Source organism: Talpa europaea, assembly GCF_964194135.1.
Source record: "Talpa europaea genome assembly, chromosome: 12".
NCBI classification, from domain to species: Eukaryota; Metazoa; Chordata; class Mammalia; order Eulipotyphla; family Talpidae; genus Talpa; species Talpa europaea.
In genome coordinates, this window is record NC_140079.1 from 12,235,572 (window position 1) to 12,523,929 (window position 288,358).

The following is a 288,358-nucleotide window of genomic DNA, read 5'->3' on the forward strand; positions in this document are numbered from 1 at the left end:
ATGGTGATCAAAGGTGTAAACTCTGGCCCCAGTGAAACAAACGTTCTTTGGATAGACAGATTTGGAGCCTTCACATTCAAGCTGTGTGTGTGGTTTGGGGAAAATCGTCTAACCTCTGCGTGTAATGCAGGCTCCCTAGTTTGTGGCACAGGTAGGGACGCAAGCCGCATGAGTTTCCTCCCCCTCGCTCCAGAAGCAGATGCATCCTGCCCGCGGCTATGAGAGGCACCTGGTGGCACTGCACAGGCAGGTGAATAAAGTTATTTGAATATTTCTGAGATGTTGACCTAGATTGTGCTGCATGTTGCTCGATTAGCAAAAGTGGAAGGCTCTGCGCTCCCCTTGCTTTTCACACTTGCTACCCCGGAGCCCACCTCCAGGTCCGGAGGACGGTGGTCTCCCAACCTCCCCAGGCAGATCTGGATTTATCCTGGGGGCAACCTCGATTTTGACACCTTGCCATTCCCAAGCAAGCCAGTTTCCTTGCTGAAAGAAGTCCTTCCCCTGGGTGAAATCCCAACAGCTTCATTTGTTTAAGTTCCCTCATTGGTCTGGCTGACATCGGGTGTGGTTTTTTTTCCTCATTACGGAACATCGCTAATAAGCAACCTCGGGAAACTTGCCCTAGAACGGCAGCCTCTGGATTTCCTTCATGCCCAGGGGATGACCCGCGCTGCAGCCGGGAGGAGAAGGCGTGGGGGAGCGGAGGGGCGCCCCGCAGGGCGGAGCCGGGCGGGCGGGGACCCCGGGGCCGGGCCCCTCGGGCAGCCCCCGCGGCCGGCTGGAGCCCTCCGGGTTCCCGCAGCTCCCCTCACCCTCCCCACGCCTCCCGGGTTTTCCCCGCGGCTCGGGGTTTCCTGTTTCAGTTCGCGGTGATCTCCAGCAGCAGGTGCTGGTTTGCCAACCTCGATCCCGAGGAGGCGAAGGAGACGGAAAAGAGGGAAGGGGCGGAGGGAGGCGCGGGTGCGGGCGGGCGGGCGGCCGACGGTCGCGGCGGCAGCGGGCGAGCCGGCTTCGCTGTCGGCGGCGGAGCAGCGGCGCAGCGGCGCGGGCGGCGGGCCGAGCCGAGGGCCCCGGCGTGTGGCCGGCCCGGCGGCGGGGCGGCCGGGCGGGCCGCATGGGGGAGCCTCCAGCTCGCCCCGCGCCCTAGCGGCGGCCGCGGCGGCCCTGGGCTGAGGCGAGAGGCGGCCGCCGGCCTGAGGGCCCCGGGGCGGCCCGGCCCCGGGCATGTGGTGATGGCCGCTGAGAAGAGACTGCAAGTAGGTTGAGCCAGACCCGCGCGCGCGCGGGGGGCGCGCGGGGGGCGCGGGGCGCCGGGAGGGCGGGCGGGCGCGGCGCCGCGAGGGGGAGGGCCGAGGTGGCCGCTGTCGCTGCGGGCCCCGCCGCCAGCTCGCCGCCGCCCCGCGGGCTCGGCCATGCCGGGGAGCGGGCCCCGGGTCTGCGTCTCCGGAGGCGGGTGGACCCGGCCGAGCGCGGCCGGAGTGGCCCTGCGGGCGCCGGCGGAGGGGAGGGCCGCGGCCCGGGGCCGGGGCCGGGGCGGCCGCGCCGGGTAAGCGCCAGGCCCAGGCGCGTCGGGCTCCCGGAGGTCGAGTCGCCGGGCGGCCGCGGCCCCTCAGCGCTCGGGCGCGGCCCGGCGCATCCTCCCCGCGGGCACAGCCGTCCCCGCCCGGGCAGCGGGGGAGCGAGGCGCGCGCTCCGGCCCCGCGCGCGGCCTAGGGCGCCGGTCCACGGCCGCGGAACATGGAGGCGAGCTCGGGCGCCCCGGAGGAAAACGGACCCACAGCCCTGCTGCTGCGCCTCAGACCGGCGCGCGCTCGCGGGGTAAGGCGGCCGCGGCTCCGGACACAGCCCCGGGCACTCGCTGGTAGTAGCCACCCCTCGGTCCAGACCTCCGCCGCCGTCACCCCCGGCGCCCCAACAGAACCCCTCACCCCTCCTGCCCCCCGGCACCTTCGCCCCTCCTCACCCCTGCTCACCCCTGCTCACCCCTCCTCACCCCTCTGTCTCCAGCTCGGTTCCTATTTCCACCCTCTTCATGTTCGCCTCTTTAACTCCCTACCCTGGGGTGTTCCAAATAAAACTTGGAGACGTGAACCCCGCTTTTCTTTCCCGAACTGTCCTGCAGCCCTTAAAAAATAAAAAGTCTTAGTATTCGGTGCTGATCACTGTAACTGGCTCTCTTGCCCTTTGGGGAACCGTTAACAAGCCTGGTTTGCGCCCTGTGTTTTGTGATAAAAGAAATACTGATCCAGATTTAGGCGAAGTTTTCCTATTGGTTGCAAGGCTGTGTTGGAGAATCCCCAGACCCTTCAGGCGCTTATTGATTCCGAATTTTTTTTTTTTTTAACCATCTTGGAATAGATTCAGAGACTATATATTTAAAATTTTGAGAAAGTGCTTCACTAAGTGCTCACTTAGCTTTTTAAATGCGTATTATGAACTGAAAATAGTGGATATGTCTTAAAATAATCTTTTGAACTCTGCAAGAATCGCAAAAAGTCACCAATACGGTATTGCTGTTTTGTTTTGTTTTTTAAAATACTTAGCGTGTAGAAGGTATGGTTTCCGTTTCTTTAATCACATGCACAATTCATTTTAGTAAATTCCTTAAGTTTTGGTGGTGCCTGAATGTAAAGATAGCTTCACCAATATTTGTATCATTATCTTACTCTGATAACCCCGTCAAGAGGCCTATTTTGAACAGCCTCTCTGTCTACTTGTTTTCTTCCAGTTTGGCATTTTTATTTTATGTTACCTAAAGCAGGTGCCCTGAAAATATCAGAATGGTCTAGTAACTAACATGAATCTATACTTCGAAATGCTTGAGTGTTATTATTTAGTTTTAGAATGGGTTTTACTTTCAAAATAAGATATTCTTCTACCTCCAGCATCTTGTCATCACCAAAGTACTTAAGTAGAATAAGCAAAGTCAAATTAACTTTTAAACAAAACAACATAAAGAGACCAGTATTTTGTAACAAAAGTCTGAGACTATTTTATTACAACTGACAGTACTAAAGGATGGGAAACAGAAAGTTGGAATGTCAGCATACCGCTGGGAGTTTTTATTAGTCACTTCCTTTTACTACATTTTTGTGTTAATTACTAGACTAATAGAAATATCCTATTTTATATTACTAGCTTCTCCAGAGCTGTTTTCATGGATTACATCTGCCTAATTAGACCTCAAGTGCTTAAGGGGATTGTATTTTTAAAATATTTTTCTTATGCTACAACTGGGCTACCTTATCTTCAGTTGAGCAGACCACAGTGGTTTCTGCATTAATTTACTTACTATAATAGATGGGAAAATGTTGCTGTCATATTTTCTATTGGTTTCTATTAGTTCATACCCTCTTTTAAAATGATTTTATACTCTTTTAATGTTTTTTTATTGTTTCTATACATAAGTTCAGAAGAATTCTACTCTCATTCTGGTGGCATAGCAGTATTAAACAAACCTAACATTAAGTAGAGATTTTTTTAGCCTTTTACTATTAAAATATAGGATTATAATCTCTGCGGTTATTGCTTATTTGAGATGGTGAACTTCTTTTTGTTCACTCAGCAAATAATTTAGTATCAATCCAGATGCTGTGTGGGGCCACTGACCTCTAAAAGGAGAGAGATTATGAACAGAATATAATGCTGCGTGGAAGGTACTAAGTGCCATGAGCGAACAAGTAGAAATTCAGCTCCTGGGGATACTGCACCCCAGGCCTGACAGGGAGAATTCAGGTCCACACCACTGGGTGGGAACCATTTCCAGCGAGTGTTGTGAATCAAGGAAAGCAGAGAGTAGGTGGCCCAGTGTGTCTGGAGTATTCAGCAGGTGACAGGAGTAGTGGCTGACTAAGGAGGCAAAGACAGTTTAAAGGCATGGTGTTTATTGTAAAGAGAAATATTAAAGTGAAATGGTAGGAAGGCAGAACTGAATAATACTCAAGGACCTAAAAATGTAAAATCTCATTCCTTTACAGAGCTAAAATTTTAAGAGTCACCAAAAACTATCATTGCTGTTTCACCATTAGCATTTCAGGAAATGATGAACAATGAGGATGTGATATTTTTTAAAATCTGTTATCTCCTAGAATATACCTGCAATATCTTGGGGACAAAAAGCACTATAGGATGATTGAGCTTATTAGTATGAGATAGCACATGAAAAGTGAACACTGACTGGTACATAGAACTTTTTGGATCGGATGGCATAAAGAAAACTTTCAGATCTGTGATGTGGAAGCATCAATTCTGTAGCTTTGCTTTGATTTTATAGCTGACATCATAGTAGTTACTCTGTGTTGTCTGCTGGTGGCCAGACACTGCTGGCACATGCTCCTGTGGCCCTTATTTGGTAGGTGGGCACATTTGAGTCACACAGAGCTGCCTTGTGACTGGCCCAAATAGAGTTGGAACCCCGAGCAGTCTGCCTTGGTGGCTCATGCCCTTAACCACTGACAGTTCTGCCTTCCTACCATTTCACTTTCAGTTGCTCTCAAAAGTATGCCGTTTTGTGTTCCTATGTTGACAGGCATTGTTTGAAAATTCAGAGATGTGGCCTCCCTGGTGGCACAAGGGGTTAAGCGTCAGCACTATGAAGCAATCCACAGCAACTACAGCACTAGTTTGATCCCCAGCCAGGGAGGTAACCCACATGGTGCAGCAGACCTCTCCTGTCTCACCTGCTGCTCTCCTCAACAGTGTATTTCAGTGGATCCACCTGTTCTGCTCCCCCTTCTGTCTCTCGTGAATCTCCTCACCCCCTGCACCTCTGGCCTGCACCCCAGCTCTTGTATGCATAAATAAATAAATCTTTAAAGAAAATGAAAATTCAGAGATGCATGAGTATGGAGTTAGCAAGTATGTCGTCCTCTCTACAAAATATGTCAGGAACTGGGCAACACAGATATCCTGTCTGTCCAGACAGGTTGGAGGCAAAGGCCATGATTGACTACAGATTGCTTAGGTCCACAAGAAGACAAACCCAAAGACAGGGTCAGTCTAGTAAACGAAAGTGTTAACAGCAGTGTCGTCCAAATTAAAAAAAAAAAAAAGCACTTATTTTTGGCAAAAACCTCAAAATATTTTTTAACGAATAGTGTTTCTTACTGATGTTTACAACTTTTCTGATTGTATAAATATAATGTGCTTATTGTACAGAACTTAGAAAATACAGAGAAGTATAAAGAATTTTAAAAACAGCAGTGATCTTATTTCCCTGAGACAACTAATTTAGCATTAGGATGAACTGCTCTCTTTAATTTTCTGTTCATTGACAGAGGATGATTGTTTTACTCTCTTAAACTCATAATAGAGACAGACTTCCCATAAAGCAGAGAATACATGGTTTTAAGTCACAGCACTGATGCTTTCACCTGCTGTGAGTGAGTCTGAAGCAAAGCCCTAAACTGCTGTCTTAACATGCAAGGTCGTCCTGCTTGTTTGGAACATTTCTTCTGTCCCCCCTCACTTTTTGCATACCCCACACCTCTGGGGTCAGCTTTAGCTTCCATCTCACCCCACTGCAGTTTTCGATTGACAGCTGTGCCAAGCTTTGTTTATGCATTTAATACTTACCACTGTCCTAGGAAGAAGTATTTCACTACCCTTTTTCTGATGAGGAAACTGAACCACAGTGTGGTGAAATAACCTGGGGCCTGTCAGAAATAATTTGCTGCAGAGGGAGGTTTCCAATAGAGGCAAAGTCCCTGACTTAACCAAATAGTAAGGTCTCTAAAACCTAATACACGTTAATACATATACCTGTTGTTATTCATTTAAACAATATAATGGGATTATCTATTGCTTGGGAGTTTGGTTCTAGAAAGATCTTTTTGTCTAATTGGAATTAGAGTATTAACAGAGCTTTGTATCCCACCTTCTCATCCCCAGATAGACACCCAGGATTTTAAAAATATTTCAAACATTTCCTACCTAGGAACATGTCACTTCACTTAATCATTCTCCAATTTCGATTTGACGTTTGGTTTTTCCCCAGTATTTAATATAATGCTGTCGTTGAACTCCCAGTAAAAAAGTGTCGTTTTTTTTTTTTTTCTTCCTTGTATCTGTATTCTTAGGATCCATTCCTAGATTTTGATCAAGGAGAATAAGCTCTAGGGTTTTTGATGGCCAAAAATCCATCCAGAAAAGTTGTACTGATATGCACACCCATTAGCCAAGATTGAGAGCTGATTTTACCCCATTTGAATGCTCTAAGTATGAACATTTAAAAAGGTTGACAGTTTGTCAGATCAGCATCAATTAATATCTAATTTTAATGCTGACTCTTTTCTACTTATATTTTGAAGTCATACAACCTGATTAAGAAAAAATAAACTCCCTGCAATCTTTGGTTCCCATAGTTATACCTAAAGAACTTTTCTTGTGTGTTTATTTTTTTAAAGATTTATTTATATACACAAGAACTGGAGTACAGGCCAGAGGTGTGGAGGGTGAGAGGATTCACCAGAGACAGAGTGGGGAACAGAACAGGTGGATTGACCAAAGTACACTGCTAAGGGGAGCCGCAGCCAGCCAGGAGAGGTCTGCGTGCCATTTGGGTTACTCCCTGGCCAGCCAGGGATCAAACTCATGCTGCAGTGGCTGCCGATAGCCTTATAGGTTGTGTCTTAACCCCTTGTGCCACCAGGGAGGCCTCTTCTTGTGTATTTAGATGAAACATAATCACAAGCATTCACTAATCCCCTCTCCCCCTACCATCCCCCAATCCCCCCCAAAACCACCCCCTCCCCGGCCCCGGGGTAAAATTATTGGCTTATGCCCCTGTTGTTTTCAAAGTACCATATATTCTTATGTATCACTTGCAAATGTGACGGAAAACCTCCCTTCTCTAGTTCTCTCCTGCTTTTGTGTGTGTCTGCTCTTGGTCTGTAAAACAGAGAAAAGACTACCTGGAGCACCAAATCGCATTAAGGGCTGATGTGGGTAACAGCACTCTGGACCCTCCCTGGACTTACCATAGTCTTGAGACAGACCCTGAGGGCAAGGACTCTGGTCTCCTACAGGTGCCAACCAATAAATACTCGTGTAGATGTTTTTATTGTGAAAGGCCATACATTAAATGAATCTGCAGACTGTAGGGGGAGGGTAGGATGAACAAAAGCAGACAGGGGGTTAAGAGATGGTCACCATCATCAGTGCCAAAGCAGATGGCCCAAACCACACCCAAGCATCGTGCACTTTACTCAGGGCATTTATATAATGTGATCTCTGGATCACGCCACACACATTGGCCTTATAATGGCCCCTATTTAACTCACTTAGCAGGAGAAGACGACTATGAAAATGAGTTTTCAAAGAGTTACTCCTGAAAGTCCTTCAAGAGCAAAACATTTTTACTGTGTTAAATGGAAGAATCTGTATTCCTGCATTACATGTTTTTTCTACCTTAAATAATATATGTTGCTTCTAATTTCACTTATTGTGAAATACAATAAGCGCTGACATTTCGGGCCAGTGCTAAATGCCAGGCATGATGTCCAGTGCCTTACTGACATGATCTAATTTCGTTTTTCCTCAATGGTATAAGGTTTATACTGTTGTTTACCTGTCCCCCAGGGGTTAAGACTGATGTCTGGAGATGTTTAGTGACTTGGTCAAGGTTATTGAGATTTCTGATATAGCCTCAACTAAATAAGAATACTTGTTTGTTTGGTTTTTGGTGGGGGCAGCAGTATTTAATGGTTTATATCAACACTTTCTGGTCTTTTCTCTCTGATGATCTATTCCTTGCCAACATTGTCACTCCCTTCTAATTTGCAGCAGGTATCTACTCTGGACTGTGAAGCTGAATAACAGCAACTAATACTATATCTAAAATGCAAGTTTTTAGGCATCAGTTGAAGGCCTGCAGAGTGCTCAGACAGTCTAGGTTAGAGAACAGCGAGGTTGTACTGTAAAGAGAGCAGGCAGGCCTCTGAAATCAGCTCAACCTGAGTTTGAGTCCTAGCTCTGTCCTGTACTAGACGTGACCCCCAAAACGCTCCATTTTTCTTTGATTTCTCATCCATCAACCCTTTGCACTTTGAGAGTTGTTTTCACTGATTCAAGATAATGAGTGTAAACCCGCCTGGTAGCTAGAAAGCACTTGGGATTCACGTAAAAGGATTGAGCAATATCCATTATTTGATTGGACAGAGGTTTTATATTTGTTTTGTTTTTCTGTCTACTTATTGCCTGGTTCTCAATTGCATTTTGAATAGTTGGGATTGCCAGCTAACAAAATTACTTTAAAATCAAGTTTGCTGTCATTGTTCTTAATATGTCATTTGATATTTCAGATTTTTCAAAGGACTTTCAAGTCTATTACTTCACGTCTTTTAGGGTGATGCTAAAATTAGTTTTTGTTCTTTGTTCTTAGTCATCTGTACTCATTTCCTATTCAAAATTATGTGGGCTTAATTTTATCCTTATTCTGTGACTTAGTCTGTTTCAAATCTTGGCTTTTACTTTATAATTTATTTTTATTATTTTGTACACTTGCAGGGAACAGGTTTCCTATATAATTGAGGCTGCCTCCTCATGGTGACTTAGACATTTTTTTTTTTGTTTTTTCATCTTCAAGTCTTCTTTAGTTCCCTGCTGAGCTGGTGAGCTTATATACCAGAAACTTTCTGCAATTTTATGGTACTTTTAAATGATTAGTACAATCCTAAAAGGCTTAAAATGTGCAATAAATTTTCTATTTTATTAAAGTAGTTATGTCTGTTTTTGTTAAGGTAGAAAAATGCCTCATGTAACTTAAAAATGTTGGGCATAAAGTTTGTTAACATTAACAATACCATGCATCAGAAATACAGTTTTAGAAAGGGGAAATATTTCCTAACCTGCATTTTTATGCTGGCTACTGCAGTTAATATTTCAAAATAAAATTTTGAGTTGAATATTTTATCATATTACATTTTCGTAAAAAATAGAAAATCATCCAATTCTCACCTACAGATAACTGAAAGTTTGGGTATCAGTGTTTTTATTTTGTAAGATCTTTTGGTCAATGCAAACACATCCTTAAAAATTGTATACATGGTACTTAGTTTATTATCATTCATTCAATGTGTCATTAAATATCCTATGTCATTTAATATCCTTTTAAAAGATTATTTTTACTGACTGGATGTCATACAACATATTCAGGTACTGCCATTTAATCACATTCTGGTGGAGTAAATTTTTCCTAGAAAAGCTGCACCATTGATATTTTTAGTAGTGCACCAGGACCTATTCTCTGCACCCATCACTGTTTTTCTGCACAACTGATCTTCGTTAAGTCGATGAACTAGCTTGGACGTGATAGTGCCAAGAAGTTCATCCTGCAGAGTCAGACTGTTTCTGCTCCAGTTCTGACACTGGCTATGTGATCTTGGGCAAATTTCTTACTTATACCCAGGCCTCAATTTCTTTGCTGTTGAGTGGTGACAATCGTACTTATTATTACGGTGATAGGTTGTAATGTCATGTTTGCAGACATGTACTGACAGAGCCTATTGTTGTGCTTAAGTCCTTGAGAGATGTTTAAGCACTTATTATGGGTATTATATTTTATGTGTGGTATACCTATGATTTATACCTGGCAGTGCTGTTGTAAAGGAAGCTTTTTTTTTTCCTTTTAACCATCTAGTTACCCTACTCTGATCTCTTTTATGGACATTAGTTAAATTGTAGGAATTTGTTCCAACATCTTTCAGATGATTTTCAGCATTTGTAATAGTGGCACAATAATAACAGCAATTTTTTTTTTCTGATATTTTGGATGGACTTTTTTTCTTGTCTTATTACATTGGTTGATGAGCACAGAGAACAGTGCTGATGAATAGTAGGCCCTTGGGCTTCTTTCTGATGTAACGGGACATCTCCTCTAGCATTTTGTTCTTTAACTTCCCATGCCTTTTGTTTTCTAACACAGGCGTCCCTGGCTTATATACACATATTCCTGAAAAATATCTGTAAACGTGGAATGTGAGAAACTCGAAAATAGATTTAAGTGTTATGAGGGAGTCCCTTATATTTTTTTCACTCTTTCAAAAATACTTTTTCAGTGTTTGAGCACATTCTCTACTTTTTTCATTAAACACACACAGTTTAAATTCATTAAGGCTGTAATTCTGCTTTCAACTCAATGATTCCATCCTGTATCAGTGACATAAACTATGAGATCTCTTATTTTCAGTCTTGTCTACTGTTACATCATATTTATAAAATTTTAGTAAAAGTAAATGAAACAATTTTGTCCCCTGGAAAACAACCTTTTATTCACATGAAGTCTTAGGGTCAGGACCTTAATGCCCTCCTTAACTCCACCTATTAGGCATGTTGCAAAGAATTATTTAAAAACCACTGTTCCCCCAAGGACAGATACAAATAATTTGCAACCCCCCCAAAAAAAAAATGGCAATGCTTTTGAAACTGAACTTTTCAGAGGCTAGCAGAAAAACCATCTTGTGATCTCTTGATTTTTTTTTTAATTAAACAGTTTTTATACTGAAGTCCTGATTTAGCATGTTTTCTTAAAAAAAAAAATTTCTTTAAAACCCCAGTGGTGTAGGGTTTAAGTCTCAGCACTATCACCACCTAGTCCCTGGTCAGCGGCCACTGAGCTGACCCACATACGGCACAACAGACCTCTCCTGTCTCACCTATTGCTCCCCTTACCAGTGTATTTCTGTAGATATGCCTGTTCTACTCCCTACTCTGTCTCTGGTGAATCCTCTTGCCCCTGAATCTCTGGCCTACAGCCCAGTGCAACACAAAAATAAATAACAATCTTTTTTAAAGGATTAAATATGACAGCATCCATTACTCAAAAATAAGGTATTCACAAATCTAAGGGTGACTGTCTATCCTTAGGTTAAAATGTTGGGTCCTGAACTCTTCTCTTTTTCTAGTTTTCTGAAGTGCATCCCTCCAATACTCTGTTTTGAAAGGCCATCTATAGATCGATGACTACCAAGTTTGCATCTCTGTCCTGACTTCTTTTACCCAGCTGTTGGACAGCTCCACTTGGATGGCTATTGGTATCTGACACTAAAATGATCAGAATTTATAGCCCTCCACATCTGTTCCTTTCTAAGCCTTCCCTCCTTTAATAAGCATTACTATTTTTTTTCTCAGCTTCCCAAACCAAAAATCTAGAAGTTCTGGATTTCTCATGTCCCTTATCTTCCTCACCCACTTGGTCTCACAGAGGCGCCTGTTATCAACACATGTAATGAATTGGATTAACAAAGTTGTTCAGTATTAGAAAAAAAATCTTTCATCATAGAATAGAATCTCTCCTGTTAGTGTTTTATTATAATTTGGATACATTGCATAATTTACCGTTCTTACATTTATACTTTCCTATACAGTGTAAGTAAGATGCATTTATTTGGTTATCTTTGTTGGTATCATTTTCTCAGCAGAATTATACTAGCCTCATCAGCTTGGTAGAATGTTGATTTGTCATATAAGTAAAATTATAAATATGTCTTGTTAGTTTTGGTGCCATCTTTCTATCGGCTTTTATGAATAGAATCATGCCAGCCTCATCAATCAGCTTTCCCTATTCTTCATTACCCTAGAATAATGTAAGTTACCCAGGGAGTTTCTGGATACTGTGAGTTTTTGCTCCAACACATCCCTAGAACCTATGAGGAAAGCCTATTCTGCAGGAATAGGCTAGAGAGTGTAAATCTTACGCTTTTCTTCCATGGCTGGTCACACTTGCTACCTTTTCTTTAATCATCTTTGATTATACATTCTTACTTTATTGGCATGGAGACTTAAAGAATCCCTTCCATTTTACTTGAACATTGTATTTGTAATGTCACTTATTTGTAGAGTTCCCTGACCTACTCTAGGTCACCTTTCAGGGAGGTTTTGCATTGATTCATTCATTCAGAACCAGCTCCTCATTTTATCAGTCAGTTCTTACCTTAAAAAGGAATATTTTTGCTTCCTAACTTGTTTCTGCTTTTAATTTTATTCCTTTGTCTCCCTTTATCCTAGTTTGCTCATTTTAACTTTTCTTATTTAAATGTTTAATTCCTTCTTTTTGTATTTTTCAATTTGGCTTCTCCCTGCAGGTTATCATCATCCATTTCTAAATTGTCTTTTTTTTTTTCTAGCCGAAGAGTTAACTTGGAAGAGCATGTTCCTTTACAGGTTATGAGTTTTGTGGGATTTTTTTTTTTAATTTGGTTTTGGCTCTCTACTGTGAACATCATTTTTGTGAGTCATGGTCAGATCATTTATGTCCATTTTCTGGGTTGATTTTTTTTTCTAAATGCCTTGAAAATGCTGCTCTAGCATTAGAGTCCGTGTGTCTCAATTTTGAAGCCAACCATCCCTGTGAGTACCTGAGAGATGAGTCATTTTTTATCATTGTTGTTTAAATACCTAGAGACCTGGAGTTTACTGCCCTCTTCATCCTCTGAGACCTGTGGTAAGGGAGACGACTGCATGCTTTGCCCCGTCAGGACTCTGACATCTGTGCGAGTATAGGAAGGCATGACTTGTGAAACAAGCTGACTTCCCAGTTTGTTTGAAAAATGTCTTGCATTCCTTAAATGGGCTTTTCCTGCTTCTAGATCCCTTGGCCCCGTCATGCTCTCTCTCCGTGGGCATCCTAGCATCTCCTGGGGGCTGGAGAGGACACTGTGGTTCTCCGTGGCCCCTGCTACATTCTCGTTCCCAGTCTGGTAGTATTTCAGGGAGCAACTTGCAGAGACTCCCTGCTCTCCACCCAGGGATGCAAAGTTTTGTAAATAAAATTAACTCCTCTTTATTGATCTTTTCATGGAGAAGTTGAAGGAACTGGTCAATAGATAGCAGAATTATAGAAATCACTCCACATTCTTAAACGTGACACATGATGGTAATTCGAGTGATTCCAGTAACAAAATTAACAAATCACTTTTTTTCTAAGGGAAATAAAATGCTTCAACTCACTGTTCTAATATTATTTCCCATGAAGTTCCCACTTTTTTCAGTGTACTTTCAGGTCTTCAGACGCCATTAAAGACAGAACTCCTGGTTGGAAGTCAAATCCTGATTTACAAATTAGATTGTATGCACTGAGAGTGGCTACTTCAGTGTAGAGTGTCTAAAGTATCATTTTTAAATAAACCATCAGGTCGTCTTCTTAGAAGGCAAAAATTTGCAGAATTGATTTTGTGAGTGTGGGAGAGCCAGGTAGTGTACTGCTGGCCTGGGTGACTAGGTGGCATCTGCCAGGTTGGCAGCTGCAGCTTCGCCCCAAGACCATGGCGCTGAGCTCACACCTGAGCAAAGACATGGCAGGCGGAGAAAGCAGCTTAGAGCTCTGGAGTGACAGCCAAAGCCAGGATGCCAGCATGCAGAGTTTGCTGCCAGTGCTGAGTCTTTGGCCTGAGCATCCCTAAGAATAACATGTAGCTCTGAAGTGTTTATTTCCCAATTTGAAAGCAATTGAAAACTTAAAATGTGCGTGCATTTTAATAGAATGCGTTCTTACTTGCTGAGAAGCAGGACATTTTGACATGAATCAAATTTACATTTGATCAAATTCCTGAAATAATTTTCATTGACAAGGCTTGTCGTACATAGAATTCTCATACTTCTCACTGTGTGATAGGTTCTTCCTCGGCTTTTTTGGTATTATCTCTTAAAAAGATAAGAGAGAAGGCAGTCAGCTACTTATTATAGAAGTACTGGATCTGGAGACTAATTATTTTCTTGCCAAATCTTGGCTTCCCAGTAAAGCAGCTTTTGTTTACCAAACTCAAGTGGGTTAAGCGTTTCTTCAGAGCGAGAGAAGTGGGGTGAGCAGCGGAGCTGTCCTGCCTGCACGCCCTTTGCTCTGGGCACGCACAGGCACGCAGTTTGAGGGAGGGTGCAGGGATGAGGAAAGAGGCCCAGGGACAAGATGAGAAAGATCCTGATACTGAACAATATTTCCTGAGGCTTTTTATGTAGGTCACCTTAGACTACCCATTGTCCTTTGCCTCCTTCCTCAAGACTCCTCTCACCCAGGTGTCTAAGGCTAACTTTGACCAGAGAAGCACCTGGTACCCTTCTTTTGGCAGGAGAATTGGAAGGAGCGCCTGGAATGGAGTAGTTAGACTGCCAGACAGCAGCATCCAGCCTCTAGTTAGCTTGTGAGCTGGGAAAGGTGAAATTGAAAATGGGTTAGAAAAGGCAGCAGAAGAGCCACAAGCATGAGCCTCGTGCTCCTGAGGACTGACCGGCAGTTGCTGCCACAGAGGCTTTTGCTCGTGCCCATCTAGGCCTGCTGGGGCCTGCAGAGGCTGGGAGGACCACCGAGCAGGGGGTGGTGGGCTGGTTAGGCTTAAGCGTTTTCAGATACAAGAGTCAACCTTTGCCTAACTAGACATGATCTCTTTGCCCACATCCCTGCTCTGCCTTCCTGTTCTTCCTCCAAGTTAGGGTCCTCTTAGTTATTCTCATTCATTTATACACAGACGTACTTGCCTTCTTTTTCTCCTTTCCCGTGAAGTACATTCTCCCCGTGTAACGTTCTTCAAAGGAAACAAAACAAAACATAGTCCTCCCTACCGCCAATTGTCCTCACCCCCGTCCAATAGCTTTCTACATCTTGATTCTTTCCAGTCAAACTTATTAAAAGAACACATGTGCTGGTTCACACTCCCTAGCTTGGGCTCTGTGGTTTCCCGACGGGCCCATGGCTAGAACATGGTCTCCTGTCGTGTTGGATCCAAAACAGTTTAGGTCTCGGCTCTCATATCCTTTAATTGCAATTTTGCATTTTCCTCAGTTATGGATGTAAGCTGCAAACCCGATACTCATAACATACATGGCTTTGTCCCCCATGGAAATCATGAATGTCTCCCTCTCAGGTTACAGTTGAAGTTCAGCCTGAATATCATTTTCACCTCTAACTACTTCAGAATTGTGGAAATGTTAGATCTGCTGCTGTGTCTTTGCGATGTGTTAAAAAGGTGCATATTCACTGTATCACAACTTTTACATATTCTGGTGACTGTTTGTTTCCTTAATATAACTGGCTGCCTTGTAGTGCAAGCCTGTGTTTTTATTTTATGCATTTGAAAGCATTACTCTGAAAAGGCATCTGTCGACTTTATTGGACAGTGAAGGTCACTTGTGGCCCAAAATCATGGTCAGGAACTGCTGCCTGCAGCCCACCTCTCTGCCATTGGCTGAAATAGCCCCCCACGGAGCTGCCACCCCCCTTTACCAGCACCAAATCCTTCCTGGACCTTGCTCTATCTTAGAATATATTTCCTTTTTTTTTTTTTCTGCATAACTTTAGAAACCAGTCACCTGTTGCTTACACTATTGTAATACCTTTCTGACTTGCCTTTTTTGAAGTTCTTACCTGCTCAAAACTAATACAGCTGACGTTTCATACCAAGATGTTTTGAGAAACGCATCCTTGACGTTCTCAGAAACCCCCAGTGGTTCCCCATTACCTTTCTAAAACACAGACAAAAACACACCACGCTCTTTCAGAAACCTTCAGTCATTCCCTAGTTGGAATTCTTGAGCATGGTATTCGAGACTTCCTATGAACTAGCCACATCCTGGCTTTCTGGCCTCTTCTGCAGCAGCCTGAAATCACAGTGATCCAACAACTTTTTGATTAAAACGTGTCAAAACAATTCTAAAGTCTCTGGAAGCATGCACATGCAAAAATAGCCCGGATAAGAATATAAAAATGAGGAGAAAAAACATGATAGAAGACTTGGACAGGCAGGGAGCCCAATTATACAGATGGTCCCCGACAACAATGGTTTGGCTTAGGATTTTTCAACGTTACGACACCATGAGAGTGGTACGTATTCAATAAAAGCCATACTTGGAGTTCTGAATTTTGACCTTTCCTTGAGCAAGTGGTTCCATCCTCTCTTTTGATGCTGGGCAGCAGCAGTGGGCCAAGCTCCCAGCCACCCAGGCCGTCACCAAGTAAACAAGGATACTCTACAGACTGTATTTGACTTTCAGTACAGTGCTCGGTACGTCACTCGAGCCACCTAACATTTTATTATGAAATAAGCTTTCTGTTAGATGATCTTGCCCAGCTGGGGGCCGCTGTTCGGAGCCCATCTAAGACGGCAGGCCTAGGCTATGCTGCTCATTAGGTTAGGTGCTTCAAAAGCATTTTCCTTTTGTACTATTTTCAACTTACTGTGGGTTTAAAGGGATGTAATCTCATTGGAAGTCAAGGAAAAGCTGTATTCCAAATCCACAGTTACTATATGGATCAGTTCCAGATACAGAAAAGATCAGTGGGACACAAGTAAAAAGTGTGGAAGTAAGCCCGACCTAAGACATCAGTATAAAATAGGGTGATAGCACTCCTTTGCTTAAAGCCCTCCAAAGATTTCCCAGCTTAGAATAAAAGTCTGGTCTTTAAGTGACCTGTGACCTTGCTGCTCAAAGTAGGGGCCTTGAACTCAACAGGAATAGCATCAGGAGTGGAGATATCAGAAGGCAGAACCTCGGACTCCACCCCAGACTTCTTGAGTCAGAATCTTCATGTGTGATTCAAGTGCAGTGTGAAGTTTGAAAAGCAGTGCCCATCAAGGCTCTGCACACCTGGCTTTTCTTGGCCTTACCCTTCTGTCTTCACCTTCTGACCCCACCCCTCTCTCACTTGCCACTGGTCACAGTGACCACCTAGCTGTACTGTTGTAAGGGCAGGACTTGGACACAGTGCAGGTTCTCTGATCCCATGCAGACCGGGTAAAGGAGGAGTCAGAGTCCTCAGTGGTTTTTGCAGGTCTTTTATTGGGGTTCACCAGGCATATGGCAGGCAGGGGTGCTGGCTGGGGGGCTGGGAGGCCTGCCAGCCTCCCAGCCCCCCAGCAAGTCTTCACTCTATCTGGGCTCTCTGGCGTTCGTTCTGCTGCTTCTCGGCTTCTGCTGCTGCTACTGGTGCTGCTACTGCTGCTGCTGGCGTCCCCGTGACGCCGCCCTTAAAAGCACAGTCTTAGCTCAGCTGAATCCCATCTACCTATGCCCACACCCTATTCCAGGTGCCCGCCATCAGGCATGCATTCAGGACAAGGATCCATCATCTATCCTGATGGCAGAAGGGCAGAAAAGCCTGACATTTTCTTTACCCTACAACTGTGCACACACTTTCATCTCAGCCCTTAGCGCGTAACCCTCCCTCTTCCTATTCCACATTTCCCTTCACTTTACGTAGGTATCTGTACAAATACCACCTTTTCAGCAAAACCTTCCCTGATTCCATTTCTTCAGAGCATTTACCATCAACTGAAACCTATTTAGTGTTTATAGTCTCTTTCCCACCCCCAGCACTGTGGGCTTGGTGAGAGAAGGGCTCTTGCTTTGTTCTTTTTGCCCTACCACCTGGCACCTACGAGGTGATATTTGCTGAAGGGAAATGATATTTAAAGTTGCAGGTGTGGCCTCTAAGAGTTCTGAAGAGGGGGAGAAATCACTGTCAGTGCTTGCTTTTCATTGCATTTGTATTCTAGAAGGTCATCGTGACTGCTGACCCATTGCTCCTAGAGGAAATGCAGGGTTAGTTTCCTGAGAGCTTCTGATTAAAACATCCCTATTGACCAATCAGTATATAACCTTGTACAAACAGCGACTGTGTGTTGCTGTTTGAAAACACCTTATTTATTAAATGCTGTTGATTTGTTAACATTGGACTCCCAGCAGCACTGACTCATGCCTAAACGAAGCTTACCTAACACAGGTATTTTCTCCATTAAGGCACTTGCTCAGCCTTTCTGTGCTTAGGAACAATAGATAGTCCTTCAGCACCAGGCTTGGGGGGGTGAGTTAGACCATTTCCACAGCAAATTCACCAACATAAAGCAAAAAATGTAAAAACACAGCCTCAGTAATCCACAAGAAGGATACAAAGTGGCTGCACATTGTTTACAACAGAGAGCAGAAATCATAAAGTAGAACGTCCCCTTGATCAGCCTCAGCTGGGAATGGCCTTGGGCCCTCAGGCTCTGCCTCTCTTCCTGTGCACATGTTCAAGGTGTTCAGGGTGTGACCCAAGCACTGTGAGCATTAGCTTTTTTTTTTTTTTTAAAGATTTATTTATTTATTTATTTATGCAAGCACTGGGTACAGTCAGAAGTGCGGGTGGGTGAGAGAATTCACCAGAGCCAGAGCGGGGAACAGAACAGGCAGACTGATGAAATACACTGCTGAGGGGAGTAGCAGGCGCGGCAGGAGAGGTCCGTCGCGCCATGTGGGACCCTTGCTGGTGGCCGGGGATCGCACCAGCGCTGCAGAGGCTACCGGCAGCTTCGCAGCCCTGTGAGCATTAGCTTTAGGGTTACAATGTCAGTAAGTAGGTAGATTTGCAAATAGAGAATTCGTTAATAAAAGGACATCATTCTGTCGATAAAAATTTCCTGCATTTTGACTCTGTGCCATGCTCCCAGGATTATTCGCCATTCAGACTTGTCCAGGCTGAGCTCCCTGCCAGGCCCTGTGCAGAACTCACATCACCCAAAGATACATCTAACTGCGTTCCAGGAACTTTAGTGGCAGAGTTGGGTTTGTAGCTGAATCTGTGAGAGTAATGAGTAAGATTTTAATCCCTGACACTGTGAAGGAAAAAGGTGTGTTAAAAGGAAGGAACTTTAAGTCAATGTTCTTAAAAGTGGCTGCACATTAGAATCACCCACACTTCACTCAGAGCAACAAAATACGACTCCAAAGGGGAGAGGAAGGACTAGGGTCAAAATGGGGGAGGGGTGCAATTGTAAGGGGAATATAACCAAAATGAAAATGCATACATTGTGCAAAAATGAAAAATGATGTAAGAATTATATAAAATAAAGTATTAATTAAAAAAAATACGACTCCAACACAGTTTAGTTTAAAAATCTCCCAGATAATTCCCATTGCACTACGTGGAGAGACACACTGCGGGAAAAACGGTTCTTTGCTGGAGGAAATGCAGGGTTAGTTTCCTGAGAGCTTCTGATTAAAACATCCCTATTGACCAATCAGTATATAACCTTGTACAAACAGCGACTGTGTGTTGCTGTGTGTAGGCATGTGACGGGAAATAAAGAACAAACCTGGAAATGAGATTTTGGTCCCAATATTGAAATGCTATCATTTATTCAGTACAGATTTGCTAAGCACCTGGTGTGTGTCCGGCTTTCTGCTTGGTGTTGGGGGTAAAGCAGAAGGTAAAATCCAAGATCCCTGCCCCGTTAGAGTTTACAATCGAGTTGCACTTGGCAGCTATTCAGGATGATGCGTCGTCTAGATTTAACATGTCCTAGAGTATACAGTAATTTATTCTGAGGATTTTTGTCCTAAATGCTCAGAACTCTTGATGTCTAAATTATTACATCACCCTCTGACATGAATGGAACGCTCTCAAGAAAAATTAGTTGTAAACTACGGTGCTAATTTCACTGAGCATTTTCTAGCACAAGCATTCATTCTGTCACCCTCAATGTTTTCCAGTTCCTTTTAGCCAAGGAGAGTTGTTTCTCTAACTAAGTACTTTTACTAGGCCATCTCTGGATTGTAGTTCCTCTTGTATTTATGTATGCCATGTTGTATTTCCCCTGGTTTCCTTTACATTAATAGACCATTACACACTCTTCCTGCCTTCATTCTGAAACAACTGAGATATTGACAACGGAACCAGGCAGGTGGACATCAAAGTAGCAGTTTGTTTTTTTTTTTTTTTGATAGACCCCTTAAAGACCACTACTTAAGAACACAGCATAAAGTATTGAACTTCCAAGTTAGAGCGATTTAGCCCCCTGTCTCAGGAGGGGCTGCAGAGCACAGCTGCCAGGTGCTATCTACACTTGGGCTGGTCCCCAGAGGGGCCACAGAGGGAGGCACTGGGCTCTGCCTGCACTCCCCGCTCCCAGAGTTACCCCTCAGCTGAATCATCCTCCGGTAGAGTCTGGAGTGGTGCTTCACTGGAAAGTGAAGCCCCAGGAGGCTCAGGAAAAGACCTTGGCCTGAGAGGCTGCAGCTGGTGATTTTTTAGCTTCCTGGAGCCTCCCCCCGGCAGAACCGGGGCCAGTGGACACACTTGGGGCCCTTTGATGAACTCACCCTGTTACAGATGGCAGGGAAGAGCTTTATTCCTAGGAATGGCTGCGCTCAAATCTGCGGGAGCCTTTTTCTTTCTCACTGGTGTCTTCTGGAGGCGAGTGCCCCCCACAGCCGGGCAGCTCATGCCATGCAGATGGAGGAAACCCAGAAGGCCCTGCCTGGATGCAGCTTACAGGGGCTCATCCACACGCGCTGCCATGTGCCGTCCGGACGCTTCACAATACAGAACCTCAGAGGACCGGGAATCAATGCCCTGGACTTATCCAAGAAGGTCTTTTGGGGGAAATAGGCCATGAGCTGGGCTAAGAGCAAGAGAGGCGGCACGGGAAGGGGTGTCTGTGCTGGAGAACAGCGAGGGCGAAGGGGCAGTGCTCTTGGCATTGGCCACTTCACTTTTGCTGACCTTCCCCTTAAAAGCGGTGGGAAGCAAGGTTGTGGGGCCTGCAGGAGCCCAGGCGGTCGGAAGAACCTCGACAACAAAGTAGAGGACCCGATTCTTGTGATTTGCTGCTGTTTTTTCATTTTGCCTAAGAGCGGTGTCACTGAAAATTACTTTGGCAGAGATAGACTTAGAGGTTGCTCAAGAAAGGAGATAAATTAAGTAACGAGAATGATTGAAGCCTGAGGAAATGAAACATATTAAAGCTTTCACGGCCCATCTGACTTCCTAAATATTATTAGCTCAGAAATGAGAGGGAGCGCCCGGTTGATCTTGTGCACCCCGTGTATGAGTTAGGTTTTCTGTGGTGTGGTTTGTTCGTGTTTTGGTTTTGTTTTTTTAACTCACAAAAATAATGACTTGGTTAAAATTTTAACCCGTCGACCTTTCGGGGTACCCAGGGAAAACCATCTGTGACCACCTACCTTTCCATGGCAGTATTGTTCATCTGGAAAGTGTCCTGATGAAAGGAGGGACCCATCCAGGTGAGGGGGATGCTACCAGGAAACTGACTTGGGTCACCACTGACCACAGGAACTGATGCGGTAGCCCCTGGGTCTCATTTCCCTGCCTGGACACAGCCACAGGCTCCTCTCGGAGAGGCGGGAAACCTCAAATGCGCAACACCACCCCCGCACTCTTGGCAGGGGCGGATTTTAGTCGCCTCCTAAAGTTACACTGTCTGTTTTCTGCTGTCACAAATGATCAGCCTTGATGACCTGGCCTCTGGAGGGTCCAGCACCCCAGCATCCCTGTTAGAGTTTACTCTGCATAGGGAGGTGGGCTTGGACTTTGTGCCTAAGAACTGCCGCCTGGGGTCACCTTTTCACCTACAGATGTTTTAAGGTGCTTAACAGCCAAGGCCAGCAGCAGTGATAGTCTAAACACCCCAGCAGGAACTGATCAGCTTTTGCAGATCATTGCCTTTATTTGCTATTTGCAAAAGAGCTTAATCCAGTGCTAGTATCAGACCTCCTGCCAGGCTCTGGGTAGTTCACTCTCACTGTGTGTTCACAGCAGCAGGAATTAGTGAGAGGAGTCCTCTTCCTCCTCCAGAATTAAAGCTATAAAGTAGGAACTTTAGTAGCAAGAAATAAAGAGAAGGAAGAAAACCCAGGGGAAAACAAAAGACTGTCAATTCCCACTAAGGCGTTTCCTTTTTAGATGCAAAAGAAATCGGTTTAATGTGAACGCATAGCTATTGACCACATGCCTTTCTGGTTGATCTGAACCTAAATTTTATTCGATTTTAGTTGTAACTACTTTGCATGGAGGTATGTTTGCTCATTTTTATCTTAATGAAAGTTGGTTTCGCGAGAAGCAGCTCACTTTACTGACCTTGATGTTCCTTTCTTACTCATTTCAGGGTTGATACTTTTTCTCACAAGATTTTAGAAGAAAGTACCCCCAAGCCACCCCCAAAAAAGAAAAGAAAAAATTTTCACTTTATGTCTGCAATATTCATATGCTTGCCTAAGAATCCTATTTGCAATTTGCAGTAAACTACTAGAGATGCTTTATCTTGATCTTTAATGAGTTTATAGGTTATGAAAGTACATCATGAACTTAACTGTTGCAAAAACGTCATTATAAATCTTGCAGAAAAAGAATAGTTCTAGCTTTAGAAATTAGTTTGCCATTCAGAACCTAATCATTATATTTAATGCAAACATTTTCAGATCCTCAGGTTTTCTAACATTTTTGGAATCACATACTTTCATATAATATTAAGCTCTTTTGAGGAAGGATATGGGTAGACAACTGATGATCTATGATATATTTTATGTTTTAGTTTTTTTCTGGAAACACTAATTTTCAGGTTTTTAGTAGGCGGAGAATGTTTACAGTGAGATCATTGGAAATGTTTAGCCACATAGGTAGCCCTTCCTCTTAGAGAAGGTCTCATTTATATATGAGTGGGCACAGTAAGGACCCGGTCAAGGGTCCCCACCAGTATTACTCTGTTCAAATGATCCCAAGTATGAGTTGCCTCTGAATTTGTGTGTGACGGGAGGAGGATTTAGGATGCTTGGGAGGCTTTCAACAACTTTTATGTCTTTAGAGTTCTTGATTATATAATGGTAAAGTCTAGGCTCTCCTATCTCCTAAGTCAGCCTTTACCAGAAAATTATATTTTAAGAGCAGTTTTTTGCTCTCACTCTTGTTGTTATAGAGCAACCCCAATATTAAACGGGTTCCTGGCTGTGGGTCCTCACCCGCGCGCTTTAAAGGGACTTATGAATACTCTACTACAGACACACACCAAAGGGTTAATAAAAGGTTTATTTACAAGAGAAAAGGAAATAAGGAAAATGTACAACTCAGGGAGAAAATTGGGAAATAAAGTCTTTATTTTTTTTTCTTTTTTTTTAAGATTTATTTTTTTTATTTATTTATACAAGCACTGGGTATAGTCAGAAGCGTGGGAGGGTGAGAGAATTCACTAGAGCCAGAATGGGGAACAGAACAGGCAGACTGACGAAGTACACTGCTGAGGGGAGCAGCAGGCGAGACAGGAGAGGTCTGCGCGCCATGTGGGACCCTTGTGGTGGCCAGAGATCGAACCCCTACTGCAGAGGCTGCGGGCAGCTTCGCAACCCAGCGCTCAACTGCTGCGCCACCAGGGGAGGACCAACACATATTTTACAAGGGTTTGTTGCCCACTAGAGAAAAAGGCGAAAGACAACGGAGGGAGTTTTATGGTTTTTTTAAAGTAAGTGGGGCATTCGACTACAGACCGCCTCATGTTCAGCGTCAATCACTCTGCCACTCATGTCCCCCCATAAGGAAATTTTGGCACATGGTTTCCATTTATTTGTTCTATAAAATACTTATTAGACTCTTTACTGTGCATTAGGCAGATATAGGCAGGATGGATTCTGCAGGGAACAAAACAAACCATGTCTGTTAGTTTCTGTTGTTGCCCTAACAAATTACAAAAATGTAGTGACTTACAACACAAATTTATTATCTTGCATTTATGGAATCAGAAGTCAGACCAGTTTTACCGCACTAATTTCAAGGTCACATGTAGGTGGGTTCCTTTCATATACTCTAGGAGAATATTGATCTCCTTGCCCTCCAGCTTCCAGAGATCACTTGCATTCCAGTGTTCATTGTTCTATTCAAAGCACATCACCCCAACTGCCCCTTCTCTTATCTCTTTGCTGTCTTTAGACCTCTTGACTCCTTTTATAGTCCCTCTTGTATGGGGTCCATGTGAATATTTTTGGCCAACCTGGAAAATCCAAGAATACCTTTTTTTTTGTTTTTGTTTTTTGTTTTTTTTTTATAAATTTTATTGTTATATTCCCCATACAATTGCAGCCCCCCCATTCTGACCCCAATCCCTCCCCTCCCGCCCCCGCCCCCCTAAAAGTGTCTCTGGTTCATAGTTTTTTGTTGATTTTGATTTTCACTTTCTTATAGTTATTCATTTTCCTGGTCCCTTATTTAAGTTTTCTAGATTCCTGCTATGAGTGAGACCATCCGGTATTTTTCTTTTTCTTTTTGGCTTATTTCGCTGAGCATGATCCCTTCCAGCGCCATCCATGTTGCTGCAAATTGCATGTCTTTATCTTTTTTGAATGCTGAGTAATATTCCATGGTATATATGTACCACATCTTCTTGATCCAGTCATCTATTTTTGGGCATTTGGGTTGTTTCCAAAGCTTAGCTATTGTAAACAGTGCTGCTATAAACATAGGGGTGCAGGTGTTCTTTGGAATTGATGTTTCTGTGTCCTTTGGGTAAATACCTAGGAGTGGAATTGCTGGATCATATGGAAGCTCTATGTTTAGTAGGTCCAGAAATCTCCACACAGCTCTCCACAGTGGTTGGACCAGTTTGCACTCCCACCAACAGTGCAGAAGAGTTCCTTTTTCTCCACACCCTCGCCAGCATTTGTTGTTGCTAGTTTTTTTAATATGTGCCATTCTCACTGGTGTAAGATGGTATCTCATGGTAGTTTTGATTTGCATTTCCCTGATGGCAAGTGATGTTGAACATTTTTTCATATGCCTGTTGGCCATTTGCATTTCCTCTTCAGAGAAGTTTCTTTTTAGCTCTTCTGCCCATTTTTTGACTGGATTATTTTCTTTGTTGTTGTTGAGTCTCATCAGCTCTTTGCAGATTTCTGTGATCAGTCCTTTAGGGAAATAAAGTCTTTAATGCGTCCTACCCGATCCGACGACCTGGAAACCCAAAGTCACTCTCAGAGCTGGCCGGACGCTGCTGCTGGCCAAGAGCCCAAAAATGGAGAGAGCCCCCAAAGCCCACGTGTCTGCCTTTTGTATCCACCTGGCTGCTTAACCCCACCCTCAGGTCCCAGCCACCTTCCCTTTGGTGGTGATGGGATTTGGAGTTCCCAGTGTCTTTGGCTTTGACCTGGGGTGGGGGTGGAGTCCACAAAGCCTATATGGAATTTGCTTTGGGACATCCTTTTCCCCCTAACATTGTGACCTGCATTGGCATGAAAAGAGGAGGCAAGTGAGCACACACACGTGTGTGCACACGTGTAGGTTCTGTATCACATGGGCAGGTGGCAGGACAACTTTTGTTTTTTTTCTCCCAACCACAATACTTTATGATGTTTAAGTTGCATTTTGTTCCTGATCAGAGGTCACTCAAGATGGGTCATTTAGGCCCATAAATTATAAGTGCTGCAGTCAGGGATTTGGAAATAAATCAGGGATAACAAGCTTCCTCATTTAGTTTTGTCTACTTCAGAGCCTTTAAAACATCACAGTTTTTCTTCTTTGTAAAGTTAACTTGTTTCTGAACTGAAATTTGAGTATTACATCTTGCACATCATTTGAAATACAAACACTGTATTTAGTTGTATATTAAAACATCCTGCAAGAATCTGCTTTGTTGATTAACCTGACTAACTGGCATCCCCGATAAGGGACTTTCGGCTATTATCTGACAGATAAAAGGCAAGCCGTGGCGGTGACTGCAGGTTGAAGTCAAGCACCTTTGTCTGAAAGTCGTTCAGGTGACTCACTGGGCACAGTTGGACCCAACTTGTTTTTTCTTACTGTATAAGCTTAGTGTGAACTTTAAAAAAATCAACTGTTTGCAAATTCTTAATCCTTTTTCTGCCGCAATCTTATTTTTACCCTCCCTTTAGTTTTATTGTCTAGCAACAAGTTAACCAAGACTTACAAATAATTTAGGTTTCCCCTCTCTTTCAGGGGAATAATTTCACTCTAACCTTCTGTCTCATTTCACCAGTAACTCATCTGTTAAAGCAAAGGCATTGCTACCATAGTTAATTGCTACTTTGACACACCTCATTTTCTTTATTTCTCAAGAACAAAAGGCTAATAGAGGAGAGTGTAGCCTCAACTTTTTGGAAACATGCAACTTTCACTACTTTAATATATAATTGGTTTCTTTGCTTCATGCATTATAAAGACAAGGAGGAAAGCTGAGTTCTCCCCAAGCCAGGTGTTTCTTGTTGGCAGCCTGCTCCCTAATGACTCTGCTCTCATAGAGCAGCTGCCTACTAGTCAGCTTTGTATGGCCTATTGTTGCTGCACACCCTCGTTAATACACATGCTGCCCGGGGCAGACCCGGAGAATGACATCAACTTGCTTATCTTAGAAACCTACGAACCTGACGCAGGGTGCTGAGGTTGGCTTGCATCTGCCTGGCCAACTAATTGTGAGCTCTCTGGCCTATGATTGGCTGTTCCTCCTCTCAGTAATAGGTTAAGCAAAGACATTGCCATTCCATCTGTTCAACCATTCATTGTTCTTCTTGCCTGCCTGGAAGTCTGCAGCTAAAATTGTGTTAAGGAGTTACTGCTGAAGCTGCTACAGAAACCAATGTCTTTGTATTTTCCTGCTAACGTGAGTATCTGTGCTACTTAATGCCTTGAAAGTTAAACTTTGCCTAAATAGAGTATTAATTTAAACGCTGTAAAGATAGAAAGCACCTGAAAAGAAAGCCTGCAAATTATTGCACAGTGCCAAAATAAAACAACAGAAACTTAGATGCTCTCTGTAAAATATGTGCGTGAAGCAGATTTTTACATTTTCATATTCTGGAGTTACTGCTTACAGCTTCGTGAGCAATTGCAAGGCGTCCCCCCTTTGGGACTGAAAGATAAGTTATATGTCCTGATACTTTGATAAGCGATGAATTTTAATGTTGTCTTCTCAAATTCTTAACATTTCTCAAGATGTCACTGTTCATACCCAGGTGCTGTGAAATGAGAATAAAATTAGATATATTTTACCATTGTCCTAAAAATCTAGCTTGGGGAGATGGATTGATGTAGGTAGATGTTTCAAACAGCTTGTTTTAAATATGATGATTAAGCATTCATTTGCTTTGTCAGCAGTTTGAGTATTCATGTACAGTTTCTAGTTTCTTTCCTCCCACCTTCTTCTCCCTCCCCAACCCCCACCCCCCGCATTAGTTTCAGATATTAGATTGAAGATGTCATTCCAAGAACTATTGCTTTCAAGAGTTCTGTAATGAGCGAGGGAGGAGGAGACAAAGACTTTCATCTTTCAGTTGGGAGGGGGAAAAAAGAACATAAAGGGTTAAAAGGAGGTTTTCATTTCTACCACATGCCCTATTGTGTGAACATATGCATAAGTCTATTGAAAGTTTTCAGAAGATGGGCAGGCCACCAGTTGCTGGTCTCCTGCAGTTCCAGTAGACATCTGTTGCCCCAGAGCATTAACCAATCTGTTCAAAGGGACATCCTTCCTTTGTTAGCTGGGGGGGTGCAGACACCCGCATTCACTGAAATACAATGGTAATTAAATACACAGAGGCTACAGCAGTAGGTATTTATTACATATTCATTATTTTATTTTCATTGTTCTCATAGTATTACCATTTAGATAATAACCAGGACCCACTTTTTAGTATTGTAACTTTGTGTTATAAACAAATACATTGATTTACCAAGTTTGTATTCTAATAATCCTAATCCTAATAATAATTCTAATAATCCTAAGTGTATCCAGGATACTCTTTAGAATAGTTTTTTTTTTATTTATTTGAAATGAAAGATGATCCAAGTCATCTAATGAAACCTTTCAGAAAATCTACTTACTAAATGGGATCTGTGTATATGCAACAAATTTCTAGTAAATAGCCATTATATCATAAACCTACATCCATCTAATAGAAAGCTTCCTTTTAGCTATTAAAACTTTTTGGTGCAGTTCATCATCATCTACAAAATGAACATTTAGTTATTTTTCAACAAATAGTATACTTTTGAACTTTGTAGTTCTTTGGCAAGGAAAACTATTTCTGTTTCCATTACAGTACGGGGAGGGAGTGTATCGCTTTTAAGTTTAGACATCTGTCTTCAGATCATTGTATTTTTTTCCCCAGTACCTTTTGTGTTCATGAATATAGTATGTAAAGGCCAATTGTAATGGCTCCCTGATAGAAAGCTTGAAAGGTAAGCCATATTTCTTGGAGGTTTTTGATTAGTTAGTATGGTAAGGTAACCTCTGGTCTATTACGTGAAAGTTTGTTTATGGTGCTTCTTCATGAAAAGAGGAAAATTGTCTTTACCAGTTAATACTTGACTGAAGATGATATATTTGCATGTGAATAAATGCAAAACCTGAAAGCCTGAAATAGTTTAAACAAAATAGTTGACAAATGTAGGAGAAAATACTTTCTACCTTACATGTAATAATAAATTTTGTGAGTTATTGGGGTCTTTGCTGTTTTCTTCTTCAAAATCATATTGATCATTTTTAAGACAACAAACAAAACTAAAGATTATACCATCCTTTGTCCTAAGATCTCTTATAATTGCTTGTAAGTTTTGCACATTATTTTACAGCAGATGGAAATCAGTTTCGTCAGTTTTTAAATCCTTAGACTAGCATTTAAATTATTATTGAGTGATTTCAAGATATTGCCAAGTTTTTTTTTTTTAAGTGCCATATTATATTAGGGCAATATTTTACTAATTATGAGTAGGTAAGGAACCACTTTAGGGATTCAATTTTTAAAACTCAAATCTTTACCATGCAGGTAAAAGCAAATCAGGTTATTTCAAATTTGTATATAGGGAGAAAATACACAGTTTACAGGCCTGGTAACTAAACACATTTGCCCTGAATTGTACTACTTCCTATTTGGTCTGTTAATTTATAGAAACTAAAAATTATTTAACTGCTTATGGAGGGTAAGAAGACTTTGGATAACTTTATCTGAGCCAATCCATGAAGTTTGGAAGATGAACAGGGCCTGTTAGTGTGAAAATAAAAGGTCAACCAGAATCTTTTAAACAAAATTAGATTTTGATTTTTTTAAATGTAGGGTCAAGGTTACATTTAGCCTTAATTACTTAACATAATGTTAGCCCAATTATTGTTAACTTTTTATTTTAGTAGTATATATAGATTATATGAATTATCACAAGTTAAAGGTGGGTGGTACTCGTTAAGTACATTTGTGTACCAGTGAGTTTTATATGATTTAATACATAAAGCAAGCAACTGATAATCTCATTTTTTTCTCTTTTATCATTGTAGCCATATAATAAAATTATGTAGCAGAGCAGATTTATGTAGTGTCATCAACTTTTTTTATTAGACTGAAGGTGACATAGGAGGAATAATGTAGTTTTTTAGGGCAAATACTTCATAGTTTAAAAACTTTACAGTATTTGGTTTTCTTTGAAAAATGGGAAAAACTAAGAAAAATTTCACCCATTCTTTCAACAACATTTCATTATAATGTTCCCCACTGGCTGTATTTTCATAAAGTATTCATCATGTTCAAAACAGTCCAAAAGAAAAACCCTACAGTTCAATATTAAAATAATATTTCCTCATTCAATTCGGGGATTTGGTCAGTGAGTCATTATCTTGAAGAATTATCTCACAACAGCACTTATGCAAAACCCAAACTTTTCAGGGGAGATCAAAAATGTTGTCCATTAAATACACTTCCTGCAGTCAGAGCAGATTGTGGGGTTTACAGAACAATGATGTCGGAGCTTCCAGATTGGTTTGGCAGCTGCATTGTTCTCAGAGGGTAAACCAGACGCACTTAAGTCCCAGTCTCTTTTATAGGCTTTTGTTCATACCAAATTATTCTTTCACTGTGCTAGCATTCATGATGGCATGTTAAGAGAGTGCAGCTTAGCAACCAGCTTCTGGTTGCCAGGCAGCCCAGCTTCCAATAGGTTTTCCTTGTTGAAGATACTTTGGGTGGTAGCTCTGGGAAGGCCACAGTGCAGATTTTCTTTTAACTGTATCCCTTTATTAGCATGCTGTTGTGATTTGTTACATGCATTATGGTGTCAGTATATTACAGTAGTTAATAAATCACTTGAGTGTAAAGATTTGCTTTCAAAATCCCTTCCTTTAATTCTAAATAATTGGGCTCATGCATATCCACATTAATAGAAAAAAAAAATGGAGTTGGATACAGCCTCATAATGGAGCAGATGTAAAGAGAACTCTCCTAGGAAATATTTCTTTTAATCACTTGTGCAACTGGGAACTAGGAGAGTTTGATGTTTCTTTAAAACTAATGAATGCTATATTAGAAGAACAGTGATATTAAGTGTCTCTGTCTTCTCAAGGGATAAAACCTGAAGAAACTCATGTAGGGCGTTCTACCCTGAAGGAGTTTTTTAAGCGTATTGTTATCGAGCTAAAGATTCCATGTCCTTTGCTCTAGTATTTACCATAGTTAATATAATTTATTTCATTATGTAGAAAACGCTTCACACACTAATAAGTTTACCAAGTATGCATTCAGATTTGTGATTTCTTAGAAAATCACTTAGCATTCTCTCTTAACATTTATATAATAGTCCCTTTCTAGTGTAAATGGGACAAGAAGAGCCTTATAATCAAATGTTTTTCCAATTTTCTTTTTCAGGTTATTTAAATAGCCGTTTTATGACAATCTCGAATTCATCTACCACTGGCTGAGTAATGTTATTCGTGGTTAGAACACTGGGATTGCCTTAATAAGCAAACTACTGGTGTGAATATAGCCCTTACAATGCAGCACAGGAGAAACTAATTTTATTTTGCTAACCTATTCCTGGTAGAGAAATAACAATATACTTCAAGGAAAACAGTAAAACTGCAAAAGCATTTGAAAACAGTGAAAGCATTCCTATAAGGGAAAAGTAGGAGAAAAGATGACTTTTTAACCAAATGCAGATAATGGTTAACTAATTACCTGTTATATCAGAGTAATTTTCTGCCATAAAATTTAAAAATTAAGATAACACTGTTTATTCAGCATGCTAAATTAAATTATGCTGCTAATTTTATTGGAAATGCTTCATTTCTCTACTGTCTATCAGTGTGCATAGGATAGAAGAGGCCATTTTCCTCTTAATAAGAATAGCTTAACACTAAAAAATTGCATTTTATTACTCTGTTCGATATTCACAAAATAAAGATTAGGGCAAACCTAGTCATCTCTTAATGGACTAGGATTCACTTTGGAATTGGTGGCTGTTGTGGAATCTGTGCTTTTTCATCACCGTATCTAAATATTTTTGAAACAGCTTTAATTTAGATTGTTGTTAAGTTTGATCCAAATCAATGATAATTTTTTTCAATGCTAGTAAGTTAATGTTTTTCGTGCCACGTGGCTTTCTCTTTAAAAGAATATTTATAAACGCTTATGAATTCTTTGAGAGCTGATGTGCACAGCCTCTTCAGCATATCTAAGACATGCTTGGTGGTGACCTCCCGGGTCCCTGTAGAAACACAGGCCTTTCTTGGAGTGGGAAAAGCTCTTCCGCGAAGGATGAGGAGGAGCATGATAACAGTGGGGAAGGCATATGGGTTTTGGGCTCTGGCAAAACTGGGCAGAAACACCAGTTCCTGACAAAACAAGCCCTAGACTTGTCCACAGGGTTGAGGCTGCTGGAGAGGGAGGCAGGGGTGGGGTGGGGTGGGGCGGGGAGGGGCTCCGTGATGTGTGCTGGAGGCTGAGGGCGCCCCAGGTGTGGTGTGGTGGTGGCTGTCTGAGGCGGTGTAGACCTGTTTCCCTAGATCGTGCCCCGCGTTGTAAACCAGCGACCTCTCCATTAATTCAATAAATGAAGTTGAAGAAGTCTAGCCCCCCTTCATCCGAGGAAAGGGGTGGGTGTGGCAGGTGCGCCCCGTCGGGGCCGCCCAAGAGGAGGTAGCGGGAACCCCGGGCCCCAGGGCGTGTGAGCTTCTGACCGTCTCCCCTCTTCCCCTAGGAATACGGGGTGCTGTGCGTTCAGGAATACAGGAAAAACGGCAAGGTGGAGTCAAGCACACGGAACAGCCTCATGGGCTTGAAGGATCACCTGGGGCACGACCTCGGCCACCTGTACGCGGAGGGCACCGACCCACATTTAAGCACGACCGCACCTTGGCCCGTGGGGGACCCGCCGGCCATGGAGAAAGCCCAGCCCGGGCTGGACGCCAGGGAGGCGGCCGACGAGAGCGCGAGCTCGGGGGACTCGGAAGGCAGCGCGCTCTCGGACGGCGAGGCCGAGCCCCCGCGGGGCGCCCCGCGCTTCCTGGCCAAGGCGCACCGGCAGCTGTGCAGGTCTCCCGGGCTGGAGCCGCACATCCTCAAGCGCAACGAGATCCTGCAGGACTTCCAGCCCGAGGAGTCCCCGGCGCCGGCCCCCGAGGGGAAGAAGCCCCCCGACGTGGTGCGCGAATACCAGACCAAGCTGGAGTTTGCGCTCAAGTTAGGCTATTCCGAAGACCAGGTCCAGCTCGTGCTCCACAAACTCGGTACCGAGGCTTTAATCAACGACATCCTGGGAGAACTCGTCAAACTGGGAAATAAAAGCGAGGCCGAGCCGTCGGCGAGCACCGCCCGCAGCGCCGTGCGCGAGGCGGCCTCCCTGGAGGCCCAGCGCGCGGAGTCTCCCCTGCAAGAGGTGGCCACGGACGACGGCGAGAATCTGAGGCCGATCGTTATCGACGGCAGCAACGTGGCGATGAGGTGAGTGGGGAAATCGTCGCTGGGGATTGATTGCCGAGCCTTCTTGAAAGGGCGCTGCTGGCGGTGGAGCTGCTGCTGCGCTCGCAGTCATTAAAGTCAGGCCTCGCTTGGGCCGCATCCCAACCCTGGCGCACATTTCCCTGCCTGTGTGTCTCGTTTGACTTTCTCCCTCCTGCCAGAGCACGCCCCTGTTCTCTCCCCATCTGTCTTCCCGAATGGAGGCCCCACCTTGCCCCCCACCATCCCAGATCAGTCTTTATTGGTCTCATGTGGCTGCATTTCTAGTGTATAAAAATTACCGAATGTTCCTCAAGTTCATCACGACTTTTAAATGAAGAAGTTGAGTTCGATAAATTCAACAGTTTGGGGAGCCAGTCGATTAAACAAGCTATTCTACATGAAATCAAACAACCGTCGGGAAAATCCACACTTTCGTTGTGCTTTATTTTTTATTTTATTATTTTTTTTTTGGCCTTTTTAAAGAAACTCACCTATTGATTTGGAAAGAAATCACAAGCTATAGTTACATATTTTTTTTGGTTCCCTTTAAGATAGGCAGTTCAAAATAATTATTTAATGACTGGGGAAAGCACCCATGAAATACTTTTGGGTGGATTTGGATGGCTCAAAATTTAAAGCACATTACAATTAATGTATAGTGAAGTGTCTGCGATATTTAGAGCAGGTTGAAAAGAAAGCTATATAAGGGCACCAGTTCCTCTTTCAGAGAGCTTGGAATTTCATGTATTGTTCCTCAAGAGGTGGTCAGAGGATACCTATCACATGTCTACCACATCTGGGGAACTTGCCACAATTGTGTGATCTAGAGCAGTGCTATTCTTTTTTTATTTTTTTAATTTTATTTATTTTTGTGTAGAGGAACTGTGGTGTAGGCCAGAGGTGTGGGGGGTGGGAGGGGTGTGTGAGAGGATTCACCAGAGCCAGAGTGGGGAGCAGAACAGGCAGATTGACGAAGTACTGCTGAGAGGAGCAGCGGGTGCGGCAGGAGAGGTCTGCGCGCCATGTGGGTCAGCTCCCTGGCCGGGGATGAACTTAGGCCAGATTTGTGCCTTGAGGGTGATAGCACTGATGAGACTTACCTCTAGGCCACCAGGAGGCCCAAGATCAGTGCTATTCAATGGAAGTACAGTGTGAGTCACAGGAGTCATTTTCTGATTTTTGGTACCAGCATTAAAATGTTAAGAGAAGGGCCTCCCCGGTGGCACAGCAGTTGAGCGCTGGGTTGTGAAGCTGCCTGCGGCCTCTGCGGCACCGGTTCAATCCCCGGCTGCTCCCCAGCCACCAGAGGAGGGTCCCACATGGCGCGCAGACCTCTCCTGCCGCCCGCTGCTCCCCTCAGCAGTGTACTTCGGTCCTTCTGCCTGCTCTGCTCCCCGCTCTGGCTCTGGTGAATTCTCTCACCCTCCCGTGCTTCTGACTGTACCCAGTGCATGTATAAACAAAACACACAAATAAATAAATAAATTAAATAAATAAATAAAACATGCCTCTATTAAAAAAATATTAAGAGAAATAGGTAAAATTAATGTGAATAATATATTTTAGTTAGGATAAAATATCCTCAACATGTAATCAGTGAAAAAAAAAAAAACTTGAGATATTTTTACATTGTTCCTTTCATGTTAAATCTGAACACTGGGTATCTTACCCTTATATCTTAGTCTGGATCAGCCATACTTCAGGCGCCCAGTGGCCACATGTGGCACATGGCTGCCATATTGGGCAGTGTAGTTCCAGAGACTTGCCAGGTCCAGATCCGAGTGTAGCCTAGGCATCTCCTTTTGTGACCAGGATCCCCGCTAATAATGACGCCTGCTGAAATTGGAGAGCCACTATCTTTAGTAGATGACAGCCGGTCATTCTGCATACGGTACTAGAAAGACCAAAGTGTAATCCTCAAAATAACCTTTCCAGGTGGAAGCAGTATTATCTTTCTCTCACTTATGTGCAAATGAGGGTTTAAATCATCTGCCCCAGGCAAAACATAATTCAGGCCCAAATAGGACTGACTTCAGTGTCTCCATACTTTTTTCATCGTCAGTGAAAGACAAGAAGAAATTGAGATGGTTTGAGCCAAATCTTTCAGACCCTTCGGTGCCAAACTGGAGAACTTAAACTTGGCTCTAACTGAAGATTCAGGAGGGGAATGTCAAAAATAGGGTGGTACTTCATACAGATAATCTAGCAGTGATGTTTCAAGCAGGATTATAGGAGGTAAGAGAGCTATTGGGATGCAAACCATCCTTTCTGATATGGTAAAAGATGGCCTTCATCGTCATGGAGGTGTGAAGTGTGCACTTGTCCTGCAGTAAAATAACCTCTCCATTGTTTAATCTTTCCAAAACTTGGCTGAAGAATGGTTTTTGGTTTTGTTTTGTTTTGTTTTTATTATTGTTCCTTAAAATAATCCAGAACTCGTGGATGGTTATCTTAGCAATGTGATAATATGTAAGGCCCCGAAATCATGAAATGCCAAGGCAGAGAGTAATAGGTTGGGGTGATAGGTCCTGTGATAGGTCCATTCACCAGAGTCACCAGAGGGGCTCTTTAAAAACATGCCCTCCAGGACTCTGCCTTTGGAGACTGATGCCCTGGGACCATCGTGGTGCCCAGGTAACTATCTTCAGAAGTGCCAAGGTATTTCTGTCGCACAGCCAGTGTTGAGAACCTCTCAGCAGAGAAGGTGTTACTAGCTACAGGTCGGGAGGAGGTAGAGCAAGGTGATGGCCAGAGAAATCGAGAGACACACGATTGCCCTTGAACTCGGGGAGGAAGAGGCTGCAAGGGGAGACTGTCCTGTGGGTTTACTAGAGAAAGACCAGAGGACCTGACAGCCAGCAGGTAGGCGCCTGCCAGGGTTCAAGACTGCATCTCAGGATGCTAGGAAATGGAGGGCTACAGCTGGGCTGTGAGCCCAGAAAGGTGACAGGAAGGAAAGAAACGGGAGGAAGAGTTGGTAAAAGGAGTTTGCTTCGTGAATGAGACTGCATAAGCCACGAGGACAGGGGACAAGGACCGCTCTACAGGAGAGGAAGGGCGCGGTAACAGGAAAGTCTTCCTTTCTAGAGCCAAGATCTGAAGGAGGAGACAAGAAAGGCGCACGCGGAGAATTTGGCGTTGGAGGGAAGTACATTTGGAACAGGCAGAAACAGGCCACAGGGGGAAAACAGCCTCAGGTTTATAGAACTGGAGCTCAGGGAAGAGAATTTCTGGGAGGGATGTCATTCAGAGAAACGCTGTGGCAGCGGGGTTAACCTCACGTGCACTCACGTGACCAGAACCCAGTTCCCCAGGCAACGATAAGCTCCCGGACAACTGAAAATTCACATAAAACTCACCGGCTGCTCATCCCACCCAGTGAGAATGAGCCACAGGAAGACTTTGCTGCAAAAATAGATGGCATAATGCAGGCATTCCACACAGCCAGTCCTGATGTAATGATAAAAACAAACTTCTACCACTCCCGCCACCTTCCGGCTCCACCCCGTTTGCCTGGCTGTGAGGGTGGGACCATGCCAAGTGTTCCCTCCTCACCCAGCATTTAGTTTAACCTGCTACTTAAACGGAATTGTTTCAGGCATTTCGGGAAAGAATAATTTTTAGCCTAGCACCATTTTTCTGTCAGTCACAATAAAATGTGGTGCCACGTCCATAACTTTGGAAGTGCCAGCACTCATGAAAATGCATGATGAACTTGTACTTTCTGCCATTTTGAAGATCTACATAAAGTAAAAAAGTCTCTTAAAAATGCATAGCTACTTCAGCTCCAAAAAATCTTAATTTAACAAAAATGCAAAGATTTTTTCACTGTTTCATGTTGCATAAACTATAATACTTTTGAAAGTAATACCCTGCTCATAAGTGTAGCAGATCTATTATGTAATAAATGCATACATATAATAATAAATTTTAACTATATGTAAATATGGAGGTGAGTTAAGAACAGAATACTATTTTATTTCTTTTCTGATCTCCCAGACAGATTCCATTCCCTAATGTGAGATGAATTTATTTTAGCTTCATTTAAATGCTAGTTATGGAACTGACAGATATAAATGATTCTTCAGATGCAAATTAAAAGTAGGAAAGCAAAGTCATGCCAAAATTGATAGTTAAAAAACACACATTTTATTCTCTGCATACTTTGTGATTCTGAGCAAATTCTTTACGCTTGCCAACTTCAGTTTGCCAAATCATAAAAAGGGGAGTTCTTCTCTTGTAGACTTGCTGTTAGAACTAGGGACAGTTGATACCAAGTGTCTGACATGTAATAGGTCCTTAGTAAATAAGTTATTATTACATTAAAGAGTCAGATTATAGTAGCTAATATAATGAGCACTTAGTTGTCCTAGTTTTATCATGCAGTGTTTAACAAACATAGGAACAGTCCATCTTGTTCTTGGGCCCTCTGGGTATATTCAATTTTAACTTCACGCTTTAGCGCCATTGGTTTTCAGTGGTGATTTTACAGTTTCGTAAGAGAGACTTGGTCTTTATAGAGACACCCCAAATTGCTCTGGGACAAGACTGTGTTACCTGGGCTCTCAGATCTTCAAGCACAGGTCCCCAAGTTGCAGGGATCCTATGTTGCCTTGTGGGGGAGTAGTTCAGTAAGATTCTGTTGTCAACATGTCACGTTGAAAGATACTCTGGGTAAGTTTATCGAATGAGCAGTTCATGAAAAATTGACAAATACCCAGAACTTAGTCTAGCATGATTTGCGATGGTTGTTTCACTGCTGGGTGTGAGCAAAGACGACCTAATTTACAAGAATGGAAAAGAGTAAACTAAGTTTAGAGTCAGTGCTAAGCCTCTCCCTAAAATATTTCAAGCTTTCATCCTCCCCCTCTGGTTGTTGGTGGTAACTGGGATGTGATATATATACCTGAGGCTGGAAACTGCACACCTGAATCCTACAGTGTTGTAAACTTTTGTAACCTCAAGGAAAAGAAAATTTTATGGGGGGCGGGGGGAGAAGAAATTTTTTCTTTCCTTTTCCTGTATCAGTGTCTTTATTATGAGTTCTACAGAACAAAAATACAGAACAAAATACATTATTTCATCTAATCCTTACCAAAAAATTTCAAGCATTCAGTAAGAACTTGGATTCTGAAACATGAAACAAGATTTTTATGTTTAATGGCGCTAGACTAACAACTTTTGGCAAAAGATGTATTTAATTATAGTTAAATAAATTCTCAGTAATTTAGGAAATTGGTCATTCAGCAAATAGGCATCTTAATCAAACACTTGATACTACGGTTATACCACAGAACGTGTACTTAAAAAAAAAAAAAAAACAGAGGTAAACACAAAACTAATATCTATCATACTTCTGTAACACAAGAAATTCTTGTGTTATTTTCCCCCAGATAGTTTTGTGATTCTCCAAAATTTGATGATTCCATTAAACTTGAGGTAGTTCAGCAGTGGGGTATAGAATTGGTAACCAAAAGTTGAAATCTACATTTCTCCTTAAATCCAGTGCTCTTTCAACTTCCCTCCAGTTTTAGGTTCACTTGACATGTCTGTTAGGAACAAAGTCCAGTCCTGGGAGCCTTGAGGGATGGGACCATGTCTGATAAGCTGGTGTCAGAGCCCTTGATTTCCTGACAGTCCTTGATCGTTTCAATGTGCTTCGATGGCTTCGTCACCGACTTCATTCCAGTGAACTCTTTCCATATCCCCCTCTAGCAGCTACCAGATACTATATACCATAAAAGTGGTGAACAAGAAAGCCCCAGAACCTGGCAGTGTAGTGCTCTGTCTCAGTCAGCTTGCCAAGGTTTCTGGATTTAGAACAAACATCCTGGCTGGCGGCCCTGTTGCTGCCTGTTTCTGCAGTTTTCGGAGATACGTTATCTGCCAACAACTCCACGTGGACCAGCAGCCTCCATGCTTGTGTCATCTCTCTGTTAGTGATAGGGAACCACCAAAAGAATGTGGAAGGGAAGGGAAGAGCGGCATCAAATTTGCCTTTAAGAAGCATCACTCTGTAGAGACGTTTAGAGGAGGATTCAAGCGCTAAGATTGGAGACAAGGAGACCTACTTAGGTTTGAAAATACATGCGAAAGTTAAATTGTGGACAACGCCCGGAAAAAAAGATGCACTAAGAATATCTTTGCTTCTACATACCAAGCAGATAGCACCCAACAGAGAAATAAAGCAGCCGTTTGCTTGAGAATTTACACCCAGTCCCCCCACCCCCAAAAAGGCTGGTGTTAGAAACCAGCTGGTGTTAGCACAAATCTGGATGTTCACTAGGATGTACAAAAGCACTCCGGCGAATCGTTTACGCTCCTTCCTTAAAGTTTGACTAGAGATCAGATACAGACTTGAGAGTCAGAATATGATCAGAGAAAATGTATGCATTGACCTAGTTTTCCTAATTCTTCCTGGGCTACGCCTCCCTCTTTACAGTACACAAGCAGAACTTAGCAGTTTGTGTGAACAGGTTTTAAACTTTCTGATTAATCTTCCAAACGGCACAAGTCCTCTAACACATCTGACCTGGTTTGTGAAATTACATGAACTTGAACACTCTTTTCAGTGTGGATTTGGCTATCAAAGGCGGTGTTACCTGGCCTCTCAAATCTGACCCAGTGATTTGTTGAGCTCTTGCCCTGTTGCCTGGTAACAATTTAAGGACAGCCCCAGCTTAGAGTTAATGAGGGCCTCCTGGCAGCTGGTCCAGGCATTGGGCTTAGACTGCAAGGAAGACTACGAATGGCCAGAGGAAATTCACATTTGGTGTTGGCCCTTCAGCAGAACTGGATCAGAATTAGGTGTAGCTCACTGGGGAGCACCGCTACAGTGCGGGAACTGAAATGTGTCTAGTCCCAGTGGAACTACTCTGTAAATGTAAAATACATGCCAGATTTTGAAAACCTAGCACAAAAATATGTGAACTGAATCGATCATTCTTATCTCGATTATATGCTAAATTGGTAATTTTTTGATACATTGACTTAGATGAGACATTACTAAAATTAGTTGCAATTTATCACTTTTCTTGAGGTGCTGTACCAGATCATTTAAAATTATAAATGTAGTTCACATTGTTTTTTTCTTTGACAGCCTCCAACACAGTGGAGTGTTTTTTAAACCCCACCTCCATTCGGGCGTCACATTAGTTAAAAGGCAACTTAATGTCCCCCTACATGAGTGTCATAAGTGTTTGTTGCTGGTGAGTTGGCAGTGCCCACATTTCTCTTATTGTTGCGAAGAAAAGCCTCGAGACTAAGACTCAAAGAATCAGAGCTAGTTTTTCTGTTGTTCCGCTGTATCTATGTGGAGTCTGACAAAGACAAATATTAACTCTATCCCACTGCAGCTCTTTTTCGCTCTGGGTACATAATTCAAGTTATCACCAATGTCATGTATTTTAATAGACCAATAGGCCACGCACTTTCCTGTACATCAAATTTGCTTATTTAATCCCTAACCTTGGGTTCTTTAAAGTTAAAATCTCTTTTCACATGTCCAAAAGTGTTCATGTGTTAATTCAGTCTAAAATTTGCAAAAAAAAAAAATAAATAAAATCACATCACATCATCAAAATTGCCAAAAGAATACGTGGCTATATTAGTAATCTAGTGATCCGTGAGTATGTATTATAATGATGACATTGCTATTAATAGTGATTGTTGTGATTGATGTCCTGACTTTCCATAATATAATTAACCTGTGTCTGAATTTGAAGGCCTTTGGTGCTAGAGATTCAAATATGGCTCTGTTGTTGAAAGGGCTTCTCAATTCTCACTCTCCTTTGCTGCAGGCACCTTACTGACAAGCCCTGACCTCTGGCCTCAGCCTCATACGTGGCTTGATGTGATGGCCCCTTGAAGTCCTGGCAGCTTAATGCACATACTGACTCTCCCAACGGAGCGTCTGGGAAACTTATAGGTCAAGTGTTTCATTTGAATAAAAGGCGAGCAACAGAAGCTGTAACAGAGCAGCCCATTGTCTTTTTGGTTTCTTTAAAGAAAACTAACCCTGTTTGGTGATCTCTACCCAGCAAACAGGTTGCTCTAAAAAATCATGATTTACATTCTGTGTTGAATTTAAAGCTACTACAGATTTATCGTATTGGTTTTATTTTCGTTCCATAGCAAGCCCTTTTCCATCCCCTAAAATTTAGGATTAAGGGTCTTGAGAAAGTGAAGGGGCTAATTTCTTGAAGCCTTGTAGGTGCCAGGCACTCCGCAGGGTGCCTCATGGGGGTCACCATAAGCTAGGTGGGATTATCTCCGTTTTAAATGAGAAAATTGAATTCACAATAAGCAGCTTGTCCAGGGTTACCTAGAAAAGTGGTGAGGAAAATGCTGAAACTCACATCTAGTTCCAAAAACTGTTATTTCCACTATTGGCCTATACTTGAAAAACTTTGTTAGTAGTACAAGTAAACATGCCATTCTAGGTAAGCTTTTTAGACTTAGATTTCACTCGCATTCTGGAAAGACTTTTTGAAAGAATAGCTTTTCTTTGATCATAGAGTAACAAGCTGATTACATCCATTTTTTAAAGGAAATAAAAATCACCTAAGATTTCCAAGGTTCTTTCCGAGCATGACAAGCAACATGTTAATTCAAAGCAAAGACTCAAACTATAGCAAAATCAAGTTTCGGGAAGGAAAAAGATAATTGAAAGGAGACTCACCATGAAAAGAATTAAAAAGAGGCGCCGCCTGCAACAGATGCCCTCGCTCCCTGTCTGGGTCTCCCTCTGGTTTTCAATTACTCGACTCGTCTACACGGGGAAATGACAGTGATAATTGCTAACCTGCCCTTCTTGCACTGTGGTTAACCTGGCTAACGGCTTGTTTGTATGTAACTTAACAATGTAATGTGTGATACTGCATTTCCTAGATGCGGCTTACAGAACGGTTGGCCTTTGTCCCCTTTTTTAGGTCCCATATTGAGGCAAACTACACTAAAATATGTGGTGCCTGATTTATTTTTTCTGCATTGCAAAATAGACCATCATCTATTAACCATCACTGGTGACTAACTTAATGCCACATTAATAAACAGTATACTTTAGCTCTCTGGTGGGTAACATATATGGTGGGGTTATAACATATAGCAGACGCCATATTATTTCGATTGCTTGGGAACTACAACTGGACTGTTACAGATGTGGGGGACTCTAGGACTGCCCTGATCTGCCCTAGAATCCATTCCTATTAATTTAGGAAATGCGTCGGGGACTCATCCAGAAGGAGCACTGCTCCTCTGCAGAAAGGCTTCTAAGACTGCTCTCAGCAGTGCCTCTTCATGGTTATCCAGGCATGGGGAGCAGCCAGTGGAGCAGCCAGTTGGAGCGGGTACCTGAGGCCACTCCCTTGTGTGGGGGGTCACCTTCTGCCCCATCCTGCCTGTTTCATTAGTTAAGCAGAGTCCTCTTTCCATGCAGCAGCCAGTGTCCATGCTTGCGCACAGGGCTAAGAGCTGAAAACATGCTGTAGAGCTCATGCATAACTCTGCAGATCTTTCCAGAGTGCTGGGAAATAACTCTGAAGACAGGTGCTATCAGCTGGGCAAGAAAGATGCACTCTTACCACCCCAGTCCCACCCAGCAGTCCCGCATGACTTCTAAAAGGCTTCCGAGTCCCTAGAACACCAAAGGGATAGGGCTGATTCTCTTCCCATTGAGTAGAAAAGTAGGTTTCTATGGTCCTGTGGTTTCAGTCTCATTTTGCTGTTTAATCCTCTGACTCCTTGTGTTTCCCCTTCCTTCCACGTTATCAGAGCAACCATTCACCAGCCTTAATTCTAGGCCAGCCTCTTATCTAAATTCTCAGCCGCTTCGTTCCTTCCTCTTGATCACTTCTGCTGTCCTAGCCATGTTTTGCATTGAGTGTGAGGGTGAGTTTTGAGGTGGGGTCCATGTTAGTGTATTCAAATAAAACTGGCAGTTCTCCTTCTTCCTAGAACCCCCGGGAACCACCCACCCCAGAGTCATCATCTCCTTCTTCCAAGTCCTAGATGGAGGCAAAGAGAAGAAAAAGGGAGTCAAAGTAGCAAGAGCAGAAGGGGAGAGACCCTGGAGACAGAGAAAAATGAGCTTTCAGTTTCTGAATCTCCTCCTTCTGCTTCTTCCTTCTTTATGACTGGCCGGTTCATTCTTTTGCTTATTTCCCGAGCTCCAGAGATACCTTTTCCCATTCATTTTAAGGAGGTTTTTTCCTAAAAACCTCTGTAAATGGGACTATTTCTCGACTTCAAATGAGCCTCCTCTAGCCATTGCCCACCAGGATTTTTTTATGTAGACCTGTTCCAAACACGGCAGCCTTTTAAGAAACAGACCTGCTGGCAAGCTTCTATTTTTCAGCTATTAGAGCCAGGGGCAAATTGCATGCGCCCTTTGAGCCCGTATTACCCATTTTGCTCAATAGTAACTCTAATTTTACTGCAAGGATTTGGAAATTTCCCTGGGAACCCAACCCCACTGAGCCAAAGTGGTCAAAGGAGCACTTTTTTTTTTTATTTTTAGCAGACATCCAGGGACTCTTAAGTAAATCAAAGGTGGCCACACATCTTCCAACAAAATCACCCAGCAGAAGGATTCTCTGCGCTCTACCATCCTGACTGCCAAATTGTTAGAATAAAAAAACTCGAGACCCAAAGGAACATGCCAATTCATAAATATAGAATTAGCTCATTTTACTGCTGAGCAAAATACCATGAATTCATACAGATACAGTCCATAAATGACTGTAGAACTATTTTCTTCTCTACTGATAGGGAATTAAAGCTACAGTTTTCAAACACTCAACAGTTAATTTGCACAAGTAACTACAAGGTGCTTACTCAGACATCCTGTTTTTCATAATTTTTTATCTGCTTACTCTGTTTTTGTCATTTTTAAGAGAACCTCCTACTGTTGGCACCTTACATTGTATCCAGAACCTACAATCCCTCACATCCTTCCACACACCCGAGTAAGGTTAGATTCAGTTCAGTCTCCCACATCCTCCCAAATCTGTGGAAGTTCCCTCACCTGGTAGTAAGTGCTCAGGCTTTTAATACTACTCTTGAGGGTGGTTCTGGGTCCCGGTGGCTGCCAGACAACAGCAGCCATCCCAGGGATGTCCAAGATAACATTCATTTCCAGGACATGATCCAGGGAAGCCTGGCTGGGCAAGACCTGGAGAGCTGGGAGATACCCCCACACCCACCCCCCACTAACCTGCCTCTCCCTCCCTGCCCTCCACGCCCCTCCCCTGTGGGTGCAGAACCTACCTGTGGAGCTGAGGCTGGACCGAGCAGGAAAAGCCAACTGCTGATTTGCATGCAATGTGATTGCAAGTTACTGTGCAGTTTTGCTGTACCTGGGTGTGGTATGTTGCTGTGTTTTAGAGAAAGCACGCCTTCTCCTTTATAAAGAATTGCCAAATTGCTCTCCCAAATAGTTACACCAATTTACACTCCCACCTGTAATGTATGAGTTCCTGCTTTCACACATCCTTGGCAACATCTGGTGTTTGCAGACTTTATTTTTTCCAATCTGATGGGTGTGAAGTGATGTCTCATTTTGGCTTTAATTTACATTTCTCCACTACTGAACATCTTTTCATATACTTGTTGGTCATTTGGGTTTCCTCTTCTGTGGATTCACTGTTCATATTTTCTGCCTTTGAAAAAAAAAATCTGGTTACTCTTTGATGGATAGGAGTACTTTCTGTATTCTGAGTCCTAGCATTTTGGTTGGTCTTCTTGCACGTATCTTCTCTCAGTCTATAGCATTTTTATTTTATTTATGGGCTTTCTGCATAAAGAATTGTGTCCATCTCGAATGTGTCCATCTTTTCCTTGATAGCATATGATTGCATGCCCTCTTTAAAAACTATTTCCCTATCCTGATGTGAATGTCTACTGTAATTTCCTCTGAAAATTTTAGAGTATATTGTCAATGGGGTCTTTTTTTTTTTTAAGTTCTGAATTGGGTTTGCCGATGTATAGCAACATTAAATTTTGAACAATAACGGTCAGTATAATAACTGTCGAAGAGTATTCTCTGTATGACACAGATTCCTGGTGAGGGGTAAAATCTGGCCTACTACGCTGCCAATTTTTTTACTCTACTGTGTATTCTTAAAAATATCTTCTTTAATTTTGTGCTGGGTTTTGTTTCTCTGCATTAGATCAGGCTTGTAATTGAATGTTCCAGTCATGAATAGCCTTCCTAAATGTTTTCTGCTTCATCTGTCTGTCAATTAGCATGATTGTGGATTCTTGAAGTGATCTGTGATCTTCTGTATTACTCATATGGACACTGAGTTCACAATTATTATATGTTTCTTGTGACTTGTTCCTTTTTTATTATTATGTAATAACTTTTTGTCCCTAGTAATGTTTTGTCTTAAAATATATTTGCTTCTGGTGTTACTAGACCTTTCCTCTTGGTTTATGGTATGACAAATGCAGCAGTTAAGGATGTATTTGCTGCAAATAACAGAAAACTTGACTTCAGTTTCTGGAACAAATTCGGGGGGGTGGTTATTTTTCCTCTGATAACAAGATCAGGTAGACATAGGCCTACCTGCTCAGAATCTCAGGGTCTTTATATGTCTCTGCTTCCCATTCACAAGGTAGTACCTTTATCCTCTTGCTTTTTCTCCCTATGAGGCTTTATAGGGTGGGGTTGGCAGGTGGTGTAGCAGAACGGAAAGGAAAGACACTAAGGTACAACCTGTGTTCTTAGTGGTCACGGTCAGATCTCCTGTGTTAGCATCTGTAAAAGCTTGTGGCACTGGGATTGTAAATGGTTTGCTGTTGACACACATTTTCTGAAGGTTCTTTAGTTAGGAGCTGGAACTTCTATTTCTAGAGTGAGTACAATGTGACAATCATCTTAGCCAATGAAATCCCTCGGGGGAGGGGAGCAGCGGGGATGCTTATTCAAGTCCCCTTTTTACAGCCAGAAGCTCAAGTCTTTTTTTTTAAGATTTATTTATGCATACAAGAGCTGGGGTACAGGCCAGAGATGCGGGGGGGTGAAAGGATTCACCAGAGACAGAGTGGGAAACAGAACAGGCAGATTGACTGAAATACACTGCTAAGAGGAGCGCGGGCAAGTCAGGAGAGGTCTGCTGCACCATGTGGGTAACTCCCTGGCTGTCAGGGGATCGAACTCGTGCTGTAGAGGCCGCGGACTGCTTCATAGGCTGCGTCTTAACCCCTTGTGCCACCAGAGAGACCCTAGAAACTCAAGTCTTAGTAACCAAACCACATTGCTGACTAGCAGAGCAGGATACACTTGGATTTCAAAGCATTAACACAAAAGAAAATTACAGCCAGGCTTTAGGAAGTGGAGTTTTTATATTTAGGAATAATGTGTGTGTATATATGTATGTACATGTGTATATTTTCTCCTGAGAGATGATACCACATCATTTCCTACAGTAATTCAGAAGAATTATTACATTTCAGTATTTTCCGTGAAACCTAACATCACTTTGTATCACTTGCTGGGGCAATGGCAGGGTTATCAGGCTATCCTTCTTGTCTACATTGTGACCTCAGACTTCTCCCTCTCTCATCCCAGATGAACTGGGAGTTCATCTCTAGAACTTCCAGTGTGTTTGATTTCACTTCTAGTCTGCCCCCAGACCACTAGAACACATCTGTGGGAGCCAAGTCGTCTCTACATTTTTATTTATCATAGAAGAATTGGGGTATAGGCCAGGGGTGGAGGGGGTGAGAGGATTCACCAGAGACAGAGTGGGGAGCAGAACAGGCAGATCTACTGAAATACACTGCTGAGGGGAGCCTCAGGCGAGACAGGAGAGGTCTGCTGCGTCATGTGGGTATTTCCCTGGCCGGGGTTCAAACTCAGCCCATAGCTGTGATCGTGTGATAACGCTGAGACTTAACCCCTAGGCCACCAGGGGGGCCCTTTACAGATTTTTTTTTTTCCTGTCACTTTTGTACATTTGACTGAAATGATTCATGCTATGGTTGAGCCCCTTGTCTTCCCCCTTTCCAGATCAAGAAGAGCTTATAACTCAACTTTTACAAATTTGCAGTTGAAAATTCACTTCATTCTTCACTCATTAATCATTCCCAATTATGAAATGTTTTCCCGCACTCTTGATTTTCGACTCCTGAAGTTGGCCTTAATGTTTCTCTGGACACACAACTTCACCTTACCTTTGAGATGGCCCTTCCCCATTGTGATGACAGTCATTGTCGCTTACAAGTTTCAGTCAATTGAGCTGCATTTGGGTTCTGCTGTATGTTAACTGTTCTAAACTAATCTTTCAGCCATGGAAACAAAGAAGTATTTTCCTGCCGAGGAATAAAATTGGCTGTGGACTGGTTTTTGGAGAGAGGCCACAAAGATGTTACAGTTTTTGTTCCTGCTTGGAGAAAGGAGCAGTCCCGCCCCGATGCCCTTATCACAGGTAAGCCCGCGAGTCCCCCCTGCGCCCCTGCAGGCCCTTTGCCTGGCTGGGCTTTCCTTCAACAACGTGGCTCTTCTCTTTCTGTCACTTTTGTACATCGTTGATTCGGTATACACGGTTGCTGTTTTTGCTAGGGAGGGGGGCCTTAAGGTAATTTCTGAATTTGGAACTGTCTTCACTGTTTTAACTAGACCTTCATCTTTGCTATATAAGTCAGGTTTGTTCCCCCTTCATTCCTACGGAAACTTTTTACTTTGGAGTTTGTAAAATTCTGACCTTTAGAGACAACGCTCAGGGTCAGACGTGGAGACTCACATTCGAGATTTGACGTTTCCCACCACAGGACTTGGAGCAGCTCTGAGCCAATGTGCACCCCACTTTTCTCAATCTGCTCCGTGAAATCAGACTGGGGGTGGCAGGGGAGCAGTGGATTGACCCGGGAGACTCTGGGGCTGTGTCAAGTAGGAGGAAGCGACTTGATTCCAAAGAAGTAGCTGTGCCTGGATTTTACATTATTTTCTGATTTTTAAGAGTGTGAGTTTCAGGCAGAGATGTCTAGTTACTGCTTATTATTGTTGCTGAACATTTTGTTGAAGCTAAGTGAGTCCTAGTCAGCACCCAGCCCTCTCGTCTCTCTTCCACCTGAACATTGACAAAACCCGAGCAATGCGTGTGAAGAAAATTACACCTAAATCAAAAAACAGGAAGACCACCTACCATGTACCTGAAGGGAAGATATTTTTAGGACTTAATTTTTCTCTATAGTCATTAAGTCATTATTAATATGGCAGAAGACTAGATGGACTCCAGGACATGGACTCAGACACTTGACCCCATAAAGTGTGAGAAGGGAGGGGATAGAGGGTGAGGTGGGGTCAGCCAGCACTGCCAAGACCACACACCTAGGTGGCATTTTGGAAAAAAATATGCATTTATATATTTATTTCTGTGTACCCTTTATATTTATGCCATCCCTATCTGGCAGCATGTGACAGCACATCTCAGTGGATTGGAGATGAACTGTCCAAAATCAAACCATTAGAGACTAGTCTTTGAATAGCTGGGGAAAACCTTTGTAAATAAAAAATTGTTAGTATAAATTACAAAGGAAAAAAATAGATTTAATAACATCAAAATGTAAACTTTTGTATTTTGGAAGACTTGAAGATGATAATATTTTTTTTATTTTCCTAACCAAAAAATGCATTAAGAACCCATGCACTTCATATATAAAGAGCTTTTATACATCAATAAATAAACGCAAGCCTTTCCCAGTATGTCAATGCTCAAGTGGCTGGAATGGATGACTCCCTGAAGAATGCAATTGCCAGAAAAGAAGAGAAAAAAGAAGTTCAATCTCATTACTAATTAGAGAAATGCAAATCTTGACAACTGTTCATTTTCATCCTTCAAATTAGCAGAGATTAAGAAACTGCGAATACTCGATGCCCTGAGGGAATCACTCCTACACTGTTGTGGAAACATAAATTGTTACCACCTTTCTGGAAAATTTTTGTCTTAAAATGTTAATATTCTTGGTTCTGCTAGTTCCTCTTCTAGGAATAATTCCCCCACAAATAAGCAAAGAATTATGACTTGAAAGACATTTAGTGCAAGATTACCTAGAAAAAGCAAATCAACCATATACATTCATTGGAAGGATGTTTGTATATAAGAAAGTTCTTTTTTTTTTTTTTAAAGATTTATTTATTTTTGTGCAAGAGCTGGGGTATAGGCCAGAGACGCGGGAGGGTGAGAGGATTCACCAGAGACAGAGTGGGGAACAGAACAGGCAGAAGGACCGAAGACACTGCTGAGGGGAGCAGCAGGCAGGGCAGGAGAGGTCTGCCGCATCATGAAGGTTTCTCCCTGGCAGGCCGAGAATCAAACCCGTGCTGCAGAGGCTGCGGACAGCTTCACAGCATGGTGCTCAACCCCTTGCACCACCGGTGAAGCCCAAGAAAGTTGTTCTTATATAGAAGTTCTTCTATTCCAAGGTGATAGAGTCAGTGCTAGGATATTCATGAGGAGTTTTTAATGACCTAAGGGCTTTTTTACACAAAGGCAGATTTGATTATTGTGTACATCCACATATACACCCCTGTATTATCAAAAACCCCAAAGAATAAAAAAGTATTCCTGGGAGTTAGAGGCGGGCTACATCTCCACTGTTGGTTATAACCCCTAATGCAATGATCACCATGTCCAGTTCCTGCTGTAGAAGCTCATGTGCATGCTGGTCACCATGGGTGTTATACGTGTGTCTCCATGCCTGAAACCCTCCCCTGATGATTCTTGCAGATCAAGAAATTCTCCGTAAGTTGGAGAAGGAGAAGATCCTGGTGTTCACTCCGTCCCGCCGTGTGCAGGGCCGGCGCGTGGTCTGTTACGATGACAGGTTCATCGTGAAGCTGGCCTTCGAATCGGATGGCATCATCGTGTCCAATGACAACTACAGGGACTTGGCCAATGAAAAACCAGAGTGGAAGAAGTTCATAGACGAACGGCTACTCATGTACTCCTTCGTCAACGACAAGTAAGTAAGCCGGCAGCTGGCGGGCAGTTCTGCACCTGGGCTTCCTCACTGGCCCAGGTCATACAATGCTCTTTTTTTGCCACTGTCCAGGCCTAGGTTTCTTCCAGTACCCCCCACACTGATCCTCAGGGGGAGTCAGAAAACCTGTTGGAGACCTCTTCCCTCTTAAGTCACGAGCTGAGCAAGTTTCCTAATAATCATCCCTAATAATTGACAGAGGCAGAATTCCCACCTCCAGAGAAACAGATTTGGGACATGCTACCAGAACACGGCCTTTCAAAGTCTCCTTAGGGCATCCGTTGTTTCCTTAAGTAGGCATTTTTGTAAATATTACAGAAAGGTAAGTCTGATCATGATTAAGTGCCTTAAATACACCAATGATGTGGGAAGACGTGGCTCCTGAAACATCTGCTTACAAACAGGTGGGGAAGGTTTACCTGTTGCTAATCAAAAATGCAAATTACGTTTGCAAAGAGCATATTTCCTTACCCGCTTAATTCATAAAAACATTTTTGTGTACAACATGCAGTTAAAGATGTCATGAAATGGACTTTTTGTACAGTTTGGCGTGGCTTGGCAGAAGCCTCAAAAATATGTATACCCTCTCAAGCCTGTAATCTCACTTCTTAGAATATGTAATGAGGACAAAAGACATACCAGATATGTTCAAATAGAGTTATTTTTAATTGTAAGAAGTCACAGGCACTAAATGTACACTAATGAGTTTCACTAATGAGTGAAATTGCAGTATATCTACTGGACTATTCAGCTAATTCAGAGGTACTGTGATAATGGAAAATACATGTTAAAAAGACAAAACATAAAATTATAAGTGTGTTTATAACATGGCGTGTGTCAGCACATAAGTTAAATGCAATGCAAACCTGGAAAACACTTGAAAACTTTTAATATTGCCCCTTATTTTTACAATATAATATTTGCTAAGTGTTATTTCTCAGCCGTGTGTCGATACTCCTTTAAGAGTTCACACGCTATTCACACTTGTAGGTAAATACTTGCTGAATTTCAAGTCCAAATGTGACACAACCAGCAGACCTCTTGAATCATAACTTCTTTTCATCGCGCATGCCATGAATTCTTGCTCCCACCGGTCAATCCAGGGAAATAAGCTTACTGCCTTAAGATTCTTTGCCCTCTCTGCTGAGCAGCCCCTCGGTGTATGGGGAAGAGATGGGTGGGGAGCTGGAGGTGATTGTATCTTGACGAGGCCACGTGACCTTGGCTAAGGGAGTGGCGCAGGGCAGCATCACGCTCTTTGAGGTGAACCTGATGTAGTCTGTGCACAAGTTGACTGTCAATAATGAACACATCATACAATGTTACTTCAACAAAAATTAATAACCTTAATGCATCTAAGGCTAAATCAGAAAAGTTTATTGATCGATCAAGTGGAGCTACTGCTTCATGGGATTCTTGTTAGGGTGAAATGAAATGATGTGCACACAGCAGCTGACACATAGTAGGTGTTCAGATGGTTTCAGCTTTCCTGTTGCTTTCTGCCTCCTCTGTTTTCCTCTCCTCTCTCCCTACCTGCTTCATATACTTACCAAGACCATTGTCTACAGTGCTCGCCTGAAATATCAGTGCAATTGTTTAAAGTCAGTGCACAATTTCAAGGTTGAGAGGGAGGATTAATTAAAACATGCTAGGCTCAAATCTGACTTGAAATAAAGTAAATAGGAGTTCAGCTTAAAATATTTCATTTTTTTCATTAAGGAAAGGAAATTTTATGTACTGATTTTTTTTTCATTCCTGTTAATGTTGGCTCAAAGTACTTGTAAAATTTCCAAAAAATATACCATAGAGTGAAGTTATGTTTATATTCTGCCTACTTAGGTAAAACTTTGTGTTATGTCCATGACAGATTCATGCCCCCTGACGACCCTCTTGGCAGACATGGCCCAAGCCTGGATAACTTTCTGAGGAAGAAACCCATTGTCCCCGAACACAAAAAGCAGCCTTGTCCATACGGTAACTTTCTCTATAAGCCCTTAGTCAGTGTCTTTAGAACACAGCATGATGTTAAAAATAAACACTAAATTTTTGATGGCATGATATGTCATTCTTTTGATTGTAATGAAGGAACCATGTTAGCTACGAAAACACTATTATTTTTACCTAGTCGGGTTCAGTGGCAAAGCGTTCCCCTGGATGAAAGCATGGCTCCAAAAACTCCGTTAATTCTATGTGAAGTTGGTCTCCAGGAGGATAAAAGTCTGGAGTTCTTACATCTAGCCTCTCATCAGACCGGCGTGGTTTTATCACAGCACAGCAGTCCATTTTACTCTTCAAAGCAGACTGTCCTGCCTGATTACAAAGCCATTCCGGAAGAGAAGAGGCAGTTAGGAGTTGAAGTCCCGGGGATTAGCCCTGAACTCTGGAAGTGATTATCACTCACTCAGCCAACTTTCCAGTGGCTGTTGCAAGAACCCACGGTGGGGAGACTGCACAGTGGCATTTCCCAAGAGTGAGGCGCAGAGCAGGGCTTAGCATGTCTCCCATTTGTTTGCCTTGGTTTCATGCACAAGTGTACAGTAGTGCCCAGGATCCGGTGGTATGCCCCCTCACCTCATTAATCTCCCTCTTCGCAGGAAAGAAGTGTACCTACGGCCACAAGTGCAAGTATTACCACCCCGAGAGGGGCAGCCAGCCCCAGCGGTCGGTGGCCGATGAACTCCGCGCCATGTCTAGAAATACCGCAGCCAAGACTGCCAACGAAGGCGGGCTGGTGAAAAGCAACAGCGTCCCCTGCAGCACAAAGGCGGACAGCTCCTCTGACGTCAAGCGCGGCGCCCCAAAGAGGCAGTCGGACCCCAGCATACGGACGCAAGTCTACCAGGACCTAGAGGAAAAGCTTCCCACCAAAAACAAATTGGAAACCAGGTCTGTACCTTCTTTAGTCAGCATCCCGGCTACTCCCACTGCAAAACCCCAAAGCACTGCATCTCTAAGCAATGGCCTTCCATCTGGAGTGCATTTCCCACCTCAGGATCAAAGACCACAGGGACAATATCCTCCAATGATGATGGCAACCAAAAATCATGGAACGCCAATGCCTTATGAACAGTATCCAAAATGTGACTCCCCTGTGGACATTGGGTATTATTCCATGTTGAATGCATATTCAAATCTGAGTATCTCAGGCCCACGAAGTCCTGAAAGGCGTTTCTCCTTAGACACAGATTACAGGATAAGTTCCGTTGCTTCGGACTGCAGCAGTGAAGGGAGCATGAGCTGCGGGAGCAGTGATTCCTACGTGGGGTACAATGACCGGTCCTATGTCAGCTCTCCAGACCCCCAGCTGGAGGAGAACTTGAAGTGTCAGCACATGCACCCTCACGGCCGCCTTAATTCCCAACCCTTCCTGCAGAATTTCCATGACCCCTTAACCAGAGTGCAGAGTTACAGTCACGAAGAACCAAAGTACCATCACAAGCCTCCTCTCCCGCACTTGGCTGTGCACCTGCAGCACCCAGCCGTGGGCGCGCGGGCCAGCTGCCCTGGCGACTACCCCTCCCCTCCCAGCTCCACGCACCCAAAGGCACCCCACCTGGGGCGCTCCTTGGTGGCCACCCGGATAGACAGCATTTCTGACTCTCGGCTGTATGACAGTTCTCCTTCCAGACAGAGAAAGCCTTACACCCGCCAGGACGGGCTGGGCGGCTGGGAGCGGCCGAGCTACGGCCTCGAGGCCTACGGCTACCGGCAGACCTATTCCCTGCCAGACAACTCCACGCAGCCCTGCTACGAGCAGTTCACCTTCCAGAGCCTGCCCGAGCAGCAGGAGCCCACCACCTGGCGCATCCCGTACTGCGGCCTGCCACCCGACCCCCCCAGGTACCAAGACAGCCGAGAGAAGATTTACATCAACCTGTGCAACATTTTTCCGCCCGACCTGGTGAGACTCGTCATGAAGAGGAACCCTCACATGACCGACGCCCAGCAGCTCGCCGCAGCCATCCTGGTGGAGAAATCGCAGCTGGGCTACTGAGAGATGATGCACCCGTGTGGTGTTATTTTTTCTTTTTTTTTTTTTGTTCAGCTCAAATGCTGAGGGAGGTTTGCTACAATAGCACATGTGATCTCCTTCTCAGCAAGGAGGTTCTATAGTATCCATTTATGTGAAATACTGTATCATGGAATCTTGTATGTACAGCCCCACACGGCAGAAGTATCGCGGGATTGCTTTACATGCAAACTTTTTTTTTTTAAAAAAAAAAAAAAAACATTTCCTTTTTAAAGCTCTATCCTTGGCTGGAGATTTTTCCAGTTTGATTTACTAGATGTCTCTGTGATCTTTGATATTAATCTTTGGTGCATCAGGGGTTTATAAATGCAGCACTTTTTATCCTCGTTTCATGTTTTACTAACTGGGTGTTTGTCTATCAATTGCAAGCAATTAACAAAACCTTCAGAATGTTGAACATTTTACTAGACCTAGCGACTATTTTTTCAAGCCAAGCTTCACTGGAATCTTTTACAGCTTTTTAAGTTATTTTTATTTGGGGAAAGTGGGCTTCTTTGTGCTATAATCATTATTTATAGAAACAAAGATCTACTACGGCACTGACTTTATATTTTAAACAAAATGTAAGTTACCAGTTTATGTCGAAGTGGGTAGCAGCGTATGTGAGAAAGACTTACAAGATGGCACTTTTCATTGTTTATTTTGGTTTGGGTTTTTTCTGTTAAGTGATGAGTTAATTTAATATGATCGATTTAAAGGAAAGCAGATGCAATCAATGGAAAAAAATTGTTTCCATTTTATTTTTTTTAATGGAAAAGGCAAAAGCCGTTAACTGTTACCGTTTAGATAGAGCTTGTTATCCAGCTATGATGTGCTTCTAGACAGTAGGGATGGAATTGAATTCCTAGACTTCCATGAACCTGTCTTTTTAGTGTGTTTGTCTTTTTGTTCTGGGGCACAACAAAACTGGATAAAATAACCCTTTCACAGTACTTGCCTGTTTTCAATGAATCTAATTATTCTCAATGCAACTTTTATATTTAATATACTCTTTAGCTTTCCTGCTATTTATCAAGGCTGGCCTGCAGTGGTTTTATGCGTTGAGGATATGCAACATTTATTGATACTGCACTATAGAGATGGTGATGGAGGAGCTGTAAATGGTAACTTAACATTTTTGTAAGATACTGTATATTTTCCATTTTCCTGAAGACAGTTTTTTTGGGGGCCTGTTATATTATTAAGGCCAGATTCTTGCCACAAATAGCGTAGTTTTAGATGCAGACTAAAGTCTGTTCTAGTATTAGTAAGGGATATTTCTGGTTTCAAAGTCATGGGTTTTGCTAGATGCGAATTCATTTTTGTGGGTAGAAGTGAGAGATTGCAATCAGCGGCAGACACGTGTGTGGTTGACGTGATTTCACTGTTGCCTCCAGTTTTTGACTCTTCCTGAGTGTGACAGACCCACTCCGATCTGTCTCTGTCGTCTGCCCGGACGCACTGGCTGCTGTGAAGCTCTTAAAAAGCCCTGACGGTTTGAAGTAAAGCCCTGAACAACCAGAAAGGACCTTTTACTGTTGATACAAATTGTATCTTTTTAACTACAAGAACTATTTTGATTTGTAGATCTAGTTAAAACACAAATGTGTGACTATGATTAGACTTTTGGGCAACATTTTATCCCTTATTTAAATACAAAAAAAAAAAATCTTGAAGTACAAACTGAGGTCTAGACTAGGGTAGAAAATACAAGTTAACAACCTAGGTACATAAAAGTGTCTGTCTTAGTTTTAGAGAACATATTAAAATATATTCAATACATTTATTGGCATTTTCTTTTCCCCGAAAACTTTTATCTAGTGTGAAACTTCACTCAAAATAAAGGTAAAATGCTGCCTGAAAATACTGTCCAAGCACCTTTGACTAGGATAACGTCTCCACTACTCGCGTGACACCGTGTGTCGCGTGGAGTAGGATTTGGATATACAGTAAATGCTTGTAAAAGGCATTGTGCATATCGACATATCCAATAATCTGAACCATGTTCAGCAAACTTAATTCAGGAAAGTGGCGTTCCACACAATAACTGCTGTCGTGGGCGAGGGGAGTGCAGGTGAGCTCGACCGTGCCCAGAGCTGGTCTGGGGGGCACCGCACAGACCCTCCTGAGGGGCGTCTGGCCGAGAGCGACCCGACTCACGTGTGAAGTTGTCCTCCTTGGTTTTGTTGGTCACTACCTGCAGGTAAAGGTTTACAGGTAGAGGCCACACCCGTGCCAAAAACAGGGCTCCGCATGTGTAGGACCTTTTCGTTTTAGTCATATTCTAAGACTTTTTCTTTTTCCGTATGAAATCATTTTCAAATTGTATGATGTAGGTTTGCTTCCACTTTCCTAATTTTAGCATCTTAACTATTTGAAGATCCTGCCAAACTCTACTAAATTTATTTAAGCGAGAGCTTAGGTGAAATGTGTAGCCGCCTTTAGTTTAATCTTCTGATGTTTCTGGCTAACTGTGTGTCATTGCATCTTGGGTTTTAGACTGTGGAAAGTGGTGTTGCTCGCCCCACCCCCACCTCCCCACCCCCTCCTGACTGTAAGTGAGTGGCTCTGAACTGCCCGGCCTGAAATCCTTCCTCATAATTGTGAGCTAAGAAATAGCAGGGTTTTGTTTTTGTTTTTTTTTTAATGTCAAGAGGACAACTTGTCCCCTTTTCTAAGAGCACCAATGTTGCTTTCAGAGCTTACGAACGAGCTATTTGGCAGACCTTAGACATGGCAAGTTCTTAATTATCTAAAGCAATAAGTAAAAGGATCCATCGTTAAATTAAATCCATAGCTGATCCCAAACCTTGCTTTTAACCAAAACTTTCTCCCTAATCATCTCTTTGACTAGACTTGCCAATAAATAACCAGAGAGAGATAGGCTAGCAAGTAGTGAAATTGCCAGAAGTGGTCAACTGATGGGAGAGAAGGGATTTAGATTAGACTATTTTGCCCCTGAATAATTGACAGTTGACTGTACTTTACACAGTAATTAGCCAGTTTGTTGTCTCTGTGTCTTAGTACAGAGGGAATAGTACCCAACTGGCCAAATACTGGCCCTTAGTATTTCCTCCTTTCTTGCATGTGATATGTAAGTTTCCAGCCTCCTTTTTCTGATCTCTCTATCCTGATAGAGTTTGTCTGTCATTGACTTAAACCTTTGCAAGAAATGCACACCAGTGTGAAATATTTGATACTGGTGAGAACTTGAACTTGGTGTTTTTATGAAAAATCATTTATGAGAATATGTAATATAACTTAAAAGAGCATTTATATATACATATATTATATATATACATACATGCCTACATGTTTGTTGTGAAGTATTAAAAATGGGAAGGTGTTAAACTTTTGAATGGCTAACTTGTCCTTAGGGGAAGCCATGTTTTTTTGAGTGGCAGATCACCGGGTCTGAAGTCTGGAAGACCAGTGATAAGGTTCAGAGCCACTCGAATGGAAAGCAACTCTTCTCTGGTTTTATTCCTGGTATTTTATAAGAATTATTTGGATAATTTTAAGAAAATGTATAATTTTAAAACACATAACGAAAAAAACTTAAGTCGTATTGATTATACAGATAATTATTTAACATGTCTTTTATGGATGTATCTATGTATATAGATAGTAATATATTTATAAAACAAAGATACTTTGACTATGTTGTAGCTACCAATTTGTCATAGGTGGGAGGGTGGCTCCTGGTGTGTGTGTGTGCTTGTGTGTGTGTGTGTGTGTGTAAAAAACTCTCTAGCTGTTTTTCCCCAGATTGAATGGCATTTACCCTTAAGTATATTTGGTTTTCGTTATTCTTTTTGCTATCCAATTTCCCTATTCTAGATAATACAAGATGTACAGTTTATAGGCCAATTGTAGCTCATCCATATTTTTTGCCATCCAACTTCTGGAGAATTCCTAAGTGACCTGAAGTCACACTGGTCATGGCCAGCAAGAATGTTTATGTCAGAAATATTTTAAAGATGGAAACTCAGCCCGGGATGTTGAGCTCCCTCTGTATACACCCATACATTAAGTGTAGAATACGTGAACTATACACATGGCATTAAAATAAGAGTGCACAGTGTCAATAAAAGAGAAATAAGATTGGTCTTAGAAACCCCCTCTATTCTGTCAAGGATCAGATAATAAGTAACTCAGGCTTAGAGTATCACCTGGTCACTATAAACTACTCACCTCTGCCCCTGTAGCTTGAAAGCAGCAAAAGGCAATATGCAAATGAGTGAATGTGACTGTATGACAATAAAACTTTATTTACAGAAACAGCACACCGGACGCACACCGGACTTAGCCATGGGCCAGTGTGCTGATCCTTACCCTCCAGCAAGATGTGTTAAAACAATAGAGGTGTCAAAGTAACCTAGGTCCTGATTCATGTTGATGTTAAGAAGAGTGACTGTATTTTAGTTGCCTCTCAAAGAAAATCTGATGGTTATTGATGGTCTATTAAAGCATCTTAGTTCACTTGTGGTTTTTGCCTGGTCACGCCCGTTATTTACTAGAGATATTTCTTGTGTAACCACATACACAAATCATTCTGTAAAAAGATGTTTTAGTGAGTATTAAAATTTCTTCATGAACTTTGTATTCCTCTTGATAAATGGGACTATCCCATGCCTACCTTTTGTTTTTCTAGGGTCTCATGGACCAAAAATACTGTTGCCTTTGAAAATTAGCATATAATTAGCCACAAGATATTTCAAAGACTGCATTTATCGGTCACGTTTTTCTGCTGGTTTTTGACTTCTAAAAACGACAGATTTGCCCTTCTTTAAAATAGTTTTAAAGAAGATAAATGCATTGTAATTTCTCAAACTAGAGCTTTATTCTGTAAGATTAGAAACTGTTACTGGTAAAACTGTAACTATAATGTGAGTGCGTTTGCTGTACTGTGACTCTTTAAGAAACAAAGAGTATCTTGGTTTTTTCTGTCCAAACCTCTACTATCAATCGATTTTTAAAGACAAACTTTTAACACTGTCTTTGGTGAATCATCTTAATATGATCATGTGTAATGTTTAATTGGTTGGAAACTCAGAGCTGAGCATGTTCATGCACAGCCCTTTATAAGTTGTGATAACATTTCCATAAGGACATTAAATAACATTGAACATTACCGTGCATTTAAGAAGTTATACTTTCTTTTAAAATTGGAGTACAACTCTAGCTTTTACAGTGTTTGTTGCTATAAATGATTATTTTTTTTCTTTCATGTGGTCTGTTAACCTGCTTTTCACTTCTGCTACAATAACACTTATGTCTTAGGAGTGGTTTCTTCCATAAGGTCCTTAACCTTTCAGATTTAAAAAACAACGTAAGGTTTTTACCATCTGGCACTAAAAAATGTCTTTGCATGTTTTAATTTCATCAGATTTGTAAACTTCCACTTCTGAAATCATGTACCAAATCTGCCAGTTTTCTGTCCCAAATATTTCGGATGACTAACAGCTTGTCACCCATTCAGTAAAGCTTTTTAGCCCTTTCCTGAAAGCAGCTTATGTCTCGAAGGGAAAGGATCTTGAAGAGCAGTGTTTTGATTTTATAAGGACTGTGGTTTCGGTTGCCTTCGGTTTCGGGCATGATAAGTTGTAGCGAATACGAAATACCCACAAAGTTGGTGAACTTCTGCAGAGACGGTCTCACAAGCCCACCTGCATACCACTTTCATGTTTTCCTTTTAGGTTCCCCCTTCCCGGCCGAAGTTGCACGCTAATGTAGAGTCTCCGGTTTGATCCTCAGGATTTTCTCGTAGGAAAAATAAGACAATATGTTTAGAGCAACCATCTGATGAGCCGGGGTGACTCTGTTCATCTTCTGTCTGTTGGGTGTGTTTCCATACTAGAACTTTTGCAACTCCAAAACAGTATTTTAGACCCACTGGAAATCCGTATCCAACAGCTGTGTGATTCTGCCACTGAGAGAAAAATATTAAAGATTTCATTTTCTTACGGTGTTTGTTTCTGTTTCCTGAAGAAATTGACCTCCTGCCCCAGCACAGACGCTGCATCAGTCACAGCCCGCCTGCCCTCGGCGGCGGAGAAAACCACACGTCTTCGGGAGGGGAAGCCTGCGTTCGGGATCAGTGTCTTGGAGCCATAATTCACGTGAAAATGAAATACCAAAGACAACCAGCCCTCCCTTAGAGCTCCCATAGTTTCTATCAGTGACCGACCTAAGCGTCTGGCTTTGCTGTCAGGTGACGCCCTCACCTCCTGTGACCATGTGAGGGCCCCCCCTGGGGCGTGGATCTTTCTATCAGCAGTTTCGGGCGCCTCTATTTTTTTTAAGATTTATTTATACAAGCACTGGGGTACAGCCAACGGCACAAGAGGGTGCGAGAATTCACCAGAAACAGAGCGGGGAACTGATCAGGCAGATAGACCAAAAACAGTGCTGAGGGGAGCTGCGGGCGAGACAGGAGAGGTCTGCCGTGCCATGTGGGTATCTCCCTGGCTGGCCAGCAATTGAACCCGCACTGCAGAGGCTGCAGACAGTTTCACACAGCTTCACAGCTGCACTCAGCCCGCTGCGCCACCGGGGAGGCCCTCAGGCACCTCTTTTTGCTTGACTCGAGCTCAGCTCCTCACTGACATCTCCCTCAGCAGGTTCGAGTCCCTCCTTTGATGCCCAGGGACTGCAGATTCCCTCCGACCTCTGGAAGCGGGAGGCGTGGTCTAGCACACTCGTGCTCCGGGGCCAGTATAAAAAACAGTTTCCTTCCAGAGAACTACTTTTCTTCCCTTTTGTGGCCTTTCAGATTTTTGCTTATTTTTTTTCTAAAACTGCTCTTTGTCCCCATCAGGTATTCTTTTTTTCCTGCTTGACCTAAACCTGGGCTCTTGGGCCGAGGCATGGGGGGAGGCTTATTTCTGGCCTGTGATTACATTTGCTGACTGCTCCTCAGCTGTCGTCGACAGAGAACTCGGTGTCCAAATTCAGCTTGGCAGGGAGGACTCGCGGGGGACAGCAAATTAGGCTGCAGCATCCGCTGGAGCTGGTTCTTTCTCCCCCTCCCCCACTTCCACTACCTCTGAAGAGATTTCACACACACTGATGCGCCCGTCACGTTCGGAACATGCAGCGTTGTCAGAAGCCTCCACAATGTTGAACAATGTTGAATCTGAACACGAAATGCCTCCAGCTGGGCTCCTCATTATTCAAACCCATGGACCCGGCGCTTGGGCCTCAGCCTTGGATGCTGTTTTAGAGCTTAAGCTATTCGTTGGTGTTTTCAGATCATTTTTTAAAGATTTATTTTATTTTTATGCATACAAGAGCTGGGCACAGGCCAGAGGTGGGGGGGGGGGCCGGTTTGAGGGATTCACCAGTGACAGAGTGGGGAACAGAACAGGCAGACTGACTGAAATGCACTGCTGAGGGGAGCAGCGGGCAAGTCAGGAGAGGTCTGCTGCGCCATGTGGGTTGCTCCCTGGCCGGGCATCGAACTTGTGCTACAGTCGCTGTGGCCAGATTCATAGGTTGCGTCTTAACTCCTTGCGCCACCAGGGAGGCCCCTCATTTTTATTTTTTTACAAGCCTTTCAATGCTTCCACATTTTTAAAGTAACCATCCTTTCCACGTGCAGTCATCAGCCTGGGCACTGAGAACAGCGCTCCTGACTTCAGGCTGAGTCCACTGCACATGCGCGGGAGGGGCAGGTGCCCAAGCCAAGGCCACACACAGGTGCCTCCCTTGCTCAGGATGGGGCTGAAGGATCTGCACCCGGGAGCAGCAGGCCCCAAGTGTGCTCGGTGGCAACCGCCTTCTGCAAATGCTGCTGGTTTCCAGCTGTTCCCACCAGACCCTGCCCGTCCACACAGCAGCGCTGGTGGGGGAGTTTGCATCCTAACTGTAGCCGGGCATGGCAAAGGTGAGGTCCATTGCAGGAGGACAGTTTAACCTTTAAGCACTCCTTGGCTCCCCCTTCTAAGCACCACTCTGGCTCCTGAAGGTGATGCAGAGCAAACCTGTGTACACCTGACCCAAGTCTCAGGGACGTCAGTGCCTCCCTGAGCAGCTCAGGGCCAGTCTGGACCGAGCAGTGGTGCCCAGGGGTCGCAGGGCTGTTTCCAAAGGAATGTCAGATGGAACAGGGCACTTGTTTCTCTCTTGGGCATTTCCTCGACGATGGAGGGATACAGGTGGGGAGACTTAACCTTTGAGGGTCCAGAGCTACATCTAAGTCCCCACCCTATTGAGTAAGCAGCATCCCTAGTTTGCAAACGAGAAAGCTACCACTATGACTCAGGCTACAGCCTCCCCAAGGCAAACCCTCTGGCCATGCCTCGGAGAAAGATTCTTTACTCCTCTTCACCATCCTGTGAGTCAATGCTAGCCGGCCTGGCTCAGCCGTGGCACCACTACTCCACTCAGGCTCGGAGCTGAGGAATGTGGACCCACAGAGACATTAACTGCGTGTCCAAAATCATACTGAGGGCCTCCATGGTGGCGCAGGCGGTTGAGCACAGTGCTGTGAAGCTGTCTGCAGCCCCTGCAGCCCTGGTTCAATTCCTGCCAGCCTCGGCGCAACCCACATGGCGCGGCAGGCTTCTGTCTCGCCCAGCAATATATTTCGTCAGTCTGCCTGTTCTGTTCCCCGCTCTGTCTCTGGTGAATCCTCTCATCCTCCTGCGTATCTGGCCTGTACCCTGGCTCTTATATAAATAAAATACATCTTAAAAAAAAAATCATGCCGAAAGAGATAGGAATAAGAACATGTCTCCCTCACGCGGGCAACTCTGCCTGCCCATGTAAACAGATGTGGTGTCGAGGTCACTTTCATGCAAGAGAAGCATGGCCCAGCGACCCTCTGTCCTAAGCTTGTCCTGATGGCCTGGCCCAGGCCTCTGGTGGCCACTGGGCTCCATGCTCCAGGCACCAGACACACCCACATGCCCAAGGCCTCTGTGGCAACCAACCCAAACCGTCAGGCCTTTGGGGTAGAAGACTGAAGTCTGGACTCCTGTCTCCCCACTTAGCACCCTCTGCGGCTCTGGAGGGTAAAAGGGCATGTTCGCATTGGAAGTCTCCATCCTGCACAGAACCTTTAGCTTGCCGACTCGACGGCGCCCACTGCAGACATGCTTACTGTTGAGAAGCTTCCTTTGCATTGTCCATGCTTTCTACTGGCACAAACTTGGCTGAGGTTAGAAACAGAAAAATGTATTAGGTCTTCCAACAGATTCCATTCCAGTTCCCCAGGAGAGGCACCGAAGACAGCACACTAGAACAGGAGATACAATGTGTAAGTGCTCCCTGCTCACCAAATCCCCATTCCAGGTGTGTGTGTGTGTGTGTGTGTGTGTGTGTGTGTGTGTGTGTGTCTGGCAGCTCAGTGCACACAGGTCCCACGTCTCAGGGCAGAGGCTTCTTCAAAGGTGGAAAGTCCAAGATGCCAGATCCACTGTCTTTCTTGCTTTGCCCAGCGCAGAAGAACCATAAGAGCAGCAGCTGAATTGGATTCAATTTTTGAGAGATGGCCTCTCCGGTGGGCTGCACAGCCCCCACCACAGCCCCCACCCCCGTTTTGTCCTGCCTTGCTCCTGAAATCATTTGGATCTTGGAGACTCTGATTTCTGCAAGCAGGTAATACTGCGTCGGTAAAAAATACTGAAGATTTATAAACTAATTTGGACCTAAATGGATCTCAATTTTGAAAAAGAGAAAACTAGAGGAGCTCAGCAATGACCTTGAGCATGAAGGAAACCCAGTCAGCGGCCAGGAGAGGCAGAGCAGGTGCAGCTCAGGCCTAGGGTGGGGTTCACAGCAGCCCTTTACGCTGGGGACACTGGAGGAGGGTTTGTCACCTGCCTCGCAGGACCCATAAATCCTGTGCCGAGGCCAGCCCACCCCTGGCAGATGTCACTGGGCCTCCTTCCTCTCACCTTCCCCACCCCGTGCCTGTCACCACCCCCAACCACACACACAGTACCGAGAATGTTCTTCTATTAAGTCAGTCAACCTCACCCCTCACTGACAACACTCCACGATCCAGGGAGTGCTCAGATTTTGCGCCAAGCCTTCATTTAGGCCTCTCTGCACTACTCTGGGTGACAGCTTCAAAATGTGAGGTCAATTATGCAGATTTGCCTTGTCTTGGGCTTCTCAGCTCTGTCCATGCTGACCGGTGGTGAGGCCTGTGCTCCTACTCATTGCCAGCCTGGGCCTGACCGTGTTCTTCCCTTCAGCTGTCACCTCTCTCACGAAGCAGTGCCACCAGCGTGTCCCTGCTTCTAGGCCACCTCCGCTGGACCACAAACAGCGCCGAGGCTGCCCTCCACCCCTGCTTGCTGGACTCAGCCCCCTCACTGGATGCCCTTCACCTTCCCTTCTCTGGGCGTTCTGATTTGCTGTTGCCTCATTCCAGGTCCACCCTCTGTCTCTGCACCTTTGTCTCCTGTGGCACCACAGCACTCAGCTCCAGGCCCCACCCCCTACCTGTCTTCGAGGGGTGGCTCCCAACCCCTGTGGGAGGTGTGGCTCAGCTGCCTCAACCAGAAGGAAATTCCATGAAGCCAGGCCTCCTATCCCAGCTTTTCTTCATAATGTTGATGAGGTAAAAACAGTCTGGGCCCCTGTCCTATCCTTTCTGCCAATAGCTGGGAGAACCAGCGAACTGAACCCCTGGAAACTGTGGGAGCAAAATGCCCCCCTCCCAAGACACAGTAAGGCGGGTGCTGTCAGGAGGACACGGGGCCACACAGGTTTGAACTAAAATGCAGGTGGAGGAGGGAGTCTGGAGGTACAAGTGCAGCTGTTGACAAATAAGGGAGTGCTCCCCTGGAGCAGGGAGTGAAAGGGGTTCTTGTCAGGTGAGGCACCCACTATCCCAGAGTGGAGGCCTGGACAGAGTCAGGCTGAAGCTTTGTAAAGAGGCCTTAGGACAGGCTGGATGCACAAGACTGTTAAGAAGTCATGCACTTGGGCCTCCACTGGTGGCGCAGTGGTTGAGCGCTGGGCTGCGAGGCTGCCCGCAGCCTCTGCAGCGCTGGTTGGTTCCCCGGCCACCGGCGAGGTTCCCACCAAAAAAAAAAAAAAAAAGTCATGCACTTGTGGGCCTCCCTGGTGGCGCAGGTGGTTGAGTAAAGCCGCGCCTGTGGAGCTGTCTGCAGCCTCTGTAGCACGATTCAATCCCGGCCTGCCGGCGAGAATCCCACATGGCGCAGCAGACCTCTCCTGTCTCGCCCGCTGCTCCCCTCAGCAGTGTATTTCATCAGTCTGCCTGTTCTGTCCCCTGCTCTGTCTCTGGTGAATCCGGTTAGAGAAAGCACCACACCAGCCAAATATCGCTCTCCCAGGGAGGGGGGACTTTGGGAGGAATGTTGTGTCTGATTCTGCACATTCAGTTTCTGAGACAGGCCTCTCAGCCCATTGTTCTCAAATGCCTGTAGTTTATATCTCAGTGGAAAGGGTTAAAACTCACTAGCTTCCCTGCTTGTGAAAAGCCTCGGTTAGATGTCTGTTGTGTGCAGATCGTAGATTCTGCTTTTCAAACCGGCGTTGCAGGGCTGATTTATGGCTGGCATTGATTCATCTCATGTTCTGCTTAGAACAGAAATGAGTATAATCCATAACCATTTGTTTCTCCCCAAGGCCGTGGGCTAGAAGAGGATATTGATTTGGAAGAGTTACTCATACTGACCAAAGATGTTTGCCGGCCCAGTTTAGCAAAGGACGCTGCTGACTCAGAGGCCTTGAGAACATTCAGTTCTGAGATGCAGGGACTGATGATGAATAGAACTCGCCTCAGACCACCTCTCCCGGGTCTGAAAGTCTGGTCCTCAGGCCAGCAGCCCCCCCTCACCTGGGAGCTTGGTAGAGATGTGAATTCTTGAGCCCCGTGCCTGACCTGTGAATCAGAAACAGGGGGCTGGGAGAGCCCAGCCTCCATTTTTGTTTGTTTGTTTGTTGAATTTTTATTGCGGCAACACTGGTGTCTGACAGGATGCAGGTTCAGGTGCACGGCGTCAGATTCCACATCCAGCATCTGCGTCAGCAAATCCTCCAGCTGGTTCTCATGCACTTCAGAGTGAGAGGCACCGTGTCGACCAACTGAGAAGGAAAACTGCAAAGGTAAACAGGTGATGGCCCTAACGGCACCTTCACCACCCAGGAAGCCAGGACTGCACAATGTGGGCTACTCCTATGGCCACTGGGCTTCCTAATACTGAACCCCAACTGGACAGACCCTTGTCTTGAGGCACCCAGCCCCCTAAGGGAGACCAGGGCACACCGGCTTCTGTCCAAACCCACCCACCAGGCAGCGCACCCCCTCCCTGGAAAGGAGTGAAGGGGGCAGAGGGCCAGGGGCTATGTCTATGCTGAAGGCGGGAAACGCTCGCCACCAGAGTGTTAGGCTTAAGTTCAGATGGTTAGCGCATAGACGTGATTCGCTTTCCTCCCTTTTGGATCACTGCACCCCCATCTACTTTGCTGGACCAGAACTGAGCCCCAGTGTTTACAAGGGCCAAGGGCGCTCCCCAAGGCACTGTCCCCTCTGAGGGGCTCCTCCTCCTGCAGCTTCTACTCCCCCACACCCATCGGCCCCAGTGGCACTGGATGGAGCAGAAGCCAGAGAGGAAATCCAGCCGTCAGCAGGGAAGCTGAGAGCTGACCGTGCTTCCGGGAAAGGGGGTTGATTCGCGGCTGGCGTGGCTGGCTGGGGCCTTAATGCACTTTTTCTTTGTATCTGAAAACCAGTGATCTTCAGGTGTCTCTTCTGCCTCTCAGGAGCCTATCTTGGCCATTCTGAGACATTTCTCTTTAGCATTAAAGGTTTACTACTCTCCATTCCCAAAGGAGAGAGCCAAGGAACAGAAAGTCTCCTCAAAATCATTTAGCCCAACACCTCATTTTCCAGCAGACGAATCAGAGGCCCTGTAGCTAGAGGGACTTGTCCAGGCTCCAACCGCGAAGTAGGGGCAGGGGCAGGGGTAGGCCCAGAGCCCCAGACAGTCCCAGGCCCAGGCCCAAGCCCAGTCCAGTCCCGGATTTAACCTCCACTGCTTGAAAATTCTGTCCTCCATAGTCCCAGAAACAGGCCCATGAACTTCTGGTTATATAGCATTTTCTATGACTGGGGTTCACTGATGCATTATAAAATAATTTCCCCTGAGTCACCAAATTATGAAATAATTTCCCCTGATTCACCAGTCCCAGCCAGAGCAAGGTTTGTCTGGTGGTGTCAACCAGGCATTTGCTGTGGGAGGCCGCAGCCCACGCTCAGCTTCCTTATCTGTTGACCTTGACCCTCAGGCTCTCTGATGGATCCTCAAAGGTGAGAGCAAGAGCAGATCCCGCACAGTTGTTCAGATAGTTTCCTGGTCAGTGTTCGAAAAGCTCGGGGGATGCTTTCCTCCATCCCTCCACTCTATATTGTTTTCATACCAGAAATATTCTCTCGGGTGTCCTGCCGCAGGTCACCCACTGTCCAGCTCCACCAAGCTTTCCCGATGAGTGTTTTTCCACCAGCTTCCACTGATGACCTAGGGAGACCTGAGAAACAGCTGCTTGGTAAGAAACCACAACAAAGCAAGTTAAAAAAGCCAATAACCAAAGCTTTCAAATAAACTATTTGAGTTATTTGAGAGCAGCTTATGAATAACGATTTGGCATGACTGCTGCTTAATAGAGAGGTTATTTGCTTATGTTCATGTGTGTCCTTTAAGAGGAGACTGTTCCTAAAAGACTAGATCTACTTAGTGCCCTTGAAACACATCAGGGACAGATGGAAAATTCAGCGTCATGTTGGCCTATTTCATGTGGTTTTCCTGAAAATCGTGGAAGGGTAACTTTGTGCCCAGTGGGTCAGTTCCGGCTGTAGAATCCCAGCACACTGGTTCCTGAAGGATGTATGAGTGACTGGTTAAACAGCTGACACATGTCACAAACGGTCACCCAATCCACCAAGCTCCAGGGTGCCAGAAGCAGTGCCACCAGGTGAGTTAATAATGGCACTTCACACCCAGATAGGGGCCACTGTACTCTGCAACCTTCTTTCTCTGACCACCTGTCAAATTCAGGGGAACCAATCATCCGTGCAATCTGAGAGGACAAGAACCAAAGATGGGCCTGCAGTGCTACCACCCATCAGCAGGAGAGCCCTCGAGAACGAACTGAGGTAGTACCTCCCAACCCGCAGAATCCAGGGGAAAGGAAAACCCAAGCTGATGTTAGAATATATTTATTGCTACATTTATATACAATTATACAAACAGCCCAGACAGGAAAGGGAATGTTGCATCAGTTCCTCCAGATTCCATAGTTGCCCGAATCAACAGAGAGGACACCATGGAGGTCGCTCTCAGTTCCAAGCCAAAAATAAATCACCTACTTTTTTTTTGAAAAATGGAAAATTCCTGAAAATGCTCTCCATAGGTCCCTCCTTACAAGCTAGTCATGCAGAAAAAAGGTGGGTTCTGAGAAGCTGATGCCTTCAGGCATCTCTTGATGGCACCTTGAAGACAGGTGCGGGGGTGCTGGCTTGGGACTACAGGGGAATGCAGAACTCCCAGGTCCTGGTCCATCTTCCTCAGGTGTGTCCCCAGGAAAGACAGTCGAGGGGGGTTGGAGAGAGACAGAATAGCAAGAAAGGGAAAACCAACAGTACACTGAGATGTGGAGAGAGCCATGGGCAGAAGCCCTGGGGGGAGCAGGTGTCCATTGGTGCCGCCTGGACTCTGGACGTGGGGGGTACACTTTCAGAGCGACAGTGTCTTGTTCGGCCCTGATCCGAAAGCTCGCCCTGTGTCAGATGCCAGGGACCTGCGTGAAGACAGAGAGCAGACAAGAAAGTCAGGCAAAGAAAGTGAAACTTAAATATCCAAATGGGGTTGCAAGGGACTGACCCTCTTACCCTGAACCCCACTCCATGCTTCTAAGCTTGAGTCATGACGGGAAATGGGAAGCTGCTAAGGAAATGCAGTGAAGAGTCTCTGAGACTCTCCACTGCCACCTGTGCTCAGTTGCTGTCATTGCTGGTCTTAGATGGCACCTCACACAGCAGACCTTGCAGGCCTCAGACCTTGCAGGCCTCAGACACAATATGCCTGTAAGATCACGGTGTGAACTTGCTCACTTTCATGTCACAGCTGGGCAGATCTTGATGGATATGAGCCCGAGGAACGAGGTCACTTATTTGTACCAGCTGTCTTCCCCTTCAGGCCACTAGTACCCCAGGAGTCCAGGAGAGGGGCTTTAGATCCTCTCTAACGTGGCCTCCTAACCTAAGCACAAGGCCTGGAGTTCTCAAGGTCACAGCCTGTGGGCCTAGGAACACCTGATTGCCAGAGGCCTTTGGGGCCTTTGGGGCTGATTGGAGATTTGGATGCGGTGGCATCGGAGGCTCTAGGGTTCTGTGCCTGAAGTCAGTGGAAGCTTGTCCAGGCTACAGATACCAGATGTAAGACCACTTCACCAACACCCCGACTCCCTGCCCCGGTCACAAGGAAGACAATTCAAGGAGGAAGCTCTGATGGAGAAGCCCCGGGGTCGGGGAGAAGAGCCAGAAAATGACTCCAAAGTGCCTGCCTTTATCCTGGGTCAGTAACATTAACATCATCTCTGGAGGGCCCTGTGTCCTTGAGAGGCTGCCAACAGTGTCCCATTCAAGCTGAAGGATGTGGCGACTGCCCACTCCCTTGACCCTTTAATAAACTCATCTCTAGGTAATTCAAAGTCTCTGTCTCATCTTGACATTTCTGGTGAGTCATGCAGAAATTTTCTTTTCCTACTTCTGACGACAATAGCACAGTCAAACTCACTCAAAGGATTTGCTCTAAAAGGCAAAAACATTATCAGTTGAAAAATCAAAGAGGAAAAAATTGCAAAACATCGGGCAAATTTTAATTTGAAGCATTAAACAATCAGCAAACAAAATGGGAAGAGTTACATAAATTCCTGCGCTGGAAGAAATGGTTTGAAAAAGAAGAGCCGAGACTGTGGTCTGTGACCATCTATGGAATGAGCTTTAGCCGAGGGTTTTCAAATATCGGGAATAAAACTAACACCTTGCACGAGGCCTGAGAGCAGGTGGTGACAGATGTGCACAGCCCTTCAAGTGGATTCTGAAACAGCGAAATGCTCTGGTGGTGGCAGGGGATGTCAGAAGGATTCTTGCCTGACCTGATACTCATTTCAGGTCGGAGAAGGAAATAATTTCCAGAAGTTCTCCAGCTACACTGAACATATTATGACCACTTTTTACTGTCACATGAAAAAATCTAAATATTATTCTAGTGGATATTTATTTCACATCTTAAAATATCTCAAATACTGGCAGCTCTCCTGCCCACCTATGACTCTGCAGGTGCCTCTCTTTTTCCTGTCTCCTTTACCTAATAAGCCTGTCCTTTAAAAGATTTTTAAAAATCTCAAATATGTTCACACCTAGCTAAAGTTGAGTTTCTAGAACTGGAGGAATGCAAAGTACCCTTTCAGATCTACAAGATAAACTGCATTGCTGTGGTTTTATTTAGAAAAGGGATTGGTCAAAATAGTTTGCCAGAAAAATGAGAATTTTAAGAGAGCCTGTTATGATAATTATGCTGATCAATGATTTTTAAATGTTTCCAAATGGAGATCGATGCATAATAGTAACTTGGCTTTTGAGCCAATGCTGGAATTCTTCTACTCCATATGTAAGTACAGAGCTCTGTTTTTAAGTATATTTGAATATTTGTAAGAAAAAAAAAAAAAAACTCCCTTCAGCAGCATGCAAGTGTCACACATGTGAGCCTGTACTTTAATACTCCACAGAGAAGGGCTCTTTCACAGAGGTGCAGGGCATTCCTAAAGTGGCATGTCCAATCGGTTTGCAAAGATTACAGCCAAATTCTCAAAATTATTAAATTGGAGGAAGACACTGTGGGTCGGCAAAGACCCCAAGAGATCTAAACTGAGAAAGACCATGTGGGGAAGTAGGGAGGCGGGGAGGTAGCTTGAAGGATTGACCCCGGCCCTTTCCTTTGAATGGGAATTCACCAGTCCAAGTCTCTGCACTACGGATGAGCAGGTTTCAGGTGTTTGGGCCTGCCCACAGGCTGCAGGAGAAGGTCCGAGGCCGGCGGGCAGCTGTGCTTACCTGGTGAGGGAAGCGCCTTCTTTCTCTTACATTTGCTTTATACTGCTTTGGCAAGAACGCATCTGGAACAATGCATATAGTTTGGGTCCCCACCTTTCAAAAGAGACATCCAGAGGTTAGAAAGGGTTTAACAAAAGGACACAGAAGGAAGCCGAGTAGTGTGAAATGCTAGCAGGCCCTCCTTGCTCTGGATTTTGAAGGGTCTGCTTGGTAACCAAACTGCCAAAGTCATCACCTTCCTAATCCTTAACCTCTCACTGTTTTTCAGTCCACTTTTGAATCGCCACTACTACAAAGTGGAAAGAATACTTTTAAATCCCCCCTTTTACATAAAGGCTAGAGTTCACAAACTAGCCAGTCTCAGGAGAATGACAGATCTCGAAGCCATGCATCAAGCTTTGTGGATGTCAGAGCCATGCTGCAGGTCAGAATCCACACTTTACTTGAGGTTCTGTGACAGTGGATTTCAGGCACCGCCAGATGTATGGGCCCAAGATACTTTGTGGTGTCCTCTTTGAAATTGATAGTCGCTATCAGTAAGTGCATCTCCCGTATGCTAGACCTGCCCACTAAAAGACCGGGGTGGGTTATGACAAACAAACAGCAAAAACTAGCTCTCCTGCAACACAGTGGTTAAACAGATCAATTTCAGCCCAACTGTCACTGGTCTGTGGTCTTCAGCTGACTCACCTGCCATTCTCACCTGCAGAGACACCAGACACGGAGTTAACACTGGCATTGCTAAGCCAGCCAAGCTTGTCCGGGTGTCAGCTCTCTGACCGGGAGAATATTGCTTCTACTCTTTTCCATGCTTGTGGGTTAAGCAATTAGAAATGAAGTTACTGGCAAACTCTATCTCATAAATGGACGATGAAGCAAAAGGGCATCTCTAGTGAGCTGTTTCCCAGAGCAACCATCTTAAGAATGGCAGCTCCTTTCCAAAGCAGATTAACCCCTAGTGAAAAAGTGAATGAAATAGAGAAACCCCAAAGTTGTCAAAGCTGGTAACAAAGGAACAGAGAAAAAATGAAACATAACAGTTTCATGATTTTTCTTAACACTTGAGCTTGCTATTAAATTGGGGAGAATTAGAAGATGATTAAACAGTACTTGAAGTTTAAGAACATTTTCAAGGTAATTTTAAGTATTTTCAAGGACTTTGAAGGTTAGCAGAACTGACACCTTATTATATCAAATAACATAAGAATGTGTTGTTGTATTTTTTCCTTAGTCACCAGCAACACTCTCACCATGAATAAATATGATTGAAGTGGGTTTATACTCATAAAGAAGCAAGGGGAAGAGAAAGAACAAAAGCTGGAAAAGAGAATGATTTATATCAGTCCAACGAGAAAAGTTTGAGGAACAAGAGAAAGGAGGATGGGCTTAAAGTGGATAAATGTAAGTTATAAGAAATAAAAAAGAGCTGAGGGGTTGCAGAGGAATCTATGCACATTTCCCTAAAAGAGAAAGTCAGCGATTTCCAAGGATGGCCACCAGGTGGCGCTACGAGATTAAAATACCTTGGCTGTAGACCGCACCCCTCGAAGGGAATGTAGGGTGATACATACAAATCAGAGGGGCAGGATATTCTCAATACAGGTGTGCAGGACTCACGGAGCGACACGTCATTGGTGAGGACATATAGCAAGTTATCCAGGAACACAAACGTGCAAAGTTCCTGAATATAAGGTCAGCAAACAACATCAATTTCGTATCTATACACCAGCCATACAAAGTCTTCAAAATATAACTCTTACAAAGAGTGCTTAATAATACATTTAACAAAAGAAAATATATGATCTTGATGCAAACATTTAAACAACTTTACTGACAAGCATTAAGGAAGATATCAATAAATGGGATCATGCAACATGTTGTACAGATGTACTCTCTCTTCCCAAGTTAGTTAATATATTTCCAACCAAAGAGGTTCCCCCCTCTCCCCTTACAATTTAAACTACCTCTAAACTTTGTGTTAGAACAAAGGGCCACAACTAGTCAGGAGTTTATCATCAAAATAAAGTGAAGAAATCTATAAAGAAAGCTCAAGCATACAGTAAGACGAGTTATAAAGCGATGACTACAGGAATTAAGACAATGGTATTGACCTGGCATACACAAGTTGAACAGAACACAACAGAGGCGATACTGTGCACACTTGCTATAGGCAAGTTTTAGCAGCATATTGGACAAACTATGGAATTAGGTGTCAAGACAACTAATCATTGGGGGCCTCCCTGGTGGTGCAAAGGTTTAAGTCTCAGCACTATGAAGCTACTGGCAGCCACTGCAGCACAAATTTAATCCCAGGCCAGGGAGCTGACCCACATGGCACAGCAGACCTCTCCTGTCTCGCTGGCTGCTCCCCTCAGCAGTGCATTTCAGTCAGTCCTCCAGTTCTGCTCCCTACTCTGTCTCTGGTGAATCCTCCCACCAACCCCCACACCTCTGGCCTATACCCCAGTTCTTGGATGCATAAATAAAATAAATCTTTTAAAAAAAAGACAGCTAATCATGTGCTAGGAAATAAACTGAATATAAAAATACAAAATACTAAAGTTATTTCTAGCTGTACTAAAGACTTAAGTGCATTTAAAAAAAAAAAAACTTAGAAGGTAGTCTAAAAACCCAAAGCTCTCAGCATATAGAATATCTTTGGACCTCAAGGTAGGGAAGAATTTCTTAAATATGTTAAAGTATTCTTAAAAATGATACATACACAAAAGAGTTCCTACAAATACCAAAACAGGTTTGTAAATGAAGCTATAAAAAAATTTAAAACATTATCCATCAGAGAATCATGAAAATGTGAAAAGACAAGGCACAATGGAAGGAAATAGTTGTAAAACATTTAAATGGCAAAATATCAGTAACTGGAATTTCTGTGAACCAATTAGAACAAGATAAGAAAGCTGGGCCTCCCTGGTGGCACAAGGGGTTGAGCACTGCACTGTGAAGCAATCCACAGCCTCTGCAGTACAAGTTCAATCCCCGGCCTGCCAGGGAGCAGCCCACATGGCACTGCAGACCTCTCCTGTCCCGCCCGCTGCTCCCCTCAGCAGTGTATTTCAGTGGATCTGCCTGTTCTGCTCTCCACTCTCTCGGGTGAATCCTCTCACCCCCTCATCTCTGGCCTGTACCCCAGCTCTTGTATGCATAAATAAATTAATCTTTAAAAAAAAAAAGATAAGAAAGCTAACAGAAAACAAGCAAGAAAGCAAGAGTCATTAAAAGGAAGAGAAAACATCCAAAACCTGGAGAGGTAAGAACAATTCCCAACTACAGTAGAAATCACAAATATGCAAATAAAAAAGCACAGCAAAATACCATTTCAAAAAATAGCATTTTAAGGTCATCAAATTGGTGAAAATTTAAATATTTGGTGATATCAAGTGTAGTGAAGATGTGGCTATATCCTTACTTGGGAAAACAAGTTGATGGCTACATGGTCAAGTGAAAGAGGCAGACCCTGGAAAGCAGCAATTCCCTCCCTAGGTCTCAGCCACGTCCGGTGACAGACATGCATGTGGCTGTGTTGTGAGTTAAAAAGTGCTGGAAACAATCTGAGTGCCCATCACCGAGGGAATGGCTAAATCATAATGAACTCACAAACCGTCTACACTCCAGTGTGAAAATTAGCACACCTACAGACCTCAAGTGGTATGTGTGTGTGTGCACATGAATGAGTGTGCAAAACTAAAGTTCACATGCCATTATATTGCTTGTAGGTACAAACAATAGGAATCAAAGGATGATGTGATAAAGGAGGGGGTATACAGAACACCAACATTACCAGCAATGTTCTTGTCTTAAAACTGACACATGAATTGTCTGCTTTGTATATATGGACAAAATACATGTTCTATAATAATAATTATTTCTAGTCAAATTTCTTCCCCTAACATGGTTGTAAAATGATCTCTAATTTTCAGGTGTTTAAAGCAGCTAGAAGTTGATGGAGGAATTATACAATAGACAGGCAAATAATAATTTGGTTCTCAGAATCTTTGGTCTTTGAACTGTTAAAATCTGAAAGGCCTCAAAGAAACCACTCAGGTAGTGATGTCAGCTGTCACCCCACGGACACTGCTCTCCCAAAGCGTGGGGACCCTCAGCTGGTCCAGAGAAAAGGCACCTGTCAAAAGGCAGATGCTTGAGGCTCAGAGACTTGTGCCAGGCTTGCCCGGAGTGGGCCTGAGATTTGCCTTTTTAGACTTTCCAGGTGATTCTGATGTGTCCCAGGTCAAGAACCACTAGTAGAAGTGTATCAAACCACGAGTGGGATGTGGGAAAATCTCTTAATTACAACAACCAAAATTCTAGATATCCCAGAAGGCCTGGCCACTGGCCACTGGAGAACGTGACTTTTTAAAGTTCTTCAGCGATCAGCTCATGAACCAAATCCAGCCACTTCCCTATTTAGGTAGCAACTGTGATGTAAACAACATATTTTAATCAAAAGAAGAAATTCCATGACATGCAACGGCTATCCCCAAATCAGATCTCAGCATTCATAAGGCAAGTCTCCCGGAAGGCGTGGGACACCCTTTCACACACACAGATGGCCGTGTTTGAACTATGACCGTCACGCTGTGTGGTTGTGACCAGGGCTGTTTGACCCCCGAGGTGAAAAATATTTTATATTTAGACCTTTATAGAAAAGTTTGCCAAATCCTGCTTTTATTCATAATTAAAATCTACTAATAAAAATAGAACATGAGCAATCTGTAGTTTTTCTCCTAAAAATATTAATTTCATTTAAATGCCAAAATTTAATTTTAAAATCTAATAAAGAATCCCAGGGAAAGTTAAATCAGAGCTATTTTTATCTAAAAAGTCAGTCAAATAACCAACGTACAGCATCTGGAAAATGATTTCTCCAAATTTTTTAAGTGACAAAGAACTGGTGATTTATAATGAAATACTCTGTCGCTTTGGTTCTAGCCCTGAGTTAGCAATCTCTTCCTAGAGCCATCTACAAACTGCTCTGCTCCTCCCCAGGCAGACACTCTCCAGGCTCCAGCCTTCCTCCCTCTGATCGCCAACTTCCTGCCTTTTTTCCAGAGACAGTTCAGTGTGAAGTCTTGCTTAGTATCTAAAATATTTTATCCAGCACTTTACTGGGTGACAAAAATCCTATTTCTATCCACATCCATGTCTACTTCTTTGAATTTCACTTTCCTTTAGCTATCTCAGATCCCTGGAGCACAATTTTTTTTATTTCAAAGGCTTTAACAGTCACTCAAAAGAAAGGGGTCCTCTCTTTTCCTTACCTCCCCCTAACAGTAGATCCCATTTCGACTCCGTCTGTAATTCCAACTCAAAGACAACACACCTCCAAATACAGACTGTGCCACTATGGCCTCCTTTGGGCAGGTTATTGAGCCACAAAATGGAACAGGCCAGCTACCTTCCAGGACACACGAAAAGAGCCTCAGGACAGCCATTTCAGTACACACTGAATTTTTATGTCTGTTCCTCAAACGTCTATTGCGTTTTCCAACAGCGAAGCATCTGTCCTCCAGAGTCACCCTACCCAGGGGACATTTGGCCTAGACCCACCAGGCTTCTTATATGGCTTAGGAAGTTTCTTTCCAGCTCCACCTCACACCCCTCCCCCTTCCTCTGGTTCGCTCAGCTCTGGACATCATGGCCTCCTTCAAGGACATTCTGCTCCTTTAACAGGTCTGGCCCTTTCTTGCCTCAAGGGCTTTGCATATGCTGTTGCCTCTCCTTGGAATGCTTTAAAGCAGTGATGGTAAATTGATGCCCAATGGGCCACTTCTGACAAGTAGAGATATTGGCTTACAAAGCATTTTCAAAAGTTTTTACATAGCTGACATGCAATTTGGGAGATTTCACATAAAAAAATGTATTTCAACTTAAATTATTCTTGGAATGCTTTTGTGAAAAGCCATTTTCGGACTTATCTTGGCGAAACCAAGAATACCAGCAATACTGGACTCACTATGTCTGGGGGCCCTTTAGAGAGCGCTTGAGACTGGTTGTGCCTGGTGCCCACCAAGTCCAGGGTGCTCACTGGACCCTCGGGCAGCTGCACCGACCATCCTGATTTAAGAAGTGGGGGTAGACTTCTCTTCCCTCAGGGGCCGTCCACAGGCCACCTCCTTGGAGACTTGTTCTGACCTTTCTCTCCACAGATCAACCCCAAGTCAGTCCTTATTTCTTCCACAATATTGTTATAGACCAAAGATGGTTGAACATTTGCAATTTCACATGATTCAGCCTAACAGTACAACATGTAACTTTTATTCTGCTTCTTTGTGTAGCTATTACAGTAAGTTCATTACTACGAGGTCCTGGTCTTACTATTATTTCTCAGTCCTTGGTAAATACTAGGCACTAAAACAAGGGGGTGATTAAAAGGAAGAATTTCAAGTAACACAATTTCTTTATCAGCTCCAGAACAAACACAAGAATACTTACCCCATCCTGAGATCTCTAGAAGTTGCTCAAATTCTAAGTGGAATTTAACCCACAGACTAAGGCAGCCTGATCGCCACTCAGCTCTGCCGAGTTGGCTTTAGTCTCTGACTTCATCAGCCTCCGCTCACACAGCTGGTGTGCTTGATTCCTGGAAATTACTCCTAGGGCATCATTTTTCCTCGAACACGTGTCCAAGCCAGCAATGAGAACAACACAGCACCCATGCCGAGGTGTTCCTACACCCTAAAGGGGAGCCAGGGCAACTAAGTGCCGACAAGTACAATGACCTCTACATCCTTGGAGATGCTAGCAAGATGGTTTGCTCCCCGATCTTCCTAGGCTAGCTCTCTTTCACTTGTCTCACTAGCACCCTACTTCTGAATTCCTGTTTCTTCCTCGAAATCATGAACAGTTTTTCTTCTTAAATTATACATGAGTCCTCGTGACCTAACTTTAGGTACCTCATAAATGTTTAATGAATGAAATTACCTGAACAGATTAGATCATTCAAGTGACACATGGAGCACCCCTAGAAGGTAAATATGGAGAGATGTTCATTTTATTAGGTCTGACCCCACGGACTTGAGCAGGGGTGTGGAATGGGGTTGACATGTCAGTTTCAGACACCTAGAACTGACAGGTCACTGCTCAATGGATAATTTTCCTCTTCTCTGTACAGGTTGGTAGAAATATTATAGTGAAAACTATTCTAATTCCAAGGAAATCGCTCTGTTCTATGGCCTTCAATATGTTTTTCCCAATTGTAACAGACCTTTCCTGTGCAGGTGGCCCTGGCGACCAGACACTGTCCAGCTCTGTCCTGCGGCTGTGCAGTCTCTCTCCAGAGGGCCCTCGATACTGCCTCTCCTTAGTGCTCACCTCTCCTTTGGCAGTACTGAAAATGTTGACATTCGCCAAGATTCGGTAAGCCTACTTTCTCTCCCCCACCTCCCCCTGGGAAAATGTCATGACATTCCACCAGCGTTCCAGACCGCCAGCAGTCCAAAGAGCCACAGGCGCATCCCAACCTGCTTTCCCTCATGCTCTTCTAGTGTTTCTGGCACCTTCTAAATCGCAACTTTATTTTTTCTATACAAATGAGCAGTTACTGCACACTTTTCATGCCTTGATGTATCTGCATATGTAGTTCCTTCCATCTACATGGCCTTCCTATCCAATTAAGAACTCATCTTATAGCTGGCTTAGGGGCTGCCCCCTCCAGGAAGCCTTCTCTGGATCCCTCCAAGAGTACATGTCTTCCTTTACACTGTCAAAATTCATCCATCCATTCACTTAACAAATAATACGGACCATCTGTGGTGTGCCAGACATTGCTACAGGCACCGAGCATGCATCACTGCACGAAACAGTAAAATTCCTGCTTGCATGGAGCTTACAGTTTGGTGGGAAAGGCTGGACAATAAACAATACAAAATATAAAGGAGGTAAAATACCTAGTATGTTAAAGGCACGTATACAGAGGAAAAGTAATGGGTAGACTCTACTGGGGCAGATGGTGGTAAGGAGCGATCACACTGAAATGACAAGCAAAATCTTAAGTGCAATTCCAGGGAAAAGGGGAATATAGGCTGAGGGATGGGAGAACTGGCTAGTTTAACAGGAAAGCCAGGTGACATCAAGTCAGTGAGAGGAGGGGCATCAGCAGATGAGGGTTGAAAGGAACAAAGGACCAGGGGGCATTGGGCTCTGAATGGTCTTTGAGATGTGGTTTTTAGTCCAAGAGGAGCTGCCTCTGAAGGACTGTGAGGAGAAGTGACATGATTAACTTACCTTTTTAAAGCTGCTGTATTCATAGACTGTAGAATAGCAGGAGAGATCAAGAAAACTTATGGGAAAGCCCTGGGTAATCTAATAATTCTGGGGTGTGGAATGGGAGTGATAGCTCCGGGAGGATGTATGAAGTACATATTCTGGTTATACTACACATTTTGAATGTTGGCCTAGCAGGTTTGGGGCTGGAGTTATGTGGGTTATAAGAGGAAAAGTATCATGTGCAGTCAAGGTTTTGGCCTAATTTACTGAAAGAGCAGATTTGTCATTCACTGACTGAGGAGACTAAGGCAGGAACAAGTTTGGAAGATCTTAAGTTCGGTTTCACACAGTAAGTTTGAGATGATTATTATTAGATACCGAAGTAGAAAGGTCAAGTAGTCTGATCTATATAGCTGAAGCTGATGAGAGGTTTTGGCTGGAGATTTGAGTGTTTTCAGAATACAGAAGGAAGGTATCTAAAGTAGTGACACTTGATAAGGTCACCAAGATAACCAAGTGTAGACAGAGAAGGCCTAAGCCTGTGACACTCCCATATGAGGAGGTTTAGGAGGGAACCTTACTTAGTGATAGGGCACAAATTATTTAGTTTACTGGGAGTGTAAATTATGTTTTATGTCTGCATTCTTAGCACAGGGCCTGGCACATGCACTCAATAAATGTGGCTCAGCAACACCTGCTAAGAGAATCACAAATGGAATCTTTAAAAAGTAAACAGAAGATATTAAAATTGGAATCCAGGGCCTCCCTGGTGGAGCAAGGGATTAAGCACCACACTATGAAGCAATCCGCAGCCTCTGCAGCATGATTTCGCTCCCCGGCCGGCCAGGGAGAAACACACATCCTGTCTCGCCCGCTGCTCCCCTCAGCAGTGCATTTCAGTCAGTCTGCCTGTTGTGTTCCCCACTCTGTCTCTGGTGAATCCTCTCACTCCCCTGCATCTCTGGCCTGTACCCCAGCTCTTGTATGCATAAATAATCTTTAAAAAAATTTTAAAAATAAATAAAATTGGAATCCAAAGGACTTGGGTACAAATACTAATACCCACAATACTGACAGATGAAGAAAAGCATGCTGAATAACAATGTCAGAAGCTGCCACTACTTATTTACAAGTTTAACACAACCAGGAAGCAAAGAATTCCATGTATATTATTACTGTAAGTGCTCCCAAGATTTGCGGTGTTACGCTCATCTAGCAGATGAGGGAATTTAACTCACTTGCCTGAGTAGTTTCCCAAGGTCACACAGCTAGTAAGTGGTCGAACCATTCAAACTCAGACGTGGGCCTCCAAAGCCTATGCACTTATCTCTACACCATGCCGGCTCACATCTATTCCAACTACTGTCTGCATGCAAATCAGATGCTACGATCAAATGTGCTCTGAACTGATAAGACCTGCATGTCTTCTGTAAAAAACAAAGTATTTGCTGAAAAATGAGGAAGAGATGAGGGTAAGTGGCTGTAATCTGTAATTTGACTAGTGAGTTTCTGAGCATGACTAAAACACTATGCAGGAACACATGGCAGGAGCTAGAACTCAGCAGCAAGGGCAGCTGACACAACAGTGAAGATGGGGACAGACTTTTGAGTCTCTCTGCTACCTAGCTCAGAATTTAATGTGAATCTAAGAGAAGATACGGAGAGAGGGAGATTGCAAACCACTAAGGACAGTGTTTCTTCTGGTTAACATTAGAACTTTTGAAGCAAATCTAGGCTACACACCCTAGAAACATTTGTAGCCCAAGTAAATCACTTAAGAGGCCAATTTATAGGTAAAAGGGCAATATTTGATCTTCTGATAGGTAGAAATTCAATGTATGAAAAAGAGAAGCATCTGCTTTCCTTATAAAGGTGCCAATAAGCATGTATTACTACTTTTTTTAAAATATAAAAATACACCTACATCATTTAAATTAAAAAATGTCATATATTTTAGAGATACCTAAAATACAAGAAAGTCTTGTATCAACTTACCTCATCACTGGACTAGAACACACTTTCTCAAAGCAGACAAAACACAAGCAGTGTCTGTACAAGAATACTTGACAGTCTTGTTATAATAGCAAAGAACTGGTAAAAACACAAATGCCTATCACAAGTTAAGGAAATCCAACACATTTAAATACTGTAATATTTCAGAAATAATATGTAATCATTTCCAAAATACACTATATACTGAAAGAAATGCACCATCATATTATACAGAAGTTGTCACTTGTGTGAACAATAAAAACCACATAATATGTGCAAACTTCAGGTGTTTTTGAAAATAATTCTTGTTAAGTATAGTTGAAGATTTTTTTAAAAAAATCTTTTTTAAAAAAAGTAAAAAAGGGTGGGAATTTGGCAATAAACTATTTCATTGCCTAAAAACATTTCCAAAAGAGAAATAACCAAAAAGCTTTTCAATATCCCAGTTTTCTAATGTTGCACTATGAAATAAGGTATTGCTATACAAACTCACAAAAATCAATCCAATAAACCAGTGTATGAGAAGAAAATTCTACCTGTACTGCTTGAGGTAATGGATATTCTGATATTTAAAGTAAGAAAAAGGCTGTAAGAAAGTTTAGTTAACACTAAGTTTCGATACTGGATCTGCTAATACCATCCTCCAGAAAGGTTGCTTATATCAATTACTGTATGAAAACCTGGCACATTTATATTTGATATTAAAGATCATACAATTCCTTCGTGAGAGAGAACCAAGATGACAAATCTAAAATGTTAGCTAGACTACCTAGTGATGAACTTTTATTTTCTGATGCCCCCAGGTACTGTAATTTTATAAATTAAGAAAACATTTCCCAGCCTTATCAGTCAGGTCAATATCATGCTCCTTTGTTTGTTAATTGGTGCTTACTAAGAGACCTCTCATTTATCCAACTTCTGCAGAGTTTATCTCAAATTTTCTTGTTTATTACTTTACTCTCTGCACCTTAATCTGAGTCCATGTCTCAACTTCTTAACTACAATCTGATATAAATTTGGGGTCTATCTCATAATTCTAATGGTGTTTTGCACAAACAGTAATTAAACTATAGATCACCGAAAGAATGATCGTACGAATGCGTTATGTTTATATACATTAGTCTTATTACTTCATGGGGAGAGAACCCTGCTGCTTGTCTCCCCATTCAGCATTCCTTTCATAATAGCATTGAACGAAAAACCTTTTAAACTTCTGCTGTCTAAAAACTAGAAGTATATAATAGTTGAAAATAAGTTTTAGAGAACATTTTCTTACCTTATTATATCACACCAGAAATCTAGAAGACACTTGCTCCCAGTCTTCGTGTTTGAGAATATTCCAAAAATATTAATGCCAATAATTTCCATCAAAGATGCAAAACTACTTTTCCAATGGATGTATTTTCTATACATTTTGATGCAAAACCTTTGCTACAACCTATTGCCCCATAATTTATTAGAAATATCCTTAAAGCAGCAACCTATACTGGAATGCCACATTAAAGTATGTTATAAACTATACAATGATTAGGTTCTGGGCTCTAATTCCAGGTTTATAAAAATGTTTGGTAGTCTGGTTTTCACAAAATATAATCTCCAGAAGAATACATGTAAACTACTAAATAGCAGTGATTTTATTTTGTACCTACCAAAAATAACTTTTTCATACTTATATAAGACAGTAAATATTTCTTGGAAAAGATGGTAGTTTAATTAACATAAAGGTTCTAAGGTATTAAAATGAGTTTCTATTAATAATATATTTGCAATATCAATGAAATAATTAAAAAGTAAACAGGCCATGGATTATGATTTTCTTTTGCATAAAGTGAAAGGTTTTAGTCTTTTGATTAAAAAACACTTTTAAAACACACAAATTCCAAAACTGCAAACTTCTACATTTAATTTACATACCAAAGGTACACCATTATATTTTAAAGTTAGTGAAGAAAAAAAATCCAATTGTAACTTAGATTACCAAAAGATCATTTAAATTAAAAGTCTTTAAATATTTAAAAAGCTTTATGGCCTAAAAATTTTTAAGTATATTGTATTGGGAATTATCTGGGGAAAATAAGCAAAAATAAGAAGCCCTAATATATCACTTGGGCATAAACAGATGAATCAAATCATACCTCTAACAAAAGCTAACTGATTAGCATAATCAAATAGGATTCTCAATTTTAAAAATCCTACAGACATTTCCAAATAAAGTCATTAAAAGCCAGTAAATAATTGGGTATACACAGAGATAATCTTCATTGAATTTTGTTCTGGTGACAATAATCCCTTCACAATGATCTGAAAGCACTTATTTTTCCTAACTCATTAAAACCTGTTTGTAAAAAGCCCAAGGTTTCTTCCAGTCACTACATTATTAGTATCGGCTTCAAGCAGAAAGGCAACTGATAAACTGTCCTTCTAAGCATACTCTGAAGTAATAGCTTATTAATTCTAAGTAATAACTCATAACTCAAAAGTACCTGGATATTAATCTTGCTCAGGAATTACATTTTGGGAAGACAATGCATCTGGAATCTAAATGTCCAGAAAAATACTCTAAAACACTGTGATTGAAAGTTAAGAAGTTATTTACAATATCAAGAGTACAGGAGTGTAAAACCTGTATAGAAAGTATGTAGGACCTGGAATTAGAACTCAGAATCAAATCCATTTATTCTTGGATGTCTTTCATTTCTAATTCTTTTTGTGTTTTAGTTCTCGAATCCATCCCCAGAAGATCGAGAATAAAATAAAAAGGAGGTCCTAACTGCTCCAAAAGAGAAACAAGCAGAAGAAAAAACATTACTACTTACAGCAAACATGAGAGCAAATTGCCTCTACGTATTTCCTTTAAATTCTCAGAAGGCAGTGATTCTAATGGCCCTTCTTAAGGCCATTTACAGTCTGCAGTTTCTCTATTAAACTTTCATTATCCTCTGCACGTGCTACTATACTTTACATAGCAGCATGAGTTGGCGCAAAGTTAAGTTATTGCTCCATTCTGTCACTGTACTCCCAAAGGCACTAGATGGCTTCACAAGTGAGAGCACCTCAGCACAGGCCTCAAAGCTCTTCCTTCCCAAGTCAGCGCTTGGTGAATGCTTCCACTCAAGTCTACACAGCGAGCCTCGCATCTCTCTAGACTCCAGCCACAGCCACTGTACATAATACCTCTTCTGTATTACCTTTTTAGTAATACCTTTTTTTCCCCAGCAAAATTTTTTTTTCCTTTAAAACACAGGAAGACTAAAAAGCATACGTAATGAAAAGAAACATAAAGTGGATGTCATCAAGATTAAGAGCTTTCAAGGACCAAAGGACACTACTAACAGAGTGCAAAGACAACTCACAGAATGGGTGAATTACCAGTAACATGTTTATCTGATAAGGGATTAATATCCAAAACATATAAAGAGCTCTCGTAACTCAACAGAAAACAACTCAAAAAAGGGACAAAGCATTAATAAAAACAATTCAGCAAAGAAGATGTATAAATGGTCAATAAAAACAAAAAGATGTTCATAATCATAGAGAAATAAGAAATACATCATAGGGATATGAAAACCGAAACCAGTCAGTTGTCATTTCACCAGTGAAAACAAACAAAAAACCAACTCTTGGTGAGAATGTGAAGAAACTGGAACCCTCTGCATTGCTGGTGGGAATAAAGGAAGATCACTTGGCAGTTCCTCAAAAAATTAAAGGCAGAATTACACAATTCAACAATTCCAATTTTGGACATGCACCCATCCTCCAAAAAATTGGCAGGGACTTAAGTAATTTGTTCACCATATATAGAGTAGCACTGTTCAAAACAGTCAAAACGTGGAAACAATTCAAATGTCCATTGACTAAAAAATGGCTAAACAAAATGTGGCATGTATGTGCAATGGAATATTTAGACTTAAAAAAGAATAAAAGCTCTTATACATGCTGTAAGATGAATGAACCTTGAAAACATTCTGCTAAGGGAAACAAATCAGATAAAAGGACAAAAGGAGCCCATTTACCTCCATTTACCTAGCCTAGTCAAATTCACAAGACAGGACAGTGGTTCCCAGGGGCTGGGAAGAGGGGTGAATGGGCACAGACATTCTGTTTGGAATGGCAAAGTTCTGGAGGTGGACAGCAGTGACAGCTGTTGTAAATGGTTAAAATGGTCACTCTTGCCTACATTTTAACATGAAAATATTCAACTGAAAACTCCTAATTCCATTAAACTTTTCAATATTTAATACAGATATGACCAATTGCTTTACTTGACCTGTTTGTCAGTTGGGTGGAAAATGTTTCCTCCTATAAAGTTAGGACAACTTTTTTAAAATTAAGCACTTTATTTTTTAGGCTATTTAAAAATATTAACCAGTGTTTAAAATTTGACTTATGAGATAAAAATTAATATACCAGCAAATAAGTATACTTGAAAAACTACTATGTATTCTATCAGTCGTTAATTTTCTTCTACTCATCTTCTTTATAGTAGTTTTGTACATGACAAACTGTATCTTTTACTCAAAATGGCAAAAATCTATATGTATATAGATGGAATGATTGCATACAGGATTCCAATGCTAGACTTAAATTACACATACTTTCAGTATAAACAAAAGGAAAGGGAGGGAGGAGGTATTACCTTGAAAGTGGAAGATACACATGCATTTCTAGGTTTAAAACAGAAAACATCTTAAGTTGCAAAAAAGTAAAAGGGATTTCATGGCACACATTATAATATAGTGCAGGAAGAATTTCATATAATAAATCCATTTTGCCAAAAGGAACTTTCCAAGGATCATCACATAAACTCAGAGATCTGACCCCATAACACCAAGAAAATGGACACTTGCCTGTATAGACCCAATTAGTAAAGGTAAGCTAAAACCACTATCACTATTTTCAGGAGTGAAATAAATGACATGCATAAATATCAAAATTAATCTACATATTTTAGATGACCATTAAATCAAAGTGAACAATTGAAACAGTAATAAAAATTAAATCACATGGATGGAAGCAACTGACGATATATAAGCATGGAGGAATCTGGGCATACGAATAACAAGAATCAACAAAATGGTGCTGTTGTTTCTTAAGAAATAAGTCTCATATTGTAACAGATTCATGGAAATAATCTCAGGTTAAGATCAGTTAATATTTGAAGTTCTGCTTTTTAAGATAGTCAATCTTGCCACTATACCCAAGAATATAGCAGGCACTTAAAAAACATACTGCCTGAATGAAGGTCATTAAGAACCTGGAACTATAATGCTAGGGAATTTCAGAGCAAATAATAAATAACCTGAATCAAAATGAAGTGTCATGAATCATCATCTGTGTCATGATTTTTAACCTTAAAATTCTGTGATAAATAATGGATAAATACTTGAACTCCTAGGGTAGTGTATATGTAATCACAAATCAGAAAACTCATTTATCAGAGTTTAAGAGAGGTCAAAAATATTAAGACTACAAAGTGGAAAGTTACGCTCTTTCCAGTGGGGAAATAGTAGCTATTAAAATCTTGAAAATGGATGTATTAAGACGTGGGTCCATTAGGATGAAATGGGAGTTATAATTATTAAATTGGCTAACAAAGATAGGAATGTGATAGGCTTTGACATGAGACACTATTGTGAGCCAATTTTTCCTCTTTTCCAGCATAGAATGAGAAATCAGGCTGCCTCAACATTTTATAAGTTATGAAAACATCTGCAGGAATCTTTTATTTGTAAAATAATAGAATACTTTCATTCTATATAAAACCACATAATATTTGCACGATTATCTTCCAGCTTAAAAATGATATAAAGCTTAAATTCTGTTCATTCAGAATATAGAGAAATTTTTACCAGTGTAGTTCCTCAGTTCACTAATTCTTATTAAAGACAAGTAAGTCTTAACTTACTAATCAGCCTAGTAAATTAATGTTAAAGGCAGTAATTCATTATACTTCAATTTTAAGCTTCAGATTTTAGGAAGGCTTTTTTTTTTTATCATGAATGGGAAGCTTTGGGATCTAAAAAGTTTTTATCATCTTCGATTCTAAAATATTCACCAATACATGGTAATCAAAATTGTGACAAGCTATGAAATGATCCCTGAAAGTATAGTCAAGGTAATCAAAACTGAAACAAAGTAGTGGGCATTTTCTTTTAATCACAATACTAATATGGAAACTCTTTTCTAATGATAATTAGGACTGAATTCCCATACAGTCTTAACTCTGTATGTGGTAATCCTAGTTCTTAAAAACTCTGTATTAAATATTGAACAAAACCTTATTTTATAAAATTCATCTGTCTTTTCTGATAGGATTAAGGAAGCATTACCTGCCTTTTGAGAAAAAAATAATAGTGAGTTAAGTATTACTAAATTGAGAAGACATTTGTTTTTTTCCTATTGTTAGAACAGACTTACCACTAGCCTGCTTAAGAATAACCTGTGTGTTCAAAATGAACAAGCTTTTAAAAAGACAATTTCTAGATTTATGTTAACTGCTCTGTAATGTCACTTTAAAATAAGAATATGTATTTAAATAAATGCAACTGGTATATGGTTCTTTAAAGAATTAGTACATTAACAGTACTTTTAATCAATGACAATGAAACTGTATATTCCTCAAGAAAAAAATTAAACACAAAGGCAGTAACTTGAAATCCTAAATGATTTTCTGTTATCAAGAAGAGTTGATTTAACTTTTCCACAGAATTTCCAATCACTAATAACTTCATAACAAAGAGGTGTAATTTGGAGGAAAGGGTCAATCTCTGGGGATTCTGAAATTTTTCCTACCCACTTTTCATTACTAAGGTGTGATGATTCATGGGTCTAGTAGAGATTAGAACTTTCAGGAAATATATAAGAAATCCATACTAAATAACAACAGTGGACCTTGAAGGCATGAGCTTTTGTCACTTTATTGTTGACCAATGAATGTTATCCAAAATTATAGATTGTAACTTAAATTGTACAACACAAAATTATGCTAATGGTAAAAGCCTGTTGGAGTTTACCAAATATTCATTAATATATTTTTACATTGCTATATGAACATGTGCTCAACTGCTAATAATAAAAGTAATAATTGTTTTAATCACTATGAAAATCCATATTGCAAATAGTTGTTTCTGTTTAGAAAAATTCACACAGCTTTAAAAATGGATTAAATCCATTTTAACCCTAATCTACATATAGATTATAAACAGCAAATATAACTGGTAATTTTTCAACACTGATATCAAACTGATGTAGCAATGGTAGTGCACATAATTCAAAATGAAGAATATTAATAAAAATCCAGTGGAAGTGCAAGTTTTCACCTATTACGGCCATTGATTTAATGCTCTAAAAAGTTGAACTCATGCTTAAAAGCATGTTCACCATCTATTCCTCTACTGTGCTGCAAGAACTATTCTCCTCTAGTATTTTGAAGCATATGCACAACCACTGTACAACAGTTATTTCAAGGTTAACCAGTTATCCTTTGTCCTACAAAATCCAAAAAATATATTAAATGCAACCTTTCCTTTTCATAATGTCTGCCCAGATTAATCCTTTAAGTCAGCAAAATCAAAAATCAAAAAAGCACAAGAGATATTTTCAGACACAACTTGTATCTACTGTGCATGAAAAATGTTTAACAAAATGGCAATTTTAATAGATAAATGTAAATTTGAGTGCATAATACCAAATGGAAAGTAGCTGAACCACACAGAGAAAACAAGGCTTTCCTTATCTTCAAATCTAGGTGTTTTACAATAAAGAAAATGCTAGAACATGAATATTAGAACATCATTCAGACTGGTACATTTCTTTGTAGACATAATTGAAATCAATATAACCTAAAATTATAATTTCTAAAATGGGATTAACAAACCAAATTTAAGTATTCTTAGAGATTGGGGGAAAAAAGCACAGTGATTTAAAAATCAAATATGCAAAAGTGATTATGTAACAATTATATCAAGAAATGAAGGATGAAGGTACAGACATTCTTCATATGCTACAAGATCTCTCTCTCTCTCTCTCTCTCTCTCTCTCTCTCTCTCTCACACACACACACACTCACACACTCACACACTCACACACACACACACACACACACACAATCTCTCTTACATACTCGCTCTCTCTTTCCCCTCTTCAGACATACAACACTCCCTCCCCTCCCTGGAAGACATATACCAATGAGAGCTTGCAACTGTAATACAAATCAGAGCCTCACAATTCAGCTCAACAAAAAGGCAGTTAAAAATTTAGCACTCTACGATATTCTGAAGGAAAAAGAAATCTCAAAAATACTACTTCAAGAATGAAAGGAAACACTGTGTCCTGGAAAACATACAGCTTATACACGCCATTGTGATTGAACAACGAGTCATTGCGTGTGTAGTAGTGGTGAGGTAGTATTACCATCCCCTCCTTGGGACGGATGTTTTCACACGCTGTCCTTCCAGAAAGGTCCAGGGATTTTTGTAATGATTATAATCAGTGACCAGTAAATGTATATTTCCTTTTACTGAGCATCTATTTTTCTAAGTCAATCTAGAACAAAACTTTTCAAATCTTTCAGAGACAACTGTCATTTGCAGGTAGAGTTTCATCAATAAACTCTTCCTAGGAAACAACTACCTGCTGTCTTTGCCTTTGTGAATTGGCAGGCAAAGAAAATCAAAGGATGACAGGAAGATCGAATACGAATCAATTCAGCTGCCAAAGATGACGTAATTAAGTAAGCAATTACAAAATATCCAATAACATAATCAAACTGGTTTTTAAAAAATTAATTACCAGTTGCACACTACACTACTAAAAGCTGTAATCCTTTTCATGATGCATAGCCATCTTTTACACAGTGGTCAAAGACTGTCCACCCTGCCACCTACCCTCATTTCAAACAATGCCAATGATCTGTGGCAGAATTATGGCTATGGGTGTGGGGATGATAGAAGGGGTAACTGAGAAAATGTCAATGAGCAAGAATACAACATGCAGATAAAATATGGAAGGCGGAAGGGAACACAGAATGCTCTACCTGCACAAAATGCTTAGATCACACATACACATTTGTCAGACATGACAATTAGCATTAACCTTCAATAGGAAAAAAATGGAAAAAATGAATATATGGAAGGAGGAGATGGAACACTACTCTACATTCCCTGGCCCAAAAAAATGAAATTACACTGCCTTGTTGATGAGCTCCCCTTAAATGTGTCTTTTAGTCACCACAGTCAAACTGGTGTAAGTGCTTTGGCAAGGTGGGATGTATTCCATGATATCTGCAAAGGCCTGCTTTTCTCTGTTGGTGGTTCAGCTTATGAAGAACATGTATGCAAAATAACAGCTCTCACATTGCTTCAAACTCATCAATACGCTGCTTTGTATTGCCTTGTCGGATCTGCCGCAGAGTCTTGTACTTATCACGGCCTGCTTTAACATTCTCAGCGTGTAGAACATCATTTTGTGTTTTCTTGGTTTCATCTCTGGCTTGGGCCAATTCTGAACTTAACGCCTTTATTCAAAAAAATAAAGATTATGAGTATTATTAAAAAAATTATTTTTAAAAGATTTAAAAACAAAAGCACACATACAATAAATCTGACTTTTCCGTTTATTAAAATGCCCACTGTGAAATCTTTTTTCTTTAAAGTATGTAAGCTCATTTTACCTTCAATAATGGTGGGGGCAGTAGTTAGTAAGGAATACCCATGAGCTTTCATTTCTACACTCGTCAACTATGATGATTTTGTATTATTCTAAATTTCCTTCATTTACTCATCCAACACTTGGAAACAAAAGGTTCAATAAAAACGGAATAAAAGAGTATTCAATGTTATAATGTTAGCATAATAAGTAAAATCTAAACCATCGGGGAAACATTCTCCAACAGTCTTAATATAATTATTATTATAATGACAACCTCATTTCTTTCATTGATATTTAAACGTCTCACTGATTAAAAAAAAAAATCAAAGAACTTTTAAAGAAAAAAGTCTAATATTAAAATTCCCAATGTGGATGTACTAAGTACATTAAATAAACTGACCATTGCAATTGTAAAATCTGTACAAGTAACTGTAATTATATACTGTCGTACAGATAGTCTATTAAATTATACCTTAAGTGCATACTTTACTATTTAAAAACTAAATTCATTTGCCTTTAAACACAGGTGTAATTAAATACTAATTTACTTGTTAAGGTCTGCCTGATTACGCAAGGCTAACAAACATTTGCTAATGGGGTCATATAACAGAAGAAATAAAATAATGTGACTATATACCTCAGCCTATAACTCAGCATAAAGGTTTCCAAAAACCGTGCATTCCTTCTTAGCAAATTTGTCTTGATAATCAGGGAATATGCAAACTAAATTTCAAATACGCATACAACCTCAAATTATAAATACCTGGAGTTGCTTCTTAACACGCTCATTTTTCTGTGTTTCTGTTACACGTTCCTCCTCACTTCTATGGTTCATTACGCCGTCATTTGCTAATTCAGCACTGGCCTGAGCGTTATTCTCATCATGTTCATCATGTTCATTTTCTGTTGGAGGAATGACTGGCGGGGGTGGAGGGGGAGCAGACATCACAGTTTTTAACTCTTCTTTGGTCTTTTCCAAGTCTTCCTGGGCTGCAAAAGCCTAAACATTATAGATAAATTTATCAGTGACTTACTTTGGGAACTGTTAATTCCACAATGAATATTACTCAGCATCCAAAAAAAAAAAAAAAAAAGTTAAGTTCATGGCATTTGCAGCAACATGGATGGAGCTAGAAGGGACGTATGTCCCAGAAGGCAAAGACATACTAGATGGTGTCCCTTATGTATGTGGAATACACAGAAACCAAATTAAGGGTCAGATAAAGACATGTCGAAAAACTAACCCTGGAAAACTGACTATAGAACTGAACACAGAGGAGGGGGGCAGATAAGATAGGGTTAGAACAAAAAGGGAGGCAAGTCCCCGATACTGTCATGAGCCTTTTCCTCTCTGGTCGCACTGCCCGGGTGGAGTTCCAAGAGAAATTATGTTTTCTCCCTTTCCTCTCTGACATTTTCCCTCTAGTTGCTTAGTTATCTATTTGTTGTTTATGTGCAGAGGAGGCAAGCCCAGCCTCTTTACAATTTTGCAACTGGCAAGAAATCTCCTACCTTTCCAATTACATCTCCCCAAATTCCTGAACTTAGGCACTGAGCTTTCTTGCTTATTGGTTGTCCTCAAGTCTGTCAAGTGCTCTCATACCTCCTACACTCATTCAGTTTCCTCTATCAGGAATGACTACATCATCAGTCTCTATCTTTTCTATCCCCAAATAAATTATTCAAGACTCAGCTTAAACTTCTAAGGGGTTTACCAATACCTGCCTCATTCCACTCAGAAATTAGTCCCCATTCCTGTGTTTCAAAAATACTTACATGAGTAGATTAGTATTTATTACAATACACACATTCATGGACACAGGTATCCTATCTCCTCGAAACTCTGAAAGCATCTTAATTTTAATAAATTCAGCACACTGCTGGAAACAAAGTAGGTAATCAACAAATGCTAGTGAATAAACAGATAGGTGATTACTTTGTGTTGCCATTCAGTAGCTTCCTCTTCCTTTTTCTTCTTTGCTTCTTCTAGAAGTGCAATCTTGGCAGTAAATTCAGCAAGTTCTGCTGCCTAAAATAAATGCAATTGCCAATACTAAAAAACTTAATATAGTTCCAGTATTTTATATTAAGTCAACAAAGCTTTGAAGTACATGCTTGGGCTATTTTACGTATTTTTCTTACTTGATACTCTTCCATTTAAAAAAAGATAGTGTATTTCTTTAAGATCTTAACTATCTTATTTAAAGCAGTAATAGTTATAAGGAACTAATAAGTTAATAAGGGGACAAAGTGGAAAACATTTTATTATTGCACAGACATGTAGTTACTATTCTACTAGTAGCAGTAACTTAAAATATGTGATACTTTTTAACTCTTATCAATAACGTATTTGCTAAAGCCTACAAAAGAGAAAAGCATATAATGTTTAATAAGTATTTTATCAAGCAATTCACTTGATTCCCCAACAATCCTATTAGGTAGTATTATATCTTTTTTCAAAGGGAGGAATCTGAGGTTCAGAAAGACTCAAAAAAACACACAAGTAAATGCCTAAACCAACATTTAAATCCAGGATTATGCTTACCCATTATTTAAAAGTTTACTAAGGAAGAAAAATCTAACAATCAGGAACTACGAATATTTTATAGGAGTTAAAATATAGTATCAATTTATCTGATGCAAAGCACGTCAATGCTTAGGCAAAGTGTAAGTGAACTTGACTCTTTTATTGGCAACAGGTTCCATTTATCTTTTATTCTGCTTTATTTTTAGGGTTTTGTTGTTGATGTTAAGGCAGAAACAAAACTTTAGGCTAATTTCCACATTTTGTTATTAAGTTACTTGTATCTTTGGTTTGCTCTCCAGAGCAAATAATAACTAATAGACTTAGTTTTCAACGTTCACTCCATGCTTGTGTCTAAACTTTTCCTGTCTGAGAGAGAACTAAGACAGGCTCCTTACCAGTTGCTCCTGATTCTTCATCTGGTCAGCAGCTTGTTTTGCGATAGCCGACTTGGCCTCTTCAGCGGCTCGACGCTCCTTTTCAAGCCTTTCTGCTTCTTCTTTTGCTCGTTTTCGTTCCTGGTCCAGTTCCAGAGCTTTTCGAGTTTGTTCTTCTAGTTCTGTCAAATACATGTATAATATGTTGGAATAATTTCAAATTCCATTATTCTGATTATCAAAAGAAGCCAATATAGTAGCAAGGAATTTAATCTGCACAATTTCTAAAAACTACCATTTCTGTATGAACATATACCATATTTACTTGGCAAAAGCATAATCATTTAAAAATAAATCTGCTGTATCATTCAAAAATGGGAGAAATGAGAATCCTTTGTAACTCAAGTTATGTCATAAAGCTACAAGTCCATCCTTTATTTTTGGGGAAAAAAAAAAAAAAAACCTCTTTGAACTTCTGACCTAAACAAATCAAATTGTCGTTTCAAAAATCTATGAAACACACCTTAAAACTTGCCTAAGTTTTTGACTATCTGAACTATGTACTAGATATGTAAATCCAAAACATTGAGATTGAAAACAATACTTACTGACTCAAAATAGTAAGTTGGATATGAATTATATGAGTTACTGAAAATTTTGAGTTATTGGTATAATCCATTCCTAAGCACAAGGAAAAGTAACATTTGCAGATGAATGATGTAAATTTTAATCCTTATGTGTACAGATTGTATATTCTTTTCCTGTTCTAATGAGTGCAAAGGGAAAGAAAAATACTACAACACAAAGCCATGAAGTTTTAAATGAGTTTAAATTAATGAGTTATTTTAAAGTACAGTTCTTGTTTAGCAGTAAGGAAATTCTGTGACATAATACAACTGAATGTCAGCTATTAAAAGAGCACAATGTCCTACAAAGAATGACTCTGCTGAGGAAAAACTGACAATCTCTGTCTTAAGATCTGAAAGTGAACTGTAATGTACAAGCTTTTCCTTAGTGTTCTTATTTTTGTTGGTCTTGGTCAGAACTAACTTAAGTAACTGCAGTTAAGAAGGTAAGTTCTGAGAGGGTTGGAAAAAAAAATGACTCTGGTTAGACTTTTATTCTTGATAAAATAACACAAAATTCTATGGGATTATATGGCTGTAAAATGAATTGTAAGTAACAGATTACTACATTCAAATTCTAAGATTAATCATTTTAAAATTTGCCTTATAAAATCTGGACATCAAGCTAGTTCATCAAACTTTTATCATCATTCTTCCCAACTGGCTGACTGATCTTTCATAAAATAAAGCCTACAAAAATCACAGCTTTATCAATCTTCTAAACAAGCCAACAGATAACTAAATAAAAGTTTACAAATAAAAACAATGCTTTACTTTTCCTTGTAACAAACTTCTTTCTGTACTATGAGGCAAGAAAGAACAATAAATTTGACTACAAACTTAAACTTTAAAATATTCCCCAAGGGGCCTCCCCGGTGGCGCAGCGGTTGAGCGCTGGGTTGCGAAGCTGCCCGCGGCCTCTGCGGCGCTGGTTCGATCCCCGGCTGCTTCCCGGCCACCGGAGGAGGGTCCCACATGGTGTGCAGACCTCTCCTGCCGCCCGCTGCTCCCCTCAGCAGTGTACTTCGGTCCTTCTGCCTGCTCTGCTCCCCACCCTGGCTCTGGTGAATTCTCTCGCCCTCCCGCGCTTCTGACTGTACCCAGTGCATGTATAAAAACCAAACAAATAATAAATAAATAAATAAGACATGCCTCTAGAAAATTAAAAAAAATAATAAAAATAAAATAAAATAAAATATTCCCCAATATTCATTATTTTCCATCAGACTTTTGTAATCAATATCAATTGGAAGAATGATAGACAAGGCAACAGCTGTTTAGTGGTAGATTAAAAATTACAAAATGTCTTATTTCTTTAAATGTTGAAAATGAAATGAAAACTTTAAATCTACTCTAGGTTCCTCTAGAAAGTAAGGGTTTGAATAAACATATATCCCATAAATGACTTTGGCTGTTTCTTTCCCTTCAAGTTAATTGAGTTATAACAGAGATCATCAAACTATGACTGACCTCATCAAATCCAACCCAAAGCCTTATTTGTGTAAATAAAGTTTCACTGGAACACATATCCTCATTCAATGGCACTACACAATACTGTCCATTGTTTAGGGGTCATATAAGACTGGCTTGCATGCTGCAATGGCAGAGTTGACAGTTGTAACAGAAGCAGTGTGGACTGCAAAGCCTGAAATACTTATTACCTGGCCCCTTGCTTGCAAACCCATGAGTTAGACTATTCCTATGAAACAAATGTCCCTCTGGAGCTCAAATATGCATTAATTAGTGAGTAATTAGTATTTTGCCTATTTGATTAAAAAAAAATTAGAACCTGTAATTTTTGAAGGATAGCACTTGGGAAGAGGGCACCAAGGAATCTGGCTTCTGTTAACATAGCAACTCTTTCTGGACAAAGGTTAAAGTTTAGAAGAATAAAGTGTTTCTCTCATTGCATTGTATAGACGCACATGGTATGGTGTTCAACAGAGTAGACTAAGGAAATTACTGTAAGTTCAACCTAGTAAACTTTATGAAAGTTTCTCTTACTCCATCAGGCTTGAACACCAATATCACTTGTTTTTGACAGGCCTAAGATTTTGCAAGCCAAATGTTAGCTTAAGTTACTCAGAGGGCAAAGCGTGGAAGTTATATAACTCTAACAATTTTAGTGAAAAGTATACTGATAAACTTCTCAAAAGGATTACAGATATTTCTTCCTTCTCCCCATCCAGGGAAACAGCTCATTAAGTACTAAAGTGTTAATACTGGGGAAAGAACTAATTATTACTATAAAACAAAAGCAAGTAGAAGTTTCACAATCAAAATTCTTAGCTATTACAGAATTAAGACTGTGATTACAAATTACTGGAAAAGCAATTTTAAAGTATTTGCGATTCATCTAAGTAATGATTATGACACCATTTTAAAAAGTAAGGAAGCTCTCTAGGAATGCACATGAAGTGATTTTCATGATTACAACTGAAAATGGCAAGGTGCAAAAGGATGCATGCAATATGTACCTTTTGTGTAAGAAAGAAGTTGAATCAGGAATATATCTTTATGGATTTGCTTATGTATATAAAAAACAGGGTACGTACTATTACCAGTAGAGTGGATTAGGGAGGGTGAATTCAGTAGCCTGAGGCTGTGGCATTCCACCAGGCTGAGAAGATAGATTTAGACTTTGAGGATGCCAAAGCCCCACAGACTTGAGAGGCCAAGATCATGAAGACAAGTGAATAGAAAAGCAAGCCCTTAAATCTGTGTATTATTTCCTCTTAAGATGTTTATTAACTCCTAAAATGTACACATATGGGATAAGATACTAAGAAAACAGGGAAAATGCGAACTATAAAAAGCTAAAGAGCTGAGAGGAGAGACTAACAATCTTATAACTGGGGAATCAAAGATTGGAGCTCAGGGCCCTCTTAAGTTAGAAAGGCCTAGTAAAACCTTATCTCTGCTCATAGCAGCACTATTTTAAAACAGCCACAAATGTACATCACCAGTAGAATGGATAAATTGTGGCATATGTATGCAACAGAATATTATACAACAATGGTAAAGAACCTTCACTAACATGCATAAAGCTGAGCAAAAAAGAAGTCATATGTAAAGTATATATACTCACTGATATGTAGTTTCAAAGTAGACAACACACTATTCTTAGGCATGTTACCAAAAGTACAAGCAACAAAGGAAATCATAAATAAACTGGAATTCCATACAAATTAAAACTCTTGGGTTGCAAAGAATACCATCAACCATTAAAAGACAAATCATAGAAAGAGAAAATATCTGTAGATCATGTATCTAATGAGAGAGCTGCATCCAGATATATTAAAAACTCTTATACCTCAATAAGACAATGCAACTGAAAAATGGATAGAGATTTGAATATATTTTTCCTAAGATAAAAATAATCAAAAAGTATATGGTAAGGTACTCAACATCATTAGCCATTAGGAAAATGCATGATGAGATACCACTTCAGACACAGTAAGATGAATATAATCCAAAAGACAAACACCGACAAGTGTTGGTGAGAATGTGGAAAAATTATAAATTACTGCTGGGAAAGTAAATTGGTATAGTTACTTTACAAACCACTTTGGCAGTTCCTCAAAAAAAGTTAAGTTACCATATGATACCCAGCAATCCCCCCAGATTTAGATATCCCAAAGAAATGGAAACATGGAAATGCACAATGACCAGTACACAGTGTTCACAATAGTATTCATAATAACCCAAATGCCCAACAGCTAGCTGATGATTCCACTGCTGTATATTCAGGAAATGAACGTGCTTGAGACATGCTCCAACACTGATGAACCCTGAAAACACCAGGCTCAGTAAAAGCCACAAGGATCATATTTGCGTAATTCCTTCCATGGAAACATCCAAGTCTATAGAGACAAAGAGTAGATTTGCAGTTGTTTAGGGCCAGACAAGGGCAGACCTAGAGTGACCACTAACAGGTATGGGATTTCTTTTGGGGGTGATAAACTGTGGTAAAGGTGCACTACTCTGTGAATGTGTTGGTACATGGTTCTTTTGCTAGTTGTGCGGCATATGACTTATATCTCAATGAAAATATTAGAAAAAATAGTAAGGCTCAACCCTATGATGATACAAATCAGAATACAAGTCACATACATTGTGCTTTAAAAAAAAAAAAAAAAGACTGGAAAGGGACATAGGAGAGAATCCCTGAGTGCGGGTAATATTCCTTATGTTGAAGGGATAGGTTCACTTTGTAAAATTTCAATGGGTCTCTCACCGAGACAGGCACATTACTGTATCTAATCGACACAATTTATGCCACACACAAGTTAAGCATAATAATATACACTGCAATGAAAAAAATTTAACGAAACTATAAATTTCAGAAACCTTAGGGATTGTTAGGGTTAGGGATTATTTACTTGCATTTAAGATAATAGGAACATAAGGAAATCAAAGGGATTAAAGCTTGATTTAAATTAAAAAAATTTAAAGCTTGGCATGTATCTGTAAAACAATACATACCTAAAGTAGACAATACTATCCTACTCACTACTACTTTTATCTCATTATCATGCTAATTTCCTTCACAGCACTTAAAGCTATATGAAATGATTTTTATTATGTTATTTTTATTACTTTTCCCAATAACATTTAAGTTACATGAAAGTAAGTATCACATTTCTTCAGTACTATATTCCCAATACCCAGAACATAGTACATGCTTATTTAAGAACCCAGAACAATTGAAATCACGATACTATAAGTCTCTCTTTTTGAAGTTTTGTTTAGGGAACTCTGACACTTGCTAGAACAGTAGATGAACACATATCTGGCTGTATTACATTTCACATGTGGTTACCAGTGTCTTGAAGAATCTTTTTAAAAAATGATCAAGGAAGATAAGTAATTTAACAGTGATGCATTATGGAAATGTGAAATGGTAGAATAGTTCTACTTAATGATTTATTAATAATTTAAGTAATGAGTTCAATAAACTTTTTTAAAAGAAAATGACAAGTGTAGAAAAGATTCTTGTCAAACAAAAAAATTACAGGTTTATCTACTGTATATCATGACTTAGATATGACAAGAGTTACTGCATTTGAAGGAGAACTTAGTATAAATTACAAAACAATCACACAGATTTTAGTACAGTCTGGGAATGCTTTATTATTAGAAACAAACAAACAAATGATGTCCTTTGGAAAAAGATGACTGATCTGAAATTGTCTTGATAGTGATGCTCTACAGTTTTCCTTATATTCTATCTTCCTCATATTCTTTAGCACTTCTTTACTTGAGTAGCTTTCTGTATGTAAATGACTAATATTTTTACTATATAGCCTAAATAAATGAAATTGAAAGATTCAGTAAGTAGCCATTCTACTAGGATAGGTATTATATAAATGATAAATGCTTGAATTCATTCTTTTCTTGAAAGTTCAGACCAGTATTATAAACTTTAAATTTTCCCTTTTTAAAAAACACAGTTTAGTGCATTCAAATTTAGAGATTTTTCCAAAAGAATTTATATAGTCAGAAATAGCTTAAAATGCCTTACATTTCCTATCCTAGATGCCTTAAAGTACATTAAGTTCTCACTTGAGGTGGGTAAGTTGTTGGAAGCTGGGACTGTTAAATGAAACGACATAAAATGAAACCAGGTCCTCAAATAATATTCTTCTGCTCAACATAGGCCTCCAACTTTTTGTCTTATCAATGTTATAATGAAATAACATCAACAAAACTATGCTATTCAAGGACCAGCTGTACATAAATAACCATAAAGCACTATATATGAATGTTTTTGTTTATGGAACCCTAGCATTAGTAAGAATAAAGTATACTCATTTGAAATATTAAGAATACACACGAGAATATTTGAGTGCTCAAGCAAATGAAGAGAAAGAACAAACAAGTACTGTGTAGCTGAATGTGCCTTAACCATCTTTAAGATGTGATTCCACTACATATTCACTTAACAATTAAATGTAATTACTCTATGTAAGAAAATAAGATTTAGAAGGAGGAAATAATACTATCTGAGACTAGAACAACAATTTTTAATAGTGTCAAAAAGAAGCCTTTACCTTTCTGGGCTTTCATTGTCTGTTCTTCAATTTGCCTTAGACGTTCCATTAGCTCTTCCTTTTCACGTTCTATTCTTTCCTTTTCTTTTTCTGCTATTTCTCTTTTCTTCTTTTCATTCTCTAATTGTGCCCTTGAAAGGAGATACAATTACTTTGTAACAAATTTTAGAACTATTCACATAAAACCTAGGTATTATGAATCAAGAAGAAACTACCACATAAATATTTTGAGTCATTATGGTCACCCGTGTAAAAAAATTCATGTAGTTGAAAATACAAGAATATGCTGTTACATACACACATACTGTATTACATATAGTTCTTATTGTAGGGCCACAGTAAATATAGTCAAAGACTATTCTGAAAAATATTAAAAATTTAATTTTAGGAAGATTCTGAAAGGACGAATTTGCAAAGCTGTTAGGAAAGTAAACTGGCAAATATATCCCTGGTATGCTATGGGATACAGCCCATGGTTTTAATGTAGGCTTAAGGGTGTGGGGGGCGGAGGGGGAGAGACAGATTTGCCATTTGCACAGTGAATTAACTTTGATGATAACTTTATACAACAGGAAAAAGGAATTAGCTGCACAACTGCCAAACCCAAGAAAATGCCTTCTTTAGATGAGCAGAAGCCCTCCACTGGAGAAAATAACAAAGGTTTGAAGGCTATCTTACCTTCAACAGTAAAATAACCTGGCTTGGGAAGGCAAGTTTTCAGTCACTAACAATGAAGGAACACAAGCTTAATTCCTAAATTAGCACCTATTTGTGTTTAGATGACAATCAGTTTTATCTCCTGTGATAATCCCAGTAGTATGGGGGCAGGTATCTAATACTGTTTAAAAAGATCATGGTGAGAGCTCCCTGGTGAGGAGTGTCTCCCACTGTGATTGCATATGCGAAGGCCCTGATGAGGCTTTTATTTTACAGAGCCCAATTCAATCATCAAACATCTGCCAAGAGCCTACCACAGGTCAGATTCTAAGTTACAGGCAGAAATATAAAGATGAGTCAGAGTTAGATGAGATACTATATTAATTCTCTACTTAATGACTTTAATGAATATTCAATATTCCCATTATTTTACTGAGAATAAATTTGTTTAAAAAGTCAAGATTTCATCTCTAAAAGTTATCTGAATATAACTAAATGTTCCCCCCAAATAAATCATTGCCATCTCGTCTCAATTCTGAATTTCAGGCTCCAAACTACGTAGTTTCTCAACTTCTAGTCTCTGATAAACTTATTGGCAAAGTTATATTTTCAATTTTTTTTCCCTTGCTCTATAAATTTTAAAAATCCCTACAGTTCTTAGATACCTATGTGCCCCCAACACAGAGCAGGAATCCAGCTGTGGGGCAGACAGGTAGAGCTGTGACAACTGGTGGTGACTAGTCTCAGGACACAAAGTCAAGTGACCTCCTACCATAAAGCCAAAACCTACTGCTTAAGAGTCACCACCCTTCCCACACAACAGTTAAGAATTCCAATATGGAGAGCTCCACCTCTGTTCTAGGAATCCCTATGGAAGTAACTTCTCAATAACTAGGAGGAAGAGTCAATAGCTAAGACAACCCAACTCCAGCCAGACTGGGCTCACTCTGCAGCACACTTTACCTATTTCCTAATTTCCTCAAGCAAAGGCATGCACTTGCCCCGGCAGAGGCTGCTGACTTGCTGTACTCTTTAGGGGACAAAAAAAAAGCAGGCCGTGCATGGAAACAAAGGCAGTCTTTCTAAGTAATTGCCAGTACAGCCAAGAGTTACCCTATTGCAGGTCACACTACCTGCCATCTCTAGGGGCTGATTAGATTACCTCAACCACTCCACAGCCTCAGCTCTTCACATCCAGTGCTGCTGCACTTCAACAAGACTGTCACCTCCCTCCCTGCTCCACCCTCCCCTCCCCTCCCTCCCCCAATCCGGAGACAATTCAGAAGGACTCCCACAACAAACCACATCTCAACACCTGGAAGCTACAATCACATTCCATAAATTCAGAACCTTTAAGATCCAGCTATGGCTCACATGGCCCATTCTAAAGATGAGCAGTGGTTTTCCCTATTGCTGTTTCATTTATTCCTCCTCAAGCAGAGATGTAAAGGAGATGGGGAAGCAGGAAAAAAAGTGAAGGTAACGTGCAATTCAAGGGAATAAATTTAGTCGCTCTCCTAAAAAATGAATAAATGTACAGCAGATATTGAAACTGATTATAATATTTAAAATATTTTGCAATTTACTCTGCCGCACTCTTATGAGGCTTGTGTCTCAGAGCTTGTAAAAATTCCCCCGACAACGGACAACAACTATCACCAACCTACACTCCATTCAATTAATACAAATACCTTTGGCTCCACACACCCCTTAGTGATACCTTGATTTTGCAGGCCTGTCTTGCCTCCCTTAGAAAACCGGAAGAGCTTATTTCTCCTCTGAACACTGTTCACTGGGGGCGAGACCTATCTGATCCATTCATTGGCCCCTAGACATGCATTTTCATAAAGCTATGCATTTACTTATGTTGGCTTCCTCTTCTGAAAATATCTTTCCCCTCTAATGCTCAAGCCTATCCCTAACCTTAACTCTTAGTAAACTCCTACTTTCTTCATGAAACTTCTTATAATTAAAACCTCAATATAAATATTCTCTTTAGAGTTTAGATTTGGTAACTCATTTTACCAAGTTGTTCTATTTATAAATATGTTAATAAACTATAAATTCTCTCTTCTAATAAGCAATAATTATTTTTTTAGAATTTTAAGGGTATCAGATAGGTCCAATTACATTTCTCTTAAGTGAAGATTAAAAACTTATACTCAACTGTCAGTTACTAATATTATTAGCATAATGATACTAGTTAAGCATTAATATTAAAGTATTAGTATATTAGCTAATATCATTAGAATTATTATAATGGCTATTTACTAAATACTAGGTACTTTACAAAATGTGTATACAACAGTGTCATTATTTCTTAAAAACAAACAAACAAACAAAAAAAAAACCCTGATGGTAAGACTACTAGTTTCATATTAATAGCAAGAGAACGGTGGCTCGAGGGAAGTTATTTTTTCAACAAATGTCAGAAGAGGATTCAAACCCAGACTCATCCGGGTCCAAAACCTATGTTCTGTGAAAGACACAGGCAGTAGCCATGACACAGAAATTCCACAGCTAACCTACAATCAAACTACAACATCCAAAACAATGTCAGTGAATAGAACACACACAAAAAAGCACATCTGTTAAGTCATGAAAAGCTATTTTCTCAGAATATGTCAGTTTTCTAACTTGAAAATTATATATACTCATTTTAAAAGAGGACACTGACAATACTGTCATTCAATTTTAATATAATGAAAATGTTAAAGTATAAATTTAAGAGTATGTTAAAAAAATGAGCATTCTTAAATTTTAGACAGCCTACTCCTACCAACGGAAGAGTGAAAAGGCCATGCATTCCATACCTTTCCAACTGCTTCTGATGTTTCTCCTCCCGGGCCTGAGCTTTCATCTGCTGTACTTCAATAGTATCCGGCTTCCTTCTTCTCATGTACAGTTCATGGTTTCCCATACATAAGGCCAAAATCCGCTTGTTGATTCTCAGACGAGGTGCATAAAAAACAAAATCCTAAACAAAATATTCTGAATTTAAAATCTTCCTCATTGAGAATCTTTCTCACAATAATCTCTACTAGATTTCAACATGTTATTAATTCTAATGTCATATTACATATAGTTTAGAAATCATACAATTTTATAATTCCTAGTGTGTATGTTATACATTCGCATAACTAGTTTCTCACCTCTTAACCTCCCACCAATTTTGTGGTGAGACTAATGTTTTCATCCTTTCATACATTAAATTTCATTCATTCTTTTTCTTCTCCACAGTAACTATGAATCTCCTAAACTAGAAATGTTCCCTCTTTTTTGTTTTTTTAATAACTGAGTGAGAATACCAGAGTCTACTTGGCACTAAAGGAATCAGACAATCTGTTTAGACAGAGTTCTTAAAGGCTTCAAGTTACAAAATTACAAAGTTCATGCTGCAAAACTCTATAATCATAGTTAATTTAGAATAGGGTTATCTCTACTACATTCTAGACAAATACTACAAGAGGAAAGTTTCTTTTATAACTTCTTAGAAATGGTGATTGTTTTCAACAACCTCTGATTAAATATTACCTACCTATAATTAAATCTATTTAAAATAAAGCTAGTATTTATATGCTGCAAAAATTAAAACTTGTACATCATTTTAATATCATTCACTATTTTATCAGTGGGAAAGAAAAACAATAAAGAGAATGTTTTCAGGAGCAATTTAATAAACAATATAATGCCCCAAGTGACATAACAGCAAAGTGGCAAAAATTAAAAAAAAGTTAATGCTTAAAATATAAACCAATTTTACTTACAGGTGCTTTTTTGTCGATTGGCTTTATAACAAATTTCTTGTCATTAAATGAAATATTTCTGATTTCACTCCAGGGAAAACCAATTTTAGGTGTTAATCTTAAAAAAATAAAAGCATTTTTTTAATTAAAAGTAGGAAACAATGGACCAAATGCAATAATACCTTTGTTTGGGGGCCAATTTTGCTGGGTGACCAGTTGAAAAAGTTCAAGATTTTCAAGACATAGTAACTTATTCATAACATACTTCTTTAAAGGAGATATTTGATCAACTAAAAATCACATGAAAACAAACAATAACTCAAGCAGACTAGGAACTGCAGCATAGCAGTTTTTCCACAGTGTTTTAGCCACTGTGTATGTGTTACACTGCCCTCTAATGGCCACTGAGGTAAGTTAAAGCTAAATGTTTTAGAGAGTTCTAGACTACACTTAACATGTTACTTTGAAAATTCTAAAGCTATGTCTTCATAATCCCACAAAAGTCTTATGAGATGAGCCTGACAACTATATTCATTTCACAAAGTCAGTAAGTTGACCAGGATCACAAAATAGGGCTGGCAGAAGAGCCTAATTAAGGTTTTTAAATTATACCCTAATTTTTTTTTAAATTTTCCAAATGTAATAGATGAATACATTCTCATTATAAAAATAAACTAAACCATTACATATCAGATTTAGGTATACTCTGACCACAATTCCCAATCCCAGTCCCTCCCTTATTGAGTTGATTCTCTCTCATGCATATACTCTAATAGAAATGCAGTATAAAGAAGAAAAGATTCAGTCTAAAAAGTTAGTCTTGAAATCATTTTTGCTTTTCAAAAATTTCTTTTCTTCTCTGGATACAGCCTTTTGTTTCATTATAAATAAAAAACGTGTGGACATACAATCAGTAACATGCTCCTTTGGGGTAATTATTTATACTTAGAAATGTGTATTTTTATTAGCCATCTGAAATAATGAAACTAAATTCCTAAAGGCAACACAGAATGACGAGAAATGCCTTTTTGAGGAGGTGTTACTGGCACAGAGTTGGAATGCTTATATGGAATGGTAAATAAATTAATGGTATAAAGCAATTTCAGCTATTACTCCTGAAAAGTGCTGTAAGAGTCTGATGTATGACGCACAAAGTATCAAGAAGCACACTTCAAATAAAAGCATATCATCTATTAAATAAATACACGGAGAAGAAGAATTCTGACACTGCAAATTGTTGAGAAAACAGACGTAGGATATCTAAAAATCTTTGTGGCGTTAACTAAACTTTTAATTTGGGGAAAAAAATGCTGTTTGTGTAATCAAGTCAAAAAAGAACTTAACAAGAATACTAAAAAGATAGATCACAGAATAATGACTGTCAGTATGCAATCAATTTACTTACTTGTCATCATGCTCATAAATATTCAGACCCAAAGCATCCACTCCTAGCCACAATTCAGTTCCCTTTTTATTTTTTATTTCAAAATAGTTGACTCCATACATTTCTAGATCCTGTGCAATCTTCAGGTATTCCATCATAGAGTCTTCCCTGTTGAAATAAAGCTTATTGTAATGTACAAGTATCTAATACCAAACAAATTACAAAATACTTTGGATTAAAATTTATCTTTACATTTATTCACACATGATCTCTAAGGAATAATCTGACGCAGTAATAAATGCTATGAAATAAAAATACTTTACCTTAGCATTCCTCTATGTTCTTCATGCCAGGTCTGTATTCTTTCTTCCCACTGTTCTTTCGTCAATTTGTGTTGTTCCAAAACACTACAAGGAAATCAAATCTATGAAAATGTCTCTGATTCAAAATCAATATTCTTTTGTAATTCTAGAATCATTCATTACCTTAGCTGTGGTATTTTTGTCATTCAAGTCCATGCATATGGTACAAGAGCATAAAACTAATAAATACACACATGCCTCTCTACTCCTAGCTTTTCTTATTTCCCAAACCCTTTTCAAGAACTTACCCATATGCACCATCCTGCATTTCCATACCTCATATCCAATGCCACAATTCACCACAATGTGGTTTCAATTCCCAACACTCTACTGAAACAGCTCTCACCAATCTTCTATTGCTAAATCCAACAGACATTAGATCTATTTATACGTGACCTCTCTGTATTTGACACCACCAAAGGGTCTGTCCTTAAAGCACTCTTTTTGTTTGACTTACATGAAGTAACACTCCCCCTGGTCTAATCTATTTGGCCATTTTTTCTCAATATCCTTTACTGAAATGTCTTCCTTTGTACATTTCAACAAGGTCTGTTCTAGGCCTTTGTCTAATTCTGTATGTACTTTCAGGTCTCTTTCACTACCATGGATTATCTATTTGCAGATTACTTCCCAAAAATGTACTTATAGTGCAGACTGTTTTCCAAGAACCATACACCCATCCACAAATGAATATTATTTGTCTTGATTATACTGTTAATATTTTAAACTCAACAAGTTCAAAACTTAAGATCTTTCTTCTCCAATATGTATTCCTTCTCTCTGTAACCACTTAATTGCCCAAGTCAGAAACTTGGAATGTGGGCCTCCCCGGTGGCACAGCGGTTGAGCGCTGGGTTGCGAAGCTGCCGGCGACCTCTGCGGCGCCGGTTCGATCCCCGGCTGCTCCCCGGCCACCAGAGGAGGGTCCCACATGGCGCGCAGACCTCTCCTGCCGCCCGCTGCTCCCCTCAGCAGTGTGCTTCGGTCCTTCTGCCTGCTCTGCTCCCTGCTCTGGTGAATTCTCTCACCCTCCCGCGCTTCTGACTGTACCCAGTGCATGTATAAACAAAGAAACAAACAAATAAATAAATAAAACATGCCTCTATAAAAAAAAAAAAAAAAAGAAACTTGGAATGTGAAAGTTTATGTTTATTTAGCCCTTTTAAAATAGAAAGATACTACATGGTGGAGGTGATTATCCATATAACCAATGAATTTAACCTTACTATGGGTGAAGAGATTGCTTCTCGGAATTTTCAATATAAAAATTAATAGCATTCATCAAAATTATCAAATTATGTTGTTTGACTTACAATCGCCAAATAACCTTCGGATTACTAATTTCTCCCCCAATAGTCAGTGAGAAAAAAAGTAATATTCCATATGTGGAATAAGTCAATCACTACAAAGTTATCGTCTCCATTCTAAATCAAAATATTATGACATTGGGCCTCCCTGGTGGCGCGGTGGTTGAGCACTGGGTTGCGAAGCTGCCCGCAGCCTCTGCAGCACCGGTTTGATCCCCAGCCGCTGGGCGAGGGTCCCACATGGCACGCAGACCTCTCCTACTGCCCGCTGCTCCCCTCAGCAGTGTACTTTGTCACTCTGCCTGCTCTGCTCTCTCCTCTGGCTCTGGTGAATTCTCTCACCCTCCCGTGCTTCTGACTGTACCCAGCGCTTGTATAAATAAATAAATCAATCTTAAAAAAAAAACCCATAGCTTTAAAAAAAAATATTATGACACTGTCTCTTTTTTAAGCTTTAATAGCTTTATTTAGTCTTCCTGAGGCTATGAACTTGAATACTGGACTGTGGACAATGAAAGTTAAAGAACAAATTTTGAAGAACATGCACTATCTTTTATCTTCCGTCTTTTGAAAGAAAGATTATAAACGGCAGGCATAAAAAATAAAGAAATTGTGCTTAAATGTGATTCCAGTGATTACAAGATTTTTTTAAATCACATAACTACTAATGCAAGCCAATTACTTCATCTGCTTCTCAACCAAACAGCTATCTACCTACATTGTAATTGATAAGATAAAGCAAGCCTGTTCCTTTAAGAACAAGCAAAACATTTTAAGGGTTATTTTGATTACACATAATATTTAGCTTAGGTGTTGATTTCAAAATCCTCTTTACATTTTACCATAAATAAATACCTTCAAAAAGTTAGAAACAATTTTAATTCTATGGCAGAAACCTACAATCTATTAGTTTTAAAAGCATCTATTGAGTACCTATCTGCCTATATGAGAATTTTTATTAAGCAGTAACAGTCACATCATCCCAACCACAAATTATCTTTGCTTCCATTTACTGCTCATCTTATAGGAATGAGAAGAGGCAGAAAGTTCAGGTAATTTACACAGTATATAAATCTATGTAGCTAGTGGGTCATAATTTTCAAAAGTAGCTAGCAACTTAAAATCTAAAAGAAAGAAAATCTATTTACAAACTTCAGAAGTAGAATTTTTCAGAGAATATAATAAAAAGCATGTTTTACTTACCGCTGGGGTAGAAGTCTATCATTAGCCAAGTAGCCTGGCTTATGAATCTCTTTATTATAATCTCCATACTTTGCTTGGACTGCATAGGAAGCCAAAAGAACTGCAGTTTCTGGTGGGCAATATATCTCATCATTTAAGATAGCTTCTTTAACTTGCAAGAAGAAAAGTCTCTGTGTTATTTCTTGAATTAATTCCTCAGAAACATCTTCTGGAAAGAATTTAGCTCTAAACTTGAACTGTAAAGGATTCTCTTTTTTAACGTCTTGCTGTGTCACCTGGAACAGATTTCATGTATATCACCAAAAATTTTAAGTGCACATAACTAACCTAGACACATCCAATTCATTCTGGAAGAAAGTAGGATGTGAAACATAACACTCTAAATCTGTAGGAGTTTGCTATGTAATATTCTAAACCTTTAAATTTAAGAAAAAAGGTTGAAACTCATAAATACGACCTCTAACTTACAACTCCTATCTAGTAGCCAAACTAAAATTTCTCTTTAAAGTATCTTTCTTGCAAATGTTTAAAATCAAAGTACTATGCGAAAAATACTTCTTATGTGCTAAGTTTCCAAATAACGCCTTACTGAATCAAAAGACACAAGTCCCCTAATGATTCATACAGCCAGCAGCAAAGGTATGCTTGCAGTCAGAAACTGAACTTTTCCAGCACAAATTCATGAGCATGATTATTTCAAAGCAACTTAACTATTAACTAAATGTTATCATACATATTTTACCTTTTTATTTAGCTTAAGCCATGTAGAATAACCTTTACTGTCCACATACTGCAGCCCAAAAAACCAGACTTCACGTAAACCAACTGTTTTCACCACCTTAAAAGAAAAAAAAAAGTCAATTTCAGTTCAATGTTCAGATTATATAACTAGATGACATTATACTTAAAAAAAAAAAATAAAACTACACAGCTATTACAGGTATATTACTTTGCATAGAAAAGATGATGACACTAACAGGTAAGAACAGTCTGGGAAACAGATAAAGCACTGTCATAATTCCAATTTCTTATTTAAAATTAGCCCCACAGCTACACTATCAATAGATATGGCCAAAAATGTCATTTAAATTGGTGAGTCTCCAAGGATATTGAAACACCATACCCCAGAGGTTGTCTAGCTGCATCTATCTCCACTCCTACTACCTTCATTTCTCATCGTATATTCTATATTCTAACTTCACTGAGCAATAAACCATTCTTGCAACATTCCACGCATTTTACTCTCTACTTTTGCTCATGCTTTTCCCCTGCCTAGGATGTTTATACCATATTTTACCACCTATTGAATAATTCATCCCTTAAGATCTAGCTCAACTAACATGCCTTCCATGGATGAAGCTCTCCTATCATTAGATAAAATTAATCACATGTTCCTTGATGTTCCCACCGTACTTTATCTACAATGCTCTTAGAACATTTACTTTATCACGGCCTAATTAATTGTAAATCAGTACTATGTCTATTTATCCTCCTTGACTTTAAAATGAAAGAAGTATTGCCTTATTTATCTTAATATCCATATCACTGCAAAGATTGATCACTCTGTGAAGAGCACTCAAAAGTAGAATCAAGAGGTTGAACTAGGTCCCAAACCCATGATTGTGCCAACATTTAATGAAAGCGTATGCTTTTAATCCCACAAGAAGCTGCTGGAAAACAGAGCAATAAAGCAAGAGTCAGCAAGGAGTAACCTAAGAACATAAGCACTCAACTAGAGCCCCCTACACAAAACAACTGGCCTCAAGCTATCATCATTATCAAGAGCAAGGCTTTGTTAGAGGTGGACTCAGGTAGTTATGGACCCTCATTTGAGACTATCCTTATCTCGAAGTCTGCTTCTGATCCAACTATAAACCTATATACCTGCCAACTCATCCTATATACTCACTGCATTCAAGGTAAAGTCAAACCCTGCTTTTAGGTTCTCACATTTGGGCTCAAGGGAAACTGACAGGAAACAAAACAGAAACTTTAAGAATTCACTACTGAGAGGGCCCAAAATAACAATACTCTTTAATGCAGACCTTCTTTTACAGCATAAATATATACATGTGTGCATTACTTACACATCCTAAACTTTTCTATGCACTTCACACAGACTCTCAATTAATTCTCATGACAACCTTCTGGGGGAGTAATGTTCTTATCATCCTTATTGTACAAATGAGAAAAATGAGCAAAGAGAACACTGTCCACAGTCAAAGAGCTACAGCTGGGAATCTACTACAGGCGGTGTGGCTTCAGAGCCCACACTTTCAAACTACACATATTGCACTATAATAATTAAGATTTCACTCCCTCTGGTATCTAAATGAAAGCAATTCTACTGGATTAAAAAACATTTCTTAGCATCCAGTAACAAAAAGGCATACATACTACTTAGTTTTTTGGCTACCACAAACATTTCATTCAGTATAAATTAACATTTCAACTAGCTATGAAACACAAGTGCTAACACCACTAACATTTTTATTCAAATCAAACTATGCATTTACAAACAGAAGACCTAAAAGAATCAACAAATGTGGGTATTAGTTCTCAAGGTAAAATAGCTATAATACATGCTGTATGTAACTTCTAATGATTTTGCTTTAAAAATCTGCTTACACACAGTCTTTCATTTTTTAGAAGATCTTATATCAGGGTTTTGAAGTTTGTTAATTACCTAATCGGGAGATTAAAAATTCTACGTTTAGAAGAAGGAACAAATTCCCCAGGAACTTAAAATTTTTACTTCATCGTATTTCGGATCAGTAGGTAAAGAAATGACACCTAAAAAAGTTCCAAAACATCAAGGTATCTAATATGCTTTTTATACCTGTAAGTCAGAAACGCTACCATTTTAGGTCCAGTTAGTTCGAACACAGATTACTCTCCTGCTGACGTGTAAAAGTTTATATAAATCTAGATCTCAAATCATGCAAGATATATCATCTTTTTCTTGTTTGAAATCATCAATGCACTCTTAGTCACCTGACCTCTGGGTACCAATCACTTTTCTTTTCGAAATAAAACTTTATTACGCACAGCATTACCTGGGGAGCTTAAACTTAAAAATATTAACAGTTTACAAAAAGCCCCCAGACAATAAAATGAGAATCTCCAGCAGTGTTTTTCAATTAGTGCCTTTATTTTTTTAAAACCTCCTTAAGTGACTCAAAAATGCACTCAAGTGAGGAAAAAAAGACAAAATCAGTTGCCTAAGTTCTTATAACATCATGTTCTAACCTCAAGCCAAAAAATCATGAGTCAGTGAGATCACACTACTATTAGGTGCCTACTTATACCCTTTAGTTAACTCCCATTCCTTTGCTCCTGCCAAGCCACTCTAGGACATTCCACACATTCCACTCAGGGGCTCCATAGAAAAGTTCTGAGTTCCTTTAACTCCTCATTTCAATGACTTGCATTGCAGATATTAAATAAATACTTACTGTTGTTTTTTAAAAGTCATATATCTCAAATGTAGGAACAAGAAAGGATGTGAATATCCCCTATGGCTAGCTATTCAATATATACCTGAATAGGTACTATGAAAAATCATTCAAGTGTTTCACTGTTACGTTGTCAGTAAAGGGATAGGAAAACCTAGACAGATACAACAGCATCCACACAATGCTGTCAAAACCTGCAAACTTCATGTGCTAGAATAATACCTGGTCAAAAAGTTGTTTGCCAGTTGTATTTGGCTGAATGGCAAATTCCAGTTCAGCATCCATTGTAGTTACTCTTACATTGATCTGCAATAAAAACAAAAGGAAGAAACAGTAGGAAAGAGAATATACTTATTAAGTATTAAATACAGAAAAATACTTTCATCTAATTTATAAAATAAAGTAGTATTTGCACGCAGTAAAGGACAACTGCATAATTATACATAATTTTTCTTATTAAAATGATAGTTGGCTTTTAGTCACAGGAAATCTTAAGTCTATATGAAAAACAATCCTGTTTAAAAAACATTTATTGAATACTTGACATAGAGTAGGCACTAGGTTGGGTGATTTCCATTTTCTCTTTTAGAACCTGCAAAAATACTAGAAGATATATTCATTTTTATTTACAATTTTTTGTGACTGTAAATTGTGAAATATGCATCAACATTTATGTTTTCTGTATGGATAACACTTTGTTCCAACATCATTTGTTGGGATGAATTTTATTTTCCCAATGAATTTTGACAGGAAATATCTAATTAACATATGTATGTTGGTATATTTCTGTTCCACTGATCCTATCATTTATACTTTTACCGATGCTACAGTCTTATCTTCATAGTTTGAGAATAAGTGCTAAGATTCAGAAGTGTAAATTTTTCAACTCTTTGTTTTTAAAAAGTGCTTTCACTATCCCATATAAATTCTAGCAGTAAAATATACATTCTACAAGCACCTAATCGTTCTAACCAAAGCAGACCGCTGGAAAAGTGTTTTTTAAATATAACCTTATGCCCAATAATCTTGCTTAATAGTTACTAGTTCAGTAGTTGTTTTGCAGACTCCTGGGTATTTTCTACAAAAATAACTATGTCATCTGCAAATAGAAAATTTTAGCTTTTCCTTTTTTATATCCATGCATTTATTTATTTTTACTCTTTTCTTCAATAATGGGTACTGTTACATATCGAGTCTTTAAAGCAACTCCAAAGTGATATTCGTAACAGGAAATTCCAATGACTATAACCAATGATTTTCTTAAGATAATTAGCCAAAGCACATATTATTGAAAAAAAAATGTTTATTAAATGAAGAAAGAACATTTATCCTAAGAGGAATAGACCTTAAGCCACAAACTATGTAATTACAAAATTAAGTAAAATGATTGCATATATACACTTAAGAATGAAATGTAAGACCTATATATTATCAGCATCCGTGTCACTAAGACCAAAACTGCAATTATGAAAACATTAATAAAGCATGGCTCCTTCCGACTTCATTACTTTCTCTTGTTTAACTACACACACACACACACACACACAAACACACACACACCCCCGTACCTGTGCTACTATAACTGAACACTGTGTATGTATCAGGTTCTTGTAGTCTTCACCATATTCCCAAGGAAGGAACTAATTATATTTCTGTGAACATACTATAAAGATCAGGGAAACACTCCACCCCTCTCTCCTAGCTACCAGACAGAAGAGCAAAACCACCTGGATAGGCTTAAAATCAGAACAATTTATTTTGTTCTGTGAAGAATTCTCTAAGAATCAGATGCTTGCGGGTAAACAAAGCTTTCAACCACTACTAATGACCAATGAGTCAGCTAAAGAAAATTTTAACAATGGGTACCTAGTTGTAGTATCTCTACAAAGCATTCTTCAGAAGCCAGGAAACTAGACTCTAGCATTTGCCCTCCTCTGCATACAGGCAACACTGACATTTCTTTAGGTTAAGATAGGAAACAAAAGAACTAAACCTAATGGCAAAAAGCCTAAGTCTCCCCCCCTCCCCAATTTTACAATCAATGACTCACTATGCCTCTTCTTCCTCTACAACTATGGTACTCTGTAACAAGATATATAACTGAACTGAAACTTGGTATCATACTCCACAGCAAAGTATATAACCTGAATTCAAGTCGGTAATTGTGGAGCAGTTCTCACAGACTACTGTCAGACTGTTTGCCAGGTTTGAATCCTGACTTTATCTAATAAAATCATTCTTTAACTATCATTAAGACTTTAATTTCAGTGAAAATGTCCATTTTATGGATAAGGAAATTAAAAATTAGAGACACTAAACTAATCTAGCAAAGGTCATTCAGATTAAGTAGTAGAGCTAGGACAGTTTAACCCAACAACTCATGAGATTTAATCTTTACTACAGTGTTGCCTAGACATTCTCCTTAAGGGTCCACATAATGGGCTCTAGCCACAGTATCTTAAATCAAACAATTTTTTTTAAAAGATTTATTTTATTTATAAAAGCACTGGGTACAGTCAGAAGCGCCGGAGGGCGAGAGAATTCACCAGAGCCAGAGTAGGGAGCAGAACAGGCAGAAGGACGGAGGTACACTGCTGAGGGGGAGCAGCGGGTGGCAGGTGGGGGTCTACGCACCATGTGGGACCCTTGCCCGGCGGCCGGGGATCCAACCGGCACCGTAGAGGCTGCGGGCAGCTTCGCAACCCAGCGCTCAACCGCTGCGCCACCAGGGAGGCCCTTAAAACAATTTTATCAGTGCCTTTTTCTTCTTAACTCTACCATTAGGGCCTCCCCTGGTGGCACAGGTAGCTGAGCACTGCGCTGTGAAGCTGTCCGCAGCCTCTGCAGCGCCGGTTCGTCCCAGCCGGCCTGCGAGGGTCCCACATGCACGGCAGACCTCTCCTGTCGCACCCACTGCTCCCCTCAGCAGTGTATTTAGTCAGTCTGCCTGTTCTGTTCCCTGCTCTGTCTCTGGTGAATCCTCTCACCCTCCCGCACATCTGGCCTGTACCCGGTTCTTGTATAAATAAATCTTACCCCCCCAAAAAAAAGGAAAAAAAAAGAACACTACCATAATACTTTGCCCTGTTCCACAGAAACGTAATGATATTCACATTTTATTGAATTATGTCAAAAGTAATAAAATATACTTACTGGTTTCGGCATTTTGCTTCTCTTTTTGTCTCCTTTACAAATTTTTCACTTTTATGAATTCTGTTGTCACCTCTGTTAATGAAAAAGAAAGCATAAGTGAAACATTAAATTTTAACTATATTCTGTAGAGAATAAAAATTACACGTATGAAAATGTGAGTTTAAAGTAACAGGAGCTCTTATTTTTTTTCCAATGTCTTCTATTTCATATCTCTAAAAATATTAAAAACAGCACACATTTCAATGAATACAGTATTAAACTGTGACCACCACCTGAAAATTCTGATGAAATTACAGACAACACATAGTAAGGAAACAAGATTGTCAAGGGTCGAAATGCTGTCTTTGTCTGAGTTAGGGCCGGGCCTATATCCAACCTGTAATAAAGAAAACTGTAAAGGACGGGAAAGATTATTCAGATTCTGAAAATAAGAACTCAAGGACCTTTTTCAATCTTTTTTTCCTGTGTTGTAAAAGACAAAAGGATTTATTTTTATATCCAAGCAGAGAAAAATATGTAAAAGAAGCTTATTCACTAGGTGTACAAAGCAGCCACACTTCTGCGTAGGATCACACTGCATGCCGCTGCATGGCCGTGACTGAAATTCAGTGTCATCCTCAAAACCAATGTTAAATTATATCTTCTTGATGTGGTACATATATACCATGGAATATTACTCAGCATTCAAAAAAGATAAACACATGCAATTTGCAGCAACATGGATGGCACTGGAAGGGATCATGCTCAGTGAAATAAGCCAAAAAGAAAAAGAAAAATACCGGATGGTCTCACTCATAACAGGAATCTAGAAAACTTAAATAAGGGACCAGGAAAATGAATAACTATAAAAAAGTGAAAATCAAAATCAACAAAAAACTATGAACCAGAGACACTTTTTGGGGGGTGGGGGGCGGGAGGGGAGGGATTGGGGTCAGAATGGGGGGGTTGCAATTGTATGGGGAATATAAAAAAAAAAATTGTACCTTCTTCCCCTAAAGCGAAAGAAATAAATCTTAAACCAGGAAACACAATCCAGGCTGTCGGAGAACAAATGTTCTTGCAAACATCTAAAAAATTTGAGTTTTCACCCTACAAACACACTGAAAGATCTAACATTCTAAAACATTATTAGTTTTCAGAAAACAAAGAGATTACCGTTTCAGTTTGAAAACCTATAGTGAGTATATTAGTTAATTGAAAATTTGATATATTGGTAATATCTCTGCCAAGAAATTTTATTTGTTACACTAGCATCAACTAAATTAATATATAATTATTTTGTATTTTAAAATTATATCATGTTTTATGATGCTATAATAAAACTCAAAATTTTCCAAATTGAAATTAAAATGAAGCATCAAAGTAAGGTCATTTCCCAAAATTTTCTTCATGTATCAATAAATCTCCTTATAAATGGAGCTTCCTCCTGAGAACTTTTTAATCTAATACACTAGGTAATAAAATTCTGCTGGAAGTATTAAGCTCTTCATTTCCTAACTCTTACTTCCTTAACTCACCTATTTTCATGAACCTATGTGAACTTAAATCCTAGCTTTTAATTCTACATCTTCTTTTCTTACGAAATGCCATTGTCTTAGTTAAAATCTTATCACCTCAGGTCTTAAAACAGTCTCCAAATTCACTCTTCCCACATCATTCATAAGCTAGTAACACTCAATTCTGTATCCCCAGATGCACCTGGTGTGCCTGGCTTGTTCAACATCAAAAAGGTACATCATGTAAATAGCCAAAACACTAATGAACCTACCCCTTAGTCAACTCTGCTTCGTCTACACAAGCCTTGGTGAAATTTCCAGAAACTTATTCATAGCACTGGCTCATTTTTTTTTTTTTACACCCCTACTACATCTGATATTATTATCCTCTTTTCATTTCTAATTCTGTTAACCCTTGCCTTCCTTTTTATTTGCTTAATCTTGCCAGAGTTTGCTTAATGTATTGGTCTAAAATTCAGCTTTCAATTTTGTTAATCTTCTGTTTCTTTATTTTTCTTTTTTGCTAATTTCTGTCCTTTTTTTCATTTTTCTTCTTACCAGTTGCTTTAGCTTTACTTTGTGGTTCATTTCTTAATGACTAAAATTTAATAAGTGACGTAAGTATTTCCAATTTTTGTTATTTTCTAATACATGCACTAAGGCCATAAACAAAGGATGTGCATGTATAAGGTGACTCCAAATATAAAGTGGGTCCCCTATTTACAAGTGAGAATATTTTAAAATAATTTTTATCATTTCAATACGTAAAGCAATTAAATATATATTTCTAATATTTATTAGTATAAATATTAAAAACACATGATCTATAAAAACAAAGATTCAAAATGTTTATCTCATAGTCATAGAATAATTTTCTTGAAAATCCTCGAGACATGAATGTCCATGAAAATGTTTTGAGTCACATTAAGCTTTTCAGATTACACAAGCACTTTTTGAACTAGTATTATTATACTATTACTAAAATTTTTATCCCAGTCACAACTACCCACTTACATAAAACGTTAGGATCTTCTCTGTATGTTCTGTACAAACACTTAATATCTACAGCATAGCCACTATGTTATTATTTTAAAGATTCATTTATTCATGCATACAAGAACTGGGGTACAGGCCAGAAGTGCAGGGGGTGAGAGGATTCACCAGAGACAGAGTGGGAAACAGAACAGGCAGACTGACTGAAACACATGCAGAAGGGAGCAGCAGGCAAGACAGGTCTGCTGCGCCATGTGGGTCACCTCCCCAACCGGGAATTGAACGTGCGCTACAGAGGCTGCGGACAGCCTCACTGCACCCATGCTCAACCCCTTGCACCAGCAGGGAGGCCCACCACTATATTATTTTTAACTGATTTTTGAAACCAGTTCTGTTCTAGATTTTTTTTGCCTCCTTTTTATGTTTAAGTTACTTATCAGATTAGCTCTGTGAGCTTTCCAAAATCACAAGTACTAAAGGCATTTCAGGTCAAGTGCCTTTCTTAAATAATACTTTCATGTTCAAGAGCAAGACAAACACAAAACTCCTTTTCTGAAGAATATATTTTTTAAAAGATTTATTTTTATACAAGAGCTAGGGTACAGGCCGGAGGTGTGGGAGGGTGATTCACCAGAGGCAGAGCAGGGAACAGAACAGGCAGATGACAGAAATACACTGCTGAGGGGAGCAGCGGGCGCGACAGGAGTGGTCTATCATGCCATGTGGCATTCTCGCTGGCCGGCCAGGATAGAACCCGCACCCCATAGGCTGCAAACAGCTTCACAGCGTGGGGCTCAATCCACTGCATCACCAGGGAGGCCCCTGAAGAATATTTCTTCAGGAAAATGTCTCGTTATATATTTGGAACTATTCCAGTCTTCTAAATTTTAGTGGCTTATCATTAGATTTTTATATGTTGTTTTTTCATTGTTTTCTAAATGTTTCTTCCCAATAATGACTTCTAATTACTAATAAGAATTTTGTTGAATGTTTTCAAATGGAATGGTTGGAGGTCTGGAGGTGAAATGCTATCTCTTATTTATTTCTAAGTTTACTATAACATGCCAGACTAGAAACTAAGTTAAAACACTCAAATTATAGAATTGTTTATAAAGTACAGGGCCGGTTAGCCATGTAAGTAAATGTGAGATATGTGGGTTTGCAGGCTAGTTTCTAAATTTATGTATCAGTCAAATACTGAAACTAAATAAAAGTTTTTTAATTTTCCTTTGAGAAAGAACTTATCCAACTTTTCAATATTAAAGTTTACTTCAAGTTACATTACAGAAAAGGACCCTTTCAACTAAAAGAAACCCTATAAAAGTTTTAGGTTAAGAGAGCTCCAATTTAAATGAATAAATAGATGATAAGCCAACATACCAAAAAAACCAGGTTTTTCACACAAGCTAATTAGCTTTTAAAATCCTCAGGAAGCCTAAATACTTACATGAACTGTGATGAAGTGGGAGAGATAATGAAAGTATCTGTGGATAATGGATATAGTTAAGTTGTAAAAGAAGATAAGATAGGTCACATGATGACTACCTGACAGTTGAAACAGTTCACAAAACAAGAAACTTGTTTCAAATCATATTGGTGTTAAATGGTCAGATGGTCTTTTTCAGAGCTTTACTACACAGCAAACTGTCTTCCTCTTTTTGATGTTAAAAAAGTAATTTCATTTGTGGAAATGTACCCAAAGAAAATAGTAATAAATGTATACAATGGTGTTAACTACGAAGATTCCAGTAACAGTACTATTTATTAAGAAAAACTATATGTAATACTGAGGTTAGGTGAATTATGGTACATCTGTAGGCTTTGCTAGAGCACAATATAGCCAATCAAAATGGTACAAAATACTAATAAGAGACCTAATTTTTGTTGAGTTCCTGATTTCAAAAGTCAGATGAGAATTTCTGAAACATATTTCACTAACTTTTTTTGTCTTTCAGCATCTTCTTTTCTTCTCTAAAAAAAAAAATTGGTAGCATATAATCACCTAAACCACTATACGGCAAAGATAAATAAAAATCAACTGTTCTCCACAGTACCTTCATGATATATAATGGTTGAGAAAAAATTTACTCTCTTCCACACTCATTAAATTTCTTCAAGTACTCTTATCCTATCTCTTCCCCATCCAGACTCCTTTAGAAGAAATGAAGCACAATTATAGAGCAACATACTCAACAAGTAGTCTCGAGAGATGCTGCCAGCACACACATCTCCCATTTCCAGAAAGTTACATACTCAAACAGTGCCACATTTTGGTGACAAAACATTCATGTAAAACATTCTCTTCTTTGTCCTTTCCCTCTGAGGGTGACCCCTAAAATTGCCTGGTCTCTACCTGTTACAATGTAAAAATAGCTTTATACTGAATACCTTGAGCTCTACTAAGTGAGAGGCAAAACAACAGACTTTCCCCATCTGTCAGGTGGTAAAACAGATGTTAAGACAAGTCCACACTGGACTGACACAGAAACTTCAATAATTTATACTACACTGCCTAATTTTACTCTTAAGATTTTCTTTTTCCAAAATCTAGCGTATTTTTTTTTCTGTCTCTTGAGAAATGGAAACAATCTCTGAAATAATTGTAGTCTCTCCACAGACCAAAAAATTACAAAAGAATTCCTCTGACAAGTTACTGCGGCTGGGAAAGCAGTGTAACAAAGTATAAAGTGAATTAATAAGGTAACCCTAGATTCAAAACAATCTCTTCTACTACAAATGCTACTATGTTGTCCATAATCACAAATGAAGAAAATGCATGAAAATGTAATTTTTTCCTCATACAAGTTCAAAGACATTTATGTTTAAAACCTCCAATATACAAATAACTATTTCTTCTGTTTCACGTGTTAAATAACAATGAATTGAATAGCAATAATAATACAATTTACCTATATAACACCATCTGATTTTCCCAAGTGAAACAAAGAGGACAAAAAAACTAATTTCTGTTAAAGGATGTTGTCAAAAAAATGAAACTTGACCTTTTCTAGCACATATACATTCACTGAAAATACAAAGCAAATTTCTGGAACTTAAAATAAATACAAGGCGGATGTGTAATATTAAAAAAAATACACTTAATTCCAATTTTCTTCTAAAGAATTTGTAAATCTAAAAAACAAAAACAAAAACCAGCATTGCTCTATTGTTCCCAAGGTAAAAAGAAAAACAAATAATATTTGCAATGATTATTTTAAATGCTAAAAGTCAGAAAGCAAAATCCAATCCAATTTCTTCATTTTACATTTAGGGAAACATCAAAATTCACATAATAAATTTATAAAGATTTTTAAAGGAGGTTCACATTTATCACCTATGTAGCAGAAAACAAGCAGTCTCAAACTGACCAGAGAAATTCTCACAATTCTACACTTCATGTTTTGAAACACCAGGCATTACAGCAGCTTATTTTAAAAACAGAATACAATGTTTCTTAGCATCTTTAAAATTAGATTATATTCTCTTATGCAGCCAATCAGCTATATAGTAGTTTTCTCTATATGCATCATTAAGCTTCTAATTTTCAGATATTCAATCCCCCTTTTGCGAAACTGGAAAGGTGCCCGGTTCACAGTAGGACCAGCCCTCATTATTGCTGATTTTGTTGGCGAATTAAGTTTACATATAATATTCATTTAAATTTTTCTCTAGTTGTCAAAGGCAATATTTTCCTCTCACTTTTTAAACCAGGAGATACAACAGGAAAATACTAGGAGATACAATTGGGGTGGGGGGGAATCAACGTTGCAGCTAAGTCTCCCAAATTCAAACTTTTTTCCATCTGTATTAAACTTTCAATAATCTCATTTAATTCGACAATTAACTTTAAAGGCCACATAATTTGACACATTTAATGATAACTGTAATTATCATGCTGCTTGTTGATTAGATCAAAGTAGGAAGTGCCTTAGATATATTTGCTTAACCACCAAAGAAGTTTTTATAGTTTCTCTAAGTCTTGAATGTATGAACAGTTTAAATAACAAGAGTTCTCATGATTGCTAACAAAGTTTAATCCATTCCACACACTCAATTAAAGCCAAAGGGCTAGGGCCTCCCCAGTGGCGCAGCGGTTGAGCGCTGGGTTGCGAAGCTGCCAGCAGCCTCTGCAGTTCCATCCCCGGCTGCTCCCCGGCCACTGCAGGAGAGTCCCACATGGCCTGCAGACCTCACCGGCTGCCCACTGCTCCCCTCAGCGGTGTACTTCGATCCTTCTGCCTGCTCTGCTCCCTGCTCTGGCTCTGCTGAATTCTCTCACCCTCCCTGCTTCTGACTGTACCCAGTGTTTGTATAAATAAATAAAAATAAATCTTAAAAAAAGAAAAAGAAAAAAGAAATAAAACTTTAAAAAAAGCCAAAACTAGCTAGGATTTTTGGCTACAAACAACGCCTATCTAGTTAATTTATTTCAAGTTTTTGTTGTTGTTGCTGTTAATTTATAGAAATAATAAAATTAAAAATTTTAAAAAACAGTTAATACCCAGAACTCATTAGTAATGACTGTGCTCAGAATGCCATGGCGCTAAATATTATTTACAGTTTATACACACAACAGCATAAAAGGATTTAATGCTTTATAGTATACAATATGGCAAATATATACCTTTCCACCAGAATGTGACCTCAAAATATTCACCCAATGCAAAGAGTATTTGGCACCTGATTGTAAGTGTCTGAATGTATGAATGGCACTTTAATGGAGGGGTTGGCAAATTTTTCCATAAAGGATCAGGTAGATAAAATTAGGTTTTGCAGACCAAGTGGTGTGCTACAATTGCTCTGCTGCTGAGCATGAGAAGAGTCACAATGTGTAAACAAATGAACTATAATGTGTTCAAATAAAACTTTATTTACAAAAACAAGCAGTAAGCTGAATTTGCTTCAGGGCTGTAATTTTGTTCACCCATCTTTAAGTATCTGAACAGGAATCAACTTTTCTTTCCATAATTTAAATAAAACCAGTATCCAAGAAGATTGAAGTCACATATCCCATGCTATACTATGTATGACAGATGAATCTTGGATCTGATTTGGGAGAGAGTAAGAACAAACCCAAGACATTCGGGATACAAATAAAGAAAATATTCTAATGGGAACAGAATTAAAAGGGTAAATTCCATAGCCTTGCCAGTGACTAGATTGGGAATGTACACCAATTCTGGCTGTTGAATCTAAGAAGACATCTGCTGGGGGGCTTCTAAGAAAAGACAGTCCTTCTTATTCCTTTTGATATTCTTTTACCCAGGTGGGACACAAGTGCTGTTGTAGCCAAATTGGGCAAGTGGGAGCGCAGTCTTACTATAAAGCTAATGAAGAAGACCACAGGGCTAGAGAATGACTCATTAATATCATAATTGAGTTATTCTTAAGTCTCTGGGCTTTATTATGTAAGAAAAAAAAACATTTCCTCATTATGTCAACCAGTTTCAGTATCTTCTGCTATTGTAGCCAAATCAACTTATGAGATGTAAAGCAATGAACTTAAAGATTGCTCATTTCATAATTTCACCTGCAACCAATCTTGTTTAATTTCAACTTTTCACAAATAAACTAAAAGAAATATTCAAGGTCCTGAAAGTCCACAATTACTGACAACTCAGGAAAAAATTGTATGACTCGTAGATACTGAGATTCACAACTTTATAAATTCTATAATCGTGGAGATTTTTATACTAAATCTAAAACATTATTTTAAGTAGATTTCCCCCCGCCCAAATCAGGAGGTATAGAGAGTCAGGTATTAAGTACTTTCAGGTTTGCAAACAAGACTGACTCTGCTATTTTAATTCAAAGCAGGCAGACACAATAAATTAATGAATTGAATATTTGTGTCTAATTAAATGTTGTTCACAGGACCTCCATGATGGTGCAAGGGATCAAGTCTCAGAATTATGAAGCAATCTGAAGCCACTGTAGCAGGAGTTCAATCCCCCACATGGCCAAGGGAAGCAAAACCTCTGCTGTCTTGCCCACTGCTCCCTTCAGCAGCGTATTTCAGTGGATCCGCCTGTTCCGTTCCCCACTCTGCCTCTGGTGAATCCTCTCACCCTCCAGCACCTCTGGCCTACACCGCAGCTCTTGTATGCATAAATAAATAAATCTTAAAAAAAAAAAAAGTTTACCAAAACAAAGCGGAGAACCAGTTTGCTCACCTCTTCTCTACAAAGTAACTGCAAATAGAGCATCTATCTCATCCACTCAACTTCACTAGAACTGAAAAATAGCTTATTTCAAATACATAAAAATGTAGAAAAGTAACCAGCATTTGTCAAACATTCTACTCATATGCATTAGATCACAGGAAGTAAAAGGTCCAGTTACCTTATTTACATATGCAACTAATCTCTTTAAAATGTAACTGGTAATTTTGTTAAAAAGTAACTAATATTATAGTAGAGGAAAAAAAGGAAAAATTACGCATATGCAAATTTATAACATATTAACCTATTAAGGAAAACCAAGTATTCGATATTAGCAATTTCCAAGGATTTCTAGACATATCAGGTATTAAAGAAAAAAATAACCTCTGATGCCTGGCTTGAATGCAATTAGCCCCTCTCTTCCAGGAAGTTAAATCTAGAGTTCACTATTAAATGGAATGAAGAAATAGGAATTATATTTCCTTCCAAAACAGTTGCCAGGCACAAACATATACATTAATTGGCTGTCTGTCTACCCAAAATCATAAACTCTTTTTTAAAAGAACATTTTCCACTCAATTATATTCTATACTCTAGGAAAACAAAATGAACTTCACCTACAATCATTAATAAAAAATTTGCACATGTACATAAATAGACTTTTAAGACTGCAGGAAATTCCATTGTGTGTTTTCATTTAAATGATGACAACCTGAGAAACATTTTTTACTGATGTTTAACACAGTAATAAACACTCTTTCAGTGTTTGTTGCAAAATAACTTTATTTTCATAGTCACAAATAAGGGACATAAAGTATTATGTTTATCCTTGCACAAGTATTGGTATTTTCTGTAAACAAGTTAATTGCTAATAGTGACTAGCTATGAAAAACAGCTGGAAAAGCAGTTGAGGGTTTCTAGGGAGTGAGGACTTTTTATTTTTCTCTTTATATCTTTCAAGGTTTTTGAACTTTGTCATAAAATGTATTAACTTTTAAAGTATTTAAAACTTATTTAAAATGTATGTCCAATATAAATTAATACTTGACAACTTCAACAGGAACTAAAGTAAATAAGATTTCTCTGAAAGAGGCTAAAAGTGAGGAACTCTCTGTGGTCAGCTGGACACTTCTACCACAGAAGAGGTGAGCATATAATGACTGCAGAACTTAAGAAATTCAATGGAAGAGCCTTTAGCCAGCCATCAGTAACAACATGAAGCTTAAAATAACCCTTTGAAGATGTAGACTCTACAGCAATCCAATCCAGTTCCACTGCATCGACCCATGTAGAATAGGCAGGTTTGAGGGGTTTGGGCTGCCCCTCTCCCTGTCCTATAACACATCAAGTACCCCAAAAGTAACATCAGGTGTCCATTAGTGCTCAGGCTACAGGTCAAAGCCATCCAAGAAAGGGTGATTTCCTTGACATCAGGGATTCACAGCAATAACAGCATGAAATTATATTAGCCACACCCAATCAAATATGCTCTATGGGATAGGTCACACTTCACAACCTTAACAGAACACTTTTCTTGAGGTTTTCGTCTATGGGGAATATTGGTTAACATCTATCTGTCCCATTTTTAAGTGGCATAAGCTACAATATATTAAATTAAAAATGGATTAAAAAATAGGTATCACTCAACATTTCAGACTCTGTGTTAGATCATACATAGATTATATCAAAAGATTAAGAACCGGATTTAAGAAAATATTAAAGACTTTCAACAATCTGACAAAAATTTAAAATGAATAATGAAGTCCAATTCTGCTCTTGAGGACGGTGAGGTAATGGATAGGAAACAGCTCTGTTTGCCTCACTGAGAACATAGAGTTAGTGAGAGGGAAAGAATAGCAAAGTCTGTCATTTCATTCCACCACAAGAAAAAGAATAATCAACTTAATTTCCAGTTAAGTAATAACAATTTCCAAAAGAAAGAACAAACTCAGCATACTTTCCCACACAGAATTAATTACATTTATATTCTACAAATATTTCTGAGCCTCTCCTACATGGTCTTCCATCTGTGGGGAGTGAACAAAACAATGTTATGATCCACAAGGGCAGGAATTTAGCGTCTGTAAATGCCATAATTGAATTCTGCCCTATTTAAATAAAACTTTAAAGAATTTCAAAGCTTACCTGTTCATTCCTTACTAATGTATTAACTGTTTAGATTTCTCCCTATATAAAAAAAGTAATTAGCAAAGAAAGAAAAATCCCAGCAGTTCTTTTAACAGCATACCATTAACTTCAAAAGGAGCGCTGTACATTTTGTCATATTTAAGATAAATTAGTATCATTCTCTTAAGTTTCTTTTCTCAAATCTATTAATGCTGTTTAGGCAAATGGATTAAATCATTATTTATCCTGCAAAATGAACGGGCCAATTGTTCATTCAGAGCGCCTCCGTTAAAAAAAAAAAAAAAAGAGTATTTAGTGTTCTAAAAAAAAGTATGCTCCGTAAACAATAGATTGCAATCTCTATGTCCAAGCACTCATTTATCAAATAAACCCTTATTATCCGAGGCCTTTACACTGACATCACCCCAGTTTCAGTGCCACGACACTCACAAAAATGCCTTCCTCCAAATCTCAACCGTATTTTCAAGATCGATCTTTGATGAAACTGACTTTCAACGCATTGCCAACCTCGCAAGGAACCGCTGCTCCAGGGGAGGGGGGTAAAACACCCCAATTATTGGGACTGTTTACAGATCCCAGTAGCTAACTAGGAAGCGGCGTGCACCATTCAAACTGCATTAATGCCGTTGAGAATGGCCCCCACCACTTCCAAACTGGCCCAGGAATTAAGTTGAGAAACCCTTAAAGGAAGGTGGAGCAAGGAAGCTGAAATTGTCTTGTGGGGTCCGAGCTACCAAGGCCGGCGCCCCGAAGGCTGGAGAAAGTTCTCAGGCTCTGGGGCCGCCAAAAGCAGCAGCAGCAGGTAGAGCCTGGCGGCCGGAAAGCGCGGCCCTCGCCCCCGGGGTGCGGCGAGCAGAAGAGGCTCCCGCCCCAAACCCCGAAATACAACATCCCTCCTGCCACTAGGGCGGAACGCACGCTCTCTAGTAATCCAACACCCTTACTTTCAAACTGGAGGCCGGGGAGAAGTTCTATTGAATTCCTTCCCCGCACGGCAAGGCGGAATTCCCCTCCGCCTCACATCTGTGTTTTCAAACTACCCAAAGGAAGTGCCAGGCCGGACCCCGGGCCGCGCCCAGGCGGCGGGAACCCGACCCCACCCCGGGGCGCGGGGGGCGCGGGGGGTTCGGGGGGCGCCGGGCCCGACGCCGACGGCGACCCGCGCGCGCGCGGGGGCGGCGGGCGGGAGCCAGCGCGGCGGCGAGTCCGGGCCCCGGCCGGGCCACCCCTTGGGCCGGGCCTCGCGCCTCCGCCGGCCCCGGCCGCGGCCTGGCCGTCAGGGCGGCGTTGGCGCGGCCCGCGGGGCGCGAGCGGCGGCGCGAGAGGCCCCGGCGCCTCGGCCGCCCGGCAGCGCGGGCCTCCGCCAACTTCTGGCCGCCACCTCAGCGTCTCCGCCGAGCCGGCGAGCGGGGGTGGGGGCGGGGAGGGCGCCCCGGCTTACCCGGAGAGCGGGCGGCTCCTTCCCGCCCGGGGTGCGGCGGGGGCGCCGGGCGGCGCGGCGCGGCGGCGGCGGGGCGGGAGGGCGGGAGAGGCGGTGCGGGCGCGCTGGGCCGCGGGAGAGGAGAGGCGCCACCGCCACCGCAGACAGCTCCGCAATATGGCCGCCCGGCGGCTCCTCGGGGGAAAGGCGGGGCTGCCCCGCGCCCCCCGCCTCCCCCTGCCGGCCGCCCGGCCTCGCGCCAACGCCGCCGCCCCCGCGCCGTCGCCGGGCCCGCGCCCCGCCCTCGGCCACGCCCGCGCGGGGGTCCGGGCCCGGGGAAGCGCCGCAGCCCGGAGCCCTGAGGGAAGTGGGGGAGCGAGGAGGCCGGGGGGCGCCTTCCAGGGAGGCCTGGGCTGGAGCGGAGCCGCCTCCGCGTCGCGTGGAAACTTGAAACTCCCGCTGGTGCCAGAAAGCTCGCCCGGGGCGCCTCTGCCGCCCCCCCAAGGAGGACTTCTCCCCAGAGGTAACCCCGAACCCAGTCGAGCGTGTGACTTGGTGGTTCGGGTTGAAAATTCTGGGCCAGAAGGGAGAAAATCCACCTGAGAGCAGTTTTCTGTCTGCCTTGGTGAAGCACGTTGGCATTATGTGGACAGGTTTTACCCAACTGAGCAAAACAGACTTTCTCGGGGACAAGTTTTAAATTTTACCAAAACCTCGAGATAGGACCCCCACTGAGAGTGCAGTTTTTATGCGGGCCAGGATATTGGGTTACTTTGCTGTTATTATTACCACTGACATTCCTCAGCCTTTGGAAGGAGTTGAGGAAATAGCCAGGGGGGATTCCCAAGGAGCAACCACGCTAAATTATCCGGGACTGAGAGAAAGGTAAACATTTGCCCATGGTCTAAGTAGCCCAGGCACTGGAGGTGGTGGTGTGTCCTCTGCACCTCGGTATGTTCTGCTGGAATTCAAAAAGCAGAACTTGCTGTGGGTACGCAGACAGCAAGTGCACAAAGTCAGGTTGCCGTGCTTTCAAACTTTGCGGTCAAATACCCAAAACTCACAAGTGTGCATAACTGGTAGAGTAATTACTATCCTTCCTGATTTAGCATTTGCCTTCCCGGAGTCAGCTTTTCCAGGAACTCTCTCCCACACCACTTTCACTGAATTCTTCAGTGAGTTTCCACCACTGCCCTTGAGACCTCTCAGAACAATTAGAAGTCCCAAGGGGTGAACTTAAAGGTCTTTAGTTTGCAGATTCCTCTGGGATGCGAACCAGGTTTGTGCCTTTTTTTTTTTCTCCCTCAACTAAAGGTTTACTCCCTGACCTCCCCTTGATTGCAAGAATTATCTGGATAATTGTTCAACCTCCCACATCAAGTTGCAGGCATAAAGATAGTCAAAGTATTCTGTAAATTCCTAGATAGTACACTAATCAAACAAAAATAAGTAACACACAGTTGCAATGGAAAATGAAGGACTCGAATTTTGTCTGGTCCCAGGAGCAAGTATGGAAGGCTTTTATATGACTATGTCTTAATAATCACAATAGCACTGTGTTTGGGGTAAATACTATTAACTTTTTCTTCTTGTTGTTTTAAAAGCAGTGGGAAAAAATGAGCCTCTAGGAGTTAAGTAATTTGTACCATGTAACACAACTAGGAAGTGGTAGAGCAGTGGCCAAATTCAGGTATAGTTGACTCCAAAGCCTTGATTTTAACCTACCCTCTGCAACAACAAATAGGCTAGGAATTATAACATTTCAGCTGCCTATCACATTAGTAAATATTTAAGTAAAAGATAATAGTCAAGGCTGGGGAGATAAAAAGAATACCCCCAGACACTGTGAGTGGGAGTGTAAACTGAAACAATCTGTTTAGAAAGCAGTTTGGCACTGTGCTTCAGCCTATAAAAATGTTCATACTCTTGGAACCCATGATCCCATATCTGAAATTCTTTCTGAATGAAACAATCTGAAATAGAGCAAACGCTTTATTCACAAACTCTACATCACACAATATTATAAGATGCAAAAGTAAAACTGGAAACTAAATGTCTTAGACGTAGCTATACCTACTCTGCATTCTAGGCCGGCCACAATTTTAAATATACCATCATAGCAAGTAGGTTTTTAAAGTAGTAGTAAGTGCGAAAAAACAAATTATGGAACTTGATCAAGCATGCAGTATGATCATGTGTATATTAACAAAACTGGAAGGTGTTAGAAAAAAATATTGACATCTGGAGTTAATCGCTGGATAGTGTTTCTATGGCATTTTCTCCCCTTTATTCCATTCTTAAGTATTTTCTATATTACTTTAGGCTGTGTGAAAAGAAAAATTTAAGTTCAATTTTACCACAGTATGAGTTGTCAGTTACACAAAAATAGCAAAACCACTGTTTCCTAAGTATGAGGCTGTTCTGTGAAGAGTTATGATGAACTCAGCTGACAGAATTTTATAGTCAAAGGTCAGACTTATTGTTGATTGTAAATGTAATCTATTCACATTTGTTTCAATTTCCTTTATTGAGGTAACATTAGTTAACAACACTTTATATGACTTGGTGGAATAGGTTCACAGCTCCTTAAATGAGCAATACCACCCCAACCCCATCATCCAAGCACACATAGGCCTTTGCTCTACACAATTGTGCCCCTCCTTGCTTTTTGTTTCCAATCCCACCCAAACCCCCACCCCCACCCCAGCCTCAATTCTGCAGTCCTGTTTCTATGGTGTAATGTGTTTATTTTTGTTCCTTTTTCTAACCCCCCCCCAAAAAAAAAAACCTTACATGAAGCACATAATATGAATTTTTTTAAAAGAAAGATCAAAACCCATCTATTGCAATCTGTTATCAAGTCTCCTATGCTATAGTCCTACTCAGTTTCATCACACTAGACTGGCTAATTCTGAATTCTGAGTCCACTGATAATTACAAAGCATTTGTCTCACTAACACATGTAAACATTCTTGAAATGAAGACAATTCATTTTCACAAGATGGTTTATAAGTGGAAGGTTTTCCACCTAGAACACTGAGTTCCAGGTCCTTTGCTAATTTGAGTAAGACTTGGCTCCTGCCCTCCAGTTCAGTAGTGGGAAAGGCACATAAATAATGCTGTGCAATATGAACTATAATAAAGATGGATACAGAATGTCAAAGGAGACAGAAAACAGGCAGTTAGCTCTGTCTAGAGAAGAGAAAGCAAAACTTAGGCAGCAGTGGTTGGGGTTGGGGGGAGGTGGTGGTGGGGGGTGGTGCTCATGAAGGAATGAATAGAAGTTCCCTAAGAAGAAAAGTGAAAGAAAACAATCACCTTGGAGACTAAACAGCAAGGTGGAGTTTTTTAGACATAAGGATGTTTACAACCAGAGGTTTCAGAAAGGCAAGTTGAGATTCTTTGGTAACTTCACAATTTGTCCTACATCCTTGAGGAAGGCGGAATCCCTAAGAGGTATTAAGAGGAGGAACAATATGATCTGATTTATGTATTAGTAAAGTAACTGACAGTTCTGTGTACTACTTGGAAGGCAGACTCAGTGACAGTGAGGGTTAACAACAGTGAGACCACCAGGGATACAAAATAGACAGTTTTGCTGTTAAGACTCAAGCAGCAGAGGCTGAGAGTCTGAACTTGAGAGGTTGTAAGGATAAAGAGGAGGAAACAGGATCTTTTAAAAGATTTGAGAAAGACAAAAGGAAATGTAAAAAGGATTTCTGATTCTCCCATGGGTGCCATTAAGATAAATAGGGAGTACCAAAGAAATAGAACTGAGAGAGGATAATTAGGCAGGTTAGGCAGATGCTGGATTTTAAGTGTCCGTGTAATGTAGGGACAAGTGTATGTTCAGTAACTGAAATAAATAAACTGTGAGAGTTACGGCAAATGGGACATCATATAAATACTTGTTAAATCATCATAGGTAGTGTACTAAACAAACCTTGTATTATATAAAACAAACCTTTTAGTTCCAGATATTTCTTTGGAAAATAGTTTTGTTCACACCTGGGGCTTTACTACAGTATTACATATCAAATTAATCTGAAGAATCAGAATACACTAAAAAGGTTTTTCATGAAAACATTTGTCACTATTTTTAAAAAGCTGTAGTGATGTAAAATCACAACTATTTTAAAAATCTGTACATAGAATAAAATGCAAAAGACAGTTTCTATTATGGATTTTGTTAGGAATTAAGAGATGCTGTTTGCATTATTTTGCATTTTTGATTACATATTCACAAGGTGTTCCCAATATAATGACCCTTAGTAAAAATAGACAAAGTAAATAAAACTATCTTATCATCTGCTTTGTATGCCTAGAAAGCCATACAAATTTAATTGCTGATATAAGCTATAAAATTTCAGTACAGTCAATAGAGGGTTGATGGCTAATGTACCTAAACTAAGAGTCTAGAAACCACAGGTCTGTTCCTACTTTTCTTCTCTCCCTATCTCAGATCAAATTACATAAGTACATAATTCATAAAGTGTTCGAAGATATGCGCATATTAGTCTTCAACTAAGACAAGGTAAGAGTTTTACTTCTCTCTGCTTCTATAATAAAGCCAATTCAGTTTGGGTTAAATAACAGTGAAATTTCAGAGATAAGTAAGAAATGAAGGGGAAAGAGAGTAAATGAGACAATCTCTAACCTGGGCTTTATTCCCAATTCCTACAAACAAGTTGTTGCTAAGTGACCTTGAAAGATCTAGTGGACTATTCTTACTCTGTAACTTGCTTGCAGACAGTGTTAAAAGAGGGAGAATGTCACGCCCATTGTGCTTGTCCCAGAGATTGTTTTAAGATATCATAGATTCTCAGGACTAAAAGAGAACCTCAAAGTGCACTGAATCCCCTTTCCAATATTATCATGAAAGGGCTATCCCACCAGCACCAGCCATGGCTTCCTTATACGAACTAACTTTGAAAGCTCGGGGGGAAAAAACACTTTTAAATGGACTCTCAGTTTTCTCATTTATTCAGTAAGATAGCGGGGTTAGACAGACCATCTGTGGGCTTTCTGCAAACCCTAGCTTTCTTCAGCTCTGACCCAGATGTAAAATATTTGATTCTCAGGCCTCCCTGGTGGCACAAGGGTTAAGACACAACCTATGAAGCTATCCGCAGCCTCTGTAGCACAAGTTCGATCCCCGGCCGGGGAGCTACCCACATGGCACAGCAGACCTCTCCTGACTCGCCTGCTGCTCCCCTCAGCAGTGTATTTCAGTCAGTCTGCCTGTTCTGTTCCCCACTCTGTCTCTGGTGAATCCTCTCACCCCCCACACCTTTGGCCTATACCCCAGCTCTTGCATGCATAAATAAATAAATCTTTAAAAAAATTTTATTCTCATACATAACCATATGTAATTTCTAGAATTCACTATATATTTTATAAGATAGTATTTATGTATACAGAATCACTTATTACCATATTTCTGACCCAAATATCCTTTAGTTTATGACTTAGTAAACTTTGTATATTGTTAGACTGGTCTTGCAGGGAGAGAAAAACAATGAGTAAATATTTACTCTGAACGTGAGAACTGACTATTCTGGGCAGCTGTGTTCTAGTTTATAAGACTTCAGTTTTAATTTAATTGAATCTGTATAATAGTATTATTGACAATTAAAAAATGGTTCTCAACATTTTGCAAAATGTCAAGTATATAAGGTTTAAACTTTATAAAGTGGCTGCTTTAAAATATTATCACAGATTATTTGATAGTCTTCCCTTCAAGAGCTAGAACCTAGTTACCCTTGCCATGATGGGGTCTAGCCTTAGTGATTTCCTTCAACAAATAGAATGAAGTAGAATTGATGGAATATGACTTCTGAGATTAGATCATGCAAGGCACAGCGGCTTCTTCTCTGTTGCTTTCCTGGATCTCTTGGTTTGTTGGAAGCCAGATGCCATGTCAAGAGGATGCTCAAGCAACTCATGGTGAGGCCCACATGGTGAGAAATAGAGGCTTCCTGCCAGGAGCAGCAAGGATGGGAGACCTTATACCAAGAGCCATGAGAGTGAGCCTCTGTGGAAGCAAATGAATCTTCCGACCCCAGTCAAGACTTCAGATGACGACAGCCCCTGCCAACATTCTGACTATCACCACACTCTGAGCCAGAATTACCCAGCTAAGCTGCTCTTGAATTCCTGACCTACAGAAATTGCGAGGTAATACACAGTTGTTTTAAGTACTAAGATTTGGGGTAATTATTTATGTAACAATATATAGCTAATGCATTTACCTATAAAGAATTTCTCCTTTAGGTAGGTCAGTTTTTATTCAAAAAATTTTTGAATTGTAGGGCCTCCCATGGTGGCACAGCGGTTGAGCGCTGGGCTGCAAGGCTGCCCGCAGCCTCTGCAGTGCCGGTTCGATCCCCAGCCCCTGCCCTTGGGGGGGAGTCCCACATGGCGCGACAGACCTCTCCTGTCTCACCTGCTGCTCCCCCTCAGCAGTGTATTTCATTAGTCTGCCTGTTCTGCTCCCCGCTCTGGCTCTGGTGAATTCTCTCATCCTCCTGCACTTCTGACTGTACCCAGTTCTTGTATAAATAAATAAATAAATCTTTTAAAAATTTTTTGAATTGTATAAAGCAATCATACAATTTTAGGCCTGGGCGGGACTTTTTTTTTTTTTTTTTAAAAAAGGTTTATCTGGGCCTCCCCGGTGGCGCAGCGGTTGAGCGCTGGGTTGCGAAGCTGCCTGCGGCCTCTGCGGCGCCGGTTCGATCCCCAGCTGCTCCCCGGCCACCAAAGGAGGGTCCCACATGGCGTGCAGACCTCTCCTGCCGCCCGCTGCTCCCCTCAGCAGTGTACTTCCGTCCTTCTGCCTGCTCTGCTCCCCACTCTGGCTCTGGTGAATTCTCTCACCCTCCGGCGCTTCTGACTGTACCCAGTGCATATATAAACAAAAAAACAAACAAACAAACAAATAAATAAATAAAACATGCCTCTATTTAAAAAAAAAAAAAAGTTTATCTCTTATTTTGCAAAAACAAAAATTAAGATTTCCAGAGTTTGTCTTACTCAAATCTGGTGTGCTTCCTTTCTTCTCAGTCTCAGCTACAAGGTAGATCTCACTCCTTCCTTTTATCTCTTATCTATCCCCCCCTTTTTTTATATCTAGCCCAGTCATGTCACACAGTTATCTCTTCTAGACTCTAGAAATAGTCTCCTAAAGTCTTTTTATGTTAACTTATACATCCTACAATTAGTTCTCAATATTGAATCCAGAGTTAAATCTCACATCTCATTTCCATCACCCTCCCCCATTTCTGGACATCAATTTGCACTTGTTCTTGAAGCTCCAGCCATTCTGCCTTCCACAATTCCTGAATACACATGCTGCCTCATTCAGACCCCTGAGAATTGGATATACTCTTGACTCTGCCCCATTCACCTAATTGACTCCTAACTTTCCTGCCATCTTAGTCATTATCAGATCTGTACAAACTACCCTGGTAAAATTTCCCTTAACTTTACACTACTTAATAGCAGTTGCGCTGTTAATGAGTATGCTTTTTAAAACTGTTGTCTGTCTCCTCTAATAGGCCACAATTCTATAAATGTAGGGGCATGTCAATTTCTTTTTTAACATAGTGTCTAGAGCATTTTAAGATGTCTAATTAAAGTATTTTAAGTGGATGTATGACATGAGTGAATGAATGAAATCTCTGAAGAAGTTAATGTGGATCTAAAATGTAGGTTTCCTGACTCTAAATTTAGTGTTATTTGCAACCTACCTACTACTCTCATTTTGCTATATTTAACTCTGAGTATCAATATAATGTATCAAATATTATTTTTGTCAGTACTAATGATATACAATATCCTGGCATTGTTACTGTATTAAAATGACAAAGTTGTAACTTGGGCTTTTTTACTTTGTGGCTTCGCCACTTATTTCCTGAAATATAACTCATGACTAATTTTAAGTCAGCTTGAATAGTTTAAGGAATGTCTAGATTCCTGGTACAAAATTATTTCTGGGTGTGCCTGTGAGAATGTTTCTGGAAGAGGTTAGCATTTGGTTCAGGAGGCTGAATGAAGAGCTCTGTCTTTACCATTGGACCAGAGTAACCAGTCCAAATGTAACCAATAGGGAGGGAATGGTTCTTTTTGAGCAGATGGGTCCATCCTCTCCTTCCCTCTGACATTAAGTCCTGGTTCATGGGCCTTCAGACTCTAGGACTTAAGGCAACAGCCCCTTCGTTCTCAGACCATCAGTCTGAAATATCCTGCTGACTTTCTTAATTTTCAAGCTTGCAGACAGCAAATTGTGGAATGTCTCAGCCTCTATAGCCATATAAGCCAATTCCTATAATAAATTTTCTCTTGTGTCTATCTGTATCCATCCTATCGGTTCTGTTTCCCTGGAGAACTGTCATTAATACAACCACCATTACGTAAAACAATTGAAGAGCAACTGGCACTATAAATTGTTTTATGACACATGAAATTTAATTAGTTGCTGAGGTGTGAATGCTTTTACACTCAAAAAGTTAATATATGTGTGATGATTACAGAAAAGTTAGAGAGACTGTCTGAATTAGAGTCAGCTGCTACTGATAATACATCTAACTGTTGTTAACAACCATGTTTAAAGAAAGAGGGCAACTTCTAAGCTCTTTGCAAATCCCATTGGATACTTGATCAAGCCAATTATTTGTCTCTTGAGTCCTTTTAAAGCCACCTGGCTATGCCTCTTTTCCTTTCCTTAAGATTCCTTCTTTGGTTAGTGGAATAATTTCATTCCCGAAGAGGGCAACTGAAGTGGCACTGAGGCGCTGGGGGTGACCACCCAATGCTCTGCCCGACTTCAGTAGTTTAGTAGATGTGATGGCTTCCAGGACACAGGCGAGAGTCATGGTGGTGATTTCTTCAGGGAAAAACATAAAAGAATGACATTTCCAACTTTTCCAACTAGTAAAGGGCCTTTCGGTCCAAAAGTTCATTATAAATTACTTTGGACTTTGAAATGCTTTTTTTTTTTCAATCTGTGGAAATGATTTTGAAAGGTGGGTCAATTCTGTGGCTAGCCAGTAGATGCTTATTAAATAACGTAATGTAGCTGGGCCAGTGATACTGTGCAGCCAGCTGAGGTTTGTGATCATGTTTCCATTGAAATATACTTGGGGTTGCAACTTGAAGTGACAAAAACATGCCCTTTTTTTTTAACTAATTGGAATTCATTTAGTCATTTCTTTAATCTGTCACTCAATCACCAAACAAACATTTATTGCCCATTGGCTGTGTTGCAGGCTCTGTTCTTGGTGCTGGGAACATTAACAAGACTGCTTCTCCCCAAAGAAACTCAGTCTGCTGGAGGAGCAGTGTCACATACAGAGCAGTGCAGAATTGTTTCAAAAGTGCTCTAGCTTAGCCATCTTGTTCATATATCCATCCTCCCAATTGGCAGCTTTACTTGATGCCCAAAAAATTCTACAAAGTTTTCACTTGTCTGTGTATCAAAATCCAAGCCTATGTGTGGTAGATAATTTGTATATTAGCAAAAGAAAAACTGTGAGATTGACAAAGAAATATATTAGTTACAATGTAATCCTGTGCTAATGAACATGACATATGTGTCTCCCCAAAGTGATGCTTTGGTTTTCACTTTTCCTCAAAGCTCATTCATATCTTTTAAGTAGGATGTCATATCAGAATAATAATTTCCTTCAAGGGATTTCCTTATTTCCTTAAACAGTGGTGGGGGTGGGGGAAGGGAGTTAAGATTTAAAAGCTTTGGCCTCCCCGGTGGCGCAGCGGTTGAGCGCTGGGTTGCAAAGCTGCCCACAGCCTCTGCAGCACCAGTTCGATCCCCGGCTGCTCCCGGCCACCAGAGGAGGGTCCCACATGGCGCGCAGACCTCTCCTGCCGCCCGCTGCTCCCCTCAGTAGTGTACTTCGGTCCTTCTGCCTGCTCTGCTCCCCGCTCTGGCTCTGGTGGATTCTCTCACCCTCCCGTGCTTCTGACTGTACCCAGTGCTTGTATAAATAAATAAATAAATCTTTTTAAAAAAAAAGATTTAAAAGCTCTATAAAATTCAATACTTTGGAAAATAGAGTAAGATAGACTCTAGATAGACTTTCATTTATTTTATATGCTTCCATTGGGAAGTAAGTTGTAGAGTATTCCTGAAAAACAAAAACAATTTAGTACAATGTTTCAGAAATACCAAATAGTTTATATTCTTTGATCATTAATCCATTCCTAAGAATCCATACTAAAAAATATTTTGTGTAACATGCACTGTCTAAAGATGTTGAAAACAGCATTATATATGTACTAGTACAAACTTGAGAGCAAGGGCCTCCCCTGGTGGTGCAGAGGTTGAGCACTGGGCTGCGAGGCTGCCTGCAGCCTCACCTTTTCGTTCCCCGGCCCCTGGCAAGGGTCCCACAAAAAACAAACAAACAAACAAACAAACAAACTTGAGAGCAACCTGAATGTCCCCAAGCAAGAGCAGTTAAATAAATTAGGGTATGCCCATATAATGTTATGTTCATGATGCATAGAAAAGTATAATTTTTAAAGATTTATTTATTTATGCATACAAGAGCTGGGGTACAGACCAGAGATGCAGGGGATGAGAGATTTCACCAGAGACAGAGTGGGGAACAGAACAGGCAGATTGACTGAAATACACTGCTGAGGGGAGCAGCGGGCGAGTCAGGAGAGGTCTGCTGCACCATGTGGGTTGCTCCCTGGCAGGCTGGGGATCGGACTCTTGCTGTAGAGGCTGCGGATTGCTTCATAGTGCGGTGCTTAACCCCTTGTGCCACCAGGGAGGCCCCAGAGAAGTACATTTTTGAAAATAATGTAATCACATGTAAAAATGCTTGTAATGTTAAAGTCCAGATTTAAAACATTACATGCATTATGATCCTAATTGTCAATATTATTATGTTTATATACGCATAAACAAGCCTGAAAAATTTATTAACTGTCATTCCTGACTGGTAAGAAATCTGTTTAATTTTTTCATATTTTCCATATTATCACTCTTAGTGATAAAGTAGTTTTATTTATTTTTAAAGATTTATTTATTTATGCATACAAGAACTGGGGTACAGACCAGAGGTGTGGGGGGATGAGAGGATTCACCAGAGACAGAGTGGGGAGCAGAACAGGCGGACTGACTGAAGTACACTGCTGAGGGGAGCAGCAGGCAAGACAGGAAAGGTCTGCTGCGCCATGTGGGTAGCTCCCTGGCTGAGGACCAAACTCATGCTGCAGTGGCTGTGGACAGCTTCATAGGATGCATCTTAACCCCTTGTGCCACCAGGGAGGCCCTTTAAAGTATTTTTAAATCACACATAGACATTGTTATGCATTGTTATGCATTGTTAATATGCAATGCATATTGCATTGCAAGGGGAAAAATAAAAAGAGCAATGTGCAACCGAGTATTATTTTTTTCCAGCTTCATTGAGCTACAGTTTCCAAACAATAAATTATATATGTTTAAAGTATAAAATTTTATGACTTTTGACATATTTATACTCTCATGAAACCCTTAACCACAATCCAGTTACACATTCCATCCCAAAAAGTTTAATTATGCCCTTTTCTAATCATTCCTCCCTTCTAGCCCAGACTCGGGCAACCAGTGAATCTGATTTTTGCTGCTCTAAATTAGTTTGCCTTTCCTAGAATTTTATATAAATTCAGCATGTCCTTTCTTTTTGACATTCTTTTTTTCACCTCAGAATATCTTGAGATTCATTTATGCCACTGCATATATCAATAGATTGTTCCTTTTCATCGTTGAATATTGCATCTTTGAAATAGTGTATCTTTGAATGGATGTATTACAATTTGCTTATCCAGTCAATGGTCAATGGGCATTTAAGTTGTTTCTAGTTTTTGTATACCACACTTGCTGCTGCTGTGAGCATTCATGTGCAATATTTGTATGGAATATGCTTTATTTCTCTTGAGTGAGAACTCCGTAAGTGGAACAGTTGAGTTAAATTGTGGGTATATGTGTAACTTTTTAAGAAACTGAAAAACTGATTTTCAAAGTGATCTTAAAACTTTACATTTTTCACTAGCAATGGATGAGTCATGATTTCTTTTTTTTTAAGATTGTTTTATTTATGCATATAAGAGCTGGGGTACAAGCCAGAGATGCAGAGGGTGAGAGGATTCACCAGAGACAGAGTGGGGAGCAGAACAGGCAAGACTGACTGAAATACACTGCTGAGGGGAGCAGCGAGCGAGACAGGAGAGGTCTGCTTTGTCATGTGGGTAGCTCCCTGGCCGGCTGGGGATCAAACTTGTGCTGCAGAGGCTGCGGATTGCTTCATAGCGCGGTGCTTAACCCCTTGCGCCACCAGGGAGGCCCTGAGTTATGATTTCTTTACAGTCTCTTCAGCATTTGCTATGGCTATTATTTTTAAGTTATTATAGGGGGTGTGCAATAATATCTCATTGTGATTTTAATTTGTATTTCTCTAATGATGATGAGCTTTTCACTTACTCATCAACCATATATCTTATTTGCAAAAGTGTCTCTTCATTTTTTCCTATTTTCCGTAAAAGTTGCCTTCTTTTTGACTGATAGGAGATACTTTTATAGTTTAGATCAAGTGTGGTGAAAGTTTTAGAAAGATTTTCTCTCAGTTTGAGGCTTGCTGTTTCATTTTCATGGCTGTGACTTCCTTTTTCTTTTTTTTTTTTTTTAAGATTTATTTATTTGTGCATACAAGAGCTGGGGCACAGGCCGGAGATGCAGGGGGTGAGAGGATTCACCAGAGACAGAGTGGGGAACAGAACAGGCAGACTGACCAAAATACACTGCTGAGGTGATCAGCGAGCAAGATAGGAGAGGTCTGCTTTGTCATGTGAGTAGCTCCCTGGCCAGCTGGGGATGGAACTTGTGCTGCAGAGGCTGTGATTGCTTCATAATGCGGTACTTAACCCCTTGTGCCACCAGGGAGGCCCCATCATTTTCATGGCTGTGAATTCTAAAGAGAAAACATTTTTTATTTTGATCAAGTTCAATTTACTGAGTATTTCCCTTTTCACTTTGTTATTTTTGTCATTTAAAGACTCTTAACACATGAAAAGTCATCAAAGTTTCTGTGTTTTCTTCAAGAACTGTCATAGTTTTAACTTTTACATAGATACCTATGATACATTGGAAGTTAGTTGTTGCTTATGCTGTGCCGTGAGTTTTTGAGGTTCATTTGTGGGGAGGTGTCCATGCAATTTTTCTAGTATTCTCTATTGAAAGGTTTTGCCTTCCTCATTAACTTGCCTTTGTGACTTTTCAGAAAGCCAGTCAAAACTATTTCTGTACTCTCTCTTCTATTTCATTGACCACAATGTCAATTTTATGCCAGTTGACACAAAGTTGATTACTGTAGATTTATAGGAATATTGAAACCAGATGGTCATATACATCTATCAGCTTTACTCTTTATTTTAAAAATTGTTTTGACTAATCCAGGTACTTTGCATTCTCATATAAATTTTAGAATCAATTTGTAAATTGCTACAGAAAAAGAATGCTAAGATTTTTATTGGAATTTTACTGAATCTATCAACTAATTTGGGAAGAATTGACAGTTGAACAATATTCACACACCTAATTAATGAGCACACTTCATGGATCCATTAATTTAATTCTTCTCTAATTTCTTAGACAGTGTTTGTAGCTTTCAGTATATAGGTCTTTGGTCAAATGTATAACTTTTTAAGAAACCACAAAACTGATTTTCAAAGTAACTTATCTCTAGATATTTATATTTGTGATGTTATTGTAAGTGATGTTGGTTTTTAAATATCAAGTTTTTAAAGCATTCTAAATGGTTTAAAAATACAAGTTCAGGCCTCCACTGGTGGCGCAGCAGTTGAGCGCTGGGCTGCTAGGCTGCCTGCAGCCTCTGCAGCGCCGGTTCGTTCCCCTGCCGCCGGCGAGGGTCCCACAAAAATAAATAAATAAATAAATAAATAAATAAATAAATAAAATAAAATAAAATACAAGTTCACTAGTATGTAGACACTGCATTGGTTTTTATATATTGATCTTGTATCCTGCAGTATTTTATATATTGATCTTGTATCCTAAACTCAATTTTTAGCCCCATAGATTTTCATAATTCCATTGGATTTTTTTTAATAGGTGATCATATTGCCTGCAAATAAAAACAGCTTTTCTTCTTCCAGTGTACCTTCCTTTCTTTGTTTTTCTTTTTTATTTCCAGGCCTAAGAGCTCCAGTACAATTTTGAATAGAAGTAATAAGAATATATTATCTTGCTTCATTCCCAATATTACAGGAAAAGCATTTAGTCTCCACCATTAGGTATGTTTTTGCTGTAGGTTTTGTAGTTATCTTTTATGAGATTGGGGGAATTCTGTCTAGCCCACATTTTGCTGAGAACATTAATGGCTATTGGATTTGTAAACATTTCAAACATTATTTGAAGTTTGAGCAATGACTTAAATATAATTTTGAAACTTGTACCAAACACAAACAAGAGTAATTCATGTTTTAACATCGTTTATAATTTTTCAATGGATTTATTGATTTAATGTTTCCAACTAATAAAAATTAGTTGGATTGATATTAAAAACCAATTTTTTTTACTTCTTTATGACAGTTCCAGTAGTACACAGGAACCTTAAGTGATTTGAGGTAGAGGACTATTTTCACGACCAACAATTTAAATTTTTAGTTTTGCTATATTGCAACAAAAAAAAGTTAAATAAGCAGCAGTTACTGCAATGTGTGAATCAATACAGTCATTTGGTTTCAAAGACATGTGTATGACCCTTCAGTTTATGTTTTAGGTGATATTTGGGTATAGTGCTTTTTTGACTTCATTCTCTTTAAATGAATAGAGCCCAGACTGCCTTTTGAGTAATGAGGTTCTTCATAGTTATTGAATGGGCCATTACAAATTCCATATTTTAAGGCATTTTGTACTAAGGCAAAGTCAGCCTTGATGTAGACTAACAAAGTCAAAGAGAACCTTTGAGCATAAAATTCCCCAAAAGCCCAGAATCAAAAAACTGATATCAATGACCCATTGTTGCTTGTCATTGGTGCATAATGTACCATTTTATGAAAACATACAAAGATATTATCATAACTTCTAGACAGATTGTCAGGAAATCCTCTTTTAAAAAAAGAAAGAAAAGAGCCACACCTAACTTACTATTATTTGGAAAAATCCATTGGTCTGTGTGATAAACACTAAAATAGGCTGATTATACATCTGGCTGGGTGCCAACCCATTCTTCTGTGAACTCTCAGATAATGGGCCTTCATTGTTTTGTTTGTTATCATTGCCAGTTCCTGTCAGACTGGCCCTCAGCAGTTACGTGGGCTTCTGCCATTTATCACAAGTTGGAGGCTTAAGAATCTATCTCTACTTATCTAAAATAACAATCCATTTGTTTAACAAACATACCTTTGGTAAAGTTTGCAAGATTCACATTTGATTGGTAAACTTCCACTACTGTAAAGAGAAGAAATATGTAAAACTATATTAGTTTAGGAAAAATTTAAAATCAGTTAATATTATCTCTGTTGATAGGAACATCTCTGTTCTTTGATTTGACAATGAATCATTTCAGATTTCACTAAGATAAGAATTTTTTATTATTTAAAGGAAGTTCAGACAAGAACTCCAGCACACAGGGTTAGTGATAGTGTTACAAAATTATGTAACCTTAAAGCAAAAAGGACCTGATTTCATTTAGGAATAATTTCTATGTTAGCTTTGAACTTCTAAATTTTACTGTGTTCTTTGGTCTTCTCTTCTCCATTATGTAACTTCTATACTACCAGGGGCACAAAATTCTTTCGTTAAAATTTCTTTCTGGGGCCTCCCCGGTGGCGCAGCAGTTGAGTGCTGGGTTGCGGGGCTGCCTGCGGCCTCTGCTGCGCCGATTTGATTCCCGGCTGTTCCCCGGCCACCAGAGGAGGGTCCTGCATGGCACGCAGACCTCTCCTGCTGCCCGCTGCTCCCCTCAGCAGTGTGCTTTGGTCCTTCTGCCTGCTCTGCTCCCTGCTCTGGCTCTGGTGAATTCTCTCGCCCTCCCACGCTTCTTACTGTACCCAGTTCTTGTATAGATAAATAAATAAATCTTAAAAAAAAATTTTCTTTCTGTATTTCTATCACAAAATTCTCCAGTTTTGCCCTTTATAGAATTAGAAACTATTTTGTCAGTTAGACTCTGATCCTGTTAAACTATCTTTTTTGCAAATTTCTAAGTAGGATTTCATGCAATAATGATAATGTCAGCTCAAACATTATCCTTTATAAACATATAAGTGCATTTTGTTTTGGTTGGGTGCATGTGTTTATTATAAAATAGACCACAAAGGAGACCAAAGAAAATGGGAAGACAGACATAAAGTTTGCATTCAGTTCCTAAATCTACTTTGAAAAGCTATTTTGAAATGTGAATATCGAAATAGAAAGTAAAGAAGAAAAAGAGAAGAAGTGGGATTGTAAAATATTTACTTGTTAGTCATAGAAAATAATAATGAATATTTGCGTTATACTTTATTTGCTTTGATTCTGCAGAAGAGATTCAGGAAAGACAATATATAAAATCTTAACACAAATGAGGAAAATGTGTTTTTTAAATGCCAGGAGTAGACTTTTAAAATATCCTGTAGTTCCTGAATGATTTCAGAGTTGTGAATGCAGCTGTGTATCCCTTAAGAGTGTCCACATTCTCTGTGGGCAAAACAGGATGAGCTGGAAGGCAATTGGGTGGCATTGACTTTGCCTTGTTTCTTCAACGCTCTTAAACAAGCAATATTTGTTAGTGAGTTCCATTTCTCAGCTCTGGGATTGAGCCCTGACGTACCAGTGAAGGCTGTGGCCGTCAAGATCCTGGGTCCTGGGATGGGAGGAAGACAGGCCAGGCCAGGAAATGGGGTTGGTATCAGGCCTGTCAGTGTTTGGTTTCAAGGTCACTTAAGGACCTGAACAATTGTGGGGTTCGATTTAGAACTCAGCTACTCCCCTGGATGGGTGCCCATGGGCAGGTTACCTAACTTTCCTGTGCTTCTGTTTCCCCCTTATATTAAAGGCCCGACCTCTTCATGTTAAATCATTTTGCTAAAATAGATATAACAAATAACCTTGTTTGTGTACCTTAAATTCACAACACTACATGTCAGTTATAGTCAAAAACTGGAAACAAAATAAAGGCAATAAAGACTACTTTGTTTCAGGGACAGGTCTAAGATAAGAAAGCAGGATTTCTCTGTGAGAGAAGACAAATACTTTTCCTTAGAATAATAAACAATCTACAATTCCATAGAGGCAATCCTTTATTTTTCCTCCTGCCCTGACAATGGGAAGTCACCAAGCCTCCTTCACTTCACATACAGGCCACTGTGCAAGCACAGGCTTTAAGAAAAGCATTAAGATAAAGTAAAAATCCCTAGGAAGGAAAGTGGTGGGATGCCCTGCTGCTCAGAGCTCTTCCCATCTGACTTCCTCACTTTTCTCTCCTTCTCACATTCCCTGGCTCTGCTGCCCCCATATCTACCTCTGGAGCATGTCCATTATTTATCCTGATTTAGGTGTGGGAAATCAGTTTTCCTCTTATTCCAGCTGGGAACTTGTTTGGAATTAAAACATACACACACACACACATACACACACACAAAAAAAAAACCCCACTGAAGGAAAAGAAAGCAAACATGAAAGCAGAGCAATGGATAGACTCACAAAACCCAGCTTTTCCCCCCCTAATCTCACCAAGCTCCAGCTCTAGCTCAGCAGCTTGGCACCATTTGTGGAGTTTATCCAGCTCCAATTTTTTTTTCCTGGCCTCCACACTGTCTGGCCAGATGGGGCGGAAGCTAGACTGAGCTCCTTGGATTTCTGGCACAATGTTACTTTGGAACAAACATCTCTGGTGGAATCTCAGGAAAGATTTTGGGTTTGTTCTGCATCCGTTCTGTGGGATCAGCCCTCTAATAATCAGTTTCAGGTTGGAGCTCATTTGGTTATCTTTCACATAGTCCCTGACTTTGTTGGCCCTGCTTGACTTCTCTGTCCTTCTAAGTAGATAAAGCATTTTTCTCTCTGGTCTTCCAGCATTTGGGTTCAGCCCCAACAAATTGGTCTTGGTGGCTCCAGCCCTTGGGAATCCTACTTTTGCTCTAATCCCTTCCTTTCTGACTTAGTTGGTTTGTCTCAAGAGGATTGTTAGGGGTTAGGTTTACCTTTGGATAATTAACTATAGTACAGTTTCTGCTTCATTTCACTCCAAGTCAACATCTGGGTCCATCTCCTGTGTGGCTCTGGAGTCCCCTCTCTCATTGGGCTTGTCTCCCTTAAGTGATGAGTAGCAGACATCATCTCTATTTTTGTTTGAAAAAATACACCCTCTTCTGGACAGTCCAATTCCCTATTTGAAGTTGTTCTCCAGTCCTCGGCCCAACTACTGCAGTGACCTATGTTGAGCCCAAACCCATCACAGTTCAGATGCCAAGGTCTCTGGCACAAATACCCCTCATTGGAGCAGGTTTGCTAGATCTTACCATTTTAACTGTACCACTTAAAAACAACCATACATATAACCCCTCCTGCTCACCATCAAGGAAAGAAGAGGGATATGTCTATAATTCCCAATTTACCCAAATTCAACCTTCTTTTCTGCAAAGATTTGAACCCCCTGAAGGATTCTGAAGTCCTGGCTATAAGTTTTTACACCAAACCATTGATCTTCTAGAGGTTGAAATACAGAGGTTAAGCACATCAGCTCTGGAATCAAGCAATTAAATTAGAATCGTAGTTTTGCTGATTGCTAGTTAATTAGCTATTGACAAATTGCTTATCTATTTTGTGCCTTAGTTTCCCCATTTGGAATATGGGGAGAAATAATAGTAATTACTTCTCTGGCTATTATGGCAATTAAGTTAATACCTGTAGGGCACATCGAACGGGGCCTGGTACACTGTAAGTACTCAGAATAGTGGCCAACATTATTACCACTTTACAGGTCTCTTAGATAGATACCAGATTAAAAAATAATGATGTAGTGGTTTAGATTAGAACCGGAACTTAAATTTCAAGATTAGCTGAGGGTAATTCCAGTTATAGTTGGGTGAGGCCAATGAACAAGATGGACTGCGAGAGAGTATACTTAGAGCTGAAATGCTGAATAACTGTGTTTCTGATGTGCAGGAACCAAATAACACTTTTGCCACAATTTGTACTTACCTCTTCAGGAAAGGACCTATCAAAGTTATTTTTGGTTATCACTAATTTTCCAATTCAACAAGCTCACTGTGAATGCAGAGTCCATGTATCATAGCATTGGTTTACTCTGCAGCTTAGTGTCAACTGGGCATGCAAATTACTGGACAAACTTATCACCAAGGACTCTGATTAACATGTTGATATAAGAGATTCCAAGATACCTTTTATAAAAGACTTAATTGTCCTTCCCGGGGAATGCATCAGACAGTATTACCCAATTCCAATATAAATTCAAATATATCCTTTATGCAAAAAGGACTATTCCTAAGCCTCTGGCCTTATAAAAACTCAGATGACAGGTTTACTTGCTTAGTAGGTTTAATACAGTGGTGTCAGTAACAGTACTGAGCCTGTTCTAATACAAATAAATCACCCAAAATGTGGTGACAGACAGACACCAGTACAGATTGGTGTAATTTCTCATTATAGCACCTACTATACACATGCACACAAATGCAGAGTCAGTCTACCACATAGAAAAGAACAAATAAACTTATGAAAATTTATTTGAGTCATTACCTATAAGCTCCCTCCCTTTTCCTCTTCATATCTACCATGCTTTCCCCCCACCTCCCCAGTGTTGGCACAGGACTTGTGGTTACAAAGCATATAGCTGTTTCTTCCCCTCAAACCACCTTTCTCACCACTATTTCAAGGAATGCTATTAGATTCATCTATAAGAAATTTCTTTCCTTTTCTTGTATCTCTCTTTTTCCTTCCTTGCATTTAATAAACCTATGGATTTTAGGACAAAAGCTTTTTCTTTCAGCATTAAGTATTAATGTTAGCTGTAGGTATTTTATAAATGCCATGCATCAAATTCAGAAGTTCCCTTCTCATCCTACTTTGTTGAAGTTTTTATCATTGTAAATTGCTTTTTCTGTATCTGTTGAAATGATTATGTGGAGTTTGTCCCCTATTCTATTGGTATAATGTATTTCATCCATTGCTTTTTTTTTTTTTTTAAATGGGTATCTCAACTTAGGTTTGTTTCCCTAACAGCTATTTTTTTTCAAAGATTTATTTATTTATTCATACAAGCACTGGTACAGTCAGAAGTGCAGGAGGGTGAGAGAACCCACCAGAGCCAGAGCAGGGAGCAGAACAGGCAGACGGACAAAGTACACTGCTGAGGGGAGCAGCGGGCGGCAGGAAAGGTCTGCGCGCCATGTAGGATCCTCACCCGGTGGTAGAGGATCGAACCGGCGCTGCAGAGGCTGTGGGCAGCTTCGCAACCCAGCGCTCAACCGCTGCGCCACCCATTGCTTTTGAATGCTGACACAATTTTGCTTTTGAGGGATAAGTTCTATGTTTGGTTGTGGTGCATGATATTTTGTATGTTGCATTCTGTTTGCTAATATTCCCCATTAGGTCATTTGTGTCTTTTCTAGGTCAGTCTAGCTGAAAGTTTTATCAATCTTTTCAAAGAGCTTCTTTCTGATTTTGTTGATCTCTTTTCTGTTGTTTTCCTATTTTACATTTCACTTATTTCTGCTCTTTATTGTTTCTTTCCTTCTGTTTGCTATAGTTTTGACTTGCCCTTCTTCTTCTAGCTTCTTATGTAAAAACTTATAAATTTTATGTCTCTCTTCCTTTTTAATAGAGGCATTCCCTTAGTACTGCCTCACTGCATCCCATAAATTTTGACTTGCTATGTTTTCATTTTTATTTGGGTCAGTGTATTTTCTCATGTTCTTTATGATTTCTTCTTTGATTCGTGATTATTTAAAAATGTGTTGTTTAATTTCCAAATACTAAACAGTCCCCAAATTTCTTCTGTTGTTTGTATGTTGGCCCTATGATTATTATAGCCACCTGGTCTTGAAAAGTAATTTTCTTTAAGTATGTTTTGACCAATAGAGCCAGTGCAGCTACCATTTATTATTTTTATTATGTATCTTTTCCCATCCTTTTACTTTCAACTTATTTGTATCTTTGATTCTGAAGTATGTCACAAAGATATTCACAATACACAAAGACAGCGAGCAAACATTATCCATTTTTTTCTTCTCCCTTTTAGGATTTTCTTTTTGTCTTGGGTAGCTATCTTTGTTTAGCCTGTTTGTGATTACTTGAGCTGCTTGGATTTCTAGATTATGTTTTTCATCAAGCTTGAGAAGTTTGGGCCGTTATTTCTTCAAATGTATTTTTTCTGCACCATTCAATTTCCTCTCTTTCTGGGATTCCTATTATATGTTTGATGCTGTCTCATAGGTCTTTGAGACTCTGTATTTCAAACTTTTTTCCACTTTGAATGATTTCTATTGGTCTTTTTTGAGTTCATTGATGGTTCCTTCTGACATCTCAAATCTGCTTTTGAGCTCATCTAGTAATTTATTTGAAAAAATTTCATTGTGATATTTTTCAGCACTCAGATCTTTTTGTGTATGTGTGTATTTTCCCCACAAATATCCTTAATTTATTGAGTAATTGTCACAGTTCCCTTTAATTATTTCAACTTATTTTAATAGTTGCTTTGAAGTCTTTTCCTGATTAGTCCAACATTAGGATTCACTGAAAGTCAATTTCTACTGACTACTGTTTTTTTCTGAGTATGGGTCACACTTTCCTGTTTCTGTGTATATATCTCATAATTTTTGTAAGCAAGCATGAATTTTAAGGATTTTTTTTTTTGGTAGCTTAGCAGGACTTTTCTTTATGAAGCATATAGCTCCTGATATGTCTATTAATATTTTGATTGGTATTTTAATTTCCTAGGCTATAGTTTTGTGTCTGCATAATGATTTGGGCAGTGCATTATCAGCTAGTGATTTGGGCAGAAAGTATTTCCAAACACACCAAGCCTTAATGCTTCCACACCTTGCAGGTCCATTTGTGTGGTGTTTGGGAGGTCCATTAAAATTTTAGCAAAGCTCCACATGGATTTACTGTCTACTGAGCTCCTTTGGATATCTTATTTTTATATGTGTAGTTTCCCAGTCATCTAAGGATGTGTGAAGAGCTTATTTAGCAAATTTGTGATGGGTAACTTCAATTTATCACATTCGGACACAAGAAGAAATGAAACCTAGAGACAAAACTATGATGAAATCATGAAGTGTACTTGGAAGAGTATGAACTCAAGAAATTATTTGTCATATGTAACTGAAAAGGGGACCACCATGAGACTAGTAAATCAATTGGTATTGAGATGGTTCTTGTGTGTCGCTTTAAATGTTAGGGTTAGCTTATATTATGATCTAGCAGTCCTACATTAAAAGTCCACTTTCTATATATATGGTATAAAATGCCCTTTAAGATCTCACCCAGTGTCTTCTTGTAACCATATTATTCACTTCTCACTTATTTTTACATCTCTGTGCAGTCCCATAAATCATTTCCTGTGCCTCAGTAACTTCCCTCCGTACATATCTACTTGTCTGATAATCTAAGACCCAGAGAAATGCTATAAATTATGTATTTTATAATTTAAAATGGTGACATGATTTTAAATTTCTGAAAACAAAGTACATTGTACTCCCTTATGTATTAAAAACAAAAGAGAAGGAAAGGATATTTAGTAAGTGATGGATCTTTGGCAAGCCCTGGTACAGAAAGAGATTAAATTCTTCTCATCTACCTTCATGCACCAAAATAAATATTTGATAGACTGAAGATGAAATTTTTTAAAGAGAAGTACAATAAAAGATCAGCGGGATTTTGGGTAAATGTGATAGATTGCATTAAAGGTAAGCCTCTTTTCTCCTCAGAACTTATTAAAATCATTAAAGTGCCTACAGGGGGAATGTATCAAGAAGCAAAAGAGTTTCTGCTTTTGAGTTCCAGAAAGATTTAGGTATGTAGTCTTCAACCACCCTTAAAAGCATTAGAGGAACAAGAGTTTAAAAGTAGAAGTTTAAAATCGGACTTAAAACAAGAGGGTTGGTGGAAGAGAGAAGTTAGTATGTCCAGATCTCTTCCCTGATTTTATGGCCCTTCCTCACCTCAGCAGAAAACGGGAGCAAAGTTCTCTCTCTGAAGAAATTGAACCAGAGAATCATTGAACTCTGGAACACTAGGCATAACTAAAAATGGGGATGAGCCACCACCATATTGAAAAGGACAGGTTTGGAGTATCAAATTAAAATCTTATTAACTACTGGAATCTTCCAGAATCCTGAGAGGCAGCCTAATTGTGCCCTTTAGACCAAAGATTGGAGGGTTTTTTGCTTATGAAACCAACAAATCCAAAGCAAAGAGTTTTAATATGCTGATATCTAGGGGAAGTTGCCAAATGAAATAGCTGTACCCTTATTCAAGTAATTGATCTTAAGGCCCATCTATTGACAAGTCCTCTCACCTATGTGAAGAGACTCTAGTTAGCTATTTCTTTTATTAGCTGAGCTTTAGAACTTATTCCTCATTAAAACTTTAAAACTTAAGCCTTACAAATATCAACAGATTATGCATTTTAGTGATGACCAAGTCAGGAACCTATGGCATTGCTCAACCTCTCCTACCCCTTGAAAGGTTTGATGAAGCATCATTTACAAGATTGGGCATAGGTTAGGCCAACATGGGCAGATCCATACCTCCATGTTTGTGCAAATTGTGTTAAATCCTATTAGCTGAAGAGAGCCAGTGCTTGAGAAGAATCTAATAGGTAATTTGACTTTGCAGCATAGAATATTTTAATCAAAAAGTTTATTAGAAGCTGCTTTGTTTAGGAGCTAAACATTTGCAGTATGTGATTTACTTGTAAATAAATAATCTCTTCCCCATGGAAAAATGTAATCAACCAGTGCAAGAAAAACCCTCCAATCAGAACAGCCTCATCTTCCTCTTAGAAAAGGAAAATAAAGCTCATTCTACTCTTTTATTATTCAGGAAAAAAATGGGCAATGGAAAGTGAAGCTCTGTGGTGATGACAGTGTAGATTGACAGTCCCAATGGTGGGGCTCTGGCTAATGCTGAGGAAATAGTGGTAGAGAAGAAGGTGGCTGATCCAATAGCAATTGGGGAGATGGTGGCAGATGTGATCACATTAGACGACAGTCTGCTGTGGCAGGGGTGGCAGAGATAGTGGCAGCCTAGGTGACAGGCGATGACATGGCATCTCCTCATGATAAATCCAATGGCACCAGCAGCCAAAGTGGCTGCAGCCAAGGACAATAGGCCTTATAGGTACTGGGGAGAGCAGCAGCTATTGGCAAGAAGGAGATAACAGAGTTGATGTGACCATAGGAACTGGAGATTGTAGATATTTTTGCAATAAACAATGAGATTTTTTTCCCTCTTATATCCCAAGGAGAACATAGCTGCAAGTGAAAAGCAAGACCCCGGATAGCTGCAGGAATGACTATTTCTCATGGCTATGAGTAGTCCACTGAGCTGCTCACAAACTTCAAGGTGAACAGTCTGGTCATTTATAAGCTGCTTATAGGTAAACAGCCTCTTCTGTGGCCCAGGAAAACTAAACAGTGGGCAAGAATTAACTAGTAATTGCTTGCTAGAAACAACCACAGATCTGTCACCTCGACATTGAACCTCCAGCTTTTGGGTTCCCTTTCTTGACTACTCTGGAGAGCAGTTCTCCAGTCTGAACTCTCATGGATGTAGTCAGAATGGCTGTCCACTTGGGACCTGGCGTAATGAGACAACTAGGAAGACTACTGATGGGCAGTGAAGACTCTGTGAGCAGGGGCTGCCAACTCAAAGAGGCTGACTTATTGGTCTCCTAGAATACTTTAACACTCCTCTCTGTCTCACCAATCCGTCAGCAAATGGAAGCAAACCAGGTCTCTCCAGACACTTCTTGTTTCACAGACACTTCAGGGCTCCAACTCTTCTAAACACACTCTTTGGCTCCACCCCTACAGTGTGCCCACATCTCACATGTACACAACCACCACATTCTGGCTCCAGAATAACTGGGTAACACCAATCCTAACCCTTCCTACTTATGCACCAGTCTCAGTTGGGATTTTAACAAACAAACTGATGCAGTCTTGCTGATAAAAATGAATTTTTTAAAGTTGGGAATACAAATAGTTTTTACTTCTAAAGGAGATACACACACATTCTATATCTATCTATCTATCTATCTATCTATCTATCTATCTATCTATCTATCTATCTATCTGCATTCACATTTACTTAAAATGACCAGTAAAGCCAAGATATAGTAATGGAGACTCACATCTAAGTAAGGAAGGGTTAATAGGTGGCTGTGTTGTTATTTTTGACCTGAGAAAAAAATCAGGAGAGGAAGGAAAACCTGTCAGAAAATAATGGAGTCACAGTGAACCAGTTTGGGGGCCACTGGACTGGTGACATCTAGGATCTTCAGAAAAGAAAAAAGCTTTAGTTCACATCCAGGCAGCTAATAACTCTGGGCCATGGGTTAGAACCACCCAACTTCAGGCTCCCTGCAGACACATGCCCAAGAGAGCCTTCCCTCTCTAAGGAACAGATAGCACTTTCTCCCTTTCTTTCCTATCCTCCTCCAGAGACTGCCATTCCTCTCCCACTGCAGAACAACAAACTCAGTCCAGAATTAACATTCAGGGATTAGGGCTGAGATGTAATAAACCTCCTTAAATGCCACATGTCAGCTTGCAAAGGGGGAGGAAATAGAACTAAGCACTGATCTCACAACCTCACTGCTGCAGAGGTTAGTTTATCCCACATTTGAAACATTCCCAATAGGAAATGAGAGCTGATCTGAAACAAAAGTGTCTTTGCTAGCACAAAGAAAGCATTTTGCATGAATATCCATGAAACTGAAAAGTAGTTCAATTTGGAGTGGAATGACTTGTTCTTTTACTATGTAAAGAGAATGATTAAACTACACATAGCAAAACATAAGATAGAGGGCCTCCCTGGTGACACAGAGGTTAAAGACAGCACTATCAAGCTACCACCAGCCACTGCAGCACAAGAGTTCGATCCCTGGCCAGGCAGAAGCTGACCCACGTGGCACAGCAGTCCTCTCCTGTCTCGCCCACTGCTCCCCTTAGCAGTGTATTTCAGGGATTAGATCTACCTGTTCTGCTCCCCACTCTGTCTCTGGTAAATTTTCCCATCCCCCACACCTCTGGCTTACACCCCAGTTTTTGTATGCATAAATAAAACATAATAAGATAATTCCATAAATAATTTCAAACAGGAGCGGGGAGAGAGAGACAGACAGACATTTCTTATTCATACTTTGGGTAACAGGTTGATTGTGTGATTCATTCTTAAGCCTGCACAGTAAGCTGATTCTACAATACTTGTTTTAGCTACCTAGTGCTATATAAATACCTCAAAATTTAGTGGCTGATTATATCAAATAGTATCATCTCAGTTTTAGTGGGGCCGAAAGTAAGGGTGGTTCAGGCTCAGGAACCACCATGAAGTTGCAGTCAAGATTTTATGTGGTGTTGCAGCCTGCTGAAAGCTTGGTGGGGACAAGAGGATCTGCTTCCAAGGTGACTCACCCTCTTGGTTGGCAAGTTGGTGCTAATTGTTGGCTGGAGACCTCATTTCTGCCCCGCTGTGGGACTTTCCGCAGCTGAATGTCCTCCTGACATTCCCTCAGGAGTGAGCCAAAGAGCAAGGTGGAAGTGGCAATGCCTTCCCTAACTTTGTGCATACATTGTCACTGTACATTATCACTTCTGCTATAATGCAGATTTAGAAAAGCTCTAGTCCAGGCCATATTGGAGGAAAGAGGAATTAGGCCCCATCTTTGAAAGGAGTGCCAGATAAATGGAAGATCTTATGTTAAAGCCACTGCAGTGCTGATTATTAAACTGTGTTTCCCCATGCTGTTTCGTATCTAGGATTTTTTTCCTCTTCAAGGTGGATTTTTTTTTTTCTCTCGGTTCCAGGTTTTGCAATCTAACTCTCAATTTTCTTAAAGAAAAGAATAACAAGGAAAGATTCATTACTGGATGCTGGTGGGTAATTACTCTTGCCCAGAATTGCAACACGGTATAATTTTGAGTAAACCATGAATGTGAACTAAACATATGAACATGTTTATCTTGAAAATGTGCTGTCTCTCTGCACCATAGCCACCCTTCATTGTCCTATTTCAATAGTCCTGTTCTTCTCCGCCCATCTGTTCCAGCCACTCGTGCAAGCTTATTCACCATGGGCAGCACGTCCTTCGGTGGCAGCCTTGCCCCCTTTGAAGAGCTCTGCTCTGCTGTGGGCCCCTTTCCTTTATTGTTCCTCCTCTCAGTCTGCAGACAGTAGCTTCTTTTTTGCACTTACTACTTATGCCTATTTCAGAGTCTTCTTTTATCCCTTTTAGTCACTACCTTTTACTACTTAACAATTCTTTGTTTTACATTTCCCCTGTTTAATTACCGTGGTGATTTCTGTGTCTTGACTGGATTGACTGCTGCAGACTTGTAGCTGGAGTGTTCCCAGGGGACAGACCCAAAAATACATGTTTTGAGGATTGGGTGAAGTTTTGAACTTCTTGCCAGTGGGAAATGGGATGTTGTAGTCATCTGTCCATGCAGCAACATCACAATTAAGTTATCACCTATTGGCAATTAAATGCCAATTAAATAAGTGTTGTGGGAGCCCATGGGGCTGCTCTACTGGGCCATTCTAGGGCATTGTAGCACTTATACAAAACAACATGCTCAGGTCCTATAAATCCTAACTAAAATCATGGTCTTAGAACCACAGAGTTGTTGGCAACTGGCACAGAACTTAAAAGAAGTCCATTTCTTGTAGCTACAAAGCTGATATTGTTAAAACTAAAACACAGAACTTGATTCTGTGGGTTGCAGAACTATGACTTCAGTTGAATTCACAGCCTCACTATCTCATGTGAAAGTTAGCATTGACTGGGACATAATGGCACTCTGAAACTTGAGAAGAGAACCTTTAGTTAGAATCAGATCAAATTGAGAATCTCAGACCCCTGACATACTCTAGCTTCCCTCACCAGTAGAAGTAGCTTTTCCTCTTATGTCTGAGCTAACTAGCCTTTCTGTGATAACCTCCCTCCCAGCTATAAGTCTTGCAAAGGGATGTTTGTTCTTCTCAAGACCCACAATCACTCTTGTTTTCACTAGACCCATAGCTATGGTTAAATCTCAACATATTTCAGGGGGCCAAAATATCTATGAAAGTAGTAGATTACTCACCAAAAGAATTATAAGATTTTCAAAATCAACAGGCAGCTATAAACCAGAGACACACTATAGCGGGGGAAAAGGGAATAGGATCAAAACAAGGGTGTTGGGAATTTTACAGGGACTATAACCAAGATGAAAATGCATACATTGGGGCTTCCCTGGTAGCACTGTGGGTTGAGCGCAGCGCTGTGAGGTCAGCACTGTGAAGCTGTCCACAGCCTCTGCAGTGCGGGTTCGATTCCCAGCTGCCCAGGGAGATTCCCACATGGCGCTGTAGACCTCTCCTGTCTAGCCTGCTGCTCCCCTAAGCAGTGTATTTCACAGGCCTTCTGCCTGTTCTGCTCCCTGCTCTGACTCTGGTGAATTCTCTCACCCTTCCGTGCCTCTGACTTGTACCCCAGTGCTTGTATAAATAAATAAATCTTAAAAAAAAAAAAAAGAAAATGCATACATTGTACTTGTAAAAATATATAAAATTTAAAATCAAACCAAATCAAGCAACATAAAAAAAAAAATTACAAGATTTTGTGAATGTATGTCAGCAGAAACCGGGGACTCTGTGGGGAAATGTGTTCTAAAGGTGTTAGACTAAGATGAGCAGAATATAAAAATAGGCAAATGAATGGATATGAGTGAAGTTACCCCAGACTCAGAATTTATGTGTTAGTGCATGCAGCAGTTGCTGCCTCCAATATCTTACTGGACAGATTTACTGAAGCTTGGGCTGACTGGAAGCCTATGTCAATGAGATTGAGATTCCAGCGCTTCCCTGGCATGAAAATTTTAGGGCGATAGGACGGTTGCAATAGATTTATTATGTATGACTTTCACACCTACCCTTCAACCATAGTCTTTTCTAAGTCTTGGCACACTGACAGGAGTACCTGCATCCCAGTTTGAAGGTCACTGGTATAGAGATTATTTCAAGTTTGCTTCTAAAAGAAAGAAATAAGGTAAGATAGTCATTCGAAAGGGATGTGCAAAGTCAAGTGAGGTCTCTTGTCTCTTTCAGCAGGCAAGTATGTTAAAGAGGAAGCCACAAAGAGAGAATATAAAAATACGAAAATCCAAGCATGAACTTTTATATATAGATACAGATCTCAGTGCAATGTCTAAAAATATGGTTCTGAGACTCGTATGTGATCATGGCGGGATTATACCTCAGGAATTACTTTGTGGTTTTTGGGTTGTTTTCCTTCTTCCCTTCCATACTCTAGTATTGGAAGGAGTCTTTATTTCTCTTCCCCAGACACTGTGATGGTCATGAGTTACCCACTTTGTAACCAGAAGCCACAGCTCAAAAAAGATGCTGTGGAAGCTTTAGCTATTAAGTCCTACCAATGACCCTGGCTGGGGAAAGCAGGGAGAAGACTAGAGAAACCTCATTTGGAAAGATAAGGAAATAAGGACACATTTAGCCTATGAAAGCAGAGTGAATATATAAAACCTGTGAGCCTACCCTGTCACCAAACATATCACCCAGTCTGGCCCTGCTCCTTGCCTGCTGTCAGCCTCTCTGTATCCTCACCCTCTTGGGAGCTGCCGCCTCTGGACACCCTCTGGTAGAGGTGGTGTAGCCCCCCACCAAGGTGGGAAGGAAAGAACCCACTGGAAAATTCCTTATGCACTGGGCTAGAGTCGATAGACAGTTCTGTTATTTGTATGTGTCATCGCCATTTTTGAACAGTTAAGGCAAAAATAAACTATCTTCACTGCACAGAAACAAGTTACTTGCCTCCTAAGTTCCTATCTATAGGATTTCAGTAGTTTCTTTGTTATGGCCTGGATACTTCTGCTACCCCCAAATTCATATATTGAATTCCTGTCCCCTATGTCATGGTGTTAGGAAGTAGGGCTTTTGGGAGGTTAATTAGAATTAGATAATTCATGAGTGGAACCCTCATGAATGGGATTAGTGCCTGCATTGATAGTCAGGAGAGCTCTCTGCTCTACCATGTGAAGATGCAGTAAAAAGGCAGCGATCTGCATCCCGAACGGTTTCTGTCTATGGATTTTAGGATTTTACATCTTACATCCAAGCCTTTAATCCATTTTGGATTTTTGTGTGTTGTGTGAGAAGTGGTCTAGTTTCGTTATTTTACGTATGGCACTTTTCCCAATCACATTTATTGAAGAGACTTTCCTTTCTCCATTGTATGCTCTTCATTCCTTTGTTGTAGCTTTGTTGCCTGTATGTGTGTGGTTTTATTTATGGGCTCTCAATTCTGCTCCATTGATTTGTGTGTTTGTTTTTTTTCCAATCCCAAACTATTTTAATTACTGTTGTATTGTAACATAATTTGAAGATGGGAAGAGTGATACCTCCATTTTTTCTTTTTCTTCTCAAGCTTGCTTTTATTATTTGGAATCTATTGTAATAGTTCAAATAAATTTCCTGATTTTTTTGTTCTATTTCTGTGAAGAATGCCCTTAAGATTCTTTTATTTTTTTAAAGATTTATTTATGCGAGCACTGGGTACAGTCAGAGGCGCGGGAGGGTGAGAGAATTCACCAGAGCCAGAGCGGAGAACAGAACAGGCAGACTGACGAAATACAATGCTGAGGGGAGCAGCCGGGGTGGCAGGAGAGGTCTGTGCGCCATGTGGGACACTCACCCGGTGACCGGGGATCGAACCGGCACTGCAGAGGCTGCGGGCAGCTTCGCAACCCAGCGCTCAGCCGCTGCGCCACTGGGGAGACCCTTAAGATTCTTATAGCGATTATTTTGGGTGTGTATATCACTTTAGGTAATAGAGTAATTTTAATGATACTTATTTTCCCTCTGCCACATCTCAGAATACCATTCAACTTCTTTGTATCTTCTTATATTTCTTTCAAGAATATCTTATAGTTTTCACTGTGCAAGTCTTTCACTTTGTTATTTAAATTTACTATTTTAGGAGGGGGAGTGGGAAAAAATAAATTTACTCCCAGTTATTTAATTCTTTTTGATTCAATTGTAAATGAGTTCATTTTCTTAGTTTCTCTTTCTGGTAATTCATTGTTTGTGGATAGAGATGCAATAGATTTTTGTATATTAATTTTGTCACCTGTCACCTTGTTGTATTTATATTTTCTAATAGCTTTTTACTGGAATTTTGGGGTGTTTTCTGTATTATCATTATGCAAATAATATTAGTTTTACCTCCTCTCTTCCACTTTAAATATATTTTATATCCTTTTTTTTAACCTAATTATCCTTGCTGGGACTCTCATCACTATATTGAGTAATAGTGGTAAGAGTGGACAGCCCTGTCTCGTTCCTGATCTTAAAGGACAAGGTTTCAGTTTTTCACCACTGAGTATGATGTTGGCTGTGGGTTTGTCACATAAGGCCTTTATTGTGTTGAAATACATTCCTTCTGTACCCATTTTGTTGTTTTTTTTTTTTTTTAATCATGAAAGGGGATTGAATTTTCTCAAATGTGCCTATTGAGGTGATCATACAATTTTTGTCCTTATTGTTGAAGTTGTGCCCACAGTTAATTTATACAAAAATATAAGAGCCTGTATGTAAACAGGAAGCTGGTCCTAAATCTAAATAGTTGCCAGAGCTACACTTGTTCCTCCTGTGACTACGTGGAGTCCTCCTCAGCTGTTGCTAGCTCTGCTGCCAGAGCAGGTGGGGTGACGCCCTTCACAGTGTTCTCTCTGATGACCAGCTCCACATAACCCATTTCTGCTCTCATGGTTGCAGCACTTGCTGACATGGGTACCACCCACCTATCCTACTGAGGCCACCCAGGGACCTTCTGCTTGGGGAATATATGAGTTTTTCATCTTCCTGGTCTTGGGACACTTTCTCCCCTCACCCCAATGGATCCTTCCCTTCTCTTGAGTAATTCATCTCTGTCCTCCAGTTAGCCTGCATGACAAGGAAAAGAAGAGCCATCCTAACTCCTTCATGGTGACTGAAGAGCTCTAGCCTTCAGCATATTAAGCTCTGATTTTTCCCTTTAATGGGGCTCTGGTGTGGTGGGGAGGAAATACCTGGGAATTGGTCAGATTTGTTTTTACTGGTGAATAATAGGAAAAACTACCTACATTGAACAGATAGAACTTTGTATTTTTCCATTTTTCAAGAAACTAAGTGCTAGAGTTGATTCCCCAAATCAGTGATGACAGAGTCAACATGTCCGTGTCTCTTCACCTTTCTCTCTTGGTTATAAGGTGGCCCCACAGACCCAGCATCAATTCTGCGTTCAACGAGAAAGGAAAGGGTAAAGGAAATTAGATGACACTAGTCTCATTTGTTTTCTTTTTTCAAAAAGGCCAAATCTTTCTCCCTTGACCAGCAGTCCACAGTGATGTCCCATGGGCTAGAACAGGGTCTCAGGGCCATTTCTAAATGTTCAGAAAGATGGGAGCACGTGTCTGTGTGTCAGGCTATATACCTGGAAGCATAGGAGGATATGAGAATGGGTTTTCACAGCCCTTTAACATTGTTTTCCATCACCTCTCATTCTTTTTCCATGAGTGGGAAACAAGGCAGAGTTAATTTCTCAAAGAATTTCCTGGTGCTTGTGTCATGGCAGGTTACTATGTAAGTGTGATGTCCAGACTCTGCAGATAAGAATCCCTGCATTCCACTAAGTCATAGAAAAGAGCACATTGTGTATCAGGAATGGGGGGAAAGTGGCCAGAGAGCAAGTGTTTTGAAAGGTAGGAGTGAAATGGGGGAAGAATCACAGAGACACTGACATAGAGAAATGTATGCCAACAATGATAGCCTGAGGGTCCAACACCCTCAGGGCCTGCCGGTGTCTGAGTAGAAAGGGAAGAAATGCCACATGATAGCCAGGGGCACATTCTTGCATTATATCAAAGATATGTGCACTTCCCCTGCGGCTTTTCAATAGCAGAGGACAAGGAATTCTGAGGGCTGAGTCAAATCAATCACGCTTTAATACTATCATTTTGCTCTCACCATATGTCTGGACTGGAATCAGCAGAGCAAAGTTACACAGTAAAATCTGATTATCAATAAAATTGTATAGTTATAGTTATAGTTTCTTCATAATTTTAATAAAAAGATGCTTTGCTATAAATAAAAACCAGTAGTTGAGCGATCATGGAGAATAAAAACATAGAGGCTTGGAGAAATGGAGAAAAAAAATTCTCATTAAATTTCCTATTCCAATTCCATACATTCTCATTCTTTTTATGCTATTCATTAAATTCCTTTCCTTCACATAGCCCCAAATCATTAGGAATTGTACGTGAGGCTATGTACATACCAGTGAGTATATGCACACAATACAACTTTCTTCCTCGCCCCCTTTTCTCTTACCAATTAACTTTTTCATTCAACAAATATTTATAGAATAACTACTCTTTCCTTTTACATTTCTATTACTACCTATAGTGCAGACATTAAGGGATTCATGAGAATTGTAGGTGGTTTTGTTGTAGAGCAACCCCAATACAAACGGGGTGCCTGACTGTGGGTCCTCACCCGCGCGCTTAAAAGGACTTATCAATGCTCTACTGCAGGCACACGCGAAAGGTTAATAAAAGGTTTATTTATAAGGGAAGGGGAATGAGGAAATGTACAGCTCAGGGAGAAAAGTGGGAGACAAAGTTTTAAATGAGTCCTACCCGATCCGCCGATCAGGAATCCCAAAATGGCGCTCTGAGAGCTGGCCGCCAGCCAGGAGCCGTGAAGGCAGGAGGCGAGCGATAGCGAGAGCCCCAAGGCGCGTGTGTTTGGTTTTTATATCCAACCTGGCTGCCCAACTCCACCCTCAGGCCCCAGCCACCTTCCCTTTGGTGGTGATGGGATTTGTCTTTCCCAATGTCTTGATGGCTTTAGTCTGGAGTGGGGGTGGGGTCCACAAAGCCTGTATGGGATTAGCGCAGGACATCCTTTTCCCCTAACAGTTTGGTTGAGAAGATGTAAGAGAAAACATATCCATTTTGGATAGATGCACAGGGACTTCTCTTTCTTCCCCCATCTCAGGTCCTGGAAGCCGAGATCAGTAATAAGTTAGGAGGATCAATTACATGTCTAGCTTGACCACTGTCATTCTGGGTATGTCACAGGACTCCCTCTGTTTCACTGCCTTTTTACTAAGACAAAACTGGTATTATTCCTTTCTTTTTCCTTCTCCTTTCATCTCTCTTGTCCAACTACCTAACAGATCTATTACACAGATCATTAAGATATTGCTGGTCACATTTCTCTGGGAAAAAACAAAACCAAACTTTACATGAAAAACATTTTTCTTCAATAGAGCTTTTATGACTACCACCAAAGGGTCAGCTCCAAAGGAGGGGTCTGCAACTGTCTTATGAGGGATAGATAGCTGTGTTATCCACATTGGTGCAGCTGTTTTTTCTATTTGTGGACATTAAGCAGAATGCATATTTTTTTCCTTCACCATCTTCATTGATAACCCCATCTGAGTCATGTCCATGTGTGATATCTTGTAATTCCCTATAATTTTCTTTTGTATTATCACCACATTCACTTATGTAACCTATGTTTTTTGTTTTTTTTTTTTTTTTTTTTTTACCAAAGCTGTAAGATTTTTATTCATTTATCAGTCTACTACCGAAAAAAAGTACTGGAATATAATCCCACTTCAGTATATAACCCCACTTTATCAGCCTAATAAAAATTAAAGTATTCCAACTGGTAAAGTCTTTGAGACTTGCTTGGGAAACAAAATTAATGCATGTCAGAATAGTAACAAAGCCAAATAATTCTCTTACAAAGGTTACCCCATTTATCATGATGTGCGGGCAGTGCTCTAAACTATACAATTTCTACTGGTCTTTCAATTCCTTCAGTCTTCTGATGGCAGACTTTACTGTGACGGCAGAAGTAGTGTTGTAGGTCCAGGCACCACCAGCCACCGTTTTCATGCAGGAACCACAGTGCCAGATTCCCACAGCTCGCCTCTTCATCTTGGTTTTGCCACAGAAGGAGCAAGTGTACTTGGCGTGCTGGCTGATTTCAATCTTCTTCACCATTTTCCTAAGGGAGGCACCGTAACGGGTCCCATATTTACCGACGATCCCCACCTTCTTGGTTCGTTTGGCCATGTCGCCGTAAGGTGGGTGAGCGCCCAGAGAGATGTAACCTATGTTTGATGGGTATCTACCATCTGCCAGGTAACCCTTTGCTCTAGGCATTGGGCATACTGGAGTAAGTGAGACAAAAGTTGCTGTGCTCTTGAATCTGACATCCTAATGGTAGAGACAGATGATAAATGCATAGGCACACTCTCTCTCTCTCTCTCTCTCTCTCTCTCTCTCTCTCTCTCTCTCACACACACACACACACACACAATGTCGGGGGTGGGGTGTGGGTGGGTAACAGGAACTAGATAGAGAGACAGAGGTTAAGAGAGCATTCTGTAGTCTAGTAGTAAGGAAAGTCCTAAATGACAAGTTGACCTTTGAATCAAAGAGATCAGTTGGGAATGGAATCTACTAGAATGATCCAGATGATAGAATATGATGTCTTTAAGATAGCAGTGATAAAGTTGAGAGGGGATGGTAAATCCTACAGAATTTTCTGGTAAAGTTAATGTGGAATATAATAGAAAGAAAAGCTTTGGGCTATCAAAGATTTTTGGCCTGATCACTGAATGACTACGGGTTCCATTTAATACAAAGTGAGCACTAGCAGAATAGTTTTGTGAGAGTGGAAAAGGGAATTCACAGTTTAGTATGAGACATGTTTAATTTGAGATATCTGAGAGGAACTGTTGAATAGATAGGTGTATATATAGAAGAGTCAAATTTAGAAAAAGGGCTAGACTTGAAAGTAGGAATTTAGGAGTCATAAATGAGTTTGGGAGTAAATCTAGGAGTCATACTGCAGAACTGGAATCAATTGAAGAGAAGTTTAGTAAAGGAGGGTGTGAGCAACTATATCAAATGCTCTTGAGAAGCTAAGATTGACTGAAAATTGACCACTGGGTTTGGCTCTGTGAAGGTCATCAGTGACCTTGGGCAGAAAGGATTCAGTATCTTATTAGGATCAAACTCCTCAGTTTTGATTAGACATTTATTACATGAAGTCCTGTAAAATCAGTCTCCCCAGCTGGATTGTAAGTTTTGTGGGTAAGGAAGATGTCTCTTTTAGCTACCATTTTATCTTCATTGTTTTGCACATGGTAAATGCTCTGTAAAAATTTGTGGAATATTCCATCCTGTTCAGATTATTTCAAAGGAATGGATTGTCTGGAATTCCCTTGGGGCTGTAGAGTATGTGGGGATTTAACAGTAATTAGAATGAACTGGAAAAAGACAACTTACAAAGTTGTTAAAGGATCACTCTTTTCTTTAATATTAACATTCTAAATTTAAAATGGTGTGTTTCCAGACTACAACTACACGGTAAACATATATAAGCCGTGCCTGATATTTTGTAACCTGAGACTTAAAAATACCTGCATATTTTAACCATTACTTGGTATTCAAGTAAAACATTAACTTTGAGAGAAGGCATGAAGGAGAAAGAGAATATCCCCTTAGGTTATTTTCCTAAAAGAGAAAAAGCATTTCAATATTCTGAAATGTTCTGAGCTGGGCTTATACTTTTGAGTTCATTTCCTGTGTACTCTCATTCAATTAGGCAATAGTATTGATTTTAGGGCAGGTTAAATCTGAGATCACCTATTTGTTCATATTAGCTCAGATCTCCCTTTGCCTAAATTCCTGGAAGCAAATTAAATACCATGACAAAACTCAGCAATTTTTTTCTCAGGTCACCAAGGAACATTTGGTGGGTTACTGCTTTAATGCATAAAATAACCTGTGCTGTCCCAAAAGCTTTATAGTATCTTCCCAGTGGTACCTAATTTGCTTTGAGTTTGTGGTTTGAAAATCTGGCTCAGTGAATAAACTGCACAGAACAGAAAGCTAGATGTGGCCAGTGGAATCATAATGAAAATTTCACAGGCCAACCAGACACAAAGATGATTGAAATATACCCAGGAAGAAATAAGGACCATTTGGAGAGGTCCCAAGATGCCTGTCATATATGTTTTCTGACAATGATGGTGGATAAAAATGGGCCTCTTGGAGAAATACTATCTTTGAGAAAAAAGAAGGGAAATGGAAGTTTCCCAGAATATCACAAACTGTTAATATACAGGGTGTTTACTAAGCAAATAATCACACCTAGGGCGAATGTTAGGAAAAGGAAGAACTCAATCAGCGAGCGACAGAAGTTTGTAATGAAAATTCAAACTGTGACATGTAGTGATAGTACTGAACTCCACCAAGTCTTAATTATCACGGAAGCTGCCCATCCTGAAAAATACTCTAAACCTACTGTTGTGTGCTTCCTCTTGCCTTTTGAGCAGAAAATGAGAGGGGAGTCATATAACCATGGCCAAAGGTTGAAAGGGTGTTACTGTGATCGTTTTGGTGGGTGCCCATCGACCTGGAAACTGACCTGACTTTCCCCTCCCCTTAAACACTGGGCCTGGAAAAAAGTTATATTTTACGTGTTCCAGAGGACAGAATTAATTCTGGCTTGTTTTAAATAGTTGTGGATATAAGTATCTATTTAGGGTAAGTATAAGTATTTATTTAGCTGTAATTATTTAGGGTGGAATAAACATAGAGGTACACAGTATGTTCTCCATGTCATGGATAGGTTCTTGGAAACCATGACTTTAAGTGAAAAGATGTGTCATGAAGTCAATTTTACTATAGGCAACTTTATCCTGGGCACGGGCTGGGGGAAAAAAAAAGAGTTAAAGTCCTATAGCATATTTCTGGTCATAAAAGAATCACCACACTTCTAAATAAATACCCAAAACACTTTTTCCAAGTCAGTAGACTCTTTAAAATATCCTTGACTGAAGTAGTTTTTGCTGTGGATTTTAAATTCTAAGGCAACTGCTCTTCCCAGGATAGTGGGCAATGAGATACATTGCTTACAGTTCTAGAAAACCCTAGGAAGATTTTCCTTCTAACAACCCCTGAGTGGAATTTGCAAGGGTAAATACTAATTGTGCTGTATGTTTTCAATGTCATGTATATTCAGTGTCTGTATATTTAGAAGAACCATCTGAAAACCAGTCTTAAATGTTGTTGAGGAGTCTGAGTGGGAGTTATCTTCCCCAGCTCCTAAGTGGGAGGCAGTGTACTCTATCAAACCAGGACCATTCATGTTGGGGAATCCCTTCCTTGGGGGTTAGGGTCTGATGCTTGGACAGCCAACTGTCAGACTTTAAGACGTCCTTCACTTAAAATTGATAAAACTGTTCATCTAAAAAGTTTTAGTGCTTTATGGTTTTTTTTAAAAAATGTAAATCTTTATTCCATCTGGAAGTTAAGGTAAGAAACCAATTTTATTCACTTTCCAAGTAACTAGCCAGTTATCTGAATAACACATTTCTTTTTACCACTTTCTTATATAACGGAATCCCATTCAGATTTGGATCTACTTCAGTACTCAATATTTAGCCCTTTTTTTGATCATCTGTCTATTGCTGCAGCAATATACCAGAAGTGAAAATTACAGTTTAAATTAATGGCAAAGTCTTCCCTAATACTTTGCTGTGTTCAGATATTCCCAACTATTTTTTGCTTATTTTTATTTGTCCAACTTTAAAATTGTTTTGCCGAGTTCTAAAATAATCGCATTACAATTTTTAATGGTCTGTAATCAATTTATAAGTTGGTTTTAGGAAAAACTGACATCTTTACAATGTGTGTATCTTCTAAGCCAAGAATATGATGTGCCTCTTTGTTTATGTAAGTGTGCATTCTCACTTGACACTGATTTTTAGTGAGATGAAATAGTTTTCTTCTCCAGAGACCACTTATTTTTTGTTGCTAATCTTCATAATCCTAACAAGTTCATTGAAATTGTAAGCATCTCATGTCAGGTCACCAGGTACCTTTAAGAGCATAAGCACATGGGTGTGTTGTTAAAGACTGTGTGGTATTTGATTTACTACCACTCAGTGTTCCAGGTTGGGATTTTTTTTTTTAATTAAATGTAGGGATTGTCAGTTGAAAAAACTGCTTAGAAAACTCAGAACATCCCCAAATCACCATTCTGGGTTATTTGCTTATAATGGATGCTTCCTATTGAAAATTCATGCCATTCTCCAGAGCAGGAATGGAGGCTGTAATGTTATCTTGGCCACGTATTTGTGTCACCTGTGAGAAATGTTTGCATAAATGCTCTGGCTAGAAGCCACATCTGCTAGTTTAAAACCTAGTCTAATATTGACAAGACCATAAAGAAGAATGGCACATGCCCAGTTATTTAACAGTGTTTGCCAAGTAAGTTGCCATGCCTGCTTTTCTTTTCCATTGTGTACTCAATGCCTAAGAAATGTCTTAGGTATATAGTTTTATTCATTGAAGAGATGAATTAAGTCTTCAACAAGGATGTGTGCTTTTTAAGATAAAAATATGAAGTTATCATTTGCTGCCAACTTACTGACCTACCACCATTCTCTACCTCCATGGCAGTACCAATGTCTTCTATTTAGTAGCTGAGACTGTTGAACCTATTGAAAGTTCTAATAATTTTCTCCAAGTTCCTCCTTTAGTCAATACTCCAAGTCCTCCTTCCAGGCCTTTGGTGACTGTTTCCGAAGAGTTGACTCCTCTTTTCTTCCCACAAGTGCTCTGTTGCCAGTGATCTCTGTGCCTCTTTCCCAGCCAAATCACAGAAACTTGAACAACCACGTTGACATTTTGTTGTTGGTACTGGCATTAGAGAGTACCATATTATAATTTGAGTGTTAAAATGATACTTTAATAACAGACTTTGCCTCATCTTTTCATGATGAGTAGACTGGTGGCCTAGAATGAGTCAATCATGGCCAGAAAGGAGTGATGAAAATACTTTTTACAACTCATGTGATCGAATCCAGGAGATTCTGCCACTGGTATTAGGAGCTGGAATGGAAAGTAAAGAAATTGAAGACCAAAGGCTATTGAAGGATACATTCAAGTAGCCATGAGCCAAAAGCTGAGCTTCTATGCCCTCTCAGTGATAAATGGCATGGGCAGTGTAAATTTATTTAAATGTCCCAGTTTGGAGCAGACATAATAGAAAAATGACTGTTAAAGAGATAGGTGAGAGCCTCCCCTGGTGACGCAGGTGGTTGAGCACAGCGCTGTCAAGCTGTCCTCAGCCTCTGCAGCGCCGGTTCCTTCCCGGCTGGCCGGGAGGGTCCCACATGGTGCAGCAGACCTCTCCTGTCTCGCCCGCTGCTCCCCTCAGCAATGTATTGTCAGTCTGCCTGTTCTGTTCCCTCTTCTGTCTCTGGTGAATCCTCTCACCCTCCTGCGCATCTGGCCTGTACCTGGGTTCTTGTATAAATAAATAAATAAATCTTTAAAAAAAAATAAAGAGATAGGTGAGACTGTTAGGAGGCTATTTTAAGAATTATTAAAAGATCAGGAGAGTCACATTGGGAACAGAGAGGCCGGGAACAGATTCTAAAGTCACTTCATAAATAGTATTATGGGAACAAATGGATGTATAGCCAACAGTCTTAAATTCTAGAGGATTAGTTGAGGCCAGGAGAAAGTGTGCAAATAGAAAAAAGCTAAAATGATAGAATTTGGTTCATAAAGATCAGCAGGCATCAGATAGTGTAATAATCACTCTATTGGGTCCTTTTAAAGTTGGCTATTTGAAACACATTATCATTATTATCCATGACAACTCTTTAGACTAGCATTGTTCAAAATGACTTCCGTTCTAACAGTTCTGGGAGTGTGTCCTACCCAGGAGTACATAGCAGCTGGGAAGCATATTTATAAAAACAAAACAAAGCAAAAAAAATGGAGGGCTTTTCATGTCCATCTCCTACTATTGGACCCTATGCATATTTGCAATTCAAGTCTCACAATTTCAGTCTAACTCAAGTCTAACTCAATGTCTCTCTGTCTTTATCTCTACCCACCTCGTATACAGCGCCCCCCCCCCCATTTAAATGTGATTTCCGAGACTAAAATTAAAGTGATTTTTCTGTTATCAGTACTTCTAGATCTAGATAGGAGATAAATGAACAAATGCAAAAATATTGTTAAATGCTTTGAAACTAGGGTGGTGTCTTTGTTCTTTCTCAAACTCTCGAGTACATGATCACTGTATATACATAGAGTACAAGAACTCCCTCCCCCTTTCTTTTCTTTCTTCTTCCTTCCATAATTTTTTTAGCAATCATTAATGATATACTAGTGATGTGACAGCCCTGTGCTGGGCCTTGAGAGATAGAAAAATAAGAAGGGAGTCTCTTAACTTCTAGGTGGGAGGTCAGATTTGCATGAAGCCCCTTAGAGAAAAAAACCAAGGGGACCCAGGAGGGAGATTAGTGCTGAAGGGCTAACAGCAACCAGTATGAAAAAAAGATAAAGGCCTTCCCAAGCCCCATAGAGGCCAGAATGGGGGCCAGGAAGTGAGGAACAGTTGCCTCCTCAGGGGACACAGGGTCAGGGGCAGGGAGGAGGAGGAACAGGAGTACAATAGAGGGCTTGTGTGACTGGGTAGGCAGCCACCCCCATTCCCTCCCCAGCAGTGGGAGTTGTGAAAATGAAAGAGTCAAGTGATTCCCTTTGGTAGGCCAAAAGAGATGTGACCTTGTAGAAGGCATAGCATCTGAAATGAACTGAATTAGAACCATCCTACTTAAGAGGACAATCTCTTGGTGGTAGAAAGAGCTAGAACTTTTAGCAAAACTGGGCAGTAGTAAGGCAGAAGGGAGTGAGGGACTATAGACTAGTCCAGCCTCTATGGAAAACAGGATGGAGGTTTTTGAAACATAGATCTACCGTATGATCCAGCAATTCCACCCTTAGGTATCTTCGGTAGCTCAAGAATATAAAAACACTGGGTTTCCCCTGGTGACGCAGGCAGTTGAGCACCACGCTCAACTGAAGCTGTTTACAGCCTCTGCAGCCTGCAGCACTGGTTCAATCCCGGCTGGCCAGTGAGTGTCCCACATGGTGTGGCAGACCTCTCCTGTCACGCCTGCTGCTCCCCTCAGCAGTCTATTTCATCAGTCTGCCTGTTCTGTTCCCTGCTGTCTCTGGTGAATCCTCTCACCCTCTCACGCATCTGGCCTGTACCCCGGTTCTTGTATAAATAAATAAATAAATCTTAAAAAAAAGAATATAAAAACACCAATTCAAAAAGATATATGTGCTTATGTTCATCGCTGCTGTAGTTACAATAGCCAACCTACATGCCCAATGGTAGATAATTGAATAAAGATGACTTGGTATGTATACATAATGGAATACTCCTCACCTATAATAAAAGGTGAAATCTTGACATTTGCGTTAATGTGGATAGAATAGGAGGGGATTATGCTAAGAGAAATAAGTCAGAAGCAAAATACTGGATGATTTCACTAATGCGGAATATAGAGAAACAAAGCAAAGGAACAGACCAACCCAAACCAAGACAAACCCTTTCATTCTGATTGCAGAACTGAGGTTACCAGAATGGGAGAGGGGAAGCAGCAAATCGTAGGAGTGAGGATGTGTGGGAGGGGGTTGTCCAGTGGACAGTGGTAGAGGGCTACTTTCGGTGGTGGGCATGGTGTAGTAGTAACACATATTTGAAGAAGTGTGACTCTGTACTCCTAAAATATCTATAGTGTTATAAACCAACATTATTACCTCAGCAAGATAAAAAAAAATGCTAATACTAGCTTTTTATTGCTTTTACTGGAGCTGTTTTAAATATTAAATTTCTTAATTGATATTAATAGGTGTTAGGAATGTGATTGATTTTTGTGAGCGTTGATTAGGTCTTTAAATATATATATGTGTGTATATATATATATATATATATATGTTTATCTGCTTGGATTATCTTTTTCTTTTTGCCTCAATTATTTTATTAATTTTAAGACTTTCCTTTTTGTATTGTTTTTTTTCCCCCTCACAAGTTTGATGCTACCTGTTGACCATTTATAGCAAAGAATTAAGAAATAAACATCTTACTTTAATGTAAGTAGCTTATGTGGGTTTCCTCTTCATTTGTTTAGGTTTGTTTCTCCAAGAGCTTTTCCCCTTAAAGAGAATGACTGGCAGTATTTTTTGTATAAGTCAGTAGGGCTTGTTGACAGGAAGGCTTCCCTGTAGGGTTTCCTGTGGGCAGAGAACAAGCCAGCAGACTGGGGAACGCAGAGGTTGCCAGGTAGAGTGGGTAGAGATGCATTTTAAGTTTGATTATTTCCCCTCTGATTTTAGTCTAGACATTCAGAATTTCTTCAGTATTTTGTCTAAGGCCCCCATGCTCTCCCAGGAACCCCATGTGAGTTGATGGCTGGCTTTCTAGAGGGCAGTGTGCTGGTTTTTAGCCTGAGGGCAAAAGTCTCAGCTGCCAAGCTGTTTACCCAGGTCAGTGTCCCTTGGCACCGAATCCAGTTCTTTAATGAGGCCACTGATGATTGCCCCACAGCCCAGCATTGCATTGTCCACTGACAGTGCGCACCAGCCCTCTTGGGGCCTCATTGGGAAAACATGAGCATTTCTGGTGCCCTGGCCTGCACTTTCTATTCTGTTCTCTCCTGGGTCCATCTATCTGCTTTCTGTCTGTCAGAAATCAAAACAGTATCTGCTCCTGACATTCCTACTTGTTTCCTATTGCTGTTATCATTTCATTCTCATTAAAGAATCTTTTCTGTCTCTTTGATGGGAACATGGGAGGTAGTAGAGGTAAATGTGTGTTCTTAATCTACCATTGTGTGTGTGTGTGTGCGCACTACAATAACACATTTAGTTAATCCTTTAAGGGATTCTTTAAATTATCAGAATATATTCTCTGAAGTTCTCAGTTGGTTCCAGTGTTTGGACTGGTTCATGTTTATTTTTAACAAATTCATGCTGAACAATGTGTCAGAAATTAGTTATAAAGTCTTAAGAATTTTTTAAAAAGTTTTAAAGTGACATTTTAGTTTTATTTCACATAGTGATTTGTATGTAGAACCACTTGGTAATGTTGCCAGTGCTTTTCCTGTCCCCTTATTTCTTAAGTAAGACTTGAGCACCCAGCTCCACAGTGAACAAGAGAGAGGAGGTGCTTGCTAAGTGCTGTTGTAGACAGGATTCTGTAAGGAGCGCTGTGCCATTTGGATTCTCCTGATTCAGATTCCTTTCCCTAAAAATTCCTTAAACAAGTTAACTTATGATAAAGGCAACCCCAAAATTTTTATTATAAAGAACAGAACCCAAACTCTGAGATGAGCAGTGCGCTCAGCAGTTAGTAAATCTACAGTCAGACCTGGACTCTACCACTCACTTGAGTGAAACCATTTAGTTATAGTCTTGGCTTTCTGACTTACCTCACCCAACATAGTCACATCACACTTCACCCACAAAAGGGATGCTCTATTAGCTGAGGGGCATTCTATTAGTATGTGTTCTGTAACCCTTACAGTCACCTGTTGATAGGCATAGGAATAGATTTTAAGTACCTGAAATGTGCCAGACTGGTGCCAACCCACAGGTGTGGCCTCCAGTTTGGTGAGAAGCCATATAGATTTCCCCCAGGCCCCTCAAAAGTGAGACTAGAACTAGACTGTCTTACATAAGGATGTTTACAAAGGTGTCAGAGAGTATTTGTCAGAAAATATTTTGGCAATGGTGAATCTTGGCTTGGTAGTTTCTATAACAATGCTATTTATGGACCCTGTCTAGAAAAGAATACAAAAGTATGAATTGAAGAGGAGAATGTTTAGAAAGATATCTGTGCAAGTGTTTGTGAACTTTATAAGTAAATCTGAAGCATAAGCTTTGTGAACTTTGTAGTAAATCTGCTTCTGGATTGAAGAGCATTAAAAGATGCCCTAGTGGTGCAGTGGGTTGAGCGTGGTGCAGCGGGTTGAGTGTGCTGTGAAGCTGTCCATAGCCTCTGCAGTGTGCAGTAGATTCCTGGCCAGGGAGAAACCCACATGGCACAGCAGAACTCTCCTTTCTTGCCTGCTGCTCCCCTCAGCAGTGTTTTCAGTTGGTCTGCCTGTTCTGTTCCCTGCTCTGTTTCTGGTGAATTCTCTCACCCTCCCTTGCCTCTGACTGTACCCCAGTTCTTGTATAAATAAATAAATCTTTAAAAAAATAAATAAATAAAGGATGCCCTATTCTCCTCCCCAAGCTCTCCCTCAGTAGACTGTGTGCTTAACCTTTCCATCACTGTTTTCATTACACAGTTAAGAAATAAAAGGCTTGCTGCTGATGAAAATATTTGGGTGCCAGGTAGCACTTCAATTCATACCATCCTCAATTGTCCAGGGCTTGCTCTTGGAAGATAAATGAGCTTAGTAAACATGCCAGCTACATTGTAGAAACATTTGCAAAGACAAAGAGAAAAACAAATTCACCTATTCATTGTTCTACAACTCCCCAGATCATCATAGCCAACATTTTGTTTTCTATTTTACACCCTCTTGAATTTTTTAACTTCCTGTATAGCAATCATCAGGAACATTTCCTGGCCATGCATTTGATAAATTTCTACCGAAACATTTTAAGAAACTTTTTCTTATGAAAAGAAAAAATAAGACACCTCAATACTATTGCTAAGCTGATTTCCCAAGGTTTGTTAGACAGATATTACCAAAAAATGCATTTGCTGCCACCTATAGGAACAATGCTAAAAATACTGAAAGGATATTTTTTGTTTGTTTTTGTAGTGATATTTTAAAAAGATTTATTTATTTATGCATACAAGAACTGGGGTACAGACCAGAGGTGTGGGGGGTGAGAGGATTCACCAGAGACAGAGTGGGAAACAGAACAAGAGATTGACTGAAATACACTACTGTGGGGAGCTCTGCTGCGCCATGTGGTTAGCTCCCAGGCCAGGGATTGAACTCATGCTGCAGTGGATGCAAATAGCTGAAAGGATATTTGAAGATGATATTTGATGTATTAAGTGGAGATAACAGGGGGTTAGTTCTGTTTGTTTTCAATCTTTTGTCAGTCTGGCTTTCCTCCTTTTCTTTAAAAAAATGATATATTTGAATAAGCACTGTATTTCCTAGCATACATTTTTTTTTTACAAATATTATATTCATTTGTATTTGCAATGTTTTTCATATATTTTTATTATTACTTGCTTGCTTCTCAATGTAGACATATTTTGTAGGAATTTTAAAATGTAAAACTTTGTAAAATTATCCGTAATCCCACTTTTTTCATTTTCATGCTTTCTTTTTTTTCTTTTCAATTTGGTGTTTTTTTAATTAATTTTTTTTTACAGCATTGTTCATTTTTAAACAATAGTTGCTTCCCTCCACTCCCTCAGATGTAGTCCCCATAGAGTTCCCTTCACCAGTGCACCTGTGCACCATCACCTCTGTCCCCTGTGCGCCTCCCTGCCTCCCTCTGATCCTAGCATAAAATTTTAAATGACAAAATGGCATCTAGTGAAAAGCTCTCCTGTCCCTTCTCTCCTTCCATTTTCCTCCCTAGAATCAATTCATTTATTGGCTTTTTGTGTCTCTTCCCGTAGATTGTCTGTATTTATACAAGATTCAGTGTTTATGTGTATATGGATATGTATGTTTATTTTTCCTTATAAACTGGTATTAGACACACTTTCCTCCACTTCGTTTTTGTTGGAGTGTTTGGTTTTCACCATCTGGACATAGTTCAGGCCAGCTCATTCTGAGCTGGCTTTTTTTAATGCTTATACTAGACCTCATTCAACCAGGGTCAGTATTACCAGCCTCAGCTGACAGACTTCTATGTTGTCTTCGTGTTGGTATTTCTTGTCCAATGATGTAGTGGCCTTTTTTGTACATAAAATTTTGCACGTGTGTAAAGTATACATAAACTACAATCCTGGAAGGAAATTGTTGAGGATTTTGACTCTTCCTCTCCCCAATCTAGTTATATCAAAGAGTCTAGCTAGGTCAAAAACCAGTGTTTACATAATTATAACTATGAAATATTATCAGCATTGTGCCATACAGTATGTCATAATCATCTTTCATCTTATGTAGCCTTTGCTTTTCCTGGCATTAATAATTTCTTATCCCTCTCACCATTGGCTGAATTGCTTAGTTTTCTGCTTACTATCACTATTTTTTCCCCAGATGATCCAACAGATTTCTCCTACTCTTAGTAGTAATTTCCCCCCAAATTCTCAAATACATTAAATAATCTGTCAGTTGTTTTTCTCCTTAGATGGATCCCTTTCACATTTCCACAGGCCTCTGTTCTTGGGATGGTTGCTTCAGGTGTGACAGGAATCTGATATTTTACAATTTTACGTTTTCCTTTAGCATTTCCTGGGTGCATCTTCTGTCATTTTATGGATCCCTTTACTTCTTTTTTCTTGTTTATTCCACCTGTCAAATTGTGCTTTGGGAACTTCCTCCTAAGGGGTGCATGGTGAGCAAATTATTTAAGATTTTGCATGTCCCCTTACTCCCAATTTTGGGGAGTTTGGTTGGGTATAAACCTTTCAACACAAGTTCAATCTCGGCCGGCAAGGGAGCTACCCACATGGTGCAGCAGACCTCTCCTGACTCACCCACTGCTCCCTCAGCAGTGTATTTCATTCAGTCTGCCTGTTCTGTTCCCCATTTTGTCTCTGGTGAATCCTCTCACCCCCCACACCTCTGGCCTGTACACCAGTTATTGTATGCATAAATAAGACTTTTTTTTTTTTAAAGAAAACCTTTAGAAAAAATAAATCTTGCAGTTTCAATGTACTTTTATTGCAGAAATTTGAGGATGTTGCTCTTTTGTCTCTTAGTAGTCTGTATTGCTGTTGAAATATCTGATGCCTGTTAGACTGCTGATCCTTAGTACGTCATGTGAACTGCTTTTGCATTCTGGAAGCTGTCACGGTCTTCTCTTTATTCCCAGTGTTCTGAAATTTTAGGATGGTGTGCCTTATAAAGTGTGGCAGAGGCTGCAGTGGGCTGTCAGAAAACCTGTCTTCCTTTCATGGCACCAAGTGGCTGCAGAAAAGCTTGCCCAGCCCAACATGCATGCCCTGGCCTTTTGCTTCTGTGAACAACCATGTGACTGGTTTTCTCCCAGTGGATAGAATGTGGGTAGGACAGATGTGGTAGCTCAGGTGGTGGTGGTTTGGGGAGTGACATGGGAAGGGGGGTGAGAAACAAGGACGCAACTACCCCTGGTCTGACTGGGTTGAAGAAGGTAGGGTTGGGAACCCAAAGCCTGTGTTTCTGTTTCTACCCCATCTCCAGTTTCAGCCCCCTGCTCGGCCTGCCCCTGCAGCTTGGGAGGCACTTCATTTAACAAGATACCATGAATATCTTGCTCACATTCTTTTTCCAGGCTCTCAGGTTGCAATTTGTTCTGCTCTGATAAGTAAGTTGCCTCTTATTCATTCATTTTCTATCATCTAAAAGTTTATTCCAGTCCCTTTCTTTTGTTCTCTTTATATTTATAAATGATGTCATCCTTCCTCTACCACCCTTAATTGTTCTTGCGGTGGAGTATGGGTGGATCCAGGAGTGTTTTAGTTTCCTCAAAGTTTCTATGACAAATTACCACAAAATTGGCAGCTTAAAACAACATAAGTGTTTTCTCTGACATTTCTGGTTTTTTTATTTAAATATTTTATTTTATATAATTGTTACATCTTTTTTTTTTTCATCTTTGCACAATGTATGCATTTTCATTTTGGTTATATTCCTCATACTCTCTGACATTTCTGGAAGCCAGAAGTCTGAAGAAAATTTCACTGGGCTGAAGTCAGTGTGTCAGTAGGACTGTTTCTTTTGTAGCTCTAAGGGAGAATCTGCTCCTGACTTCCTTCAGCTCTGGTGCTGCTGCCATCCCTTGGCATGTGGCTGCATCATTCCTATCTTTGCCCCAGGGTCCCACTACTCTATTTGTTCTCCTTTCCTATAAAGATGCTTGTTGTTGTATTTTGGGTTCATATAAAACAGGATAGGTAATCTTCCCTTCTAAAGAGCCTGAACTTAATCACATCCGCCAAGTCCTCTTCATATAAGGCACTTTCATAGGTTCTGGGAATAGGATGATACCATATATTTGGGAGTCATTATTTAGTCTACCATGGGAAGAGAAGATGAAAATATAGGCTCAATCTGCCATATTTAGTAGGGATTCTTTTTATATTTATTTACAATATATTTAGATTTCCTTTTTTACATTTAAATCTTTGGTTGGGTTGGAATTTGTTTTGGAATGGAGCTTCCCTATTATTCCCAAGCATCAATTATTAAGTATTTTATCTTTTCTCTCAGAAATAAAGAAATAAAAATGACTAACTTAAAAAATTAACACCCTCACATGTATTTTCCTGAAATGAGTAAAAAAAAATATATTTTAAAAATGAAAAAATGTAAATGGATATAATTTTGGAGAAATTGCCTTTGCTCCTCTAACATGATGTGCCCACCTGTACAAGGGGAAAGGAAAGCTCTCTCCCCAGCATCCCTCCTGTCTGATGAGAACCCCCAGCCTCAAGCAGAATGAAGGATGGATGTTACAGGCTTTATGTAGCTTTACTCCTAAGGACAAACAACAGTGGGAGAACTGTGTGAGGTAGGAAATGATTCCGTTATATTCCTTTGGTCTCCCAGCCTTTTAGGAAATGATACTTTGAAGACTGCAAACCTGTCACTGCAATGCATACCTGGAGACAAAGCAAACCAGGTCCCTAGTCAGACCTCCAGTGAGTCCTAGGCCTGCCTGGGCTGTTCCCCAACCTGAACCTAGAAAGTACAAAATATTCAAGCGTTCACCCTGTTTCTGGTACACCCAGCAAATAGCCAGATGCCTCTATGGAGAGTTTCTGTGCAGTCTGTTAATAAGAATTTTTCATTCTGAGCCTTCTTTTTACTTTAAGGGAAATTTAGAGTGTACCACAGTAATTGTTTTGTTTCAGAGCACTGTAATTTAGTTCTTTCCTGGGCTTTGTATGTATGAGTCACGTTTTTGCAGCAGTGTTAGAAATGGAAATAGGGGCCTCCCCAATGGTGCAGTGGGTTGAGCACAGTGCTGTGAAGCTGTCTGCAGCCTCTGCAGCGTGGGTTCGATTCCCTGCTGGCCAGGGAGATACCCGCATTGCGCGGCAGACCTCTCCTGTCTTGCCCGCTGCTCCCCTCAGCAGTGTTTTACGTCCGTCTGCCTGTTCTGCTACCCACTCTGTCTCAGGTGAATTCTTTCACCCTCCCATGCCTCTGGCCTGTACCCCAGTTCTTGTATAAATAAATTAAAAAAAGAAATGGAAAAAGAAGAATATTCTTTCTGAAAACTTGAGATTTCAAACTGCATCTTTTATTTTTATTCTCTTGTTAGTTTTAGTCTTAAGGATGAAAGAATTCAAATCAGATTTTTGTCCCAAGTACTAATGGAAGAAGTTCCTTCTGAATTTTGCAATACCATTTTGTAAATGAGCTATTATCATTTGGCTTTGTTGACCTCCATTCCTGAATGCCCTGTCTTCTATCCACAAATACACACATATCTCTGGAGTCCTATATCTTTCTTTATGGGTATTTAGACTTATGTGCAGTCTATTTTGTTACCTTTTATAAGGTAGCAAAGTATCCTCTTCATCTCGGTTTGATTGTCCTGTCCTTGTCCAACACCAGATATTCCTCCTTTTAATAGACCAATAACTCAGTGTAATTCTTTATTTTTATTTCAAGCCTGCTCCAAGAGCAAAGAAAGAAATTGGTGAGTTGAAGTATGAGCTGTGAACAAAGTAAGGAGAAAAGAGAAGATGTGGATCTTGTATCTTTTTTGAAATTTGAGCACAATATCAGAAAGCACATTTAAGCCACACCACTCTTCTTGTACTGCCTACTTTCCTCCTTACCTTTGCTGTGAAAACCTTAGCATTATGTACTATTGCTCAGTTTAGAAAATGCTTATTTGTTTATTAAAGTTTCTAAGGTGACAGAAAATGTTTTTAAAAATTTCTTGAAATAACATTGGTTTATAGCATGGTACATGATTTAGAGGAGTAGTTTCACACCTCCTTGCCTCATCACCATACCCCACCCACCCCAGAGCACCCATATCTCTTTATTGTATACCATTGGGTCCCCTCCTCCCCACAGCCCCTCTAGCAGCTGCAATTCTTCAGTTATTCCTAGGCTTTGTTTAGGTTTAGTTTTGTTAGTTTTTGTTTTGTTTCTCTGTATTTCACATATGAGTGATGTCGTCCAGTATTCATCTTTCTCTCTGGTTTATTTCACTTAGCATAATACCCTACAGTTCCATCCATGTTGTTGCAAATGTCAGGAGTTCATTTTTTTTATAGCTGAATAAAATGTATATATCCCATCATGCATATATACCACAACTTCTTAATCCAGTCATCTGTCATTGGACACTTAGGTTGTTTCCATAACTTGGCTACTAGAAATAGTGACAACAATAGTATAGTGCCTGGTGCTTCCAACAACTCAAGATGGCAGTTCCCGCAATGTATAGTTATTGTATGTAAACTGTCTGTAGGATGCTCAGGATATTGTCCATGGTGAGCAGCCAGATGAGATCCCTGCTCTTATGTAGCTTACATTTCAGCTGGAAAAGCAGATAATTAGCATTCAGTCAAATCAGTAAAATAATTATAGATGTTGAAATTAACAGGATGTGTGAAGAGGGAGAAGAAAAACATGGTGGAAGAGTTTGCTCTCAGCACGCCTTTCCCTCAAGCTCAGAAATATAATAGGAGCACACAAGCAGGTGGGCTCTTCAGAGACAGTGGTGGCCATCATCTTGACCTCATGGTGGATTATCCAGTTTGGATGGTACATGGTGAATTTTAAGGCTCTCCCCCATTCCAACCCCACTGGGCCCTGCCTAACTCATAGCCTGTTTTTCCCTTCCAGTAGATGTCATGGGCTCTTGGCAAACTTTTAGGTCTTAGCCTCACTTTGGGCCGAGTCTGTTTTTCTGGGCATTTGCCCATGAGACAAATGGGTGATTTTCAGAGTTTGTTGGAGAGTCTCTCCCCTACTTTTCTTCTATCTATTTGCTTTGAACCTCTCACCCATTAAAGATCTTTGCACACACTAGAGTTTGGTTATTTTTTTGAAGGGCACACATGGCTGGACCCTTTTAGAGTGGGCATAATGGGGTTTTCCTCTTGGCATTTTGGGGCTCTGGGTACCCATTGGTTTTGTCCGGTTTCACTTACATATTGAATATAGCAGAAGAGTGAATTGCAGGCACATTGACATTTCATTTGAAATGCATGGATGTCCTGATGCTGTCCAGAAATCTTGTGAGATTTCCCCAGCCCTTCTCTCACTCACTCTATTCACTCCTTGCTATCACTCTCATCACTATGTCATTTTGAAACCAAACAAAAGCCAGAGGAGGATGACCCAACTGGGGGGGGGGTTTCATCTCACCTGTGTGCTTAAGACTACAGGGACTGCAGGGACATGGTGCAAAAGCAGGCAATTGCTCCTCTTCCTCTTACAGTTTTACTCTTCAAAGTACAGCTCTTCTCTCTCTAGAAATATGTCCTCATTCAGTCAAATCCATAAAAACTGTTTAGATAATCAATAGGGCAGGTGATTTTGGTAACTGACAAGCGCTTACACTGAAGGGATGGGGCTACATAAGACAGGGTCCTGTTTTTACTGATCTTGGGCTAATTACCATTTCTGTCTGAGGTTTGCTCTGATAATGTGTGGTAGAGCACTATGCACATCCAACGTATGGAATTCAATAAATGTTATTAATATTCCAATGATCAAAATTTGCAACAAATTTAATCTGATTACTCAGTTATTTGAAGACTCAGTTATTGAGCCACCCTTTTCAGAGTTTTCTTTCTCTCATTCATACATTTCATGAAACCACAGCTTCATTTAATTTTAATATAATTATTAGCCTTATCATTTTAATATAATTATGAATCTTTTCTTTCTAGTCGAGAAAGTGTCACACCCCACCTCTGTTCCTAAAGTTCAGTTTTGCACATTTGCAGAAACAAACCATTGGCCTTCTAACTGAAGTCAGATTTGTTTTCTTTTCACCGCACATTGTGTTCCCTTGTTATAGACTTTACGAGTTCATTTCTGGTCCTCCCTCTCCCTGATTCCAACCAACTGGAAAAGCCCTCCCCAGCTGGCAGTGGACTCAGGTTTAGAGTCCACAGTGCATTCCCAGTTTGAATCCCTCCTTGTGTATTTGCAATCTGCCAAACTACTTCCTTTTCACTTTGGCACCATCTGTTGGAGGGAAATGAGCAGTGCTGCTTGTGGCTCTGCAGTCTCCCAGTAAGTAGAAATGTATGCAATACATCTTTCCTTAAAATTATGCTTGCTTTCCACTGTCAAGTTCTTTCTCTTGACAGGAATTTAAATGATTTTTGGTCCTACCTCCTGAGCACATTTTATTTCTCAAAGGAAAGTTCCATTGTCCCTCAGTAGTAATTTCTTTGGCCAGAGGGAACTGATGGAAGCTGAATTTATTCAGCCATTCAGATGACCAAGATATATTTCTTATACATATTTGGTCTTCATCCACAGCCTTGTCATTTCCTAAGAGTAGAGAGTGATAAAGGTTATGTTATGTTGATGAGTAACTTTTGAAAGCGCCTGAGGCTGGGGCTGGTTGTCAGGGAAACTGGTGTGACTAGAGGGTGGGACTTTCAGTCCTGCCCCCTGATTTCCTGAAGACCAGGGCTAGAGGTTAAATTAGTTTAACCTCAAAGTAAGTTAATCATGTCTATGTAATGAAGACTTCATAAAATCACAAGAGGAGGAAACTTCAGAGAACTTTCTGGTTGGTGATCTTATGCAATCTGGGGGAGAATGGCACACCTGAGAAGGCCTGGATGTTCTACGTCCTCTCACCATACCTTCCCCTGTGCATCTCTTCCATCTGGCTGTTCCTGAAATATCCTTTGTAATAAATCAGTGATCTAGTGAATGAGCAGGTTTCCTGAGTTCTACACAGCAGTCTATCAAATTATCAGGTGCCCTAGGTACCTCTCTGATTTATAGCTAGTGGGTTAGAAGCACAGGTAATAATCTGGGTTTGTGGTGGGCACTTAAAGTCTAAGGAGGGGGTTGTGGGGACCTCCAATCTGTAGGTCATTGGTCAGAACCCCAGGTGACCTGGGCTTTCAAGTAGATTCTGAAGTAGAGGACAGTCTTTGGACACTGAGCCCTTAACTTGAGGAACCTGACACTATCTGTGGGTAGAGAGTGTCAGAAATGAATTGAGTTCTCCAACACCCTGCTGATGTCTGGGAATTGCATGTTGATGTGGGGAAAACTCTATACCCAGATTGGATATTGGTCTCAGGACAACAGGCACCTCCCATGGATCATTTTTCCTCTATTAGAATCACGGGGACTCACTTGAGTCTTAGATTCTAAGTGAACACATTGTTTATGCAATTTTCCAGACCCTTTGCCCTCCTTATCTCAGAAATCTGGCCCATCAGGTCACTTTACTTCTACTCTCAAGTCCCCAGATGAGTATCTTCAGTTCATAAATTCTTTCCATTAATGCTTATTGGGTAACTAATACTATTGTGGGTAAGATCTATATTTAGCTAAGAGTATTTAATATACTCTTTTTGGTAGTACATGAAAATTATATCTAGGAGGTGGGGGAAAGAAAAGGTGGATATGGAGACAGACAATAAATAAGTCAATATAAAGTATGTGTGATAGTAAGTGTGATAAGTCAGGAAAATCAGCTTGGGAAGAGGGGAGGGAGTACTGTTACTATAATATGATTTGCAGAGGTCTAACTGAAAAAAATGACATTTGAAAAGACATCTAGGAAAAATGAGGAAGTGAAGCATACAACTATTGGGAAGAAAGCATCTTAGGCAGAAGGAACAGTAAGTGAAAATATCCTGAGGGAGAGGCCTCCATGGCTAGAAACAAGTGAAAGGTAGAAAATCAGATCAGGGAGACAAGGGGAGCAGTTTGCACTGGTCTTATCAGTCTTGTAAGAATTTTACTTCTGCACTAAATGATTACTGTGTGGTAAGAGGCTGCTTTGAACAGGAATGGCATGATCTGACTTAAATTTTTTATAAGATTTATGTTGAGAAAAAACCATGAAAGGAGCAAATACAGAAATTGAGAGATACAGGAGGGGAATATTGCAGTAATCCAAGGGGCCATGGATGTAGTAGATGGAGAATAAGAAGTGGTCACATTTTAATAAATCCCAAAGATAGAACTGACAGGATTTGCTGACGAGTTGACTTGGTGTGGGATGAGATAAAGTGGGGCCTCAAGGATGACTTCAGGAAACTACAGGATAGAGCTGCCAATAGTTGAAACATGGAAGACCAGGAAGAGAAGTTTTTTTGAAGGATGATGGTTCAGAAATCGATAATTCCATCTAGCACATGTTAATTTGAGAGGCCGATTAGACATCCAAATGGTGATGTTGAATAGGTTGTTAGAAACATCAGATTTGGAATCCAGACCAGAGGCCTGAGCTGGAAATATTAATTTATGCTTCAGCAGCATATAGCAGTGATGGTATATTTTATAGCCAGTAGCAGCCTGGATATAATTCCCCAGCAGAAAGTGGAAAAGGAAGATATAAGGACTGATTCCCTGAGGTGCTTCAACATTTAGAGTTTGGGACATCAGGGTAAATCAGCAAGGGAGATGTAGAGGGAGCAGTCACCAACAGGAGCAGAAGCAAGAAATGTGTCATTGAAGGAAAAGGGAGGAAACATTTGTAGAAGAAAATAGTAACCAACGTGACAGATGTTGATGGATCAAAAGAAAGAGGACTGAGATTCGACCATGACATTTAGCCATATGGAAGTCACTGATGTCCTTGACTCAGGCAATCTTAGTGAAGTGATGAAGTGCAAGTCTGTCTTTAATTTTTTTTTTATTAAATCTTTGTTTTATTTTTTTTTTAATAATAAATTTTATTGTTATATTCCCCATACAATTGCAGCCCCCCCATTCTGACCCCAATCCCTCCCCTCTCGCCCCCGCCCCCCTAAAAGTGTCTCTGGTTCATAGTTTTTTGTTGATTTTGATTTTCACTTTCTTATAGTTATTCATTTTCCTGGTCCCTTATTTAAGTTTTCTAGATTCCTGCTATGAGTGAGACCATCCGGTATTTTTCTTTTTCTTTTTGGCTTATTTCGCTGAGCATGATCCCTTCCAGCGCCATCCATGTTGCTGCAAATTGCATGTGTTTATCTTTTTTGAATGCTGAGTAATATTCCATGGTATATATGGACCACATCTTCTTGATCCAGTCATCTATTTTTGGGCATTTGGGTTGTTTCCAAAGCTTAGCTATTGTAAACAGTGCTGCTATAAACATAGGGGTGCAGGTGTTCTTTGGAATTGATGTTTCTGTGTCCTTTGGGTAAATACCTAGGAGTGGAATTGCTGGATCATATGGAAGCTCTATGTTTAGTAGGTCCAGAAATCTCCACACAGCTTTCCACAGTGGTTGGACCAGTTTGCACTCCCACCAACAGTGCAGAAGAGTTCCTTTTTCTCCACACCCTCGCCAGCATTTGTTGTTGCTAGTTTTTTTAATATGTGCCATTCTCACTGGTGTAAGATGGTATCTCATGGTAGTTTTGATTTGCATTTCCCTGATGGCAAGTGATGTTGAACATTTTTTCATATGCCTGTTGGCCATTTGCATTTCCTCTTCAGAGAAGTTTCTTTTAAGCTCTTCTGCCCATTTTTTGACTGGATTATTTTCTTTGTTGTTGTTGAGTCTCATCAGCTCTTTGCAGATTTTTGTGATCAGTCCTTTATCATTAGTGTTGGGTGCAAAAATGTTCTCCCAGTTGGTGGGGTTTCTCTTTGTTTTTGTTACTGTCTCTTTTGCTGTGCAGAAGCTCTTTAATTTGATGTAGTCCCAGCTGTTTATCTTTGCCTTCACTATCACTGCTTTGGGTGATGTGTCTGTAAAGATGTCTTTGATGTGCAAATCACGTAGTGTTTCGCCTATATTTCCTTCTATATATTTTATGGTTTCAGGTCTTATGTCTAGTTCTTTAATCCATTTTGAGTTGATTTTTGTGTATGGTGTGAGGTAGTGGTCAAGCTTCATTCTTTTGCATGTAGCGACCCAGTTTTCCCAGCACCATTTATTGAACAAACTTTCTTTGCTCCAATGCATAGTCTTTGCTCCTTTGTCAAAGATTAGTTGACCATAAATCTGTGGGTTTATTTCTGGATTTTCTATTCGATTCCATTGGTCTGTATGTCTGTTCTTGTTCCAATACCATGCAGTTTTGATGATTATGGCTTTGTAGTATAGTTTGAAGTCTGGGAGTGTAATGCCTCCATTCCCTTCTTTTTTTTTCAGGAGAGCTTTGGCTATTCGGGGTTTTTTGTGATTCCATATGAATTTCATCAATAATTGTTCTATTTCTTTGAAGAATGACATTGAAATTTTGATTGGAATAGCATTGAATCTGTATATTGCTTTTGGAAGGATGGCCATTTTAATAATGTTTATTCTTCCAATCCACGAGCAGGGGATGTCTCTCCATTTCTTTGTGTCTTCTTCTATTTCTTTTAACAGTGCTTTATAGTTTTCTTTGTATAGGTCCTTTACCTCTTTTGTTAGATTTATTCCCAAATATTTGATTTTTTTTTGTTTCAATAACAAAAGGGATTTTTTTTTTGATTTCTTCTTCTTCAGATTTATTGTTTGTGTATAGGAAGGCTACTGACTTTTGCGTGTTGATTTTGTATCCTGCCACTTTACTGAACTGATTGATGAGTTGAATTAGCTTTTCTGTGGAGTTTTTGGGGTTCTCTATGTATAATATCATATCGTCTGCAAATAGTGATAGTTTGACTTCTTCTTTTCCTATTTGGATTCCTTGGATGTCTTTCTCTTGTCTTATTGCCCTGGCTAGGACTTCCAGTATTATATTGAAAAGCAGTGGTGAGAGTGGACATCCTTGTCTTGTTCCAGATCTTAATGGAATTGCTTTCAGCTTTTTACCATTGAGAATGATACTGGCTGTTGGCTTGTCATAGATGGCCTTTATGATGTTGAGGTATGTTCCTTGTATCCCAAGAATTTCAAGGGCTTTTATCATGAATGGGTGTTGCACTTTGTCGAAAGCTTTCTCAGCATCTATTGATATTATCATATGGTTTTTATATTTCTTTTTGTTGATGTGTTGGATAACGTTGATTGATTTTCGGATGTTAAACCATCCTTGTGCCCCTGGAATGAATCCTACTTGGTCGTGGTGAATTATCTTATGGATACATTTTTGGATTCTGATGGCTAAAATTTTATTGAGGATTTTTGCATCAGTGTTCATTAGGGAGATTGGCCTGTAGTTTTCCTTTTTTGTGTTGTCCTTGTTCGGTTTTGGTATTAGTGTAATGTTGGCTTCATAGAACGTGTTTGGTATTGTCCCTTCCTTCTCATTTTTTTGGAAGAGTTTGTGAAGGATAGGCACTAATTCGTCTCTGAATGTTTGGTAGAATTCATTTGTAAATCCATCAGGTCCTGGGCTTTTGTTTTTGGGGAGGTTTTTGATTACCATTTCAATTTCGCTAATTGTAATTGGTCTGTTTAGGTGTTCTATTTCTTCTTTATCTAGCTTTGTGTGATTGTAGAGTTGTAGGAATTTGTCCATCTCCTCTAGATTATTAAACTTGTTTCCATATAACTGTTCATAGTAGTTACTGATTATTCTTTTGATTTCTGCTGTGTCCGTTGTGATTTCTCCTCTTTCATTGATGATCCTGTTTATTTGTGCTTTCTCCCTTTTTTCCTTTGTGAGCCTGGCTAGGGGTTTGTCTATTTTATTGATTTTTTCAAAGAACCAGCTCTTGGTTTCATTGATCTTTTGGATTGTTTTTTTAGTTTCAATTTCATTTATTTCTGCTTTGGTTTTTATTATTTCTTTTCTTCTACTGGTTTTGGGGTTTTTTTGTTGTTCTTTTTCTAGATCTTTGAGCTTCGAGATTAGGTTGTTTCTTTGAGTTCTTTCTTGTTTCTTAATGTGAGCTTCTATTGCTATATATTTTCCTCTTATTACTGCTTTTGCTGCATCCCATACATTTAGGATATTGGTGTCCTCCTTGTCGTTCAATTCAAAAAAGTTTTTAATTTCCTCTTTGATCTCCTCATTAGTCCAGTGGTCTTCCAGTAGTGTGGTTTTTAATCTCCATGAGGTAGGAAAGTTCCTTGCCTTCTTTTTATGGTTTATTTCTAGTTTGATGCCTTCATGGTCAGAAAAGATGGTTGATATGATTTCAATCTTGGTGTATCTGTTGATGTTTGTCTTGTGCCCCAGTATGTGATCGATCCTGGAGAATGATCCGTGTGCGCTTGAGAAAAATGTGTATTCCGTTTTTTTGGGGTTTAGTGTTCTATAGATGTCTGTTAAGCCCAATTGCTCTAGGTCCTTATTTAGAGCTTTGGTTTCTTTACTTATTTTTTGTCTTGTTGATCTATCCATTGTTGATAGTGGTGTGTTGAAGTCTCCCACTACGTATGTGTTTTCTCTGATGTCTGTTTTCAGAGAGGACAACAGTTGTCTGATATATTTTGGTGCTCCTTCGTTTGGTGCGTATATGTTAATGAGTGTTATTTCTTCTTGAAGTATTGTCCCCTTGATCATAATGTAGTGACCATTGGGGTCTCTTTTTATCTTTTTGAGTTTGAAATCTGTTTTATCTGATATAACTATAGCTGTTCCTGCTTTCTTTTTTGGTCCATTTGCTTGTAGGATTGTTTTCCATCCTTTAACTTTGAGCCTATTTTTATCTTTTGTAGCTAAATGTGTTTCCTGGAGACAGCAAAAGGTTGGGTTTTGTTTCTTAATCCAGGCTGCAACTCTGTGTCTTTTTATTGAAGAGTTTAGTCCATTTACATTTAGAGTTAATATTGATATGTTAACATCTGTATTTGCCATTGTGTTTGTCTTTCCTTTGATTTTATTTATTTATTCTTTTAATAACTTTTTTTTTTTTTTTGGCCTTCTTTCATTGTTATTCGTCCCTCTGAGGTTCTGGCTTTAGGACTCCTTGTAGTATTTTTTGGAGTGGGGGTTTAGTTGCAATGAAATTCCGGAGTTTCTGTTTGTCTGGGAAGGTCCATATTCTTTCTTCAAAGAGGAAGGAGAGCTTTGCGGGATAGAGTATTCTTGGTTGGCATCTGTTTTCTTGGAGTCTGTTGACTATGTCCCTCCACTCTCTCCTTGCCCGTAGTGTTTCTTCGGAGAAGTCTGATGTCAGCCTGATTGGTTTTCCTTTGAATGTTATCTGTTTCTTCCCTCTTGCCAGCTTCATTATTTTTTCCTTGTCCTGGATTCTTGGGAGCTTTACTATTATGTGTCTTGCTGTATTTTTCCTTTCGTCGTGGAAATTTGGTGTTCTTCTTGCTTCTTGTATATCAATTTTCAGCTCCTTCTTCACATTTGGGAAGTTCTCTTCAATTATCTCTTTGAATATTTTCTCTGTTCCTACATCTCTCTCCTCTCCTTCTGGTATTCCTATAACTCTTATATTTCCTTTCCTCATGGAGTCAGATAGATCCCGAAGTCTTTCTTCGTTCTTTTTCCTTCGTACTTCTCTTTCCTTTTCTGTTTTGGTTCTTTTTATTTCTGTGTCTTCAAGATTACTTATTCGTTCTTCCATTTCATCAATTCTGCTTTCATTGCTTTTCCCAGAATTCTTTAGTTCTTCCACTAATTCTTTGATCTCCTGCATTTCTTTTACTTCCCTCTTTAGGGACTCAATTTCATTCTTCTGATCGTTGATTATTTTTCCCTTATCATTGTTTTCCTTTATGACTTCTGTCAGTTTTTTAATCATGGCAATTTTAAATTCTCTTTCTGGAAGGCTCAGAAGTTCTTCCAAGTTACTGTCGTTGCAATCTGAGGGCTGGTTTTCTTTTTGTGGTGTGCTTTTTCTCTGTAGAGTTGCTAGGTTGCGTGTGGTTCTTCTCCTCCCTACTGTCTGTTTTCTAATTTGCCGTATGCGTTGGGACACTGTGTAGTTGGGACTGGCCGGCATCTTGGGTGAGCTTCTCTGCTCCCCTCTGGTTCCTCCAGGAGTCATCTGTCAGTTTCAAGCAGTCTTTATTGGAGAAAGGTCCCTGTCCTAAAATGTCGATGTGGGGACACACTCCCCTGTGCGCCTGGTCTGCCCCGGCGGTGGGTTCCTGCTCCCCCTCTGGGCTTGGACTGCAGGCCAGAGGGGGTCTGGCGTGGGCGAACTTCCCCCGCTCACCTCTGGCTCCTGAGGAAGCCTTCTGCAGGTAGTCTTTACTGAAGAAATGTCCCTGTTCTAAAATGGTGATGTGGGACACACTCCCTGCACGTCTGGTCTCAGGCACACTCTTCTGCGCGCCTGGTCTGCCCCGGCTGTGGGTGCTCGCTCTCCCTGTGGGCTCAGACTACTTGTTCGGAAGGGGCCCGGTGTGGGCTAACTCCCCAGCTGGCCACTAGCTCCTTCAGGAGCCTCTGCTGGCTTCAAGTCGCTAGGTGGCGCCAGAGATCTCTCCTAGAGCCCTTGGGGAGCTGATTTTCCACCCCGTGGGACAGGGAGCAGAGCGGGAATGGTAGGGTACACCTCAACGGCTTTGGGGTGCTGTGTCTGCCTTGTGCCCCACCATCGTGGGGAACCCACGCCCCTAATTTCGTGCCCCGGGTCTCAGTTCCAAAGCCCTCAGTTCCAGGACGCGGGCTGTAGCCCAGTTCAGTGGCGCGGGAATGGCGCCTTTTGCACCGCTCCCGTGCCTGGGCGCCTGGTTCCTGCTTACTCAGGGAGGGACCTTCACCTCAGTGAGGACCTCCGAGCGTCTCCCCGCAAGCCTAGGTCGTCTCCCAAGCCTAGGTCGCAGGCGCGGGGACCTGGGCAGCCGCGATCCTGGTCTGCACTTGCTTTTCAAGGGCGCCGAGCGCGCCACTTTCCGCGCAAGCTTACCGGCAGCCTGGGCTGTGTGCGTGTCTCCCGGGGTCTTTTCTGTCTTTAATATTTTAAAAAGAGAAGGAATATACATAACTCTTTTGAGGAGATTTTCTTTAAGGGGAACAGAGAAATGGAAGAGTAGCTGTATACATAACTCTTTTGAGGAGATTTTCTTTAAGGGGAACAGAGAAATGGAAGAGTAGCTGCAGTGGGATGCAGTTTCAGAGCAACTGCATAGAAGCGTAAGTTACATACAATAAAATGCTTATATTTTAGGTGTACTCTTCTATGAGTTTTTACAAATGCATGTACTCTAGTAAAACCATACCAATCAACATATAGGACATTTCCATCACCCTAGAAAATTCCCTCACACTTCTTGCTGCTAGTGCTCCCATCTCCCAGCTGAGGCAACTGCTGAGCCTAGGTATCTGCCACTATTGATCTTGCCAGGCCTGACCTTCATGTTATGCCCAGTTGTCTGCTGTTGGCAAGTCAGAGGACAAGCCCAATAATATCTTTATTTCTGTCATGACCAGAAATGAAACTCAAGATGTATCCTCGAAGTTGAAAATATTATGATGTTTGTACATTGGTGAAAAGTGACTCACTGACTGATGATAGTTAGGTGTCATTTTTAAAAAAGATTTATTTATCTTTTTTATTTATTTTTTTTACATCACTGTTCATTTTTAAAGAATATTTGCTTCCTCTCACCCCCTCAGGTGTAGTCTCTATAGAGTTTCCTTCCCCAATGCACCTGTGCACCATCACCTCAGTCCCCTGGGCTCCTCCCTCCCTCCCTCTGATCCCTCTCCCGCCTCCTCCCCTGCAGGATGTCTCTGATTTATAATTGTCCATTTTTGCTTTGTTGTGTTTTGTACTGTTATTATTTTTTAAAGTGTTTTTTTTTTTAAAGATTTATTTATTTATACATGCACTGGGTACAGTCAGAAGCGCGGGAGGGTGAGAGAATTCACCAGAGCCAGAGCGGGGAGCAGAGCAGGCAGACTGATGAAGTACACTGCTAAGGGGAGCAGCGGGCGGCAGGAGAGGTCTGCGCGCCATGTGGGACCCTCCTCTGGTGGCGGGGGGGAACAGCCGGGAATCGAACCGGCACTGAGGAGGCTGCGGGCAGCTTCGCAACCCAGCGCTCAACCGCTGCGCCACCGGGGAGGCCCTTAAAGTGTTTTTTTTAAAACCACCATTGTAGACATTTTCGTTACCCTCTCTGGACAATTTGACATTTCTAACTTCAGGCTTGTGGAAATGAGACCCTTTTATGTCCACTTTTTAGGTACAGTCCTCTCTCTCCTTTGCTACTGTTTGTATGCTCCAGATCACCCAGCACCTGTGGGACTCTGCTTCTCAGGCTTTCCTGCCAAACAACACCAAAGGGAGCAAAACATGAGAATTGATAGTAACTATTTCCTAATTTATGACCAGAGGTCACAGTCTAAGCATGGAACTGGTTACTCCTTTCTAGCTGGGGTTTACTCTGGAGCTTGAACTTGATTTAACCATAGCACCATCTACTTATTACCATGTCCACATTTTTCTAGATCTAGAACTTTCTGCTTATATCTCCATGGGTTACTCAGATTTTGGAACTTACTTCTCTCCTTTAGTATATAATATTCTCTGGGCCTCTGCCAATCAAATCTGCTTGGGCTTTTGGAATTGCCAGCCTAGTTTCTTTTCTAATTAAACCTTTATCTACATTGCAGAAATAGAAATGATTATGGCTATCTCTTTAGGTTAAATATTCACAGACAACATTTTTGCATTTACTCTACTCTCTACTGGAGCTTGAAGGTAGTTACCTTCAAGTGGGGCACGGGGGACATAATATTTGCCAGTCTAGAAAAAGCCCCCAGGTTCCCTCTTCTTAGTGCCTCTGTGCCAGAGTGGCTGGCTCCGTCTCTCCACTGCTGAACACAGAAAAGTCTGGCATAAATTTCCCTTCATCCCACTTCACCAGGCAACCAATTTTTCTACCATAATATGAATCATCATCACCTCCACTTTGTCTTCAGTGCTGCATGAGAGAGGTTTATGTATATCTGGATATACACTCAGGGATAATCAGTGCAATCATGTTGCGTCACGATGGGTGAGTTGTGAGAACTGCAGTTTGGGTGATTCCATCATTGTGTGGGCATCACAGAGTGTACTTCTATAAACCCAGATGGAAAAATCTAGCTCACACCCAGGCTGTCTGGTGCTCCTGGGCTGCAAGCTTGTATGGCAGGTTACTGTTCTGAGCACTGCAGACAGTTGTAGCACAATGTTATTTGTGTATCAAAACACAAAGAGGCACAGTGAAAATACACCCCAGATGAAAAGTATACATCTGTACAGGGCACTGCATCAGTGGAGCTTACAGGACATTGGGTGAGTTAGTGAGTGAGCATGAATGATCATAAAGGCCATGGACATTACGGTATACTGCTCTAGATTTTATAAACTGTACACTTAGGCTACACCCAATTTATAAAAAAAAAGTATTTTTCTTTCTTTAATAATAAATTGACCTCAGCTTACTGAAACTTTATAAACTTTTTAATTTTTTAAAAACTTTTCGACCCTTTTGTCCCTTAGCTTAAAACACCAACATGTTATACAGCTGTTCAGAATTACTCCCCTTTTTATATGCTTATTCCATAAGCTTTCCCCCAACTTTTTGTTAACAAGTAAGACATAAATATGCTTATTAGCCAAGCCCATGCCAGTGTGAGACCATCAATATTGCTATCTTCCACCTCCACATCTTGTCCCACTGAGGGTCTCCAGGGGCAATGCCTTGTACTGAGCTGTCCTCTCCTACGATAGCAGTGTCTTCTCTAGAATATGTCTTGATGAACTGCACAAAGCTTTTCTTGAAAAGGTATCACTATTTTCAGAAATATGTCCATGGTGGTTTGCTTGGCTTGCTTCTTTTTTCATCATAGATTTGTTTGTAAACAGATAATGCACCATGAACATTATCTGCTTACCTTCTCTATTAATGAAAATTTTTCTCTCTTGGACATGATGCTTTCTACATTTCTAAGGAGCTTGCTGAGGTCTGCAAAATCTTCCACTAAACCCTTCTCTGCCAATTTTCTTTGGGAGTCTGCTTCCTTTCTTTTCCTGTGGTTTCTTTTCCTCTTGCCTCTTCTTCAGCAATGCATTCTTATTCCAGTTCCAAGAACTCCTCACTACTCATCCCCCCAGGAACAGCATCTCGAAGCCCCTCACTGTGTCTTCATCCACACCCAGGTTTAATTTGCTTGCCATCTCACCCACAACCCTGTTGAGTTTTGCAATCTCTTTATCCTCAGCAAATCTTTAGAAGTCACAGACGAACCTCTTGAGTGTCTTTTTTCAGACGTCTGTTACTCATACATTTCTTGGTGACATTAACCCATGCAAGATTCCTGGTGCAGTCACAGATGTTGTAATCTTCCCACAATTGCATCAGTGACTTCTCAGTGTTTTCCTTTGAATGTGCAACAACAGCCTGGGCCAAGCCCTTTCTTAGGTAACAGGTTTTTTTTTTTTTTTTAAAGATTTATTTATTTATTTATACAAGCACTGGGTACAGTCAAAAGTGTGGGAGGGTGAGAGAATTCACCAGAGCCAGAGCTGGGAACAGAACAAGCAGACTGATGAAATACACTGCTGAGGGGAGCAGCGGGTGAGACAGGAGAGGTCTGCTGTGCCATGTGAGACCCTTGCCAGCGGCTGGGGATTGAACCAGCACTGCAGAGGCTGCGGGCAGCTTTGTAGCCCAGCACTCAACCTCTGCGCCACCAGGGGAGGCCCTAGGTAACAGGTTTTTGAATCTTTTATAAATTCTTGATCCACTGGTTATATCAAAGAAGTGATGTTTGGAAGGAAAATGCCACTTTGATTTTGGGGTAAGATGACCAATAAAAAGAGAGTGCCTGGAAGCACTATCAAAACAGTAACTACAATCTTGAAAGGTATCTTACTCTTCAGACTCTATTTTGAATATAGCAATTCAGGAGAGCATCTTGGAAGAGGTGCTAGGTCATCCATGACTTCTTATTGCTCCTATTGTACACTGGCAGGTATGCTTACATTTTGCTTATATTTGCAAAATAATACTAGTTATTTTGTGTATGCTAATATTGTATTCTTCGACTTCTAGTTGGTAGTTTGAAAAGATTTTGCTCACATAAATAAATTACATCCAGATAAGGTTACATATAAATACATATACTTATATTAAAATATTATATATAAAATATATTATGACATTGATTCTATAATAGATACTAGTTATATGTCATTTATAACATTATTTATTATGATATATATATAATTTATATGTAAATGTTAGCTTACCTGAAATATTTCTATTTAAAATATGTTGGATCATTTAATGGCAACAAGGTAAAATCTTATTTACTTAAAAGCTGATTTCTTTTCTGTAAAGAAGGTGGTATTGACTGAGTTACAAAATAAAACAAATTGTAATGATTAGAGGAAAACCAAGTGCATTGAATCTACAATTTATGGAATGGAAAGCATATGAGTTTTTAAAGTGAGAAAACCTAGATTGAGTTATTTTCTTGTAAACCATGTGTCATTGGGCAAAATATGCAACCATTGCCTTGAACCTCAGTTTTTTATCTGTAAAATAAAGTAATCACAAAAACATTTAGGGAACTCATATCAGGTGCCAGGCCAAGCCCATTATGTTATTACCTTTTTTACTCCTCTTATCAAGGTGCATACAGCCATATCTCAATTTACAGATGAGGAAACTGAGGTTTAAGATGTTACATAATTTGTAAGGTCACACACCACCAAAGTGATGAATTTGGGATTCAGAGTCTGCCTCTGGAGAACATGATCTTAACTATTACTCTACTACCTTATAATAATACACTGGGGTTGTCAAAGTAGTTAATATATGTTAAAATTCTTAAACACTTTTACATTCTTTAATTATTTTTATCTCATCAGAGTATAATTAATCAATAGGGGGGCATCTAGGTGTAAAGGAACAATGATAAAGATTCATCCCCTAAAGCAAAGAAAGTGAAAGAAATGATAAACAGCGGGGATTACATCAAACTAAAAAGCTTTCCTGGAGGCACAGGTGGTTAAGAAGACACAGCACTGTGAAGCTGTCCACAGCCACTGCAGCATGAGTTCAATATCTGGCTAGGGAGGTGACCCACATGGCGCAGCAGACCTCTCCTACCTCGCCTACTGCTCCTTTCAACAGTGTAGTTCAGTAGATCTGCCTGTTCTGCTCCCCACTCTGTCTCTGGTGAATCCTCTCACTCCGCCCCCAAACCTCTGGCCTGTACCCCAGTTCTTGTATGCATAAATAAATAAATTTTAAAAAAAGCTTCCATACAGCAACTGTTTGGGAGAAAAATTTTTGCACTCCATACAAATGATAAGGGGCTGATCATAAAGATCTACAAAGAGCTTACATAACTCAACAAAAACAAAGTAAACAATCCAGTCAAGAAGTGGGCAGAAGAACTAAACAGACATTTCTCCAAAGAGGGAATGCAAATGGGCAACAGGCATATGAAAAAATGTTCAACTTCACTTATAATCAGGGAAATGCAAATCAAAATCACAATGAGATAACACCAGAGAGAATGGCACATATTAAAAAAAACTAGCAACAACAAATGTTGGGGAGGATGTGGAGAAAAAGGAACTCTCCTGCACTGCTGGTGGGAGTGCAAACTGGTCCAACCACTATGGCAAGCTGTGTACAGGTTTTTCAAACTATTCAAAATGGAGCTTCCATATGACCCAGTAATTCCACCCCTAGGGATCTACTGAAGGGACACCTGTACCGCTATGTTTATTACAGCACTATTTATAGTAGGTATGGAAACAACCCAAATGCCTAAAAACAGATGACTGGATCAAGAAGATGTGGTATATATACATAATGGAATACTTACTATTATTCAACAATCAAAAAAAGATAAACTCATGCCATTTGCAGCAACTTGGATGGAGCGGGAAGGGATTATGTTCAGTGAAATAAGCCAGAAGGAAAAGGAAAAATATCGGATGTTTTCACTTATAGGAGGAATACAGGGGAACCAAAGAAGGGATCAGGAAAAATAATAATGAAAAACCAAAATTAACAGGTAACTATAAATCAGAGACATTCTGCAGGGGAGGGGAAGGGAGAGAGATCAAAACAGGGGGGGGGAAGCGCACAAAGGACTATGGTGGTGGGAATTTTACTGGGACTATACCCGAGAGGAGAAAGTAAATACTGTACAAAAATGAACAATGATGTAAAATGAATAAATAGATGAATAAATAAATTTAAGAGATGAAATAATAAAGGAACACTGAGCTTATAAAATCAAGAGTCCTGGGATTCAAGTACTGATTTCTCCCGAAGTTAGCTGAATTGACTGTAGCAAGTCACTTAACATTTTGGGCCTTGATTTTTTTAATCTATGAAAGTCATTGGTATCATTTTTTTCCTTCTAGGTAGAAAATTAGGTCATTTTGTCATTTGCTAATGTTATGAAACAAGCTTTCCCTCATATGCTGGCTCTAAGCTTTCTCATATCGGAGACTTAGTTGGCATTTTTCTGCCTTGCTGGAGTGCCTTGAATGCATATATATATACAGATTATCAAAAGCACAACAAGCTTAGAAAAATCCATGAACAATGGAAAGATGGATTTTTTTTTTAATTTTGTTTATTTTTGTTTTGTTTTGAGTGGGTAATGGCATTTGGTGGTCCAAAATTCAAAACACTGTCGCAGATGCTACATTGTGGAGTCTTGTCCCTACCCTGTCATCTAACCTATTTCTCCTCCTTCCGGTGTTTATCTATGGAAGTTCAAGCAATATGAGCAGGAATATTCTTCTTTTTCCCCCTATTACACAAAACATGATTCATTATATTCACTATTATGTACTTTGCCTTTTTCTCTTAACAGTACTTCTTGGAAATTATCATACATCAGTACACAAAGAGCTTCCGTGTTTTCCTCCAGCTGTGTGTTATTCAACCATAGGGTGGTAACTCAATTTGTTTGTTTAAGTAATCTAATGACGGGCTCTTGAAGGACATTTCTAATATCTGGTTATGACAAACAATGCTGCAAATAGATAACACTGTATGCACATAATTCATATTATACAGTTTCAGCTATAGGGTAAATTCCAAGAATTGATTTCCTAGGTTAAAGGATAAATGATTTGTAATTTTTATAAATATTACATAACATAAATAGTCTATATTAAATATTATAAACATTTTATAAATAATACATAGTTGTGTAATTATTGTCATATTGTTCTTTATATAAGTCAGTCTGTTTTGCATACCAATAGGAATATGCCAGAGTGCCTGCTTCATCAACATCATGTGCTGTCAAACATCGTATTTTAAAAATAATCTGATAGAGGAAAAGGTATGCAAAGTGATTTTAATTTGCATGAAGATGAAGCTTTCAAAGGAGAATTGGGAGGTTAAAATGTTGATTAAAGTTTAAGGTTGATTGATATAGAAATGGATTCTTCTAAATAGACCCCAAATTGAAGCTTTGCTGCAGACTAATGTTCAGAAATGCCTATAAGTAACTGCTGTACTTATGGGGATTGAACTCGTGCCATAGTGGCTGGTAATGGCTTGATAGTGCTGAGACTTTAACCCTTGCACCATCAGGGAGGCCCCCTGGAGGAAATACTTTTTAACAAGGAGACAAAAACTCTTTTATGCACACATGCGCGCACACACACATCAGCAGAAGCATTTGTTTTAGTTTCAAAGAAATAGAAATATGTAAATTCCAAACTATTCTTCCTCTCAACTCTTCAATCTTGCTTTTATTTTTATCCTCTGATAAAATCATCATTGCTATTATTTTATTTTATTTCAATTTTTTAATTATTATCTTTTTATTTTTTTATATCATTGTTCATTTTTAAACAATATTTGCTTCCCCCCACCCCCTCAGGTGTAGTCCCAGTAGGGTTTCCTTCACTACTGCACCCCTGCACCATCACCTCAGTCCCCTGTGCTCCTTCCTCCCTCCCTCTGATCCCTCTCCCTTCCCCTCCCCCGCCCCCCCCAAGTAGGTCTCTGCTTTATAATTGTCTGTTTCTGCTTTGTTGTGCTTTGTACTGTTATTATTTTTTTACACTGATGTCTTATTTGGTTCCCCTATATTCCTGCTCTAAGTGAAACCATCTGATATTTTTCTTTTTCCTTCTGGCTTATTTCACTGAGCATAATTCTTTCTAGCTCCATCCACGTTGCTGCAAATGGCATGAGTTTATCTTTTATGATTGCTGAGTAATATTCCATTGTGTATATATATGCCACATCTTCCTGATCCAGTCATCTATCTTTGGGCATTTGGGTTGTTTCCAGGTATTACCTATTGTAAATAGTGCTGCAGTAAACATAGAGTACAGGTGGTCTTTTGAATCAATGTGTTTGTGTCCTTTCCTGATTCTTACTTAGATTTTTTAAAAAAAAAGATTTATTTATTTATTTATTTATACAAGCACTGGGTACAGTCAGAAGCGCGGGAGGGTGAGAGAATTCACCAGAGCCAGAGCGGGGAACAGAACAGGCAGACTGATGAAATACATTGCTGGGAGGAGCAGCGGGCGGCAGGAGAGGTCTGCGCACCATGTGGGACCCTTGCCCAGCGGCCAGGGATCGAACTGGCACTGGAGAGGCTGCGGGCAGCTTCGCAACACAGCCCTCAACCGCTGTGCCACCGGGGAGGCCCCTTACTTAGATTTAACACAGTTGTTCATATTTTCTTGCCTGTTGATTCTTCCTTTTGTGTTCAATTTCACTGTTCTCAAAGAACATCATATTAGTTATCAATTGCTGCATAACAAATGACTCCAAAACATAATAAGCTGAAATCATGTTTGTTATCACAGTGTATATGAAGAAGACAGAATGGGGTGTGTTCACTGGGCCCTCCGCTTGTGGGTGCCTGCAGTCCAGCAGTTGGCTGGCAATGTGGTTGTGCTGGGACTCACCTAAGGAAGTATGTGCTTCCAACTCACGCTGAGCGCTCTTGAGGAGACTCCATTCTTCATGGGTTGATGACATGACTGACATCCCAGTTCCTTGCCAGCTCTTTGCCAGAGGCTACCTTCAATTCTTTGCCATGTGGTATTCTCCTTCTGGGACTCCTAAAATAGAAGTACCTTAGACCGTTTGTTATTGTCCCACAGGTCAATGGTACCTCTTTCTTTTTTCCCCCATACTTTTTTCTTTTCTGATATCATCTTGGAAAGTTTCCATGGCTGTGATTTTAGGTTTGCTGATCTTCTGCAATGTCATTTGAAAGAATGCCATTTGAAAGAGGAACCTTTGTACATTTAGACATTTAAAAACACACTTCCAGATGCCTCAGCAAAACAGGATAAACAGTGGAAATTTGAAAATATTTCAACTGAACTATAAAGAAAACATCACATTTCAGCCTCTGGACACAGTCAAACATAGTACGTACTAAAGGGAATTTAATTATGTAGAAAATTGAAATACTTCTTTAAAAAATAAAATTTGGAAGTTAATGAGCTAAAATCTAGAACAAGTAAATTCAAAGAAAGTTGAATGAAAGAAATTGTAAAGATAAATGAAGAAATAAGATTAAAAAAATGATTAATGTACAATATTGTTTGAACAATATTGTTTGAACCAGCATTTTGCAACCTCAAATGAATTGTTCATCTTGAGCAGCCGATATTGCAGAAAGAGACAACCAACTATTCACATTTCAGGAGTATGACATCACCTACAAAGTAATCTTAACTAAGAAAGGGGACCGAACAAACCACTTGATCCAACTTCTTATCTGCATATAAAGACAACTGTAAGCCAGGACAGTGGGCTTTATAGGACATAGGGTAGACAGTGATTGTATGTCAGAGAATGGTTCCTGCAAGACCCAAACTCAGTCCTGCAGGCTGGCTATGAGTTAGCAGAATCATAAGTCGTCCGGGGGTTGGGGGGCGGGTAGGTAGGCCCAGGGACAGTAGAAAGAACTTTAGGATATTGTGGGTCCAACTGAACAGTTTGCTTTAATCTGTAGTTAATGGTATGTCCTTCAGGGATTTTTATCAAGAAACTCTTGATCATATCAGTATCTTAATAGGTTCAGCCAGTAAGATCCTTATTCTGGCTGTCTGGAGGATGATTTATGGCAAGAAAAGACTGCAGGTAGGAAGGTCAGTGAAAACAAAAAATGGCAATTTAATAAATATATCTTTCACTTACATCTAAGAAACTTAACCAGTGTCATCAGGCAAATTAATAAATCACCCGGCTACAGAGTAAGTAATTTCTTGGGACAAAATGTACTTAGATATAATTTTATAATTTTACATTTTTTTTTTATTAGAAGCATTTGGGGTCTTTTTTCCCCCTATTTTTTAAATTTATTTTATTTTATTTTATTTTTATATTCCCCATACAATTGCAGCCCCCTTATTTTGACCCCAATCCCTCCTTTCCCCCGTGCCCCCCCCCCACAATGTGTCTCTGGTTCATAGTTGTTTGTTGATTTTGATTTTTTCTTTCTTATAGCTATTCTTTTTCCTGGTCCCTTATTTAGGTTTTCTAGATTCCTGCTATGAGTGAGACCATCCGGTATTTTTCTTTTTCTTTCTTGCTTATTTCGCTGAAAATTTAAATGATACTTTGACCTTATTCCTAGTTATATGTAAGGTGGAAAAGGAATTTTCACATTTAGTAACTGAAAAAACAGCTATGCACATTCCAAAGCAAAGCAACCCAAACCCTATCAGTTTAGACCCTTATCACATACACTGGGTACCTGTAGTTGTAAAACTTCTATCAAACTGATCAGAACCCCATCTGTAAGCTCCTGCCCCCAACAAACTAAACAAGTACGTATATCAGCAGCCTTGAGATCTAAGGCACCATTCTCTCTTGTGTATATTTTCACCTCCAAGAAAACTTTTCTCACACTTACACTGACTCCCATATGATTTCTTTCCTGCATAGAAGAAACTTGGGGTCCCTCAGCACCCCTGTGCCCTGTCATTGTGGCAAGCCAGCCAGGAGAAATTCTGTATGATGAGTTACTCTCTTTCTCTTTTTTCTCTCATCTACCTGGAGGCTTAGAACATAATCTTACTCTTGTCCACTGATCACCACTCCCTGATTTATCATGTGGTGGGGATATTGTCCCACCTCATGCAGATCCATGTGATCAGTGGATTTCCCCTGACGTCAGCCTGAGGGGATGATAGAGTATTAGCACAACGGAAGGAGTTCACGTGGCCTCTTCTCCTTTTGCTCTTGTACTGCCATAAAAATCTCTCTCTCCTCTCTTGTATTTGCTGCCCACTCCCAACTGCTCACACTTTATCAGAACAGAGTTCTTACCTTTGTCTCTCACCTCTAACTAGAGGAACAGCCTTTGCAGGTTATAATAGGTCGGTACCCCCACCTGGGCCCTTCTGGCTGTGTTAAGGGACACTGCTCTTTTTGCCTTCCCTGCTCTTTAAGCCAGAGTCCTGAAGCTGCGAAGATTCCCACATTTGTTTTTTTTAGAAAAACAAACTCAGCCTGGATTGGTTATTCTCTCCTGCCTCAGAAAATTAGAATGAAAGGAAAGGTGATTTGGGGTGCCCTTTTTGGAGTCACCTTGCCCTAGTCACTAAATTACAGAAAACTGCTCTCTGAGTTATGACTTGATCGAGTTCACCTCATTACCCAACCATGGATGAGAAGGAGAAAGTTTCTTTTCCTAGAGGGACTCATGGAGCTTCCCTCTGGCGTTAGTTGGGCCCAGGGCACCTGGGTACCTCAGGATCAAGGCTGAGAGAGAGAGGGTCGCCCATCTCCGGTTGGGTTACCAGGAGCAAGGGAGCAGCTCCTCCCGCTGCTCTGATCCAGATGCCGGCATTTTGACTCATTCTCTTGTGCTTCCTTCTCTTTTGCACAGAAAGAAGTGTCTGATCTGTCGGGCCACTACCTAACATGGGCAATATTCAATCAAGTCCCTTGTGACTCCCCTATGGATTATGTATACTAAGAAAACGGGCAAAGAGCTAAGTAAAAAGATGGGTATTCTTTTGCAACACCATGTGGCCCAATATAAATTGGAGAATGGAAAATATAATGCGCAACTACATCTAGCTCTCTCTGATCAATTCTTTCCCTAAAGGAAATCTTTTGGGCCGGGACCTATAATATTTTATGGTGACTTGAGCAAAACATATTTGAGCCTGAACCCCTTATCATCTGCTGTGTTGCTGAGGCAGTTAGATACCCTATGGCAGCTAGCTGGTTTGGAGGCTGCCTTTGTTCTCAGCAAGCAGCTGCCTGGACTTTTGCTCCAGTGTTAGTCTCTTGCTGCCTTTTAGCTGTAAGGGGACTGGACTCTCTGCACCAATCAATGTTTTCTCTCTTCTTCTACCGTCTCCCTCATATCTGTCCTCTCCTAAAATCAACTGAAGCAGCCTGGCTAAAAAGGTTGGCACCCAAGATGCCTTCAGGATAGTCTCTGGTATTTCCAGACATACTAACATAGGAGGTGAAGGCTTTTGTCATTTCAGAGTCCTGAGTTCTACACCCCACCCCCCCGCAGAAATCTAAATGGTAGGAAATCTTATTATTCTTTAAAATTACCTAAAAAGATTTTTAGGTAAAGTTTATTGATATTATAATTTTATTTTATTTTGTGTATATACATATAATAGTATTATAATTTTAACTAAAGAATTTTTGTCTAAAGGGATGATAGTTATTATAGTATTTTACAATCTAGAAATCTAAAAAACTTGGGTGTAATACCTCTGAATACAAGTAAAGTGAAATGTGTGTTTAGAAAGAAGAAATATGTTGGCAATGGATATTTTGAAGGTGTTACTGTTAGCCTGAGAGGTACCCCCAAACCTACACATTCTAAATGGGTTCTGCCATCCGCTTCATAAAGGCAAAGCATATGTTAGAACTTTAATAGAAAATAACTTTTTATTTTTTGCATAGAACTGGGGTGTAGGCCAGAGGTGCGGGGGTTGAGAGGATTTACCAGCAATAAAGTGGGGAGCAGAGCAGGCAGATCTACTGAAATACAATGCTAAGGGGAGCAGCAGGCAAGACAGGAGAGGTCTGCTACGCCGTATGTGGTTTAGCTCTTTGACTGGGGATCGAACTCAGGTCTAAAAGGTTATAGTACTGAGACTTAGCCCCTAGGCCACCATGGAGGCCCCTTACTAGAAAAGAACTTTCAAAGGATTATTGTTCATAGAAAGAAAAGAGAATAAAAGATAATAATTTTCCAATAAAATGCCCAAAGTTACACATCCCCTTGTGCATAAATGTCCACCTAAACAGTGTTGGCCCCAAGAAGGCCACTGAGGCCCAAAAGCTTGCCTAAGGCACCTACTGGTGGGAACTATTGGAAAGGGACAGAAAGGGCCAGACAAGTTTGGGACTAAACGAGCAAAATCAAAGCACAAATCAAGTTAAAGGTTACGATTGTCAGCCTCCCACAGGTTTCTCACCCATATCTCATCTAAGTAGCTCTACATTTCTCTACTCATGTGTTTCCTTCCATGTCCCCCAAATACCTGGTATAAGTCCAAAGCTGAGAAGCAAGCAGGCCTATTTCTTCACATGTCTTTGAGCCATATGCCTCTTCCAAGTCAGCTGTCCTGGTGTGCTTCAGCTTCTTCTCCCCATTCAACTCCACCAACTCCAGGTTTGGAAACTAAACCTTACTCATTAGGTGGGGCAGGGAACATGGAACCTCCCCATTTTATGAAGATTAACACTGTTGTATTGAGAAGAATTTAGTGTCAAGATGAATCTGGTTTCGGGCCTCCCCGGTGGCACAGCGGTTGAGCACTGGGTTGCGAAGCTGCCCGCAGCCTCTGCAGCGCCGGTTCGATCCCCGGCTGCTCCCCGGCCACCAGAGGAGGGTCCCACATGGCGTGCAGACCTCTCCTGCCGCCCGCTGCTCCCCTCAGCAGTGTACTTCGGTCCTTCTGCCTGTTCTGCTCCCCGCTCTGGCTCTGGTGAGTTCTCTCACCCTCCCGCGCTTCTGACTATACCCAGTGCTTGCATAAATAAATAAATAAACAAACAAACAAATAAATAAATCTTTAAAAAAAAAAGATGAATCTGGTTTCTTTGGAATGGAATGGTATAAGAAATGTGAAGGTCTGAGAGTGCTATCTTAGGGAAAGAAATTTTATGTCGTTTAATGGCTTGTTAGAAAAGTAAGCTAAGGTTTAATATCAGTAGTGTACTTACGTAAAATCGAAGTTTAATTTTTTCGTCTACAAGAACTAAAGCATTCTAAAACTGTCTTTACTAACTTTTAATAACAAAGACTGTTTAAGCAACCTGAATATCTTCCTGCTCTTTCACTCTCAGATGTGGTTAACAGACATCTGATCCTGTGAGCATTTGCTGAGCCTTGTCAGAAAAATAGATCTACCTTAAAAATCCTTCACTTGTCACTGTGTAATCAAGTACTATTTCATACAAATCTGTGTAAGTTTGTTAAGCCTATGACAACTTCCCTGATATCAAACTTCTAAAATAGTATAGGCATGGAAAGAAATGATAACACCTTTTCAGCATATATAATAGGAGTATTCTAAAATAAATGACTTCTTAACACCTAATATTTTCTGGTATAATTTTTTTTGAGGCTATTCCACAAATTATGGAATTTTATTTTTTTTCTGGTATAATTATTGTTCAATTCTAATTATGTTATTAGGTTATTGTTCAATTCTAATTATGTTAAAATACATATGCACAAAATTACATAACTAACCTTGTCTGTTGCTTTATACTGGCTATTTTTAACTCTTGCTATTTACAGAAGTTACTAAATTTTGTAATCTGAAAACTTCACAGAAAAAGTAACTGACAACACTCAGGAAATAAGGTTTGTCATGGAACTGAAAAAAGAACCCATGGAATTTAAGAAAAACTAAACTTGTAAAAATTGCTAACAAAGGATTGAGACTTAGTACATGGGGACTAACTACCCTGAGAAGGACTGATATATGACGTTTTAAAATATTGGCTTTAGGGCCTCCCTGGTTTTAGGGCCTTGCAGGCGTTAAAATCTCAGCATTATCAAGCTATTACCAGCCAGTGTGGTATGAATTCAATAGCTGAAAATACATGGTGCAGCAGACCTCTTTTGTCCCACCCACTGCTCTCCTCAGCATTGTGTTTCAATAGATCCACCCATTCTCACCCCCTGCCCCCCCACACCTCTGGCCTTATATGCATAAATAAATTTAAAAAAATTGAAAAAATTAGTTTTAATGTTTTGTTATTTCCAGAAAGTCTCTTTAAATTGTGCTTTGATCTGCAGCAATGGTAAATTGCATCATTTTATACACAAACTGGAACACAGATTTTCTCTCATGCCAAAATATAATAACCCACTATGGGACTTCTTGCATTGGGTCTATGCCCTGAAATTTTAGCACAGTAAAAATCAGATAAAACATCTGGCAATGTATTTGTTTGCATAAATCCAGTAAGACTTTCCTTTTTCCTCTATAGTGAAAAATGACTGAGACTTTGATTGGAAACCAGAATGCTTTTAGGAATACACAGATTTCAGAGTCTTTGAAAAAAAGTCAGCCTAATGCCTTGGTTTTGGGTCTACCAGAAAGAGTAAAGAATGTCACTCCCTAGGGGGAACCAGAGATCCCAGTATATTTTGGCCTCAATGAGAGCAACTAACCCAAACACACAGGTTTTTACAGGCAAGTCTTTTATGAGACTGTGGAATGGTCTCCTGCCCTGAGAAGTACCATTAAGAGCTCTGTCTGAGATTCCTTCTGAAGGTCCCAGTAAAGCTTGAAGAATACAATTATATTTTGTTCTTTCTGTGCTTATGCAGAAACTGGCCAAGATTATTGAAATCAGACTTAATTTACAAGTCACTTGGTATTGCCATAATTATTTGATAAAATTGGAGTGAAGGTGGAGAGAAAACTGTATTTCAGTCATTTTGTGGCCATCAAATTCTAGTCATCCTAAATATATTTAAGGTATTTTTTAAAACCTGTAGATTAACGAAATATGCTCAAAACCCAACTGAGTAACTGGAGAAACAGCTATGGGACTTCTTGAATTGGGTCTATGCACTGAAATTTTGGCACAATAAAAACTAGATACAACATCTTAAGACTTTACTGCATGTTAAAAAATAAACAATGTCACAGGTAAAATGATTGGCACCATTCAAACTGAAATTTAAAAACCAAAATCAGAGCCAAGTATTACACTCTTGGCATTAAACTATCTCCTTGCCAGAAAGAATAAATATTGCCATATTGCCAACTTGAAGGGAAAGCCTTACACATTAACCTTGAGAATCCCTAGATCAACAGTTGTGGTTCCTAGGGGTGACTATCTTGGCTATCATCCCCAGCTGGGGTAACAATAATTACTCTTATATCTCATTTTTGAACCATAAAGTCTCAATCTTACTGTCAAATCTGTTTCCTCTATACTGCAACAATTCCGTATCAAAACGATGCTGATGTGGGGAATGTAGCCAGTACCTATTGATATAATAGAAGACGTGACTCTTGCGCCTGTCAATAAGGAAGGCAGAGATTTCCTGTCCCTACCTTAGGTAAGGCTAAAATCCCCCCTCCAGCAGGAAGTAGCTACAGAACACTGATCTTCCAGGCTTCTAGAGCCCCATGATTATGGAAGGGGCTGAAATCTCTGAGTGGGGAATGAGGTGGAACAGGAATTTAGCACAAGGGTCACCCCCATCTAGTAACTCTAAAAATACAGCCATGCACATTCTAAGCAAAGCCACCAACCCCTATCAGTTTAGAACCCTTATTGCACACTGGCCACCATTAGTTGCAAAACTTCTCTTACTTCACCAACAGGCCTAACAGTCTTATTGAACAAAGCTGGCTCCAGATTGTATCTGGTCAAATTGTATCCAGATTTTCAAAGGTGGGTAAGCATTGATCTCAAAGAGAAGCTATACAAAGTATGTATGATAGGGCTCATGGTACCATGAGGCTCAAACTAGGTGCTCACTAAACACCAAGTCCATATTTTTATACTATACAGTTTACCAAGCACTTTTATAAACATTATCCTGTTTGAGACAACTGCTACTATACCTTTTACAAGACTAAATAAGGCTCTTAGGCATTCATCATATAGGATGATCTGTTGGAATGACTAGTCATGACTTCAGGCGAAAGAATTTGAATGGGCTTCAAAATACAAACAGATTTTTACTGGAGGGATATTTATTGGAGTCTCATAGAGGAAAAACACACAAAGTGTGTTCTCACTAACTCCATGTTGCTTATTTGTGCTTGTATGTTTACAAATCCATTATGGAATTCTTTAGAATACTGATATCCATCATCTTTGAGATCAACCCTTACACACCTTTGAAAATCTGAAAAACGTTTCTCCATCTTTAATCTTAATGTGGATGCTTCATGATTTCTTATGATTACTAATGAAAGTTACTGACATTAATTTATTCATAAACATTTACTGAGCTCTTGATGTGCTCAGGATCCTCCCTGTATCTGGTAGCGTGGGGGCTAAGATGAACTATGTTTACAACTATGATCTGGGTAGAAACAATACCTTACAAAGCGGCAAGGTACGCCATAACCCAGTCGAATCTGGATTTGCTATTGGAGGGCTGCGAGGAGACGGAGCATATGGAATCTCCATCCCCACCCCCACTCCCATCCCAAATTCTCTTTCTACAATTAATTCATCTGACTTTGGAGATGGAGTCTCCAGTGAAAAAGTAACTATTCTTTCACAAACCCCTCTCGTGAATTACTTGCCAGTGTGCCCTTTCCAGTCTGCACATCTTTCCTTTTTTCAGAAGATCGAGGTGATTTCGAGCTGAACATTTGCCCTCGCTAGACTCAGGTCTGTGGGTTCTAGTTCTGGTCTTTTAAGTGTCTTTTATTGTATTTTGCATATTTGCAATATCCCCATGACTTTGGCCTTTAGCCATCTGAAGAGTAGCCTCAGGGCTGAAGGGCCAGGGAGAGCTGTAACTCACTGTTTGTGACGCATGCTGTGTGCCTTTGCGCATGTCACTGTGTCTGACCCTCAGAATGGCCCTGAAGGGTGGAACATCTTATCCCACATTGCTGTGGGAACGCTGATCCTCTGCAGAGAACAATCCAAGGTCTCAGAACTCAGGGTCGGTAGACCTTGGATGATATTGCTATTTCTGACCCCATAACCCATGCTCTTTCCACACAACGTACTAACCATGATTAAGTGTGTTATTAAAGTCATCCTTCCGGTGGAGCTAGAAGGGATCATGCTCAGCGAAATAAGTCAGAAAGAAAAAGAAGAATACCGGATGGTCTCACTCATAGCAGGAATTTAGAAAACCTAAATAATGGACCAGGAAAAAGACTAATCAATAAAAAGTAAAAATCAAAATCAACAAGCAACTATAAACCAGAGACACACTGCGGGGGGGGGGGGGGCGAGAGGGGGGAAGGGAAGGACTAGGGTCAAAATAAAGGGGGGGGTGCAATTGTATGGGGAATATAACCAAAATGAAATACATTATGCAAAAATAAAAAATGATGTAAGAATTATATAAAATAAAATGTTAAAAAAAAGAAAAAATAAAGTCATCCTTCCAGTTTTGTGAGTCTTTAAAAAAAAAAGCAGTTCATCAAAAAGTTTCTTGGTGATCCTCAAGCGTTCCACGCACTCACACGCACCTGTTTGCTAGTCAAAGATTGGGACTCCTACCTACTCTTTCCAGGAGCCCCAAGACTATTCATTAGCGTGATCATTTATGACTTTTTATCATGCCTAATGACATTGTAAAATTCATAAAATTGTCTACTGTCCTTGTGTGGCAAAGTCCAGAACTGCCTTTTACTATGTATTTTTTATTTATTTATGCATACAAGATCTGGGGTACAGGCCAGAGGCATGGAGGGTGAAGGGGTGGCGGTGAGAGGATCCACCAGAGACAGAGCGGGGTACAGAACAGGCAGACTGTCTGAATACACTGCTGAGGGGAGCAGCGGGCGAGTCGGGAGAGGTCTGCTGCGCCACGTGGGGTGCTTCCTGGACGGGGATCGAACTCGTGCTTCGGACAGCCTCATGGATTGCGTCTTAACCCCTTGCGCCACCAGGGAGGCCCCTACTATGGGTCATTTTGCGCGGCGCGCCAGGGCGGAGGCGGCAGCAAGGCCACGGGAAACGGGCCGGTGGGGCCGTGGTCGCGCGCTCAGCCCCGCCCCCTGGGGAGCGGGCGCGGGAGGCGTGGGAACGGGCGGGGGCGGGGCCGCTCCAGGCGCCCGCCTTATAGGTCACGCAGGCGGCGCGCGCAGCCGGGGCGCGCACGGAGCAGGCCGTCGCCGCCGCGCCTCAGGGCTGGTCGCCGCTCGTCGCGGTCCTCGGGCGTCAGGCGTCAGGCGCCGGCGCCGCGCTCGGGCCGCTCCAGCGCGGCCTGCGTCGCCTCGGGCCGCTTCCAACCGCCGGCATGTCCGCCGCAGGGGGCGCCCGGCTCCTGCGCGCCGCCTCCGCGAGCCTGGGCGGCGCGGCCCGTCGGAGCTGGCTTCTCTTCGGCCGCGCGGGGAGCCGGGGCCGGTCGAGGAGCGCCGAGCCGGGCCTGGGCGCCTCGCGGGCGCTGAGCTTGTCGGCGCGGGCGCGGAGCAGGTGAGGCGCGGGCGGCGCGGGGGTCCAGCCGGGGCCGGCGCGAGTCCGGGGCCACCCGCTCGCTCCGCCTACCCCGCGCGGCCTCGCGGGTCGCTCGAGGCGGCCTCTGGGCCCCCGCTCTTCCGCCGAGAAGTTTCCTTCCCGAATGTGGGGGCCTGGCCCCGGGGTCCCGGTTCTCTTGTGCGCGCAGTAATTGCCACCTTTGCTCAGGGTGCCCCCACAGCGACCTCTCGGGGCGCGGCCGGGAACCCGCGGGGTCACCTTCCTAAGCTCCTCTGTGCTTCAGGCCGACCCCCCCCCCCGCCCCCACTGTGCCTCCGTGGTGCCGGTCAGGGGCTGCTCTGCACACCTGAATCAAGCCCCGCGTTAGGCCGGGCAGGTGTCAGGTGGAGGTGGCCCTTGCCTCACTTGTCTAATGGCCTCACTGTGTAAACTTCCCTTTCCCCACTCGTGGGTGGAGGATCGTGGGTGCAGCCCCGCGGGGTGCAGGAAGAACAAATGCACTGATGCGGGAAAGGTAAGGGGGTGGTCTTGTGCCTGGCAGCTCCCACCTGTTAGCAGCAGCTTGTTAGCCCACGTGGTTGAGTGTTTTGTATCAACTATGGAAAGAAATGGGGAAATTTTTCATTTTTCAAACAGAAATCCCCTGAGCTAAACTAGAGATAAAATTTACCCACAGTTGCAAAGTGTAGCAACCGGTGGAGGCTTATAAAATGTGGACTCTGAACGCCTGGCTCACAGTCTTCCCCCGCACCCCCCCCCCCCTTACAACTGGAGGGGGAGAGGGTTGGATTTGTCTGCTGACTTTCTCGTTTTTTTTTTGATAAGGTCCCTGATAATAGGGGTGTAGGAATTAACTCATTTTCCCCCTAATCTTATGTAGTTGGTGATTAATGAGTCTGTGGGGCGTCCACTTGGCGGGAGATAATGGAGAAGGCAAGCCAGATTTATTTGTCACTGTTTCCCCAATACTTCTGCTCTGTCTTTGACCCCTCCCTCCATCCATGTTTTCTGCAGTGGACACATTCTAGACACATCCTGTAACTACTGGGACATATAATGAACATGTGTGTAATCACTATTTACAGGAATATGAATGTTTTTGTTAATGGGAGTTATATCCAAGTTTACATTACATTTTGATTTGTGTGTGTGTGTGTATATACACATATATATTTTAAGATTTATTTATGCATACAAGTACTGGGGTATAGGCCAGAGATGCTGGGTGTGTGTGTGAGAGAGAGAGGATTCACCAGAGACAGAGCTGGGAACAGAACAGGCAGATTGAAATACACTGCTGAGGGGAGCAGCGCGTCAGTCAGGAGAGGTCTGCTGCACCATGTGGGTAGCTCCCTGGCCGGGCCTCGAACTCGTGCTGCAGTGGCTACGGAAGCTTAGGTTGCGTCTTAACCTCTTGCACCACCAGGGAGGCCCCCTGGACATATATATTTTAAAGGGGGCACATCTGGCCTCTCATAATCCTGCTTTTCCCTTAGTTTACAGAGTTTCTGTCAATGGCCTTGTGCTTCCATGAGAGTTACTTGTAGATTTTCTAACTCGTACTGTTTGAGATTTTTGCTGTCCAATAGGATCGCCACTAACTAGATGTTGCTGTTTAAGGCAATGAAAGTTAAATAAAATAAAAAATTGAGTTTCCCAGTTGCACTCGCTATGTTTCAAATATAAAGTTGTAGGCATAGAACATCTCACTGACCACGTTTGATTGGACAGAGCACTCTAGAAGTGGTTCTGACTTTGAAGATTAACATTTAAATAAGCTATCAGTAATTGAGAGTTGGACAAACTCCTCTGAACCCAACATACTCACACCATCCTTTATATTTTGTAGTGATTTAAATTGCAAAGGACTTCCACATATATTTTTTCACTTGGCTCTTAAGACAATTCTGTGAGGTAGGTGGGTGGATAAATGGGAATGAAATTTTTCATATTAAGTTAGCTGGCAAAACTAGGACTAGAACACAAATAGTTTTTATGAAGAATTATTTAGCCTGTAGGCTAAGTATTTGGAAGACTTAAGGTGGCTGTGGAAGTAGGGAGACCTGTACTGAGCCCTTTCCTTGATCCAGGTGCTCTAGGCCACCTAAAGGGTGACAAGTGAAGAAAATAATTGTTTGCAGAGATGGCAAATGCATTGATAATAGAGTATTTAGAAGGATCCTATTTATTTCCCAGTGCACGCAGTCTTATCCTGGAGAATAACTAAAACCTTTTCGTTAGTTCTTACAATTGGGGGTGCGGTGGGGAATCTACAAAACTCACGAACATCAGCTTAATAGTGAATGTTAAAGTTACTTGGGTGAAGTCGGGTGTATATGCTCTAGGGAAAAAAGTGATTCCCTCACATCTCTCCTTTAATTCTCCCAAGCTGCTCAGTAAAGCCGCTGCTATCCCCATTCTATTCTGAAGAAGGAAGTGGCTTCCCGTGGTCCTCTCTGAGGACCTGTCAGAACCAGGGCTAGATCCCGTACCTTCTGATTCCAGGGGCCATACACTGCACTGCAACTGCAGAATTACCATTTCTGCTTCCTCCTCCTGTCCTTTGGTCAGCGTTATTTGTATTCCGTGCTTCTCCCTGGGACCCCTTTCTGGTCTTTCCTGCATCCTTTCAGTACATAGCAGCAGTTCAGCCTGTAAGCAACCCAAGCACTCAGACTTTAAATAAAAGTTATTCATAAGTGTTTCTTGTGTTCTAGTATGTATTAGGTATTTTGCGTTGTCAGAACTTAAATGGAGAATCGATATAAAAGAGATTTCTTCGCTATACTGACCTTGAGTATTGTGACTAAATGGTGCATTTCTTTCTGGTATTGCTTCTAGTAGTTTTAGCTTCTAGGCCATGTCTGATGTCAAAGCTTTAACCCTCTCTGCTGGGCTCAGACCATATTTTCATCAGGCTTTCAGACATTTTCTTCTTTTTTTTTCCCCTTTCATTAAACAGTTCTAAACCTGAACTCATTTCTATCTTCCCCAAAGCTCCTTCTCTTCTTCTGTTTACCCTAGCTTAAATTATACCTCTTAATTGCTCCAGTTGGAAATTTTTAACATTATTTGCCCTCCTCCCCAAGTCTATCTTATATAGATGGTCACTGAAACATTATAACTCTACCTCTTGAATATCTTTTAGGTCAGTATTTCCTACATCCTTCTCATGCTGTTTCAATAACTTTCAAAGTGGACTTCCTGCTTCCAGTGTGTCTTCATTCTAAACCATGCTACCTTGAAAATCATGAGCAATGTTCAGAATACTTGTTTTCTTTGTTTTTTTAACATCAAGTTATTTTATTTTTTTTAAAGATTGATTTATTTATACAACAACTGGGGTATAGGCCAGATGTGTGGGAGGGTGAGAGGATTCATCAGAGACAGGGCAGGGAACAGAACAGGCAGACTGATGAAACACACCGCTGAGGGGAGCAGCGGGAGACACAGGTGAGGTCTGCAGTGCCATGTGGGATTCTCGCCCACCAGCTGGGATCGAACCCACACTGCAGAGACTGCGGACAGCTTCACAGCGCAGCGCTCAACTGCCTGTGCCACCAGGGAGGCCCAGAATACTTGTTTTAAAGCAAGAAGCTAAAGAGCACAGACCCTTTTGAAAGACACTGTCTTTCCCACCCCTGCCCCTCTCTCCCTCTCTCGTCTCCCCTTCTCTCTCTCTCTCTCTTTCTCTCACTCTCTTGTGTGCGCGCGTGCGCGCGCACACACACACACACTTGAGTGTAAATTAGAGGCCATTATCTGCTGGTGGCTTTAGTTACTTTGTGAAATGAGATCACTGGGCTTGATAATTTGTAAGATAGTCATAGCTCTGAAATTATTTAATTCTAGGTTTTGCTTGCATTATATTTTTCTGTGGACTGTTACCATCTGTTGGCAGCAGTGAAAATCACAACAAATTCCTTTAAGCTAAAGTGAGGTAGAAATTTAAATGACTGGTGGTGGAGAATAAGGATCTAGCTGGTCACATTGCTTTTTCCAATATGTGTGGTGTCATTTCCATATGTTTGTGAGAAGGAAAAGAAAGTAGTCAGCCGGCTGATAACAGGCTATCTGACAGGAAGGCCTGTAATGAGGCATTTTATTTATCTGCCTGCAGATTCAAATAGGCCAACAAAGGCCTGTCCTAGTCCCTTCGATTTTGAGTGTGCAGCATGGGTCTAGATGTGATGGTTGTTTAGTCCTCAGAAACCCCTCAAGCTGCAGCCCACAGTTGCCTGATGGATGGGTTTTTTAAAGGTTACCTCAGCCTTGACCTGATCTTTCAGGGACGCTGTCCTAGAAGCACGGACTTTCAGAGAGCTGTGTGAGAAGCTGTAGTGGTTGTTAAATGTCTCCATGTGCCTGTGACCATGACCCCTGGGGACACTCATTCTTCAGGTGGCCTTGATTGTGACACAGTTGATTTTTCCTTTAAGATAGGAGCGTTTCCCTCTGGGGGGATAGGGGAATGGACATTACTTGTTGCTTGTAAAAGAAAACAAAATACTATAAAAAACCTATTTGAACATGTGTATACACACAATATTTTTGACTTTACAAATTCTAAAACCAGTAAAAATATCTTGAGAAATAACTAATAATAATGAAGGACTGCTTACTTTTCCAGCTCAGAAGATAAAATAACTGTCCACTTTATAAATCGCGATGGTGAGACATTAACAGCCAAAGGCAACGTTGGTGACTCCCTGCTAGATGTTGTGATTGAAAATAATCTAGATATCGATGGTTTTGGTGAGTATGGAAGATTCTTTAAATTGAAACTATTACACAGGCTTCATCTTTTTGTTTGGAAGAATTTTAACTTAGAGCATGCGAAGTAAAATGTTAAAATTCAGTATATCTTAGTGTATTATCCTTATAAGGAATAAGAGTGATGCTGGTTTCTGTTCTTTGTACATTTCGTCAACTGTGTGCCCCTAAAGCTGTTGCCTCATTGTGTTATTGATTACCTGTGTGAAGCAAAGTTGGCTTAGACTGCAGAGTTGAAAGATGCAGGTTAGGGATAATGAAGGCTGCATCACAGAGTTAAATAGTTTTAACTTAGTCTTGAATGTCAGCTCACCTTTATAAGAAGGGCAGTTTATCTGTTGCTAGAGAAGAAGGTTATTTTGTTTTGCAAGTTTTCATTTCTAGACTTCTGACTGTGTTATTTGGCCGTTCACAGAAAGCTTATCTCTCAGAAACTGCCATGTTACCACTCTGGGACACCCTGTATGTCCCTTGTTGCTTTTGCTCAAGCACTGTCTGTCTACAATCATGATTCTCAAAGAGGCCCTCTCGGGAGGGCACAGTGTCATTGGGAAATGCAGATTCTCAGGCCACACCCCAGACCTACCAAATCAGAAAGTGGGGGTATAGGTGCCTCCATGTAATTTTGATGCACGTTAAAGTTCGGAGATGAAGGAAATTATGTGGAGGTGTTCTTTGGCATCTGTATACCTGCATGTGTGGAGGCCATTATTACTCCGTATTAGGTACATAGAAAAAGTAGTGAACATTGTTCCTGTCCTTGAAACAGCTGACCTTTTGTGCTCTGGGAAGGCTGATGTAGAGGCTGTGATCAGGAGGCTATTTCTATAGATTTTTAATGAATTTAGTCTCACTTTTGGGGAAAGACATATATTCTAGGCTGTTTACTGCAGAAATATTTATTACAGCAAGATATGAACAAGCAAATACCCATCATAAGGATTGATATAGGGATATTATGGCTGTGTTGAAAATGTAAAAAAATCTCTGGTAAGAGCCTTGAAAACAAGTATCAGTGGTTACTTGTTGGTAAGGGGAGGCAGGAGGGAGATTATAAAGCTTTTTATACTTTTTGATTTTTGAGCAATGTGAATGGGCTGTCTTTTTTTTTTTTTTTTTTCATTGAGTAAACTTCTTTATTTTCTTACATTGCTGTTCATTTTTGTACAGCACTTGACTTGTCTGCTCAGGTCTAGTCCTCATAAATCTTCTACAGCCACATCACTCATGTACCATCTCCAAAGTCCCTTGTGCTCTTTAGTGGGCTGCCTATTTTAAAAATGTATTTAAGAAAAAAAATTAGAGGAGACCACTAAATGTCTCACAATAGGAATTGTTTGAATTCATGTTAGCATGACTAAAGTTAAGTGAATTTGGAATGGCTAAATTAAAGTTTAATAAGCATCCATTACGAATAATGTTCACAATTAATTGTAACAACAGGTAAATGCTTACAAGTGAAAAACACACAATGTGTTTTGTTGTCTTCAATTTTTCAGAATGCACTGAAAAAATCCTCGGACGAAATACAACCACGTGTTTGATGGTGGGGGTTTATTCTTGATCTGATGTTATATTTTTCTTTTTTTTTTTTTTTTAAGATTTATTTATTTATGCATACAAGAGCTGGGGGGGAGCAGAACAGGCAGACTGACCGAAGCACACTGCTGAGGGGAGCAGCTGGTGAGTCAGGAGAGGTCTGCTGTGCCACATGGGTTGCTCCCTGGCCAGCTGGGCATCGAACTTATGCGGAAGCTTCATAGGTTGCATCTTAATCCCTTGCGCCACCAGGGAGGCCCTGATGTTAAATTTTTCATCTTCATTTCATGTTTCTCTGTATTTTTATTTTTCTTTTGAATACTTTATTACCTACATCTGACTAGGTTACTGACCTTCCCTCACTTTGATTATTTTCAAATGAGAATAATAGTACTTAGCAGGACTTTTATAGGAACTAAATGAATTGATAATATGTGTTCAGAACAGTATCTGACATCAGAAAATGTTACACATTATTAGTGTATTTTTTTATTAGTCTATTTTTTATATAAAAAAAAATCCACATAGGCAGTGAGATTCCAGTTCATGACTCTTGGTAAGGCTCTTGTCAAAAAAGCGGAAATATTAAATGTTGGGCATGGGTGAGGTGAAATAAAAACCCTGGGGCATTGTTGGGGGTGGGATGTAAAATGGCCCAATTGCTTTGGAAGACAGTTTGGTGATTGCTCAAAAAAATTAAAATAGGTTTGCCATATGATCCAGCAATTCAACTCCTAGGTATATACCCTAAAGATTCAAAAGCAGGAATTGAAACAGGTGTTTGTATACCAGTATTCAGAGCAGCATTGTTTACAATAACCACAAGGTAGAAACAACTCTAATAGAAGATTGAGTAAACAAAATGTGGTATATCCATGCAATGGAATATTATAGAAAATGAAATTCTGAGAGATTCTGCAATGGGCTGAATCATGAAAACATGCTGAGTGAAATACACCAGACACAGGCCTCCCTGGTGGTGCGAGGGGTTAAGCACCACACTATGAAGTAATCCACAGCCTTGGCAATACGAGTTTGATCCCCGGCCGGCCAGGGAGCAACCCACATGGGGCAGCAGACCTTCCTGTCTCACCTGCCTCTCCCCTTAGCAGTGTACGTCAGTCAGTCTGCCTGTTCTGTTCCCCACTCTGTCTCTGGTGAGTCCTCTCACCCCCCACACCTCTGGCCTGTACCCCAGCTCTTGTATGCATAAATAAATAAATCTTTAAAAAAAAAAAAGAAACACACCAGACACAAAGGACAAATACTGTGTTTCTGCTTACATGAGAGACCCAGAATAGGCGTTCACAGAAACAAAGTAGAATAGAGGACAGCAGGGACTGGAGGGAGGAAGGAATGGGAATTACTGTTTAATGGCTGCAAAGTTTCTGTTTGGGATGAGTGCACAGTTTTATGAATCTATCAATACTTAATACCACTGAATTGCACAATTGAAAAATGATTAAAATGGTAGATTTTGTATTACATATTTTTCATAGCAATTAAAAAATAGGGAGAAGAATAAAATGTATAGATGGAGAAAACATTTTCATCTCTTTAAATAAACAATGTATAGACTGAAAATTTTGGAAAATTTAAAAAGCATGTAAAATAAAAATCATTATTTTACTCTCCAGAATGACTACTTTTAAAGATAAGATTTCTTTTATTATATTTGTTTGTTTGTTTTACATTGTTGTTCATTTTTGTATGTTTGATTTTTTCCCTCAGGTATAATTCCCATAAAATTCCCACCACCAAATCATCCATGAACTGTCACCATAGTCTTGTGCTCTTTCCTCCCCTGTTTTGATCCCTGCCCTTCCCCTGTTATATGTCTCCAGTTTATAGTTTACCTGCTAGTTTTGTCTTTTTTTTTCCCTGACCCCTTGTTTGGCTTCTCTGTGTTGCTCCTATAGGCGAAACCATCAGATATTTTTCTTTTTCCTTCTGACTTAGTTCACTGACCATAATCCCTTCCAGCTCCAACCATGTTGCTGCAAATGGCATGAGTTTATCTTTTTGATTGCTGAGTAGTATTCCATTGTGTATATATACCACATCTTCTTGATCAAGTCATCTGTCTGTGAGCATTTAGGTTATTTCCATGTCTTAGGTATTATAAATAGTTCTGTAATAAACTTAGGAGTGTGGGTTTCCTTTCAAATTAATGTTTTTGTGTCCTTTGGGTAGATTCCTATGAGTCGTATTGCTAGGTCATAGATCTATTTTTAATAATTTGTGGGTCCTTCATATAGATTTCCATAGTGGGTGGACCAGTTTACCTTCCCACCAGCAGTGTAAGAGGGTTCCTTTTTCTCTGTATCCTCGCCAGCATTTGTTGTTGTCAGTTTTTTTTTTTTTTTTAATGAGGGCCATTCTTAGTGGTATGAGGTGGTGGCTGCTTGTGGTTTTGATTTGTATTTCCCTGATTATAAATGGTGTTGAGCATTTTTTCATATGCCTGTGGCTATCTGCATTTCTTCTTTGGAGAAGTGTCTTTTTAGCTCTTCTGCCCATTTTTTGACTGGATAGTTTATTTTGTTTTTACTGAGTTGTATAATCTCTTTGTAGATCTTTGATGAAAGTCTCTTACCAGTTGTATGGAGTACAAATATTTTCTCCTAATCTGTAGGGTGGGTATTCATTTTTGGTCACTGTCTCTTGCTGTACAGAGCGTTTTAGTTTGATATAGTCCCAGATGTTTTATCTTTTCCTTCATTTTTTTTTTGCTTTGGCAGATGAGTCTTCAAAGATGTTTCTGAGATGTATGTCATGAAGTGTTTAGCCAGTTTTATTCTATATATTTTATGTTTCCAGGTCTTCTATTCAGGTTTAACGATACATATATATATATTTATATTGGTTACATTGTATGTAAATGACTTACATAAAATAAAAGTAATAAAACATTAAAGTTTCATTTATATACTATTTTTGAAATGTGTGAATTTGTCCACATTTTTAAGATGTGAAGAGATTTGCTTAATTTCCAAGCTGGCAGTGATTGTGGATGGTCAGCTGTGTTTGTGTTAATGCCATATGGTAGGGCCACTTTAGATGATAAATAGAACTACTTCCTGGTCTTTGACAGTAGGTGTTGTCAGTGTGCACTGAAACTTGTTATGCTGCTGAAAAAATTTAGGTCTCTAAGGCCTGTAACAGTTTGATACAGGGATGGTGCAGTGTTTAAATGCACCCCAAATCAGTCACTTCAGAATGGAGTTAAAAATGATATCATACCATGAAGAAGGTTAAACAATCATTTTGTCACACAATCCATTCTGTGCTGCTAATTTAGGAAGAGATATTATATAGGCAAGGGTGCTTAGAAAATATAAAATATTTTTAAGTTCACAAAAATGTGTTGGGCAAGGATGTTGGAAAGCTGCAGGGCGTGGCCCTCTGTCTGCTGCGATGGCCAGTTGATGGAGGCTGCAAGTACGGCAAATGCTGGTCTTATCCAGACCCTGCCCTGCTCCTCTTAGTACTTTTTTCTTGTGAGAAAATTAGTCTGGGCTTGAGTTTTGAAGTATGTGAAATTTGGGGGCCGGCATCTTAGTCACAAAAAAGATGACTGTTTTTAAATGCTTCCCCTCCAATCCCCTTTACCATGAGAAAATGTCTTTTATTAAATGTTCTTTTGTAAACACCATTTCAAATGGATGCCATGATTTATTTAATTCATTCCTTTCTGACATTTAGGTGGCTTCTCCTTTTCAATTACAAAGATTAACCTTGGGCCTCCCCTGGTGGCGCAGGTGGTTGAGCGCAGGGCTGTGGAGCTGTCTGCAGCCTCTGCGGCGCTGATTTGATCCCGGCCAGCTGGAGAGAATCCCACATGGCGCGGCAGACCTCTCCTGTCTCACCCGCTGCTCCCCTCAGCAGTGTGTTTCAGTCAGTCTGCCTGTTCTGCTCCCTGCTCTGTCTCTGGTGAATCCTCTCACCCTCCTGTACATCTGGCCTGTACCCCAGCTCTTGTATGCATAAATAAATAAATCTTTAAAAAAAAAAAAAGAAACAAAGATTAACCTTGAGGTGAACTTCCTCAGAAGTACTTTTTTGGTGTGTATGTTTTATGTGTTTATGATAAATTCCTAAGGATGGAATTGTCTAGTAAAGTTTGTTTTATAAATTTTAGTCAGATATTTTTCTGTATTATGATAAGGTATTATTTGTTTTTATTGGTTAGTAAAAGTGCTTTAAATGTGTGATTTGACAAGTCATGAAAATGAAAGTTAAAAATTTATGGCCTTCAACCTCTGTTTTAAGTGAGGCTGCCATTTTCTCAAAATAATGTGAAATACTTAATTTGCAGTAAATAATTTTTATGAGTTGCCTCCCATTCTAAATTAAAACATAAGGGCCTCCCTGGTGGCACAGGGACTAAAGTCTCAGCTCTATCAAGCTATCACCAGCCACTGTTGCATGAGTTCTGTGCCCAGCCAGGAAGCTAATCCACATGGTGCAGCAGAACCCTCCCCTCCTGTCTCGCCTGCTGCTCCCCTCAGCAGTATATTTCAGTAGACCAGCCTGTTCTGCTCCCCACTCTGTCTCTAGTGAAATCTTCTCACCCCCCTGCACCTCTGGCTTATACCCTAGTTCTTGTATGCATAAATAAATAAGAATAAATCTTAAAAAATTAAAACTTAAGTTCTGTTGCCTTAGTACTTAACAGTATCTTTAAAATTAAAATGATGTTTTTATTTCTAATATTTTTTCTCATTTGTGACTATATATTGCAGTGCAGTGTTTTTCAAACTGCAAGCTGCAGCCATTAGTAAGTCATGAAATAGCTCCCAGCCAGCATTTTGAAGACCTCAGAAAGGACAGAACTATAAAAACATACCATTTTTTAGGGATATTGCTTTGTGAAATATCTGTTTAGCTCTTTTACAAAGTATATCTGTACCAAGTCATGATGTAAAACGAGATTCATACTGAGTCGCAGTACCTACCTCAAATTTTTTAACCCAAGTAAGTATGAAATAAAGGTTAGCTGGTGTTAGTGTAGTTATTAATACAATTTCTTTGTAATTAAAACTTCCAATGGACTCATCACAGAGATAATCACTAAAAGATTCATTTTTCCTCTAATACCTCAGAAATATTGAAAAATTGATGCCGAAAAAACATTGATAGTGTAAGAATTCTGCATTCACTTATTCAGACTTAGTTTTACAGATCCCAACATGTTGAGAAATTTTGGCATATCAATATACACTTAATATAAACTAGGTATACAAAAGAGTTAAGCATAATCTACTTTCTAGAATGAAAATAAAAGACTAGTTCAAGAAGTCTGAAATGTTATAAAGAAAAGTCATTACAACAACATTATAGAGGCAGCTGTTTAATTCCCAAAGTCAAATCCAGGGGAACCTTTAGATATTGCCCTTGTAGGTCAAATAGGTGAACACCAAACCAGGCCCACCAAGTGCAGAGTCTTAAATTTACATTGTTCGCTCAGACCTCTGCTCTGTGGCCTGGACTGACAGGTCCAACTCTCCATCTTGTAGATGTAACTCTAAATCCATGTAGGCTTTTCAGAATGTTGCCATTTTGAACAGCTTCCCTCTTAAAACCTGTCCTTCCTAAAATCTTTCTTCAGCAAGAATGAACATCATACGGCTGCTTAGGACTGAAACTGGGGAGCAGCTTTCATTCATCTGCCCATCCCTACCTCTCCTCCATCAAAACTCCTGTCCCTTGTGCCTCTGAGATGTGTCCAGTGTGTACTGTTCTCATGTGGGGCTGGACAGTTGCTGTATATTGGAGCCTCTCAGCTGGTTAACTTGTCATAATCCAAGTCCCACATGTCCCCTGATTAAAACCCTAGTCACTTCTGTTCCACATTGGATACAACGCCTTCCTTACTCTTGCCTACCAGGCTATGCATTGTCTGGTTTCATCTGCCACTTTCTCATCATTCTTTCTCAGATTTTGGCCACACTGGCTTTTTCTGAAATCACCTCAGATTTCTACCTTTGAGGCTTTGTACTTATTTTTTTTACTGTTTTCTGCCTGGAACTTTTTCCCCCTCCCTGAAAATCCTATTTGTGTTCCTCTTAATCTGTTTTAAGTCTCAGTTTGTATGTTACTTTGATAGCAGGCTTTGCCCAGCCACCTAGTTCACAATAGGATTTCTCTCACTACCCTCAACCCATTGCCCTTCATCAAAACACCCTGTTGATTTCTTCATAAGCTTTATCACAATCTATTACAGACTTCTTGGTGCCTTTTTCTCCCAATAGACTGGGATGAAGGATAAAAATCATGTTTTATTCCTCTTTGAGTATGACATGAAGTAGTGAATAAGCAAATGTGAAGCGACAAGCGTTAATTTTGGAAGCAACACAAATTTGTAAGCATTCTTATTTCCCATTTTTATTTTCATAGAGATCTCTGGGATGATGTTTAAGTTTTCAGGGTGTATTGTAATATTTTGTCACTAGGGGGCAGTTCCACCTCTCTAATTACATTTACCTAGTTTATTGTCACAGCCTTTCTTCTGTATTGCCTATTCCTTGGTATGTCTGTTTTAAGGGAAACTTCAACTTGGGAGATCCTGATCATGTTCATATGAATATTTCTTACCCTAATTATAGACTCCCTATTGATATGTATTTTTGGCTATGCTAGGTCAGTCTTCAGAAAATTAGATTTCATATTTCTATACAGTTTCACATTTTTAATATGAAATATTCCTATACAACTATCCTGTGGATTATTTAGTGCTAAAGGGGCTGGGGGGGGGGTAGGCACTCTGTCTTTTCAGCATCATAATAGATCAACAAAATCATCTTAATGTAAGATACACTAAGGAAACCATCATTTACTGTTGGAAAACACTCAAATTACGTGAAAGGAAAGGAACCGTATTCTGTAGATATCTAACTGTCTCAGGCAGTTGATTTTATGGCAAGAATTTTTGAGCATTTATGAAATAACTTAACCTTATTCTTGTTTTTTTGGGGAAAAAAAAAACAAAAAACCTTGGTCTGGAAAAGTTTTCTTCATCACCAACTTTGAAGTTAAGCCATATCCATGCCTGATTTTTTAAAATGTAATTTGAAAATTATGCATATTTGAAATTGTGCAGATTAATACCATAATGTTCTTACTCTAGCAAAATCGAAGTACTGTGAAAACCAAAATTTTTGTCAAGAATCCCATAATTTTAAGCTGGTAGGTTACATTAATCGTTCATTCTACATTCGTTCCTGCAGCTGCCGAGCTGCTGCTTGACTGGGGGTGAAACGCCTGCCATCCTTGGCCAGCTGAATGGTGACTATAGTGCTGATATTTTGAACTGTGCATCTAATATCATTTTTAAAGTCTGTAATAGTTGGGCCTTCCCGGTGGCGCAGCGGTTGAGTGCTGGGCTGCTAAGCTACCCGCAGCCTCTGCAGCGCCGGTTTAATCCCCGGCCGCTGGTGAAGGTCCCACATGGCGCACAGACCCCTCTTGCTGTGCCCGCTGCTCCCCTCAGCAGTGTCCTCTATCTGTCTGCCTGCTCTGCAAACTACTCTGACTCTGGTGAATTCTCTCACCCTCCCGCGCTTCTGACTATACCCAGTGCTTGTATTAATAAATAAATAAATCTTAAAAAAAAAAGTCTGTAATAGTTGTAACCAAGCATTCATTAAGTGCTAATGCTGAAAAATGCATCTGAAAATGAGTTATTTTGGAACAGGAGTTGTGTGTGACAAAATGCTATGAAGAGAAGCCAAAAACCTGTCATGATGTGTATTACTGTTAATTTAGGAGAAGGAACTCTGAATCATTGGCCAGAACACTGACAAAATAAAAGCAGCACTAAGGCATTATATACCTTGAACTTGATGGAAATTGTTGTATAGCCAAGCGTGGATGATGGATAAAATGCTGGCACTGGGATGGATGTCGGGCAGTCATGTGTCCCTAAGTCTGTGCTAGGACATGGGTATTTCTGATTTTTTTTATCTTTTGAAAGATAAAAATAGTAAGATAAAATGTTTCACTTCATATGTTCTGCCTGTGTATATTTAGAAACAAGTCTATGACAGGAGAAGTTTAAGTTTATGAACTGTAATAACCCATCTCCCTCCTTTATATTTTCTTTCACTGAGAAAGTAACTTGAATTTTGACACTTAATTCTCAAAGCTTTTGAACAAAATATTTCAAAATGGGATCCCTTTAGGTTTATTGTATATGTGTATCTGTATATATAAATATAGAGGTAATACATATACATACAAATATGCCTATGTATATATACAAATAGGCACATTTTCCTCTTTAATTTGATCTTATACTACCAACCACTTATACAGACACTAAAAGCTGATGACTACTTGTATTGCTCTGGGGCTGTATATAAGCATAAGTATCATAACTTTTGAATTTTTATCCCACATATATAATCAAATTAGTTTACTTCTGATCAACCACCAGCTTTTTCCCCTTTTCCCCCTGATTCCCACTGCTTGTTTTATAGTTGTTCCTGTCTATGTGATCAGAATTAAAAAAAAAAAAAAAAACAACAGATAACCCTTTCATTTTATTGATGGATTTTATTCACCAAATTTCTTTGCAAGTCACCTACATGGTATTTGAAATTTTTTTCCATAAAAATAATGTTATATATGGTTGCTAAATTTTTAGGGCAACCCATGAAACCTGTTTCTTCGTAATTATCATTTACAGCCTGGTTCCCATAAAAAAATGCATTGCAACTACTAACTGCTAATGCCAGATCAAGAACACCTTAACTCCCTGAACCTAGCTACTGCATCCCCGCGCGCGCGCGCACACACACACACACACACACACACACACACACACACACGAGTGTTCTTTCTCCACTTCGCACCCTGGTCTGGTAGTAAGAGTATACATCCTGTTGATTTTCAGCGTACATGATTTCATAGTGGATGGAGCCTGGGAATTCAAGAGCTGAGAGATGAGGTTTATCAGGAATATCATCCACTTTGTTCCATAGCCATCGGCAGTTTGGCTTGCGGCTGTAGTGGAGTTGGAGCTGCAGAGATAGTCACTAAGAATGTGAAATCTGTGTCAAAGGGGATACAGGATTGGTGGCAGTTTCCATGTTTTAATTGAAAACAAGTTGGCAGTGCCAAATCTGCATTGATGGTGCAAAGGGCATCTGTAGACAACTGAGTCGACATCATCCTTGGTGGGAAAGATAGAATGCCTTCGCCCTAAGGTCAGGGGCAAGGTAAGGAGGTACGCGCCCCACTCCTACTAACAGCATGCTCAGCCTGTGTGTTAAGGCAGAAAGCATACAGATTGAACAGGGAGATATACAACTCTCTGCTTTTAGACAACAATTGATTATATAGAAAGTCACAAGGAATCTTCAAAAAGTAATCTTAGAACCAATAAGTGAGTTAAGTGACATCCTAGGATACAAGGTCAACACAAAAATTAACTGTATTTCTATATACTAGAGGTAAACAGTTGGAAATAAATGTAAAGAACCTTTATAATAGCTCCCCAAAATGAAACTTAAGTTTAGTAAAATTCCTGTAGGGTCTGTGTCCTGAAAGTGATAAAACTGTGATGAAAGAGAGCAAGGCCCTAAGTGGAAGGACATTCTGTGCTCGTGAACTGGAGGCCGCAGTCTCTGTGGGCTTATAGGTGGAATACAATTCTCGTTAAATCTCAGCAGGGGTTTTAGTTTTCTCCCCCACCCTCCACTTTTGGTCGATAGAGATCGACTGACTCTATACTTTATGGAAAAGCAGAAGAACTACACTAACCAAGCAGTTTTAGAATAGAAGAATAAAGTTGGGAGAAGTACGGTACAGATGTGAAAACCTGGTGTCATGCTACAGTAATCAAGACAATGAATGTCAGTAAAAGAATGGGCATTTAGATTAGTGGGCATATAGAGTTCAGTGATAGACCCATAAAATGATGTCCTTTTGGGTTTTTGGGGTAACAGCTTTACTGAGATATTCACATTCCATACACTTTACCCATCAAGGTGTATAATGGCTTTTTTAGTATATTCATAGAATTGTGCAACCATTACTACATTTATTTCCCAGCTTTACTGAGCTATCACTGATGACACAGTTTAATATGTATAGTGAGATGATTTAATACACATACCTATTGTGAAATGATTATCACAATAGGATTAGTTAACTCCATTACCTCAAATAATTATCTTTTTAGTGTGTACCTGTATGTGTGGTAAGAACAATTAAGATTCACTCAGCACATTTCAAGTACATAGTACAGTATTGTTAACTGTAGTCACCATGTTTTACAGTAGGTCCTAAGAACTTGCTTATATTATAGCTGAAAGTTTGTGCCTTTTGACCAATCTCAATTTCTCCAGGCCCTGACAACCACCATTCTACTCTGAGTTTGACTTTTTTAGATTCCACTTGTAGGTGAGTTCATACAGTGTGGGTTTTCTTTCTTACTTTACTTAGCATAATGCTCGTAGGTATATCCACGTTTCACTAAAAGCAGGATTTCCGTCTTTCTATGGCTGAAAAATTGTATATGGAATTCATATATACCAAATTTTTATTCGTTTATCTGTAGACAAACTTTAGGTTTGCAGTATCTTGACTGTTGTAAATAATGCTACAGTGGGGGTGCAGATATGTCTGAGAATAGAGACTTATACCTAGAAATGTGGTTATTGGATTGTATGCTAATTCTGTTTTAGTTTTCTGAAGACTCTCCACACTGTTTTCCATTGTGTCTATACCAATATTCCCACAACCCATTCAAGAAGGTTTCCCTTTCCCTACATTCTCACCAACACTGCATATGTCTTTTTGATAATAGACATTTTAACAGATGTGAGGTGATCTGTCATTATGGTTTTGATTTGTATTTTTCTTTATGATGAGTGATGATGAGTATGTTTCCATGTATGCATTGGCCATTTGCATTTTATCTTTGGGAAAATATCTATTCAGGTCTTCTGTCCATTTTTTAATTGATTGGTTTGTTGCTATTGATTTGTAGGAATTTGTTACATATTTTGGCTCTTAACCCTTAATCAGATAAGATGGTTTTAAAATGTTTTCTCACTTGATAGGTTGCCTTTTCATTTTGCTAATAATTTCTTTTGCTATTTCTAATGTCATAACAGAAATTGTTGCCAAGAGCAATGTCAAAGAGTTTCCTTTTAAGGAAAAAAGGCTATAAGGTTTCAGGTGTTATGTTTAAGTCTTCAATCCATCGTGAGTTAATTTTTGTGAGTGATATATGTATGTGTGCAGTTTTAGCCTTTTTGTGTGATTATCCAGTTTGCCCAGCACCATTTATTGAAGAGACCACCCTTTACCCTTTGAGTATTCTTGGCTCCCTGTGAGATGTTAGCTCATCATATATGTGAGGATTATTTCTGGGTGTTTGGTTCTATTCCCCTGTGCCTGTTTTTAATGCTGGTGACCTACTGTTTTGATTCTATATTAATACAGTTTGAAATCAAGAAGTGTGATGCTGTCAGCTTTGTTTTTCTGTTTTAGGGTTGCTTTGTTTTAATTGAAGTAGTATAGGGTTACAGAGTTACTGTGTTTTGGAAGTAGAGGGTCTCCCCCCTTCATGTGTTACTACTATCGTTCACCTTCCACCAAAGCACCCAGAGTCGACCACCCTACTCCATTGTGCTCCCTCCTTTGTTCGTGATCCTCCCCTTCAGCGCCCCCTGATTCTCAATTCTGTAATCAGCTCTCAAGGGTTAGTTTTTCAGTTTGGTTTTATATGACCTTTTGTTTGATTTCTCTGTATTCCACTTACAAGTGACATCGTCTGGTATTTGTCTCTCTCCTTCTGCTTTACTTTACTTAGCATAATCCCTTCCAGCTCCATCCATGTTGCCACAATTAAGTGAGTTTGTCTTTTTTAATAGTTGAATAGCATTTCATTGTGTGCAACTATATATCTTCTTAATCCACTTCTCTGTTTTGGGGCATCTGTTTTTTTTTTTTAATCGTAGTTGTTATAAATAGTGCTGCTATGAACATGGAAGTGCAGGTTTCCTTCCGAGTTGGTGTTTTCATGTTCTTTGGGTAGATTCCTAGGAGTGGAATGCTGGGTCATGCAGAAGATCCATTTTTAGTCTTTTGAAGAACCTTCATGCTGTTTTCCATAGGGCCTGAGCCAGTCTACTTTCCCAACAACAACGTACAAATGTTCCTTTTCTCCACATTCTGCCAGCATTTGTTGTTTCTGGTCTTTTCGATATGAGACATTCTCACAGGATTGTTTTGGCTATCATTCATCAACACCCCATTTTCACAGACCTGAGAAACAACTTGTTTGCTTTTTATAAATACAGATTTTCCTATTCTGGATACTGCATATGAATGGAATCATGTCTTTATGATTGGTTTCCATTTAATATAATATTTGCAAGGTTCATCAGTGTTGTAAGATGTATCAGTACTTCATTCCTTTTTGTGGTGAAATAATACTAATAATGCATTTTGTGGATAGACCACATTTTCTTTGCCCATTCATTACTGATGGATATTTGAATTATTTCTACCTCTTGGTTATTTATGGCTGAAATATAAAGATAATTACTGAAAAAAGGATATACTTTTCCACAAAGGGTATGATTTTGGAATACTTGGACATCCCTAGCAGGGAACAGTAAGGAGAAAACTTAAACCTCAACCTCATACAGAAATTAACTCAAAATTGATTTAAGTCTAAATGTAAACCTTAAAACTATTAAAAACTAAAAAAAAAAAAAAAGGCAGAGGGAAAAACCTTTGGGACTTGGGGTCTTAGACATGACACTAAAACCACAATCAATAAAAGACAAGATTTATGAATTGGATTTGTAATCCAATTTGTGAAAATTAAAATCTTTTTCTCTGCAAGTGACAGCGTTAGAGAATGAAATACTTGCAAAACATGTCTAGTAAAGGACCTATATTTCTAATAAAGAACTCTCAAAATTCAACAGTAAGAAAACAACTCTATTTAAAAAAATGGGCAAAAGACATGGACATTTCACAAGAGAGACTACTAGAGATGCCAAATAAGCACATGGAAAGCTATTCAGGGTAGGTGGATCTGAACTTGGACCCATGCACAACTCTGCCATTTGTAACTTTCTTTAATGGGTAAGAGAAAGGATGATGATATATTCTCCCATCTGACTTTGGAAAGAAATACACACACGTATATCAGTGCTAATTTTCGGAAAATTGGAGTGAAAGCAACAATGCAGTACCAGCACATACCTACCAGAAATTGACTATGATATATCACTACAATAGTATATTTCTCAGCAGTAAAAATGAACAAGTTGCCATCATGCACACTTGGATGAGTCTTAAAGGCAGAGTGAAAGAGGCCAATCTGCTAAGGTGCCTGTGTGATCCTACTTATTTGTCACACTGTTACAAAGTACAGCATACTGTAGAGAATGGAGTAGATAAGTGGTTGCCAGGGTCTAGGGAGAAAGGAATTTTGGGGACAATGAAATGTCTGTATCCTGACTGTGGTGGTGGTTATACGAACCTATGCTGTGTTAAATGTTAAAATTCATAGAACTGTAGGCCAAAAACTCAGGTGCTTGTTATTGGGAACTACTGTAATACTAGGAAACTATTAAATTGTGGGGAATAGCTATCATGAAGTCAGCAATTTTTTTTTCTTCTTCTAAAGATTTATTTGTTTATATATACAAGAGATGGGGTACAGGCCAGAGATGCAGGGGGGTGAGAGGATCCACCAGAGACAGAGTGGGGAACAGAACAGGCAGACTGACAGAAATACACTGCTGAGGGGAGCAGCAGACAAGACAGGAGAGTTCTGCTTCGCCATGTGGGTTTCTCTCTGGCGGGCTGGGGATCAAACTTGTGCTGCAGAGGCTGTGGATTGCTTCATAGTGTGGTGCTTAACCCCTTGTGCCACTAGGGAGGCCCAGAAGTCAGCAATTTTTTTATGAGATGAAAAGAACAAAAAAGGAGTCACTGTTTTTCTTACATAACCTCTTCTCAGTTTTAGACTCTTTAAAAAATTTTTTCCTCCGAAATATCTTTTTTTAGGAACAGGTCTTCACTGTTAAAAATTCTTCCTTTTTTATAGCACATATAGGTTAAATCTCAATTTTTTTTTCTTTTTTTAAAAAAGGCCTGCCCAAACTGCTCATGGTGTCATTGTTTTAGAGTTTTGCAGGATTGAGTGTTTCTTCGCGTCAGTGCTACATATGGGTCTATAAATCTTGGCTGCATTTTCTTCCTGTAGCAGCACTTGTGCTATAGTGTGACCGTTACATTCCTCTGGTTCACTGTTGGCCATCTCGGGTAGGCTGAGTGGATTCCTTTCTGAGCCTTAAAGTTTTTATTATATTTGAATTTCTTCCCATTGCAAAAAATAAGAAAAGCATATCTGTTGACAGCTTGTGGCAGAAGTTTGAAAGGGACCGTAAGAAGAGGGAGGGGTCGTGAACGTGGCACACTCACCTCAGGAATAGATCCAGGGCTGGCCTGTGTAACAGGAACTTAGCATGTCGGAATGAGAAGTTCACCTTCATGTCTACTCAACATTTGTCAAATTCTTACTGGAATACTCTCTTCAGGTCTGGGCTTGGTAACATAAGCTAGATGTGGAAACAGTTGGCAAGGTTCCTGAGAGGAGCAGTGAAAATTACTAGAGAACGAAAATAAAAAGTTTTAAGAGGTGAAAGAATTGAAGTTTCCTAGGGAAGAGAGAGTTTAAAGGATGTGGGGAGCTGGAACATGGATGTACCTCTTCATTGCAGCTGACCAGGTGGTACAGAAAGGAATGTCCTGCATTTTTCCACAGGGATTTATTGGCACAGAACTTTTCTCTCCATTCCAAGATGATTGAGACCATATTGCACGCACTCAAATCTCCCCAGTTGTATAGTGGCTTAAAGATTTATTATTAAAAAACAAACCAGAATAACTATTTTTAAGGTAGAATTTAACCAGAACATGATTTTGTGTGATTCTGTTTTTTCAGGTCCTCCTCTGGATGCCATATTTTAAGTAAAGCCCAACCAGACTGAGGGGAGGGATTTTAGAGCTCGGTTATTTAAGCCAGACACCTGTGTGTACTCAACCTGGAGAAGGGAGCATGGTTCAAATATGTGAAAAGCTATTGTTTAGACGGATTTCACTAATCAAATTAATAAAAACAATAGAAAAGTGGTTGGGGTGGGGGTGGGGAGAGGGAGAGCTTGGTCAAAGGGTACCAACTTTCAGCTGTAAGATGAATACAGTCTGAGGATCTCAGTGTGTGGTATGCTGACTATAATATACTGTTCTCTTTAATCAACATTGGCTGAGAGTAGAACTTGCCATACACTAAAAAGTACATATGTAATGTGGGGTGATGGAGGTGTTAATTAACTAGGTAGGAGGAACCCCTTTCCAGTGTACACTTAGATCATCATCATCATGTACACTTAGATACCTTCCAGATCTATTTGTCAACTGTACCTCACTAACAGTGGGGGAGGGTGTGGGAGGATGAGGACTGGAATCCAGGGGATAGGATTGAGTCAGCAGGAGGAAATTTCAGAAGGACAGATTAGCTCATTAAAGCCAAAGGTGGGCACTGGCTGGCTTATTTAGTCTTTTTGTATGAAATAGGCAGTTTTGCTAAAAAAAATTAGTAATCCCTGCTGTGATTTATTTCTTTTACTGATGTAACATTGGTTTACAAATTATACATGATTTAGAGGTACAGGGTCAACTCCACCAGGTGTAGTTTTTCGAGCTAAAACTCCAGGAAAGGTGGTTGCAGACAGGTTCAGTCTGTGGTGGGACCAGCCGACTTCAGTTCCCTTTTGCTGTGCCTGGTGTATAACAAATAACAGTTAATAAGAATATTTCTCCTGTCCCCCCCTTTTTTAAAAAGATTTATTTATGCATATAAGAACTGGGGTACAGGCCAGAGGTGTGGGGCGGGTGAGAGGATTTACCAGAGACAGAGTGGGGAACAGAACAGGCAGACTGACTGAAGTACACTGCTGAGGGGAGCAGCAGGTGAGCCAGGAGAGGTCTGCTGCACCATGTGGGTCGCTCCCTGGCCTGCTGGGGATCAAACACGTGTTGCAGAGGCTGCGGATAGCTTCATAGGTTGCCTCTTAACCCCTTGTGCTACCAGGGAGGCCCTCCTGTCCCCTTTTTTTATCTTGTTATTTAAAACAAGTATGATTCTTCAAATAACTTTCTTGATTCTGCCCTGGTTCCTGGGGAAGATTGAGAATATTTAATGTTATTTATACAGAGGTTTGGTTGATCTAATTCCATATATATATATACACCACAAGACTTTGTAGATTGAGCTGTCTAGGTAAAAGTAGATAACTTGCTGTGACTATGTAAATCATTACGATGAGTTTTAAAATTCTTATTTTTTTTTAATATGTATATATGTGTCTCAGTTTAACTTGGAAGTGCTTTGATGTTTAGATTGTATTTTTGTTTTCCCTTCATGATACCTAACCTGGGGCCTTACTGAAAGAGTATGTAGCCACGATTTCACACTGTGGAAGGGGAGGGGAGTGTCTCTGATTCTCACTATTACTGCTTATGATTGATTTATGCTAATGCTGATTCTAAAACTGCAAAGTAACTGATTTTAATTCAGATCGGATTTAAATTGTGTTTAAGGTAGAGGGGCCTATGCTCATTATTTGTTGCTTTTGTAGGTGCATGTGAGGGAACCCTGGCTTGCTCCACGTGTCACCTCATCTTTGAAAAGCACATATATGAGAAGTTGGAAGCAGTCACTGATGAGGAGAATGACATGCTTGATCTGGCTTATGGACTAACAGATAGGTAAGATGGGAACCCACTTCACTTGTCCTGGTAATCCAGGAGGAGGAGAGTTCTGCAGACCCACGAGTGGAAGAGTGATCTCCCTGCACAGAGGGGTCATCCATCTTCAGTATCGGCATGTGGCATTTCACTAGAATATATTCACTATTTTACACTTTAGCCTTTATGAAACTTTTCCTTCTACTATGAAAAGTAGAAAAATAATTAGTGGTATTGAAAGTATTCTAAGTCCTAATAAATCTTCAGTCTATTTTTAGACCAGAAATTAATATTTATTACAACTTAGTGAGTTGGAATTAAATTGAGTACTTTTTATGGTATTCTTGAAAGATAGATTTGATAATTGAGTGAAATGATAATGGAAAGTTTTACCTAGTTGAGAGAACAGAGTTTTTGAAGAAACTTAATTTATAATGATAATTATATTAAAATGAATAGTTCTATTTCAGTAGGATTATTTCTAAGTGTACATTAAGGTAACTTAATCAGAGCTTATTCTTGTTATTAATAGATAGAATTACTTTTAAAAGTGGTAAGATTTGTATTAGCAGGTGATACCTTATTTTTATAAATTTATCCTTTTTGGTTGGAGTTAAGAAAGATAACGTGATTTACTGTTACAAGAGGCAAGATGAGGGCTTAATTAAAATTGACTTTGGTCAAGCTAGATAAAGAAGAAATAGAACACCTAAACAGACCAATTACAATTAGCGAAATTGAAATGGTAATCAAAAACCTCCCCAAAAACAAAAGCCCAGGACCTGATGGATTTACAAATGAATTCTACCAAACATTCAGAGACGAATTAGTGCCTATCCTTCACAAACTCTTCCAAAAAATTGAGGAGGAAGGGACAATACCAAACACGTTTTATGAAGCCAACATTACACTAATACCAAAACCGAACAAGGACAACACAAAAAAGGAAAACTACAGGCCAATCTCCTTAATGAACACTGATGCAAAAATCCTCAATAAAATTTTAGCTATCAGAATCCAACAATGAATCCATAAGATAATTCACCACGACCAAGTAGGATTCATTCCAGGGACACAAGGATGGTTTAACACCCGAAAATCAATCAACGTTATCCAACACATCAACAAAAAGAAATATAAAAACCATATGATAATATCAATAGATGCTGAGAAAGCTTTCGACAAAGTGCAACACCCATTCATGATAAAAGCCCTTGAAATTCTTGGGATACAAGGAACATACCTCAACATCATAAAGGCCATCTATGACAAGCCAACAGCCAGTATCATTCTCAATGGTGAAAAGCTGAAAGCAATTCCATTAAGATCTGGAACAAGACAAGGATGTCCACTCTCACCACTGCTTTTCAATATAATACTGGAAGTCCTAGCCAGGGCAATAAGACAAGAGAAAGACATCCAAGGAATCCAAATAGGAAAAGAAGAAGTCAAACTATCACTATTTGCAGACGATATGATATTATACATAGAGAACCCCAAAAACTCCACAGAAAAGCTAATTCAACTCATCAATCAGTTCAGTAAAGTGGCAGGATACAAAATCAACACGCAAAAGTCAGTAGCCTTCCTATACACAAACAATAAATCTGAAGAAGAAGAAATCAAAAAAACCATCCCTTTTGTTATTGAAACAAAAAAAATCAAATATTTGGGAATAAATCTAACAAAAGAGGTAAAGGACCTATACAAAGAAAACTATAAAACACTATTAAAAGAAATAGAAGAAGACACAAAGAAATGGAGAGACATCCCCTGCTCATGGATTGGAAGAATAAACATTATTAAAATGGCCATCCTTCCAAAAGCAATATACAGATTCAATGCTATTCCAATCAAAATTTCAATGTCATTCTTCAAAGAAATAGAACAATTATTGATGAAATTCATATGGAATCACAAAAAACCCCGAATAGCCAAAGCTCTCCTGAAAAAAAAAGAAGGGAATGGAGGCATCACACTCCCAGACTTCAAACTATACTACAAAGCCATAATCATCAAAACTGCATGGTATTGGAACAAGAACAGACATACAGACCAATGGAATCGAATAGAAAATCCAGAAATAAACCCACAGATTTATGGTCAACTAATCTTTGACAAAGGAGCAAAGACTATGCATTGGAGCAAAGAAAGTTTGTTCAATAAATGGTGCTGGGAAAACTGGGTCGCTACATGCAAAAGAATGAAGCTTGACCACTACCTCACACCATACACAAAAATCAACTCAAAATGGATTAAAGAACTAGACATAAGACCTGAAACCATAAAATATATAGAAGGAAATATAGGCAAAACACTACGTGATTTGCACATCAAAGACATCTTTACAGACACATCACCCAAAGCAGTGAGAGTGAAGGCAAAGATAAACAGCTGGGACTACATCAAATTAAAAAGCTTTTGCACAGCAAAAGAGACAATAACAAAAACAAAGAGAAACCCCACCGACTGGGAGAACATTTTTGCACCCAACACTAATGATAAAGGACTGATCACAAAAATCTGCAAAGAGCTGATGAGACTCAACAACAACAAAGAAAATAATCCAGTCAAAAAATGGGCAGAAGAGCTAAAAAGAAACTTCTCTGAAGAGGAAATGCAAATGGCCAACAGGCATATGAAAAAATGTTCAACATCACTTGTCATCAGGGAAATGCAAATCAAAACTACCATGAGATACCATCTTACACCAGTGAGAATGGCACATATTAAAAAAACTAGCAACAACAAATGTTGGCGAGGGTGTGGAGAAAAAGGAACTCTTCTGCACTGTTGGTGGGAGTGCAAACTGGTCCAACCACTGTGGAAAGCTGTGTGGACTTTTCTGGACCTACTAAACATAGAGCTTCCATATGATCCAGCGCTTCCACTCCTAGGTATTTACCCAAAGGACACAGAAACATCAATTCCAAAGAACACCTGCACCCCTATGTTTATAGCAGCACTGTTTACAATAGCTAAGCTTTGGAAACAACCCAAATGCCCAAAAATCGATGACTGGATCAAGAAGATGTGGTACATATATACCATGGAATATTACTCAGCATTCAAAAAAGATAAACACATGCAATTTGCAGCAACATGGATGGCGCTGGAAGGGATCATGCTCAGCGAAATAAGCCAAAAAGAAAAAGAAAAATACCGGATGGTCTCACTCATAGCAGGAATCTAGAAAACTTAAATAAGGGACCAGGAAAATGAATATAAGAAAGTGAAAATCAAAATCAACAAAAAACTATGAATCAGAGACACTTTTAGGGGGGCGGGGGCGGGAGGGGAGGGATTGGGGTCAGAATGGGGGGGCTGCAATTGTATGGGGAATATAACAATAAAATTTATAAAAAAAAAATTGACTTTGGTCAATTGACTTGATGACCATCATGAAAAATAATTTTTTAAAAAAATTAAAAGAAAGTAATAGTTTTATTTCATGTGTATTATGTAACCACAATTTTGTTAGACCTTTAACATAAACTATCTCATCTAGTCTTTACGAAAAATTTCAGGTTGTTGGTTTTTATTTAAGGATCAAAAATCATTTTATTTCATTTGTAGTTCATTTTCCCCTTGGTGAAGGTGATACTTATACCCTGGGAAGAGAAACTAGGAAAATAACATCCCTTTAGAATTTGATGCAAATCAGATTCTGACTGCCATCTGCCTGTCCCCCTCACATCTGTAGCTGCCACATTACCAGTCCATACCTCCTTTTTTCCCCCTAGAAGATAACACACACAGTATATATGCAGTGATTATATTAATTTGGTTCTCAGAATTGTATGTCTCCTAATCATAGCTAAATGCTTGCAACAGGTACCATTCTAAGTGAAAAGAAAAAGAACTTTAGAGGAAAGTTCTCCTCATCAGTTAGCAGAGATACAAGAATGTAAAAAGTTACAGAAGATCTGTTCTAATATGTAGACTAGCCATTAATTTTGATAATGAAATTCAAAAGTTTTAGAACCAAATTATGGAGAATGCGGAATAACTTTTATAGCATTTTATCATGGGTTCTCAAGTATATAGAATATTTTTTATAAAAGATTTATTTATTTATACAAGAATCAGGGTACAGGCCAGATGCACAGGAGGGTGAGAGGATTCACCAGAGACAGAGTGAGGAACAGAACAGGGGAACAGACTGATGAAATACACTGCTGAAGGGAGCAGCGGGCAAGACAGGAGAGGTCTGCTTCGCCATGTGGGATTCTTGCCTTCCGGCCGGGATTGAGCCTGCACTGCAGAGGCTGCGGACAGCTTCACAGTGCAGTGCTCAACAGCCTGAGCCACCAGGGAGGCCCTCATCATAGAATTTTTGTATGATGTTTTTTGGAGAAAGTGTAATGCTGTTCACAGGTAGCATTATAAAACACTGACATAAATAACTTTGTTCAAAGCTAGTAACTGCTTATAAACTCCTATTTCTAGGATACCATATAACACCAAAACAAATTTGCATCATATAGTTCATGCATTTACTTTAAGAGCTGTGTATGTCTAATTTTAAAGATTAAACACCATTATTTAAGTGTTTATGGAGGGTGTGGTCCACCTTGGTGATGCAGGGCTCACATGCAGCCATTGTCTCCTTTGTGCCACTGATCTGGCACCTTGTCTCATCTCATCTTTGTAGCTCCAGGGCCTGGCTCATACTAGGGCATCCCCCACTCTGGAATTTCTGGTAGGCAGATTCTAGAATTTTCTGTGACTTTATATTTGATGATTGTCATTGCTCCTTGCTGCCAGTTTCCCTGGGTAATCTACACAGGGGCCTGAGTTTCTGTATTTGTAAGAAAAGGATGATAATAGCATAGGGTTGTTGTGTGGAGTCAATGAGTGAATGTACGTGAAGCTCTTAAAATAGTGTTTGGTGAAGAAAGTATTCATTAAATGGTAGTTACTAGCATTACAGCTATAATAACATCAATTCATATGCTGGTCTTAACTATAATCTAGACACTTAACAAAGATTATCTCTAACCTTCAGGGTTAAGGCAGCAGTATCAACATTTTATAGTGGGAAAGCAAGGTTCAGTTTTCGGAGATTTATTTGCTTATGGCCACTGAGCTAGAGAATGACAGAGCCCTGGTTTGAATCAGTTATGGTATATTTACTATTTCAAGCTGCTTCTTGGAATTGAAAACCAAACCTTATAAGTAAAAGTAAACACAACACCCAGTATATTTCCACTGCTAGGTACATATGGCAGGGGTGATTGGAGAAAATATCATCAGGGTTTGCACAAATGTCAGAATTTTGTGGGGCTAATAATGAAATCGAGGCTGCCTGCCTCCTTCTCTACTGGTATGAGACCAGTCTTCCCTGGCAGACTCAGAACCAGGGACCTTTAAGGACTCAGCAGGAGTAGAAGAGTAAGAAAACAGTCGCAGAGCATATCTGTCTTACCTTCTAAAGTGGTAGTCAGAAAAATGTTGGTGCTACCACCCCGCTCCAGCGTTCTCATAACACTCACTGTGTCTGCCCTGTTTCATTGGTAGCTGTTTCCATCTCTTTTTCTCTAAATTGAAAGTTTCTTGGACACTCACATTATATTACATTTCATATGAACACCAAGTGTAACCAGCATTCTCACCAGAGCTCACCTCGGTCCTAATAAATTTGTCTAAGTTGCCCTATCTCATTCTCTTCCTTGCAGACAGAACCAAATGCATAAGTGAGTGTTTGTTGTCAATAAAGCTGTTTCTGATTGACTGATCGGCAATCAATATTTCCTGTGGTTATACTTCCTTAAGCAGCAGTCCCCCATTGCTCACCAATTAAAACCTAAATCCTTCATTGGTGATGAAAGCTGTGTGTGGCCTGACCTCCTTCCAGCCCATGGTTCTGTCATTGCCTGCCCTGCACAGTCACCGAGCTCAAAACCCACATGTGCCTTAAATGTGCCTTAAATCCCTGTTAGCTTTGTCTAAGTGTCTTTTTCCTGTATTTTTTTTTTATCATACATTGAATCCTTCCAAACCTCTTCTAATCCCCATCTCCTTTGGCCAGAAGTGTTTTCTCCTCGGAGCTTTTGGCATTCTCCTCGTGGCCTTTGTCCCAGTCTCCCATGTTAGTTATCTGATGTGTCTCACCTCTCCTACTTGTTTGAAAGTTTCCCTTTTTTTTTTTTTTTTTAAAGATTTATTTATTTATTTATACAAGCACTGGGTATAGTCAGAAGTGTGGGAGGGTGAGAGAATTCACCAGAGCCAGAGCGGGGAGCAGGCAGAAGGACCGAAGTACACTGCTGAGGGGAGCAGCGGACGGCAGGAGAGGTCTGCGCGCCATGTGGGACCCTCCTCCAGTGGCCGGGGAGCAGCCGGGGATCGAACCGGCGCTGCAGAGGCTGCGGGCAGCTTCGCAACCCAGCGCTCAACCGCTGCGCCACCGGGGAGGCCCGAAAGTTTCCCTTTTAATACTGATAATAACTACTCACCCACAGCTCTTGTGTGAGGACCTGCTTTTGGACAAGGATAAGAAACTAGTTAGTTAGGATTAAGAAGGGGTCTGAAGGTGCCACGTTCAGTGCTTGGCTCTGCCACCACTCTCTCTGGCTTGAACCCTGCTGCATGTTGCATGCACGACACCCACACCCAGGAGGTCTGCAGCAAGGACTGAAGTGAGTCCTCTTCCTTGTATGCCCACTAATGTCTAGTATGGTGCCTCTAGATGCTCAGGGAATACTTGAGAATTTGATAATGAAACCATGACCTGGGCATGACTTCAATAAAATCAAAAATGTTTTGATTGACTAACGGACACTGCCTATTATAATGTGCAAAATTTTCACTTGTTTTGTAATATTCAAAGAGCTATTTAGGCTTATCTAGACATAGATTTGTATATCACTGTTAAAAAGGAAAAATATAAAGTAATAAAATTGGTAATAATTCTACTAGTATTTCCATGGTTGTGACTTCTGATTATTTCATTGCTTATCAGCAGTTGTTCTGGTGAAACAGTTGGTGGATGATAGAAATCAAAACCTCAAATGAAGCTTTGGCATGCCAGGCTTTGTTTTTACATATTGACATTTGTTACCTTCTAGGTGAGAGTTGGATGTATTTTTTTTCGAACTCATTGAAAAATTAAAAGGTACATAAATTTGTAAGTGCTCTGGATAAGAAGCTGTCCTGAACAGCTATATTGCTTTGTGAATGTATGTGTCTGTGTACTTAATATTAATCCCCCTGTCTCCCTGTTTGTACAGATCCCGGTTGGGCTGCCAAGTCTGCTTGACAAAGTCCATGAACAATATGACTGTCCGAGTGCCTGAAGCCGTCGCTGATGCCAGACAGTCCGTTGACATGGGCAAGAACTCCTCTAAGCTAGAATAAATAGGAATATTTTCACGGAATTTTACCTATTTTTATAATTATTATTTCCTAATATAATTAAAGAATCTGGATGAATGGGTTTATTATTGTGACTAGCTTTACTACATTAAATCACTTTATGTAACTACTAGATTTATAGTCCTGAATGTATGTAATCTTCAAAAATCATGAAATAAGAGAAAATAGTTAAATCTAATAAAACCTTACATATTTTGCCTTATGTCTCTTTAGCGGCTTCAGTAGAATGTTTTCACATAAATCTTGAGCCTACTTATGTAGAAGGTAGGTTAAAAAAGTATTCTTAACCATGTTAAGTGCGGGTGAAGACAGAGCTGCAGTGACTGGTCTGGAGCCGCACAGCAAGCTGGACGTCTGTGCTGGAAATGCAGCGCGTTACCTTAAGTTACACGTTCAGATTGAAACTGGGGAAATGGCGAGTATCTTCTTACAGCAGTAATTAAATGTGAATGCGTGTGGGCAGAATTACTTAATTCTCAGTTAAACTGCTTAATTTCAAAAACAGTTATTACTTTGTCAATAAACATTTCAAAATTTTAAATCATTGAAAGGTGTCAGTCTCAACACAGGTGACAGAACACTGTCAGAGAAGTTTGAGCTTAGTTCTCCCTAAACCGGAGGAGTAAACTAACAATTAGATGTCTTTATTCTTTTCACTATGGCCTTTGTAACCTTTTAAAAATAACACTGATTCAGACATCTCTGCCCATCACAGAATAGCAGCCTTAGGAGCGGACTTCTCTATGTGAGCTGCTGAAGGACATGTGCGGCCCATCTGGGCGCCCACACCTGCAGGCCACGAGGAGGGGATGGAGGAGCCCTGCAGAGCCACAGGCACGCATGGCAAACCCTTGTCTTTGTCTTTACTGTGAATAAACTGGTAAAAGATCATAAAGGGGTGTGCAGTGTGCACTTGGAAATAGGTAGATGCTGGTGTGGCCTAGGGGGTCCTGCAGAGGCTGGGACACCCACCTTCACCAGCAGCGGAGCTTCCTCACAGCCTGGTGCCTGGGTCCTGAGCCCTGGCAAACTTGAGGGAGGGAGAGTTTGCAAACCAGGCAGAAGCTGTATTCTTCTTACGGCCTGGTCCTGGAGTCACACAGTATCACTCTCTTCATTCAAAATGAGCCATTAAGTCTGGCCCATCATTTGAAAGGACAGGCGTTGAAGAATTTGCAGACATGTTTTAAAGTCACAGTAGTAACCATGTTTTTTCAGGTTAACTTGTTAGCCTTTATTGCCTGTGAAAATTTACCTTTTAACTAACATTGTTGTAAGCTTTTCAAGAAGAGCTATATTTCACTCTTGCATGGTATTTTGGAAAATTCTTGTATCTTCTCTATTATTATCGTTCATTTGTTTTATAAACTCCAGCAGTTTTATTCTTGTCAGCTTATTTAAATCAGGGAAATATGGTGGGCTCCCTTTCAAAGCTGTGTAATTTTAGTTTACATTTCTCTGTCATTTTGCCATCAAGAAAGGCATCTTCCTTGGGTATAGTACTCTTATAATTATTGGTTACATTCTAATACCTAGAACTGTATTTGGTTTTCATAGATAAAACTAACCTGTAATTATGTAAGTAATTCAGAACTACTGAATTACTCTATTATGTGAACCTTTCTAAAAATTTCCAAAACACTTTGCCCAACTTTCACTATGAAGATACTGCCTAATATTTGTCTTTAAATAATGTTCTTTCTCCTTTCTTGGTAACTATTGAAGTACCATATAGTGGTGATCCATGTGGTTTGTGTATGGTCATGCAGCAGTTTGAGAAAATTACATTTCACTTGAAAAATTGTTTTCTAAGGGAAACTTTAGTTTGTTACATGTTTTCTCACTACTTTCTGATTCATTTTTTTTTCCTTGAAACTACCTAAAAATTTGTAGTAGCCACATTATGGATTAGAATTTGTCAGATAGATTTCTTATAGGATAACTTACCACCCTATAAATAAAAAGTAGAAATAATGTGCTGTATGCACATTTCTATAAATAGTATAGGAAACTTTATTGAGTGTGAACCTTTCAGGCATACTCAAACATTACATAGCAACTTTGTTTCCTGTTAGGAATATTTAAGAATAGGAATCTATCTTGATTAAGCAACAACAGCATTCCTTTAATGTATCAACCATCACATGATACCAAGTTCCTTTTATCAGATTGCCTTCTGTTTATAAGTTTCTGGAAAATGAAAAATTAGAAAACCAGCTGGCACGAGGAAGATATGATTTACAGACACAAATGAATGCAGCTGTAATAGAGCAGACATTGGGAGTTAATAGACAATTTAAATCTTCCAGAAGCAACTTAGGAGAGAAGTTGACAGGAAAGATCTTTACAGTCATAGGCATCATTTCTGCAAAAACTGTGAGTAATAAATCATCTCATCAATGTCTTATTCCTCTTTCCTTCAATTCCCATTTGCCTATATTATACACTGTCATTTAATTTTTAGACTTGATTTGATAATGTTAGGAATTAACTAGCCCCATAATTCCTTTCAGGCTCCCCTTGCCTACTAACCATTTCTGAAACCATTAACACTCAGCTTGAACTGCTCGAACAGACTGCCCTTGACTGCATTTACTCATACAGCAGTGTATTTCTCCTGATAGACTAATCACTTTATGAATAAGCACTTGGCTGTGTTCAGCTTTGTAACTGCAGTGTCTGATACCGTACTTAGCCCACAGTAGGGGTACAATAATTAATCAGAACCTGGTCTTACAAGGAATATACTTCTAGCATTTTGTTCTGTGGCAGTCACCTGTTATGGATGAGACTTTATGAGCTAAATATAGGCCTATGTAAATCTTACTTCCAACCTAAAAGGAGTCAAGATAATAAGAATGTATCTTGAGAGAGCAGATAATTTCCATTGTGTTAAAAAGGATTGTGTTCAACTTGGCTTTTTTTTTAACATTGTGCATCAAACAGCTTTTGAAAGAGCTGAATGCATCAGAGATCTTGTAGGTCATTGGTTCTTCAAGCTTTGCACGCTGACATCCTGTAGGTGATGTATATGGGTCACATGACACCATCATGATCGTGCCTCCAGTGGTCTTGGAGGCACATATCGTAGAAGTGTCTGGATCATGTGTTTCTTTTTTTTTTTTTAATTTTTTTTAATAGAGGCATGTTTTATTTATTCATTTATTTGTTTGTTTGTTTGTTTGTTTATACATGCACTGGGTACAGTCAGAAGCACGGGAGGGTGAGAGAATTCAGAGCCAGAGCGGGAGCAGAGCAGGCAGAAGGACCGAAGTACACTGCTGAGGGGAGCAGCGGGCGGCAGAAGAGGTCTGCGCGACATGTGGGACCCTCCTCCGGTGGCCAGGGAGCAGCCGGGGATCGAACCGGCGCCGCAGAGGCCGCGGGCAGCTTCGCAACCCAGCGCTCAACCGCTGCGCCACCAGGGAGGCCCTGGATCATGTGTTTCTAACAGTCCGCTGATGGGGATTCCTAGAGGCAGTAGAAAAACAGTGAGTTTCTAGAATGTTTTCCCAGACCAAGCAAACCAGCCTGCAAAATATTAAGAAATGCTCGTGGTAACTTTGTCTCAATATTCTTTCTTTAATAGAGTTGTACTTTTTTTTTTTTTTTAAAGATTTATTTATTTATTTATATAAGTACTGGGTACAGTCAGAAGCGCAGGAGGGTGAGAGAGAATCCACCAGAGCCAGAACGGGGAGCAGAACAGGGAGACTGACAAAATACGCTGCTGAGGGGAGCAGCAGGCGGCAGGAGAGGTCTGCGCGCCATGTGGGACCCTCGCCCGGTGGCTGGGGATCGAACTGGCACTGCAGAGGCTGCCGGCAGCTTCGCAGCCCAGCACTCAACCGCTGCGCCACCAGGGGAGGCCCTGTACTTGTTTCTTAATTGAAGTCCAAAGACACCTTACATAGTAGGGGGAAATCTGGAATTTAGGGTTGAAGACTTGAGGACTGTTTAGAAATTTCCCTAAAACTTGGAAATAAAGCAAAAATATCATTTCAGGTATCTTCAAAGTTTGCTTAGGGGACTTTCTAACTGGGCAGCCTGAGAACCATCTGATGTTCTAGGACAGAGGGGTTCTACGTCCTATTGGTCAAGTCACGCCCAAGTCCTCTTACATATAAAGAAAATTCCATGGGAACACAGCCATGCCCAGTCATGGCTTACTGTTGATAGCTGCTCTCATACTAAAACTGCACATCAAGTCATCATCACAGAGACCATATGGCCTGTCAAGCCTAATGTATTTGTTGCCTGGCCCTAGGCCGAAAAAGTCTGTTGGCCCTTGTTCTAGGGGAGGTTATTTGACTCAGTTCTTACTGTTGATTAGGGCCCAGTCTTTCTAAAGTTAGAGGTTAAATAACTTAGAGCAGATTGATAAATTGCAGTGGATTTCTGTTTGGTAGTAAACGCAACTCCAAGAGTTATATTTTGTGCTTTTTAGGGCTCTGCCCAGTTTTGTTTTGTTTTTAATTCTTAAAAATATAGTGTTATTTTCAAAAAAGAAAAATATAATCTATAGCATATGTTTATGCAAAATTTTAGGTATTAATTTGCAAACAACCACATTTTCTTCAACAATAAATACGCAAGGACAAGTATCAGTTATATTCTCTTGTGTACTAAAAGCAATAGGTGAAGAGGAACAAGAATCACAGATGAAAGGTTAAAATTTTAAAAGAAAATTAAAATAGGGCTTGCCTGTCTTAGTGATAATGACCTTCCATAAACAAGACACATTTTAATTCAGTTCTCTGAACGTGAGGTCCTCAAATATGAAAAGGAAAGTGCAGTAAATGACAGCAAAATAGAAGTAAACTAAACTCAATATGCATCTCAAGACCAATACCTGGTATGTGTCAGGAGCATCATTTCAAGTTAATGATCAATAATTGTAAGGCAACAATGCAAATTGACTATTTCTGCTTTCAAGCTCCATAATACAGCCAGGAGGTACTGTCAGCCCTGCCACCAGGATATATTCACAATCTAATCACTTGTCACCATCTCCTCCACTATTGCTACTACTAGTTACTGTGTTTCTTCATACAGTTAGTTGGCCCTCTGATCTGTGGGTACCATATCCTATGATTCAGCCAACCCCAGTTCAAAAATATAAGCTACATTGTTAGGCTTACAGGATTGTGTCTGAACTAAACAAGTGCAGAGTTTTTTTCTTATCATTATTCCCTAAACAGTAACATAAAAACTACTTACATGACCTTTAACTGTAGTTGGTATTATAAGTAATCTGGAGATGGTGTAATGGATACAGGAGGTTATACGCAAGTACTATGCCATTTCCTTTGAGGGGCTTGAGTGTCTGGATTTATGTAACCAGTGACCTTCACATACCAAGGCACAGCTGGAATTGCTTCTACCCTTGCCTCTTTATAGTCTCCTCCAGAAAGTAGAGACATTTGTGTTAGATCATATCTTTCCTCTGCTCAAAACTCTGAGGCATCACATCTCCCCTAAAAGTAGATCCCTGCTCCTTAGCCAGGCCTCCGTGGTCCTACATGATCTTGCCCCTTGCTAACTCAGATGTTGCCATCTACCAAGTTGCCCCTTGTTCCATTTGCAGTGCCCTCTTGTTCTTCTTGAATCACATAAAACATGCTCCTGCCTCAGTGCCTTTGCACTGTTCCCTGCCACAACACTTCCACTCAAATGCTACCTAATCTAAGAGGACTTTCCCATCTACCTGCTCCAAAATGGCATCTTTCCTCCTCATTTGCTCCTCCAATTTCTGTTTAGCCCTTTATGGCACCTGACATGTTTTATCTCCTCCTTTGGCATTGCCTTTACCCAGTTTCATCTGTTTCTGCAGCTTCACCAAGGTTTTCTTCTCTTCCACTGTGTGTATCAGTCTCTCAGGTCATTTTTTTGAACCAACTTCGTCATTCTGCTAGTTCCCTCAGTGAGTTAGATCTTTGACACACATGCTTGCTCTGTATTTGAGAGTTTGTAGTTTATAGAAAATTTATACAGTGACCGCTACAGCCTGTCTGCCTCCTTGTGAATGTCCCACCTTGAAGTAATCACTTAATCCCCCTCAGCCACTTTCATATGTTGAGTGGAGAGAATTATACTCAATATACCTCAAACAAGCTACTCTGTCATCCATATAGTATTTTTTTTAAAGATTGATTTATTTATGATTACAGTCCAGAGGGTACAGGCCAGAGATGCGAGAGGAGAGGATTCACCAGAGACAGAGTAGGGAACAGAACAGGCAGATAGACTGAAGCACATTGCTGAAGGGAGCATCTGGGGAGCCAGGAGAGGTCTGCTGTGCCATGTGGGCGGCATCTTGGCTGGGGATCGAACTCGCACCACAGGCTGTCTGCGGACAGCCTCACAGTGCTGTGCTCAACCTCCTGTGCCACCGGGGAGGCCCTCATTCATATAATATTGAGTTGGAAAAGTCATGACATATTTTCTATGCAAAAATGCATCAGTTTTTCCAACAACCCAATAATAAACCACTGGACAAAGCTTAATAATCATTTCAATGAAAAGGTGTGTATTTATAACCACTATTAACTGTGAAGTTAAAACAACTGTGGTGGTTGATTCTTTCTTGACAAAATCTAGACCTGTGGTATTAAAGCATAGGTGGAACTCCTGTCGTGTATAAATTGCAAAACTGGGACATGATTTTTTTATTTTTGCATTTGGAATAATTATTTTTAAAAAGCAGATATACAAAGAGATTAACCTGAAGTCTAGCTCCCCATCTGTGAATCCACTACAGTTTCTTATACTATTTTATGTAGAGAAATCAAGTAGTTATGAGTTAACTTCTTTGCAGTAATAAATACAAAAGGAAACAAGTAGTAGGCATATCTGTGTGGGGGCTGGAAATAACTCATTGCTTTTTCGTAGACAGAGGAAATAAGGGATGATCCAATAAAAGTAAGAGAGGGGAAAACCTTTGCTGAAATGGAAATGGAAATTGTTTATTTTAGAGCAACATCAGCTCTTTGAAACTACAATCCTCATAACACTCCAAAACAAATTGCTGTATGGAAAGCTGTTTTGAAAAGTATAATAGCACTCTACTGTGATCAGCCTACTGCCCACCCACTAAATTGATACGTAAGAGCTTAAATAACATTTTTTAATCAAGCTCAAAATGTTTTTCTTAATCATTTCTTGACAGCCCAAGTAAAACCATTCTTGTTCACAAACTAAAAACACTTTGAAAAAGTTTTAACCATTCCAGAGGGCTCTGTTTAGCATAATTCTGTTACAAGGAGAGAACAAGCCCTGGCTCCTTAGTTTTGAGTTGTGCCTTGGTTTCAGTTACCACCAAGTGAAATTTCCAGGAAGATGGTTATGGAGACAGTAATTTCGAGCAATGTGGTCTATCTAAGATCAGATTTGTGTGACAAAATCAATAGTGACATTTCCTGTGATTTTTTTTTAAAGTTCAATTTATTTTATTCATTGCTTCATTTCAAATGCCTTGAGGAGTAGCTGGCACACAGTAGGTGGTCAGTCAATATTGGTGGATTTTTTGAATGAATCTCAGAAAAGATCTATTCCTTTGGCTCACCACTGTGTCCCCAAAAGCTTTCTGGGGGAAAATAATGGGCTTGCTTGGAGGAGCAAGTCTTGGGTTCGTGCTTTGGTTTGCTTGGCGTGATTCTGTTAAGTGAGTCAGCTAAGAGGTAAGAAGATTATATACCATCAGCAGCTTCTTGGGTTAGAGTCTTGAGTTATAACTGTCAGGATGATGAGGAGACAATCATGTTTTTAATCTTTATTACTTTTGCCAGGCAGTTGAACTCTTCAGGAGGAAAAAATGATTATTTCTTTTTTAGAATGCTGCCAGAAATTACAGAACTGAAAAATCAGGTGTTCGTCTACCCCGGTGGTGGAGCCAACATACTCTGACCTGTCATCCACCTCTGCCTTCTTTTACCTGTGTGCACCGTGGTGCACTCCTGGAGGAATCACACCTTTATTTACAGAGGCTTTTTATTGTGGAAGGCAAAGAGAAGCTTCAGGACACTGCTGTGGCTTTTTCTTTCTCCAGGGACTGAAACATTTGTGTAATCATTGTACTTGCACTCAGCCACTGCTGGCTACCTGTGCTCAGTAACCACGCACAGTCTTGGAGCTCTTCCACAGCCCCCAGTGAAACATCATCCTTTGGGGTCCAGCACCTCCTCTTGATGTGAATAAAGTGCACACCCCAAATAGCCACTATAACGCTCAGAATTCACAGGGAGGCACAGGATAACAGGATTTACTACGAGGCAGTAGGTTATGAAACCATCTGTTGGCACCTGTGTCTCTGTTATCACACAACTTTTTTTATGCCACAAGTTCAGTTTTGTGGGTTGATATGGCTGTCCAAAAGTTGTTTGGAGAGAGAGCAAAGGAAAAGCTAAACAGGAAATAAGTAAGCCGACAGTCAGCACCTAATGCAACTGCGTGGTAAAGTTGAAGATATTTTAAGTGTTTTCAAAAATGTTTGTAGATATCAAAGAGCCAAACCATCTGGGCAAAGCATTCTGTTACCCCTTTTTCTTTGTAAGGGCATTAATTTTGAACTGGAAAAAACTCACCCCGCCCAAGTTGACATACTTTGCATTTCACACCTCATTCAAAACCCCCAAGCATGTTAAGTTCTAATTAGTAGTAAGGCTTGCAAGTGCATCCTTACTAATGTTTTTCTTCTAAATGTTTGTCCACGGGGTTTGAAAGGGACAGTAATTCCTCCCTGTTCAGCTTATACTTCCTGTCAAGATAAGTAATCCCCATGTCCCGCCTTTCGCCTTTTCTGTCCTTTCAAAATACCTATTTATCTATCTCCTTCAAGTCTTGTGCCTGACTCTGGGGTGCTCTGCCTAGCCCTACTCCTTACCCTTTTCTCCATCTGCTCCGTTGTTTAATGTTATTACATCTTTCCACCATATCTTCCATGTCTAACCAACTATTGGCACCTAGTGTTTAGCAGGAAGAGAGCTTAATGGTAGGACACACTAATTTTGAAATAATTTTTCAATTTGATCACTTGATAAACTCAGGCTGAGATGGGGGCCCTGATTTTAAGAGTGTTTAGGGTCTATTTCTAAAGACTCAGGAGTCACCTGTAAGGTCCCACAGAGAGACTGACAAGGAGCCTGCGGCCCGCCCAGAGGGAGGAGGACAGGAGTTGGCCAGTAGTTGCCAAATAGGAAGGCAGGCCTGTGTTTTCAGATATTTTTTTCCTGACAGAAGCTGGCACCCCAATTTTTATGTGAAATCTCCTGACTATTACACACCTAAGACTTTTGTTTTTGTATGTTTTTAATACATGGGCTGGCTTTAGCGGCCACAAGTGATAGAGTGACTGCTGTGGTGCCAGTCTCGTTCACAGCATTCCTGTGGGTGGGTCAGCTGAGTCCTAGTTACTAGGATTTCCACTGTTCTGAGAAGGCTCTGGAGGGCCATCATGAATCTCAATGAATCTGGTTTCCAAGGAACCTCAAAACTGAAGGGATTCTCTAGGAGGCTGACCAGACAGCGAGTGAATCTTTAGGGTGACCAAGGATTGCCAGGCCTTCTCCATACAGATTCTAACTGAGATGGCCACTGAGTGACTCTCCAAGGGATCTTCATCCCTCCCTATCTCTGTGAGCAAAGAGCTAGGTGTGTCATCAAAGATGTCATGCATCTTGCTATAATAGACCTGGAACCAGGTAGAATGAAAATCTCCCATTGGTCACTCTGAAAACAAATTGCATCATTTCACATTTCATAAGTCAAGTCCCAGCCCCTTGAGATCATGTGTACTGGACTCTGGCCTCAGTTCTTCAGCCCTTGTAACATAAAACCCCTGTCATCCCCTGAATAAGTTTCCTACTTGTATATGCTTAAACTAATCCTTGGAGACCCCTCCTGTCCCTTTGGCCTGAAAACTCATGATACTTTTTCACATCCCGGCTGAGATTAACACACTCTGTCCCCTTCCCCCCTAGGATATTGCTCCATCTTAGTTTTTTCTGTATTAGAATGTGTTGAGTTTGGCTGCTGGTTTTTGTCTCTGCCACAAGCTGTAAGCACAGAGTATGGTGCCCAACACACACTTTTTAGCCAGCAGAAGCTTATTCTAAAATAGCGGAAAGCGGGGATTGGATGAACAGTAAAAATACTGCCTTAAATTTCCCAAACTCAAGGAGTTACACTCTGGATAAAGAGGCCCCAGTGACATTACTGTCCCTGCTTGGGTGTATCCTTTGTCCCTGTATATGTGTCTTCTATCATGTCTGGCAGATCTGGCATAAATTCTGTGATGCAAGCGATTTCACCAAAGCAAGCATTTGTGCCACATAACTGGCGGTAAGATAATTTTGCTGTACAACAACTGCTTGATGCTTTGGCGGTTTGGTTTCATGTGGCCTCACTGACTTAGTTAACTGACGCTGTTTTTATATTGTATAAATCTTGACCCTCATCATTGTCCATTCAGTAACAAGTACACATGTGGGTCTAAAACTAGTGGACGGTAACTCTATGGACTGGATAGAAAAGAGGTGATAAAACTTACTGGAAGTGTGAAATAAGACCGTGGGAGCCAGATTGCATGCTAGGCTAGAAAATGATAACAGACCAGTCTGCTCAGCCTTCAATCAGCGCAGCCACCCCTCCCGCTGTCAAAACTGAAAGTTACCAAGCTTTGGCAAATAGAAGAGAGACAGCGAGTACTTCTCGACAGTGGCAAGACTTAATTATTTATTTGATTGATTAACGATCAGTTCTTCAGCTATTTTTGATACAACACCTTGTTCTCTAATGTCTTCCTAACAAATTTATCACACATATTAGAAGTTGGGGGCCACAGAAGTTTCAAGCTGCTTCTATCCCCCAAAAGGAAATGGTTGCATGATTCCTGATACGTTTCCAAATACACTGCTGCTGATTTGTAACTGAGCTTTGTGTTGTGATGTGGCACCGTCTGCACCATTATTGGTTATCGGCCTGTTGTCACAGGTCCATTGATAGATGTTACGAAGTTCTCTGGGAAATGTGCGGTCAGCTCTGTGCCTTTGAGGCCCTCAGCCTCTTTCACTTTAAATGGAGTGAATTTCAAAACCAGAAACCAACTCTTGGGGTAAGTCATCGTCACCCATTAGCTGGATTAAGTCATCAATAACAGTGCTCATGGGAAGAAACTGGAAACCAAACCACCGGCCTGTTATTTTATCTTTTATGGCAGAATCGCCTGATGGCCAGTTATGCAGCAAAATGCTGTGGCCCAGAGCTTATGGGGAGGCCGCCTGGAATCTTCATAGTCACAGACAGGTAAGGTTTTTCTTTGTCTTTTTCATATTCTGGAAGAACAGAGTCCTGATCTAGTAAACTGTGTGACCTTGGAAGAGAATGAGAGGAAGGGAGGAAGACAATATTCATTTAACAAATATTTATTGAGCATCTTCCAGGGGTGGGGATTCAGCAAGAACAAAACAAAATAAAACTCCGCCCTTCCAGCTTACTTTCCAATGAGTGAAATAGAAAATACATGAAAGTACAGGGTATTTTTTTTTTTTTTATTGAGGTGACCTTGCATTATAGTGGAATTTAAGGTGTGTACCTTGGTAATCAATGTGTATATACTACATTAAGTTTAAGGGTGTTTTAGATGGTGATTAATGCTCTTGAGAGTTATAAAGCAGAGAGGAGAGGAAAAAGGAGAGTGAGGAACTGCTGTTTTTAATGAGGTGACTTCTGAGGTGGAAAGTGGTCCAGGGTAGATGGGGTACAGGGCTGGCAGGGCTGGAAGGGGCCTTGGAGGGTGGTTAGAAGGTCAGTGAATAGAGAAGGATTTGCAGATGGTACAGACCCTGGGGCCACAGCAAGGACTCACTCAGTTTTACTCCCATGGATGGAAGCTTCTGGAAGTTTTAAAGAAAAGCATTGTGCTACTCGGACTTTACCATTTGCCCTGCTTCTGTGCTAGGTGTTCACATAAACTACTTAATTTAGTCTTGAAAACTACCCGGCACGGTGTGCTGTCTTGTCATCACTTTGCAGGTGAAGACTACACAGCATTCTCCAAGTCAAATATGCAGTATGTGGGGACCCAGAAAGACTTGGCCTCTGGCAGCCCCCAGTTTCATCCTCTGTAGGGATGATACTTATGAATACTACAAAATTATTGTGATGTCACATGCCAATATATACAAAGACTGAGCAAAGTGCTTGAGGAACTAAATAAATATGAGTTTCCTTCTCTGTCCCAAGGTCACATACCCGGTAAACTCAACGCTAAATAGACAACCTCCGCCTTTCCAGAGCCAAATACAGGCATGTCCATGTACATAGTGGGTTTTAGTCCCCTTCTCTCCTCCCATCTCTCGGTTCAGTTTCCCTATGGATATATCGAGCCTGTTAAACTACCCTTGAAGGCAGCTTCCAGTTAGAAAGTTCTTTATTGGTCCTACACTGACTGCGCTTTGTCATACCCCTCGGCACCAGTGGAGGGTTATGTGTACAGTGTGAGCTTTTTGAGAGCTATGATGCTAGAATGGTCAAGTTAAATGCCAACGGCACTTTCAAGTCTGATTGGGTCTGTGCTCCCGCCAAGGGGGGAGCGGCGAAGCCCCAAGGAGGACCTCGGGGCTCCTGGAAACGAATGCACAATACGAAATGCCACCGCTTCCCAAGGGATGCTGCAGTGACTGCCTCTCCTGTGTCATCCCCATCATTTTATAATTACCTTCTGACCTTTACTGACTCTGACAGTTGTGAATCTTTAAAAAAAGGATTCAAGAATATTACCATTATGCCGTTGCCTAGAAACAGGGCCTAAAATACATCTGGCTTTAATAGAAGAGCTAAAACGAGTTTTCATTTTTTGGCATTGTCTCTCTCCTTTCTCTCTCCTTCCCTCCCCCACCCTCTTTTTTTTTTTTTTTTTTTTTTGGATCAACCGTGAATTGCAATCAAATTTTTCACTAATCCTTTCTGAACTGTCCACAGCCAAGAGACTCAAAGGGGGCATTTTTCCATCATGAGACGCTTTAGCAACACTAGCTTGGTTTTAGGAGACCTAATCCCTTGCCCACTTACGCACAGCACGCACAGAATCTGTATCGTCAAATCACTCACCACTCTTTGAGGTAGCTTTGGCCAGCATGCCTGAGAATGCTAGAAGGAGGAGATATTATTTGTCTCTCCACTGAGGCAGGTTCTAGTAGTTTGCCAAGTGACAGTGAACATAATTTTCTGACCCATAAAAATCTCGATTCCCCACTCTGACCCCTCTTCTGGGATTCATCTTCTCTCCTCTACCCCTTTTATCGTTGCAGTGTTCAGTCTGCAGCTAGTGCGCCTTGCAAATACAAACCCTCACACTTAGGAGAAATGTCACACACCAGAGGCAACCCTGTGTTATTTTTATAGGGAGAAATCCAACAGCAGACAAAAAAGAAATGGAGTAATACTGTTTGTCCTTTTCACTCTTCTTCCTCCCAGGTTATGAAGGCTTGTGTTTGCAAGGTGCAGAGTGAGCATTGCAATGTGTCCACTTCTGCAAAGGGAGGAATCTAATATTCTCACTTCACTGAGGACTGATCTAGAATTGGTTCCCATCACCCAACACCACCTCCAAGCTGTTTGCAAAGGGATTTGATCATGAGAACCACCTGAGGGCCTCTCAGGATGATTCGCAGCCTGGCCTCCATGGGGAGAGCAGCTTTTAACAAGCAGACTAGGCGATTCTTATCTGACAGGTTTACTTCACGCAGGCCAACAGGTAAAGTCCTAGATCTTTAAAACTGCAAACAAGGCTTTCTGTCATCTTCAGATCCCACCATTTCTTGCTCGCCCTCTCAGCTGCCCCATCAGCACCACTCCTGTGCAGACCGCCAGGCTCCACTGCTGTCTCAGCCCATGGCCGAGCCATGGGCCCATGCACCTTCTTCCCATACTGTCAACTCAGTCCAGCTTCCTCGTGTCTCTGAGCAGCTGCTGTTGCTTTAACAGAAATGCAGCTACCTAATTCATTGCAATTATCAGTCTACCTGCCACTTTCCCTTGTCCTGCTGTTTACCTCACCCTGACCTCATTTGGACGCAAGCTCTAAGAGAGGGGGGCTGAGTGTGGCTGACATTGGTGTGGCCTCTATCGCCAGCTCCTGCAGGGGGCCCAATGTGTGGTAGGTGCCCAATAATATTGCTTAGCCTCTGTTGGTGACTAGGCTGTGAACTTGAGAGCAGGCTCTCTCAGCTCTGCCAACCTAGTACTGGTTCGTGCCAGTTACTCAAAAGTTACTTGAAAGAATCACTAAAAAATTTGACTTTAAAACCAGGCTAGGTCCACTCAGGACGTTCAGTGCACAGGGTTCAAGCCCCTGCAAACTGGAAAGGGAAATAAGGAGCCAAGTATTTGTGTGGAAGGAGCCATGAAGACCTGGAAAATGGTGGAGGAAAGAGATTTTCAAAGAGAGGGGAATGGTGGTTGTAGGGTACGGAAAAATGTCAGGCTTTTCTGCCCTCCTCCCATCAGGATAGATGATGGATACTTGCGGTCCTGAATACATGCCTGATGGCGGGCACCTGGAGTAGGGTGTGGGCATAGGTAGATGGGATCCACCTGGGCTAAGACTGCTTTTTAAGGGTTGCGTCACGGGGACGCCAGCAGAAGCCGAAAGAGAAGCCAAGAAAGAAGCAGCAGAAGCTGAGAGAGAAGCAGAGAAGGCCGGAGAGCCCAGATAGAGTGGAGACTTGCTGGGGGCCGGGAGGCCTCCCAGCACTCCTGCCTGCCATATGCCTGGTAAATCTAAATAAAAAGACCTGCAAAAGCCACTGAGGGCTCTGATTCCTCCTTTACCCGGTCTGCTGGATTAGAAAACCCGCACTGTGTCCATTCCTGCCCTTTACAGTGGTGACCAGGAAAGTGGCCTCCACGGTGGGAGTGGGCGTGGGGGGGAGGCAAGTACCCAGGAGGGAGTAAGTGGTAATTGTTTCTAAACAACTCGGCTTCTGCTGGTAGTTTTCAAAGACAACCCAGGGCTCACCAGGGCCACCTCAACAACCGGCCCTCACCTTAAATGACTGCCTAGCCTGGCCCAGAGCCAAGCAAGCACCGCCACACCCCAGTCAGGAGGCTCCTTGTCCACTTCCTCCCACTGCCCTTTTGCTGGGGCAGAGTGTTTGGGGCCTCGGGGCCTTCAGCCTCCTTGTCTGTACTAACATCTGCCGAATGGAAGGTGGGTGAGGATGCAGGCTTCGCGATGAGGTTGGTGGGGTCAGTGCCTCCTAGATTTGTGGCTCCGGCAAGTAACCTCACTTTTCACCTCCGCCCGTGAGAGTGGGGGGTGAGCCCTACTGTTCACTGAGCCCTGATTTAGTTCATGCTTGATTTGTACATATTTAATTGCAGGGATAAGACAACCTTCCTCTCTCCTTTCCTGATCTTTTCATGCCCAGTGATTTCTGGGGTGAGTAATCTGCTTGCCTAACCACATGCGGCTCACAGGTGAGTGATGCTAGGAGGTAGCTCTTCCTCAGGCACTGGCTCCCTGGGAGGCCAGGCCTCTGCAGTCCGGGGGGGTCGGTCATGTTAGCCGGAGGCGTCTCTTGCAGATGGAGCAAGTAGGCCACGTTGATGTGAGTTCTGCCAAGACTCCAGGCTTCAAGCTTCTGTCTGCCTACTGCACTGCTGAGGCTAGAGAGCTGTGGACTGCCCTCATGCCACTACCCCTGGCTCCTCGTGGAGCAGCGCTGACGAGGGAAATATCACTCAGGGAAGCCGAGCAGGCTATACCTAGGTGCAGCCTGACCCATGGACAGTCTTGTATTTATTAAGCACCAGGCTCAGAGAAGGTGGGCAGCACGTGGGAATGTACCTGTGTGGGGATGTGTTATCGGGGATGCGCAATCGCTTGGTGCAAGCTAGTGGGGAGTGACCAGGGGCTATTGCTGGGGGCGGGGGTGGTCCACAGTTCCCCCTCATCAAAGCATACCATCTCTCGTTCCTATTCTTGCCTAACTTCCTGCTAATCTTTACAAGTAAGGTCGTCTAGCTGATCTGGCTGATCTGGCCATAGTGTCTGCCTGCTGTTTTCAGCAGATTCTGGTTTCTGATTGTTCTTCATACCAGGACTCTTGGCCTAGTGAGAGGCCCTTGCCTGACAGTACACTTAGCTTGACCAGCAGGCACTCTGGGCACCGAGACAACAGCTCCAAGAACAAGGAGGGTCAGGGGCCTACACAAGACATCCCAAGATTTCTCAAGAAATCCCAAGATTTCTCAGGGAATTGAGTCTGTGGAACTACTATCACATGGGCTGCAGGATGGGAAATGTGGCTCTTTCAGGGAGTCACTCTTTCAGGGAGTCAGCTGGGGAAAGCATTGGGAGCATTTCCAGTGGAGCCTGGCCAGAAACCACCCAGAGAATCCCAGGACAGCCAACATGGGATGTGCCCACCCATGGGTGTAGGCTCAGATCCAGTGGAGGGAGAGGGGCCAGCTTGGAGAGAGGGGGCCCTGGTTTCCCCTCTTGCAGTCACCAAAGAGAAGGCATCACTGAGGGCAATGGGAAGCTGCAGGTTTTTAAACTGAATTGCTTAAATTTTGCCTAATGATTAAACCCTGAAAGCTGATTATTGAATTGAAAGCACAGAAAGAAAATTGTAAAATTTTCTCCTTCACTATTTCACGGTATTTTAATGATATTTCATCGGTCTTTTTTTTCCCCATATTTTATTACAATGTATGTGATTTTTGTGTGATTTGCTTTTGTATTTTCCTGTAGTGTTAATACTTAGCAATCACCAGTTTGAATAGCTGCTTAATATTTTTCTGTCTACTGTTTCTTTAGCTGTGGTTAGGATGTTTAGGTTATTTCTGATTTTTCAATATTATGACTAGTGCAGCAATAAACAGCTTTGATGATAAAACTTTTTCATATTTCAGGTTATTTCCTGTGTATGAGTGAAATAATAAAAATGACTACCATTTATTAAGCACTCATTATATACCAGGCAACTTCTATTCATTATTTAATTATTATGATAATCTTGCAAGATTTGTAGTATAATTTATTTTTTTAAAATTTGTATTTATGCATACAAGAGCTGGGGTACAGGCCAGAGGTGTTGGGGGGGGAGTGAAAGGATTCACGAGAGACAGAGTGGTGAGCAGAACAGGCAGACTGACTGAAATACACTGCTGAGGGGAGCAGCGGGTGAGACAGGAGAGGTCTGCTGAGCCATGCGGGTTGCTCCCTGGCTAGCCAGGGATCGAACTTGTGCTGCAGAGGCTGCAGATTGCTTCATAGTGCGGTGCTTAACCCCTTGTGCCACCAGGGAGGCCCTGTAGTACAATTTTTATTTCACAGATAAGAAAAGACTCAGATACTCACATAGGTATTAAGTGGAAAAACAAAGATTCAAATGTCCATTGGTCTAATTTTAAAATATATTTGTGATGGTTAATTTTATGTGTCAATTTGTTTGAGTGACAATACCCAGATATTTGGTTAAACATTATTCTGGGTTTATATAAGTGTGTTTTTTCATACATTTTTTACATCATTTTTCATTTTTGCACAATGTATGCATTTTTGTCTTGGTTATAGTCCCCATGCCATTCCCACCCTCCTTGTTTTGATCCTACTCCCTCCTCTCCCCCCCCCCGCCCACATAGTGTGTCTCTGGTTTATAGCTGCTTGTTGATTTTGATTTTTACTTTATTATAAGTAGGTTTTTTTCCTGGTCTATAAGGTTGTTTTTTTGGATGAGATCTGTACTTAGGCGGGTGAACTGTGAGTAAAATAGTTTGCCCTCCATAATGTGGTGGGCCTTATCTCATTAGTTGAAGGCCTGAATTTAAAAGAAAAAAGGCTTGAGCAAGAGGAAACACTATAGCAGATGGCTTTGAACTTGAACATGACCCAGCTCTTTGCTGGGTCTCCAAACTGATGACCTTTGAACTTGAACTGCAACATTGTCTCCCACATACCAATTCTCTGGGGGGAAAAATTGACAAATAGAATATTTTCTGGCTAGAATATTTTCCGTTTTTGACAGCTTTTTTCAAATTGCTTCTCAAAGGCTTAACAATATGTATTCCTCCCAGCAAGGTGAGGACATGAACTGACAACTCACCAAAAAGGAGAAATACCATGTGTGAATGCCCGTCTCACCCACACCATTCAGCGCTCATCTTTAAAAATCCTATTTATATACTATATGGATAAGGACATCTTGGTGTTGCTCGAAATCACGTTTCTCCAACTAAAGACGTGGAACATTTCTTTTTAAATCTTTAACAGAAAAATCTTCATATATATATATATATATATATGTCTGTTTTCCTTTTTAAGAATCTGAGTGTTTTACATGTAAGTTTCTGGAATTTATTTTGGTGTCTAGTGCATGAGGAGGATCTGACTTGATTTCTTCCAAAATGGCTCATATGCACATTGGCCTAATGCCTTTTTTGGTCTAATCCAAATTTATGGGCTGTGGTTTTCTCATCTGCAACATGAGAGAGCTGAGGAGGCGTGCTCTCTGCTCTTACTGCACAAGAGGCTCACCTGGGTGCTAGAAACGCAGTTGCTTGGCTTCTCTCCAGAGTTATTCTTTCAGTTGGTCTGGAGTGGAACTGGGAATTACTGTTTTTTCTCTTCTGTGGTCATCTGAGTCTTCGCATGCAGCCAAATTTCAGGATGGCTGAGACCATGATCTCTGAGGTCATTCCACCCCTAAAATCCAGCTTGGAGGTGAAACCATCCCTGACATGTGTGGGGATCACCACCCTGAATGGGGGGGAGGAGTTTGGAGAAAATGAGGGAGGTGCCAGGAGATTGACTTTCCCCCTTCCGTGCTCTGTGTGCACCTATGGAACAGCCTGGTCCCTGAGGACACTGGCCTAGCTCTGCTTCATGGGGGGAACTTCCAAGTCTAGAACTCAACTTATTCCTGAAAAAAAAAAAAAAAAAAAAAAAAAAGAAAGAAAAACCTGCCAAAGAAAGACCAGTAACAGCAAGGCTGTATTGGCTTCCCCTGGGGAAACGAAGACTCTGCTGATTTTCTGCCACTGATATTACCTGTTTGCTTGTCTCACACCTTTGAGATGCAGGGGTTGCCCCTGGCCCAGCACTCCCACAGCCTCACCCTCAACCTCAGCCAAGCGGCTCCCCAGCCTGGCTGGTTTTGGGAATCCTCTGGGAAGGTTTCAAAATGCTGATGCCACTTGGAATTTATGTCTGGGGCAGAACAAAAACCTGGGTGGTTTTATAAAATTCCCCAGGTGATCACAGTGGGTGGGCAGTTTGTGATCCACTGCCTGGGAGAAGGTGGTTGGATTCTAGTTGTATTTAGAGACAACTTGTATTGGGAAAAAAAATGCAAATTACTGTTGTTGGTGCTATTATTTTATAGCCAAGTGGAAAGGGGAAGAAAGCAGACGGCCTGGTATGGTTCCTGGGGGGCATTTTCTCCACTGATTCCTCCATGCAGCCTCCCTGAAAGCAGACCATTGTCTCAGCACTGCCGAGCATTAGGTTCTGGAATGCTGTACTCCGAGCTGGCCTATTTTAGCACATCCTGTGGCTGCAAACGGTAAAGGTCGGCCCTGCCTATCCTCAGAGCCAGAGGCACCTGCTCTGAGTGCCCAGAGGCTGCAGAAGTGGGGTGGCAGGACTGCTGCCCAGTTTCTACTTCCCCGTATCCTTTGGGTGTGCAAATTGCCTCATATCCCCCTCCCTCCCTGCAGTCCCCCAACTCCAAGCTGGGAGAAATGACCCCAAAGTGAGTCCCTGAGAGGGAACTGCTGGGGCAAACTATGTTGACCTTCAAAATAAGAAGCAAGGGTAGCTTCAAAGTGGCCGGTTTTTCCTTCAGAAATACACAAAGGTTTCCCAGAGCCTCGGTCACAGCTTGCATCTTAGCCAGACACTTCAAGGGTTGCTTTGCCAACTTGGAAGGGGATTTCCTAGACTTTAGAAAAGCTGGAGTGAACTATTGCCAAGGCAACCATTAGAACCCATAATATTTGGCTTTATCCACTTTAACCAGGCCAGTCAATTGCAAGGGTCAGGGGAGGAGGGAATAAGCCCTTTAAGTAGCTAATCTCTGCTTCCACGAGGCAGAATCCCTTCTGCTCTTCAGGTAAATGCAATTTATTACATCTGATGGCAATGCCACAGATGGGGCACAGGCCGGCCATTTCTTCTTTCATCTCGTCGATTGAGGCAGCCTTCTATTAACGCATGTACAAATTTGGAGAAATGGGGGCTTAAAATAGGCTTTCAGAGAAGTTGGGAGAAATCAGTCTTTTCCCATCAGCTCTTTCTGGATGGTGGCAAACACCTGGAAACCCACCTCTCTGTGCCCATCCCTCTCCCCGCCACAGCCAGGCCACAGCTCAGCAGGGTGGGCTCTGTAAAACAAGCACGCCACCTCACTCCCCTACTCGAGCGGGCGCTGTCTCCAACAGAATAAAATCAAGCTCCTTATCAGGAGGCCCGGGAGGCCCTCAACCTCCCCCAATCAAGCTCCTAAGGAGCGAAACTCAGGAGGCCCTCAACACTTCTCCCCTGCCCCCACATACACACCCAGTGCTCACCCTCCAGCACTCACCCCTTAGGATCTAACCTACTCATATGCTTTTTCTTCCCTGTGCTCCTGGTTTGACCATTTCATCCAGTCCTTTCCAGATTCATTCATCTTGGTTCCAGTGATGCTGTCACAAACACACACTTTCTTTAAACAGATTAACTCAAGTAAATTCTCAGTCACCTCATGCAAAAAATCTAATTTAACGATATGCTCCAGTCTGTAAGATGGAAGCAAAACCTGTCCTTCATCGGGCACTGGGAGCGATGGGAGAAATACCCATAGAATCTAGTTGCACAAACCATATCAGATGGGAGATAGTGAAAAAATATTCTAAGATTTGATCATTCTGTATAAAATGATATAATAGTCTGGGGAGACCAAATACATCAAGAAGCCATATTATAATCCCTAGAGCAGCCACTCAAAATATACACAACAGAGAAATAGCAATAAAAAAACCACAGAGGAAATAAATGGAATATTACAAATTACTATTTTACTAAATTACTGTATTAATTTAAAAAAGACAGGAAAGAAGGAAAAAAGAACAGAAGGGAAATAGAGAAGAAGAGTCAGGGTAAATACAGATTCAGCCATGTTAACACCGACAATGAAGGTTTCCATTTCCTAGCACTGCTGTAACAAATTCCCACAAATCAGGTGGCTTGAAATAGCAAAAGTTTATTTTCTCATACTTCAGGTGACCAAAGTAGAAAGCCGAGGTGCTGGGCAGCCCTGGTGTCTTCGGGGGGCTCGGAGGAAGAATAGCTCCATGTCTCAGAGCAAAGTATTCTCTGTTCCCACTTCTGGTTCCACCTGAGGGTTTCTGGGCTGGGAATGGTACAACCCCAACCCTCCTCGCGCCTCCTTCCCCCTCCTGCCCTTCTGCCTGTGTCGTCTCCTCTCTGCTTGCCTTTCTTGTTCAGACCCAATTGCCTTCATTTATTTGCCTCTGTCTCCTTCACCAGGCTGTAAACTTCTCAGCAGCTGGGCATGGACCAAGTCAGATTTATCTTTGTAGATAAATAAAGGTATCTATTCCTACCATAGAGGACAGCCAGGCACTGTCTTTGCTTAGCTGTGGGTTGGAAGAGTGAATGGTTGAATGAATGAAGTGTGTTAGGGCTAGAGGGAGGCTAGCGGGCTGGTCTGGAGATTCGGTCCTGCCTTCAGAAGGATAAAGTGTAATAATCATCAGGACAGTGACCATTTATTGGATCTTTCCTGTCTGTCTGGGTGTCTCGGGCTGCATTACACACAGCATGCCCATTAGCTCATTTTTTCTTGTGACAACCTGTGAGGTGAATGTTCTGTCCTTATTTCTTCATTGAGGAAACCAGAGCTCAGAAAAGACACATAACTCACCTGTGGCTACACAGCTAGTAAGACACGGAGCCAGCGTATGAAGGCAGGTTTTCTTTCTTTTTTTTAACAAATTAATGTGTCAGTTATTTACATGCCTATGTAACATCGGGGTGTGTAGTGGCAGAAAGACAGTGCTGGATCTCTATGACCCGAGCAGATGGGTAAGGACAGTCCCGGAGCCCTCGGTGGCTTTTTCAGGGTTTTACTGAGTTTACCAGGTACAGGGCAGGCAGGGGTGCTGGGGAGCCAGGAGGCTGGCAGACCTCCCAGCCCCCAGAGAATCTTCACTCTTTCTGGGCTCTCCGGTGCTCTCTTGTGGCCTCTGCTTCTCTGCTGGTTCTCTTCTGCTGGTTCTGGTTCTGGTTGTTCTCTTTCTGGTTCTGGTTCTCTGCGACACTGCCCTTAGAAGCCCAATCTCAGCCAGGTGTACCCACTTACATATGCATACACCCCACTCCAGGCGCCCACCATCAGGCATGCATTCAGGACCACAGGGATCCCTCATTAATCCTGATGGCGGGAGGGCAGAAAAGCCTGACAGTCATTTACCCTACAGGGTGTCCATGTACCCAGAGGTACGGGGTCAGAGAGGGGCTCCTAAGTGTAGTCATGTCATTCAGCTCCATGTATGAAGAGAAGTCTCTGTGTGGGAGAACATGGAAGGGCACCTGTAACTGGGGATCTTTGTAGACTCAGGATCGAGCTTATCTGGCAAATGTCGAATGCCATTTCACAGGACATGCAAAGCAGGCAGACCCCAAATGGCTAAAAAAATTCACTTATTTGGGTTATTTCAAGGAATTGGAAGTTTAAAAATTTGAGTTTGGTTTCATCAGGGTCTGCAGCTGATGGGCCCCAGGCTGCTGTAAGATATAAACAACCCAGGGCCAATATACAGAGGCATCTTGGTCTTGTTTATGTCACTCTGAGGAAGCTCTAGGACAGAATCAGGCCAATGTATTAGAAACCATCGCTGGGCAGGCCTTGGTGTCCAGGAGCCACAAGGAGAGACTGAGTCTCTTAACATGACCACAAAACATGAAGAACTTCAAACAGTTCTCGGCAGAAATGCCAATAAATTCAAACATTTAGTCAAAGTCCTGCCAGTAAAAAGTAAATAGACAAGCAATAACATGAGATTATTTGTTTCTCAGTGCTTGTGCTTGTTGGGACTTGCAAAGTCTGGAAGCTTCTCCAGAGTGGACTCATGCTGCGTGTGGTGGGCCTGACCATAGACAAGAAGGAGAGACCTGCTAGGAGCAACACCCACCCTCACTCTGTTTTCTGCCTCCGCAGATTAGAGGTTTGTCCTGCTTTCTTGTGGTGGTTGGTTTCTTAGTTTGAGAACATTGTGATCAGAGACAATACTTGGCAAGATTTCAACCTTTAAGAATATTGTTTTGTGACCCATTATGTGGTATATCCTGGAGTATGTCCCATGTTCATTTGAGAAGAATGTGTATTCCACTTTTTGGGGGTGCCATGCCCTATGAATGTCTGGTAAGACTATATAGTGTAACTCACCAATCAAAATGCACAGAGTGAGTAGCTGGATGAGAAAATAGGAGACAACTTTGTGCTGTCTCCAGGAAACACACCTGAGATCCAAAGATAGAGGCTTGAGTAAAGGGTTGTAGAACAATCCAACAGAGAAAGGCAGGGACGGCCATATTTATGTCAGATAAAATAGATTTCCAGCCCAAAAAAAGGTAATAAGAGAGAAGGATGGACACTATATAAGGATTGAGGGAACATTGCGTCAGGAAGACATGCACTCAATATATGTTCACTAAATGAAGGAGCATCAGAATAGATGAAACAACATTCTCAAATCTGAAAACAGACATGGGGAAAACACATTAGTGGCTGGGGCCGTCAAGACTCCACTTTAACCAACCAGACAGAAAACAAATAAGGACACAATAGCCTTAAAAATTAGACCACATGGGTTTAATTGACATGTGTAGGGCACTGCATGTCCCCCTAAAACACCTGAGAATAAGCATTTAAACCGTTTTATAGCAGTTCAACATTGCCACGACTTCCAAACATCTGATAGTTGTTCTAGCATTTCATTTTCATTGCATTTTACAAATGTATCAGTCCAAGTTTGGAAAAAAAAAAAAAAACCTGAAACCCGTACCAAAAATGAGTCTTCCGGTTGTTGGAGAAGCAGTTTTATAATGTTACTATTTCCATTTCACAGATGAGGAAACAGGGTGCAGATTCATTCCTTGCCCCAGGTTACCCTGTCAGCCAAGTAGGTGCTGGAATTTGAACCAGGCAACTTGACTTTAGGTCTCAGGTCTCGGGACCAGGCTGTGAGCCCGGAGACTCCATTCCTCACCCATCGACAATCCTTGGCCTCCGGGTGTTGCTGAGAGGTTTTAGTCAGACCTTTCTGTTTAATGACTCCAACCTCTCAGAGGACCGGAGCTGACCTCTCACCAGGCAGGAGGGAGCAGGGGCCTGCTGGCGTGGCCTGGCCACTCAACTGGGAGGTGGGGCACAGGTATTTGTGTTATTAGTCACCTGTGGCCAGGAAGCCAGGGGTTCCAGTCACAGAAATGAGGGTTTCAGCACTTTGCACTAATTACCCTGGTTCCACAGCTGTGATCAATTCGCGTTTTCTCTCTGTGCTCAAGCCTGGTCCGTGGGGACTGATGTGAGGAGGTGTAAAAATAAGTCCGTTTCCAGCCAGATTAATTACGGGCTCTACTGAGGCCCCAGCGAGAGTGGCCTGGGCTGCAAGATTGATTGGCTCAGGCCCAGGGCCAGCTGCGGGAAGGCCACACCAGGCTGCTCGAGGGGCAACAAAGCTGAGAGGCGGCCAGCCTCCACACTCCCATTGTGGCTCTGCCAGCAGCCCCCCCACTCAAGAGCCTTCTCGCCTCCCCCCAACCAGCTCAACTCTGTGCTGGGAGACAGCAGAATGGAGGGGCTGCCCGCTCAACAGGCAGTGGTTAGTACTGCAGCTCATTTTATATTCATGAAGTTTTTGTAAACACGCATCTCCTCCTGCTAAACTGTGAGTTCCTCGTGGGCAGGGACTGCTGCTTACCTTCTTTTCTCCTTGGGACCTTGCATGTGCTAGGCCCACCATGGATGCTGCGTAAGTGCTTGTTGAATGAATACATTTGTTGGTGACGTTGATGCCAAGTGGCATTTCCTTCCAATAATTTAATTCATTCCTAGTTCCTGGTTTCCTACCCCATAGTACCTGCATCCTGTGAGTAGCTAACAAATTCTCAGATGGGCTGCCCTATTCTTCCTGGGAACTGCATGTTAGGTGGAACATCTCAGTCCAGTGATGTCCACCCTATTTATTCATTCGCACACAGTGAATGATTATTGAACTCAGTCAATGATTATTGAGCTCCTCCTGGGGTCAGGCACTGAGTAAACCTGGGGGCTAGGGGGCAGGTAAGAGGGGCAAAGCTCTTGTCTGCGAGTTGTGTTCTGATTGGGGTGAGCACACCGGAGGGCCCTGATCCTCGTTTGAGGCCTAGGGAAGAGGGCCCGGCAGAGGCTGGCTGGCCAAGCACAGCTGGATGACTTGGAGGTGTTGAGCAGGAGCCAGGTGACATAGGTGACACAGGTGACACAGGACTTTGATAGCTGTGACTGAGATGCTGAACTTTATGCTAGGCCTGGGTGGTTCCTGGTCTGTGGGAAGGCGTTGGGAGGCTGACACGATGGGGTTGCAGTGTAGACAGCTCACTTTCACTGAAAAAAAAGAAGGATGGGCTGGAAAGGAGAAAATCTGGAGGACAGAGACAAGTTTCACGAGGTCAGATTTTGGTGGACGGGGTTTGGGTATATAGAAAGCCTGAAAACTCAGCTCACTCTCTGATGCTGTGGCCAGAACAGACAGCTGTACAAACCCTGATCCAATCCACAGTGTTTAAATAAATGATATCCATCATACGCCATAAATGAGCAATCTGTTCCTATGTATCTCAGTGAGCGGTGAGTGAAGGGGGTAGTGCGTGTCGTGTGTGTGTGTGTGTGTGTGTGTGTGTGTGTGTGTTGGGAGTAGGGCACATGTCAATCTGCTCCTTGGATGGACGATTTTCATTTCATTTCATAACTGAATTATGGAGTTAAGAAATCACACCTGCGAAACAGCTTGGGAGATTTGCTCACCTGGCCTGGGGTCAGCAGAAGTCATGGGTGGCAGCTGGAGTCTAGGGGATCTGTACCATTTCATGGGCACAGAGACAGACCATGGTAACAGATGCAGGTCATGCTTTCTATTCCTGCTGATAACGGAACTAGCACACTTAAAATGCAATTGTTGGGGTGAAGCATTCATGCTGAAACAGAAGTTTTCCTGGGAATGTGTGATGTCCACTTCAGGCTATCCTGAGGGCAAGGCAGGGGTGGTGAGAGTGGTTTCACGAAGGCGGGGGTCCCTGCTGGGAAGGAGGGTGGCCACAGATCCTGTAAGTTGTCAGGATGACCCAAGAGACAACAAAGGGACTGTGACAACAAAGTCCCTTCAGAGTCTACAGAGAAACAGCAGCTCCCAGCAGGGACAGGGACAGGGGTTTGGGCCAACCAAGAATGGGCTTGACCACCACTCCATGGCTCAGATGTAGTGAGACTCAATTCTGTGCCAGGCACTGGCCTGAGTGCCTGCCTTACCTTATTTTTATAGATCCCCCAGAACAGCCTCTTGAGTTGTGCACAGAGCCTGAGATAATAAGGTAAGGCTATTCAATGTCACTGAGGCAAATATATTTTGGGATTTTTGTGGCCTTCAGCCTCCATCTCTTCTGTTCTCCAGCAGCTGCTCTGGGACAAGATGGCCTAGACCTCAGCCACCACCTATCACCCACTGAGTAAATCTCCTCTGGATTGTAAGCCCTCAGCCAGAATTGCTTTCTGTTGCTGGCAACTGCTGACCACTGACAATCACAGGTCTGAGGCCCTGGGGTTGGGGTCCAGGCAGCCTGGCTCCAGAGCCTGTCCCCTCAGTCACTGCAGACTATGTCCTTGGGGAGTGATAGTCACAGAGGCACCCAGGTGGAAACCTCAGTGAGGAGAGAAGGATTCTGGGCGAGCAAGGGTGGCCTGTGAGGGCTGACTCTGAGTCGCTGCTTCTCTGTGTGATGACCTAAGCCTCCATGTCTCCCAGTGAAGTGCTCATCTTATCTTCTGAGGGAAGCACAGACATGCTAACCTGGGGCCATCTTCTGATGACTGCAGCCTGCTCAGGCCAAGTTCAGGTCCTCAGTGGTCCCTGAGAGCCTCTCCCCTATCCCTTCCCCCCAGGTCTACACTGGCACTTGCCTTTCCAACAGGTTCCTTCAATGTCTACTTCCTCCTGCTTCTAGAAGGGCCTGACACCAATCACTCATGCTGTGTTGTGCTGCTGTCCATGGTCGGTGGATTCTTCTCTGCCATACTTCCTGGAAGGAAGGCTTGGTTTCCAGGTACAGGAAGGTGGAGTTTCAGGATCAGGTAGGCCATGCTTGGGGGCTGCACTCCATCTGGTCCTTGAGACACTGTCCAGGCCCTTCCTAGAATTGTCCTCCCCTAGTGTGGCTTCTCTGACCCCCTAAAGATTGTTCTGCTCATTTGGCCAGATTTGCTACTCAGGTGGTCAGGAAAATGCCATCTGATCATTTTCTAGTCCAAGATGTTGCTTGTCCAACCTGAGTTTCTTCCATGGGACTCTGAATTCTTTCCTATTTTTCCTGGCATGTTCCACTGCCTCCGACCCACCTCTTGGGCTTCAGGCCTCCTGGACTGCTGCTTTCAATGGCCCAGGAAGCCAGCAAAGAGGTTCAGGGCAGCTGATGGGACTTTTCAAAAAGAGATTGGGTGGAATCATTCAGCAATGGGGAATAGATTATCTTTCATGTACTTTAAATTTGAAAAGCAGAAATACTAATAGACCAAGGCAATCAACTCATTAATCTTACGGTGCCATTCCTTTCCATTTGCTACCCAGTGCAATGGATTCCATTCTACTTTTTTTGTTTTTTTTTGTTTTCATTTTTGAAGAGGTGATCTAGGCACTGGCCTCACAAATCAGTAAGTACAAAAACAGGCAGAGATCAACTCATCTGCCCTGTCCCATGAATAACCACAAATTTGAATGTTTTGAAATGACTAAACTCTATCTTTCAAGCCCATATTTGTCTACCCCTAGGCTTAGTTTTAATTTAATTTTATCCAACAGATAAAAAAGTCATTTTCACACGCTACTTTTGAGATGATGGTTGCTTGAAAAATAGAAAAAGTGCAGATCACATCACCGAGACCACGTTGCCACCTTGGAAAGTCTTGTCTCTGGCATTTTTACAAGTCAAAGTCTCTACTGGCTTCAGATGACCTGGTAAGAGATTTCATGTCTCAAAATCCCAGAAAGATTTGTCGTGTCAGTTTGGATCTTTAGGTACACATCGTCAGGGAGGGAGTGGGGAAAGGGTTGTTCTAAATTCAGCTGCACATGATCATCACTTAGGGGAGCTTTTAAAAACTATTTGCCCCCGAGACTCACATCCTAGATTTCTGATTTAGTTGATTTGGAATGGAGCCCAGGCAGGAGTATATTTTTATGTCTTTTCAAGGTGATTCTACTGGATAGCCAGGTGATGAAACCACCTCTCTAAGGTCATCACATTCAAAACACTACCTTGAATCACACTGAGCTGCTAAAGGATGATTTCAATCCCAAGGGTTTATAATTTGTAGAGTGTAAGTTACATTTTACAGACTCAGTTTACTCTATCAGAGAGTAAAATCATTTCCCCTGATGTGTCTGGATAACATCATTCACTACCTATTTGAATGTGACCAGATCACCTGGAGCCCAGGTGAAATCTACAAGCAGTGGGAACGTTTGACCCGTGTGACGTGGATAGTCGCCACTTTCAGGGCCTGGTGCTCTCCCTCTGGTCTGTAAAATGTTCATCACCTTCCTCTCTTCTCACTTGAAAACAAGTCTTCTGATCAGAGATCCCAGCAGCTCGAGATGGACACTACTTTCCCAACTGGCCCCAAGGTTGCACTGGAGAATCAAAACGCAAGGCTCTAAGGAGCTAAAATATGAAAGCTAGTTTATTTTCCCCCAAAATTATATTGATTGAGATAAAGTAGATTTATATCTTTGTATCTTCTCTGAGGGTGTAACTTGTTTTATTTTTTTAAATTTATGTATATTTTTACATCATTGTTCATTCTCCTCTCATAAAATTACCCATAAAATTACCACCACCACCACCAAGACACCTGTGAACCATCACCATAGTCTCTTGTGCTCTTCTTGCCCCCCCTGTTTTGATTCCTCTCCCTCCCCCCTCCAGAGTTTCCCAAGGTTATTGGGCTACTGAACACTTCTTGTGTTCACAGGCGTGAAATGAAATGTTCCACAGATCCCAGCTTGTGTCTACAATGAGGTACTCGCTGGTGTGTCTGTCTCCGAGGTGACCCTTGTGAGGAGGTCATTTATGGCTGGTATAGTCCACTCTGACATTGAACCAGGGCTGCCCTGTGTGATCAGTTTAATATATGTGAGGAATAGTGTATCTTTCAAAACGAACTAATAAAGGGGGTTGTAGCTCTGCCTTATTTTCCAGTTAGCTCATTCTGGGAGAAACCAGGGTTGTGTCCACCATGTTGTGAAGACAGAAGCCCTGTGAAAGGTCCACATAAGAAGGACAGAGGCCTCCTATCAATTACCAGCACCAACTTATGGATGAGTCAATTCTCCAGTGACAGCCATGCCTACAACACTGTAGCTTAGACCAATATCTGGACTAAACCTCATGACTGAGCCAGAAGAGGCAGCTAAGCTACTCCTGAACTCCTGGGATGACCTGGCTCTTAGTCTTTCAGATCCCACCTTATCAGGTAAGGACAGGTAGGGATTACAGGCACATGATGACCTAGAACTTTGGGAACTTTAGCACTCAGTACTCTAATTTCCACTTTCCAGAAACCTTTCAAGTCTCTCCATGTGTGTCCATCCTCACAGCTCCGCCCCCGCATGGCCAGACCTTCATCATTTCTTGCCCACACTGTTTGAGTGGCGTCTTCCTACTTGGACTACCAAGCTTCCCAGATTGCTCTCCACAGTCATATCTTAATCTTTCAGTGAGAACAATATTTTTAAAATTTAAACTTGATTATGTCATTTTCTTATTCCAAACTCCTGAAGGTAATTTAATGACCTTGCAAGATCCCCCTACCCCACATATGTCTATATACAGTCCTGAATGTGCTAATCTCTTCCTTGTCTTTGTGCTAATCTCTAATCTATATACAGTCCTGAATGTGCTAATCTCTTCCATGTGGGTCTTTGGAGTTTTGCACATCGTTTTCTTTCTACTTTGGGTTGAGTAACCTACAAAGTTCCAGAGGGCCCCCCCAAAACCCCACCTTCAAAAACCCACTACTTCCTCATCTTAGATCTGCCAAAGTCATATAGAATTCCATCAATCACCTGCAGAGACACCAAGTTTTTTTTTTTAAAGATTTATTTATTTATGCATACAAGAATGGGGTACAGGCCAGAGATGTGGAGGTGGGTGGGTGAGAGGATTCACCAGAGACAAAGTGGGGAACACAAAGGCAGATTGACTGAAATACACTGTTGAGGGGAGCAGTAGGCGAGTCAGGAGAGGTCTGCTGCACCATGTGGGTATCTCCCTGTCCGGGGATTGAACTTGTGCTGCAGTGGCTGTGGATAGCTTCATAGGTTGTGTCTTAACCCCCTGTGCCACCAGGGAGGCCCTAGAGACACCAAGTTTAATAGGTGTTCCTACCTGTTAATTAGCTGATACCTGGCAGGGGGTGAGTGGTTGGGGGTTGGAGAGTTAACACAAGTCTGGTTGCTAGGCATTAAACACCATATTCTCCACCTGATTCCCAAAACCTTTCCTATTGACTGGGAAAGGCAGAGTGGGGTTGGTAGAAGATTGGTTACAAATAGAGAAAAAGGAGGCCAGATTAGAATTCTGGGATATGGGGACCAACACAGGAACCACTCCCCAGTCTGGACCCTTTTACTGAACCCCAGATCAGGAAAGCCAATCTCCATTGAAGTCCTATAGGTACTTCAAACTCCACATGTCCATAACCAAGTTCATCATGGATTCTCTGAACTCTTGTCCTCCTCTGCTATTTCCCATCTTTGTGATTTAATGGACCCATTAACCACATGTTCTCTCGGCACTGATTACCCAGTACCCACATCTAAATCTCAGTCACTCATGATGTGCTGCCTGTGGACATGCAGAGCTCAGCTCTTCTTGGCTAGTCTTCTCTCCCCCCCTCACTGCTTCTACCTTCAATGTGATGATCCTCTTCTCTTTCTGCGACCAGCTTACCCAAGAGTCTCCACTTCTAATTATGTCTTCCACAGTGCACTCCACAGTGATCTTTGGAAATCTCTCCTGATTAAAATCCTCAGTGACTCCTTTAGTTTATCAGATTGATTCCCAGATCTTTAATATTGCACACAGGGATCTTGATGACTGACCTTCTTCCTCTGCAGCCTCACCTTTGATCTGCACCCCACTTACATCACACAATATGGCCACAATGGGCTCCGCATGACGTTACTGTTCCTGAGGTTGCATCCTTGTCTGATACCACCCTCTCTTCCTGGAAAGTTCTTTTTTATTTGATGCTCCGCCCACCCCACAAACACCCCCTCAAAGCCCCTTCAAGTCTTAAAAGAATGTCTTGAAAGATCTTTAAAACACAGTGCCAGCACCAGATGCTTGCTGAAGCCTTTCCCTACCACCACCCCAACCTCTCCCCCTTGGAGGAGCATTCACATGGTGGGTGTTCCCATTTCAGCAGCAACTGGCTGACTGGGGGAGGCGGTGGGGGATGGAGTTCAAGTCTGTTAGGCAATGGTATGAAAAATGTGCTCAGCGGAAACCATCAGTGGGAGGGAGGGTGAGCCAGGATTAGCTCTACTTTGGATTTGGCACCAATACCTTGGCCCATGGCCGACCTGAAACTGGAGTGGGCTGGGAGGGGAGGAGGCCTCTGCTGGGAGAAATCGGTCTGTGGGACAGAAAAGGATGGCAGACATCTTCCAGATCTCATCCCCAGCTCCTCAGCCCTTCCATGCCCCTGGTTTTGGTGTTTGTGGAAATCTCATTGCTCATGTGTAAGCACGGGGAGAGAGGGCGGGGGTGGGCACAGAGAGAATGGCAGCAGGGACACAGACTCTCGAGTTAAAGCAACCAAAGGCTTGGAGGAGGCAACCCTCAGGGGCGGGGAAGAGGTGGGAGACCATCACCTCATTTAAAAACTCTTTACTAGGCTCCTTGACATTCAGGCTTGCACTGCCAACCCAGAATCCTTCCAGCTCGCCTTGGAAAAGCAAAGGTGTGAGTGTGTGTGACAATTTCCCTCCAGCCTCCAGCCACTTACTCAAGACTCTATGACCTCAGAGCTCCCTTTCTCCACAGCAGACACCCCTGTCTTGCAACCAGGAGAAAAGAGGGCATAGCAAGTGGAACCCTGCTTGCCATCCTGCTGCTGGCTTGGAGGGGGTCCAGCAGGACCCTGGGCTGGGCTGCCCTGGTGTCTTCCCTCTGGGACGCGCTGATGCAGCCGGGATGGTGCTTTCCTAAATGCTATGTTTTTATTTCACCAATTCAAAAGAAGTTAACTTCTCCCAAAGAGTTTCGCATAATTGGAAACATGCATTCTGGCAGAGAGGGATGGAGAAATTCTTGGTACAGCTCCAGTGAAGAGGCCAATCTGTCAAGTGCTCAGGCCTGACAGGGGCCGGCCCACCGGAGGCTGGTGGACCCCGGGAGCAGCCGAAGCCCAGTGCCTGGGGCGCACACACAGGTAGGTAGTTGCAGGTCTGCACAGAACAGCAGGAGAGAAGCCTTCCGAGAGAAGTGGGGAGTGCTCCCAAAATGTACTCGTTTTCCCTGAAGTGATAGTAAACCTTTTCCCAATGAGAGATGTGGCTGACATGTCAACAGCTAAGAGCGCTTAGCATTAATGTAGGTCGTGGATGACAGATCTTCTGTCCATACTGGGGACGGGAAAGAAGTGTGTTCACTTTCATTAACCATTTCTTTGCTTCTCTAAACTTGTTTCCTCATAGGTTCATTAGGGACACAAATACCTGACCACAAAATTATCACTGAGAACAGAAGGAATTACCTATGAAATGTGCCAGCATGGTTACTGGCTCTCCCTAGTAGTGGTGACTGTGCAAGACACTTTTGATGATTCCGCTTCTTTGTAAAGAAGTTAGTGAAGGGAGAGGAGACACATCTAGCTAAGCATCGAAGGTCCCTGGGCCTTTTTGGTGCTGTGTGGCTCTCAGCTGGTCACATGCCATCCTGGGCCTCTCAGCTCTCTGCTGCAGTGCCTCTGCTCTCCGTGCTCCCCAACTGGCTGAATCAGCGCTCCCAGTTCCCAAAGACGTGTGTCTTTATTTACCCCTTTCTCTGCTGGCTCACTGTCCCGATTTGTAAGAAGCCTCCAGGAGTCATTACAAAGACCCAACTTCTATTGCAGTAGAATGTTCTCCGTGCAGCAGCTTGCCTGTCCAGCAGGACTTCATTTTTGGATTTGGGAATAAGAGTTTTTTGGTGGTGAAGAGCCAGTCTTTGGGACACCTGGACCTGAATTCTAATTGTGATTCAGTTATTTAATGGCTGTGTGACTTTGGGCAAGTGACTTCATTTCTCTGAATTGTGGCTTCTCCAACTATACAGTGAGACTGAGAACAACAACCTCATGGTGTTATTATGAGGATTTAATCACAGTCTAGCACTTGGGGAATGTCTGGAAAATGGTAGTTATGAAAAAATGAGATGCCTATAGATATATATGGACACATACATACATGCATGTGCATATATTCACATACGTACATACACACGTGTAAGTCCCTCCTTCTCTGATATCTGGCTGTATCCGGGGGCAGAGAAGAGCAGCCAGGTGGCTGGGCTGAGGTCTAACTTCTAATTCCTGCACCATCTCTAACCAGCTGTCTGGCCCTGGAGAAGCCACCTCATGTAGCGGGTTCTCTGGGTAAGTCCATGCGATCTGGGCATAATCATGTGCCTGGGACAGACTGAGACAAAGGCTGAGCTGGTGGGGTGGGGGCTCAGAAGCAAATGTCCTTGACACTGCGGGAAGTGGAGATGGGGTGGGGAGCTGCTGCACTCTGATCCTCTCCATTCTCCAGCTTCCACTTCAGGCCTTGTTTTGGCCACAGCAGTCACGTGCATGGTAGGCAAAGGGCTTCTCCAGCCTGCCACAGCCTTTCCACCACCACCCCCACCACCCCCGCCCCAGAACCCAAGGCTGGTGCCAAACAGAGGCTGGTAGTTCCTTCTGAGCCCCAGAGGCCCTGTCCCCTTGACTTCCCAGAGGACAGGGGTCCTGACAGCTGATCAGGTACTGTGCAGGGATCAGGCCTGGGGCTGAAGCGATCCTGGTTTCCAGATTAGATATTGGGGCTCTAGCTCTGACACATGGACAGAAGGCTAGGAAATCCAGGTCCTGTAAAACCAGGAATATGATAAAGTTGAGCTGCAGGGACAGTGGGCTGGAAAAACACATGAACTAAGACAAAGGGAAGGAGCAAGTGTATCCAAGGCCTCCACGGGCTTGGTCTTGCTTGGCATTTTGCATGGCCTTACCTGTCACGTATATTCCTACAATAGCCCTGTGAAGCAAGCTCTGTCCCATTGAAGAGATGAGGAAGTTAAGGCTGAGAGCTTACTCCCCTTGCCCAAGGTCACCCAATCATTAAGTCCTAGAGTGGGTTGTTTTTTTTTAAAAGTAACTATTGTTGTCAAACTTCAATTGTTCTTTTTTTTTAAAAATTATGTATACAAGTGCTGGGGTGTAGGCCAGAGGTGTGGAGGCGGGGGTGTGTGAGAGGATTTACCAGAGACAGAGTGGGTAGCTGAACAGGCAGATCCACTGAAATACACTGCTAAGGGGAGCAGCAGGAGAGGTCTGCTGCTCCAAGTGGGTCAGCTCCCTGACAGGGGATCGAACTCGTGCTGCAGTGGCTACAGATAGCTTCATAGGCTGAGACTTTAATCCCTGTGCCACCAGGGAGCCCCTCGAGTGGGGTTTTGAATGGAGGTTTTTCTGACTTCGTCGCTTAAGCACTAAATCACATGGGATAACCACGAGATATTCAATTCTCTCAGTAGCCTTGGGAGGTAGAGTTATCATTATCCTCATTTTGAGAACTAAAACCTGGTTTCGCAAAAATTCCCAGCAGGGATTTGAACCTGAGTCCATCTCACAGCAGGGTCTGGCCGGGGCAAGACCCTCTTCCTCCCCACAGCCAGGAGATGAGCAGCTTGTGGTCCCTGTGTTACCGAACGCTTTTAATCATCTGCAACAACTCTGAACAACTCTGTCCTATTTAGTAGAAGAGCTTTAACATCAAGAGGAAGCATCAGATTTATGAGGGATTTGTTTAATCTGGTACCCTGTTATGAGAGCCATTTTAACTCACAAAGAATGAGAAACATTTTGCATTTAAGCAAATAAAAGTCTTATGAGTCCACTGATAATTGTGTAACTGCCAATTTATGGTCCCTAGATCTCATTGGATGAAATGTGGAGTATAACAACAAACTTGTTAGATTATGAGACATTAAAAGAGGAATGTGAAACATGTATTAAAGTAACAGGCCTTAATGAAACAGCTTGGGGCTTAATACTTGAGAATGAGAACAAAAGTGTTACACAGACACCAGCGTTACTTTCTGCGGTTCTGCAATATTAACATCTGTCACAAAAGGTAAAGGGACCCAGAAAATTTGCATAAAAAGTAATTAACGACCAGTGGGATTTGGGGAGGGGAACGAAGCCCAGGAGAGGCGTGAAGCGCTTTCTGAATGTCAGGCCGTCTTCCTGTTCACGTGTGTGGGCCAAGAGCTGAGTCCAGCTGGAGCTATTTCCCCGGTGAAGGCCTTGAAAAGCCCCCTTTGGGGGGAGGTGGTGAATGGCATCACTTATAAGCCTGCATGGTTGTCATCCTTGGAGCCTCTCGCCATGTAAGCCATGCAACTTTGGATGTTTTCTTTTTTTTTTAATATTAAATTTATTTTCTTACATGGTTGTTAATTTTTGTATTTGATTTCTCCCCTCAGTTGTTGTCCCCGAAGTTCTCACCACCACAGCACCCATGATCTGTCACCCCAGTAGCTTGTGCTCCTCCTTCCTGTTCTGACCTGTATGCTTCAGATCTACAGCTTGCATGCAAGTTTACCTGACCCTTTGTTGGGTTTCTCTATATTCCACCTATAAGTGAAACCACCTGATATTTATCTTCTTCCTTCTGACTTATTTTGCTGAGCATGATCCCTTCCAGCTCCATCCATGTTGCTGCAAATGGCATGAGTTCACCTTTTTTATCGCTGAGTAGTATTCCATTGTGTATATGTACCACATCTTCTTGGGGACCTTATCTTAAATGAATGTTATCTTTTAAATATACAGGGCTCACCTAGACTCATCCTGGGGATATGGATGATCTCATTACTCTGAGTTGCACTCCCAAGTCTTCAAGTGACACCCACTATATGAGCTACTCTGCCAAGATCCCAGAATTCAGGAGCAGAGAGCAGCCCCCCTCCACCGCACCCCAGCTGGGCCCTGTCCAAATCGCTGACGAGCATGGGCATGACAAATGGAGGTGTTTCAGTTCACTAGATTTGGGTGGCCTGTTAGGTAGCAATGGATCAGCAGGACATGGGAGAGTCTCCTTGTAAAGGCAGGACTGGACACGGGGCAGGTTTTCTGATCCCATGCAGACCGGGTAAAGGAGGATTCAGAGTCCTCAGTGGTTTTTTGCAGGTCTTTTATTGGGGTTCAGTGGGTATGTGGCAGGCAGGGGTGCTGGGGGGCTGGGAGGCTGGCAGTCCTCCCAGCCCCCAGCAAATCTTCACTCTATCTGGGCTCTCTGGCGTTCTCTGCTTCTGCTTTGGGCTTCTTCTCTTTTGGCTTCTACTGGCGTCCCCGTGACACCGCCCCTAAAAAGCACAGTCTTAGCACAGGTGTACCCACTTCAGGTGCCCGCCATCAGGCATGCATTCAGGATCACAGGGTTCCCTCATCTATCCTGATGGCGGGAGGGCAGAAAAGCCTGATTTTTTACCTTATCCTACACTCCTCCATTTTAAATGTAACCGCTAATTCAGGCAGCAACGTCAACACGCTGGGCAGCACAGTGCAGACCAAGGGCGACTGCCCCATCTACCCTGTGGGACTGCAGTGTGACTACAGCTCAGGAATTATAAATGGCAGGCAGTGGATGACAAATGGCACTGCAAGAGAAGCAGCAGGGAGGGCAGAAAAGCGGGGCAGGCATAGCACTTTGTGAGGGCCCAGCATTACAGCAAGTTTGCAAAAAGGTGAATATTAAAGAAATGAGAGTGTTACTGTGAGGCCAGAGAAACGCGGCCACTCTGGAATCTGCTGGCTTCTCTGGCACCATTTAGGCCTTTTGGAATCCACTCAAGCAACAAATATTTGCTCCCTAAGGGGACCTTAGGGAACTTCAGTCTGGAGGGTTCCCCTTGTTTCTCCCTCGTTTGAGGGCAGCCAAGTGCTGAGTGTCCCCAGGTTAAGTTGTGGGAAGACACTGTGATAGTCAAGGTAGACGCCAAAGTCATAAGGAGACTGACTGAGCCATCACAAACAGGGTCTGAGCAAATGAGGGTGCACGGAATCAGGGGAGAAGTAACAAACCCCAGCAGGTGTGGCTCATCTCGTCAGTAGCTCAATTCCTGCCCCCATCCAGGACTGGGAAATCCCCAGGAGATTACCCATCAGTTAGATTTAGCAAAGTGTGAGGCCTGTTCATCAACACATCAAGTTGTGCATCAAGGAGAGATCTTACCATTCAGTCTCCTGACTTTACAGATTGGAAACTCAGGGACTAGAGAGAGAGAGGGAGGTACCGACCCAAGGTCACATAGTGTAGGGTAAAGAAAATGTCAGGCTTTTCTGCCCTTCCGCCATCAGGATAGATGATGGATCCTTGTCCTGAATGCATGCCTGATGGCGGGCACCTGGAATAGGGTGTGGGCATAGGTAGATGGGATTCAGCTGAGCTAAGACTGTGCTTTTAAGGGCGGCGTCACGGGGACGCCAGCAGCAGCAGCAGCCGAAGCCGAAAGAGAAGCCGAGAAGCAGCAGAACGAACTCCAGAGAGCTCAGATAGAGTGAAGACTTGCTGGGGGCTGGGAGGCCTGCCAGCCTCCCAGCCCCCCAGCCAGCACCCCTGCCTGCCATATGCCTGGTGAACCCCAAATAAAAAACTTGCAAAACTACTGAGGACTCTGACTCCTCCTTTACCCGGTCTGCGTGGGATCAGAAAACCTGCACCGCGTCCAGTCCTGCCCCTTACACATAGCCAGTTAGCAGAAAGTCAGAACTGGCATTCAGCTGGCCTGACTTCCATTCTGCAACCAACTCATTTTCCTCTGCTTTCCCAGGTTTTCTCTCTGATTGCGTCCTAATCAAGTACAATTTGTATCCCTCTTCATGATGTCAGTCAAATGTGAGGGTAGTAGAGTGTTTTAAAGAACGTGAATTTTTCTAAACCACAGCATCCCGCCCACTTCCATGCTGTGCCATCTGTATAGGACTGTCATGCAAAAACTTCACGTTGTCCTACCAGCTCTGGTGGCCCGTGCCCGAGGGGCGGGGACTTCTGTGCTTATATTTGAGTCACAAGACACTGATTTCCTCCTTTCTAATTTGTACCTTATTTGACCCAGAGAGCCTGCCCATCAGATACACAGCAACCAAAGGCTCCCTCCCTCAAAACATGTTACCAAGAGACTCAGACCCGGACCAGGATGAGTTTTAACTTGAATTAAAAGGTTATGTAATGTAATTGCCATTATTTTTTTGCCATGTGCAAGCTGAAGGGGACCATAGGATCTAGGGAGGCCTGCATTGAAAACTGGGGTGTGGAAAGGGGTGAGAGGGCCTGAGATCTTGACGCCCAGAGGCCCAGAGAGGCCAAGAGCGAACAGTTGGGGCCAGGGCCCCCTGACGCCAACCCTGGGCCACGGGCTGGCCATGGGGTCTGGCTGATTGCCTGGCTATGGGGCCAGCTGTTCCTCATAAGTGCTGACCCATCGGACACAGCCCCTTCCCTCAGGCTCACAACCCCCCAAGAGAGGACTCTGTGGTCGAATGCCTGCAGATTGTAATGTGGCAGGTCTGGGAAGAAACTGGATGGTGTATTTTAGAAAAGACCCCACTTCACGATACTGAAGATCTTGCCCTTATACTCCAGCCCAGATAAACAAGGTGGCCCAGAGCACGTGGCAGATGCAGTTAAATTCTAGTCAGCTGACGTGAAAGCGGCGTGATGGTCCAGGTGGGCCCAGCGTAATCACACGGGTTCTTAAGGGCCTGGGGCACAGGGCCTGGGAGTGAGGCGGGGCAGCCTGGCAGCTGCGGCTTGGCTTGGTGGTGGCCGCCCCGTCGCTGGCTCTGAGCTGTGGGAGCCGAGCTCATGGACAAGAGACGCCTGGGAGAGCCCCAGCTCCAGGCAGCCCCGGGGACCTCGGTCCCGCAAATGCAAGCAGCCATTCTGCTTCAAACGTACTCGGAAGTAGGTTCTTCCCAGAGCCTCCAACAGGCGCGTCCTCAGCAACACCTTGATTCCGGCCTTGTTTATCCCAGGGCCAGCCAACCCTAGCTTAGCTGCACAGCTAGAAGGTAATGCCTTTGTTTTTTGTTTTTTGTTTTTTGTTTTTTTTTTTTAAGATTTATTTATGCATACGAGAGCTGGGGTACAGGCCAGAGGTGTGGGGGTGAGAGGATTCACCAGAGACAGAGTGGGGAACAGAACAGGCAGCTCTACCGAAATACACTGCTGAGGGGAGCAGCAGGCAAGACAGGAGAGGTCTGCTGCACCATGTGGGTTGTTCCCTGGTGGGGAATCAAACTCCTGCTGCAGAGGCTGCTGACAGCTTCATGGGTTGCATCTTAACCCTTGTGCCACCAGGGAGGCCTTTGTATTTAAGCCACCCCACCCCACCCCTGCTCATCCTCCCCCAGATCCCAGAGTGCAAGTCTTACCCTCCAGGCCTGGCCCGCGGAACTAGCCTTACCCCTCCCCCAGCCCTGCCCAGAATCTCTGCTCTTGAAACTAGATATTGCTGCTAAACTTTCCCCTCTCTGAGAGTGACATTTTCTGAAATAAGGGGTGAGCTGGATGTGGTCCCCTCAGGGGCGTCCTGGGGTGTGGGAGACGTGTGCTCCCCATTCTCAGCACTGCTGTCCCCCAGCCTCCCCTCCCAACCACCACCTTCAATGCCCCCAGGCTCCTCTCCTAGTTCTTGTGAGTTTGTTTTTGGAGAGACCGGGGCCTAACAGAAGGGATTATGGCCCAGAGTCTGTACCCTGGGTGTCTTGGATCCCAGGGGCATCCTTGGAGGGCTCAGGCCTCTCTCAAGGGCCAGGCTAGGTCCCCCACCTTTCTCTGAGGTGCTCTACCCACCTCCTTCTGGAATTCTCTCTCCCTCCCCTCTCTGCTTCACTTACAGAACTCTGTTAGTCACTTAGCAAAAGAGTTCTAATCTGACGTGGCACCTCCACCTGGAAGCCTTCCCTGCTCTCGCCCTAAGTATGTCCCCTTTTCTCTCATAGATCCATCACACCTCCACAGTGCATCAACCGGGGCCAGCTTCAAGGGTTTGATGATGGCGGAGTCATGACTTGGCAGAAGCCGGCTGCAAAAGGTATGAGGGCAAAGGGATTGAGAGGAGGGAGCCAACGGCATGACTCCAGGTGACCTGGGAGGAGCATGTGGGAATGGGTGCGTCGATGGGGAAGCAGAAGATAGTGGATGGGAGAGGTGGTGGGGGCAGCCACAGCCCAGGAGGGGCCAGTTTGGCTTGAAGGACCCTCGAGAGGCAATGCTGGGCCTTGGTGCAGAGAGACTTTGAGGAGGAAGTACCAGGTGGATGTCTGATCCTATGGGCCTGTGACTTGTAAATTTTCTTACGCGGATTATGCCACTTTTCCAAAACGGGATATTTTTGGTTTTGAATTATGTTTTGAACTGTGTTTTTCCTGTTTATATTTATATTTTGGTCGTGAATTCTTGTTTATTGAAACCCCTGGTAATAATGCCCATTCTCCTATAAGAAGCCCTTGTCAGGTTGAGTGACAAAACTGTTACTGGCTTGCGTTTCTTCACCTATCAGTTCAATTGTTTACAACACTGAGTTTCAGGTGTACGGTGTCACAGCTTGACAGATGGTGTGTGCCACACGACACCCACCACTGAAGGTTTAGTTTCCATCCTGCACATTCAGTCCAGCCCTGACCCATTCCACCCACCCCCAATGTCAGAATCTAAGGACTTGCTTTTGTTTTCCTTGTTTGTTTCTTTATATTCTGCCTATGAGTAAAAATCAACAGTCTTGCTCTTCTTGACTTATTTCTGCTTGGCACAGTCCCTTCAAGGTCCATCCGTGTTATTGCAAAGATTTTGTTTATTGTAACAATATGTTATGGAAAGATTTTGTTTATTGTAACTAATGGAGTAGTGTTTTCACATCTGGGCTGGTGTGAGCCGTGTTGTTATGAACATAGGAGTACATATATATATATTTATTTTAAATTTTATTTATTTATTTTTTATAGAGGCATGTTTTATTTATTTATTTATTTGCTTGTTTGATGATTTGTTTATACATGCACTGGGTATAGTCAGAAGCGCAGGAGGGTGAGAGAATTCACCAGAGCCAGAGCGGGGAGCAGAGCAGGCAGAAGGACCGAAGTACACTGCTGAGGGGAGCAGCGGGCAGCAGGAGAGGTCTGCGCGCCATGTGGGACCCTCCTCTGGTGGCCGGGGAGCAGCCGGGGATCGAACCGGCGCCGCAGAGGCCGTGGGCAGCTTCGCAACCCAGCGCTCAACCGCTGCACCACCGTGGAGGCCCAGGAGTACGTATATAGTTTTGAATTAGTGTTTTCATGTTTGGATAAATACTCAGAAGTGGGACTGTGGGATCGCTTGGTAGCTTGTTTTAGTTTTTTGAGAACCTCCATGCTTGTTTTCTGTATGGGCTACGCCAATTTACATTCCCACCAACAGTGCAGAAGGCTTCTTTCCCTCCACCAGCCCGAAACACCTATTTCCTGGCTTTTTGATAATGGCCATTCTGGCAGGTGTGAGATGAAATCTCATTGTGGCTTTGTCAATATTTCGTTATGAAAAAGTTAAAACTACAGAAAATAAAACTAGAATAATTTATCTATACACTCGTCATTTAGATTTGGCAGTGACTCGCATTTGGCACATTTGTGTGGTCTCTGTGTGATACAACACCTATGTATATGTCTAAAGGACTATATCTGAATGCACTCAATGGTAGTATTAATATCTGTAAAGTTACAGTGAACACTTACTTAGCAAACACTGAGCCAGCCATTGCTCCCAGTGGAATGATAGGGTTCGGTTCCTGTGAGCCTCTGTTCACATTTACATTAACCTTGTTTTATGTGTTTGTTTAGAGACATAGTATTTAATACACGTTATGAGTCATTAACCTTGAGCGCATGGCCAACAACACAATAACTCATGTCTGAACAAAGCTTATCTAATGCACAAATTTTCTCCATAAGGCACAGCACAGCCTTCCTGCACTTAGAACACTTCAGCACTTGCACTGGGGCCAGTTAAGCAGCCACATTGCCAGCAAACCCCTAAAATGTGAAAAGCATGGCACTAAATGGACCTGGGAAGGGGTGCTTATTTATAATATGGAACAAGCAAAACTAGGCAGAGTGTAACCACCTGGGTGCAAATTTTTCACTGCTCTGGACGTTTGTCATTGGCTGTGAAAGCACCATAAACATTGACTTAGGAGTTATAAATAAATTTGAGCTAGTCGTACACAGGAGTAGACAAATTTGCAAATATGGAATCTGAATAATGAGGATTAATGGTACAGCTTGTCTGCAGAAAACATTGTTTTGATATAACATTGATGAGAAAAAAATGAACCCCAGCCGATGTTGAGGGATGATGTTGTCCAAGGCCTGGTTTCTTTTATATGTCGTTTTGCTGAAAATCGACATTTCCAAGAAACTTTCAACAACAGTGAGTGAGGATTTATTGCTTCTGTGTTTGAAAGTTGTGGACATCTTACCTCTTCACCCCTGAGTGCATCTCCTAAGGACATTTGCCAACACAACTACATAACCACCCAGGGAAACTGACCCTCATCTGGCAACCATCTTCTGGTCGCCAGTTCATATTCAAACTTCTCCGATTTTCCTGAAGAATTATTGGTTATTTGTGGGGAGGGGGTCAGAATCCTATTAAGTTTTGTCCACTCATTGCATTTATCTATATCTTTTTCATTTGAAAATGGTCACCCACATTTAAACAAACAATACATTTAAATTAAGAATAAAAATACATTGACACTTTTGCAGAGTCTAAGCCTTCGGTCTCTTAGAAGGTCCCATGTCCTTGTTTTGATTGATTACTCCCTCAGGACTCTATCCTGGTGCAACTTTCTTGATCGGGTTACTGCCTCAGTAATGCTGTGTTTAGTAAGTTCTCACTTAGCTTCATCCATAGGTTCTTGGAAACTGACTTTACATGAAACAATATATTACAAAGGCAGTTTTACTCAGTGCTACTGAACACACACAGGAGTTAAGTTCCTACTGCATATTTCTAGTCACACACACAAAAAATCATCAAACTTCTAAATGAAGATTCCAAATGCTCTATTCAACAATACGAAACAATTTGTTTTTGCTTCCCACCCACGTATGCCCCTTCAAAGTCACAGGCTGTAGTCCCTCCTGCAGGTCAGGGTCAAGGCAGGGCCCAGCCCTGGACAGGACGCCCGGCCATCACTGGGCACATCACTCCACACCACTCCAGCCTGATGGCAGAGATATGCCCGTGAAGCTCACACACATTTTTTGGGGATGTGGAGGGAACCAGGGTACTTGGAGAAAACTCAGACTTGGGAGAGAACATGTCAGCTCCCTACACAGTGGTCCCAGCCAGGAACTGATCTTTTATTCCTCATCAACTATAACCAAGTGATCTTGGATAAGGGCCGTTATTTATTTATTTATTTATTTATTTAATTTTATTTTTTTTAAATTTTTTTTTTAATAGAGGCATGTTTTATTTATTTATTTATTTGTTTGTTTATACAAGCACTGGGTACAGTCAGAAGTACGGGAGGGTGAGAGAATTCACCAGAGCCAGAGTGGGGAGCAGAGCAGGCAGAAGGACCAAAGTACACTGCTGAGGGGAGCAGCGGGCGGCAGGAGAGGTCTGCGCGCCATGTGGGACCCTCCTCCGGTGGCCGGGGAGCAGCCGGGGATCGAACCAGCGCCGCAGAGGCCGCGGGCAGCTTCGCAACCCAGCGCTCAACCGCTGCACCACTGGGGAGGCCCTATTTATTTATTTTTGCCTGTGCTGATCGACGACTCAAGTTATCAGTCTGTCCCTCTCCTGGGGTAAGGTGAGGATGCAAGTTTTGGAGAGCACAGCGTGACGTGAGGTAGAGGCAGGGCTGTCAGGGCCAGCGAGGGGTGACCTGCAGGGAGGTGAGGGGCTTGGAAGAGCTACTTTTTCCCTTAGAGAGCAGGGGGACTGTGTTTGTCCTGACCGTTCCTTGCCAAGAGCGTGAGGGCCTGCTGCGTTGGTGTCAGGGAGCTGACTTTTCAGTTACAGTGAAATGGGGACAAAGTTCCTTCAGGTTAGATACAATTTCTTTTTATTTATTTATTTATTTTTTAAATGTAACCATATTATTTTTTTTTCCACTCTTTTTTTTTTTTTTTTTAAAGATTTATTTATTTATTTATACAAGCACTGGGTACAGCCAGAAGTACAGGAGGGTGAGAGAATTCAACAGAGCCAGAGCTGGGAGCAGAACAGGCAGAAGGACCGAAGTACACTGCTGAGGGGAGCAGCGGGCGGCAGGAGAGGTCTGCGCGCCATGTGGGACCTTCCTCCGGTGGCTGAGGAGCAGCCAGGGATCGAACCGGCGCTGCAGAGGCTGCGGGCAGCTTCGCAACCTTTTTAAATCTCAGGCTTGAAGTTGGAGCCGTCTGAACGCTTAGGAAATTGTTATGGATAGTAACAAAGGAAGAATAGCTAACGCCTGACATAGTGTTTTGCTGTGCCAGTGCCACCAGATGATTTAATATTTAATAGGACTGTGGTCAAACCAAGTCTGAACGGAGCAAGCCCGAAGCGTTCCTAGTCCCACAGCCAAGTGGCCAGGCGCCCAAAGTGATATAACTGCGGTTTATTCCCCAGCTCTGAGAGTAACCTGTGGGGCTGGTTGAACTCTCAGACACCGCTTGGTATTTCCTAACAACATTCGGTAATGCATTTGGGAAGCCCTTCTGAATCACCCAATTAGATCATTTTTTCCTAGGGGTCTGATGCACAAGTGCTGCCAATGGCTTTGGCAGGGCTGAGCCGAGCCCCCGCCATTGCTCCAGGCCGCTTCCCCTCCCTGCTGAGTCTCACAGCAGCCGGGGGCGTCCTGGGCAGATGTTACCATTGCTGTTTGCAGAGGGGGAAACTGAAGATCCCAGAAGTGACTTGGGCAAAGTCACGAAAACTGTTGACTAGCCACCAAGAACCCCTTGCAGCCTTGATGTTGTGGTCCGTGGCCTGCCTGCTATGGCTTTCGGAGGGAGGCCGGCAGTCGTGACGGGTCTTCATGGGCTAGGAAATGCCCCAGGGAGCATCGCCTGTGTTGGACTTCAGCTGTCCTTGTCTGACCAGAGAGCTGTTCTTGTCTGCCTTGTGTCAGAGCCAGTCAGAAACCAGCCCCCCCAGACCCTCTAAGGATCCCACAGATCAGAAAGGGTCACTCTACTTGTCCCATGGAAAGTGGTCCCAGAGCTTGGGGGTAAGACCACAGGCTTTGAGTTATATCCACATAGAAACATCGTACTAACATGTGACCTGGAGCAGGTGATTTAAACTTGCCTAAGTCTTCTCATCTGTAAAATGTGGGCAATACGACCAGCTTCTATGTTTGTGATGAAGATTAAACTATTAAATGCAAATTACTTATGTCAATAGTCATTAGCTGTTATAGGTAGCTAACTAGAGTTAATAACCCTTAGTGATTTTTATAGGGAGTGTTACATGCACTGGGTAAATAGCCATTTGGTGGTCCTGGGACAGTCACATAAATGGTGGTTGTTGGCTGATGGTGTCATTGAGGACTGACAGTGCTTGAGGAGAAGCAGCTTCCCACAGTCTAGAAGTCTGTGGTTGGCACTTACTCACAAAGCACTTCATGAGGTCATTTTTTTATCTTCTCATCAACATGCATTGAGTTAAGTGCTGGACAAACAGGTAAGCGCCATGTCTCTTGCCCTCTCGACATTTACAATCTGCTGGAGGCAAGTGGAGGAGGGATGCAAAATCCCAAGTGGAAGGATTGAAGGCCAGGCCTGGTAACAATGAGCATGTGGAGAGGTTGGGTATCCTCGGAGCATGGATGATAAAGAGGCTAGGAAGACAAGAACCCGGGAAGCAGAACAAAGCTTTGTATTGAGATGTTTGTACTAAGCCATTCCTATCCCCTCCTTACTGACTAGGTATGAGCGTGTCAACTCTTGGTGACAGTCGCCAAATTGGTATGACATCATTGGGCCTCTTGGGCACGTCTGCCCTCTGTGCGGGGGGCGGGGGTGTGAGACTTGTGGTCATCTGGTGTGGGCGTCAATCAAGTCACACGTAGGTCAAGGTGTCTCTGCTGTCTTTGTCTACCTAATTATTCATCAGTTGGTCCATCTTTCTGTCCTGTCTGCCCATCTCTCCCTCTAGCCATCTGTGAGTCTTCTCATTTATTTATCTGTGCCTCCACCTGTCCTTTTTATTCCTGTTTCCAATTTCATTCTACAAAGGATTTGCAGTAGATCACAGAAAAAAAGCACACCATAATAAAAACCAGCAAATACACACATGGGATTAGGAAGGTGTAGGAAGCCAAGCGGTTGAGATTGGGGAAATGTTGGTAGGACATAACAGGTCACTGCTGTAGTGGAGGCCCACATTTGTCTCCTACAGTTATCGTTACTGAAATAGTGACATTCTACTATGTGTTTAGGGGAATAAAACCTTCTGTATGTTCAGTTGGAAAAAGACTTACCTCCTGAGACTTCACTGGGTTTCTGAGAGAGACGGGTCTGGCCGTTGTAACAGCTTCTGTATGAGTCAGGACTGAGTTCAAATCCTGCATCTATCACTCAACAGCTAAGTCATTTGGGCGACTCACTACATTTCCCTGAGACTTATTTCTTCATCTATAAAAAGGGCATAAACATGATGTTCACCCCAAAGGGCTACAGAGTGGGTTAAATAAGACTGTGTGCGCAGGGTTAGCAAGGCCAAGAACAAACAGGTCTCAGCATGGGTAGCAATTGCTCCTGGTGAACAATCTGTTGAATGCAGTTGGGTGTGGGCCTTCACTCTCCACTTCTGCATGTAGAAGCCACAGGCACAGCCAAGGTCAGGATACCCATGCCTGGCACAGCGCTGCCAGCCCCAGAGGGGCAGGGAGGATGTGTTCCCCATAGTCTCCCTTGTTGCTGAGTACTCTGCTCTTTCCTTGTCCCCCAAGGTCCAGGCAGGGGGAGTGCTTGGTCAAACTGCTCTGACCTTGTGGCCCCAGCAGGAAAGCAGAGACCTGCCTTCTCTCCCCAGAGCCCATCCCTCTCATGCCTGGGCTCCCGGCTGCCCTCTAAGGGACACTACGCCTTTTATAGATCAGTTCTCACTCTTAGCCTTGCCATTGATTGGGGGTTGACGCGCATCCACAAAGTCTGTGTAGACTGGGCATGAGTTGAGCTGTCTGTCCTTGGAGAGATGGGTGTGTGGCGGCAGCGGCCAGCAGGTGATGGTGCAGCTCGGTGTGCGCAAGAGCAGGATCCTGCGGCGTGGTTGTGCGTGTGTCTATGTGTGTAAGCGAGGGGAAGCAGAGAATGAGAGTGGAAAGAGGGGATTTTGCTCTAAAGTTCTTCTCCCTGAACTGGTGGGTGCAGGGACTTACATTGGGTAGTGCTTAGGAGGGGGAGAGGTTAAAAGCCAGCATCAGTAAGATTTCAGAGGAACAGGCAGGGATTTAAGGAATTGCATTTGGCCAGGCCCCCCACCAAGTTTGGTCTTGGCCAGGTCTGTCTCGGTGCTGGTGGGTGTGCTTTTCATGATAGTGGACAGACATGCTGACCTGGGCTAGCACAGGGACACTGGGCACCACTCTGACAAGCTGTATGTTTCTCTGCTCTTCGGATGGAGAGCAGCTGGCTCTGAGGCAGAAAGTAGGTTTTATCATTTCATAGAGGAAAAAAGCACTTGTAGCAATGAGAGTTACTCAGGGAAAAGAGAGGGAAGAAACAGGGCTGGGATAGGCTTGAGGGAAGGAAAAGAAGAGCTTTATTTGCTGAGTGGAGGCAGAAGGAGAGGACCTTTAGTTCTTTAGATCCTAGTCTTTAGATGGCCAGTCAGTTCTGAGAGTCTTCTGCAGAGGGTGTGTCAGGACATTCTAGAAGTACAGAGTGCTCACTATGGGGTAGGCATCTTACGTCAGGGAACTGCTG

The 288,358-nt window shown here is 41.2% G+C and overlaps 4 protein-coding genes across 7 annotated transcripts; 2 read left to right on the plus strand and 2 right to left on the minus strand.

The window, feature by feature from the left end:
- Positions 1 to 1,235: 1,235 nt before the first annotated feature.
- ZC3H12C (zinc finger CCCH-type containing 12C) lies at positions 1,236 to 53,440 on the plus strand (the record flags this gene model as incomplete). Of its 3 annotated transcripts, none has more annotated exons than XM_084249405.1 (6): positions 1,236 to 1,259; positions 31,721 to 32,463; positions 46,753 to 46,892; positions 49,194 to 49,428; positions 51,314 to 51,420; positions 52,041 to 53,440. In XM_084249405.1, 6 exons carry the CDS (start codon positions 1,236 to 1,238, stop codon positions 53,438 to 53,440), a joined length of 2,649 nt encoding a protein of 882 aa, XP_084105531.1. The 3 variants fall into 3 exon arrangements, with proteins under 3 accessions (XP_084105531.1, XP_084105529.1, XP_084105530.1); XM_084249403.1 differs by lacking the exon at positions 1,236 to 1,259 and adding an exon at positions 1,645 to 1,821; XM_084249404.1 differs by lacking the exon at positions 1,236 to 1,259 and adding an exon at positions 26,340 to 26,363.
- A 17,139-nt stretch (positions 53,441 to 70,579) lies between these two features.
- On the minus strand, positions 70,580 to 115,275 carry RDX (radixin; the record flags this gene model as incomplete). 2 transcript variants are annotated; one of them, XM_084249406.1, is made up of 14 exons in its annotated part: positions 70,580 to 70,646; positions 90,122 to 90,282; positions 91,180 to 91,416; positions 92,353 to 92,445; positions 93,339 to 93,499; positions 99,997 to 100,127; positions 103,467 to 103,630; positions 104,421 to 104,517; positions 105,805 to 105,951; positions 106,107 to 106,190; positions 108,656 to 108,930; positions 109,398 to 109,493; positions 112,333 to 112,416; positions 115,264 to 115,275. In XM_084249406.1, 14 exons carry the CDS (start codon positions 115,273 to 115,275, stop codon positions 70,580 to 70,582), a joined length of 1,809 nt encoding a protein of 602 aa, XP_084105532.1. The 2 variants fall into 2 exon arrangements, with proteins under 2 accessions (XP_084105532.1, XP_084105533.1); XM_084249407.1 differs by lacking the exons at positions 91,180 to 91,416; positions 92,353 to 92,445; positions 93,339 to 93,499; ... (3 more) ...; positions 105,805 to 105,951; positions 109,398 to 109,493 and having other exon boundaries at positions 90,122 to 90,253; positions 106,158 to 106,190.
- Positions 115,276 to 162,245: 46,970 nt separating this feature from the next.
- Positions 162,246 to 163,256, minus strand: LOC311181305 (large ribosomal subunit protein eL43-like). The gene has a single exon (XM_084249662.1). It carries the CDS (start codon positions 162,954 to 162,956, stop codon positions 162,588 to 162,590), a length of 369 nt encoding a protein of 122 aa, XP_084105788.1. The 5' UTR covers positions 162,957 to 163,256; the 3' UTR covers positions 162,246 to 162,587.
- Positions 163,257 to 209,169: 45,913 nt separating this feature from the next.
- On the plus strand, positions 209,170 to 239,804 carry FDX1 (ferredoxin 1; the record flags this gene model as incomplete). The annotated part of the gene is made up of 4 exons (XM_084250547.1): positions 209,170 to 209,345; positions 213,979 to 214,103; positions 232,337 to 232,466; positions 239,678 to 239,804. 4 exons carry the CDS (start codon positions 209,170 to 209,172, stop codon positions 239,802 to 239,804), a joined length of 558 nt encoding a protein of 185 aa, XP_084106673.1.
- Between the last annotated feature and the right edge of the window lie 48,554 nt (positions 239,805 to 288,358).

Bases quoted from the DNA above. Each gene is read 5' to 3' on its own strand.
- LOC311181305 (XM_084249662.1), bottom strand. From the start codon at position 162,956: ATGCCTAGAGCAAAGGGTTACCTGGCAGATGGTAGATACCCATCAAAC.